The 239,978-nt window shown below is 39.9% G+C and overlaps 1 protein-coding gene across 4 annotated transcripts; it reads right to left on the bottom strand.

Annotated features, from left to right (window-relative positions):
• Positions 1-34,545: 34,545 nt before the first annotated feature.
• On the bottom strand, positions 34,546-239,206 carry LOC133222201 (multiple epidermal growth factor-like domains protein 6). 4 transcript variants are annotated; one of them, XM_061371691.1, is made up of 37 exons: positions 239,048-239,206; positions 224,874-225,008; positions 224,139-224,248; positions 222,590-222,694; positions 123,753-123,875; positions 103,732-103,854; positions 96,515-96,640; positions 92,383-92,505; positions 89,615-89,737; positions 86,716-86,853; positions 84,543-84,665; positions 83,837-83,959; positions 82,728-82,886; positions 80,095-80,226; positions 77,883-78,011; positions 77,421-77,549; positions 76,450-76,584; positions 75,322-75,456; positions 74,751-74,876; positions 73,730-73,861; positions 70,852-70,983; positions 64,950-65,078; positions 58,698-58,826; positions 53,844-53,972; positions 52,248-52,376; positions 51,628-51,753; positions 49,824-49,952; positions 49,505-49,633; positions 48,271-48,402; positions 43,401-43,529; positions 42,396-42,521; positions 41,590-41,718; positions 39,244-39,375; positions 38,798-38,926; positions 37,939-38,064; positions 35,444-35,572; positions 34,546-34,661 (listed from the first exon to the last, which is right to left on the bottom strand). In XM_061371691.1, exons 1-37 carry the CDS (start codon positions 239,182-239,184, stop codon positions 34,582-34,584), a joined length of 4,710 nt encoding a protein of 1,569 aa, XP_061227675.1. In that variant the 5' UTR covers positions 239,185-239,206; the 3' UTR covers positions 34,546-34,581. The 4 variants fall into 4 exon arrangements, with proteins under 4 accessions (XP_061227675.1, XP_061227676.1, XP_061227678.1 ...); XM_061371692.1 differs by lacking the exon at positions 96,515-96,640; XM_061371694.1 differs by lacking the exons at positions 96,515-96,640; positions 123,753-123,875.
• Between the last annotated feature and the right edge of the window lie 772 nt (positions 239,207-239,978).

Below are 239,978 nucleotides of genomic sequence, written 5' to 3'. Positions count from 1 at the left end.
GGAAAAAGTTATTAAGTGGAATGAGAGTTTCTGGTAGTGGTGGATAAGACAGCTCAGGGTGCTCACCCAGCAGCTCACTGCATGGCCTCCTGCATTAAAGTTGCTGTAAAGGGAGACAAAGGTAGTGAGCTACATCCTTCTCCCATGTAACACAAGCCCAGCATCCTCCAACAGTGCTCTCTTGTCTTGTCTGGAGGTCTTTCTCCACTTCCAAAATAAGCACTTCTCTTACATCTGAAATGCTAATACACTAGAACAGAGGAAAAAAATGAAGACATGAGCTGAGATATGGAAATTAATTTAAGTGTTGAACATTTCCTGAATTTTAGGGCGATTTGTGTGAAAATCCCAGAAATGACCAAATTCATCTGCAGTCTGAGCATGGCTAGGGATGTTTTATATCACCCTGCCTCTTCTGGTTCATGTTGTAAAGGAGGATAATCTTTGCCACCCTTGTACCAGTGTAAAGTCCCTGCATACTGACACATGCCTACCCTTTCTTAGGAGGGTACTTCCCAGAGACGTGAAGTCCAGTCAGCTTCAATCACAACTCTGTCATAAAAGTTTAGTTCAGAAAGATACACAGACCCTCTGCTCTGTGCAACCACAAGTCACAAAACCCTTTGTAGTCCACTGTAATGAAGTAAAGACCTTTATTACATTTAGACTTGATTCCCTGGTACTCTTTTTGGAAACAGTTCTGCTCGTTTTATTACTTAAGAGCTATTAAACCTTAACTGCTGCATGGAGCAACTCACTCCAGCTTGACACTTGTCCATAAAAACTTTGAATGGGAGATCAGGAACTACTTTTTGAACATAACACCCCATCAGCTGAGGAATGTCAGAATCAGGTCTGAATTTGTCCTTGTCCCATCCGAGTTTACAGACCAAGCTGAGAGATGCTGAAGGGCAGGATCATAACTATAACTGGATTTTACAAACGATTTTCTTTGCAGCTAGTAAGGAAGGACAGGGAGTGGGAAGCCACAGTGACCTCTACTTTCCCCTTGTGCTGGTCATAAGCCAAGTTCTGCACTTGCCACCCTCTGCTAGTTTAGGAAGGAGCAAAGTTGAAAGAGAAGTCACTGTATTAAGAACTAAAGAAAAATTGGGGTAAATACCTTAAAAAAATAAAAAATATCTCGACCCAGCCTAAATTTGGCATGGTTCTGGGGGAGCAGCAGCATGCATGGGTAACCAGCAGGATGGCACAGCAGTGTTGGACCAGCTCAGTCACCCCTGAAAAAAGGAAACCCTCTGAAGCATGAGTGCAAAACCAAAACAACCTGACATGGTGTCATGGAAGTGACGCTGGCCAAAAAACTTCTACAAGGGAACTCCCTATGTCGCTCTTTACGTTGCCCAGATACTGGTGGAGTGTGTAATACAGAAGCTAGCTAAAAGGCTCTCATTATTTTCACTTTTTTTTATTATAGAGTTGAAAAATCTGGCTTCCTCAGCTCACCGCTAGTTCCAAAGCATAACTTCCTCCTCCTCTGCTCTGCCACTGAATTTTTAATATTTCCTCTTTGGAAAATGTCAGGAGTCTCAGCAGGGTGTGGGCTTCTGCTCTAACACAGCTCTGCTGGGGGTGAATGAGGCCGGGGTGTCGAAGGGAAACACTTTGCCCTTGGAAAATGCATTCTAGCTTCTCTCCCCACAGAAAACAAACAAAACCAAACACAAACACAAACAAACAAACAAACCCCAACCAACCAAACAAAAAAAAGGCATTTTTTTCAAAACCTGAGGAACCAGCCTCATAAATTATCCACTTATAATGTTTCTTCGTTTCAGCTGAAACAATGATCCCAGTACATTTTCTTTTAAACTTTGTCTCCCAGTCCAAGTGGCCACCTACTTTGTTCAGTAAATTTCTCGTGCACTTTGAATCCTACAATGCGTAATCTCAGAAGGGTTATCAGTTATGTCATGCATTATACAGCCTCCAATCAGCGTAGTGGGAAACAACATTTTCATTTAATACCAAGAGAAACAGTGGAAGTCAGCGATTGATACCAACACAATGATGGGAAAAAGTGTCCAGAGGTGCTACTCACATAATCTCACTTTACAACATCTTGAAAATTCAATAGAAAGGACTTTGCTAACAATACCAGAATGACATACCACTGATTATTGTTCCTAAAGCTCTTAACAATAAGAAAGCTCTCTAAATATATCTCAACAAAAAACATATAATAGTTTGTTTCTTCTTTTTTTTTTTTCTCTGCAAAGCACATAGTATTAGTCAACAATTGTTGTGCGGTGTGAGCCCGCTAGGGCTGTTGGCTGGTAATGTTCTGGGAAATGAGCTCTTGAAAGATCCTTTTTTCTTTTTTAAACATGCCTAACAATTGTATCTTAAAACAATCCTGGAAACATTCAATATCTGTAAACTGCAAGGACCCACTGTAACTTATTTTCATAAGACTGAAGAAAGAACTAACCCCTGCATTTTATTCACTTGCTTCAAAATTCAGCCGTGACAAGTAATTTTCAGCTCAGAGCAGAAATGAGAACCTTTTTAAAGACCAAGTGTTTCTTGTTAAGCCTCTGGTCTCTGCAGAGTTAGGTGAGTTCTCCAAATGACACTTTCCTGTTTAATCTCTCCTCAGCAGCCAGAGTCCCCAGCTTAACATGACTTTAAGAAAGCATTAAAACACAATTAAAGCGACCATTAAATATGCCATGACATTTCCCTCAGAAGGAATGTTGGAATAAGCATATTTACTGCTAAAGCCACACTTTAGAGTTTGAGCTATCAACCATTTAGCAGTTGGTCTCTACTACAGAAGAGCCCTGAAAATAATTGCTCAGCACCCTCCAAAAGCAGATCCCACCTTTGGGGCTGGTCTTGCTACCACCGAAATACACATATGGGAGCAAAATCCTTCACTTGCTTTGCAGAGTCAGGCCCAAAGTTATATTGCATTACTATGTTATTGTACAACACTTTTGGTGTGTATGGCAATCCAGAAACTCACTGGTGAAGATTAAATAATAATTTAAATTCTTTTATGTTGTTTATATTTTAAAAGCAAACCTAACCCTTCTATTTCACGCAGATCTTCACTACATTTATAGCATTAAAAGGCCAATGAAAGATCCCTAAAAATCATTAACTGAAGTAAACATTGAATCACATTACAGAATCAACAGCAGAAATTTCTGAATTAGATAAATGTGTCGTGCCTGAGGATATCAAGTGAAATATCCACTGGATTTTCTGTTACTGCATGCTCTTAATCTCTCTGTTTATTATTGAAGTGGTTAATAAGCAATTCTTAAAACAGATCCAGAAGGTGTCTTTAGCAGCCTGACTGCAAGCCCACACCGTCAAAATATATTTCCCACCAACCTTTTGCAATCCTAGCTTGATTTCCTCTTAAACACTTTTTGGAATGATTATTTTTGTTCTCTGAACTTAGACATCAGTTGTATAGATTCAGTTAAGATTTGTTTGTGGTCAATATAAACAGCATTTATTGGTACAAGATACATCAGAAGGAAGAATTTTAACTTCTGAAAACATTTTAGGATGATCAAATGAATGGAGCAAGAAAACATTGGAAAATTTGATTTGGGTGCTGGCTACTTGGTACTGCTTTCCAGTGGCACCACCACAAGGTCTTTGTTATTGTCCATCAATAAGCCTGAATTTATTTAGAGAAATAGACCCATTATGTACTTTACTTTCCCTTTCCCCATAAAAATCTATGGGAGTCCTTCAAAGCACTTTCTGGTACACTTTGTGGCACCTGGTATTGAACCAACCATTTGATCTCCACCAATTGAATTGTTTACATAAACTTTTATATTAAATATTAAATATTAAGTGTCTATTAAGTATTAAGCAAGATCTTGTTTTCTTACCCTTTCTCTAAGTACAGACCTAATTAGCAGTATTACTCCATATGGCAACCTGAATGAAGCATCAGCTAAATTAGGGGCTGCATCTCCCAAAGGCAGGACTGGAAATACTCCTGGACTCGACATGGTTTCAAATACGGCTTTGTACATTTTGCTGCTTTTCACTTCTCCCCGATTTTACATACTTACAATATTCATATAACAGTATTGTATATACATATTAATTATATATAAGTATTGCATATAATTGCATATATACTCATGCAATTTGGAGATAGCATTTACTGCTCACCAAAGGGATGGCAGCAAACACAGTGCCCATGATTAACCCTGGAAATAAGGAGATGACTTTAATTTACCCCTGTCTGAAAGGTGTGGGAGTCCATGCACCTGTGTCCAGGCTGGGTGTGTGCCTCCTGCACTGGGTTCAGTGCAGGCCAGTGCAGGGCAGAGCTTGTGGTTGTTATTGCTTGGTTTTCAAGTCAAGAAATAGGAAACAGCTTGAATGGCTGGAGCCAGAGTGTCTCTGCAAGGGGCAGCCAAACATGAAAGGCACACAAGGCTGTATTGCTGTTTAATTACTTTGTTGTTTTCTAAAAACATTTATTTTTTTTATCCCTGTTGAAAAGCTCCAATTTGACAGTACCAGGGAGTGGGGCTGGTGTTGCCAGAGGCTCCTAACTGAGAGCAAGGTGCCTTTGAGGATGTGAGGCAAAGCACTGAATTCCCTTTACACACCCTTCAGCCTTAGGCACCTTTTTCTTCCTCCTCTCAACAAAGAACTTTCCCAAACCCAGACCTAGGAGCAAAAAAGTCTTTCTCCGAAGGGATGGAGCCCTGACTCAGAGACACGCCACAGCTGAAAGCAAAGAGCCAAAATGCTTTTGCTGAGGGTATTTAATGTACCATGCAAGACATCATGTGCATCATGTGCCCCTGCCCGCCAGAGTGGACACCAACCCCAGCCTTGCTGCAGAACAGCTGGGGCATGTTCTAGGGGTGTGCAAGTCACCAGCAGCTCTGGCAGCAGGAGTGGGATGGGAACAGAGCCTTTGCAATCACAACTCTCAGCAGGGCACACTGCCTCTGACCTGTGCCCATGCTGCACCCTGAGAGAAGCTCTTACATGCCTGTGAAAATATGTACCCCAGTGACAACACAAGTAAACTTGTGCCTCATGAACTACATGACTCATATGTGATCTGAGGTTTTAGGAACAGTGATTTCTGCATTTTTTTAACGCTATCTGGCATGTTTGAAAGCACTGTCCAGGAACATAAACTCCTATGTAAATTATTTTCCATTATGTATTATATTTATGTCTTTTTTCTTACAGCTCACCCTAAACCTTACAGTAAATCTGGCATAACCTCTTTGAAAATAAAGGTAAAACCTGAACTGAGGCTTTAATGTCTGCTGGGAGTGATTCAGTTCTTCATGGGAGCATCAGAAATGTGTCCTGGTGGTGGTGGGTGATGGGACAGGCCGTCCCTGCTTCCCCACAGACCCCTTTCCCATGCCTGCTTGTACACACAACATTTTTTGTCTGTATCAACGTATCTAACATGTGAGAAATAAAGTGTGGAAAACTTATTTCAGCTGCATTTCATGGGCAGGCTCTTTGATCAGCCAATGCCTGAGTATTATTCAGCACACAGGAAAATGGACAACTTAGGTAAAGAGCTAGCCGCTGCTAAACAGCTGTCGACATTGCCAGCAGTCATTAGGCAGCCTTTGGCTTTGAACAAGAATATCATAAGCCAGGGGAGAAATTCCCCGTTTCCCTGCACTGGGGCAGTATTCCACAGCTACCGCCCCAACTCACCAGCCCATGCCTAAACCTCACAGCAACTTGCTGCTCAAAACAAGTAGTGAGGGTTTAGTTAACCCTGGCTTGCATTCCTGACTCCAATTTTGTTTAAAGAGTTTAAGGCAAGGAGGGAATCCTGCGAAGGGTTTCTCTCAACGCTGTCATTGATTTATTTTCCTTCCCAGAGCAGCTCAAAGCCCTCTCAGCCTAATTGCCGGGTGCTCTCTTGTGGCTGCTCGGGGAAGTGCGCAAGGTCCCTCCAGCTCAGACCAGACTTTCTTCAAAACAAACTAAAGGGCCTGTCGCCAACTGGAATTAACTCCTTCTGACTGTAAAGTCCCCAGTAAGAAGAGTCCTTACAACCCAGTACGAAAGGGCTGGGCTACCGCAGCTCCTTGCTGGGCTTGTGTTTGGTAGCGGGGAGCAAATTCAGATTTTTGCCCCATTATTGCCTGCTGGAGTAGCAGGGAGCTAAACCAGGTCCTGTTTTGCAGAGGTACCTGTGATGACCTCCTTGTGCTGGCAGCAAGTCTCTGCATTATCTGGCAGTTACTATAGAAATTCTGAAGTTCTGATTTACCTTTTTTTTTAATGCACATTAATATGTGGAGCATAATACATGAGCCAGACATAAACAGTGCAGAAAGGAAGGCTGTCTTGATTCATTGCACTCATGATTTTGGCTGCAGTAAATTCACTCTCCTGCTACAGCATGCAATTTGAGGGTTTATTGAATACTGGCACAAATAGAGGGGAATCATCAAAGTCTAGATAATTGCAGGGCTTTTTTTTGCTTCCGCTGTCATTGCATTACCAGCTATTGTAACACTCCCTGGGAAAGCATGGCCAAATACCTCTCATAAGAAATTAAATATGAAAAAAGTAAATTTTATTCCTCCTTCTATTTCTTTTCCTTGTGGTGGGACTTTTATGTGTGAGTCTTTACAGTCTGCAGGAAGTTTTTGCTTTCTTCCCCTATTTCATTATTCCCCCCCCCTTTTTTTTTTTTTTTTTTGTTAGCACCCAAAATCTTGGCCCCTTTCTGTTAGAGGTGGAAACCTAGCACTTCTTCAGCAGAAGGAGTTTGGCCTGTGAAATTCCTGGAGAAGCTTTCTGTTCACCTCAGGGAGCACCAGACCGACTGCTGAGAGAGCGCCTTCCCTCCTCAGCCTTCCCCTGCCGTTTGTCTTCCCTGCTATCCCCGTTTCAGTTCCCCTAAAAATCACCCAGAGATCATTGGCCATTTCAGGAAAGACAACTGCTCCATCGCAGTCGAAATCTGAGCTTGCACATATGGTTGAAGTTAAGCTAAGGTCTTCTTCCCAGAAGTGCTTTGTGAAGTTCTTCTCCAGGCAAGTCTTTTCCAGTAAGATAGTGTCTCCTGCCTGCTATTTTGCTTAGTCTCGCTTTCTTTTATCTTCCTTGTCGAACTTAAATGTCGCCATTCACTGCTAGCAGATGTGGTTTGGGATTCCTACATTCTTTTATGCCTTTATTTCAGTGCTTTCATCACAGCTTCTCTTTCAGCTAGGTGAATCAAAGGCCTTTCCATAGTCCAGTCAATGCAAGCTATACATGATGGCTTGTTTTATTTGGCAGTCTTCTCCAGTATGTGATTCATTGTCTGCAGGTGATTCATAGTTAGGAAATTACTTCTGAACCCTGCCAGTGCTTGTGGTTGATTAAAGTTCAGAAGTCCCTGTAGTCTGTTCACCAGCGCTTTTTTGTCAACTCAAATATTTTTGTGCAGTAAAGAACAGTAAAAAGTGGATGTGCTATTGACATGAGCAATTTACTTGAATGTTTGCATCTTTAGAAAGTTCTACCGAAATCTCTAGAACTGGCATGAAACTGTTCCACAATGTCTGACTAAATGAATCACGTTTCACAAATAAATATCTGTCAAATTGTTCAATTACTCGAGATCCAGTCATTAAGCAATAAAATAAAGCAGTAAATAGGAGACATCTGCTGCAAAGTGCTACAGAAACATAAGCATCTTTCTCAAGTTACCTTCTTTGCATTTCAGTATAATGATTCACCAAAAATGTCTTACCCAAGGCAATCAAACATCAGAAAATTGTCCCCGCAAAACAATACTGGCATACCATGGTACTTTACCCAAAGCAAATACAGCTTAACATCTTGGTGGAGGCTACCTAGTAACAAAGAGGAGAAGACTGATCAGCTGATGTGCTGCAGCATTATTAGGTAAGATCAGATGGTTCAGGATACCAAACCTTGAAAGAAAAATAGAATTGGAGGCCATTGCTTCTGATCTTGAATTAATTTTTTTTAAAGATGTAAATGCTGCCCTTCCTTTGAAAGGTATTTCCCCCTAATGGCCGAGAGAGAACACAATTTTCTCTTTACATCAGAGATACTTTACATCAGAGGTGCTTGTAGGAATAACATTAAAACCCAAAGCATGGATGGTTAAGAGGTTTAAACACCGAGTCTTTCAAGACCGCCTGGTCAAATCCACTGCAGCAGTAACTGAATACCAAAGGTTGGTAACTTCCAGGTAGCTGCTGTCAGACTGAAGAGGGGATAACAGCTCATGTTGTTCAGGCACATCTCCACATCAGGACTGCCACTTTCCCCTGAAGGAGGAGGAACTTTCTGGCAGCAACAGCATACAGCATTGACCCAGAAAATGATATTTCCAAGAATACAAAATAATTTAAATACCTTTTGGAAAGGCAGATAACAGCAGATGTAAGGAGCTGTAGATTCTTCCTTTCAGGCAGCTCAAGCTCATTGCTTCATCTAGAGTATCAGTTTGCAGAGCAGTGCTTGATCCGCATTTCTCTGGGAAAAAAGAAATAAAAAAATTAAAACTTATCTTGATTGTTATAGAATTTCCTGTGAAAGATACATTTTTCTTGCCAAAAGATTCCTACAATGCTCAAGTAGCACTTCAAAAACAGTAAAGCTGGAACGACACTTGCATATTTTACTGGTAATGGAGCATAGCAAAAACAGAAATGGAAATAATACCCAAATATCCAAAGCTGCATTATCACAGAAGTATCAGATTCCTTCAGACCTTTTTCTGCGTAGCTTTTCAGCACCAGCAACCTTACCTAATGCTTGACTCACAGATTATGTTTAAAATTGGAATTGCACATATTAAACCCATACTGTATGAAGGTTTCTGTGTATAACTTGAAATTCTTTTCTAAACAGAAACCCTGCAACTTCACAGTGCTTCAGGTTTTGCCACAAGTGAGGTTTCAGATATCTATTTAGTGATTTTAGTTAATTTCCACAGCCCTCACAAACTTGAGAAGCTCTAGCAAGTGCAAAGTGAGTTCTAAACCTCCTCCCAAAATGCTTGTTTAAACAAATATTTTTGCTGAGTGCAATTTCTCCCAGGCAAATTTACTTAGATATGAAGTGGTTAAAAAAAACCTCCCCCAGGATTTGACTGACTATAATTGGCAGCAATTTAGTAAGAACACTGGGACATCATGAAGTGCAAAATCGGATTTCCTTGCACTTCAAAACTAACAAACAAACAAAAATCTTTAAAACAGGAGGTCAAGACCTCAGTTTTTCATCTCATCCAAGAAATTGCATCCAGTACAATTTAAATAAAGATGTTCTACAACTAGGACGCAGAAATGCTCCCACTAAGATGATCTTTTCCAAAAGCCATCAGATCCTCTCTGCCAGCTGCAATGTGTGTTTGCAAGTATCACTGGCTCAACAAAACTCCAGGTTAGATTTGCTCACTTATATCAGCCTACAGCCCTCTTCTTTTATAAAAAACTACAAACAACGACAATGGCTTTGGCATTTTATTTGTACACAGTTCTCAGCTTTGAGTTCCTGCCTCATTTAGACAAAGATATTTGGCTTGGTCACTCTTTCTCTTTCACAGCTTAGATATTGGGGCACTCTGCCTTTATGCAAACATGTGCTTTTCATTTTAAGCTATGCAAAACCTATGTCATGACCCTCAGGAAAATATATCCCTCTGCAAATTCCAGGATAAAAAGGGTGGTAGTTGATTCAAATTGGTGTCCACTCTTCCATGGCAAGTGTGTGCACATCTAGCTGATAAATGCATTTATTTCCAGTGTCTCTGTATGGTTCAGATGTCAAGAGAAGCACAGAATCCACCAAAGTGGCAAAAGGACTTCAATGAAGAGCCATGCCTCTGGCTGATCTTTCTAATTAACCAGCAAAGGTTCAAAACAAGAAATGTGTCTTTAAAGTAAGTTTTGGTGTGTTTCTCAGTAAGGTTCCATGGGATATAGCCCTAGAGGGCAGGGGGGCCCAAGACTCTTGGTTGATATTCAAGGATCACCTGCTACAAGCTCAGGAGTGTTGCATCCCAACTAGAAGGAAGTGCAGCAGGAGGGCCAGGAAACCTCCTTGGATGGATAAGGAGCTGATGAGGAAAATTCGAGGGGAAAAAAAGAGGCTTATAAAAGGTGGAAGCAAGGACAGGCAGCCTGGGAAGAATACAGGGATGTTGTCCGGGAAGCTAGGGACCAGGTCAAGAAAGCTAAGGCCCAGTTAGAATTAAATCTGGCTAGGGATGTGAAAGATAACAGGAAGGGATCCTACAGGTACATTGGGAATAAAAGACAGACTAGGGATAATGTAGGCCCTCTCTTGAATCTATTGGGAGAGCTAGCTACACAGAATTTGGAGAAGGCTGAGGTTCTGAATGATTTTTTTGCCTCGGTCTTCACTGGCAAAGGCTCTGACTGCACCACCCAAGTCTTGGAAGGAAGACACGGGGACTGTGAGAATGAAGACCTTGGGCCCACTGTAGGAGAGGACCTAGTTCGAGACCACCATCTTAAGAACCTGAATGTGCACAGGTCCATGGAACCTGATGAAATCCATCTGCGGGTCCTGAAGGTTTAAACTTAAACCGGGGAAGTTCAGGTTAAATATAAAGAATAAGTTTTTTTCTATGAGGGTGGTGAGGCACTGGAACAGGTTGCCCGAAGAAGTGGTAAATGCTCCGTTCCTGGGAGTGTTAAAGGCCAGGTTGTTGTCGTGGGTGACACGATCTAGTGTGAGGTATCCCCATGGCAGGGGGGTTGGAACTAGATGACCTTAAGGACCTTTTCAACCCAAACCATTCTATGATACTAAAAGTAGGATTCAAAAGACAAAGTGCGCACACCCACATAAACTAGTGTGGTTTTTACCTTTCTTCTGAAAAAAACCCCAAACCCTGGTGTTGTTATAAAATTCCAGTGTTCCTAGTTATGATATAGGGACTAATCACACATGGGGGAGAGACTGGAGGTAAAATTATGACTTTCTGAAATAAAACCCCAGGATTGTATGTCACACTCAATTACACAGAAGGAAAAGCAAGTGGAACTGCACATGCAAACACCACAAGAGCTGATGTCCAGATGCACCCTGGCTGCCCAGTCATCAGGAAATGGTAGGGAGGTTAAAGCATCAGGAGCTGACCAGTCTCACTGGCACATTTTGGGGACATATAGAATAAATTAAAACCAAACAGTGAGCACAAAGCACTAATGTGGTGAGAACCCTTCTTGAAAGCCTGGAGAGACTCCTTGGAAACAACAACTCTTCAGAATCATTTACAAATGCTGCCCCATCTGTAAACACATGAAACATCCTTAATGTAAACAGCGTCCTCTGCTCTGAAAGTGCGAGAAGAAATGAACAGGAAGCAAGGCAGCAGAAGGAGAAATAAATCAATGACAGAGTTTTATGAAACAAGACATCTTGGTCCTTACACATATACTCACACACCAAAATCGCTTATTAACTCCACATGGATCAAGCAAACTCTTTGGAAAAGAAAGCCTGAAGAGATGAGGAACATGAAAGGAGCATCTAGAAACAGATGGGACATAACGTTTTCAATAAACCCGAACATAGATGGGAATCTCACATAGCAGCAGCTAAACTACCTCGTGCTGTGAGCCCATCAAATTTCACAAGCTTAACAACATTGGACTGAATCTATACATGTGGATGGGAATTTGCAGAGGATAAATCTAGCATGTTATTTGAAGCTGATGAGCTGTGTGGTTCAGCAGTAGGGACGCTCCCTCCAGGTTAATATAAGATACCCATGTAGCACATCGTTAGAAGCAGCAGCTTCTCAATGTGATTTGAAAGCAGAGGGACAATCATTTGCCAATGTACCTTGTCTAGCCTATGGTTAATTAACTGATCTTGCAATTCCCTTTCCTGTTCTCTAAACTGTGACTGGGTCAGATTGGGTCAGAAATTCTTGCTCTAAGCCTCACTTTTAAATAATTTATTTTTTTTTTAATCCCCAGTGTCTGGTAGTATTCTGTGGTAATTATTTGTGTTATGGGAAGGTCAACAAGTCAAAAAATAAGATGAGAAACAATATTCTCTTCTATACAATACAGTGCAATTCATCTTACCCTGAAAATTTTACAGTCAAAATAGGCAGAAATGACCAGTGATTCAAACAGAAGTAATTAGCAATACAGAAAATAACTCCTCAGTTCCTTGATAACCCACATACTGTCCTCTCCATGCTGCCCATCCATCCTAGGCCTTCTAACACCTCCTAATGACCACTGAAGGTTGGTTTTTTTCAAGAGCTGCTCTGGTACTGATGAATACAAGTATTTCCTGTGATGATAGAGAAGAAAAGCAATCTTGACTGCAGACAGAAAATGCCCCCAGGTGCAATCAGATTTCTGATTAAAAAGGTTTGTGTATCTTCAGATCTGACGAGACACTAATAGCCACCAATTAAACCTGACAGGACAGATAATAAAAATCTATAGTTATCTCTAATATGTACCAGAGCCTACAACTTAATTACCTTAATCACATTTATTTTTACTGTGAGGTTGGCAGTTCATGACCAATCATTCCACCAAACTCCATCAAGTGTTTGACAAAAAGCACCTTTGAGGGAGACTTGCCCTTTACAAGAATGCTCTATTAGGCTGCAGATTAAAAAAGGAAATTAGTACCTAGGGTCAAATCGTTTTGGTACTATTTACATTGGAGAGAGGCTCCCTGATTTATATCTCTATAAATATTATCTCCTCACGAGGTGCCCGTTGCCAATGCTGGCCAAGCTGGACTGTGTAGGATGTAAATCGGGACAGGGCATGGTGCATCCTTCTGTGTCTCAGGTTGATGAGTCCACTTCAAGAGCAGGTCCCTATGGGACAGCACCGTGTAATGAGGAGCCTTCCCTGGTGATGTGAGTGGAGGTGTAGGCTGTGACACAAGATGGGCTGTAGAAAATTTAAGGCAGAATAATAAAACCAGAAATGAGCACCACAGGCACAGAAGGTAGGGCAAATTCGTATTCACACACATATATAATGCTTTTCCCATTTGGATAAATATGGATTAAGGGATGTCCCAGTAATTTGTAAGCACTCCTTTAAGAGGGATCAACAGCCACCTGCCTGACTGGCAGGTGCTGGGCGTCCCCTTCCTGCTCTAAAAGCTCTTCAAGACCCACCTTATCACCTCACACTGTTCTGGGGCACGAGGTGATTTGAGTGATTCCATCATGGGTTTTTGCCATGATTTTGTGTACTCTTGGCCCATCCAGAAAGGAAAAGGTGATGCCAAGGCAGAGTCCATGTTCAAATCATAGCTGAGCCTCTGCTGTGGGGGATTCGAAGCAGACATGGCACTTGGGTCACCAATCCAAGGATTTTATTTGTGAAGTGCCTTTGCTAAGTCAGCAGAGGCTCTGCAATGCACAGCCATTTGCAGGAAGCATTTGGGAGAAAGACCATTAATTTTGTTCTATGTTTCTGAAAAATGCGTGTTCAAGTTAAACTCAAGGATATCTTTAACAAAAGATGGCACAGCAGGAATATTTCAGAGAGGAAATCTGGACCACTCCATAAGACATTGTTCTCCTAGTCCAAGTGTTAGGAGGATTTATGGCAAGATTATGACTTCAACTATTGCTACCACAACTGCTAGTTCTACCCAGTCATTAAATCCTGGGCTTTTGGAACAGCTAAGAGCCTTTCATAGTAAATAATTATAAGTACCCTCATTTTACTATTGGAGAAACAGGGACAGAGAACACAAACTTTAGATCTTCCTGACATCCCAGTCTGTGAAATGTCCATACTAGAAAATGACGATGCTTAGGAAAAAAAACCCCAAAGATACAGGATCTAAGAAAACTTCAACTGTTTTATAGAAACATTTACACACATGAAAACATTTCATCCCAGGCCACTGCAGGTAGCTGCTAATTAAAATCTCGTGTGCTGCGGCTACTGTCTTTAAAACTCTGGCCAGCATATGTTTTATTTCTCTTCATTATATTTTTATTTTTTTTTTAGTTTCTAAGCTTGTCTGATGATATTTTCAAAATTCAGCTTTATGTTTAAAGACTGCATTTAATAAGCTTGTACGATATATAAAGAGATTATAATTTATTATTTAGAAAGTTTCCTGACAAGATGTCTACAAGAAACATGACCCAAACCACACTGCCTTGTAATAATACCTCTTAAAAATTCCTGACCTCCCACTAAACACTCCTGCAGACTTCCCTGCTTCAGTCCTCACTGAATATCTCATATATGTCCCCTATAACATTACACAGGAGGAAATGAAACAGGAAAGTCATCAGCTCAGACAGACAAACGATGGTAATTATCCAGCACCGTTTTATTTTCTTCCCTTTTCTTAAAAATCAGCCACTAAGAACATGGTGCCCTGAAAAAGGGGAGATGGCACAGGCTGCTCCTGTGCATACAGGGGTGCAGTACCTCAGCGATACCCTAAACTGAAGATTATGTCTCCTTTCCCAATGGTTTCCATGTACCCAATGTCCTCTCCTTACCCATGTGTAATGACTGCCTCCCTTCCCTGCATTATATCACCTCAAGGGATTTTATTTGTGGTATGAATCACAATAACTACTCAGCCTTGTCTTCAGGTCTGACTGCAAATCCTTGCTGGGCTGTGGGCCATGACCAACTTTCTGGCATCACTGCTGCCCCTGTGTCCCTGCAGCTGCTGGTGACAATCTGTTGGGCAAGGGGTCAGTACTGCATTGACACAGTAATATGCCAGTTTGTGATTTATATCAGTATGGACCTCATATTTCCTAAAAAGTACATGCTTTTCTAGCTGGAGAAGATTTCTTTTTTATTATTATTATTTTTAGTGGTTTTGGTCCTTGTCATAGGGGTTTGCAACTTTAGGAGCATTACTGTAAGAGAGCTTTTGTGTCAGCTTGGCCCACAGCATGCCAAGAGCTATTCACAATCACTAATAGGTAAAAGTACTCTGGGATTTTAAAGCTTTTAACAAGGCCCTGTCTAGACTTTTATTTAGTAGCAATACAATTAAATCATATTGCAGAAGGAAAAAAACCCAGAGATTAAATTATTATAATTACCTTTTGAAGCCACTTCTTCCCTGTAGAGGTCAGATCTTGATCTGGTTTAGGTCGGTATACATCAGGTGTTACTCCAGTGACATAGCAGCAGTATAAGGTTAAAGGGGTCATGGGTCAGTCTGTGAGACTAGCTAAAGCCTGGTCAGTACAGCTATATTTGCAATATAGTCAGTTGCTTTTTTTTTCCTTTCTACAAACTTTGCTAAAGGAGTCCCACAGCATGGGGTAGTGACTCAGGACCTCATGAAATGCCCAAGATACAGACGTCAGTCATCAACCTTCCTGGGATGCATGGATGCATTTTCCCTGCCTGCTCCCTATGGCCATCTCCTTGCCTCTGTGTGTCACCACTCTACCTTGCAAACCCACATTGTGGAGTGAAGGCCACTTTCAGCTTTGCTGAAGACAGATGCCAATAGGCTTCCACCAGTTACTGAGAAGAGGCATTTGCAGCCATTCTACATGGCACTGACCTAGGGAGTATTTTACCTCTTAAATGGACTCATGATCCCCAGCACAGAGTGGGAGAGGGCTGGTGCCTATAATTTTTTCTCATATTGTCCCAGTTATTGTTTTCCAGTTATGCTGGGGTGAATGGCTCACTGATGTTACTTTCCTCCTTGGGCTTTTGCAGCCCTCTACATCAGATGCATTTCCAATGCCTGATATTCTTTCCGTAGATAATTAAAGCTTCATTTGTTGCTTCCTTGCAACTCCAGATTTTAAAACTATACATTTTTTTTTCTGTTAGGTTAGGATTGCTTCCAACTTCCAATCCCCAATTTAGATTACATGCTCAGAAACTAACTCCAAACATTTATGCGTTTGAAGGTCACAGTGCTATTGATTGATTTCCAGTAATAATGTATGTTGTCCTAACATGAGTTAAAAACATTCTGGGCTAAATCCAAAAATGCTGGGATCAAAGCATCTGGACTTGTTGCTTTCATGTTTGGCACATAAAGGGGCTGGCAGTCACCAATGTGGTCTTGGCTGGGCTATAGTTGTTTTCATTCTCTGATGTGAAACAGTTGGGAATCACAGACCCTCCAACAGTTATAGTGGACTAAATAAAAATTGGCTTAATAACCTGCCAAGCATTTGAAAGTGCCAGTCTCCAGAGTTTTTCACAACTTATTGGCTATAGCATGTTTTCCTTTTCATTTCTCTTGCTTTTTTTTTTTTTTTTTTAAGAAAGAATTTTCTATAAAACGGACTTTTTCAGTTCACTACTTGAAATAGGTGAACTCTTCATCTCATCAGACTCAATTTATCATCTTTGATCTGACTTCACTCATTCCTTTGGCTGCTCCGAGTTTTAATTTTTGAAAAAAAAACCCCAAAAAACAAAACCCCACCAAAAACCCAACCCAAAACAAAACAAAAACCCCAACCCCACAACATTTTCCCTATCTAACTTATCACATAAGAAAATAAACAACTGCCGATTTTTTGGCCAGCCCGCCTTAAAGATATCCCAGCACTGTATCTGCATGTCAGCTTTTCACTTTCAAATTCACTTTAAATAGATTATTCGTAAAGTTTTTTTATTAGTCTCCCTAAAATTCTTCTATTTATATTTGCTGTTTATAAAACAGTATCCAGAGGCCATTGTGCAACGCGCTGCACATAGTCAAAAGCCATCAAGCTCTCGAGACAAACAATGGAAATACTTTACAGATGGGAGCTGTTTTACAGATGGCGTACGGGGGCAGGAGAGACACGAAGGTTGGAGAGAGGAAGAAATATGGATGTTGGCCATGGTTGCGAAAGAAGCCAGTGGCAGAGCCAGGCACTTAACCCACGTTCCCGTCCAATTGCTTCCTTATTAATTTTCCTCTCTCATCCTTTTAGAAGACACATTATAATTTTTACCCCCTTCTCTCATGTTCCTAAAAAAATAAAGTGCTGGCGATTGAAAAATTTAATTCTCCATGAACGTCACACATTTTTCAGACACTTGGCTAATTTCAAGGAACTTTGCAATGGCTTTCAAAGTGATGCTTTGGAGCAGGCATGGGGGCTGCCCTTGGTGAGGGCACCCTGGGGTGGTACCAGGAAGGTCAATGCCTCCAAAGTAAGAGAAATGCTCCTGTTATTTCCAGCTGGCAATGGCATCTCGTTGCACATTAGGCTGAGGTTTACGCTCAGACAACTTTTAGTGTAGTCTATCGGTCAAAGAGAGCGATGCTGCTCCTCTCACTTCCTACTCTTGACAGCTAATCCACAGAAAAAGTGAATTTATTGTGGCCCCATCAGTGGTTCAGCATTGCACTAGACCTTGGAGTTCAAGACTGATGCCATAAATGTTCTTTGCCCATCCCTGCGAGGCTTCAGCAAATACCTCCCAAGGGACCATGTGCTGCAAAACCCTTTTCAGCTGCCCTAGTTGAGCCAAGATTCCTTGAATTCACGCAACTGATATCACAGGGGGAAATAGGAGAAAAAGGACCGTATGATCCTTAACCTCTGAATGAGGAGCAGGGTTGTCTGACTGATTTTTAAGCAGCAGATTTTCAACATCTCCATGAACCTTGCAATCAGTTCTGAGATGGTGAGGCTTGGCCTAGAGAGAGACTAAAACCAGCTAAAGCTAATGTTTTAGAGAGAGCTGGGACATGAGGAATGAAGTGTTTAAGTAAAGAAATTATTTCGGTTCTGTCACCTTTGGCAGGCCTAAGTATCTCTTTAGGACTCGTAATAATGAAAAAATGAATCTACCACTAAAAAAAGCAACAATCAGCATAAAAAATGTATTTACCTGTTACCAGCAATTTCACTGTTGAATATGTAGTCTAGAGACATCTAAATGTAAGATTACTTTATATTAAAATGAATGTAAATTTGGCCTGCTAAAGGATTTTGAGGACTTTTTTGTATTCAGGTAAAACATTATCAGTTGGTGCTGTGTGTGGCTGCATTTATACAGTTTGCTTTTCATGTTGCCATTAGAAAAACCCATGCACATTCTTTCCATGTAAAATAATTTCGTAAAATAGCTTAGTCCAACAGTTACACCTAGTCTGAGTATCAAAGATTTTCTTTTATTTTATTTTTAATGTTTTGATTAAAAGTGAGTAAATGAGCATATGTGCAATTATATTTTGGGTGCAATAGCTTCAGCCGCCACATTTTGGCATTTTATTTTATTAGCTAAAAGCTCACATATGGTTTCCATGTTTCCAATCTGGCTTTAAGGATGCAATGGCTGAATTAAGCAATGTTTCTCCTCACTCCAATTCCCTTAGATACACTTAAAAAGTCAATTCAGATTATAAAAAAAGTAAATTAAGGTTTATAATATTCAGAAGGTGGCCCATGGTAGTGACTAATACAGTGCTATCTTGTAAGTACCTTTGCACCCTGCAGAAACTGTTAAAAGACACGTTTCATAGTTTAAAATATTAAATCATTTCTATGATCCTGTGGGGCACAGCCATGCCTGAATTTCAACATATTTCTTTTACTCACAACAATGCTGTTGTATCCGTGCAGGAGCTGCCAAATCACCCCATGTGGCTACCAGGATTTTCAGGTCCTTCAGCACCTCCCACTGTTGGACCCAAGGGATGTGGGGAGGACTTTGAGAGCTCTGTTCAATGCTGTCTGACAAAGCCTAGAGAAATGACCTGAGGGAAGTAGCTCAGGACCATTTGATGCATAGCCATGAGGGTGATCAACAGATGCACAGTACAATATTGGATGGGATAGAGGTCTGGAAGAGGGGCACAGCTCCAGTGGGGACATCACTGGGGAGAAACAAGTGTTCTTCAGCCTCAGAAACAGCCACAATTGGGGAACAGTGAGACTGAAGTACCATTATACATATATATATCTATATTTATGTATACACACGCATATATATGTAAACTTGAGAATTGAAAAGGTGCTTGTTTTCACCAGCAGTTGTGCGAGCTATCTCCCAGTGCACAAAGTGTGGCTATGAAAAGGGAAATGAACTCTGAATCCCATGGGAAAAGAAATTACTCATGTTTGCAGCAGAGGTGGTATAGCTTGGATATTATGCAAAGCTTCCCAACTGCAAAGGTCATGAAGCACTTAATGAAAAGAATGAAGTTAGTGAGTCCCTCAAGAAGAGGTATTCAATAACTGTGCAGGCAAACACATGTCAGGGATGGTCTTGGCATCAGTGCAGCAGCTTGACTATGTGACCTCCCAGGGTTCCAGTCAACCCCAAGTTTCTGTGACCTCAAGAAAATGCATCTAGCATGTCTCGAAGCACAGGAGTGTAGGACTTCTCTACTGCATTTATGCAAAAGGAAATCACATTCAGGATATTCCTCTTTTATGTCCCTCTTCTCCAGGTTACCAACCTAACACAAAACCAAGCTCCCAGTCCCCTTTGGGCTTCCTCATACACTTTGCTCCGCACATTTCTGCTGTCAGTGTAAGATGATGTGTATGCCCTCCAACTCCACAATCACTGTTGACAGCAAGTGTGACATTAGGGGTTTTTTCAGAGTCACCTTCCCAGCATGGCTTCTGTTGGTGGTTGACATGAGATGTTCAGAGACTGAAGTACTGTGATCCAATTTGTATCACATCTTACAGGCACAATAAAAAAAAAAAAAGAAGATAGGCAGATACTGAGCCCAAACCTCTACCAGTTATCATTGCCATGGGGGAAACTGGTCTGTGCTTTCATTACTTATCTGAGTTTTTATTGATCAGTAAGTGACCTGCCTGAGTAAAAGCCCAAAGGCTCAGAGATACAGACTTGCTTCTCCAGATATTCAAGTTTCCATCTAGATCCATCCTGATCTAACAAAACCTGCAAGTTTGAACATAAACCATACCCACAGGTACACTTAAGTATGGGATTAAACATTTCTCTGAATAGGGTCCCTACATTACTAAGGCATTTGGCTGTTAGTATTGGCTCTTTCTTCCCAGCTAAATTGTGATGGGAAAAGGTTTCCACACTGGGCTGAAACCAAGAGGTTTTTTTTTTCTTTCCTTTTCTTTCTTTTTGGCTTCCCAGAATTTAGGCCTGTGGTTATGGGAAATTGAAGACCAAATCTTTGTTCATCTGAAAGTTGTAATCCCAGTTCTTGCACATATGAGCTACCTGACCACTGGGCTGTATAAAGCAGCAACATTCTTGTGACAAAACAAGAAGTGGATACCGTGGAAGATACAGTTTAAATTCACCCGATCCTCCACAGGGCTTTGGTGTTGACAAATGATTTTCTAAACTTGTATTTTAAGTGTCCTAATGAACTCTAAATATTCAACTGCTATTTTAAAGGGTGAACACTATTTTTTCCAGTTCTTCAGAGATATCAAACTCCCATAACTTTGCCTGGAGTCATGGAGAAGAAGGTGACCTCAGCTTTTCTGAAAATCAGCTGTATCATGTTTATGAACAGAAATACTGTCTGCAGTCACCTTTTAAAATGTAGACCTTGGAAGTCCTCCCCCATTAGTACTAGTGAAATGAAATAATCAAAACACTGAGAGCTGGGAGAACAAGTGAATATTGTATTGAAAATTCCACATAGTGCCTGGACTGGTCCACATGGACATGCAATCTGCAAGATCAAGAGATGCTTCAGCCCTTCTGCTGACACTTGAAAAAAAATAGTAAAAGGCTTAAAGAGGAAAACAAATTAATGGAAACAACCGCTTAAAAGGAACGTTTCCAGTCACTGGTACTCCATTCATTACAGGCCTGAGTGGTTCCAGAGACAACAGAAAACTTTGCATTGTTGCAATGCCAAGAACAAGAGAGGCAATATGGATGTTGTGTTGCTACTCACGGCAATCTGAATGTTTTCATGCCCTTCCCATCCTGTTTGGAGGTGACTGCCATTGTCTCACTCATGACCAAACTTTGAGGTGTTGGTGGTGTTTCAGGGCCCTTCTAGCCAGCCGTAGCTTGGGTTGGGGTGCTGGGACTATAACTGAATCTGCTTGCACAGCCCCAAGAGCAGCATAAGGCTCGTGAGCAGGCAGACACCAGGCAGTTTTTCTGCGTAATCCATTGTCAAGCTAAAAAGCTTTTATGGGAGGTAAAAGTTTTTTATGGGGGTTAAAAACACAGCAGTCATTTAATTAAGAATACCTCAAAGACTTTAGAGAACCACATGGTTGAAATTTTCCCAGGGCCACTATGATAACCTTGTTAAAATTTGGACAATGTTATTTAATCTTTGCTCTGTAAGTCAGACTTCTGCTATTTCCCCAGTGTCACTGCAGAGTAGCAGTTGCCTGCATTATGGCACGGACTCTCCAGCATGGCAAAGATTTGAAAAAGTTCCCATATGCTATAGGTATCTCAAAAACACCAAGAAACTTCATCTCAAGACCCAGGAAGACACGCACAATAATATAGTGCTGTGCTCTTCTTCAGGAAGTGAACCAGCAGCCCTTCATTGGAGCTTATTCCAAGCTATGTCTAACAGAGGGGAGGGAGTAACATTTCTGATTAGTACCTGAGGAACTTCTGCTCAAAATACTCACTGCTTCACTAGGTAAGGCAGAAATAACCCTACATTGACCAATATTGCCCTTGTTGAGTTTGATAGGCCAATGGACCATAACCAGGAGTAAGACATCATCTTCCACAGCCTAGTGTAAAGCTCATCATGGGTGTGTAATGAAATTGTGCAACCTGTCTTGTTTTGGCACTACATATATTCTAAACTAATGACCTTGGCTGAGATAGGATTTTTTTTTTTCTCCATTCCTTTTTGGCCTCTTGTAACGTAATCTTTCCCCCAAATTTATGGAAAGAATATATATCTGCTTTATGCCAATCGGTGAAGATCCGTATTTGCAAAGACTACTTTTGTTGTGCTATTTTGTATCTTGGTGCAGTTTTCTAGCTCTCTTCAATTTAAAAATAAACAAATATCCATACATCTGGGAGCAGATTTCCAAGTGGAGCTCAGTGCCAGGTTTTTTTTTGCTTTTCTGAGTGCTCAGCACCCATGATGGGGCCAGATTTTAAAGCCAGTTCAGCTAAATCAGGGCCAGGTTTCCACAGAAACACAGAGATCCAGAGGCTCCCATTGTGACAAATATGTGCAGATTCATCGTTTAACTCATCCTCCCACCCGGGAATGATAAAATGACATAGCAACATAGCAGTAATAACATCAGCTATTGATAACAACAGCTATGACCCTATGATGGACGCATAAACAGCTGGGAGGAATGTTGGCCGTGGAGGGCGATTGCTTAAGTCCCCAGTGAAGACCTGAGTGTTTGCTTATGTTCTTGCTTGGCAAGATACGGCACTATCAAGATACTATTTAGCATTTGAATAAGAGTATCATTTCTGACATGCCACTGATTCCTTGGAACATAAGAAAGCCATTGGGAAGAGAGATATGCCCTTGGTAACTGCTCTTCCTAGCCAATTTACTGGGCCTAACCCTGATTTATGAAGTGCAGCTCTGGACAGGATGTTGCCAGTTGAGGCTGTACATATCATGTCAGCTGCAGAACTTAGGGATGACCTATGTCCTGCAGGAAAATGGCTCTGCACTGGACAGAAGATGATCTGAGCAAGTGTTTTCCATCTTCAGCTTCTATGGTGAACTAAGTCATTCAGCTTGGTGACTGCCAAATGCACATTTAATTGGATGGGAGAGATAGTTGCGTGAGCAAAGCAGGGAAGTCCTGCTCTTAGCATACAAATAGCCTGATGAATTTGTTTCTGCTACAATCCCTCCTGTTTTGTGTTTCCTTGCCACAAACATTTGAGTGAACCAAATTATTGGAAAAGCAATTCCATGCTCTCATACAAAAGAGTTACTGGAAACCATTTTTGCACGTGCAAGTACTTGCACTGGTAATCATGTGCCAAACAAGCCATGTGGTCAGATGTTGGGTATCTGATTGACATCTCAATATCAAAAGCAGGAGTAGCAAATAGCCACGCTAAAAAAAACAATTTGTCAAGAAATTAGTGAGAAAAACAATTGTTATGGCATAACAATTATATAGGTCACCTACCTTGTAAGAAATCATGCAGCATGTTGGGAACACCATTCATTTTGTCTGACTCCTCTGCATGCCACATCTTTTTCATAAAACTTTTCTCCAGTGTTATAAAACCCCCAAGCAAACCCACACTTACGTGCTCATTGTTTGTAACACTCTGCAACTTTAAAAATTCTTCCTCCCCAGTGCAAACATACTTCCTCAGAGAGGCAGCAGCAGAGCCCTGCTAAGATGCTTGAGAGGAGGTCAAGAGAAAAGTCATTTACCAGGGGAATCTCTCTCACTCCTCAATATGTTTTTATTACTACCTGTGCACACAGTGTTCCCTCAGAGGATAGATGAGTAAGTATGCCTTTTTTGAGCAAACATTTATAATACTATTTGAACATGGTGGAAGAACAGTTTCAGCTTAAAAATGATACTAGTACCATGTTTACATTTTTTTTTCCCAAGCTGCAGTTAAAATGAAATTATCCAGACAGACATTCAGCATGAAGCTAGGGAAAGCATGTTTTTTTTGGCCACTTCCACTACAGAATTTCACCTAAAAATGAAATACAAAAGATTGGGGCTGGGGGGAAATACAAAAGAAAGATTTGTTTGTAGATGAATTACCCTGTGCAAATCCATCCAAAACCATCAACGTAATTGTTCATTAATAATAGACTTGGAAGATACCTAGAAATGTTTCTCTTCTTTTGAACTTTCTGAAGGCAAACAGAGTCCTCGAGCTGGCAATGGACTTGCATGTAGACTTGTAGTGAAGGGGTACCCTTTGCCTTCTCCTCCTCCACCACCAAAAGTCCAGCATATAAGGCCCTTGCCCATTTTGGGGCACTCCAGGCTCAGCACTCTGGTGGCAGATCTGCCCTTGGGCAAGGAGCTTTTCTCCTCTTTTTCACCTTTTCAGACCCAGATTTTGAATTTCCAAGGTCAGGGCACAGCTTATGTTTTCTAAGATGATGGAGGCATGAGCTGGACCTCTGGACACTCTCTCAGCAGTGTTACTAACACCAGTTTCAAGAGGACTCCACACATACTAAAAGTTAAGCAGTGCTTAAGGGCTTTCCTGACTGGGGACTGGAGGAGGGTAATTAGCCCCTGTAAGGATCCCCATCCACCAAGCTGCAAGAAACTTCAAATCCCGCTGACTTCACTGGCACTTCAGGGCATTCAGCACCTTCCAAGATTAATTCTTCAAGCAGGGAGAGGTCTAGAAACATATATATATTAGAGCACTTTACATCTTCAGTTGCAGTAGGGCTCTTTCTGGTGAGCTTGACAAAAGGCAGATTATATGTTACTCTGTGCCATAAACTTCAGCAATCTAAGAATTCAGAAAATACCCCGCTCTATTACTCTCCTTGCTTTGACATGAAATATTAAACACCGCTTACTAAAGTAATGTTATTGAACACAGATGTCTGCTATCACATTCAAATTGTTCAAGTCAATCTAGGTTTATATATTTTCTTGTGCATTTGTATAAATCCAAGTATGCCCTGACAGTAATGACTTCAGAATATACTATATTCAATTAAGGAGACAAATATGCATTTACATTTTTACTGAACTTGCTTCACACACATGAGTTCCAGTTCCAACTTATTTTTGACTTTTGGTGGAAAATAAAGGAACAGAAAGGGTGCCACCTACTGAGTCACTTAGACATTTCTGGAGGCCAAAAAAACATACAGATTATCAATATGCTTGTTCCAGTTAAAAATAAACAAACATTAAAGCTGTATTTATAAGCCTGTGGGAAGATATGCACAGATAGTGTTTTCCTTATCAAATCACTCAGTAACTGGAGCACTTACCAGGGTGTAGGAGATCCCAGCTCCACCTCCCTCTTGTATCTCAGCAGGTTTGAATCCACCTATTCCTGCAGAAAACCCAAGTAAAATGAACCAGGCTATGTCATTACAATCCGTGAAAATCTTTTACAAGCAATGGACAGGATACTCAACACATGAGAATCTAGGAGTGTTGCACCATCAACGAGGACTCTTCTTTGGGCTGCAATATCATTTAGCAATCTGTCACTAATTGGAAATGTATACTGTCAAAGAGCTGACACATAAGCTGTACAAAGCAGATGAGAGCTAAGCAGATAGATACCTAAACTTACAAACCCACTGAAAATGTGTAGCAAGCTTTAAGAATGAAGACAGGCTCTCAGTACTATTTCAAAATCCAATGTCCCTTTTTGAGCTCCATCAAAATATAGCCTCATCTTTAAAATCTGTCAGTGAGGCAGGTATATTGGAAGTGGTGTGATAGTGTTTCAGTTTCCTTACTTGTGGAGGATAAAGAATAGTCCCCAAGTAAATAAACTTCAATGTTGCCTTGATATCAAAGAAGCTGCAGTTTACGGCTTTTCTTTAGTTGCAAAGGTACACGGCCTTGTCAGCCTTTACTTCCATAGGGTGAAGTCTAGCATGCCCATCAAGAGCTGTGTAAATACACCATGAAACAGGAGGCTCATATCTCTAATAAATCATTTTTTTTCTGGTGTGAACTGGAGCTGGCAATGAAGCAACACCTTCAGACGGATGAGGCTAATACAAGAAATCCATCCTGACTGGCTGCCAATGCCACAACTTTTTATTCTTCCTCACTGCATAAGAGCAGTGGGAGATATGATGTCAGGTGTGCCCCATGTAAGGGGAATGGCATGAAAAGCACAAGTCCGAGATTTTTTCATCTCTATTGATGTAGATCAGCTTTGGGATTGAAAAAGGATAGATTTAAAGTGAAAAATCACAAGGCCAGGCAAAGAAACAACTCAGCGACAAGTAAGACCTTTAGTACTATGGTAAGGAGGCAGGGGAATAGGCTGGTTTTCATCTACAGACTGCTTTCTCTTCCCTAGTGCTAATTCCCAAAGGATTCCAAGTGTATGCCAAACACACCCCATTAATCCCTCCCTGCTGCATGCAAGTTTAGCTCCACTGAGTCGTCACCAGACCTGCAGATGCAGCTTTATCTTGGTCTTTGCAGATGCAGCCAGACCAGCAGTTTGCACAGGTATCACATGTATTTAATGTTTGCCAGACTTTCTTGAGTTGGGGACTGGTGTAGCAATAAAATACTTGGGAAAATAATTGTGAAACATTAACAAGTCCTTATTGTTAACAGGTATTGCTGGCAGAGATTCCTTCAAGGCTACTTGGACAACACACCACAGTTGAGTTGGTAATGGCACTTTTCCCAGAGGGACCTTCAAAGTCTCTTGTGTGGTGCTTTGTATTCCTGGCAGCAGAGGCAGGAAGAAACAGAGTTTTCAACATCCTCCTTCATGCCTACTCAAAATAAAACATTCATTTATTGGCCACAGTGTTTTTCACATCTCCCGGGACTTGGCACACGCTTATCACGTGACAACTGTAATGCAGGGCACTGAAGCACTGTTCATGTACTCAAATAACACGGGCTGTGGATTTGTCCCTTTTTCAGTTCCTGAGGTGTTCAGGGGCTGTTTTCTGCATAAGCATAAGCACTTGCTGAGATAGGCATTAAAATGGATTTTTACTGCTGCCATGTTTAGGTAAAATCATTCTACCCCAAACCATTAAAGGCCTTTTCTGATTTTTCCCACAGGAGGCAGCCCTGACTCTCTAGAGGACCTTGTGTGGTAGTCTGGGAGTTATTTTTCTATGTTAAACACCACCCCCCACCCCTCACCCCCCCCGCAAAAAAACTCTAAGGCCTTTTTTCTGGAGCTAGAAGCCAGAAATAAGAGAAAACTCACCGCAAAGTCATCATGACACTACACTTAGTTTTTTAGGGCAAACCCCCTGGACTTAGAGGGCTGGATGCACTGCCCAAGTTAGGCACCTCCATTATCCCTCAAAGAGAGCACATTATCAAACTAGTGACTACAAAGTTAATCTGAAAAATTTCCCAAAGGAAAAAGAAACTCCAGCTACCATTCCACAGCAAAAGGAAAAAGAAACCAAACCAAAACAATCCATGCCAACACTCTGAAAAGATGTAAAGATTTTCAGGACCTTGACATCCTCCTTAACTTTTTAAATAATATACCTTGGAGAGAGGATTCCCAGTGGATCAGAGTGGAGACTTTCGCTACAACAATAGCTGCGCTGGCAAACTGTCTCCTTTCAACACATTTTTGAGTTTGCATTTTAAGTGGTTTTGTCACATTGGCAGCCAAAAATAACTTCTGTGATCAAATTCACTAGTTCTTGTAAAAAATTTAAACATACTAAATATGACTGTGAACAGTTTAAATACTCCTTCAAGGTGTCTGTTCAAAACTCTTGCTTTTGAGTGAACGGAGAAGGGCTCCACAAAGGGCTAAAGAAGAGCAAAGCCCTGGTCAGAATGGTTTGTTGTGAGGCTGCTTCTGCAGCACTCCCATCCCTCATTACCCAGGAACATGGCCCATATTTAATCTGATGCTATTATGCTGCTATTTTGTACTTCATATATACCCTTAAGGTTAAAGTAATAATTAAGAGCAGGCTTCTCATGTGCCTGGTAGAGCAAGGCCAAGATCCACAACAGCTACCACAACATAAATGTTGAGTAGCAAAGGGAAAAAAGCAAACAGGCAGGAATTACCCCCACAGCCTCTGCTCGTGCTAATCTTACTCTTTTCTGAGGACATACAGCAAGGAATCCTACTGCATTATCTTACCAGAACAGAAATAAATTAGAACTGTATTTCTGGTTAAACCCCAACAACCTCCACCTGCAAAAGCCCAGAGAATTTTCATTAAGTCACTTTGTCACTAATTTATAGCATTATACGACTTACAAAACAATGACAAGCCAGTCTCATGTTAAGAACTGGAACAACAATGCAGAATCAATGGGAGCATAAAGCATTTCCACCCCAAATATGGCTCCATTTAACCAGGTGATGTTCACTCAGTTGGATCTTGTGGTCCCACACTGGGAAGCCTCCACACCATCTTCAAAGCCAGGGACAGAGACGAGACAATCCTTGAGTTTCTCAAAGCTTCCTTCAATTTTCTGGACTTGTAGGTAAAAAGGAAACATTGACGTGTACATCAAGAAGTACAAAGACTTCTGCAAATAGGAAAGCTGCAAACTTGGTATTACTTTTGGTAAGAGGTCTGTGCAAGCACTAAGGCCACCTGAACGGATCTGGATCTGAGTTGCTGTGGATAAACATGGTGGTCTCAGGGCAGGACAATCACCTTACAGCCTTTGCTCAGATGGGCCATGGTATACAGCTGTAGTAGGTCATATTTTATTATATTAATTAATTAGCCAAGTTTTGACCTCTGAGGAACAGCAAGCCTAACTCTTTGATCTCTTACACTGAGAAATCACAGACCTTAAAATAATTAATTAGTTTAATTATCATTAAGCTCTTGGAGTCACTAGAGGGGAAAAATGAGCACATGCCTTAAGCCAAGATATTACATCTGGCCTGGAAAAAACACACAGTAGATGATGGCATGAAGCATTTTAAACATTAACTATAATATCTACACCACATGCAGCTTCTCAAGATATTTTGCTGTCATCAGCTTACTAAAAGATAAAGATTTATAGAGCTATTACTGAAAAGGAAGCTAGATACTGCCAAATGGCATGGACAGTTAGATGACTAGTTGCTGACATCTTTATTCATATATAAAACAACACAACTGAGTTGTATTTTTTTTTTAAGTACCATGCTTGAAGGAATCAACAAAGCAGTGCCTTATCATACAGAAATTTTAAGTAATTTTTAAATCATTCATGAACTTTAGACAGTTTTTGTTTTTACTGTGCGTGTACAGAATACTCCATTAGCACCCTGTGAACTTTTAGTGTTGACTAGAAGAAGAGATAAGCAGTGCTGGCTACAGATTGGTTTTACAGTGTCTAAGGACGCTGAGGGGACCATACCATGGAGCACTGCTTCAAAGATCACAGCCACATGACCCCTCTTTTTCCAGTGCCATACATCTATTGGAGGCATACATGACCATTCCAAGTGTTGCAGAGAAATGGCTTAGTTACAGGTTTAAGACATACCAATGCTAACTCTGCATAGGTTGAGAATATTATGGTTTAATATTCCTATGTCTGTTTTTTGATCAGCTCTCAAAAGCAATCATTGGGACTGAAAGGTTAGTGCAAGATCAACAGTTTCTTTAAACAGTTTAAATATTTCTAATAAAGAAATTACTGAATAAGTTACAATTACTATAGAAGTCTGTATAACATAAGTTAAAAAGACAAACTAAGTGAACTCAATTATTCTATATTCCTTGGTGAAAACTACAGGAAACATGAAGTAAATCACATACAACAAAATCCTACACTACTACAGAGATCAATTTCAAATGTTTCCTCTAAAATTTAAAAATAAGTCGAAGCCTGCAGAGGAGTTCTCCTAGAAGCTAGCTCACCATATCTGCCCACTTCTCTGACTGTTTGATATACTGTTCCCCCTTTGTTAAGCATTTTGAATTCAATTTAGCATGCTACTTCCAATTAACCAGCACACACTTATTGCATTATTTGGCATTAAACAGTTACATGTGTTCCTTTAGCTCCTGCCAGTGTGAGAAGACAATACTCTTAAGGTGAACCAGGCTATTTGTTCAGTGGCTATTTGGCTCTGGAAGTGTCCAAGAAGGCTGATGGAAGCCTGCAGGTGTGCAGCTTCAAATGCTTTCAAAGTGTTTCATGCCCAAGTCTTCCAGAAATGCTACACTCCATAACCATCCCCTTCAAGCAAGATTTATGCTATGCTTTGAATATTTATAATACTCTGGAGTCTGAGTGCCAGAAACGTCTATTTACCAGGCTCGGTCACTGGACAAGTTGGTCTAATCAGGGATCACATATAAACCCATTTATGTATAGGCCATTATTTTATACAAACTACTAGAAGCAGGTGTGATTGCAGTGTGCTTGCTCTGAATGTGAAGCCTATTGCTTTAAGACTATCAATAAGGAGAAAACAGGAACAAGTTTTAAAGACATGTTTATATAAAAAAGAAAAAATCAGTGTCCTTTCACTATGATATGTCTACAACAGAAAGTACAGTACAGTTTCACGATATATCCCACATATTCTTTGAAGAGGGGTTACAAATTCACAAAGACATAATACTGCTATGCAAGTGCTTATTAAAAACAATAAAAAGACAGAATGATCAATTTATGCTCTACAAATTTGAGATTTGGTGTGTACAACTGGAAATTGCTTTACACAGTGTTAGAATTTAAAGCCTTGACACTGCAAAAAATTACTGGGAACAGTTGCAGCTCATGCTGCAGTTATCCACAGGTCAATATGCAGGAAAAGTTCTTAAAGAACTGGGCACTGAGAAGGTTTCTAGCCTAACTATACAGATACATAAAATTCATACAAAGGAGGGAGGATGGAGGTTTCTTGGTCCATCAGTTCTCTCAAAAACTCTCCCTAAGCTTTTCTTTGCTCTGATAAGAAGCTAAACTATTATTTGTCACCATTAGACCAACAGTACGAAGCCATGATGGCTCCAAAGTGTGTCTTTGGCTCTTCTGGGAATTACATAAAGGTATAATTTCCATGTTTGTCCCACTGGCTACTCCTGACACTAGGATGGTTATTACTCACACAAACAGAAATCCGAAGCCAATCAAAATAATATGGTTGGCAAGGAATCTGGGCAAACTTTAATAGCTATGGTTCCTCAACATCAAAAAGATGAAAGTAGAATAATAATTTTTGGCAGGGGAAGTGGGGATTTTGAAAATTCTGATTGTTTTCCTATGAGGATTGTGTTATAAATACTGAAGACTAACTTAAAACATGTCCTGGTTTCATGAATTCACATTGAGTATGATTCTGCTGGACCCACTGAGTTACACTCATGTCACTTCGACTCTTCTCAAACTGAAGTTATCTGAGGCACAACAAGGTAAGAGAGTGGGATTTGGCACAGAAACTGCATTGCCAAAATTATTTGAATGTCTTTCTGAATTTTTTATCTATGCATGCAAGCATACTACAGTGGAATACAGACAGTGCTCTTTCTGAGAAAGTCTAATTAACTTCAGCCTTCTGGGAAATGGACAGCCAGGAAAGTCTCCTACAAAGTGGAACATGGACGTAAATTTAAATGTAAACCCTGAAGTTTTTGCTTTAATTTTCAACCAGCTCCAGTGCTATGTTCAGGACAGTATCAGCCTGTCTTTCACTGGAATGTGATGAAGCAAATGAGCAGCTGTATTATTTTAGTAGGAGCTGCACTCGCCACAAGATTAACCTACGGAAAGGCTGTTTTAGACGACTTTCTATTAAAAAAAGTCCATGCTATCCAATAAAGACTATTTTGCAGGCAGAGAATTAGGTACTCTTGTTAATCTGCAGTAAGGAGCAGAATCACAACATACGAATGACATTGCAAGCAAGTAAACTTCCTTAATTAATAGAAAATGACATAAAGTTTTGGCTCTTCTTCTAGAAAACAACATCCCGTAAACATTTTCCTTGCCTTGTGAAAAGTGAATACCTCCACAGAGAGCCAAGAAAAAAAAAAGTTCAAAACCCAAACTTAATATTTTAATATTTTTTAAATATTTTTGATTTTTACCCTTATATGAGTGTACTCTGAAACAGTCATATTGAGCCCTGAATCAGAATGATCTGTTTAATGGCACAGAAATGAACTTCTTTCCCCAAGGCAATAATATAAAGAAGCCAAGAAGTATTTTGAAGGAGGAATAAATAAAAAAAATTATTATATGCAAATGGTTTTGTATGAATTGGCATTTTTGGATTTAAATAAAAAGTTTGCTGAAATATTTCCCAGGCAGATCTACTTGGGCCTCTCATTCATTGGCACGGGCTCAGTATCAGTCACTTAAAATATGTGTTTCATCATGTACTTAAAATTGTGACATTCCTTAAAAATACTTAATACAAAAATCTTTTCTTTCCTTTATACTATATATTTACATTCTATTACCAAGGTACTGTGGAAAATGTAAACAACTATACACACATGTAAATACTATGGCTTGAGAAAGGTTTCCTCTTTAATTAGCTACTGTAATCACAGATCAGTATACACAGATAAGAAAAAAACAGTACATTTTATAAACTGCTGTCAAACAGCAAAATGTAATTTCTGGGGTTTATGCATTAGCTGCTGAGTAACCACATCAGTCATTGGGCATCTTTCGCTAGACTGAAATGTCCGACATACTGGAACAGTGGAAGGCCATCAAGGTATTTCGGCTGATATAGGTGGGTCTGAGGGAGCAGAGTTTGCTCAGTCTTCAGGAAAGAAGGCCAAGGGGAGGCATTACTGCTGTTGTCAACTACCCCATGGGGGCTGTAGATGAGATGAAGACAAACAGAGATGCATGCTGAAAGGATGAGAAGCAGTGGACCAAAGCTGACACTTAGTAAATTCTGATTAAAAACCAGGAAGAAAAAAAAATAAATCATGAGCATGAAATTTCCACTGGGACAGAAGCTCAAGGGGTAGTGGGATCCTCATCCTTGAAGACACTCAGAATCCAACTTGTGGAGGATCTCTGAGTAACCCCATTTAACTTTGAAGTTGACCAGGTTTTGTAGAGAAGCCTGGAACTCCACAGGTCTTTACAACTGAACTTTACGACTCTATGGAAAATCATTAATATAATGCAATGTTTTCATTACCATTGTAGTTTGGCTCTGTGGTAAGCACATAGTTAAGATCAAAATATGTTAATTGCTTAACTTGGATTGTTTTTCCCCAGCAGTTGCTAGTATTATATCTAATTGTCTCACACAAGATTTACCTTATCAGTTCCAGTTTAGTGAAATTGCCCCAAATTCACCTAAATTGTAGAATCACACCCAGGCCACCACACCTCCAAAAGAACATTTAAAATGCCACAGCTGATAGTAAAGCCCTGCTGAGAGCCACACACTTCTGACTGGTTTTGGGACAACAGCAATTTTGTCATATTTACATTGAGTAAAGTTTCCAGTGATTCACAACTCTGAAGAGGAAATGACAGGGGATCATCATGAGCCTTGACCAGCATTGAAAAATACCAGCCAAACTTGTATTGATCCTGGCAGATCACAGTTTGAATTAAACTCACAGGTGAGCAAGTGTTTCATGTTTTTTACTGGACAGTTACTGACTGTGGATGTATTTAAGACCTGAGGTAAACAATGGGCTAAAACTGTTACTCTACCTTCTCATTATCCTACAGCAACAACAATCATCATCTTTGAAAATCACAGGTTAGCATCAAGTATTGTCACTTTGTCTCTTCTAAGACAATTATCTTTGCTCGCAGAGTTGCAATTTGTTATGATGTGCAAACGGCGGTATGAATGAATCCAAGACCTGGTACTGCCTGTAATACCTGTCTACTGAGACCATGGTCCTGATGCTCTTTAATAAGTGCACTTCAGATACAGCCAGACTCAAGAGGTTACCACATAGATTTTGTGACTCCTAACCTAAAAAGTAGTATAAAGAGGCACTCTGAAAGGTTTTAGTCTGGTTAATGCAGGTGGTAGAGAACATTTCTGTATAATGACATAGTCCTATATTAAAGAATAATGTGTCTAAACACACAAAATAGCACCAAAATGTCTGTTCTATTAAGTGACCAATAGCAGCTGTTGAATGGTATCAGGACATTTTAAAGCTGACTTAATTGAGGTATGCAGTAAGTGCATATTAGAATCCTTTACATAAAGAACACAGATTATCTTTAAACATCTACCCTTGCTTACTGTCTGCTTTCTCCATCCCAGATAAAAGTCTTTTCTATGTTAGCAAGTACTGTTTTGATGAGAACTACTGCACAGTTTGACTTGACAAAATACCAAGAAACTCAACTGACAAGGTGGTAGGATGCAGAAAGCCAGAATAATCTGACAGATGACACTATGCCCTTTGGAAGGCAGATTCAGACGTAAGCAAGATCTAGACGGAGACTTTCCGATCAGTCAATCCACACTAGAAATGCAGTACATAAATTAATTAACAACTGATCAAGGACTGTGGTGGCTTTTTCTTGAGTTGCAGGTGTAAAATTAGACTGAATGCTTTTCTAGAACATACAATGTTATTCAAAAAGGAACTAATTTGGTGAATCCCACGAGTTTCTGTGCAATGTCATTTTGCAGTGAACCCATAGTGGCTTCATAATCTGTGAAATGCTTGTTAAATTTCACGCTGGTTGTCAAGTGGATTTAGAAAGCCACTTATACGTGGTGTGGCTCACTGCATGTCAATGTGCTACATACTGCTTACCCTGACACTCTTCGGAGCTGGTCTTACTAAAAACTTGTCCAAGCTTTCAAACAATGAATTATATCAGAAAGAATGTCCAGGGCAGGTTAATGGAGAGGTAAGAGGCTAGGAATAAATACATGAAAGAAATTCAACTTTTTTAAAAGGAACCAGCTACTAAATGGCCTCTGCAGTCTTCCATAAGAAGTGTGAATACTTCAGTACAATTCAAGCTGAATTGAATAACTGTTTTCATATCCAAATTCAAATACCATCTGTGCATATAAAACAGCTCATTTATTAGTCCAAATGTTACTGTTGTAGAGCTCTTGGAAAAATATTCCCTCTTTCTTGAGTTTGTTCTTCATAAAAAGGAACCTTTGGAGGGCCACCTATAGAATTAAGTAGAAACACAGTTTCAGGTCTGTATAATGTAATACTGAAATATTATAAAGATTATACAATTTACGCTTACATAATTCAATAAATGGTACTCTTCAAAAGAATGTAGAGGACTGAGTTACGCTGGCCTCCTCACAGAGGCAAAGAGAAGGCAAAACAGTAAAACACCTCTCAAATGGAGAGGTACTTCCTAAACTAAATGCAGAACTATATGGTATCACCATCAAGCCAGATGTGATTAGAGTACAAGTGGGAGGAAATTTTCACTCAGAACTATATCTTGCTAAGAATAGAAATGATCTAAAAAACCTCAACCAAAGCAAACAAACAAAAAAGAAAACCGAAAACAAACCCCTTTTGTGATAGGGTGATGAGGTTTTGAGCATGCTCAGAAATCAATCCAAATCTATTTTCCAATGTTCTGTCTACTTATCTGTCTTACCATGTCTCACCATGCTCTTCAAAACCTGACAGCTTTACAAAAAGTAAGCAAATATGGTGGCATGTACCGTAAGCAAGCCCCCTTATTCGTTTTACAGAGGCTGTGGATACCAACTATTTCAGGGCAAGATTTCATACTAGCAGGCATAGAACAGTGATAGAAGAGTGTACCACACTCTGGCACAGCTGTGCTGGAGGTAGCCTCAGGAATCCTGCACCATGTTTGCATGGTGGGTTGATACTCCCATACAAATGGTCCACTGCCCACCACCATGGTCAATGTGTGATTTTTTCCTACTAAGAAAGGCTGCACATCTCCAGCTTGAATTACCTTCTTTGCAGGTTGGTCCCATCCATGTTGCTGGACATACACAGTTCCCATTGTACGGATTGCACTGGGATTTGTTGGCACACTGACATCGTAGGGAGCAGTTGGGGCCGTACTGGTCTGACCTGCATTCTAGAAGAACAGAAATATTTGGAAGAGGGTGAATGTTCTCCTAGTAGTCTCTCTGCTCTCTGAGATCAGGAAGCTACTTAGACACATCTGGTAACATTAAACCATGACATCTTGGAAAGCTTTGCAATCTTCAAGTTTCGTCTGCCCAAACTGTAGCTCAGCTGTCCTAAAAGAGTTCCCAGAATGGAAATCATTACTGGTGTAAAAACAGGGGTCGGCAGCCCAACAGAAAAAATCTTGAGATAGACTCAAGAAAGTTACCATTAGCATCCTGGATCCATGCTATCTCCTGCACCTCTCCACTGCATGGCTTGGCTGTCAAGTTGTGTGCCAGCAAAGAGCCTTCATGCAAAGAATGGGGAATTAAAAATTAATCCATTTTACACACACTTTTATGTCTTACACCCATTACTTGACTCCTGGCAAATTAAACTCACAAAATGTCTCACTTCCAACTACAAACACATTTCATACCTAGGCTGATAAATCCTCACTGCAATTTTTTAATGCAGTGAGAGTACAGGCATGAAGCAAAAGTTGGCAGCAGGTCACAAGGCAGGGTGCTAAATACACTGTAAACAACGGCCCTTTCTCCCTCACCTCGCTAGAAAATACTGTAGATAATCAAAGTGTTTGCTTTCTCACACAAGCACCATTAGGTAAATGAAAGTGTGGCTAAGCCCTGCATCAGCTGCAGCCCCAACACACGGGAGAACACTCCCTGTGTGCTCAGAGCTTGGCCTTTTCAATTAGCAAATGTTATAAGGAAAGGTCGCCTCAAACACCTCTGGACCTGATTTTAATTTATGTAATACCACATTTTCATGTTAATAACAATGTGTATTTAAGACAGCTGTTTGAAAGTCTGCAATGTTAATTTACTACAGAAAAAGAGTGCCCATAAAAGTCTGTTATATTCTCTCTCTCTCTTTTTTTTTCTTTTTAATTAACATTTTGCCTGTTTAATGGGTGCTTTACCAGAGTTCAAATTAAAATCAGGCCTTTTATCTTTATGGCTGCTGCACAGTCACAGCTGCTCACAGTTATATCACAGATGAACTGAGCCTAATTGAAAATAAAAATGCAAATAAAACCTAGCCCATAACAGCTTTTCGTGGATGGGGGCTACCCCAGATGATTTAAGAAAAATAAAAATGATTACTAGAGTTTGCAAGATACAAAACCTTGGTTTGCATTTTTGGTGCTGAGCTTCCCCCTTGTGTTCCACTTTTGCCTAAAATGTTGCTGGGAAGGCCCCTGGATATCCAGTACCAGGCTGGCCATTGAGGTGGCCAATGTACTCCACTGGAGCAGCCCCTGCAGTATTGGTGGGTTTGGTTTCTGACCACAGGACAGTGTGGAGAAGGAAGCAAATCCTTTCCCATTCTAGTTTTGCAGGCTGCACTGGCACTTAAGCTCCCAGCAACTATTTTGCATTAACAACAGGCTGTTTAAAGCTGCTTCCTGCCCTATCCTAGAACAAAAGGGGAAATACTATTTCCCCACTGTGACTTGAAGGCTCAGGAGGATTATGGTTGCTAGTGTGAATTTCCAGTGGATGTTCACTCCTTTTACCTTGTTTGCCACAGCATTAAGATCACAAATCTCTTCCTACACTTACTTAAACCACTTCAATTCCTTTTACTCCAATCATTACCTTAAATGTACTCCATCATAACTATGAGTTTGGCCCAAGAATCTTGCCTGCCATTGCTGCCTCTCAGTTCTACCACCATCTCATCAGGACAAAGTGGTGGGACTAGTCTTCCCTGCTGGAAAATTTTCTCACCTACAAAATAATTCTGCTCTTGCAGGCAACCATTTCCCAAACACACAGCCCAAGTGCCTATGCTGCAAATGAAGAAATTTTATTTGGATTAAATGTTCGTGGACTACTGATGAATCCTACAGACAGGCATAGCTGCTACAGCTCTGCTAGCCTCATCACAGGGATTCTGCCCCCTTCCCAGGGAAGGAAACCTGGAGCTGGATATACTTTTGCATTGGTCTGAAAAGGGTCACAAATGTCCATGTGACAAAACACACTGCAGTAAGATCCCTCCTTCCCCACTACATCTGCAGAGATCTGAGCTTCTTGGTATATTCTTCACCAGCATGTGCTCCCCAAAATTCAAGGCAAATAACATTTTACAGTTGACCCATGAACAGTTTTTCTATCAGTGTATCCATTTCAACATTGACTAAATCAAGAGGTACAGCCTGTTGATAAAGCTGTTGATAATCCGTAAGAGTAATTTGCTATGAACAATGTGTTCCTGAATACCAGCAAATGTCCCTTCATAGGTACACTTAGACAACAGGTCAGATTGCTTTAACTATGCAGAGTCAGAAAATATTACTCTTACCAATGTCACATCTTTCTCCAGTCTTCCCAGGTGGGCAGAGGCACTTCCCAGTCTCTGGATCACAAGGAACATCTCCGCAATTGCACTGATGCTGGCACCTCTCTCCAAACCAGCCCCTGTCACAGCCTGAGAGCAAGAGTGCTCTTTTAGACACATATTTGAATAGCAAGACATACATTAAGCCAGAGGAGATTTTCCGGGATGTCTCAGAGAAAAGCCCGTAAACTCTCCACTGAAGCTAGTGTAAATGCCAAGTTTAATGAAGAATACAACACAGTGGAATAGGCATTTTGGGTTTGTCTAATCTAACATATCAAAGGTATCTGTAAATCTGTCCCAGAAATGTAACTGGCACTTATTTTCATTTTTAATTAGAACTCTCTTGAAGACCATTCCATAACACTCAACATGTCTGACATGCACCTATTTAATGATCTTATTTGGAGTTTTAGAAGCAAATTTAGAATCAGTAAAAAGGACTTATTTTTAATAAACATGTGGAACTCATTGCTGCAAGACATCACGGAGACCAGGACTTTCACCATATTAATCGGAACCAGATTAGTTAATTTATAAGAAAATGAGGACACCCAGCTATATAACAGGTAAACTATCCCAAATTTAACATTTCAGGATATTCATAAACCTTAAAGCATGGAAGAAGTTACTCTCAACAAACAAGTATTTCAGTAATGGCATGGAGCTTCATGAGTTTTTTTTTTTTGTTTATTTTTTTGTTTTTTTTTCATTTGTTGATTTGTTGTTTGGTTTTTGTTTTGTTTTGGCTTTTCTTTGTTGGGTTTGCTTTTGGTTTTTTTTGGTTTTTTTTTTTAATTTGACATCAGAAGAGTACAAGTACCTTTTTCACAGTGTACACCTTGATAACCCAAAGGACAAGTGCATTGTCCTGTCACTGCATCACAGCTTGCTCCATTTTTACAGGCACATGCGTGAAGACAGCTTAGCCCATAAAATCCAAGGGGGCACCCTGAAAAAAATTAAAGTATCAAGTGAGGACGGTTTATGAAGAAAAACATACATCCCTTAAAAATTCTCTGTATTCTCAGCTACATCCCCTGGGAGCCAACAGAAATTACATTTACCGTTAACTCTAACAATGCCAGGTGCTTTCAAACTTGTACTTCCCCAGCATCAGAGATATGCAAGTTACTCAGATCTGGAGCAGCACGGTGATCTGGGACACCCCAAAAATTTCAACTAAACTAGCAAGGTGTTTATGTAACTACTCGGAAGCGCCACATCCCATCACTTGGAAAACAGGGCACCCGGAGTGCCTCCACTTACTGTGCTCACATGAGTGGCCATAGTAACCCTCAGGGCATTGGCAGCAGCCTGTGAATCTGTCGCAGGTGCCATTGTGCTGGCATGAGCAATCCAAGACACAGCCAGACCCATACTTCCCTGGCAGACATTCTGCTGGCAGAACACGGACAGAAAAACAGACAAACAAAAATAATCACTGACCTCACCCAGAGAAGCTCTTATGTGATAGTTCGTACAATAACTTACGGACCCAAGGAGAATGTTTGTTATGAAGATGGAGCATTTCTGCACAACTATGATGTATTGTATGTATTGTATGATGTATAGTAAGTATACATACTTGGATAGGAATTTTTTATAGTATATAGACATTCAGACAGGAATTTCCTTGTACTTTTTACAGTCCATCTTGTGAAATTTGTCTATTAGCATAGTTGATGTTGAACGTACACCATGTTGTAAAGCCACACAGGAAATGGCATCAATGTTTTTGTTGTTTTGTTGTTGTTGATGTTGTTTTGTTTGTTTGTTTTTTAAATCTACAGCAATAATTTATTTTAGGCACTCAGAAAGTGTGAAAGAGAACATTAAACTTTTCCTCCTCTGTGTTACCACTGGAGTTCAGACTATTTCAATTCCTAGCAAAACTGGGGGATCTCTCCTTCACAAAAGCAAGAGACTTTCCATGTATAATGAGATATCTGCTTTTACAGAACTAAACATGTCTCAAATTACTGAAAGTCAAGTCATGCAAAAGTGACTGTGCCAATATAATTAACCTAGACATTATTTCTGCATAGGTTCACTTCCCACTGCTGGGATAATGTGAATCTGAGCAGACCAACTTAAATAAGTGTGGCAGTCCAAATAATCAAGGTTCATAACTCTGCAAATGTCAGACAAGATCTTTAAAGAACATCATATCTAATCACTAGAAAAAGGATGCCTGTTTAGCAGTCTTAGACTTCTAGTCAAAACACAGTCAAAACCACACTGCTGGGGAAAGCAAGACTCAGTTTTCCAATAATTTGGTTATTTCTCTCAAAAGATAAACCTTGAAGCTCTTTCTAGTGATATAACAGACAGTCCCTTATACAATGTCTTCAGGGATGTTTAACCTAAGCACATCTGTAAGATACATGCGCAACCTGCTGCTCCACATGGTGACGCCTGCATGACCTACTGAGGCTTTGCAACCCAAATGCAGCCTATGGGTCATTACAGAGATTTCAAGGAATGGACAGAAGTGAACACAGGTGGCCTACACAATGCAAAGTTAGCCTGTTACTGGTAAACTGCATTTTTTAGTGCCTGTCCATAGTGGTATTCACACTGTGAGTGGCTCCATTTAATTAATATCATTCCTTTTCTCTCTGCACACACGTATATGTGAAACAGGTCTCTGAGTCTTCTCCTGAGGTTCAAAGTGAAACAATTACATTAAAGAATGCTGCTAAAAAAGTGTAATTTCTGTATGACACTTCAGATACGAATACTTCCTTAAAATGACCAGTTCCTGGAAAAGATCAGTACAGAGTTTGAGGTGCACATATTGTGATGTCGGGAACAGAAAGGCTGTAAGTCAGGGCCTGGAATGTATATTGCACCATGGCAGTTACAATGTAATGGTGACATTTGTCTTGAATGTGAACTCAGAACGATTTTTATTTCATACCAGTAAACTTATGGTTTCCTGAACATTTAAATCCATAACTGTAAAGATATCTCTCTGTAGAGAGAGAAATGGGAACACAGAAATGCAGAATGATTTTTGGGAGATGGACAGAAGGAAAGATGTGGAAAGACTGTACTCAGGTCTGGCAGGAGGGTTTCTGGACTTATTACATTTTAATGAGCTGTGTCTTGTGTAAGAAAAAGCTGTCATGGAGTAGTAAGGGAGAAATAGCAGGACAATCTCAATTGCTTTTGACAGATGTTGTCAGAACTGTACTAGCAGGGAAGTCAATACATGGGAAATTCAACTGCACTCCAGTGTCAAAGGGAAGAGAGTAACAAGAGAGGAGGGTGATGTAGGATTCTGCTGACCTTGGAGGAGCATAGGAAAGAAGATACAAAACAATGTTGCCATGGAACAAAATAATACGAAAAGTTGGACATGAGAAGAAAGAGTCCATGCAAAGGAATTTATAAAACTTACAGAGCAGGACTCAGAAGAGAACTATCTCTGAAAAAAAGACCTAAAGCTTTAACTAGGGACAGTTCTGTGTGAGAGAAGCTAAGACATGAATGCAGCTGGGAGGGTGCCTACTTGACCAAAAACTGTCCCCTTTTGTGGGTCTGTATCTGTAGACACCGTGAACCCCTGCTTGAATGCACACAATCACTATCATCAAAGCAGAAAATTACCTTTCTCACAGAATTTTCCTGTCCAGCCAAGCCCACAAGTGCAGTTGCCATCCACATGGTCACAGATACCGCCATTCTGACAGGTACACGTCAGGAGGCAGTTGGGGCCATATTGTCCCTGGGGACACACTACAGAGAATTAACAAAGTTTGAAAAAAAAAAAAAAAAAAGTTAGCATCCCAAAAAAGGATGAAGGTGACAGGGAAAAAATACAAACACATGCTCCCTGCAGAGTATCCCAAGTGCCTTGTGTCTGCAGAGAGCTGTGGGACACTCTACTCCATGCTAATTAGCAGTTTCATCCAAACACTTTGTCTCACCATAGCTTCTCACTTGGCTTAACTCCACATTTACTTCCTTTGCTCTTCTTCCTTTGTCCCATCTCTCAACTCGCCCTCTTCAAATCTCTGCCATTCATTTCTTTCAGCTAAAGCAATTTGCTTCTAAATTTAGTCCCATCTATCCACAGCTCCTTCACACTGCTCACATCAGGTGGTTCAAACTACCCTTTTCACTTTCTATGTTCTGTTTGGACTGCAGTCTCTCAAAGGAGTTGTTTTGGATTTTTTGAGAAACTGGTGCAATGGTACCAAATGTGGTGGAGCAAAGCGGTGAGATATGGGCAGGAGAAAGGCAGGGTGGTGGAGCGGAGAGGGACAAGGGGCAGAGTACAGAAAACTGCAGTGTTATCAAGGAAAAACATTGGGAAACACACTTGTAAACAATGTTTGGAGCTGAGTCCTATTTGCTGGTTGCTCTAAGTATGTCATCAACTGACAAGATGACCTTGGGTCCTGCTTTGTTACCTTGCTGACAGCTGGGTCCCATTTGGCCGGGAGGACAGGTACACTTGCCAGTGCGTGGGTCACACTGACCTTTACCACATGCACAGAACAGGGTGCAGTCCTTCCCATATCGATTTTCAGGGCAAGCTGAAGGAAACACATTCTTTTGTTAAACACCCTGGGTATCCAATGCCAGTTTTCATTTTTAACATAGGCAGGATCTTAGAATTAGCTTTGGTTTTATTCCAGTTAGTGTGCTTTAAAGCAATAACTATGAAACCAAACCCCATCCAAAGACACAACTGCTTAATTCTCTAAAACTTTACTTAAGGTTATAAATATAACCCATGGCTTCACATGGAACATTTAGTAGGTTTCCTACCAAAAAGGAGAGTGTACAAGTGGAGTATCAGCTGCTCATCCTTCCAGCTAAAGGCTTCTGACAAGTCCTTCTTTCTTTAATATTGATGCTGTCCTATGCTGAAGAACAAAGCTATAGACTACTAAACATTAAAACACTGCCCTTCTGTGAATAAGTTGAAGAGAACTTCACAGAGAATGTAACTTTGGAAATAGCACAGAAAGTCAGCCACACTATTTAGCTCTGAAATAGAAAAGTAAAAGTAGAGTTGCCATGAAGTTTTTACCAGTTTTGCCATGACAAAACTTGATCTTTTTCCCATTTATTGAAACTAATGGCAGCACAGTGTGAAGCAAAATATTTGAGCTAATTTCTCAACCTAGAAATTTTAGACAGGAAGAAGGAACTTGAGCAATTCATGCTGAGCTGGCTTTAGAAATAGATTTGGGCAAGCAGGTTGTAATCCTGGGATGAGTGTCTTTGCTTCTACACATGCAGAAGAGAGAGAAAATATTTTGCAAGAGATTTTTTACAAAGCTGGAATCCTGATTTACAATTCAAGGAGGAGGTAGCTGGAATCTGTCTGGTTTTCTACTGACAAGCTCTTATGCAGATTACTCTTTCTGCTGTTTCTTGAAAGAAGCAGAACATGAATGTTGGCTTACTTTTACTACAGTCGGCTCCAATAAAACCAGGCGTGCAATCACAAGTTCCTGACGCGGGGTCGCAATGGCCTCCATTCATACATTTACAGAGGTTTTGGCAGTTTGAACCATAAGTACCTTTTGGGCACCCTATTTTAAAAGAACAAAACAGCAATTAGGCTATGTGCTATTGAGCCCTTTGCATTTCATGTCATAAGCACTTTTGTTACTTTCAATCAAAATAAGTTTTTCATTTTCTAACTCTATTCACATCTATAGGGCCAGGAGGAGGCACTGATGAGCAGATGGCTGCCTCAGCCAATACAGTCCATTGGGCAGCAAGGCAGCACTGACTTGCAATGGCAAACCCCTGAAGAGCTGGAACAACTGATGCCACAGATCCCAGTCTGACTACTCCTGGCTCTGTCTGCTCTTCCCATTCTTCAGATGTGACAGCAGCAAGAAATGCAAGCCCACTTATTCAGAAGTTTTCCTCTTTGATTTCTGTTCCAAATCAACCTATTCGCCCTTTCCCTCCTATGGCGGAGATGGAGAGATGGGGCCCTGGTCCCTCTTCCTTTGAGCAGTGACAGTCTACTTTGCCTGAGGTGGTGAAAAGCCTTTGTCCATCTCTGCCTATTTTAGCAGTTATTTTAGCTGACCAGTTATGGATACTGGGGCAGGTCTCACCTTTTAAAGATGTTTAAGTTGGAGAAAGTTTCTTTTCTCTATAATCTACTCTTTCTCTCCAAACTGAAGTTGGCATTGCTCTGGCACATCTAGTGCTGTGCATGGAGGATGATGAAACTGTACACATGACAATAACATGAAATTTCAGAATACACCTTCTCAGAAGATAGATACAGGAGAGAGATGGTTTAAATGCAAAGCCAAAAAATTCTCTGACTAAAATCACAAAGCAGATGTATTTCATATTAACCGGAAGAAACATGGATGGATTGCTAAACCAGGGTTACATGACAACAAGATGTCCATGAAGAGGTTTTTGAGGTGGTAGCAAGTATTTCTGGTTTGGTTTTGGACAGCTAATGTTGAAGGAACACTGAATACAAGACCAGGGAGACATTAATGCATCTGCCATGCTTAGCTCATGTCCTCAAGATACTCCTTGGAAGAATGGAGCATGGAACAGAGGGAGAGGTGGGCAGAACTGCTAAGCACATGCCTGTGTCTGTCAGGTTTGCCTCCAGTGTGCCATCACTGAACTCTGGAGATGCGGGTTATTAAATATTTTTACTGCATTGGAATAGGGAGAAACCGGTGCTTTTAGAGCCACGTCACCATAATTGAACTGTTACGCTAGTGCTACTACATTCACATGCTATTTCTTTGCTCTTTCCTTCTCTTCCCTTGGAAAAAGGCAAGAGTATGGTTAATTTGGAAATCTGGTTGAATATATATTTGCACACATCTCCAAGCAACAGATCTCTCTCAATCTGTGCGTAAGTAACTTCATATATATATTTTTTTTTTCTCTTTCCTGAAGACATGAAAGCATGCTCTGAGCAGCTAGTGAAATCTCTGGATATTTTGAACTATTCAATAGAGAGGGAGAGCTTATGATGAAGCTTTAAAGGGATGTCTTTTAAAATAAAACTGAAAATTGGCTTCTCCTCAAATCAGGACAGCAGATCATAAGAACTAAACACATACACACTTTTATACCATGCAGATATTTGCCCCAGCCCTTCTCAAACATGGCTTCTCTGAATACTTTGTCATCAGTGCTTCATCTGTCTGTATATAAAATCCGTTTCATGTGCAAACCCTGGCATCCAGGAGAGAGCCCTGCAACATCTATTTCATTTACACCAAGACACAAAGTTAAGGACACACCCAGATTCAATAATTCAATTGGACTCTCAGTGACTTTCTCCTCTTCTCCTCCCTTTCCTTTCAGTCATCATTTGGCTTTTCTCTTTTTTTATTTCTGTTTCCCACAGTCCCAAGCCCATTGCTTCTCCCTGGCAAAGCCCTCAGAATTGTCCCTCAGCTCAACACTAGCAAGAGCTGCTCCATTACTGAAAGGGATGCAGTAACAACCCCCCTTACAAATTTATTTACCCTTGCAGCATTTTATTTATTTTGGTTCAACAGGGAGCAGCACAAGCAGGGCAAACACATCAGCTGCTATGTTCACATGATTATTAATAAGGCCATCTCATCTGTTACTATTTTGTAGTAGATCTTCTATGCAGGTAGCTAGGGTAATTTACAGAGTGTCCTGCCATGTAAGTAGGTTCTGCCTTCATAAAGCGGGCTAGCCTCTAACCACCAGTTATCTCATAAAGACATTTTCTAATTTAACAGTTTCCTGTGCATCTGACTTCTGTTTTTCTGAGAACGGCAGGAGTGGCAGCCAGATTTTACAACTCATTTCCTGATTTTTTTCCTTCTGATTTTGTCGGCTTTGCCATGACCAAGAGCTCCTAAATCTTTGCATACCAACTGCATACACTGGGGCTTTTCTTAGCAGTTATTAATTGCATTGTCAAAAAAATCACTTCTGAAGCATCCTGTTACCTATGCTTGAAGGTGAAGCTGGTGAGGTCTTTCTGGCTCAGAGTTCACCCAGCCCAGTAAATGCCACAGAGACATAGCATGTCTTTTTTTTTTTAATCCATTACACCACCACTTACTGCTTTTTATTCATAACTTCACTCAAGTAGATCTGCCTGTCCACTGAGTTATGGACAACTGATGGGAACCTTATTGCTAGTTTGTCTACTTCCTCTGGATCCTGCCAAGAGACTGTTTCAGCTCTTCACTCCAAAATTTGAGAACATGAAAGCCTCGTTGCTCTTGGCTCCTGGAAACTCGACTTCCCAGCCAACTACACCTTTTATAGATACTTTCTTGAACCCTTTTTCACAGTACTATAAATATAGCAATAGTTGCCAGAAAGCGTTTCCAGCAGCATCCAGCCACATGTTGACTGGACTGAAGCCCATTTCACGTCTTTGGGAGCGGCTCCCTATGCTGTTCTTAATATTATATCGAATGCTTCTTCATCCTGGAGCAGCCCTGTTTCTCCCTGTAGTGAGGATAGTGGGAACATGCAATATTCCCACCAAAGTAATGCTAGCTATCCTTGGTTATCAGACAGTCACTTTAGAATCAGGTCCACAATCTCTCACTCCACTAACCTAAACCTAAAAATAACTCACTCTTAATATGTTTTCCATCAACTTTTATGTCTATGCAATAGTCTGAGTGGCACAGGGGAGAATAGGTAAAAAAAAGCTCACATAGATGCACCCTCTCTGAACCTCTACCATTCCATTACCTCTCCAGCAAACATTTAATAAAACCGTATTTATTAAGAATTTGCTGCACAAAATATTACGTATTTTTGGAATCAAAGAGAACACAGTGCCACGAAGGCTCATGTCTCATATGTTGTAGGTTTAATCCTAGCTACAGAGAATTCTGTGCCAAAATCCCCTCTGAATGCAGTGAACTACAGACTTCATTTTGCAAGTAATTTCTTTTTATATCAGGACTTCAGTGTAATAATGCTTTAAATTTCAAAATTCTGAAATAAAATCTTAAGGATCTAAGCAAGCTTAATAACTTACTGTAATCTATGGAGATTTAGTACTATATGCACAGGTAATGACTACTGAAAGACTGCTACATAAACGTAATAGGCTAACCATGACTAAGTCTTTTAAAATGATACTGCTAAAAAGTTGATCTCTACTACCACTCTACTATAACATTTATTATAATCTAATGTATAATGATCCAGATGGCTCTAGCCTAGGTGTTGAAGGATTGATTTTGATCTCACAGTGAGAACTGATGCACAAAGGAGGATAGAATCAATCCTTACATTTACATTTATATTTTAAAGAATAATTTGTGTTGACATGATGATAATATAAATGCCCATCTCTAAAATAAGCCCCTTTCCTATTTCTACTGAAGGAATAAAGCATAGGTTTAACCCTTACTAGAACCATATATATTGCAGCTGGCCTTTGTATCCAAAATATCACCCCAAAAAGCAAGCAAACCAAACATAGCCATGCTGGATTCCCAAGAAAAGAAAATGAGTGTTTGCCAAAGACAGGAAGACTGAGCTTGAAAGACCACAGCTTTTTTTCTTTTTTTTTAAATGAGACTTACAAGCCATGAAGCAAAAACAAAATTAAAGTTGTAAATAAAAAGGTAATAAACTGTCTCTTTCATTGGATACTTTGGTACATGTTTCTTATCAGTTGCCACATTCCACCAGAAACAACTTTACAGATGTCCTAAAATACCAGCATGCAGCATGTGGATCTGGTAATATTTTTTATGATGGAGTGTTCGGCCAATTGGCATTTGTCCTCTACACTAGTCACCATTTTTCAATCCTGAGTAACAATTTGTTTAATTTGATTGTTCCTCAGAAGGCCCTACAACTTAACTGACTTTATGAATCACTTAGATTTATTGCCAGTTGCAGCTTGTTGTTTTCTAATAACCATTTGTCCTTACTTGAGCATGCAGAGATTTTTGGGAAGTATTTTGGCCTAGGTATTTGGAAATGAAAGAGCTGTACAGTATTCAGGTGTAAATGCGAGAATGATATTGATATTCTTCAGCACGGCCTGAAATTGGAAAGAAATTAGCTAGCAAATGAGTCTTTTTTACTTTTTCTTTCCCCCATTAATCCCTTGCAATTAATACAGGCATTTTTATCACTGTAAATTTATCCCAGTCTGTACTTACTTCTTATAGTATAACTTACTTCTTATAACTAACCTATATTTATCTGAGTCAACACTGAAGGTATTGACACAGATGAACTCAGAATGCTAGCACATGCTTCTGCATAACTTGATCCTTGCTCACAAAGTGTGCAGCCCACAAAGATACTCACGGATGTTGCAGCGTGCCCCGTAGTACCCCAGGCGGCACAGGCAGTTGCCAGTCACTGGGTGACATTCCTCATTCTCAGCAGAGCACTGACATACTTGGTTACAGTTCTTGCCATATGTGCCTGGTGGACAAGCTTGGGGAAGAGGAAATGTAAACCAATAAATTAAATTTGTCTTAGTAAATATAGAACACAAACAAAGCTCAAGCTCAAATTTATTAAATAAAAGCCCTGCCTACAAAATGATGCTCTCCTCTGGGACTTTGGATTTATTACATTTACTTGGGGGTTACTTCACTGCTTGACTTTGTTTCGTTCAGTCAATTTGTGCCCAACTGTCAAGGGCCAGATACAATTTTCTTGTCACTAGAAAAAATCATAGGGAAATGTCAGGTAAAATTGACTAAAACAGCATAATTCACAAGGGATCAGGCATGTGGATAAAGACATTCTACCTTTTGCAGGGAGTTTAAACTTACAAAGCTGCTGTAGCACCAGCATCTTTACAGGTTTCTTTTGTACTGTTGACAGTCTTACTGCCTAGAGGTTTTGGATATTCCACAGCTAATTCTTGTGTTTCACTTTCATTAAGTTGCCCTGGTTGTGGGTCAGGATTTAACAGTCCTTTAGTGGATGATATGGGACACCAACGTCAATTCTTTTAATTCTTTTTTGCTGTTTTTTTTTTTTTTTTTTTTTGCTAAAGCAGTGCTAGGCAAAACATTGTAAGGAAGAACAAAGTCAAAATTATGCAGCTGGGGTCACAGAACGAGCCTATTTTCAAAGCCAGCTCCAGACAGCCAAACTCAACACTGAATTAAAAACAGATAATGACATTTCCATAAGCTCTGACAGCAGGAATAGATGGTCTCTCACAGGGACAAGGCCAACAGAAAGCAGAGCTGGTGCTTTACCCATGGCACAGTATGGCTGCAGGCTGGGCTCTGCAATCATCTCCTTAGCCTATTTTAATACAGTTTAGCCCCCTGCTTCTCCCTGCCAGCCTGTGAGCTGCAAATCTAGAGAGCGCAAACATGGCAGCCCAAACTGTGCCAGGCACAGGGGTCAGAAATGGCCAAATCATTTGGGTGAGTGACAAGCAGTGCTTATCCATCTTAACTGCTGTGAGGTTGGTGTTTCCTCCCTCTTCAGGCATTGTATCATCAGGATTTTATTTAAGAAATTAGTTTCTTAATTAATTTACAAGGGAAGTATTTGTATCTGATAACAAACTTACTTTTCTCACAGCTGTAGCCAGTGAATCCTGGAGGACATCCACACTCACCCGTCAGGTGATGGCAGGGTGTACCTATGGGACACCGGCACCTCTGGGCACAGCCTATACCATAGCGACCAGGCAAGCAAGCTGCAACAGCAACAGGACATTGCAAAGTTACTCCCTCTGAGGGATCTGCTGCGCTCATTCCCATGAGCACTCCCAAACCAACCCCACAGAGCAATGCAGGGATGAAAGGATCCTGTCATCAGCTCTGGATCTGGGAGTAAGGTACATGCCGACCTGAACTTCCTTCCGTAAACGCCCAGCAGACACTCACGTCTGTCACAGTGCCTCCCTCTCCATCCCTTTTCACAGAGACATGCTCCAGTTTGATGGTGGCAGGACAAGCCGTGTATGCAGTCACATTGCTCCTCACACCATTTGCCAAAAAATCCCACAGGGCAAACTGTGAGGAGAAGCAGAGAAAGCAATAGTTCTTCCCGCTGCATGGAAAGCATCTGTCACTGGCAAATAAGCCAGTAATGTTCTTCTTGCACATGGTGATGTATATTTAGAAGACTGCATGCCCAGAAAACATAGTTGAAAATATATTAAAAATAATAAAAACATTTAGTATTGCCTATTAATGAGTCTGCATGTGAAAACTTGTGAAAACTTAGTCCTAATCAAGAGTACAAATCCAGATGGTGTCTCTACAGATGACAATGCCATTCACATTTACATGGTTATCCACAACGGAACAGATGTTTGAATGGTGAAAATATGCTGTGTCCACATACTGCTTTCCACCTCACAGGTCTCTGGAAAGTGATCAAAGAGAAAGCAAGGCCTAAAGAAAAGGAAGATGGGCACTGCAAAGGCTTTACAGGCCATGCTGGTGTTTTAGGTTCTGTGAGTCCTCAGCACTGCAGGAGACATCAGAAAATTGCTTGTGGCTTGCAAAAAATCACAGCATGTCAGTGGCAAAGCTGAAAGCCCATTTCAAGTCATCCGACATCTACTGCTTACAAGATTTCTATTTCAGGGATTTACGTGGCTCTAAACACACCAGACAGCTATGTCAAATCTGGGCAATCTGGACCACATGCAAGATTGGTACAAACTGAACTGTCACAGTCCAATTTGCTGAGCTCCCCCTCAGTGGCCCACAGAGGTACAGCAGCATGTAGCCGATCTGGCAAACTCTCCTTACAACTCACTCCCTTTTATATGCTCTTCGTTGTGCCCATAAGGTAGAGAAATACCTTCATTTTCTCAGCAGGCAGGGAACAGAAGGCCCAGAAAGCCAACCGTATCCTGGGCTGCATCAAAAGGAGTGTGACCAGCAGGTTGAAGGAAGTGATCCTGCCCCTCTACTCTACTCTCATGAGACCTCACTTGGAGTACTGTGTGCAGTTCTGGTGTCCTCAACATAAAGAGGACATGGAACTGTAGGAACAAGCCCAGAGGAGGGCCACAAGGATGATCAGGGGACTGAAGCACCTCCCATATGAAGATAGGCTGAGAAAGTTGGGGCTGTTCAGCCTGGAGAAGAGAAGGCTGCATGGAGACCTCACAGCAGCCTTCCAGTATCTGAAGGGGGCCTATAGGGACACTAGGGAGGGACTCTTCATTAGGGACTGTAGTGGTAGGACAAGGGGTAATGGGTTAAAACTTAAACAGGGGAAGTTTAGATTGGATATAAGGAGGAAATTCTTTCCTGTTAGGGTGGTGAGGCACTGGAATAGGTTGCCCAGGGAGGTTGTGAATGCTCCATCTGTGGCAGTGTTTAAGGCCAGGTTGGACGAAGCCTTGGGTGAGATGGTTTAGTGTGAGGTGTCCCTGTCCGTGGCAGTGGGGCTGGAACTTGATGATCTTAAGGTCCTTTCCAACCCTAACTATTCTATGATTCTATGACACAAAATGATTTGGACAAGGGCATGTACACATGGATGGGCAGAGACCTGCCTGTGGTGCTTCTAAGATACTCGGTGAGTGCTCACACCAGCATTATCGCTTATTGGCCTACACTGGAAAATTAAGATACAATATAGAAAAGGACTTCATATCGTGGAGGGAGAAATGGCTGATTGCAGAAGAGAGTGTCCAAGCAAAGCATCTGCAGAAGGAACTGCCCTTACCAACATCACAGCGGTCCCCACTCCAGCCAGCATGGCAAATGCATTTTCCTGAGTGCTGTTCACAAACCCCATGGTGGCAGGTACAGTTCTGCTCGCATCCCTCTCCATACCTCCTGTCCCCACACTCTGCAATGAAACAGGGGACACTGATGGGGGGGCCAAGCTGGAAGGGCTCCAGAACAAACATACTTATGCCTCTGAAATAGGCTGGTCCTAAAAAAAACTTCAGTAAAGGAGATTTTGAAACCTCCCTTAACAAAATTCTCTAGAGATAAGTTGTTTTCCTCTTGGAGGATTTACATTATTTTTCACTCCTCAAATTGAGCTCATTACCTATCTTCCCTGTCCCAAAGGGACAGAGAATATCTTACTCCTCTCCTCCGTCCAGCAAGTTTCTAGCACCATTGTATATTCAAGTGCCAATGCCATATCTCCCCTCAGTCTTCTCATCTCTGACTAAACAACCCCAATTTTTTCAGCCTTTCCACACTCTGCGCTCTCCAGCCCTCTACCCATCCTCTCCTTTTTATGAGCTGTCTCCAACTGTCATCAGAACTGAATTTACCTACACAGCAACAGAAACAAGGCGCTGGAAGGATGGGGGACATGAAGAGACTCACCCAGCTCACATCCTTTCCCCTTCCAACCCGGAGGACACTGGCACTCGCCCGTTACATGGTCACATGTCGCCTGGCTGTGGCAGATGCAGCGCTGGAGACAGTTTGCACCATACCATCCAGTGGGACAGGCTGTGAAGAGGAGGTAGGACAAAAGCCTTCCATTAAGAAGGTAGAAGAAGGACACAGGTTAAACGCAACCTTTCCCAGCTTACAACACTTCTTGCCCTGGTGATCACGCAGACACTGTGGGAGGTACAGTTGAGTAAAAATGAAGCCATGACTGATAAGGAATTACATAGAACAATGTAAAACTGGTCTGCGAACAAAATAAGTGATTAAGTGAATTAGCTGTGATCCAGCAAAAGGCCTCAAGATTTTCTGTGCACACCTGTGAAAAACATCTCTTGGTTCCTACTAGTTTTCTCAGCACCAAGGAATGGAGTTACTGATTTCCTGTTTTCAGAGTTTCTTTGTACTCCTCTTAAAATCACAACTCCTTTTCTAATTGATCCTGCTACCCACAGCTGGCTGATGACATTGCACATTTTACTTAATTTTAATTAAGCAAGTTTATTAATTCCCATCACAACCAATTCCTATGGACAGAACCTCCTTTTTTGGCACAAAAAATACACACCTCTGTCATGTCCTAGAATAACATTTTTAAGATGTTAAAGAGGAGCAAGTTCTCACTCTGCAAAAGCACAGTTACCAGAGGACAGCTCACCCAGCCTCACACACACACCTACTACCTTACTTTCAAAGAGAAAAGAAATTCCCAATGTATCATTAAAGAAAAAGGTTATGTTTGACAATGTCTTCATATTTGAGAACAGTTTTTTTAACTTTTGCTTTGGTTTTGTATTTGGGGCCTTCATGTAAACCAGAAAATTTTAGTGCTGACTCCAGACTGCAGCATACATAGGACCATCCACAGCAGCATCCCTGGCTCTGTGGCACAGCTTACAGAGCCAGGTACCTCCCAGGGGAGGCACAGAAAAAAAGAGCCTTCTGCATCAGGGATGGATTGAAGTTTTCCAGCTGCTTGTATGTAGGGACTAGGATGTAAGCCTCAGGGCAGCCTTTCTTTGCCAGCCTCTTTTCTTAAGGTTCCCGGATTTGGGCTTGTATTTGAGTCGCACGTATTGGTCTAATTGCCAAGACTGGAAGTCCCAATGCCTTACACATGTTCTGGATTTAGGTTATGTCTGGAACAGTATACGGTAACAAGGAGGATCAGTCAGGTGCATGGGACAGTAAAGCAGGCCATAGAAAAAAAACAGAGGTTCATTTCAGTGTCATAATTGGGAGTTTTATGGACCTTTTCTCCCTTAATCAGCATTCAGAATCAGCTCTCTTTCCAGTTTATGACTGTTTCAGAGCTTGCCCAGCATACCAAGTTCCTGCACCTAGCCCCTGCAGCATGGTGTCACAGATGTATTTAATGGACCAATCCGTGTAATTGTGCAGATACAAAACCAATGACAACACAGAACAATTAGTTGATAATTAAAATACCAGTGAAGCTCCCCTGAGCAGAAGTGTAATTTTTCCCTCCGGTAGTTCTCTGCCAGGGGGTTGAATTTCCAATTGTACCTTCTTGGCAGGTGGCCCCTTTCCACCCTGGGCTACAAAGGCACATCCCAGTTACATGATGACAGAACGCTCCGTTGTGACACTGACATGTGTGCCTGCAGCCTGGCCCATAGCTGTCCCCCTGGCAGGCTGCAACGAGAGAATTCTGTAAAACCCCATCAGGAAGCACCAAAGGAGGCAATGCAGAGCAAACCTGAGACACAACCCAGCAACAGGGAAATCAGTTTGAAACTGGCTTCCAATGACACACTTTTCACACCATAAGGGTGCGTAAGCCCATATACAAACCATGCCTGACACTAAATAACGTGGCTTAAAAATACATATCATACATGTTCTGAAGAGGTATTTCTCAAAGGGCAGGATTGCTCAGGTGATGGATCAGCTGTCATTCCCTGCCCTGCAGAATGCCTTTGTACTAAACTAATGGTCCAGCAGAACCGCCAGCTTGACAGCCCAGGCATTTATTTGCATCCTGGTAGGAGAACTGACAACTTCATTGTTTTCAGTGTTCATTTTTCACAGCTGAATGCCTTTGCTCACCCAGAGTCTCATTCTTTGGTCAAAGAGGGCTGATATTTTCAACATGTTCTGTTAAGCAGCTGGCTCCCAGGTGAAAACTTAGCCATCTCGCAAACGTACTCCTGCTGCAGCCCTGTTTTCAGTGCTCCTGCCTATGTCAAAAGGCAGTGATAAAAGTCCTCTAGTCTCTACTGCACTAGAGATTTGGATAGCTTTAAATGATGAAAAACTACTGCTACCCTGTTTTCTTCAGCTATCACCCAAAAAATACAAAATGAGTTGATGAAGTTGGATAGCCTCCTTGCATGGTTTTTGTGCCTGCTTTACAGAGTCTCTCCTTCACTGGCACGAAGATGTCAGAGCCTCTTGTGTCTGCGGTACTGCTGGCATGCATTGAAGAGGCAAAAAAAAGACCTGATCCCTGATCCAAAAGTGTTCGGCACTCACTGAATGTGACATCTCCTAGGATCAGATGCATACGATGACTTTTTACTGAAATCTCTATGCCTTTGAGGGTGTCAGAGTGCAGAATAAGATGTAGGGCTGTTGGAGGACACATCCCTGGGGACTGAAGTGAGGCGTGAAACCATTTTGACCTCAGGTGTGAACTTGGTTGATGTATCTGACCCATTCTCAGCCCTATTCTTCCCATCTGAGGACTTCCAGTTTTCCAATACAATTCTCACAGACACCTTTTCTCCCAGTACTTCTCTTCACGAGTGTTCATTTTTGCCATTGGTTGGATTCCATCCACACTGAAACCACAAGAAAGCGCAGGAGCTCAATCCCATCACAGTTAAAAGTGTTCTGCAAATGAGGCTTAGTTGCCAAGTTAAAAGTTCAGCCCTTCCTACTCAGCTCTGGCTCGGTTTTGGGAGCAGAACTAAATATTTCCACAATACAGACCAGAACTATATCATAATCAAGCCAAAGGAAAAACCAGCTCATAACGAGGTCCCTTGACTGGTTACTAGTGGTTTGTGTGAGGGATTTGGAGTATGCATGCAAAGCTGTTGTTATTCTTACTGAGAAGACACAGGAGTGTTCCAGTGAAAGTTCTGGTAAGAAAGCAGAAATTTCTGGAGAAGAAGATTTTAAATATTCTTTTGGGTGGATATAAACTGTTTTTAGCCTCTTGGTGGGACAGTCCTGATTATCAAAGTGCTTTTCTAAAGATTAAGATGACAAGTGATATATTGAAGCTATTTTATGGAGCTCCACAACTGAATGTACAAATATCCCTGGGCCTTTTCTCCTTTCGTCATAATAAATGCAAAGGAAAAAAGAGATAGAAAGGTTTAAATTATTAGACTTCTTCCCACTTCAAAATTTTCCTCTCAGTGCCTTTTCTCTGTAAGAGGAGGATTTATTCATTTGCAGTCTTTTATATCCCTTTTTGTATGCAGAGTAACAAACACATAAAATTGGAGATTTTCTTCCAGACTGGAAGTCAACATCAAAAATGTCGGGGAGAACAGGGAAATAAGGGGCACTAAGACACTACAGGGTGTCCAGAAGCTTTGATTTCATGCAGCTCCTGTGCATTATTCTCCCCAAAATGAAGCTTCAGCTTTAAAAGAACAGGGAATTTGCAAAGTCAGGTGCTTACGCACTGTGAAATGTCAAACCCCTGGTTATCAGTTCCCACGAGCAGAGACTCTGGCACAGCCAATCTTTTCATATTCATACATTTTGAAGACCAGTTTGGTCTCTTCTTTTTTACCACAGGGAACTGCTTCTGTGAAGATCCTGCTGAGCCCCAACAGCTCCAGAATGAGACATTTTTACTACTAATAGAATCAGAGCAAAATGCAGATGTAGAACTGTGTTCAGCTTCTACAAATCATATGCAACATGAGATTTTTTTTTTTTTAGGTGGGTTTTTTTTTGGTTGGGTTTTTTTTTTTTTTGAGACAGCAAAATTTGGACAGGTTTGTATACAGAAAGGAAGGTGGTTACATCTCTGACACAAAGAGATGCCAGATGTCAAATCCTCACTTCTGTAGCACTAAGGCATTACAAAACTTTGCGAAACTGTTAAAACCCCACCAACAAATAAGCGACATACTTTTCCTAAACTTGTTTCCCGGAAACCTGAAATATCTTAGGCAGATACTCAACCCTCCCACCAGCCCCCTCCCCAAAATAAAAAAAATCACCAAATACAAACTTAAGCCAAGGCAGAGCTTGCTTGGCAGATTTCATCCCAGATTAATAGAATTTATTTATAAGCGATTGAAAAACATGGTCTTGTAATGGAAAGTGTTAGGCAGCTTCAACAAAAAGCATTACTGTCCATATAGCCCATAATTAGATAACAGTGTATAAAATGCACTGCATGGCTGGTTTAAGATCAATTCAAACCTCATGATGTCAAAATTATTTCTCAATATCCTCCAGCACATTGCCTGAAATCTGATTATTTGAACACAAATGCTGTCCTTCCAGCTGCTAGAGCTAGCAAGTCCTAGGAACTGGCAAGGTAAATATTAAACACCAAACAAAGGTGGAGAATGGTGGGCTGGCATCTCAGACCCATGGTTGCTTTATTCTGAGCAGCTCTGGAGTGGTGTGGCTGAGGTCCAGTCTTAAAATCAAAATGCAGATTCATCATTTAGCCATGAGAAAAAAAGGTTACCCTCTGCATAATTAAGTGATCTTGCTTTTTTACTTACAGGCAAAGGAGGCCTCAGAGGCTTTGGCACCTTCACCAGTGTGAAGAATAAATCAAGTCAGCATAAAGCTCTAATGGCTCCAGCACAAGGGAATAATTATTTTTTTTCAATTCTCACGAGTAGAGGGGGGCACAGAAAGCTGTTGACAAAGAGCTACATTTCTTAATTGAATTTAATGAAATATGAAACAAAGCTTCTCATCCCTAATGCAGTCTAAGGAGCAGAGAAGGGCAAGGTGATATATTGCTAATGCCCTGACTTTGCAGTAAAAATGGGCTGTGACTGAGAAGCAAACATTGTACCTGTTCAGCATTCCCTTTACTGCTTTACAGTATGGCTATAATGGCTCTGCCTCTGCATTTATTTCATGGTCAGCTCACCAAACTACACCCACAGGAGAGTATTGCCACCACAATCGTCAGGTGGTGAGAGATAGAGATGCAAGCTTTCCTGGGGGGCCACGAGGAGGTAAAAAGGACTGCAATGGCAGGATTTTTTGCAGAAATGTCTAACAAGTGGAAAGATTCATCACCATTGACCCTCCTGTAAACAAAAAAAGCAAGGGATTTTGGAGGAGCCTTTCAGAAGACAGGTTATGTTATGTGATGGGGGAAAATGAGGGAAAAATATTACTAAGAGCAAGCGTAACCCTCAGACAGGGCTGATAGATTGTAACACGGTGTATGGCTGGAGAATGGAATTGTTTCAATACAAGTAGCATTTCTCCATTTCTCTCTGTTTATTAAATTAAACCACTTTCCTACTGCAGAAATCTGCAACCTATGGATTAAAGAAGTCCTGTGAAAGTGCTCACTAACAATGAAAGTTGGCTCCTTGTGGAGCTGCTTTGGACCCCAGGCCCTACAACATAGTCCTGCAGACAGCAGTCACAGTTTCAAAAGGTAGTACAGATGATGACATCATCTTAAAGTGAAATGAGAAAGTTGAGAGGCTAAAACCTGAAAATCTTAACCCCCCCCCCTCCCCCCCATAATTGCTAAATATTGCAAACAGGCTCAGTGATACCCATATGTAATGACATGTCGCTAAAGAAAGGAATTTAATTTGCCATGAAATTTCATGAACAGTATCTCAGAAGAGCCAATCTTATATATGCATACACACAAACATACAAAAACCCCTTATTAGCTTAAAGATTGTAGGATAATCTATACTTGTGAAAATCTAGGTGTCTTTTTTAGAAACAAACAACTTTTCTAAGAATTAGTTAAAAAGCTTTTTTGTCATGCTCAAACAAGTAGTCCCAGCTCTGATTTTTCCACATTGTGCATTTCTAACCTGTAACAATAAATGGATAATTAGATGAGATAGACCAGAAACAGTGATACATTTCATCTCTTAATGTTGCACAAAAATAAAAAGCAGAGATTCGTCATATGGTAGAAGACAGCTCTGCTATTTAAAAACTGATGCTTATAATGTTTGATGCTTATAATGTTTAACTGACAACAGCAGTTAAAAAAAAAAGTTGATTATTTACAGAGCTACCAAGAATTATTCCCCTTTTGGGCATCTTTGGAAAGGAATGTGACCTATCTAAAACTGTACACTGGTAGGTCATCCTACATTCCCAGAAGGAACCCGTTAGCACTGCAAGAGTTTGTGAATGAGGATAGTGAGTGCAGCCTATACGTACGCTGCTCGCAGGTCTCTCCCAGCCAGCCAGGGAGGCAGCGGCATGCTCCCAGGACATGGTCACAGCCAGCAGCATTCTTGCACTTGCACACCTGGTGGCAGTCAAGCCCAAAGAATCCATCTGGACAAGCTGAAAATGCAAAACATTAATTTTTTAGTAGAATTCCTGATTTTTTTCTGTATAAATTCTACCTCAGAGGTCTGAAAACACAGGGCACTGCTCGTTTTTTTCATGGATGCTTTGTCACACGTCACTGTGCTTAAGAGCCACAGCTGCTTCAAGGGTTAAGCCTGCACAACTCTGCTACTTGCATCATAAAATGTGACCCATTTTACACAAGCAACAGATTTCTGCATAGAAACGCGCAGCCGAGAATACTGAAAATCCATAAGACAGGAGCGAGAAAGGATCTGGATTCACACAAGCCAGTATCTGTGTTTCTGTAACTGACTGAGGACAACAGAAATAATTCAACGTAATGCAAGACTATGGGGCCATCCCTGATGATCTCCCTCAATTCTGAAATGTAAAACTTATGCTCCCATTTACACTTTTCTGAAGATTTTTTAACAGGGAACATAAGCCATATTGGTATAATTTACTGCTGGAATGAACGCCTGGCAAAGAGAATGAATAGAGAAGTCCAAGACAAATTAAATGTAGCAAAACAGCAGGGAGCTTAAGGAGCTCAGTACCTGCATCTAGGTCACGTAAGGAAGAGCCGACCCATAGATTTGATTTACATCTGTACCAGTGTTGACAGAAGTGAAAATAAGCCATCAGTGATTGTCCATGAGCTACATCATACCAAAATGCTGCTGTATTTGCTGAGGTGAGCAGCTCCATAGAGGAGCCTTCAACCTCGGATCGAGGGGAAAACCAGCGTCCTGGAGCCTCAGTTCTGAGCGGCGAGAGCCACCGAAGGAGTCTGCAGCCCTCGCCAGGCCTTGCCCAGGAGCCGGCAGCTCCAGGGAGCCGAGCAGGGACTCACAGGGGGTGGTGCCAGGAGGGACGGCCCTGCCCTGAGCCGGTAAAATCCGACCCAGGGAGCAAGGTTCCTCGATTGTGTGGAAGACAATTTCCTCTTGCAAGTAATAGAGAAGCCGACAAGGAGAGGTGCCATGCTTGACCTTGTGCTTGACCAACAGGGAAGGGCTGGTTGGAAATGTGATGCTCCAGGGCAGCCCTGGATGCAGCGATCACGAGATGGTGGAATTTGAGATCCTCAGGACAGTAAGAAGAGCGTGCAGCAAGCTCACTGCCCTAGACTTCAAAAGAGCAGACTTTGGCCTCTTCAGGAACCTGCTTAGTAAGGTTCCATGGGATATAGCCCTAGAGGGCAGGGGGGCCCAAGACTCTTGGTTGGTCTTCAAGGATCACCTGCTACAAGCTCAGGAGTGTTGCATCCCAACTAGAAGGAAGTGCAGCAGGAGGGCCAGGAAACCTCCTTGGATGGATAAGGTGCTCCTGAAGAAAATTCAAATGAAAAAAGAGTCTTACAGAAAGTGGAAGCAAAGACAGGCGGCCTGGGAAGAATACAGGGAAATTGTCCGGGAAGCTAGGGACCAGGTTAGAAATGCTAAGGCCCAGTTAGAATAAAATTTGGCAAGGGATGTGAAAGATAACAGGAAGGGATTCTATAGCTATTTAGCAAGCAAAATACAGACTAGGGAGAACGTAGGCCCACTCAGGAAGCTCTCGGGAGAACTGGCTACACAGGATTTGGAGAAGGCTGAGGTTCTGAATGACTTCTTTACCTTGGTCTTCACTGGCAAAGGCTCTGACCGCACCACCCAAGCCTTGGAAGGCAGATGCAGGGACTGTGAGAATGAAGACCTTGGGCCCACTGTAGGAGAGGAGCTGGTCCGAGACCTTCTTAAGAACCTGAATGTACACAAGTCCATGGGACCTGATGAAATCCATCCGCGGGTCCTGAAGGAGCTGGCAAATGAATTTGCTAAGCCACTGTCCATCATATTTGAAAAGTCATGGCACAGGTGAAGTTCATGATGACTGGAAAAAGGGAAATATAACCCCCACTTTCAAGAAGGGGAAAATGCATGACCTGGGAAATTACAGACCAGTCAGTCTCATCTCTGTGACTGGCAAAATCTTGGAGCAGATTCTCCTGAAAGGCACGCTAAGGCACATGCAAAACAACAAGGTGCTTGGTGACAGCCAACATGGTTTCACTTAAGGGGAAATCCTGCCTGACCAATTTGGTGACCTTCTATGATGGGGCTACAGAACTGATGGACAGGGGCAAAGCAGTTGATGTCATCTAACTGGTTATGTGGTTTGACAAGCTGGAGGGAAGGAATGCCATCCAGAGGAACCTTGACATGCTTGAGAGGTGGGCCAATGCCAACCTAATGCAGTTCAACCAAGCCAAGTGCAAGGTCCAAACTGGGTCGGGGCAATCCCAGACACAGCTACAGGTTGGGCAGAGAAGAGATTCAGAGCAGCCCTGAGAAGGACTTGGGGGTGTTTGGAGTGTGTGTATATATATATATATGTATATACACACACACACATGTATGTGATATGTATGTATGCATATGTATGTGTGTGTATTTAGATTATGTAAGTTCATAGCTAGAATCATAGAATGGTTTGGGTTGTAGGGGACCTTAAAGATCTAGTTCCACCTAGTTCCAACACCCCTCTAGTCCCAACCTTCCACGAGACCAGGTTGCTCAAAGCCCTGTCCAACCTGGCTTTGCACACTGCTCGCAGCCACAGCTTCCGTGGGCAACCTGACCAGGGCCTCACTACCCTCACAGTGAAGAACTGCCTGATATCTAATCTAAATCTGCCTTCTTTCAGTTTGAAGCCATTCCTCCTAGTCCTACCCCTATGTGCCCTTGTAAAAAGTCCCTCTCCAGCTTTCTTTTATGCCCCTTCAGGTACAGGAAGTCTGCTTAAATTCTATTAAATGTTAATAAATTTGTACCTATATGTCATCCTTTCCACAGAATCCCCAAATCACTCAGTCTCAGGAGTGACAGTACTCTTTAAATAAGCAGTTATAAAATATAGCTGAGCTCTTTGTCCTCCTTGTTCATTTTAAATTTATATTTAAACCCCCATCCTTGCACTTCTACCATGAAATCAGAATGACTGGCTTCCCAATAGTCTTATGATAATTACCATCACATACACTACCCAATAGACCCCACACTAATTTCACAGCTCTCTACCAGATCAGAACACCACCATTACCCATCTGGATCTTCCACTGTTGGACTCCTCTGTCCAACTCTTCTTGCCTTATGTCTTCTTCACAGCGGTGGTCTTTGTCCCAGTCTACTCGTACTGCCTCTCCCACAAATGTAAATTCAGCCTTTTAGCAGAAAGCAAAACTGTCTGCTTTGGCTATAAGTGTGGGGGAAATTTAGTATCCATAGATTGAAGCAAACTTGGACTTTCAGACAGGGATGGCAATAGTGCAACACACTGTAACATCTGCTTTAGTCTTTCTACTCTCCAAACTCCTGCTTAACATGTGACTACATACGATTGCTTCATTTCAGCTATTCAAATCAAAAGGCTCTTCCCTTCATCCTGTTCAGACTGCAGCTTCTTCTTTGGCATAAGAAAAATTTCAGGCTTACACCACTTTCCAAGTATGCACTGTCTACAGAAACAGAAGTGTGCCTCATACTAATATAAAACTGTAACGCATTTGCCAGCCTCTATTCATTTCATACCAAGGACAGAGCTGTTATCAAGTTGTAAGAAAGAGACATCAGCATGTGGTTCCAATCTTTCTGTCCTTATTTATTATGCTTCAGTAGCATGTAGAGCACAGTATACAAGGACTTCTACTTAACCCTAGGTGATTTCAAAGGCTGACAAAGTTTTCCATTGTTTAATGCAGGAACTACAAAGTGTTGTCAGCTATTCGTACACATGCACAGTATTTATTTTTCCCTATATCTTGTTAAAGCAGAAATCTTGCTGGGCTTTCTTATGATAAAGATTAACCACTGAAATTCTAAGAGAGACGCCCAGTCAGACTGTCCTGCAGACAATGCTGATTTAGGCAGAGGTTCAAATGCAACCTTTTAGTGCTGCACTTCACAAGGGCTGTATGTTGCTTATATTAATGCATCAGTTAATAAACACACTGTAGGGAAGTTCAAGACTCACTCCTGCTGCCTCCAGTTTGTGGGCTAATTGTGTGGCATTTTGGATATTCAGTCAGATCAAGCAGAGAGCTGGATAATTCTTCTGTTGCCCTGATTCCGTAACTGGATACCTGCCTTGGGCCATACAACATGTACCAGAAACAGTGGGGAACAAAATTAAACAAAATCACAGTGTGGCGAAGACAACTGCTACCTTCAAAGCGGGAGCAGCAGATGCTCAGCACTTCACAGAATTAAATCAATTATAACAATTGCCTTCCCAAACAGGAGCAGAGCAGCCCTGGCACAGGGCAGGGTGACTTGGCTGGCTCAGTGTGGTATGGCACGCTTCTAACTAATCAATATTAGGTTTTGTAAGGTACTGTCTTCTCCTTGGACTTTGAACTTAGAAGGCTGCAACAACTTCAATTTCAGTATTTCTGTGATGACAGACAAGTCCTTCCTAGCCTTGAGGTAAACCATCAGCAGTATGTGAGAAGTGTAAGGCAACTGCTGTGCCAGGTCTCAATCTCTGCATTCTTCTCTGCAAGGCACAGAGCTTGGCAAACGTGGGTGGATTGCCAAGAGGATGGCAAAAAGCACATCCCTGCCAGAAGAAAACCCTGTTATTCTGAGAGCAACTAAAAACAGAAGTGCTAAAGCTCCTCAGAGAACAGGTGCCAAGAAGGTTCTACCAAGGGCAAATCACTCACACATCTTCCTCCCTCTTCATCTTTTGGAATCAGCCAAACAGTTCTGGCTGAAACTTTCTACATGAAAAGGTAACATTGATCAGCTCAGAGCACTCTGCCTGCTGGAGAGAAAATGTGTAGAAAACAGGGTTTTACGAATGGTAAGCACTAAATTCTACTCTCCCCGCTACCATCTTCTTTCAGGAATTTATAAAGATAAAAATGTCCCATGTGAGTAATTTGGATGCTGAGACTTTTATTTTTTTTTTCCCCAGTGATGTCCCCCAAGCTTCTACATGTTCTTCACACCTACTTTGGTGAACAATATTTAGCCTCTTTGTCTCCATTTTGATTCTTGCTGGGATTAACATATTTAAACCATAGCACAGGTAACTGTATCACTTCTCCAGTAACAAATAATAATAATTAAAAAAAAACAACTTGAAAAAACAGAGTTCACTAAATAATTTTAAAAGGGGATATAATTGAGATGCCATAAATTATGAGGCAAATTCTGCAGCAGAACCTTGAAAAGAGTATTTATTTTGTATAATAATTCCTGGTAAGAATGAGAGGGAAACAACAAGCAGTATCTCATCAATGGAATTTGCTAGTTACTGGTGAGGCTGTGGAGCACCTCCCTTCCCATCAGAGGGCAGTAGTTGCCTACAAGAACTGCCACTTCCCTCCATCGTAGCTATGATGCTACCTCTGTAAAACGTCTGATAGGCAAAAGAATTGTGACTTTGGTTTAATGATCATCATTTGTAGACTCTTCAATCATTTACACTTAAATAACTTTCATAATGTCTGACTATGTGCTGCTTATGTTGCATTCAAGACACTGTTTTATATGATCTGTGCAATGATGCAGCATGACAGTAACCTCCTTAGGTGATGCAAGTCACAATAATGTATCTAAGCAATCCAATTCAATCTTTCCGACACTTTACCAAATGATCAGGTAATAGAAAATGATCTGTTGGCTTTATTAAAGTTAAAGTATATCTGTTCTTAAAGAGTTCCTTTGGGATGATTCACAGATCCATGTTTTTCCCTAAAACATGTCAGAGCCACTAGGCACAAGCAAGTGTAAGGCAGGACAAGTATCTTCCTGCTCAGTGTTCAGACAGTAGGACTCTGCTTAAACAGAGTCTTCATAAAGATGTGATTCATAAGGAATCTAAGGAATCTTAATCTCAAGGAGTCTTAAGCATGTACCTAATTTTATCTACTTTAAAACATGCGCCCATCGTTAGGCACCTAGCAAATTCTTCCTGAGTTAGGATGGAAGTGCACATTTCAATAACGTCCTCCAATTTAGTTCAATGGTTTATTTATATCAGGTGCTGTAATTTGCAAAACCAACTCTGTGCATAAAAAAATCCCATCTGCATAAACCTGAAAGGGACCAGAAGGAGCAGCAGTACCTCTTTCACAAAAGGTTCCTGTCCAGCCCGCTGAGCAAGTGCAGGCTCCGCTCACATGGTCGCAGGCAGCTCCATTCTGGCACTGACAGCTGTGATCACAGTTCGGGCCAAAGCTTCCCTCAGGGCACCCTGCAGCAAAGGAATCAAAACCAGATGACAGGTTAATTCTGGAGCAGATCAGGGATCAATGAGGAATTTTTAGATACATGGGAATCCTTACTATTTCCAAAAGAATAATCCAGGCATAATGGTAATGCCTTAAAACTGATGTGATTAAGTGTTCTCCTTGGGGTCCAAGTAAGTTGGGCTGTTTTTATTACGGTCTATTTTAGAAAAATGCCACAGTGTTGAAAAATCTGAATTCTGCACAGAAAACTAATCTCATCTGATAGCTGCAAAGCCTGTGACTTCCCAGGTTTTGCTTGATGACACTTTGCACACTCGTCTGGAGTCACATGTGTGCACATCTCCTCTGGGACTTCACCAGCCAGGAGGATGAAAGCTCCCAGCTTTTGTGCCTCCTTTTGAGGCCCTGTCCTATTTTCCTGCAAATCCTCCTCACCCAGAAATATGGAGAAAATATGAATTGTAGTAGATTCCTTCAGAAAGCTCCAAATTGAATTCTGCATGTACTTTATTTTCAGGTTCTGCTTTGAAAAACTCAAGCAAAGCATTACATCTGGAGGACAGATTAACAATTACATTTCTACAGCAGTAATATAAGGAGTTTTAAAAAATTTGCATGGTATTCACTATTGGAAGAAAGAAACAACACTTGAAAATGAAAATAATTTCTTCCAGGATTATAGGAAAACCAATTAAGAACAGGACAAGTTGTGTAATTCATGTTAGACATTTTGGACAGGCTGAAATGTAGATATGTACTTGGCTAAACAGAGTATTACATGGCCTCTACTCATGTTTGAAGGATTTTGTGAACTCTTTTCTAAATGAGTTACAGAGATTATTGCCAGGTCTTTCTTAAAAATGTACGATTTTAGCATTTACATCAACAAAGTGATTTGCGGGCAATCTGGAAAGAATTACAGAGAAAAGAGAACAACGAGGGTCCTCAAAGACAACTCTGTATCTGGAATAAATGGATGGGTTTGGTGTTGCCTATTTCATGCCATAGGTGAGCAGTGGTCGGAGCCAGCACAAATTTAGTTGCTCCTGCAGCTTAGGGACCCTCTACTGATGCCAGCCCCTGGGTCTCTTATAGGGGCTATAGGCTGGGATGGGAGACAGAATAGCAAAGTACCTTGAGTGCCTCTTTGCTTTCAATCATCTGTGTCAGAAAATGGGCTGTTTTTCAAATGTGGAGTTGTTCAAATCTATTTTTTGCACTTACAGGTGAAGTTCAGTGCCAGGATGGAACCAATGTAAAACCCCATTTGCATCACCTCCTATTCCCAGAGCTGCAGGTCACCAGGCAGCATGCTCCTTACACTAGTTTAATGAGTAAATAGATAGGAGTGCACTTGTGCATTAAAAGCTTCATCCTGCTCAGTGTTTACTTTTCACTTGAAATTTCAGACAGAACCCAGAGAGTTTATGCAAGGAAAATAGTATTCCAGTGCAGAAATAGGGGTGGGGCTCTCAGCTGAGCTTTCTACAAACCTACAGCATTAAACCTTGAGGTGAGACTTTCAAGGTAATGGCAGAAGATCAGTACACTTAACAGATGATTTTGCAGTCCATATTACAGAGAATCTGCCCCCTGCTTGAGCAGGCATGGGCTGCTGCAGTGTGTACTGAGATACATCCACCCCACTGGAGAACCTGAGCTGCCTGCAAAGCCACAAACAGCCTAACCTGCAGCAAGAAGCTAGAGATGCCTCAGGAGGAAAGGAGCTTTCCAGACACAGTAAAGATCTTACCTCAAAGGCAGCATAAAATGTTTTGGGAAGAATTATGGCTTTCATAATCCTGCACACACACATATATGCATGTATATATATGTATATACACACACAACTAAAGTGGGATAAAAAGCAGACTGAATAAAACAGGAAACCCACAGACAGAATGCTAGAGGTTGCCAGATGTTTTGTCAGTGACAATGGCTTCCCTGCTTACCTTGCCAGAGAAGATTACAACCAGCTCTTCGGCTACCTTCTGCCTGCAGGGATGCTATTTTGAGAGAGGTCAAGAATGAAAGAGAAGTGGAGCTGGCACCTTTTTCTCTGGGAGCTGGTCTTTCCGACTAACTCTCCTTCCACTCCCTCTGTGACAACAACAGGAGCTGTAAGATCAACTTTCCAAGATTCTTGTCTTTGGTCACTGCTCCAGATAAATTGTTTTGACATTTCTGTATGACGCCAACAGTTAATTCTGCCTACACTACTGAGAACCTGGTAGTTATGTATGTGCTACTGTTAAGACTGTTAAACTAATAAATAGAATATTTATTTTATTTAACAACTTAATAATACTACTACTACTAATAATAATAATACCTAACTATGCAACTTATTGCCACAAGATGAAGTAGATACCAAAAGTCTGCATGGAATCAAAAAGGAAATAGGCACATTAATTACAAAAAAAACCCAAGTTGTATTAAATATAAAGATATTGCTTCTGTCTCAAGAAGCTCCTGAGTGGCAAACTGATGAAACCTGGTGTCCTAGGTTTAGCTGTAAGAGGTTTTTTTCTCCTTCCTAGTAGCTGGTGCAGTGCTGTGCTTTGGCTTCAGTCTGAAAACAATGCGGACAACACACTGATGTTTTAGTTGTTGCTAAGTAATACTTATGCCAATCAAGGAGTTTTCAGTCTCATGCTTTGCCAGGGAGGAGGAGAAGCCAGGAGGAAGCAGAGACAGGACAGCTGACCCAAACTAGCCAAACGGGTATTCCATACCACAGCACATCATGCCTAGTATATAAACTGGGGGGGAGTTACCCAGAAGGGCAGATCACTGCTCAGACCGGGCTGGGTATCAGTCAGCGGGTGGTGAGCAACTGTATTGTGCATCACTTGTGTTTATTGTTGTTTTTTCCTTTCCCCTTTTATTTTTTTTATTCTCTCCCCTTGTTATTTCCCTTATTATTAGTAGTAGTAGTACTTTTTGTATTATACTTTAGTTACTGGGCTGTTCTTATCTCAACCCCTGGGGTCTATATTCCTTCAATGCTCCTCCCCATCCCACCCGGAGGAGAGGGAAAGGGGGAGTGGGCAAGTGTCTGCATGGTTCTGAGTTACCAGCTGGCCTTAAACCACAACAGTCCTTTGTGGTGCCCAACGTGGGGCAGGAAAGGTTGAGATAACGACAGATCTGACCAGAGTGTGTCTAATCATATTTGTGATAAGTATTCATTGTTTTGTATTGTCACTTGTCATAATATTGATTTATTTTCTCTTGGAGTTGTTGCACTTAGCCTCACAGTTTCTTTTAGTCACACCTTACTTGCAGCCATGATTTGCTGTTTTAGTGTTTATCATTTTTTGGGGGGCCTGGGCTAACGTTCTCGTTTTGCTGTACTTTATGATAATTGCTTCTGATATGGTAGAATTATTGATCATTAAACTGATCTGGTATGTGTTCTCAGCATTGCCATCACCTATGTAATGGGAATTATTTATAGTTACACCTCGTTTTTAACTCCCTTGGAGGCCCAACCTATGAAGGAGACATCATCTCGCATCTTCCCCTTCCCCACCAGGCTATTTACAATGGCATTTAAGAATTTCAAAGATTGTGAATAACCTTTGAATACCGTTGAAACCAGCCTGCTTCTTTTGCCGGGAACCATCACTTTGTTGAATATGGTTCAGGTGTTGTCTAAGGTTAAACAACTATCTAAGAATACCACCAAGATATCTTCCCTGAGGCTAGAAAGTCATGAGTGGCAGGGTGTGTGGGACAGTATGGGCAAATATCTAGGCCAGTGCTTCCCTCCAGTGCTTTGGAACTTCAACCCTGAACAAGTCCAAATCCATAAAAACTAGTAAAACACTTAAAAAAGGCATGCTGTCATCCTAGCAATACCAGGGAGATACAAATAACTGCAACGTGCTGGGGCTTGGCCTATGCCTACAGAGTCCTGCTGAACACTACCTAGTACCCTCAGGTGGAAAAGGATGTCTCTGGATCTAATGGCAAAGCAACAGATACCATGGCTACTCCATCCCTAACAACGAGCACAGCAGCTATCCCAACCCCAGCAACAAGCACAGCAACTACTCCAACTCTGACAACAGACATTGCAACCCCTTCAACCACATTGAAAGACACTCCAGTCACTCCAAACCCAGCTGAATCAAAAGACCAATCTGTGCTGCTATCAGTTGCCCCTATATGCAAGAGGAAATGGAAACAAAAAGCAACTCATGTAGTGAAGCAAGATGAAGTTTTCATGCCAGAACTAGAGGGGGCGACACCAGAAAGAGAGGAATCAGTACAAGAAACAGAGGAAGAGGCAGAACAAGAAGTAATTTTCCTATCCCTGTCCTTTACTGAGCTGTGGAATACATGAAAAGATTTCAGCCATCTTCCAGGGGAGCACATCATCACCTGGATACTCTGATGCTGGGACAACGAGGCCAACAGTCACAAGCTAGCGGGTAAGGAAGCCAAGAAGCTGGGATCACTTGCTAGGGAAGGGGGAATTGACAAAGTGACTGCAAAAGAGTCCTCAACCTCTTGAAGCAGCTCTTGCCATCTGTGAAAGACCGGTACCCCTACAAGGAAGATGTTATACGTTGCCCAGGCAAGTAGACCACAATAGAGAAAGGCCTCCACTGCCTGAGGGAATTAACCATTCTAGAGATGATCTATCATAAGTCAGATGATATACCCATAGATCCAGATGAAGCCAAATATACATGACCCATGTGATGGAAATTTACATGGAGCCATCATGATATACCAACTCATTGGCAACAATGAGCTGGGTGGATGCAGCACCACCAACAGTGGATGAAGTGAATTGTTTGAAGACAATCTTGCCTCTCCAGCATTTCAGCTGTGGAAAAACTCCTCTCCAGGAGTTCAAGCAATTGAGAGACAATATACCCAGCTCCCCACATGTACAGACCCACACCTCAGCTATTAACAGTAAGTGTTCTATTGCTCGAGAGGGAAGATAAAGGAGGAACAACAACAGTGAATGGGGATCCTCCAAAGAAATTTACAGTTCCAGACTCTGGTGGGCAGTTTCCCAGATGGAATGAAAGAGTTGATTTTACTCTGACTCTTAGGAAAAGGAATTCTAATCCAATCCCTTTATACATGAAGTAAGTGAAGAAACTTAAGATCGCTATTAGAAGTGGTCTGCCTACAGCCACGTGGAGGAGAGGGACAATCGGATTTACTGGACTGCGTGGATCAGATGGCCTGGCATATCAGTCCCACAGAAGTATAAGGCTCTAGCAGATAACAGTTCACAGTGTACCCTGATGCCATCAAGATATCATTAGGTAGAACCTTAAACCATGATACCTGTGGAAACGTATCAGAAATTATTTATATTATAAATATCTATATCTATATGTTTTTATCCTCTTAAGGCAACTGCTATTGGCCTCTGCTAGAGATAAATTAGTGGAGATCATGGGCCTCTGGTAAGACCATTGCGTATTTACAAAGAAATAGTGCAGACCTAAAACCAGATAAATAAAACCAGTATAGAAACTTTAACAGCACAAGCCAAATATACAACACTCCTATAACTCACATGAGGTCTTAACATTAAAAATAGCTGTTGAGTCCAAAATGAGTCTGAAAATAACTTTTCTGGAAGCAAAATTAGGGAAACTATCAAACCCAAATGAAACCTGAGAGCCCTGTGATGTGCTGGGCAGACCGGAGGCAGGACAGCCTGGAGGGAATTATCAGGAAAAACACAATTTCCGCTGCTTGGTTTTGCAAATTCCTTGTGTTGACAAAGTGGCAACTTACTCCATTCACAGTGTTTCCCAGTGAATCCTGGCTCACAGAAGCAGGAGCCAGTGACTGGGTCACAGCTACCGTCGCTGTTATTGCAGACACACGTGTTTTCACAGTGCTGTCCCCAATGGCCGCTATTGCAGGCTGCAGTGTAAAAAGATATTTACATTAAGAATCTGCTTTAAGTTTGCCTAATGAATTATTTTACATCTAAATAAGACCAGAAAATGCAAAATGACCCCTTAAGACACAGGAGTTCTGGACTAGGCTCTCCACTGCAGCATGGGACACAAATCGATAGAAATAAATACATTTTTGCCAATTTACTTCAGCTGAAAGTAGGCAGATATTATACCATCCACAAAAAAATAATCATTCACAGCCAATCCATATCAATCATTCCACAGTCACAAGTGCATAATTTCATGGAAATAAAACATCAGCTATTGACTCACTTTGCAAAAATCTGCATAATCAGAATAGTGAATGGGTAAAACTAGAGAGATTTGTGAGCATCCTCCATATTTTCCTCAAAAATACTGTGAAATGCAACAAGGATACAGACAGAGAAATTTCACAATCTTTATTAAAGCAACTTCCTGTTTTCATTCTAAAAATCACCTAACACTGACAGGATTATGACAATGTACCATAGCATCTCCTTCCATTCTTGCAAGAATAAAGATGAAAATTCCAATTAAGGCAACAGTAACCTGGTTCTGGAGTTGGGCATCCATTTCAAGCCCATTCTGCAATAGCTGGCAGCACTGCGTTACCGAGACATCTTTGCAAAACAACTTTTCTTATATCTTATCCTGAATAGAAGTAAAAGCTTTTCTTTGCCAGGTCTCTTAATTCTTTACACAGCCTAGGGAGTCATGAAAGCTATCCAAATGACTCTACATGTTACCAACTGATTTGATTTTTAAAATATGTATATTGGTGGAAAATACAGATTTTCCCAGCGTGTTCTTCAATTCTGAGCCTGAGAAGCCAGGTCCAAAGCTTATTTCTGTCAACACTGGCAATTAATTTACATGATTTTATCTGTTCAAGACCAAGTTTAGAATGAGGTTTGCATCCTGTTGGCTTCTTACAAGAGGGGTCGTAATAAATCAAGCAGAAAATATATGAAAGAGGAAAAGAAAAGAATCAAGCAGTGTTCAAGGCCAGGTTGGACGAGGCCTTGGGTGATATGGTTTAGAGCGAGGTGTCCCTGCCCATGGTAGGGGGGTTGGAACTTGATCTTAAGGTCCTTTCCAACCCTAACTATTCTTTAATTCTATGATTCTAAGATCACTTAACATTTATATGGTGCTATCTAAAAAGGGCAAATCTGCACTTTTACATGGCCATCAATATGGAGAGTGATGAAAGTCAACAGAAGGATGCTCTGCTCTTCCAGGGAACAGAATTTCTCCCAGCATTTATATTCACAAGTTAAGAAGTGACCTTAAGACACGCAACTGTACATGCCACTCACTTGTTGAATAAATCTCTAAACAAAATGAAAAATTGAGAATTAAACTTGAAACTAATCTGTGCTGAAAATGAAAACCAAAACTGTCAGTCAAAGTGCTGTCAGGACAGATGGTATTAGGCAAAGGGATCTATAGCGTTGAAATAAGAAGTTATATCAATACTTTGTGCTTCATCAGCCATCTATTTCAATACTTTGAACCTAGATAATTAAGGATTATAACCACCCAGGCTGTGAAAACCCATAAACACACAATTTCAGAAGCAATAAGATTAGCAAAAGTATATTAAAAAACTGTAATAGACTAAGAACAAACGGAGCTGGTTTTTACATTTTAAGTTCAGTCCCTGGGAGATAACATATACCCTGTAGAGTAAATATGCAGTTGACTTACGGTGTTTGCAGTCATGGCCAGTCCAGCCAGGGGAACATGTGCACTCTCCAGTGACATGGTGACATTGAGCACTGCCGCTACAACTGCATAACAGCAGGCAGTTTTGTCCATAATAACCATCGGGGCAGGCTGAAAACAGATGCACCTAGGTAGTAACTCAGGCACAGACTGATCTTTTCAAACAAGACAGCAACAGCTTGCCCCTAAAACATGCATAAGCTGAACCTAGAAATCAAAGTGGAAAAATTAAACATCTGTAATTTGTATACTAGGTGTCTGGGGCCAAGTCCTGCAAAGTGGGAATAGCTTGAGTGACTTTCGGTTACTTCTCCTGCACATCAGGATCAATCAGAGGAAATACAGTGCTAAGCAAACCTTCATCAAAAGTGAATTTCTGACTAACAAGAAGAAAAGAGATGCCACCACAGAGGTCTTGCATGAAGCAGTGCTATCCCTGAGGGCCTGTCTATGTCAGCATGACAACCATACTCAAAGTAGCCTTTAATACCCAGAGACTGGACAAGGAGCCATACCACAGACCACTTGTGTGAGCATATTCCTATGGTCTCTGGTCAATCTGCAGAGAGAACACTGATACTACTCCACCATCCTTAGTGTTATTTAATCCTGAAGTATATATACCAAGGAGTGTTGTTGCACATACACAAGAGTGATGCTGTATGGGCCAATTGGTCAGCACCCCTTGACAAGCAACCAGGATTGCAATACAAGTATTGTGCCTATTAAACATTGTCTTTCTAAGGACATATTGTCCTTAATTAGGTCTAATGATAACACCAATTTGAGATGCAGTTTAGCTGGTCATCTGCATTCATCTGTATTCTCCTTCTGGTAAATAATGTCAAATTCAACCCAGAGAATTCCTGAAGCTAAAAGGTAATTTATCTTGGCTCAGTGTATCTAGCCTAACAAGCATCTCACAAAAGAGCAAGAATGTAGAAATCAAACCACAACTTGACTGTCTTTTCATGGGGAAGGCCAATGTGAGAACTTACATGTGGAACAGGATGCCCCACTGTAGCCTGGAGGACAATCGCAGGCTCCAGTCTCTGTGTTGCATTGTCCCCCGTTGGCACAGGGCTCACAGGAGTACTGGCAGTCTGGTCCCCACTGACCAGCTGGGCAATCTGGATGAAAAAAGCACATGACATGTCTCCAGTGCCATTTTCTGTTTCAAGGAACTTATAAATTTGTGCCATTATCGTGAAGAATTTAAAAATATTAGTAAAATTAAGCTGGATAAAGGATGGTTGTATCTTCTCTACAGACCTACAGTGCTGTCACATTAAACCTGAGAGTCAACATGCCTCTGTAATGCAGCAGATGAGAACACATCTAAAAAGAGACCCAAAGGCTCTCTTAAAACTTCTGTAGTGGTGTGCCTGTGAGGTGGAGCCCAGGTCGCCATACAACTCCACCTCCTTCATCAGGTTCCTGCAGTGGTGAGCCACAACCTGGGTCCAGACAGGGCAGATGTTCCTCAGGTATGCAACAGCCAGAGGTCTGCAAGTGGTAGAGGGGGAACCCATGGCGCCTTAGTAGTTTAGTATCCCTGAGACTTTTTTAATCCATTTACTTAGTTATCCACAGTAATGCTCTCCTTTTTAATTCCTTCCTCTGTTAACTTGCTGTTTTCCACAATAGCTGTCTTTGGCCAAGGCCCTTCAGCACCTCCCGAGGAACACTGGGTGCATATGGCAGCACAGTCCCAAGTTCTGCTCTGGGACTCAGAGGTGCTGCAATGCCCCAATATCTCTGCCCAACAGCCTAACACATAAATCACTATTATTAACTGGAGCAGAAAGGTGGCTCAGGGTAACTGAAACATGTTCCTTCCTTTGCAAGCAACCCCCTGTGGTGGATGTCATGTGATCTGTACCAAGACTTACCCTTTACCTATTCTGCCAATGAAGCGTATTGTACTGCAGCAGTTTTAGTGGGAAACAGAGTAATTCCAATTCTTCTCACGTCTTCCAAAGAAAGACTTTCACTACCCTAGTCCAACATCTAACACACCTTGCTCACATGTAGCACCAGTCTTCCCAGCTGGGCAAATACACTGTCCTGTCTTCGGATTGCATGGCACTTCTCCACAGCTGCACCTCTGCCTGCAGTTCACACCAAAACTCCCAGGCTGACAGGCTGGTCAAAAGAAACCCAAACACTGAGTTAGCATAAGGAAGCATTTCCAAGATTAGGAAGCACCACCAGCAGCAATTTCAAACTGAATTGTGCAGGTACAAAGTGATCAATGTTTGCATCAGTGTCTCATCAACTCATGGTCTGTAGTTAACTGCAGCAGAGCTCTAGAAAATCTGCCCATGAAGCTTTAAAAGGAACCAGAGTTACCTGGACAAATGTTTGTTTTAGCACCTGGCTTCGGCCTTGTGCCTCGACCCTTGCAAGCAGGGAGACATAGTAGTTGTCAGGCTCCAAATACGAGTTTGGCTTCAGTGGGGAACTGCCAACCCGTACCAACAACAAATGAACCCTTTTATTTGCAACTTCTGTATCTGAACATAAGTTTCCTGAGTAAGCTTTCCCACCCCAAGAGTACCTCCCAGGAAAACATGTGATGAGTACCTACATAAATGGCATTTTTCTCCATGAAATCCGGGGGGACATGGATGTTGGCAGACTCCTGTCTCATGATCACACAAAACATCAGTAGGACAGTTACACCTCAGTTTGCAACCAGTCCCATAAAATCCAGGCGTGCACTCTGGAAAATGCAAGTAGACACACAACATATATAAGAAAAAGGAAAAATTAAGAAAACTGAACAGAAGTCAGAAAATAATTTAGCAGAAACTTGCAGAAAATATGTTATAATATACATTTTAGAGGTGCTGATAAGGAAGCATAAATACTTATTAAACACTTGTGTGGACATTTCAAAGAGGTTACAGCTTAAATACAAGCCATAAACAGAACGGCAGTGTACTTAAGGATATATTTAATTATAGCCATTACAGAATTACTCTTCTTATCTGTCTGTACCTTCTGCTGCTCTCTGCCTTGGTGCAAAGCCAGTGCTGGGAGAAGGATGGTCTCCCCCAGAACTACGCACATCACCAAGAATGCTAAAGATGCTAAATACCATCACTGTTATTCTCCACCAACCTCCTTCCAACAACCAGTGTCGTAAATCTGACACATTACTGCCTGCCCAGCGAGGAATCTGAAGGAAGAATCTTTATTGCGTTACTCCATTACTGTCTGGAGAGGGCTACTGAGACATGCAAACATGAATGTGGAATACAATTCTCTTTCAACTACCCCCAAAAACTACAAAGAGTAAGTTGAATTCAAAGACCTACAAACCTGAACTAGCATTACTGAAACTGTTTACAAATAACCCTGCTGCCATAAAAGAGTTTTTGCCACTTATTTACTGTCTGTGCAGAAAAAGGAAGGAACAGAAGTGGTAACTCCCACAGTCTTCATTATTTAGGGCTGTATTAGAATTTTGTTTCTAGATTTCTGTTGTCATTTGCTCAGGCTAAAACTCCTGTATTCTTGAGCTGTATTTCTTTGATGTCCCTGTAAACCCTGTGATAGCCAGCACTCACAGTGTTTGATGTATGAAAAACCACAGACAAAATAATTAGCAGAGTATGAGTATTAGTAGCAGCAGCAACCAAACAAAGCAAATGAGAAATAATGCTGTGACAAAGGAATAAGCAGACATGGGGAATCTGGCTTTCTGTTATACCTTTCTGACACTTTCTGCCATGATAACCAGGCTTGCAGGTGCAAGTCCCATTCCTTGCGTTGCATTCCAGTGTGTGCTCTTTCATGCACTGACACTCCTCTGAGCAGCCAGCTCCAAAGGCCCACCTGGGACAGGCTGCAGCCAGATAAAAAGGAATAATTAGCTCTGTAATTATGCATGAGTTATTTGAAATTGCATACTGCTGCAGAATGCAACTGCTGCAAAAAAGCAAAACGTTCATTTTACTTTCAGCAAATATGTCCACGTTCCTATGATGGTGCCTATTAATGTGTGGGTGTGTAAAATATGATTTACATGACTCCTATATTAAGTAATTAATTTCATTTCAAGCAATATGTGGTAAATGCAAGAAACAGAAACGTTTCAAAGAAAACTTAGTTAAGCTTCTGAATAAAAAAAAATATTTGGATACACTCCAAGACAAAATCTTCTCTTAAAAAACCCAAACCCACCCAACCAGCCAACCAAAAAACCAACCAAATCACACAACTAATCTTGCATAGATTTAGGAACAAAAGCTGTAAGCCATATTTTAATATTTTAGTTTTGATTATTTGCATCCCCATTTGACATTTCATCCTCATCGTGCCCCAGTCAGCCCTACTCTTCAGCTCCTACTCTGACATTATTGGCAGCCCCTAACTCCAGCTGGACATTAGCCTCACTAACAACACTGACATTAACCTGTCCAACCCAAACCAACCCTACCTATAGTCCTCACCTTTGCATATCAGTAAATCTCAGTCCTTATGGCCAAATTTAATTGCTAGAGGAAAAGATTAATAAAATTTCTGGGGCTTCCTGGCATGCATCCACAGTCACGTCCTCCTGCTACTCCCAGTTCATCACAGAACCCAAAGCCCCACTCATTTTGTATGTGATGTGGAATTTTTTAGACACCGTTATGTTGTGCATATGTTAAACAGATCAAAAAAATTACAGAAACTTACTAAGATGGCAGAAGCGCCCATAAAGCCCTGGGTCACAGAGGCAGGCTCCATAGAGTCTGTGGCAATAGCCATTGTTGGCACAGTTGCATGGTTTATTACAGTTCTTCCCAAAGAAGCCTTTCGGGCAACCTTTTAAGTGCACAAACACAGCAAGGCATCAGCTGTTAAGTGTTAAAACATAAACATCAAATCAGCTCTCTTTTAGTTGGCGCTACAGAAAAGACTAGGTTGCCTTGTTGCTGACCTGGGGCTTGTGAGCCCATCCTTACAAGGCACGTGTTTTTTCTCTGTCTTGCATATTATTTAAACAAAAGCCACCGCAAAACAAGCTGCAGGGTTACATCTCACACAATTGAGACTCTTCTCATTAGCACCACTAAGGTTTACCACACACAATTACATCTAGATAGAAACAAAGGGAAAGAAACAGTGAGGTTTCAGGCAATACAAGGGGAGCCATACCATCTTCACAGAGCTTGCCGTGCACACCGGGTGGGCAGTGGCACTGCCCTGTGACAGGGTCACATGAGCCTCCATTCTGGCACTTGCAAATGCTGGCACATCCTCTGCCATATGTCCCTTGGGAGCAAGCTGTGGAGAAATCAGTGAAAATGAAAGGGCCATGAAATCCTGTCCCTTTACAAACTAACACTCCAGTCATCAAAACTGAGCAATGAGAATTCTTTTAGTCAAGCAGCTCTAATCAAAGTCATATTCTTTCTATATAAGGTAAGGCACATGTGTCTGATATTCACTATTTAATTTTAAAAGGACTCCTGAATTAAGCTGACTTACGTGAAGTACTGCATGATGTATTCAAATTCTGCACTGCGCATGCTTCCCTCCACACAATGCACAAGGCTCAAAAAACATTGCTTGTTAAGAACAAAGCTTATTTTTTTTCCCCAAATACTATTATAAAACTAACATTATGTTTTTCTAACATAGTCTCTGAAATTCCCCAGATGATCATGGCAGAAACAGATCCACAACAGGATTCCTCCCTATCATCACTCCAGTGCAAAACAAATTGTGAAATGAAGCCTTGATCCACCGACCACAGCCTGAGCTAGCTGAGTAAATGCTGGAGTCATATGACTTAACTGGCATTTTATCAATGTATATTAAGAAACTTGACATTTCACATCAATTTCCATTCAGCTTCTTTGGTGCGTTATTACCAAAATTTAGTTTCAGTTTTCTCAACTGCTTGTCTCACTCCAAATCCATTAACTATGCTGTACGTTAAGAAAAAAATAGAAAAGAGTGAAAGCAATCTCATGACTAAATCATAGATTATCTATTGTATTTATAATTGCCAATGACTATGGCATTGGGTTGCAGGTTTTGCTCAGTAATGCATTAAATGCATCCCATTAAAGTTCTTTAAATTATGGTGGTGGTTTCCACCAGATTACATGCATGCATATCTACTGTAAAAATAAAGCAAAAATGTTATTATTTATGAAGTGGACTAAAGAATTTGGATCCTCTCTTGAAGTTTTTATGACCTGTTCTGAACAACTAGAGCACCATGAATAGATGTAAGAATAATCTAACTGGTCTATAGTCTTAGGTAGACTAGAAACTATCATTTTAATTCTCTTCATATCTATTCTTTTAGCTGTCCCCAGTGTTCACAAACCAAACTCAGGGTCAGCCACACAAACTAATTTTGGCCAGACTGTTGGTTTCAATAATTTGCCTTTTTTTCTATATTTATGTCCTTGTGATGATGACTCCTGAACAATCTTGATTACGTTAACCTGAACATTGATGTCTACCGATGCTGAATAATATTTCTTCACTGACTGCCTCATGAGTGACAGAACAGACTTTCTGAGTATGATGGGCCATCATGCCACACACCATAAAACAGAGGGACCTATCTCAAACATGCAGGAGACCTACCATGTAGTCTCAGACAAGCAACAGACAAGTTTTGCGAAACTACAGATGAAGAACAGTGCATGGTACATCAAGAAATCACCACTCTACGGTTCTAGTTGGTTTTGACACAGACTTCTGAACCAGAAGGATCCTCTGCCAGGAAGCAGGAATAAGGAGAGTAAAAAGCTGTTACAAAGGACACTGTTTGACTTGGTAGGAGAATTCTGAAATATAAAATTTCCAATATTAAAAATTAAACATCATATGAAAATGATGCTAATAATAAAAAGAATGATAAGGGGAAAAAACCATGCCCAAGTTCACCGACGCAAGTTAAAAAAATTAAAAAGGCAATGTCTTGGGATGCTACAATGGAAAAAAAATCAAGCTTAGTACATGTGTCTACCCAGACTGTCACACCACCTGCTGGGACAGACTTCTGAAAGTCAGTAAGGCAAGTTGTGGAATGAAGCATTGCAGGCAAACTTAAGCAGTTTTTTTGCAGCAGAATGAATAGGAATGAACACCAGACAAATACTGTACAATACTGCACAGGTAGGCAGGGACCCCGCTGTTTGAGGGCTTGTACTATATATTTTAGCATCCCTTATAATTTCTCTTTAATGTACCTCATTATAATAAAGTTTGACCTGTCTATGAGACAGCTGTGCTCCTTAGAGAGCTTTACAGATTAAAAGTACAACAGGTTATTCCTATTTCCTACCTATCTGCAGCATCACAGCACTAGGACAAAGTCCTCACCTTTGAAACTCACTGTACTCACTTTCATTACAGATAATGCCAGTCCACCCAGGTGAGCAAACACAGCCACTGTGTTCACTGTTACATCTGCCTCCGTTCAGACAATCCTCACAGCTCAAGCTACAGTCATTGCCGAATGCGTTATCAAGGCAAACTGGAATGAAAAAATACAGGCGGCTTAGTGAGCATACAGACAAAATACTTCCACAAGCTTTCACCTCTCATCCCAGACGTGTAAGTGTAAAAAGGAACCTACGCAACATTGACAGTCTGAGAAAAAAAGCAATCATGTTGCTAGCATTAATGCTGGTAATGTTGCAAATACCACTGATTCATTTCATGTCCCAAATAGTGATTCCTAAACTTCCCTCTCCAAATTTTATAGTCGAAATAAAAGGAAAGCTGAGACTTAGCTGGAATTTATTCCTTTAAATGCTGCAATGTAGTCCTTTAAATGCTGTAATTCCTATCAAAGAACACTTAAAACTACTTTTTAAAAGCAAGTATCTTGCCTTCAGAAAAAGTGAATTTTCACCTAATAAAAGCTTGATAATACTGTATACAATTAGAAGTATTCTGTGGGAGAGAATCTCTTTTTCTCCATACTAGGCTATGCTTTTTGTTCTATTGCAGTAGGTGGATGTGGTGCTATTTAAGCTTAGCTCAGTGATATTTTTAACAGCAGAGGCTGAGTGTTATTCTAGGAAAACAAAGCATGATAGACATTTATCCCTTCCTTTTTCTTCACAGATATGAAAAAAGGGTTAGTTTATAGGGGAAGCCTTATGTGAAAATGCATTTCTCCCTCACCTTCCCCAACCTCCTTTTTTCCCTTACGCCCACAGACACCTGCACCCTCATGATCTTTCATTGTGAGATCTATTGAGAAAGGCATAGAAAATAAATGTTACTTGCTGCTAAAATACCTTGGTGTCATTAAGATCCTATCCACATGGTCAGTTTACTGCCTCTGAGGCTTTATGGCTTTGGCTGGAAGCATTTTGGAAAGGGATTTAGAACACCTGAAAGTGAGCTGGCAGATTGTTTCAGCTAACAGTAAGTCAGCAGGCTAGTTGCTTCTCGCCAGCAATTTTCCATGTGGGGCCAGATTTCCTTTAGGTCTCAGCACCAAGCTATTCTTTTCTCTTGTTAGCTCAACAAATGCTGAAGCTTCCAGAGACATTCAGAATCCCAGTGCTCTCACCTGGAACAGGTTGTAAGTTCATACTTCAGGAGAATAATACAGATTACTGGTAAAAACATGCTTCTACATTCAAGTCATTCAAGTTATAGAAAATATTTAATTACTTTTGCCAGTTTACTGTTAAAGCATGGGGGTTTACAATATAGATAGCAGCACAGAAATATGTCTGAAAGTATGAGAAATAAATCAGTATTTGGGAGTTAAAAACACTTATTAAAACCATTAGAAGTTCCATTTCTCCCTCACCTTTTCCTTCCATCATGTGCTGCAAAGCCTCAGCTTCAGAACAAGTGCAGATGCTCTGCTATGACTGATAACATCTAAATTTATGTAGCTAAATATAAATAAAACATGCAAGAACCAGTCAATAAATATTTGATTCTGGTTTCCAGGCCTGATAATTTTGCCTGTGGTTATCTCATTTATCAGTTTCCCAATTGGCTACCAGTGTCATTGAGTCCGACTAGATGCTGTGTGATTTGGGAGGCCTTAACTGTTTTGTTCATAAAAATAAGTTAATTTTTTTATTAAATCCAAGACCAATTCCTGATTTTTGCCTATAGGGCACAGTACTCAGATGAGTAATTAAAGCTCATATAAAAATCACAGGACATATATAATAAAAATAAGAAATTTCTTTCTTCCCTGGGGACCACTGGCACATACTGTACTCATCAGAAAGAAAGCACAGGGTTTCAACTCATAATACTCTTTAGGTGATGAAGTTTCTACCTTCAGGTGGAAAGACTGAAGTCATGCAAAGCTCAGGTGGGGTGCAAAACAGCTTTTGCACTTACTCCTGTGACTGTGTGGGCTCATGTGCTCTCTTTGCCACCAGTCATGCCAAGCCCTTGGCCAGCCTGAGCATTATGTAGATGTGACCCAACTTTTTCCAGAGAACATGCTCAAAGCATCCAAAGGGATGTGAATCTCCAGAGGGTTGTTTTTTTCCACAAAAAAGAATGCAAATATATTAAGCAAAAACCCTACAGTGATTATAAAAGGGCTTCTTAAAAGGGCACACACGCCCCCAAACCCATTGCAATAACCCATGCACCCCTCTAGCCCTGGGATCTCTCTCTTGTTGCTTCTGAGGCTTTGTGCAGACTACCTGTTTTTCCAAGAAGCCTCCCATCCCCTGCTTGCCGTGCTCTCGCTTTTTCCCTGCTTCCCCCCGCATCCCTTGCATCACATCCAGGCAGCAGCCATGAACAGTGAGCCTCCCTGTTCCTCAAACGTGTTCCTTTTGGGATGGGACATGTAGTAATGCCACCTCCCTGATGGCATAGAGGACAGGCAGAAATGATTAAAGCTCATCCCTCCTGACAGGGATCCTCCATCCCTGACAGTGTAAGCCCAGCTAGCCCAGCATGACTCTCACGCAGAATTCTCTTTCCGACACTATTCCCTCAGTTTGCTGTAATGGCTAAAAGTGATGCTTGTTCACTCACCGACCCTGTGCACCAGGGTGAGCTCTCCTCGTGGATCTTCATCCTCGTAGAGGGCACCAAGCGTGTAGTGAAGGAGCTGCGGGGGATCTCTGAACTGCAGCCCTGGAGCCCCGGCAAACCCCACTGCTTCCTCTGCATCCACGTCCTCCCCACCTAGGGCTGACACACACATGCCATCAGGAACTGGCCCTGACTCTTCCTTACAGATTTTTAATGTATTGGGTTTTTTTTTAATTTTTATTATGCTGGTACATTTTCCACCTACACCACTGTGCAGTCTGCACAGCAGTCACAGCTGATTTGTTTTCTCATCTGTATGTACAGAGTTTCTGCTACCCAAAAAAGAGAAATGAGAGAAATGGGAGGGAAAGGGAGCAGGAGAGGAAATCCTTCCCTTTCCTTTCTTCTGGAAATAAGCTCTGGTCATGGAGAGTCCAAAAAAAGAAATTAAAGAAGGATTTTAATTTTCCTCACTCGAAGTTTGATATTATTTTTAGTTAATGAAGGTCATTACTTTGGCTCATTTTGGAGATGACATATATAGAGTGAGGCTGGCTGTCCAATTATCTTCAGAAAAACTAAAATTTGAGCCTTAAAAGTGATGGGAAATCATTTGGCTTTCTTTTTGAAGCTGGTTAAAACTCTGCCTAAGGTTTAACAGGTGCTAAACTTGGTTGTAAAACTAAGTTGCTAGGCTAAATTCTCTACTGGTTACACTGGCAGAAATCCAGAATCACACCACTGACTTTAGTGGAAAACTTGCTATAGTTCATAAAAGCACAATTGGGCTACGTTTTTTTCCACAGGATGCTAAACTTCACCAAAAGGTGCAAGAAAACTGAAAAACAGCATTCATTTCTAGAATGTGAGGTTTAGGTTTTTCAACATATCCAGGGGATTTAAGCACTCATCTCCCATTATCTCTGGCAAAACCCATTTCTTGAGGAATAACTTGGGATCATGCAACTTGGTGTTGTATGTAGATCTCCCCTTGCCACATTCAGAGATGGATCCCAAAATCCCAGAACCTGTGAAAATCCCAGTTCTGAATTCACATTTTAGATCAGTGGGTAATACTTAATGGCCTCCAGTATGTAAAAATAACTTACCAATGCAGGACCATCTGTTAACACCAAGCCTGTAACCCTCCTTACATGCACATTTGTATGACCCCAGAAGATTAACACAGAAATGGTCACAGTTGCCATTATTAAGACGACATTCATCCACGTCTATTAAAAACAGATACAAATACTGATTAGGTGCAAGTCCTTCTCTTTGGAGAGCACACTCTCTGCTTGGTTGCATCCGAAAAATTATTCTGCACATATGAAAACCTGAATTTTTAGTATTTGGGGGAGGGGGTTCTGCTTCTCACTAGAATTTGAGATATTAAAACATTTCAGGACAACACAGAATGGATTATTTCATCTATATTTTTGTCTCAAGTGAAAACAGCTGCTTTAAGCTGTTAAGCTCAGCTGATCCTTTGGTTATTTTGAAGGCTTTCCTCTTGTAGAAGTAGTTTTTAACACATATCAACATACAGTGTCCATGGAGAGAGGAGGAAAAATTCCTCTTTGCTGGCTTGTTTCCCACAGACCCACTTCTCCATGCCAGATCCTGGGTTATTACTGTATTCTAGTCTCACAAAGTGGAAATTATACATTTGCAAAATCTTAGCAAAGCTCGCATACGGTCACTGATTCTCTTATTAGAGAAATGTCCACACAGCTCTCTGATGAGCTTTGACAGCATTTCTTCTATCCACTGCTTTGCTTAGTTAGACTGAGCCACTGGTATCAAGGGACTCACCGTCACAGGCACAGCCATCGGCATTTGGCTGGAACCCCGCTTTGCAGGCACACTCGTATCCACCTGCATAGTTGATGCAGAATTGGGAGCAGCAGGACTCTCCGGTCTTGCACTCATCCAGTTCTGCAAGAAAGAAGCAACTTGTTCAGCCCTTAGACACAGTCTGAGCTGTTCTTCCAGTTTGGCTCAGTTGCTATTGTGCTTTTCAGCACATGCCTTTCTACGTCTTCCACTCCCTTCACCCACATAAAACACTGAATCCTGACAGCAGCTCTCTTCTACCTTCTCCCACAGTAACCAATAGCAAGGAGAGGCACATTTTCTTCAAGTCTTAGCTTCCATGAGGTGATTTACAAAACAAACAATGAAAGGTCTCACCAGCCCCAAAATACCATCTATTTAACAGTAATCTACATTTAACTATTTGTACTTTTTTTACATTCAACCTTATTCAAAACAAACTGGTAGTGAAACAGAGCTCTGATCCAAAAAAGCATTTGCTGGACATCAGCAGCTTACTAGGTGCACTTGCAGTTTTTGATAACTAATTGCCCATTGCCTTATCTTGCCCTGTGTCCATCTGGAAATTGGTATAATTGACACCGCTATTCCGGTGATTAGACAGGAGAATCGAGCTGTTATCTTTCCACTGCAGGCTCTCAGGTGATGCCAGCCCTTGCAGCCTGCTGAGCAGGTCAATGGCCATTCAAGGGCCACCCTGTCAATGCTGAGTCTGCAAAATGCATTTGAATGTTACCCAGATGAGCAGCCGCAGATGGGAAAGGTCAGTGTCTCAATTAACCTTGGAAGAAGTACCAACATTATTAGGAAACACCGACAGGAGAAAGAGGAGGAAGAAAATGTAATTAATCAATCGAGGTGAAGAGGTCAGCATGAAAAAGAAAAATGCAGGTTATTTGAACACAAGAGTGTTTTCCAGAAATGCTGCAAACTGAGCTCCTCTGCAGTACATCAGACAATGCCTTGCTCTGGGGTCTAGCAACAGGCCCTTGTCTGTGCAGGAATGTGAAGTGTACATCCAACAAAAAGGAGTTTTTTGCTGTTAAGAGTAGCTTTTCATGTCCTCAGCCTTGCCAAATCCTTCCCCTGTGCTCTCACTTCCCTCCTGGACACATCCAGTGTAACTGCTTCCCTCTGAAATCCTCATCAGCAGGTCACTGAGCTGGGGCACAGGCAGGAGGCTGCTCTGCCTCCTCTCATCCATACACAAACAAGACTACATAAACCATCCCACCCCTGCAAGGCTCTGCGTCCAAATCTGCCTCCCTGACCTGCTTTTTAAGCTCCAGCACAGGTCACCCTTGCAGACCTCAGTGCTTCCCTCCTCCCTCCTCTCTCCTGCGCTTGGCCTTTTTTGTTGCAAGGCTCTTCTTGTCTGTAATGCCTGTCACATTAACCAGTGCTCTCACTCCCTACCTCTCCTGACATCTTACTATACTGCTGTGTGGTACCTGCTCTGTTTGTTTCCTCCCTTTCTTCTTGGCTATTCTTTAAAATTTTAATGGCATAGTGACAGCAAGCCTAAAGCAGAACATGATACAGCTTGCACAGCAAAAGGAGCAAACAAACAAAAAAATTAAAAATCACATTGTAAAATTGTTTAAAATGTGAATGAATTTTTAAGCTCTTTTCTTGAAATGAAAACAAATCTAACTATTGCTTTCACTTCCTAAGTGAGACTTCTCACAGTCAGAGGTGCAGTCTCATCACTGAGCCAATCTGATAGAAATACAGCAACTTCCACAACACAAAGTGGGGTTTGCACATGAAGCACTTCAGAATAGCAGTGCTACCTCTTCCCGGCTGCCAGCTGAGGAAGGGAGGGCAAAAAAGTCAGACAAGTGATGTTTGAGCTGCACACAATGAGATACGGCCACAGTAACTGGCAATGCACCAAACTGTCATTTTCCATTTGGGAGGCAGACTCCTTCCCCATGTTAATTAATACTCCCAGCAAACATGCAGAGTGAGGCAAGCTGGAGCAGTGGCTTGGAAGCACCAGAGGATGGTATTAATTAAAAATTGTAGAAGAAAGGAAGGAGATGGGAAGGCACTTCCTTGAGCGACAGCTCTCCTGCAGGCTGCCCTTGCAGAGAGACCTGCCGCATCTCCTCCCTCCTCCCACAGGAGCACTGTATTTGTCATGAATTACCTGCACAAGTTTTGCCATCAAAATCGAGGTGATAGCCATCGTCACAGGAGCAGCGTGGTCCCGCAGTGGTGTGCTCGCAGTGGTGAGAGCAGCCACCGTTGTTTTCCTGGCAGCTATCGACAATTTCCATTTCGATGCCTTGCAGAGAAATAAATGAAAATGATGTTAAAAAGCAAGCACAGGAGGAGAGTCACTGGAGAATAAGCTTTCTGTAAAAAAAGCACCCATAAGCTGACTGCTGTAGCAGGAAATATAAACTGAACTCCCACTCACACCACAGAAAAGCATGTTTTGGAGCCACTGAACTCTGGGTATTTGTCTCCTTGTGTCATAACAGTGTATGCTCTTGACTTTGGTAATGTGAAGCTGGTCCACCGTTCCAGCAGTCTGCCTACTACAGGAGCACTCACAGGTTTCCTGAGATTTATGCTTGCTTTGAATGCAATAGCAAGTTCTGCCCTTACCTGAAAGGAGGAAAGGAACCATCTGAAGAACCCAGGTGGTCCATCTCAACCCAGACTACTTGTGCTTTCCAGTAAGTAACTTTTAGTGTTGTATGCAAATGGGAAAGAGTTAGATTCTGAAACATCCACCAAAAACAAACGTCTAACAGCAGAGCGCTGTGAGACACCAAACCACAAGGTGGCAAGTCTGACACCTAACCACAAAGCAGAAGATTCCACAGGTTTTGACTGTTGGATCTAAGGTTAAATATAAGGAAGAAGTTCTTTACTTTGAGGGTGGTGAGGCATTGAACGGAATGCCCAGGGAAGTTGTGAATGCTCCATCCCTGGCAGTGCTCAAGGCCAGGCTGGATGGAGCCTTGGGTGACATGGCTTAGTGTGAGGTGTCTCTGCCCATGGCAGGGGGGTTTGAACTTGATGATCTTAAGGTCGTTTCCAGCCCTAAGTATTCTATGATTCTATGTCCCTTCAACAGGGCACATAGCAATTCCCCTGCTGGGACTTTGCCCATAATTAAGACAGTGTGGTGGCATGATGCTGTTGCCACCCCTCTTCACCCTGATGGACCATCCCCATCCTTCTGCACTGGGTTGTGCTGGACAGTCCTCACAACTGGCCAGGTCCAGCAGAAGTCTTCAGACAGAAAAGGGAACATCTGGCCACCTCATTCCTACCCAGGTACTACACTGGATGATTTCTTTGGGATGAAAGCAAACCGTAAGCTCAGTTCTAAATGTTCTCCTGAAGAATTACCCAAATTGTCTCATTACGTAACTATGTAGAGAGGCATTAAATTCCCATAATATGCAGGAGAACTGAGAAACACCCTCCTTAAAGGAGCCACCGTACTTCCAGAAACACTCCAGCTCAGAGCTGAGGCCATCAGATTTGGTGCAGAAGGATGGCATTTCCCCACTGCTGTGGCTCAGGGACACATCTGTGTTGGAGGCTCTGTTCCTAAGTTTTTTGTGCCCTCAGGGAGCAATCCGCCTGCTGAAATGCAAGTCTAGCTGGAAGAGGATATAAATTAGGAGAATGTATATTGAAGGCTATATTATGATTATTTGCAGCAGGGAGAAGGAACCTAGTCTCCTGTCCTGTGTGTCAAGCTGGGATTTAGGAAACCCAGCAGTCAGATGCAGAATCTGACTTTATATACTGTCAGTTCTTCATCAGTAAAAATAGAATAATAGCTCTTCCCCCTGACACTGGGGAAATGAAAGAATAAACAAAGATTATAAATTTCTCAAGCACTGGGATAACCCTGATCATGAATAGATGCAGAATGTTTTTATTTTTATTATTTGCCTTATAATATTGTACATAAGGTACAGAGAATCATCATCCCCTGAGATTTGCAGAACATGGAGAAAATACATTATCACTTTTTTTTTTTATCCCGATAACAGATATATCTATATATTAATTGCATTTCCTCTGCCACTGCACTATTCACAGTTCCCCCCATCACCTATGAAATAATTCTCCAGGATATCTCTCACATAACTGTTTTTTGTTTTTAATGTATGTTAATGCTTTGAAATTGAATTTCATCCCCAATAAGTATTTCTTACACACACATTCTTAAAGAAAGCATACATTCTCTGGCATGCAGCATATTTTCCTAAGGAAATTCTGCTGAAAGCTCTTGCACAGTATTATTACATTGAATGATCTTTGCCCACCTCTTTGCTAAAACAGGTCATGCTTTTGTCTGCATTCCAGTGAGCTTATGTTAGGTCCATAATAACACAAACTTTTCCACATCATCTCCTTTATTAATCTACATTTGCCCTCAAGGACAGCCTAGGGATCACCTATCAACTAACAGTGCTGGAAATCAGTCCCCTCCTGAAGAAAAGTAGTGTTAAGAAACCCTGCTGGCAAGAGATAAGCATGTGAGGGAAGACAACAGAGCTCAGCATCATTTTAGTTTGGGAAATTTCAGTTGTTCTGATTTTTTTTGCATCCCAAACCTTGCTTTTTTTCCTTTTCTTTCTATGGCATCTACTTAATAGTGTCAATAATCTCAGAAGAAACATAAGTAAACTTAGAGAGATAAAGACAGGAGCAGAATATTACATTTCTTTCTTGCCTCAGATGTGGCATATAATAAAATTGGGAGGAGGAGGGCAGGAATGAATGTATTTCATGGAAGAGCAATATTTTAGTAGTTCTACAATAAAATTCACCAGTCTCTGAAGATAAACCAACATGGCTATTTGCTCTCTGAAATGCAGTAATTAAGGTCTGTGAACACAGGCTTAGGAATATCAACCTGCAAAACCAGCAGTAGCAGAAGATGAAGAAAATAGCATTAAGCTTGAGCTTTTGCATACATTTATATTGCTGTGAGTACTAATCCAACTGAATTAAAAATCAAGTATAGCAGTTTGCAGATAAGAATGCCTGAAAACTGCAAAAGTGTCACTTACGGTAGCACTGCTTTCCATCAGCCCCCAGCTCGAAGCCCGGATTACAGACACAGGTGAAGGATCCCAGACTGTTCACACAACGATGAGCACACCTGGCTCTTCCTTCTGTACACTCATCAATGTCTATGAAGCGTAGAGAAAGGCAAAGACATTCATTTGGATATTAAAGTAAAAAATAGTATTTCTCCACATGTTTTTCAGGCTGAAAAGCACATCGTGATGTTAGTCTACAAATGACCGCATCTGATGAATCCAGGAACACTGAATTCAACATTGGCCTACAAAGTAACCTTTTTTTCCGAACACCATTGACCTTGAACCATTCAGTGTGATTATTTACAATGTCAAGCATTATATTTACAGTATCAGCCAAAGCAACTTATTATTCCTGTAAAGAAAGCAATGGCCAAGTAAGTCACATGAAGAATTCAGGAGAAATTCCTACTTCCCACTACCCTAAAATTATCATAAAGTCTTCAAAACTACTATATTTAAATTAATGGGACAGGAAATTGATTATTTTCTGAATGTCAAATGATTTGGATTGAGTAGTGACTGGGTTGCAGCAGGTAAAATGGAGACAGATCTCCTAGGTCACATCCCTGAATCATACTTCTACGGAAGTCCAGCTGGGAGGCATCTACTCTAACCAGCAGAGTTTCACCACACCTATAAGTAAAGAAAAAAGGTGAGGAACTGTGGATGGAGAGACTGTTGTTCGCCCAGCCCTCTCTTAAGACTGTCAAAGCCCTTCTCAGCTTTATACTCACTAGTTTGTATTTTGGAGATAAATGCAACCAGAGGCATCCATTTTCCTAAAATCTCAGTGGGGCATAAAACTACTCCTAAAGAACAATTACTGAAGGGGGGGGGGAGGGGAAAGGAAGCAAAGAAAAAAAAGGAAAGCAAAAACTTACACTAAATGCTGCTGCTGTGGAGCACAGATGCAGATAACATTAACCTCTGTGCAAAGACTGACATTATCTTGCACACAGCAAACCCCTAACCCACCTCCTCTTCCTTCTCTTGTTCTGACATTTTGCTTCCAAAATACAGATTATTCATTGCACCGATCCTGGGTCAGTGTCTCACACAGAGGAGAGAACGGTCTGGTGTGCAGCTCCTCACCTTTTACCACAGCAAACCACTTTCTAACAGGTTTTATTTTTTTGCTTCACATATGCTGTAACCAGTGCCATAGTCATGGCCCCTTGTACTTGAACACAAGTAGCTTTACAAATGCAATCAGCCTACTTGCAAAAAGAGGCCTCAGGCAGTGCAAACACCACACACCGACTCATGAAAATTTCAGGATAAATGACAGCTTCTCTGAAGCAGCCATGTGAGTATAGCTGCTGTTTAGACTAAAATGGGCTCTCTCTCCTTCTTCTGTAATTGTCACTTTGCAAGTAGACTATGTTGGCAAATTCTGTATATGTGATTTTCTCTTTTTCTGCTTTTCAAATAGAAAGAAGTTGGAAAACTGAAACACAGCCACCATTCTGCATGTTTCTTCCTATCTTTTAAATACAGCTAATAGCTAAAGTATGACACTTTAGTTGCCCTCTGTCTCCTAGTTCATCTTCCAGAGAGCCAAATACTAGCTTGAATTTTGCAAAAGATATTGAATAATTTCTGGAAGAAAAAAACAATAATTGCATATCCATAGTAAGACATGATGCCTAGCAATTCAAAAGACTGTTGCCATGAAAGTGGGAAGAAAATTTGTTCCAATATGTAATACCGGAAGTTTCCTAGTGTGTTAGTTTATACATAAATTAATGGAATTGCCAATATGTATCCGAGATAAAATGAATAACATGCTGACCCTAGTATTAAACCCACTGTGGTTTCCATCTACTAATTGTCAGTGAAGTGTCTACACTGCTTTAAAATACTCTGCTTTTTCAGTAACCTGACTCATGAGTAATCGCAGTAAGAGAGGATAATCACTGAGCTGTGCAATGTTACTCACAGAATAGCTTAGAGACAACTGAGTAAAATAATCAAGGTAGGAAGTATTTTGTGAAGCACCCAGCACCACACAAGACAACAATTTGAGCACTGGCAAAATCATGACCAGGTTTTCAAAAGGAGGAGTTCATAACTGGTGTCCAAATACATACCCTGACCCTGACAAGGCTGTTAAAAATCTGTGCACCATGAAGTCCACAATTGCTTTTTCCTTCATAAAACTGATAATCTAGCTTCCAAGTATCATATTAACAGAAAAGCAGGTATTTTGATAGGTAATTGCCCCACATTTCAGATCAAAAATGCTTTAGATCCTTTTGAAAATCTCAGACTAAATACAAGACTTTGGAATTCAACTCTTTAAGCACCTTTCTTTGGAAATCTTACACTTCATAATTTTCCTTAACAGTAGTTTGTCTATTAATATGGAAACAGTTCTCCAGCTAAAAAGCTCTTTGAATTCTAAATAGGTTTTCAGTGACGTGGTTCAGAGTTAACTTGAACCAATTTTCCAGAAGCTGTATCTGGGGCATTATTTTAAAGGGACCCTACAAGAATGACACTACATCATCTACAAATCCAGTTGCTAGAAAGCATGGTTTAAGAGATCACAGAGTAATTTTCATTAATAAAATGGTTCTTCAACAGTATTGTGTGACGTCAATATAACAGAAAGAAACACCATTTCAAAATGCAGACATATTTGTATAACATATTTTTTTCCATTCAAAGCTCAGCAAACTAGAGTGCATATTAGTATCTTTCTTCCCAATAAATAGTCCATAGTTTCTTACCTAAACAGGACGTTTTGTCTGCAGAAATATAGTACCCTGCATGACACTCGCACTTTGCAGTTCCTCTCTCATTTTGACAGATTTGTGAGCATCCTCCATTCCCAGTTGTGCAGGGGTCTATCACTGAAACCAATTAGAACACACTGTCAGCTTAAAGGTCATGGTTTTGTCTGAAAATGATCTTACCTGCCACTGTTATAACTAACAACAAAGATTACTGTAGCTGCAAGAGATTAGACTGGAAAAAAAGTATTTGACAGAATTTGGTGTACAGTAAAGCCATTGTTTTTCTGAACACTATTTTCTCTGTTGCTGGACAGCATTTTTCAAGAGCAGCAACAATGCTTTACACAGTGGGAAGCTGGGCTTGTATTACACCTTGAAAGTAGGACAAGATAAGTACGTTTTATTCTTATTTTGCTGTAACTGAGCAGATTTCAATAGCTGCCCTAAACAATAGCAATTAGCGTTCCAATATGTGTGAACCCATAAACACATACAGCTGTGGAGTTTGCCACAAAACAGTGTGTATTTTAAAGTCTCTAGAGGAAATAAATGCTGAAAAGTCATAGAAGACCTCCTTCAGTCTAAAAACTTATGTCATTCCCGTCATACATCAAGATTTTCTTCCTTTTCTTGAACAAAAACATACCATTTCAAGGATAAGCCGCTCTAAGTGGCAAGTACTTAGCAACACATTTATAAAGTGCTTATAGAAGTCTCCACCTCAGAGATTTCATTGTGTTTCATGGGTTTATTTCTGGAATACATACCTGCTGGAAACAATTCTGATGTATCTGCCCCAGTAAAGACTTTGTACACAGTAGAAGAGACGTAACTGGGACTATTTGGACAGGTCTAATTTGGGTTAGGAGCCAAGAGTTCATACCAAAATCTGATATTCTGCACAAGGTTGAGGTTTCAGTGTGGAGTACTAGTTACGCTAATGCATTGGTGATTAACATCACATAGATAAATTTGGAGGACACCTTTGAAAATGTGTCCTCTAGAGTTCTGCTTAGCTTCAAATAAAACTTTTCAAAAGTCAGAATTCAAGCTCTAATTCAGTTTTAGCATTTTACTAATTATTGTCTGATTTGAGACATTTGACCAGTATTTCTCATTCGCCTCCAACCTTAAAACTCCTTCACCAGGCATCTCAAGCTCTGTACAAGCCAACTTTTATCAAGGCATGAGGAAGAAAGTTAACAGTTCAAAGCACTGGCAGTGCTGTCAGGGTTTCAGTAACCCTGGGAAAGGGTTGAAGCTGTTCTCATTTTTCATTTTTTCATTTTCTTCTTCATTTCCTCCAATTTTTTCATTTCCTCCAATTTTCACTTTTCTGTGTAGTGAGTGGCATTTTCAGCCATCATTTGGCAAAGAATATTGCCCCAGAACACCTTTAAATTCCCTTGTTTAACCTCTGCCATCTCAAGAATGTAACAATTCAAGTTTGCAGACTGAGTTTGCCTTCAGAGTATTAAGAATAAACAAAAAAAATCACTGTTAAGTATATAGAACTGAAATTTTCTGTTGGATTATCACCACAATAGGTTGCAAATATTTTTCCAAGGGACAGCAGCACTTCCTTCTATGTGATACTTTCAACACTGACAGCTTGGATCTACAGTTCAACAATTTGTGGTCTACAAAAGATTCAGCTTCAAGAAAGAACTCCTTTCTTGCTGATATAAAATACTGAGTTATTTGCTGATTTTTTTTCTATTTGGTTAAACTAAACGAAATTACTAGCAAACAGCATCTGTTAAACCTGCATATTATAATGGTTTTCAGAGCATCTAAAGCTTTCATTTGAGAATGATTATAGCACCAGAGTAAACTTGTAATACTGTGTGACATGACAACAAACAAACAACAAATTATAGGGTAGATGTTAGCACAACACAGTAATTTGAATAAAGATAGCAGCCTTGGAAGTCCTCAGACAAGATGAAAGATCGTAAAGGAAAGATCTTCAGGACATAAGGCAACCACTGATTGACTTGTTTTCCAATGACATATCTGTTCCTTCCTGTTATAGGCAGGTTTCAGGAAAAACTAAAAATAACTCATTAGAGTTATTTTTCCTACACATTTGGCTCTTATTGATTTAACAACTTTAGTAGATAACAGACTGCATCCTACAAAACTCTATTCCAAGCTGTTAAACACTATGGCAAAAAATTTAATGGAATGGTTTAATTTCTTAGATGTTCCAGATCAGTTTGCCTCCATGCTGAAAGCTGCACTCCCCTGCTAGGCCTGGATGTTTCTGTCTGGCCTTTCAGGGCTACGGGGTGCAGTATTAACTCCCAAGCAGTCAGCAGGGATGACTCCACACATGCAGCACAGCTACACTTGCTGCAGTAAACACCCTCATGACACCAGCTTCTCTAGCACTGTGCAAACCAGTGCTACAGCAGCCATCCTTTCTGCTTGGAAAGTAAAATCAGCAAAGCTCACCTTCTCCCACCTTCTCTACTTACAACATCTCTAATTGCCAACCCAACTGTATTCATGGCCACTTTATGCTCATTTGTTCCTGTAAAATCTTGTCCATTGGCTTAACTATCATTTTTCTTTCCCAGGTGTTTATTTGCTAAGGTATTTATCCTACTCAATCTTCATTTTGCCAGCTGAGCTCCCCTTGTGAGACAGATTCTCCTTCCTTTAAGCACAACTGTCATCCCAGAGAGGCTGCACTATTATATTTTGATTTATACCATTCTGAACACAGGTAATCAGGTAGAGACGTGAACTTCAGATAAGGTCTCACCCACAGACAAAGCTGACCTTGCCCCTTAGCCGCTGTTCAGTAGTTACTGGCTGGTAATGAATTGCTGCCTTTGGTGGGTGTCTGACCCTCATTAGCTTCATGATGTGAAGAAGCCAATGGCCACAGCTGCCTGCACGGTGGCAGAACCTCACCAACTATGGGAATGAACCTGCTTGTTTTGCTGCTGAGATGAACCAATCACTAACAACTGAGATAGAGCTTTAAGTGGAGGTTTGAACAGCTCCATGTTCGCCCGAGTGATCCAACCAGGCGTCGCCACACTCAGACCCTGCCAATCCAACCTCTGCCCCATCACAACATCATTAAAAAAAAAAAAACACTGAAAAGTTTTATGCAGGGGTCTTTATGCTCAGCTGACTTGGCCAAGGTCAACTTAAGTGCCAGAGGCACAGAGGAATCACAAGAGGTTTAAAAATAGGCTGGAGAACAGTGGAAGAAGGTCTCAGATGCCCTTTCCCCTACCCAAAACTCCCCCTTTCCGACTCTTTCTGACAATCTTGGGGACAAAGCGCAGCCACCCCAGGAAGGATGGAGAGGTGAGCTGGTTGTGGGTGCCCTGTAGAGGGCAGGACTTGGGGAGGCCAAAACTGAAGGCCAAGTGCTCAGAACCAAGATGAACAGCAAGATTTAATTACACTTTATACACAGCATATGAAATCTCCAAGCAGAAAAGAAGTCATACGGAAACAGTTTTGTGACAGGAATTTTAGTGCAGTATATCCACGTATTTGCCCTGTCTTACTCTGGCATATTCAAGGGTACTGTGTGTATGCACCTATGTTGGGGAAGAGCTGCCTTAAAAACTGATGAATCCATGTGAGAACCCCCCCTCCCCCCCCCCAAATAATCAAACCCAAAGGTAGCATTTATGTTCTGCTTGTGAGAGTGTTTGCTTAGAATCCTGAAGGGGAGAAGAAATTAATCAGACTATGATTAGGAGAGACATAAACCAAAATCAGATATAGAAAAGTTTATGTAGAATAAAACACATTATGGAATTATGTAGACTAAAACACAGGCCAACTTGATATACAACTTGATGAGTAATAAGATGTTAGAATTACAACATGATTAAGTTCCTAACCTATGTCATCATCGTCAGTGTGCAACAAAGAGCAAGTGGTCTATGAGGCCAAAATCTTGTTCAAAATTGTGAATCAATGTGAACTTCACATCTCAAATGTGTCATTTTAAAATTCTGTTAATAAGCAATTCCTGGAGCTGCTTTTGGCAAGCAGGGTGAAATATGAATGAACACAGCAATGCAAAGCACTATCCTGGGGTCTTTTTAATTGCCTTTAATGTGTGTCTCCACGCAGGTAGTGCAGGACTTACCTTCACAGGATCTGGCATCCCTCTTTAGCTGGTAGCCCGGCTGGCACTGGCACTTATAGCGGTCTTCACTGAGCTGAACACAATCCTGCTCGCAGCCCCCCTTGTTAACGCTGCAGGAATTGATGGCTGGAGCCAAGGAAGCATTGAAGGAACACATGTCAACAACCCAAGAAACTTATTTCCTATTTTAAATGCATAAATGACAGTAAAAATACACAAACATCACCAAACAGCTTTCATAAATGCACCTGTCCCCATCCCCTGCGTGAATGCCCTCCCTTGCATTCAGGGTGCTTGCTTGACACAGTGTTCCATGTCACTGAAAGCTGTGATTCCAGTGAGAGGCAGGTGAGATCCAAGAGCTGTAATGCTGACTGAAGTACAGCCACCCTTTGATCTGACAGCAGCAAAGCACTTGAGATTCCACTAAGGTAAGGAGGGAAAAAAAAAGTCCCTACTGGCATTTGCCCATTGTTGTTTTCTTGTTTGGTTTTGGGTTTTTTTTCCTGTCCCTGCTGTCATTTATTTGAAAGAAAACAAACCCATATATACAAAACCTGTCTTTCAGTTTGATTTCCTCAGGCTCACGCATAGGAAGCTGCAAATGATAGGAGTCACAGGCTCCACAGGACAGTTAGAAAGTAAACCACAACAAGCAACAAGAGGGTCTTTAGTACATCTCTAAAGATGCTGCTTCTTTTACCCAAGCAAATTAATATTCTTTTTTGTTCAGCTTATATCTCTGGCTTCTAGGGAAACATTTATCCTTCTGCCAAAATACGTTATCACACACTCACACCTATTTGCACACTGCATATAAAAATAAGAGCGATCAACTGAACCTATTGTTCAGCTGTACATATGTAAGTGTGAGTGTGTGCAGGACTGCGTCTATATGTATTTTAACATCAGTGGATGTATTACGTTCTCAATGAGTAGCTGGAAAGACTATTTGATTCTTCATGAAAGAAATCAAACTCCGGACCCAATGAAGTCAGCAAAGAGCTTTGCTATTTATTTTAGGAATATTCATATTAATTCATTTATAAGATGGTTTAGTGTGAGGTGTCCCTGCCCATGGCAGGGGGGTTGGAACTAGATGATCTTAAGGTCCTTTCCAACCCTAACTATTCTATGATTCTATCATTCTATATGTAATAGACATTAAGAAAACATTAGCCATAAAAGCTGCTGTAGGAAGCAAAGTGTATGTTAAAAATACCCAAAGAAAAGCAAATTTTTACATTATCACGGATGCACACACAGCAGTAGCCAGGAGATACCTTGCTGCACACTGGACCTGACCCTGGCTTCTGATCTTCACCTGTGTCTGCAAACCTCCCACCCAGTTGAAAGCAGCTTGATTCCTACATGGGAGACAGCAAACCTAATACACTGAGCTTCCTGCTTGCTGCACATTTGTTTCCAAAGACCTGCTTTTCAGCAAGAATATTCAAATGAGATGAAAATATTTCAGAAGATGAAAACCGCCTTAAATCAGCTCCAAGTGACGGAATACACATCTCAGTTTTTAGAAGTGCATTTTCTCCCACCTTTTCTGGTGGGCATAAGCCAATTTGGATGTAATGGGAAATAAGCAGCAGCCTGCCGTACTGAGGATTTTGGAGGCTTCGAAGCCAGAAGACGATGGGTGTAAACTCCTGCACAGAGAGCTTGCACTGAGGGGGCTGAGCCGCCTGGCCCAGCATGGGCTCTGCCGGCAGCTGTGGAGGGAGGTATTACTACTCCAGAGCAGCCACAGCCAGGTTTTATGCCTGCTGCCAAGGCATCGCGTGTGCTACGTGAGAGGAGGTGCCAGACTGAAAGAGAAGAGCCACTGGGGAAGGAACAGGATGAATTGTGCTTGTGCTGTCTGGTGCCAGCAATGCATCTTTGATCACAAAAAGGGAGAGACTCGGCATATCATGAATGTAATTCCACCTCCTGTAAAGGGACTTGTGGCTAGAGGTCTGAGCACAGCATGGAGTTCAGGCAGAAATACAGTATGCCCTACTGCAAAGATTTACTCTTGAAGTTTAGTAGAAAACTCACCCCGTCATCAAGTCCAGAGAAATATACATTTTTCAACCCATTATTTTTTATAATAATGGTCATATTTTCACAGAAACCCGAGTATGAAGCCAGGGCTAGATGCATACACAGCAACCATGGGGTTAGAATATGCAGTCTCTTCAAGCCTGTGTTTTCCATCACCTTCAATCCAACCTTATCAATTACAAAAAAAAAAAAAACAACTCCAGACATACTGTGCTTTTACTGATGTGGAAAAACATGGGTTATAGATTTATAGTGATATCTTGTTACTTCCTGTTAAAAGCCTCAGTGTGCAAAAGTCTCTGTAAAAACCCACATCTCAACAGCTTTTCTACACAAGGCAGACACCAAAGATAACAGCTGGCACCAGAGATGAATGGAGGTCTGAAAACTCTGTTCTGCTTTCACTTCTAGGAGTTTAAACAAGAATAAATTTCAGTGAAGACAATGAATTTACATCAGTCTAAAACCATAGCCCAATACTACAATAAACATGTACTCCCTCTGAGTTTCTGCCTTCCAGACACCAGTCAGTTAAACTTTACTGAAATTAAATTAATTATGTTAACATAATCAAGGCACTAAAAGCAAGGCAAAAAAAAACAAAAAACAACCAGACAACGTAACCTCTGGCTATTTTAATTACCTAATTTGTAGTGAACATTTAGTCTGGCACAGGTATCTAAAAGTGAATTCAATATTGAGCAAAACTTGTGGGACCAAAAAGCTAAGGAAGAAAAGGTGGATCGAAAAAGATGGTATTCTGACATGCCACATAGTATCAGAGATCATCAAAGGATTTAAGATGACAGTAATTTACTTTCACATACTACTTATCACTGAACAAGGCAACCCATTTTAGAGGTTGTTTGCCTTAGAGTATGGGCAGAAGTTTCTAATGAGAGCAGGCGGAATGAAAAACAACAAACTTCAAACCATGTATTTTGAGGCTCATACAAGCAGTGGAGGTGTGGACAACCAGCAGTTAGTCAGGATCTCAAACATACTGTGATTACATCGTAAGAGAACTGGACTCACTGGGAAGAGTTTGACAGAAGTTCAGTACCCTTCCATGCAATTACACAAGAAAGCTTATCCTGGGTTTTGACTCTTTTTTTGCCTCAGATGTAGGCTGAATATCTCACAAGAAGATAGACCCACTTCCTTATGTATGAGAACCATCCAAGACATCTAGGCTGCAAAATCTGCTTCCCCTCAAGTGATTTTGGCACTTTCGCTCCCAGAAAAACAGGGTTGCCAAGAAAAAAAAGACAATGTGGAAGGAATGAATATAACAGAGGTCTGGGCTGGGTTCATCTGAAAAGTCTGTCTGAAGGGATGTTTGTTTCTTATTTTTGCAGCTGAGGTAATCACCTTCCATAAACAGTTCATTTCCAGAACGTAGTCCTTTTTCATTTTCAGTATGTGGGAGAGATCATTACATCCTCTAAAGTATCCACAGAAGAAATATAATTGCTAATGCAAGCCCAGTTTGAAACACTAAATGTTCTGCTTAGCTGTGCTACGTCAGAATGCCAGTACCTAAAGGGGGCCTACAAGAAAGCTGCAGAGGGACTTTTTACAAGGGCCTGCAGGGATAGGACAAGGAGAAGTGACTTTGAAAGAGGGGAGGTTTAGATAAGATATCAGGAGGAAGTTCTTTACTGTGAGGGTGGTGAGGCACTGGCACAGGTTGACCAGAGAAGCTGTGGCTTCCCCATCCCTTGCAGTGGTCAAGGCCAGGCTGCATGGGGCTTGGAGCAACCTCGTTTAGTGGAAGGTGCCCTGCTCGTGGCAGGGGGGTTGGAACTACATCATCTTTAAGGTCCCTTCCAACCAGAACCATTCTATGATTCTACAATTATTGGGTTTATTTCTTGATCAGATGAGTGCTCAAAATTGAATATATGAACTGGTGCAGCAGGAAAAGGCAAACTCTCTATCCCCAGTGGCCAGCAGTTAGTGCCCAAATCCTGAGGCTAGGCACTCCTGGATTACTGGTTTACATGAAAAGCTTCTCTGTCCTCATCAGTTAGTAGCTGTCTTGTGCTCCAGTGCATGAGAGCTTATTATATACATTTATTTTGGTGTCTTGTATTTTGGTGTCTTGTCTAAACCTGAAACAGAACCCAATATCCTCCACTCTGTATCCGTTTTATGATAGCAGTTCTCTCTGAAACCTACTCCTGTCTCTCATTTTAGGATTTATTCTGTTTCTCCTTGATAATTTCTGAGATACTGAAAAAAGAACTGACCATGTATTAAGCTTTTTAATAACTTCTTGTGAACAAATATTTGAAGTGAAAACTTGCTTTCTGGTAATGTTCACAGCTAAGACAACTCCAAACGGAGCTTTCGATTATTTGCGCCATGAGAAAACCTTACTATTCTATGCCCACAGAAGGTTTCACACATTACACAGGTAAATGAATTTGTCGCACCACCTACTTTTCGTGTTCATTTAGTTCTCTTGCTCTTTTTCCCCAAAGCCACTTTAGTCCTTTTTTGTATAAAATTCCCTCGCCCCACAGCCAAAAATGAGACTATTCAGGAGGAGTAACACAACTCAGACATCACATCTTTCACTTCTGGGTCTTCCCTTGTCAGATCTGATCAGAGAGATAGGAATTTCTCTCTCTTTCAATTCACAGAAAACCGCTAGTGTTTCTAGTTGAATATGCACTGCTCTGCTTTTATATTAATTTCTTCTCTCACACTAGTGTTTCCTTACCCATACCGTATCCAGCTAAGATAATCAAGAAAAGATTGAGACTTTACAGTATTTTTAATTGCAGTTAAGCAATCACCAAAACACTGAAAATCTCTGTATGTCGTAAACCAAACAAACCTAAAAGAGCGAGTTCTTTAAACAAAAAATACTATTCCCACAGCTTGAGCATTGGTACACCCTGTGTTCTAGCTGCATCAGTAAATTTATTGCTGTGATAATACCAGAAATGACTGATGACATATTTGGCTGACGTTAATCACAACCAAGGGACTTTGTACAAGAACAATGACCAGACTGTGAGTGAACTTATTCTGCAGATGTGAGCTGACCAGACTTGATTGTTCTTCTCATGTTACCTAAAATCAGCCCTAAAAAATTAAATAAATAACATTCTTTTCTTCTTCCCAAATGACAGAACATTTTAATCCTTTTTACAAAATTCAACAACTTGACTCAGTACTGATTTAAATGTAACACAAGGATGGCATATTTTATTATTTTTAGCAACATGCAGAATTAACTCCTCATGTCTTGTTTCAGGGCGCAAAGCCCAACCTAAGAAACACAGCATTTATTCTTCCACAAGCACATAAACAGGCACTGTGTAATGGGCTGAACTGCCAAGCTCCACGGTGCTCTCGTCTACATGAACATACAATGGGTAATTCCATACTGTGAATCAGTGGCTTTTCATCCTGTTTTTCAAACTCAGGTACAGCCTTTAGAATCATATCCACCCTCTTCCTACTGTTTTGTAATGCCTGTTTCTTGGAACAGGATGTCTGTCAGTACAACTGCAAGCATCATTCACATTAGCAGAGCAGTTGCCAAAACCTGCAGCCAGCCCAAGCTCTGCATTTAATGTTGGCAGAAAGGGGAGCACATCCACAAGCAAGCATTCATGAGCTGAAGATCTTCAATATGGGAGATATAAAACTGATTTAAAGAAAGGCAATCAGTTTGGTTTGCAGCTTCTTTTGTTATTGGCTTTCATATGTTATCTTTTGTTTGAGTGTGCCACAGAGGAGTACAGCAGGGGTTTTGCTGGCTGAGCAAGGGAAATTAGTTATTGGTTGTAACGGAGATGTTACAAACAGGACTGCAGCAGATGAAGATGTATCCCTGATATACAGGGGTAGTGCAACCTTTCAAAGACCAGTGCAGATAAAGGAACAGATCAAAGGGCATAAGATCGCTATAGGAACAAGGAGATTTCACAAATCTATAGCACCCTAATTATCAGCTCACAGCACAGGCAGAATCTCAGGAAAAGTGCTCAAGACTCTCAGATTCACATACATGGGCACCCCCTGATTGAGTTAAAAGGATTAGTGCAAGCTAAATATTCATTCATATACTTGGAGGAGAGTTTTCAGCCCATCCCATCCATACTTCTCACTGTACCGTATCTAATAACTAAAATGCAAAACAGACTCAAGCAGACAATTCTGCATTACTGTTTTACATAAAAAGACCCTCAACATACAGCAAAGACTGAAGAGATGAAAGGTAGGACTGCTTTCTTTCATGGACTCTCTGAAAACCAGAAGACCTCTGAAGGCATACTTAAATATTTCATTAGCCTTTTAGAGCTCACTGTCTAGCTATCAGACCATAGCACCATGTTCTAAGATGTATCTTAGTAATTCACAAATTTGGCCTCTGCTTTTGATCCTCCCTAGAGGATTTTCTGCTCTGCTCACTGTAGTGCAGTCAGAGATTTTACTTCAGCGCTGCACCCCTTGACCCAGTTAATGAGATCTGCCTGCCTAAGCTCATGTCACCATCTGGGAAAGCCTACGGGGACTCAGCCTGGGCAGTCTGATGGACTAAAAGGCTAAATACAACTTCTTGGTGGCAATCACAAGCTTTTATTTTGTCTTCATTGATGAAGACACAAACTACATTTTGGGATTGCTTGGTCAGAAGAGCAGTGTCCTGCCAGGCAGCTGTGGGCAAGAGATTTTGCTAGCTGCTGTTTGTATTTATTAAAAAACAGGCAAAAAGACTAAGAGGAAGAGTAATGGGGCAGAAAAGCGCAGGACAGTGCTGGAACATGCAGTGAGATGTGACACAAATTAAAAGCGCTCAATTCAAAAAAACATTTTTATTTGAAACTAAGATCTCCTATTTCCTTAATGCTTGCAGCAAACAAAAGAAATGTTCAAAAAATTGCATAACAGAAACACTGGACACTATCACTCACAAATAAAAAAAAAAAAAAGGAACAATTGTATGCTCACAGAAGAAAAGGAAGAAACCTGGAAATACCTGAATCAAGCTTCTTGTGCTGGAATGGATAATGACATCCTGTGTGAATTAGTCAAAACAGACTGGGATAGTCGACAAGCCTTTGTACTGAGGCAAAGACAGGTTTAGCAGAGAAGATTGTGTCTTGAAGTATGTGAAATGCTTGTCAACATTCGCTCACCTATGCAAGTGCACCCATCAGCATGGAGCCTATATCCTGCCCAGCACTGGCAGTGGAAGGAGCCATGTGTGTTTACACAGCCTTGCTGGCAGCCACCATTCACCACCGCGCACTCATCAACATCTAGAGAAAAAAGGCATATGATAAGAATTACAAGACAGCCTTAGCAAAGACATACCCCAGCTCTCCTGGACGGCAGGCACATGGCTTATACATAATGCAACCATTACACTCAGACTGGGGTTTTGTTTGCTTCACTTCTGTGCTGTAAACAGAGCAAAGAAAATTGAAATTTTATGGTGTTTTCAAAGTTCCTGCAGGCACTGCCTCTGTAGTTTCTACTTCTGAAGCCCTTGTTAATTAGAATGTTCTGTGACATGGCTGTTTCCTCAGGGCCAAGAGAAAAATACAGCAAAATAATTAGGGCAAGGTAACACATCTGAGCTCATAGGTACCACTGGTCAAACACTTGGTTTTTTTAAACATTTGCTGTATGAAGATTTGCTTTTGCACCAGGCTTTTAATCCTTTTAGCAGGTGCTCTTGAAGGTACAAGCACATAAAACTGACATAAATGGAAAAAAGCGATGCAATAACAGAGCCCATGCTCTCAATAAACATTACATTTTCAACCACGGAATACACAGGGAGCTTAGACGTTACATTTAAAAAGAATGATGATTTTGTGCCACATTTTCTGTGACTTGTTCCCCTTAGGCTTCCTAGTATTCACCTAAGCTTTCCATAGCATCTTTTCAGATGATGACCCAGAAAAACTATGTGATTTCCTGATGATATTGTTTCCTAAGCTAAGCATATATCTTTCTGTATTTCACATTTTAGGGAATAACATTTAGCCAAATGAAGAGGGAAACTAGTATTAAAACAGCTTGAGAATGCTGCTTTAAAGTTTCATCTGAAAATGATACACAATGATGGACAAAAAAAAAAAAAGATCAAGAACAGTTTAAGCAAACAGGTGAAGGTTTAAAACAGACCCACAGACCTGAATTTCCAAGAATACCAAATACGCAGTGTCTGCACCTTTTCAGCAACACTCGGCTACTGTAAGTAGCATCTGACAGGCATGTTGACACCAGTGCCTTAAAAATTGACACAGAAGTCACTGGAAATAAGGGTCAGTTGGTCCATTCCCTGAACAAAATTTCACCTGGCGGATGTCTGCCTAGAATTTGTCTACCTGTTCCTTAAGAGCCCAGAGGGATGGCAATGCCACTTCCTTCCATCTCACCAAGCAGTGATGCCGGTACCAAATTAACCTCACCACCAAAGACATTCTCCCCTTGCTGAAGCCAAACTTCCCTCCGGCAAAAGACATCTGAAAAGAATGCCCCTTTCAACATCAAAGACTCCCATTGATTTAATTGCTCTTTAGACCACGTTCTCAAATCATCTAAGGGGTTTATGCACCCAATCACACCAAAGCAGGTGTGATCGGGGAGACTGGGATTTGAAGAAATAAAAAAGAGTGGCTGCAACAAGTGCTGCTGTGGGGAAGCATGCCAGCAGTGGAGAACACAGCAACACAAAGAGGCTCCCCCATATTGCACCGGAGGAACAAGGGACCTGGCTTTCATATTTTTGCTGTTGATATATCTGCTTTGCTTTTAGCCTTCATGGTTTAACTTTTTTAAAATGCTTTTAAGTTTATTCCATTTTAGAAAAATCTAATAAAAGTTAAATGAAAAAGGAAGTTTTAAAGACGACTTGGAAAAGCACAGTGTCTTGGTCATAAAGAAATGTATTTATAAAGTTAAATTTTAATACTTCACATGTGAATTTCACTCACCTAAAATGAAAACCTGGTGTTGACTAGTGTTTAAATTCTGACCATTTGCTAACATGCACTACTTTTTAATCCTTCTGCTGTATTTGCTGTTTTATTAAACTGTATACTACATTTCCTACTGCCTGGAGACATCTGGAATACTCTTAACAGAAGTTTTGCTTTTTAAAATGTAAACAGTATACAGAAAATGTTATTCATCTTTTTGAATTCTATGGTGTTAAGAACTAGCCTGATGAAAAAATGTCAGGACAAAATCAAACCCAGGAAACTATTTGTCTTGAGTATCACAGAAATAAAATAAGCAAAAAGACTCAGAAAAATACAACAAGGAAGCAGCTGAACTGTATAGCACACCACATTCTAGTATTTATACCTCAATAAACTCAAATACTGGGAGCTTCAATATAGTAATTTTATAGACTACAATCAGCTGCAGAATTAATCTAATATACCAGATACAGTTTTAAGCTATCATTTCAGCACTTAGAAAGGAGAAAAGATTAGTTCAGCTAACAAAAACAAGCACTTGGAGTTAGCTCTATTTGTTGGACTCTATTTGAACATTTAAAGAACTGACTTGGTTTTCAGGGGAGCTCTGCAGCTCCCGCAGCTGACTGTGGCTCTTCTTTCAATGGCATTTCCCTCATGATAGCATGTCCTGAAGGGCCATGAGGCAACTATATTGCTGAAAGGCAGTATAATTAAATGAAAAATAAAGACCCTGAAATAGTTGTATGTAAGAGCTACACCCAACCCCACCCCAAGACTCCCTGCAGCAAGTCAGGACAAAAGCAGAGGTGAGATCAATGAACCTGCAACGCGACTCCATGACTGTCTTGCATAGATGCCATGTGAACAGCAAGTTTGATAACACACAATCCCTTCTAGTATCGGGCTTTTTCTGCAGGATCAATATTTTAAGGATTATATGTTGATAGATTCCTTCACATACTACAGATATAATCATGAAAATTGCAGTGCGTGGTCGCCTTTCAATGTCTCCTACATCCCAAGGCCAGGAAACAACTTTGCCTCCAGTTACAGAAGAAAAGTGCCTTAATCATCTTGTCCAGGGGGCAGTCTGCAAAGTAGACACTAATCTAGATGTTTCAACTGCACTTGAAAGTTATGAAAATCCTGTCTATTTGGACTTTCATATTTAAATTGCTATCCTGGTAATGGACATATACACCAGAAAAACAACAGCTTATGCTGTTACAGGTACAGACGTAGCTGCTTCTTTTTCTACATGGAAATACCTATAGAAATATAAAATTATTCCAGAATTATGAAGTTCTAAAAATATCAAAACATATTATAGAAATATAAAGTCATTATATTGTAATTCTAGAATATTATGGGATTATGGAAGATTGTGTCTGTTTAAGAATACATTATAATTAAATTGATTCATTTCTACTGCAGATCACACTGAAATACCTATGTGCTCAGCCCTCTGTAGTTACAATTTAGGACAATTAGCTGAATAACCCAAATTTCAGGCCATATATGGCTTACATCTCATGAGTCAGACTGCAATGAAAGCGCCTGCATTCCCACAAAACAGAGGCAGAGCAATCTGTTGAGACGAGAAGTGAAATGAGAACAGTGTGCGATCCCAGGCTATCTTGCAAAGGGGATTGTGCTGTTGGTGAATAAAGCAGAGTCAGTATGTGAATATCTTCCTTCCCACCTATGGGAGATTTCAATAGACATGCATTTTAGTGGCACTCCCCACTGCAGATGTCTCTGCTTTCCACGTTGTCTGTATGCAGTGTGCCCCCACTCCTGCACAGGGATACCCACTTTTTATCAGGAACAACTTGGCAGGAATAACTTTATGGTAAGTCATAAAAACCAAAAATGAATTCTACACGTTTCCAAGATGCAAAGTATTTTAGCCCCCATGACTAAGAGCTTCTTTAGCTCTTCATGCTTCTGAAGCCTGTGCACTTGGACTGAGCTCAGTGCATTTTGACTGCACGCTGCCCTTTCCTCCATCCTGACAGGATGCACATCTCAAGTTTCGAACATGGGAAAAAAGGATGCAGTGTACAAATGCACAAACCACTGCCAGCACAGTGCCCCTTTTCCAAGGGCAGATCCTATTGATGAACAGATTTTTAAGTCCTCCATATCCTTGAATAGGTTTTTGATAATCTTCAAGGAGGTTTGTCCCCAGCTCACTTGATGAGCCACATTGGTAATAGTCGGTTTGCCCTGATCCAAACCTTTTTAAGTACAGAACTGTGTGATTGCTTGTTTGGAATTCAGGGTCATCACATCAGTGGCTTTTTTCATATTGTTACTGAAATATTTAGGAACATCCACGATCAATCAGCTCCTCAAAAATAAGCAGACAGTGGTGTTAAACACAGATAATTAGTGAACCTAAAATAATGCTTTTATAAAGGGAAAAAAAAAAAAAGCAAGGTGTTGCCAGATCAGTTCCCTACCAACAAGCAGCTTAGCTTTTAAAACCATTAAGAAATGTAAACAACATGCAAAACTAAATCCCAAAAGAAGAAAAACACCAGTTCTGATGGCAGAAGGACTGAGCTTTTGCAGTATCCTCTCCATTTTTTATCATCTTTCTCTTCTTTTCTGGCCATGCTGTGCAACACAGAGTTGTGAGCAGGTGGGCTATTTTTCAGTTCCCTATTTTCACGTTCTCCACTTGCGGCAGCCCAATGCCACTTGCAGTCAAGGGCAGGCTGCAGCTACAGCTCCCATGTTTCCGGGTGGAGTGGAGCTGATGTTGACAATGGTCCTTGTGCTTACACTACAAGCCAGGTACCTCCTTAAACCTGCTCCTAAATACCCAAAGAATCAGGAGCCTCCAAAGGACATAGAAATACTTGTCTATTTTAACCACTGGACAACTACTTCATGCAATCTTAAGTCCTCTTTGGTTTTAAATCCTCTTTTTTCAAAGAACTTCGTCTAGCAATTTCTACAGTGACTGCTCCCACAATCAATGCATCACCTGCTCTCCCACAGGTCTGCATTGATGCATCCATGACCACCTGTAGGCATAGGCATATATTTGATCTCTGGTGCAGAACAACTGCTACTTTGGATCTCAAAATGCCTGCAGATCTGTGTTTCTTTCTAATTCAATTTATTTTTTTAAAGCACTGCTTTCTTCATAAGGTCATTATTTGTAATTTTTATCACTTTTCACATGCCTTCCTTCTGTGCACGTGTGTGACTGCTCTGAAATTACAAGATGAAATGGTCCTTTAATATTAAGTTTACTGCACACTTTTCCTGCTTGTGTATTTTTAGTAAAATCAAAGATATGAGGTTATTCAAATTACAGCCCCTACTGCAGACCTGAGTTCCCTTCTTTGGTCTGGCCAAGTCAATGACAGCACACACATTTTGGGAATCCTGAATGTAAAGAGAAATGATGTGCCAAGGGTGTCACACGGATGGCATTCACATCGAGGACACTTTTCAAGAGCACCATGCTCAGCCTAAGCAGGGACAGGTGGCAGAGCAAAGTTTGCCTCTCAGCAAGCTTCACAGAGCCAGTGGCATTCCTTCTGGGTGACAAATGAAAAGGCTTTCTCTCCCTTGACTGTAAAAACATGCACAGATTGATAACTGTTCAAAGCCACTACGTTCTAATAAATAAGCAAAGAAAAAAAAATTTCTTTTCACAGTGTCCAGACACTGCTGGAGGATAAAAAGCCAGAATTGGGCAGTTCCGACCTCATAATTTGAGGATTTTTTATTTTAGCAAAACCTCTTTACTTTGGCAAGTAAAGAACAACATGGAGCAGCAGAGACCAAATAGTTGTGAGCATCACGCACCCCTCACTCTAGAGACTTAATATGATCGAAAAGATTGCTGTCCATCTGGGATCTGATGTACAAAACATGTTCTGGGTACACGATAGCACAAACACCTGAGCACCGGACCCAAATGACTTTCACAGAAGCAAAACTGTGCACGTTTTACCAATTGCCTAAGAAATACTACATAAAATTTGAATGAATGACACATGCGTTTCCATTTTCCAGTTGCCGCAGTCCCCACAGCTCACTGCAGAAAAGATGCAACCAGCAGAAGCAGGGAAACACAAAAAAATACTTGCATTTATTCAGAGAATGGCTTATGCTGATGGCTATAAAGTTATAGTCTAATTAAAAATAATTATAATAATTATGTATTAAAAAATCATGACCAGGAAGAGGAAGCATAGTCTATTCTATAGAGCATTTTCTTAAAATTAAGTAACATCAAGGGTTTGTCTCTTCTTTACTCAGGGAGCCCTGTGGGTTGTTGGTCCACAAGCAATATTGTAAGGATGTGAGGATTAGTCAGTAACAATGGTGACAGAGAAACAGAGGAGATTGGATCTTACATGAAGAACAGACACAGGAACAGTTAAATGGCTGTATTTGGAATTATGGCAAGTGGATAAACTGTTCAACTCAAATGGTTATTTGCAAAGAAGTTAAAAATCTGGCTTACTACTCCCTTGCCCAGACTACCTCACCAAGTCTCTTCAGCTCCAGATCATTTAGTATGTCTGACATGGAAGCTCTCTTATTGTTTGCTATTTAACATGGTACTTAAAATCAACAAAGATGTATGACAGTGCTTTCCCTTCTGTTATTTGTAATGGCACTGTGATTAGTCTCTCTTATGTATTCCAAAGGTTGTTTAAACTTCACACAAGTCATGAAGTGAAAATATCATATGGTCTTTTTCCCCACTAATTTACATGGTGAATTTTACTCATCAATTTAGTGTGTTTCTAAATTAAATAATTCATATACTTAAGGGAAGGAAGGGAAGCAGGCTTGGTTCCCAGCCATTCATAAACTCATCACAAAAGTCAGAAATCTTTCTGTAAAAGTAAAACATAAAATAAGACCTGCTACTGCTGTAAGTAAATTTGTGCCAGATTAAACTCATAGGTTCCTTTAAATCACAGTCTCCCCAAGTTCCCAGTTTGAAACTGTCCAAAATCTGACAACCAGTATGAAGCCACTCACAAATACACCCACTATTAAGCATGACATATTTTGCTCTTGCAGCAGAAGTTTTTAAAATGATCTGTCCTGTTCTGCTAACACTAACCTGGTTTTCAGGGTTCAAAAGTTTGACTGGAGGAGTTTTGAAACTCCTGTTACTAGAAAAATAATTGTCCATTTTTTCCACAATGGATGAAGTCTGATATTAGTATTGACTCTAGGAAGAAAAATACAAGTTTAACATCTAGTCTAAAATAAAGACTATAATTCAACAGGGAAAAGCAGAATTTTTATTCGCATTTATAAAAACCATTTTTGTTTCATTGAACTAAACTGAGCAGCAAAGAGGGAGAAGAACAGTTTTCTATGGCTGTGAGATTTTACATTGCAAAAACCTAGGGCTTTCTTAGGCTTCACAAAAACCATAAATATGGTATAAGCTCTTTTGAGTGGTTTACTAGAACCTGACATTAAAACACCTTCATGAAACAGCTTTCAGCATAGATAAATGTGCTCCTGCAGAGCTAGCTGGGCCATTTTGAACCAATAGCACTCCTAGGCTTTTATTTTTTTCACCTAGGTTATTTGTTTCTGCCCTTCCTAGTTCCTCCGACGGATTACATGAGCATCCATTGTCTGCTCCAGTTCAAAGTCAGTCAGGTTAGCTCCAATCACTGTTGAAGCTTACTTAAATTTCAGTAAGTCACAGGTGACTGAGGAAAGCCTGCTACAATAAAGTTAACTAACCGAATAGCTTCAGCAAACAATACTGAAAGGAGCATGTCACATCTGATAAGAAATTGGTGAAAAGGCATGGTTAAGAGATCCCTTACCCAATTTAGTCTCTGCAAAAGAACTCCCTAATGAAAAAGGACCCTTATTAGAGCACTGAGTTCCTCTACTACGTTTCTTCTTTGCTCAGGATTAAGGACAAAGCAGCTTTAACCATCACTTACTTCGTGAAGGCTATCCAATTAGCCATGCATAGAAACAGGCTTTCCAAGTTATCTGATTATTTACTTTCCCCTGAAAATTGATGGCATTAAAAAATAAAAAAACAAAACCAAAGCTTTTTGCACCGGCTTCACTGCCTTTCAGTCTGTCACCTTCCTTTAGACCTCCCCAGTGATTCCGTCACATTACAGAAAGGAATCTTCTACCCTGTCATCGGTAACTTGCCCTACATTTCAGATGTTTTTCCAGGTAGCTTCAATGACTTCTACCTGTGCCTAGGTCATGTTTTGTCTCTCTCACCCTTGTTTTATCTGAACACCAAAGGGCAGAGACCATGTCACTGCGAAATGCTGAACAGCAGAGCCATCTATGGGACTATGTCTGTGTTCAGTAATAAATATTTACGTCCAGTTCTGAAGGGAGATGCCTTTCCCAATGAATGGTTCCAAGGAGGGAAGAGGACAGAGGCATCTCTGAGGTACAGCTTTTTGGGGAGATATCAGGAACAGCAGCAGAGTAAAGGCAGAGAGCTGCTTCTAGCATACAAGCCCAGTGCAAACTGCCCTATAACCCGCTTTTGAGGAGGAGTCTTGGAAAAGCACTGAAAGGGAACCAATCAAGTCTTAAAGACCTCAATTTAATTTCCCGATCTGCCACTGGCCTTACTGGAGAACAAATTCAAGAATATACTTCCGTGAGGTGTCATGCAACCCTCTTAGTGGGGGATGCAAAGGATTTCAAAGAACAACATTGATTTGCCAAAGTTTGTGGCTATTTAAACTCATTGTCAGGATGAGGGAGGAATATATCAGGGTAAAAGATGCTCTAAGAAAATTTTTTTAACCTTTTTTTTCCCTTTTTAATAGCATTTTCATGTGAAGACTGGCACAATGCAGCCATTGAAAGTGGTGACTTCTTCCTTGCCAATGACTAGATCCCGCAACCACAGTTCATTTCTTCAATGTCCTTCAAGAGCGGATCACCTGGACAAAGTGACACAAAAATATAAAAATGGCCAATATTTGTACTGCCAATTTCTGCTTGCTTTCAATGCCTGATATGCCAATCTCTCCCGAGATATTTAACAGTGGTTCAGCTCAATGAACAGCCAAGAGCCCCTCATCCACAACTCTATATGCAAACCATATGTTGCAGCTGAAAACTCTGAAAATGATAATTAGAACTGTCCATTCAATTTAAACAAAGTCAAGAATGAAAACTATTTCAAATTCAATAAACAGGCCATTTGAAAGTGTAGACGCTGTGGAGGACAAGCTTAACAACTTAATTGACAGGTAAAGCTTCATTTCTAATCCTCATTTTGATACCGTCTGTAGCCGCAGGAGTCAAAACACATCACTGCTCAGTCCTCAAAATATGCAGAGAAAATGAAAATGTCAGTTGAATGTAAAAAAAAAAAAAAAAAGGCAGCAGCATCTGTTTGATAGCTGTGTAAGCCTGTGATATGTAAACTGCTTTAGAGTCAAGCAGCCCTAATGAGAGTTTCAAGGAATTCTTCATTAAATATACACACAGAGACATATACCTCTATATATGAGTTTCAAGCAGCTATTGAGATCAGATAATTTGCAAGAAATTCAGGGTATAGAATTAAAGTAAGGAACATGATAATTTCATGGACCAACCTCAGACAACACGGTGACATTTTCACACAGCTGCAAAGCAATCCTTTTCTCCATCCTTTCGCAAAGCAGATCTGAATATTTTTCTCCACTCTTAGTCTTTAGAACAAAAAAGAATGATCCATTTCTGAATCCTGGAGTAGGACACAGCATCTCAGCAAAATAAAGCCAAAAAGAAAAACTGATAGGGTTACCAGCCTCCACAGTAGGGTTATACTAATAGATATTTTGGCAACTGTACACCCTTGATGACTCCAATTCACATTGATATGAAACCCACGCAGATGGACAAACTGTCAGTAGAAAACTGGTGCCAGGATACGTGAATGACCACATGAGATAACAAGGGAGTACAATCTGAAGAACAACAATCCAGACAAATGAGTAACTTACGATCTTTAAAAATGTTTATGTACTGAAGACAGCCTCATTAATTTTACTGTTTCCTGCAGAAAAGAAGTGAATGAACCAGCTGTAAACAGTAAAGTTGGAAGAGAACATTTCGCCTGTGCACCACAGCAGTACAGGTTGTAACACAATAATTAAAGTTTTATGTAATTTCTGTTTAGGAGAAAGGCTTTGAGATCACCAGCATCAGCAGCTTTACTGCAACGCTCCTGCAAGTTTTACTGATGTGGCGCAGAACAGCAGAAGGAAAATTTGTTATGGGGCTATTAATTTTTAAATACAGTTCCCCAGCACAATTCAGTCATGCCATGCTGGGAGGTAGGTGGGTGGCAATGGAGGAAAGGATCTCTATGAGGAGATGCACTTAATAAGCGACAGCATGATACAGCCAAAACTCCTTGCACAGATTCAAACCTGAGATGTACTAAGGAGGTTTATATCTTGGGCCATCAGCATGTTCTCTTGGCAGGATGTAACAGTTGGAAGAAAGAGTTATGAAATATGAAGACAGAAATGACTGAACTGATGAGAATATCTTTTCTTTTGTTAGCAGCAATATTAATGCCCACTTGCTGAGCTCAGCAAGTGTCTTTACAACAGTATAATGCATAGAGAAATGTCTTTTCCACACACAGGAGGCAAAATATGCAAAAGAAAACGACAATCATGCAAATCATAATCTGATGTTTCCATCTTAAAGTACATATGCTCTGCTGGTCAGAAACATCAACGCTATTTGTGACAAAAGTCCTATTGGGTTGGCAAAAAGCTTAAAAACCTGACATAGATAGACTCATTTTGCAAACTGACTGGAACATAAGCCAATCTTGGGAATAATTGGTTTTGGAGGAGCAATTGACCATCAGAACTCTATTGCTCAACACACGAAATGTGTGTAACGCTGGCATTGTGCTTGCAGTGACACGAATGTGAGGGACTAGGAAGACAGGGAAGGAAAACACAGCATGCAGCCACTAAGTTCCATCTCTATTCCAATCTCACCTACATGAGACCATAACACAATCCACCCCGTTTCTGTAAAAACTGGCTCACTGTCATTGCTGTATAGCCATTACTTCATTAGCTGTCTCATCAAGAAGCCATCACAAGCATCCATCCCCCACTGGAGCTATCACAGCTCCAGGCCGATCTGCAACACAAATCGCCAGTGAGAAAAACTAGAACGTTATACAGATTTTCTTGCTTTGCTTCCTGATGACATATATTAGTTGTGACTGCCAAGATTCAACCACAGGAAGATAGTAGTGGCATTAACACATCCCAAACCTGTCCATACCAGCTTCCAGAGCTGGATCCTAATGAACAATATGATCAGGCACAGAAGATACTTTTTCTTCTCCCTTTTTTCCTCTTCCCAAGATTAAAAATGACATCACTTGATTGCCCCATTTTTACGGTTTTGATATTGTTTATATATATATATTTAATTCCTTGGCTGACACTGAATGTCTTCTGGAACAGTAACTGTTAACAAAGTTCTCAGGTGGGTCTTTCAAAGATCTGGTATGCAACAACAGCAGGTTTATTTCAAGTTGGTCTTCTAATAAATCTCAGTTAAAGCCCTCAGGTACTCATGTAATTGAAGTCTGAGTAATCCAATATGATGTTGATCACACTACTGATCTTTTAATAAGGAAGTGTAGCCCTCCCAGCAGTTGCTATCTTGCTGACAGTCATGTCTGCATCGCTTCCTTTGGGCCACTGCTTTGAACAGAGCTGACAGATTTCTGTTTGGTTTAGATTTTATCACAAACTGGTTTAAAGCTTTTAAAGGATATATCAGATGGCTTGTAAAGTCCATGTGCATTTCAGTAAAAATGGAATTTCTATTAGTTGTCCTAGTGAGGACAGGTATTAAATGCTTCTAAAGAGGAACACAAACACCACTCAGGAGTTGTACTTCTTCCTATCTCTTTATCTAGTTAGTCCTTGTTTATGTAGCCTGTAAGTAAAGATATAGAAAAAGCAGTAGTTACCCTGCACAATACTCCACTGAAAGGCAAATGTACACATTTTTCCTTTCATAATTTCCATTTAAAGTATGAATTGAAGGTTCTAAGCCTTGCCTCTTCACACAAGGATAATTCAGTTGCAATTTACATTTTCGATATGCTTAAAACGAACACCAAGATGACTCATGTGCTGTTTATAAGATGCTTGTATTTGCTGGTAAATACCTTGCTACAAGCAAGCTATAATTTAAGTATTCAAAAGTCTTGTTTCTGCATAAAATTACTACTAACTGTAATTTTGGAGACCATGACCAGAGCTTCAATTTCAGGCTTGCAAAGCTCTTCCTACACAATGATTCTTAAGAGTGTATTTTCTTCTCTGACAACGGCAATCATTGTATCTCTGTAATTGCGGAAAAGATTACCTAGCTTTTAATACACATTAGTCAGCTGCAACAATGCCATGCTTCTTTCCTTTCCTTTAAAATAAACTAATTTTTGTCAATCAGCCCAGTGGAATGTTATCAATCTCTATAACCCGCCTTTCAGAGGTAGTCATAAAAAACTAGCTAATATAAACTAATCAGAACTCTAGAAATATCTCAAAACATATTTGTACTGCAGTCTATCATTTTTGTCATATTATTTCTAGGTCTGGACAATAACAGGCTTTTCATAAAGTTACATAGTGCTTTTCATCTGACTATTCAAAGCTCTTACATTAATTAAACATTAAATCCCTGAGCAGTGTAGCAAATACTGTAATATTTCCCAACTTTAAATGTTTTCATTGTCAAAACCTGATCAATAAAGCTTTGTGCATCAAGAAGTGTGGACAAAGAAAACTTTTCAGGCTGGTATGTTTGCTCAGGCCCAACTTTCTGCAGAAACTCACAATTGCAGGAGCTGGAGTCAGACACAGTGAGCCTATGAAGGGGATGACTGCCATTCTCCCTGCACTGAACTACTCCTTTCCAAAGATAATAGCAAGTTACACTTCACACTTTTGTTTTTCCTTCCAAGCTGGTAGAACCCATGTGAGGCTTTTCAGATCCTGGAGGAAGACTAGGGAGCTGAAAGCCTTGGGGAAGCAGCCCATGTGCAGAGTCTATAATCAGCTGTGACGCACGGTGAGCCTTCAAGTGCCATATGCGCTAGACCAGCAGATGCCATAGGGGTGGGACTCTTCATTTGTTGTTACCTGGGAGGCCTGTGACATCTACAAACAATTCTTCCCTTTCAGTCCATGTTAGATCAGTGACTAACAATTCAACTCCTAACTGAAATGTAGAACGTCGTGCCAGTTTTCTGTGGTTTGTGAATAATACTGTGCTCTTTAAAAAACACGCTACTTTGGAACACAGCAGCAGAAACGTATGACGTGCTGATAAACTGCACTACACTCAACCCTGTGTAATCCTCACATAACCTGAAAATTAAACTGCCAGTTGCATAGTTTATGCAAAAGGCTGTTATTAAAATGCTGCAGTTGAATTAAACATTCAAAGAGAAAACTCTAGACACTAAAAAAAAAACCCTCCAGGGAAAAAAATTCATTTTTCCTCCACTGAAAAAGCAGGTTTTTTTCCTCCATGGAAAAGGAGATTTACCAAGACTATCCTGAAATAATCACTAAATTGTTGAAATATAAAAGGCCCCAGTCTGCCCCCAAGAACCAAGGCTGCAAATGCAAGTAGGACTCCTGCTCTTGCTTTGGAGCTTCAGATTAGGATATTGCCCTTGACACCAGCCATTTCTACCCAAGTGGCCTGCATAAAACTTCTGCTTAAAAAGTGACTGAAAACTGACTGTGCCTGTCCTCAGCTTCAATCAATAAAAACATGCATCTGGGATAAACGAGCTCACTTTTCAGTGGCAATACTCACTTTGGGAGAAGCTGTCATAACTGCCAGTTCATCTGCCCCCAGGGATATCAGATGTGAGAAACTGCATGGGTTAGCTCACAGCCGTCTTTTCTCAGTGTGTCAGAGAGAAGTGGAGAGACTTGAGCAATAGTGAAACATGAATCAGGAAAAACCTAAACAAATGCAATTAAAATAATACCCCCCCCCACACACACACACACACACACACCCCCCAGCACAATTATCAGAGCATTAGATACTGCTTTTGGTGAAGACTTCCAAATATGTGCTCAAACAATAGGCCGAAGTATCTGTTCTGGTCATCTTCCCTGACTGAAGAGAAACAGGTCAGACAAAATGAGTGTGAATTTGCTGAATTTGGTATATGCTACATTTTAATAAGACTAAAAGGGTTCGTATGTCCACAGCATGTAATTGAGCAGATTAGGCTTAGGAAGGTGCACAAAATGAGAGGGGACTGACCAAACCAACCCATGGCATTTGCTACGTGCTGACAGCTGCTGTGAGCCTCAAATGAGCCTGCCAAAATTCAACTCAGGTCCCTGCCTGCTTGGGCTTGCCATTAACCAGGATTCAGGTAATTAATTTAAAAATCCAATAACCTACAGTTAATGTTACCTTTATTATGAATCTCTTGTAATTTTTACTACTTTGAGCACATTTTTTGCCGTAGTACTACCACAAAGACACAAATGCAGAAAGATGACACTCTTTTCCTCGGAGAGTGCAACAGCTTCTCGCAGCTATTGATCCCAGCTGGCTCAAAATGCATCACAGGAGTGTGTAAGAAAGGTCAGAAAAACAACCTCCAGTGTTAGTTGCTCCTCAAGAGCCAGAGACAAATGCTCTGAAACAAGAATCCACAATCTCCAAAATAATTGCTCAGGCGTATAAATATAATTGCATTTCCAACAACATTTGCAATTGTAGCAAAGCATGTCTTCAGTAGTTTCTGCCTGGATCCTCTCTACAACCATACACAAATACCACAAAGTTCTCCTGCCTAAATCCAATAGTCCCCAGAAAAGCACAGAAGTCCAAATGCATAATGCTAAGTAGTGTTTAAAATGAACAGTTAATCCTTAATCTTAGCTAATGTGTTTCCCTTCGTAAGAGGAATAAGGGAACCCTTGCTTTTAACAACTGGGATCTGAAATTAAAACCAGTATTTATGCTTTCTGTTTGTGACTAAAGATACTGATCTGACAGGTAGGAGCAACCATAGATAAACAATATTTAAATGCAAAAACACGTATTGCTTCTGGCTGAATTCACTTCAAATGATCAAGTATCTACCACTATCCTGGATACATAAGGCAACAGAGAAGTAAATGTTTACTCTTTGTGCTCTGACAGAGTGCTTCACAGCTTTTTATGTTTTGAAACTTAATTACTTGGGGAGTTTTATGACTTTGCTATAAGAACCTATGAGAGCACCTAATGACAAGGTTGCAAACACCAGAAATTAGGTTTTGTCCTCCTTTTTCTCACTTTATTTTTTTTTTAATTCTACTTATTCTTTTTTTCTCTTCCTTTCTGAATGGCTGTAAAAAACCCAGCACATTAAAATATCCTAGTAATCAATATTTTTCACCTAGGGTCTATTGAGGTTGCAAGATGGAGTTGTCTGCTCCTCTAATTCTCTAAGGTGCACACTAAGTGGACACAGTAATTCAGTTACAAATAATTAGATAATTGTGATACAGTTCATGCAACTGATTTTATTTCTGTATCTCAAGACAAGGTCTTGAGATAGAGAAAGATGAAGGATGGGTGGCTTCACCTCATCTATGAGTGCTTTCACTTGATTGCTCTGAGAGTTGAGCTCATGCAGAGGGGTACTTGTTGCATCTCTAATCAGAATTGGTATAATTTTCTTTTTGTAAAACATAATTAATTTTCCTTATTCTCCTTCTATTGGAAGTGTTCCTGAACATAACTGTGTCATGGTGTGCCGTAATGTTACAAGTCAAATGCAACTTTCTGAGATAAGATAATGAAAAGGCATCCTCAATCCCTCCAGTGCACTAATTTCTTCTGTTCTATTAAAAAATAAAAAAAATAAAAAATACCTGCTTGTCTTTTCCCTAGACGTTCATGATATTATGTCCTTCAGGCTTTTTTTTTTTTTTTTGTAGGAAATGGCAGAAGCCTTGTGCATTGATTTGCTGGGTAAGGAAAACAGTCCAAATGCAGAATTAGTATCAACAAAAAGAGAGTTTGACAAGACTAAGTTACACCTCAAAACTTACAGACTAAATAAATGCTGAAGTCATTTTAATAAGCACTTTCTTTCTCTTAGACAATGCCTTCAATATTCTTTTTAGCCCAGCCATTAACTCTTCAGTGTCACCAGTGTTCGGAGAGTTTCTATCCAACCTGGGATCAGGCTAAATCAGTGACACCAGTGACTCTGATTTTACTGGGGTAAACAGCGATGGCCTTGCAAACTCACACACTGGCTCTGGATACAGCTGCCCCAAAAGTGCCTATGGCAAAAGTCAAGAAACTTGCCTGGGCTCCAAGGTCTGACCGAAGCCCCTGGGGATAGGGTTACAGCCACTGCAATACTACTCTAATCAGTAAAATATAAGCTTCTTTTCATCAACAGCTAATCATAAGACTTCATTTGTCTCTAACTTCTTTCAGGTATCCTGACAGATGAGAGCATAATCATATAAATAAGAAATGACAGTTTACCAAAGAAGGTTAACATAAGGTCACAACCCTTTTTCATTTGACTTCTGAGCTTATTCATGTGTGAAAACATGCTTTTGTAGTTATAGCCTCAGCATCCCTTACAGATTTTGACTTGTGCCAATAATTGAGTTTTAAAATGTTATTTATGTTCAGAAAATACCATTTCTGCTTTTTGTGATGTTTGCGTAGAATTGTTTTATGTTTGTATAAGATATTAAATGAGAATATTCATACATCTCACAGTGCACCTCACTGACATAAGTCATCAGTGGTACCTCTGGTCATCAAATAAGGAAGTATCACACACACAATTTCCTCTCCCTTCCTCAGACCAAGTTAGACTTTTCTGAGCAAATCCACCCACAGACACTCTCCAGACTGCCCACGAAACACTGTACGCTGGTACAGACACACAGGGCACAGAATCAGGCTGATAGTCATACATGCGTAAATGTCATATATTAATTTGTTGTATTATTTGTGCAGTGACTTAAATTCACATCATTTCTCATCATTAATTTCCATCAGACACGTGAAAAGGGAGAGGTAAGCATGAGCTTTCTGTCAAAATCTGTAATGCCTATGTAACTATCTGCCAGAAAACATTTCTCTGTCAGATAAGAAAATGAAATTCTGCCTATGAACACTGAAGAGTAAAATCTGCAGTACAACATGTAGATAATTAGTTTTGAAAGGCTAATCAGTTCACTGCTCTGGCTGGCATTGCTATATAGATGCACATGCCTTCCCCTTACTGCAACTTACCTGTTGATGTAAGTATTCCCCCACTGAAATCAGGTAAGGCTTTATATATCACGTCATCTGAATGATACATCCTGACAGAAAAGCTCCCAATGAGCTAGAAAAGATCCTTACAAGCCTTGGGAGGAGTGTGGACCCCGCAAGTGTGGGGTGTCCCAGGCTGTGCTGTGCTATCCCCTTCTCCATGTGGCTCTAATTAGCTGCAGAACCACCTGAGAAAGGGAAGACTTAGTCAATGTTGATAGCAATAACTTGTATTAAGAATATTTTCCCTATTTTGTTGTCTTGTGCACATTCATGGAGCCTTGTGCCTTGCACACATTTTTGACAACCCAGAAAACAGTGATGCTGGGCACCTTCAGCTCGCTCCAGCTGTGAAATTAGGCCTTTGGGTCTCCTAACATTGCTCACAAAACCCTCAGCTATTATTGATCAAATCAGAAGTACACTTCATTATGTTGTTGGCAGTAGTGAATTTTTGTCCACTTTCCCTTCTTTAGCATTAAATAGTCACAAATAGCTAAAACCTTTTCTTTTTTTCTTTAATATATATATATTTCCTGATGTCTTCCCTTTTTGACAGAAGGATTCTCTATTTATTTTTTTTTTCTGAAAACCAGGATCAATCTTCGCACTAATAATGACTTTTTGAATAAAATCTGTACTACTTCCATGGCGCTTTTTTAATGATACACCTTATTTGTACCTTGGTTTATAAAAAACCTGTACATCCATTGATCATTTCAGTCACCAGTGAAATAAAACCAACCATGAGATGGAGCAGAACAATAGAACAAATGTATTTAAGGTTTGAGTTCAGACTAAAGGGTAACATAAAGCACAATGATGCTATAAAGAAAGAAAGAATATAACTACCCAGAACAACTGTAAGCCTTATTCCTCTAAAGATGCTGAATAACCTGAATGAGAAACTGTTTTACTCTCATCTGCAAAATGACCCCTCTGAGCCATGCAGAAGCATCAATAAAACACCAATCCAGTATTACATCCTGAAAGACCAGCACTTTCCATCAGCATACAGAGTTTTGTTTGGAAGATCACTTTTCCCATATGTAGTAATCAAGCACTAAGTTACATATATTGTAACATTTGATGCTAGAGGCTGGCTCAAGTTGGCCTTCTTGCAAGTCAGTATAGTCATACACTTATTGTCATTACCATCTTCACAAAAATTCAGGTGTAATTACTGTCACTGCTATGTTCACTTTGTTCCATGACTTGAGCGCTTCCAATTTATTGTAAGTTTCCATTTTTGTCTGAAGATTTTAAAAAGTGGTTTAAAACAAACTTATGATATATTCTCCTGTAATTCCTGGTTAGAATTAAACATCTTAAACTCTGAGTTTTTAAAGAATGTCAGAATACTAGAATTTAAAGTATATCTTCAGAATAAAAGAATTGTGCAGAATGAACACTAGGTTATCTTACACAAAATTATGGAAACAGGACTCCTGCATGCTGAGCAATTTAGGTTGATAGTGAGTAGGATCCCTTCTTTTAAAAACTGAGGTTTTGGACAACTTTTACACAGACCTGATAGCAGTAAGAAGCCACCAACGTACGAACCTATATGCCTGTTCATGGCCATATTACCAGCCAGTCTGAAAAAAGGGTAAGAGAAGGCTGAGGTGAAGTAGCAGGAATCTGTGAATCATAGTATTTCTGGCTTGGGTTCTCAAAAGGTCAAAATGAAAGCATGGAGGACCAGAATGAAAAGCTTCTATCAAAACAAAATAACCATCCACAGCTTATTTACACTGTCAAGTTGGATATCAAATGACAGGTTGCTGTGGAAAATAATTCTATCATGTTCTAAAAAAAAAAACAGTGCAGCCAAATAAATTACAAAGTTAGGATATAGCATACGATCACAGCCAAGAAAGACATTGCTTTATACAAACCTTAAGAAATTTGTGAGATACTATGCAAGTGAAAAAAGCCAGAGAAGATGGTTTCTTGTGAAAAGAATACAGCTCATGAAAACCTATCTAGTGCCTTTCATCTTAAGATAATCAAAACCATCAATGATATACTTACAGCAATGAAATGCAACTGAGGGTGCAATCCAGGCACCAGCCAGTGCATACAAGATCATACAGCAGTGACCATTCATTACCTATGTTAGAGCAAAGTTCAAGAAGAAGGAACTGCTCTGGCCTGCAATACAGTACACCTTGGCTACTTTAAACCTTAAAGCCTCTACCTTTTGCAAGCATCTGATTATGCAAATTTGTAGTGATTGTAGGTCAACGGATCAGATGGGCTTACTTACACCGAGTCTATGCTTACCAGTTTATATTTAAGAAGTCTAACCAAAATTCATCATGTGTTCCAACATAAGCTTATGTCATGTTTTGCTTCTCCACAAAATCAAGCTTTTAGAAAGAAAATTTTACCCTATAATGCACTAACTAGACTTACATTTCCTTTAGGAAGAAGACAAATGGGTTTACATAGCATGTGGTTTTAAATCCTTTTTTATTCAGTTAATCTCTAGCTGTGGAACTGTGATTGAAATGCAAAAAAAGTATGCATATTTTTGGATAAGAACCATTTTGTTTTAGAGACAGACGAAATGTTATCAAACATATCCGCGTTCAAGTTTTTTAATTGATGATGGAAATTCCATAATAAGAACATGGCACAGCCAATCCAGGTTAAGTAATAACATTTCTTCAAAAAATAAAACAAAATCCCAACCCTTTGAAGTGTTCTTATATCTTCATAATCCAGACAGGAGAAGATCTGCACTCTTGACAAGTCTGAGTATATGCTTTTCAGCTGGCTCCAGATAGAAACTAACACTTCCATTTCCTTCCAACGTCTCTTCTGATTTCTTAATAGCAGTGGAACACAGTACAAACACAAAACATTACCTCTGCATGATTTTCCATCTTCCTCCAGTTTCTGGCCAGCTGGACATTTGCAGTGGTAGCTGCCGACAGTATTACAGCACTGGCCATGACAGCCACCATTCCCCATGCTGCACTCATTTACATCTGTCAGAAGAAAGTGAACAGCAGTCACTAAAGAGTCAGCACTGACCACGTTACCTGGTTATTTGAGGACAACCGTGTACAATGCTGATGTAACAAAATGAGAGCATTACTGACAAGTATAGCTAAGGGCCCTGAAAGCAACCACAGGAGCAGTGACTGCCACCTATGTCACTGTGCCCCCAACTCACCCAAGAAGTACAATGGGGGGATTTTACTCCCCCACTTTGTGCAAGATAAGCCACAGAATACACTGGCTCTGGCTGCAGGCTCTACCCAACTCATCAACTCCCTATCTCTGCAACAAGATCAAGAACAATCTTTATACTCTCATTTCCACCAGGCTCCTTGCGTATTAGGTTGCTTCTAGCAGTATGGCAGATGAGAAACCTCTGAAAGGCGGAAGTATTTTGAATCAATTAAGGTCCTCTTTCCTTCAGATATGTGTGCACTAGTATCTACACACCTTACTTTTTCATCTGATCAAATTAGTGCTCGCAGGCATGCAAAAATAGAACTTTCCAAATTATAAATGCATAATGTTAAAGAACCACATAAATAAATAAGTAAACAGGCAATGGTTGAAGAAAAATCAATAGTAAAGATATTTGCTTTTTAGCCCATGCACATAAGAGCCCTACATAAGAATTCCTGAGGAAATGTGTTAGAAATGACCAGGCCAGTACTACTGCTCTGTTGAACAGGATCAGGGACAACAGATGGTATGGAAATATTTCCAAACTAGAAAACTTGTCAAACAGGGCAGTAAATGTAACAAAACCAGCAGGTATTTGCTGCACTGGTCTCACATATTCTGGGATGTATACTTGTACTTTGCTTTCTTGCTTGCTTTGCTCTCTCTGAAGTGCTAATACCACACAGAGATGTAATCCATCAGTGCAGGGACAGCAAAGAAACAGCGTAAGAATAATGGGCTTGGGGTGTGTTTCTTCAGTGTTTTGACATATGTCTTGAACTGGCTTGGTGGCAGAGCAGACCTGCTTAGCATGTTGGTAAGGGGAACGCCAGGGCTAAGGGGACACGCCACATTAGCAAAGCCTGGCACAAGGACACAGCTGACAAATCTCAGATCTGCAAGGCCTTTGGCACTGGTAGAAATCACACATTACGTTCAGACTAGAGAGCAAGAAAAGCAGAGAGGAGGAGAAAAATGAAGCAACAGAAGATGAGTATCATCATGACTAAAAATTGCAGGCAGTTACTTCATACTAGTGGCATTTCCCATCTCTAATGAGGAAATGCAGCTTTTTAAAAACACTTCTGATTACACTCTGGTCAAAAGAAATACAGAGTGCTTTAAAGACAAATGAGAAAAAGAAAACCACAAAAAAGCAAACAAACAAAAAACAACCAACCAAAAACCTTTCACATTCATGCAAGAGAAGTGAGGACCTTTCAACTGCAATCCTTAGCTGATAAGACTAAGATTTACCAAGGTTTGTTAGTTCTTCAAAGATCTTGAGCTTAACTGTACTAGCTCATTTCTGATCCTGGCTAAAAAGCAAGGGTTAAGACATTTTTGAGGAGGTTTCAGACTATTAAAAAGCTAAAAGAGAAATATACCCTGAAACACAAACATTTACTAAAGTGCAGCTGAAGAGGCTCAAACTCACTAAAACCATCTCATTTCTTTCCAGTTCTAAATTCAGTGTAATGACTGACAACAAAATTTTCTTTGTCCTCAGTGACAGTGAAAAACATTGGCAAGCTGTATTAAAAAAATAAAATATTCGGTTATCTCTGAGCTAGACAATTAACCAAATTTTAACTCTTGTGAGGTCAGCAAAGCTCTTCTCAATTTCCTGGGAACACAATTTAGACAGAAACTTTTCAGAAGAAAAACACTTCCCCTCCTCTCTCCAAGATGTAAAAACAAATCATATCAAAATAAGACATTCATCTGTTCACTTCTCTTCAGCAAGAGATGGAGAGAACATATGACAAGCAACAGATTTTAGACATATTCCTTAAAGCACTGGAAGAAAGCATGCTAGCACTGAGCATCGTGCAGAAGATCGACAAAAGAGGCATGTTCCAAGTGATTTACTCCCCCTAACTAGGAGACATCTTGATGTGCCTTGTGGTAATAAACAGTAATGAGCCACATAATAACCCTGCTCCACACTTTCAACTTCTATTTATACTAACAGTATTGAGAGCTAATAAAATCTCTTGCTCTTTTTATTTTTTAAACAAAATAATGAGAACTATTTTACTGTGCTCAGCACCTACAACGCTACGTGACTTCCTAGAATAAAATACCAACTAAGTGATGTGGTTTACAATATACAGCCCAATTTATTAAAACCAATGTCTGTATTTTGAACCAAAATATTGGAAGAAAACCTTTCTAGCTGAGGAGCTAATCATTATCCTCTTGATATCGCTAGGATGTAATACATTCAGAAGTGTATAGTGCTATTGCATACTAATGCACAGAATGTTTTTCCTTTTGATTGCAGTGTGTTTCTATTAGCAATCAGAAGTCCTTTTCTTTCTTGTTCAGCATAAAACGCTGTCGTTCTCCTATGAGTTTTGCCCCTCACAAAAGTATTACTGCTATATGACTGATAACCTCACCTTCTTCTTTCAACTCTTGTCTTTCTAATGCTTTGTCCTGGATTTCCTTGTCTCTGCCTTAATACCTGTTTTCATCCTTTGATGAAATGTTTTCATCCATTTCTTTGCTGCTTCTTACACCAGAAATCCAATGTTTTTTCTATCATATGCAGAAAACCTGACTTTTCATCCATGTCTCTAAAACAAATACCTTATTTACAGCTTATCGTCATAACACAGAAATTACACTTTATATTAACACACCAAAATAAGCTTTTTGATACAGCTTTATTCCTATTACAAAGCACTCACACTTGAAGAAATACACTCGGTAGAAAATACACTAATTTTAACCTTAATGTTATGAAAATTTGCTCTCTATGCATCTGTGTCCCTCACTGTACCATCTCCTGTACAAGACCTTCACCATTAGCTGTACCTTGACAAGTTGTTTTATGCAACTCAGTAATAAAGGTCAGATGTTGTTTCTGTCCAAAAAGCATTAAAATAAATGACCTGAATGTGAAGTAATAATGTGTTTTACATTTGTAAAAAGACAGTTTGCATAGCTCTTACAAGCCACAATCGGCTATTCTATATTCCTAAAAGAGTCAGAATTAAAAGGAAAAAAAAAATCCAACAAACCCTACAAGAAAACCAGTTCTGACAAATGATAAATTTCTGCCTGCTTTCCATATTCAATGTCACTCAAGGTTGCAAATATATTTGCCTTTTGAATAGCAAGAAAAATGACAGACTTTCTGACATGTAACAAGTCTGCCATGTTAGGTCTGACAAAGTTCAGTATTACCAAGACTATCAATCCATCTGTAATGACATGCTGCAGGTGTTTCAGAAAGAAAAAAGGAAACAAGTGATGTTTGCTACTGCAGTGTTTCAAAACTATTTATAGAACAAATGTTATAACACAAAAACATCCGTAGGACATGCTCTGTGTGAGCTTTCACTCCCACCATGCAAAGTCTTAAGGAAATAAAAACTGAAAAAAACATCATCAAGATTAACTTTATATATGATCTGTCTACCATACATGTGGAAAAATATCCATAGCACTTTTTAAAGCCACTAGTACGCCAAAATGTGGATTGTAGACATGCGCCCATGTCCCACACTCCCTGCACATGCAATATTATAGAATATGAAAAGGTATTCCTGTTTAAAGATCTTGTCAAACATTTGATTTGTAGGGGATCATGCCTTTCTCATGAAACAGACCACCTTTGTCCAATTAAATACACCTAAGAGCTGTATGATAAATGGAGAAGGACTGATTCCAATCCCTTTCCTTCTCTTCTTGTTTAATGCTACTCACTCCCTGTCTGAAAATACTACACAGCAGAGCAAATAGAGATCCTCAGCTCCAGGGAAAATAAGCCTTCACCAAGTTTTATGCAAGTCTAAGTTATTTCAGATTTCCTACAAATAAATGAGAACTATATATAAAAGCAGACACTGGACAAAGTTTTCCATTGGTAATTCCAATTCTAAATCTAACAGAAGCAAAGTGTACTACTAAGAGCTCTCAAATGTAGCAAGTAGATGAAGAAAATAAAAAAATCAGTCTGAAAAGCAGGAATACTTTCATACCTTGCAATCACAGAATGGTTTGGGTTGGAAGGGACCCTAAAACTCATCTAGTTCCAACCCCCCAGCCATGGGTAGGGACACCTTCCACTACGCCAGGTAGCTCAAAGCCCCATCCAACCTGGCCTTGAATTAGGGTAGAAGTCTCCTCTCCACAACTCTGTGCAGACCTACTGGTGAAGGCTGCAGCTCTGCTGGTCCTCCTCATGAAGCTGAATTCATTATCTTTAAAAACCTCCCAAGGCTTAAGCCTGCCATGTCTGCACGACTGGATGGACTTGCTGAAGGAGAATGCATCTGCAATGAGTATTTCAACAACTTCATTTTGGCAACAGTTTGGGTGTTTAGATCTATGGAACACATCAGCTAACTGCTTACAGGTTAAAGCATTTTAAAATAGATTTTACCTATACAAGTTTATGTGATATACATTAATATAAACACTCATTTTTAAGATAACAAAGAGAATCTCATAACTGCACCAAGTAATAAAACCCATTTTCCAAGGTTTCTGTATTTATCAGCTGTTTATGAGCAACAACTTCATTTACTGCAGCCACATGCAAACTTGCCATTTCAGTGACCAGCCCTTGGGGCTATCATGTTCTCTGACCCATGAGCTGCTGACTTCAGTGCATGTCAGAGCTCACTGGGTTTTTAATGAATCACTGAAGTGTAATAAAATCTGTAAAATCATTCACATCATTATTGCAGTACAACAAGAATAAAGCCCACCATCCTGGAGAGGGGAGGTTATTTTGATTAGTTTTAAAGTGTTAAGCTAACACATCACGCTTCAATTAGGGGTCAAACTAATGAGAACATATTTATTTAGGAGGAAGACAGCATTTCATTAATAATACTCCTTCTCAGTTGGGAATTTCTCCTGAAGGCTATGATGAAGATAGTCTGATTTCAAGAATTTAAATGTTAAATATCTTTATCTAAGAAAAAAGTTTGATTAAGCTCTCTAACAGGCACTGGAAGCTTATATAAATTTAACAGCAATTTAGAGATGTAAATTCCTAACTCAAAAACATAACTAATACATTCAGGTACAAAACCCTCATAATGGTTAAAATCAAAGCCTAAATACAGTTTATAATGTGCAACTTAAGTGCATCTGTATGTGTTTCTTAATATATCTGAGTGCTAGTACTTGAACAAAGGAGTGTATATGCAACTGTATTACAATTAACTTTTATAAGGGGGTGTTTTAGGTGGGTTTCTGTAAACTATAATGCACACTTAAATTCTCATTTATAGATCTAAATAATTTATTTTTTTAAAAGTGCTACAGATCCAGCAACTAGGTAGTTCCTTAGTTACAGCTTTAGATGCTGTTATTTTAAATTATGGCCAAGATGGTCTGCAATCAAAACCATATGTCTAAAAAATCATGAAACTAGAGAAAATCGATTTGAACTTTAAAGGCCACTCAGTGCTATGACACAAAGTAATAAATATGAATGCATAGAACCATACATGACAGCAATGTTATATGTAAATATATATATAAATAATATATATATATAATTAGCAAATATACTGGATAGGCTTTCAAGCACAATGCTCAGACTCCAGAGACTGCATTTGTCTTTTTCTTCATTTTGTGCAAGAGCTTTGTAACAGTTGTCTTTGAACAGTAATTGTCTCTAAAACATAAATTACATACACGACTTCCAGTGCTAACCATAAATTATCTGCCTGAATAGAAAACAAAGCTGCTCATTCTGATAGTCAAGCACAGTCCTACACGTGTATTGATTAAGCACTCTTAATGCCTTATTAGATTTTCTTCCTCCACAAAGTCAATAACAGGATGAATATTTCTTCCTCTGCTGTTATGAAGTATCATAAATCTGAGCTGTTATTAACAAGTGTCTGATTAGTGGAACAAACTTATCTGAGAGCTTGGCACAGACTCTTTGTGCGTGAACTCCCAAAAGACACCCATCGTTGCCCTTGCGTCCACTGGCAGCTGCAGTACTTGTGCTCTCACAACTTATCACCCCCTTCATAATTTTTATCCTTAAAAAAAAAAAAAAGAAAATTGCTGCTACACTCATTCCTCTTTATCCTCATGTCACATTTGTATACGCAAAGAACATCAGTCACATAACAAATGCGTGCACGGCCCACATTCCCCCAGGATGTGGGTCTCTGCCATGGTTTGCTTTCTTTTGTTACTGGGGCACTAAAAAATTCCATTTCATTAAACTTAGATGCAAAACCAAAAATCAAACAAAGCCCCTTGTTAAACATACTTCTCTAGTATTAATTCTTCCTCATTAAAATCATCATCTGAAGAAAAAAAACAGATTCATCAATCACTTGTACTTGCTCACATTAAGAATAACTGCTTTGAAGTCAGAATGAAATTCTGCAGAGGGGAAAAAAAACAAGCTCAAAGTTTAAATAAGTCAAACAACAAACTTTTAAACCCCAAGATGCTGGCAAACACTGCTGTGCTAGACCATTTGTTTGTTTCATGCAACAGGAGAGAATGCTCGATGCCCTGCTGCAGGTATAGAGGTGGCCTGTTCCACCCAAGCTTTCCATTAGCTGAAGACTAGACTCAGTTCTGATAACTGGCATTTAAAAATGCTTTAAAAATTCCTAGCACTGGTTATGGCAGTCCTCCGTAAGCATATACATGCCAGCTCTCTTTTTTTTTTTTTAGCCCAAACCCAAACTGTTGTGAGAAAAAAATACCAGTTTTGAATTTCTTTTTTTTTGTTGTCCCTCTTTAGAATTCTTTGTCAAGCAGAAATGACTATTTCCTAATAGCAAAATGCAGGATCGAAATTGTGCAAAGTGTTCCTTTCTACACCAACTAGAATAACTGAAAAGTGTGGCAGGGAAATCTATCACAATACAATGAAATCCTGTAATTGTACTCATTTTTAAAATACATTTTCCCAGACAAGTTATGAATAATGCAACTAAACATCCCAGAACATCCGAATTAAGCAACAACAGACTAACAAATGCTAATTGGCAGTGATTTGAGATGATTGTGGAGCATGGCTGGAACTATGATTACAAACAGAGCTTACACATCCAGCCCAAACCTCAGTACAGTTGCTGCAATTAAAGATATTTTATCAAATTAGACAAGTGTTTGCCTTTGCCTGCTACGATGGTTATAAGAAAACATAAAAGAAAGCATCGTTTGGTGTACTTCAGCTTTCCTTATATGATTGCTCTTGCCAAGATGGATTTCTTTCTTCGACTTTTCATACCACAAAACGGAGCCTTTTTAGAAAGAATTCAGGACTCTGCAGTGTCATCCTTAAAAGGCCCTTGCTTTTGTCTAGAAGTGCTTTTGTCCTAAAATACATTCTCTTTGTGATACACCTGACTTCCAGTACCAACAATGTTGGTTATGCACACACAAACAAGAAGAAACTTCGAACTTCCAAAGTTTGATTTCACAATGTAAGCCACTACATATTTTGCAGGCAGGTGATTATTCTTTACAGATCATTTCCAAAGCAGCAATTTATTAGCAAGACTTCAGGACTTTTGGCAAATGGATTCCTTTCATGCTTTGAGTGCTAAATCGCAAGCATAAATTGCAAAGACAAGCCAGGAGGCTGACTCCAGCCAAGGCAAGTCCTGGTGTCTAAAGGGGAGTTTGCAAAGCGCACTGTGAACCCGAGTCAGGCTTGCTTCTTGCTGCTTTCTTGGTTAAGAAAACCAGTAGAATTTATCAGTCGCTGGGTCACAAACTAGGGCTGGCTCTTTCCTAGTATTTTCTATTATTCCCAATAAGCTGCCCAACTTCCCTCTCTTGCTTCTGTATCTCAAGAAAATTTACATGCAGAACTTCTGCCTTTCCCCCAAGTTCCTATGATCTCCTATAAATCAGAACTGAATTTAAAAGAGTACAGAAAAAACATGTATGCTAGGTCATTTCTAAAAGCTTAGCATTTACAGTCGTTAAGATTTTATAAATCTCCATAAGGACCAGCTGCTTCTATAATAAAAAAAAAAAATTAAAAAAATGAAAATCAAGGCTATGAAAAATTTGGGAGGATTACAGGCCAAGATAGCTGAAGAGTGAAAGCCAGCATACGTAAGTGTAAATAACCTGAAGGTACCCATGGGTTAAGTAGCGACAGCATCTACAAGACCGAACACAAGCTCAGAGACACACAGCAGTAGCATCAAAAAAGAACATCAAGGAAACAGAAGCAACAGCTCCTGCATCCTGCTCAACCTGTATTTTTAAGAGATTTAAGGCCTCTTGTCCTAGGAAGAGCACTTCAATAGTCCGACACATAAATAACAAAAGCAGAGATAGAGGTGTACGTTGTTGATGCCTTTCAGACTCACTGTCTTGGGTTCAGCAGTAGCAGTCATTTTTCTCCTTCTTAGTAGCTGGTGCAGTGCTCTGTTTTTGACTTTCAGCCTGGGAATAGTGCTGATAACACCGATGTTTTTAGTTACTGCTCAAATGTTTAGCCTGGCCATAGGACTTCGTGAGTCTCATGTTCTGCCAGGGAGGAGAGGAAGCCAGGAGAAAACAGAGACAGGACAGCTGACCCAAACTAGCCAAAGAGGTATTTCATACCACAGCACGTCATGCCCAGGAGGTAACTGGGAGGTACCCGGAAGGGCTAGGACTGAGGGGTTGGAGGAGCTATCGGTCGGTGCTCGGGCGGGCGGGGTGGGGTGAGTTATCAGTTGGCAGGTGGTGAGGTGTTGTATTCTCTTCCCTTGTTATTTCCTTTATCATTATTATTATTGGTGATAGCAACACTGGTTTGTGTTATACCTTCGTTACTGGGCTGTTCTTAACCCGTGGGAGTTGCATCCAGGAGTGGGGGGAAGAAAAAGGGGGGAATGAGAGAGTGACTGCATGATTTATGGCTGACTGGGTTTAAACCATGACACTCACCAGGATAAAAGTCGAATGAACAGTTTCAAATGGACATAAATATGTTTGCTTTAGGTAAAACCTGTAATGATGGGTCAGATTCTACCAATTCACTGGTGGCATACTTTGTTGCCCCTGTGCAAAGTGGAGTGTTCAAAAGCTCTGCTGTATTATTACTTGAAGATCTATGTATAGCAGCAATTTGAGTTTGCAACACCAGGAATCTGGAGCAGAGCAAGCTCCAGCCAGCAGCATGCAGGAACAGGGAAGGCATTACGAAAACAGCTTAGTCAGAGGGAACTCAAATCATGGTTTTAGCTTCTAGTTGGAGAAAAGAGGACAAAGACTGCTATGAGTGTAGGACAAAGTGTTTATTCTAGCATTTTCTCTTTCTCTGTCTTTATTCTGTACTCAGAAAAAGAGCTGATCAATCTAAGCAACTGTATAGCTCCTTTTCTCTAAGACTGTAAAATCAATGTCTCAAACCCATGAGTGTCCCTGCTTCCACTGCAGCACTATGGAAAAGGGACACTTGAAGCACTCCACAGTAAATTTTGGTTCTCCAATTCACACTGGGGCAATCTCTCACCTGGCACAAAATACTATCTGATGTCATGTTAGCATGTGGGCCAGAACTGCAGGTGCAAAGCTGTCAGGGTTGCCACAGGAGGAACACCCAGCAGAAAGAATATCAAACCACAGCACATGCTGCAGCCGCCGCTGTAAGGCCAAAGCACAAGTCCTAGAATCATCTCACAGTATCACAGTAGGTTAGAGATTGGAAGGGACCTCAAAAGATCATCTAGTCCAATCCCCCTGCCGGAGCAGGAACACCTAGATAAGGTTACACAGGAACGTGTCCAGGCCGGTTTTGAATGTCTCCAAAGGAGATTCCACAACCTCCCTGGGCAGCCTGTTCCAGTGTTCCGTCACCCTCACTGAGAAGAAGTTTCTTCTCAGGTTTAAGTGGAACCTCTTGTGCTCCAATTTGTACCCATTACCCCTTGTCCTTTCATTGTTTGCCACTGAGAAGAGCCTGGCTCCATCCTCGTGACACTCCCCCTTTATATATTTATATACACTAATAAGGTCACCCCTCAATCTCCTCTTCTCCAAACTATAGAGACCCAGCTCCCTCAGTCTTTCCTCATAAGGGAGATGCTCCACTCCCTTAATCATCTTAGTTGCCCTGCGCTGGACTCTCTCCAGCAGGTCCCTGTCCTTCTTGAACTGAGGGGCCCAGAACTGGACACAATATTCCAGATGAGGTCTCACCAGGGCAGAGTAGAGGGGAAGGAGGACCTCTCTCGACCTACTAACCACCCCCCTTCTAATACAACCCAGGATGCCATTGGCCTTCTTGGCCACAAGGGCACAGTGTCGGCTCATGGTCACCCTGTCGTCCACCAGGACCCCCAGGTCCCTCTCCCCTACACTGCTCTCTAACAGGTCGTTCCCCAGCCTATACTGGAACCTGGGGTTGTTCCTGCCCAGATGCAGGACTCTACACTTTCCCTTGTTATATTTCATCAAGTTATTCCCCGCCCAGCTCTCCAGCCTGTCCAGGTCCCTCTGGATGGCAGCACAGCCTTCCGGCGTGTCGGCCACCCCTCCCAGCTTAGTGTCATCAGCAAACTTGCTGATAGTACACTCAATTCCCTCATCTAAATCGTTGATGAATATATTAAATAATACTGGTCCCAGTACCGACCCTTGAGGCACTCCACTAGATACAGGCCTCCAACTAGACTCCGCCCCATAGACTACAACTCTCTGGCTTCTCTCCTTCAGCCAGTTCACAGTCCACCTCACTACCCGATCATCCAGACCACACTTCCTCAATTTAGCCGCAAGGATGCTGTGGGAGACCGTGTCAAACGCTTTGCTGAAGTCGAGGTAGACCACATCCACCGCTCTACCATCATCCATCCACCGTGTTATTTCCTCATAAAAGGCTACAAGATTGGTCAAGCACGACTTCCCCTTGGTGAAGCCATGTTGACTGCCCCTCATAACCCTCTTATCCTTGATATGCCTTAAGATGGCACCAAGGATAAGGTGTTCCATCACTTTCCCAGGCACGGAGGTGAGGCTAACCGGTCTATAGTTACCCGGGTCCTCCTTCTTGCCCTTTTTGAAGACAGGAGTGACATTTGCTTTCCTCCAGTCCTCAGGCACCTCTCCCGTTTCCCAAGACTTGGTAAAGATGATGGAGAGCGGTCTAGCAATGACCTCAGCCAGTTCCCTCAGCACCCGCGGGTGCATCCCATCTGGACCCATGGATTTATGGATATCCAGATTGCTCAACTGGTCTTTAACCCATTCCTCATCAACTAAGGCAGACCGCTCCGCTGACCTATCTTCATCCGGGGTCTCAGCGGTACAGGGCTCTTCAGGACTGCCTCCAGCAGAGTAGACAGAGACAAAGAAGTCATTCAGTAACTCTGCCATCTCTGTATCTTCTGTCACCAGGGCACCCGTCCCGTTCATCAGCGGGCCTACATTGCCTCTGGTGTTAGTTTTACCTGCCATGTATTTGAAAAAGCTCTTTCTGCTGTCCTTGACCCCTCTCGCCAGCTTTAATTCCAAGGAGGCCTTAGCCATCCTAGCAGCTTTCCTACATCCTCTAGCAGCAGCCTTATATTCTTCCCAAGTGGCCAGCCCTTCTTTCCATGACCTGTAAACTCTCCTCTTCCACTTGAGCATACCGAGCAATTCCCTATTTAACCACGCAGGTCTCCTGACCCTCTTCCTCGACTTCCTACGTGTCGGGATGCTCCGATCTTGAGCTCGGAAAAAGCAGTCCTTGAACGTCAACCAACTATCTTGGGCCCCTTTCCCTTCAAGCAGCCTAGCCCACTGGATTTCCCCTAGCAATCGCTTGAAGAGGCCAAAGTTTGCCCTGCTAAAGTCCAGGGTTGCGATTCTACTTGCTATTCTACTGACCCTACCACACAAGATCCTGAATTCTACCATCTCGTGGTCGCTGCAACCAAGGCAGCCCTCAACCTTCACTCCTTCAACCAGACCCTCCTTGTTAGTGAGGATGAGATCCAGCAGCGCACCTCTCCTGGTTGGCTCATCCACCATTTGCATGAGGAAGTTATCATCCATACACTGGAGGAACCTCCTGGACTGCGGCTGGGTTGCCGAGTAGTCCTTCCAGCAAACATCAGGGAAGTTAAAATCCCCCACGACGACCACGGCCTGTGACCGTGAGGCCGCTGTCAGCTGCCTGTAGAAGGCCTCGTCAACTTCCTCACCCTGATCCGGTGGCCTGTAACAGACCCCCACAACAGTATCGCCCCTGCCAGCCTGCCCCTTAATTCTCACCCACAGACTCTCGACTCGCTCATCATCTGTCCCCGGACAGAACTCAACGCATTGTAGCTGCTCTCGCACATAAAGAGCAACCCCACCACCCCGCCTGGCTGACCTGTCTTTCCTGAAAAGGACATAGCCCTCCATGACTATATTCCAGTCATGTGAGCTGTCCCACCACGTCTCTGTAATTGCCACCAGATCATAATCTCCCGACTTAACACAGGTTTCTAGCTCCTCCTGCTTATTTCCCATGCTGCGCGCATTGGCGTACAGACATTTCAGGGAGCGAGCCGAGCACACCGATTTCACCCTAGGATTACAGGAGGCCTCCCAGTCTTCATCAATTCTAGAGTGCTGCCACACTGGGGCAAGCCCAGATACAACCCCATCCCCCTTCAAATCTAGTTTAAAGCTCTCCAAATGAGCCCTGCTAATTCGTGCCCCAGCATCCTTTTACCTCTGTGCGATAAACCTTTCCCACATGCCAACGTCCAGGCCGGTGCCCTATAAAACCAGTCGTTATCAAAGAATCCAAAGCCCTGCCTGGAGCACCAGCCTCGAAGCCAATCGTTTATGGACTGCATTTTCCCATTCAGTCCCACATCATCAACAGAAGATGGAAGGAGCGAAGAGAATCATAGAACAGTTTGGGTTAGAAGAGACCTTAAAGCTCATCCAATTCCAACACCCCTGCCACAGGCAGGGCCACCTTCCACTAGACCAGGTTGCTCAAAGCCCCATCCAGCCTGGCCCTGAACACTGTCAGGGATGGGGCAGCCAGTTTCCCTGAGCAACCTGTTCTAGTGCTTCATCACCCTCACAGCTAAGAATTTCTTCCTAGTATCTAATTTGAATTTATCCTCTTTCAGTTTAAAGCCACTCCCCCCCTTGTCTTATCACTAGTCCAGGAGTTGCAGCTTAACATACAAACAGGATGATGATTACAACAGTATGGTCTGTTACAGCTAGCAAATTAAGCAGCTTAAATTTCAGGGCACTCCTATTGTAATAAGCCATTTCCTTATGAACTGTTCTTTTTCATAATATAAGTAACCCCGGGACTAAGCATGTGAGCAAATTAGTTAATTTTTTCACATGAATAATGAAAACCTTCCCCCTTCCTTACTCCTGCCCCCCCCACCAAACCATTACCAACTGAAATGAGTGTAAAAGATTTCTCAGCAGAGAAAGGATGATGTGTGTGTGCCCAGCTTCTTGGTTTAGAATTAGAATTCATTATTGGGATTTAAATGGAAGCTCCTATTTTCTTATTTTCCCTTAATATTTGTCCTTGCCAGTCAATGTCAGTCGCTGGTAGAACAGACTCTGTTAATCGCCAGATACAGCCCGGGGTTAGATCAAACAGCAATGAATGACAGGCCTTTGCTACTGACTTAAATGGGCTAAATATTTCTTTCCTCCTATGTCCTCCTGAATATTCTCTTTTGTTTTCCATTTCTAGAAGATCTTCCTAACAGTTACAGAGGCAGAATTATTCACTGCCCTGACAAAGATCCTGTAATAACTACAGCTGTAAAGTCATCTTACTTTCTGCTGCAGAAAATAACTTTCCTGTAATCATTCCCTGTGTGGCTGAAACACAACCATACAACCAGGTCATTTGTTTACTAGAGACATGAGAACTCATTATTTGGTTTACACAGATATATGCTATTACCACTGGGCTGCACTCAGTCACTGTGTCTTCTAGTAGCCAATCTTATGTGTCAAGGGCAAAGGAACCCACATGTTAAAAAAATAAAATAAAATAATTAATTAAATCTTCATTACTTTAATTTGTAAAGGAACCCAAGGGAAGTCATTATTTCCAGAGACTTCATTGCCTAATTTGTCTTCTGAATCCTTCTAAGTTATCTGACACCAACGGGTGCTTGTTAACTATTGTTTATTGTGACTGCAGGGCAGGTTTGCTAAGGAGCACAGCAGGTAAGCAGAGTTATTTGGTGCTGAGCACCTCAATGAGAGGGATCCACTGGTTGCTTCAGAAAAGGCAGCTATTTCATTTTGTGTTAAATATGAGCTAAATATTTCAGAGGGGTTTGGATCCTTCTTGCCAGAAATGGCAGTGAGATGAGCATCCTTTAACTGAAATTCCCACTAAGGAATCCAAGCAAGACACGAAGTTGGATATGGAGTTAAAACCAGCTTGAAAGAAGAAAGATGTACAAACCATGAACTTGTGTACAGTTTTTACCAGTGACAAGCTCAAAGCAAAGGATAGAAAAAATAAAAGATTTTCTTTTTCCAGTCAAATTAACAATGAGTGGCAGAGAACAGTTGTGATTTCTCATGGCCTTTCCCAGCAGAACAACACAGAGGCGTTCTTTAAAACAAATAAATCAGGCTCAGGGTGCTGGTGTAAGTCAGACACTCCGCAGAAAGAACAATTTGGCAGAAAGCTACCTCAGCCTGATACTGGCATTTGAACCTAGGACCTTTACTGCTTCTGCCAGCACATGTGGTCACCACATGCAGCAGCTGTTGTTAGCAGAGGTAGCAGCCTTAGTTCTACAGCCTGGGAGTTCCAATTATAAAAATACGTGATCTCAAGGCTTTTAAACTCTCAAATGTCAAAGGTGATCACAGGCAGAAATTAGAGGGGCTAAACTGTTAATCCTGCATTGCTAAAAATTATTCATATCAGAGCCAGAAAGAGCAAGTTTTATGTAACCCAAACTTTACGTTCTGGTTCCCAATGCAAACTAAATTTGCCTTTTAAATCTATCTTGATGTCAGGCACCTGGTTTTAATGGAGAGCCACATCCATTTTTTTCAGGAGGCAAAACCAAAAATAAATTTGCATTTGTGTTTTCAGCCAGGTATCAGTGAGATCAGTAAGTCTTCAAAGATACTACATCAACTGGTCGTTTCACACATGACGATTTTATACCTTACAACATGCATTCCTCTACTTCTAACCGCACAAACAATGTTCCTCACTATTAACAAAAGGTATACCATTGTAAAATCCTAAATAACAGACTCCTATAAAATTGATGGACTTAGGATAGCCAACTATATTTTTTGAGCAGCAGTAAGGTCAAAGTATTAAATTTAATACTCCTAAACAGAACATGTATTAGAGATAAATTCAAAAGTTTTTAAGATGTATTGTAGATGTTTACTATATTAAAAACAGACACCAAAGGGAACACACTATTAAGGGGCAGAAGTATCCAAACACAGCCATAGAGGCTGCGTGGAAATATGTAATCCACCTGGCACTTCTGCGCAGCATACGTAACTTCAGCAAAGACTTCAACAAAGTCTTCATATACTTCAGCAAAGTGTATTTTATGGAAACATGTACTGTTTGGAGTTCAAGTCCAGTTTTCCAAAGAGTGGGGAAGTAAATCAGTAAATGTGTTTTCCTTCATGTTTTAGCTCTCTCTTACAGAGCGCTCAGAGCATCTAATTTAACCAAACCTCTTAAAACCAAACGCTACCGACTCTTCAGCAAGCAGAAGAACAGTTGTACAATGTACGTCAGAAGAATCCAAGGCTGAACAGCTTGGTCTGAACATACCCCAGACTGGATTGAGCACCGAGAGCTTTCTTGCTGTATACGCAAGTCCCTCCTGAACGTGAGTATCTAAGCCATAGGTCGATGCCAAGTTCTCAGCTCAGGTTTCCACATTTGGAATTTCACCCTTTTGATTCCAATCAAAAAATAAATTCTCGTATTCAGGCTAATTAATCTTTTGCACGGAAGAGACAGCCAAATTCACTCTGACGCACAAAGGGGAAGTGTGATATATGAGCAAAGCACATGTAGTATAATGTTATGGATGGTTCTGAAAACCTAGCCAGAAACATACATTGCTCTGAACACTGTAGCTGTTGCCAACAGTTACCACCTAATGTTGTCTGAGACACTGCAGTGATTTCATGTTCAAAGGAAAAGGCAAGGACTCTGGTATCTCAGATACCACACTGTCATTACTGACAGCAACAGTGAATTTTTAAAAACTGGAGAACATTCCTAGGGAAAGCAGTGATCATCTTCATCGTGTGGGATGCATTCACTGCATGTGTGTCCCTGTGTTACTTAAAAGCAACACACCACCCCAAACCCCTGAAAGCTGGCCGGGAAGCTTTCTGGCACAGGAACTGACCCAGTGAGGCCATCAAGCTGATCTTCAATCACAGGATACTGAAATTCTGACTTTTACTTTTTCTGTGAAACTGTATCACCTCTTTGGCCCACCTAGAAGCTTAAAAGGCCTTATTTTACTACATACTTATACCTCTTCTCCAAGTGTGCCCACATTAGGAGCATTAAACAGTGAAAAGCACTGATAACATGGAAGCTCCTCCACATCTCTTCAAGAAAGTTGTGAACAGTGACCAACACAAGTAACGCTAAAACCTGGTTACTACAGCACTAGAGCAGAAGACCACAGGAGGAATTTAATAGTTTAACTTAACAGGCTATCTGTTACACAACATAAAGCTAAGAAGGATCGTTTGGGAGTTTTAGACAACCCAAATTCATTAACGGAAATTGTTGGAAACTGGCCTTGTTACCTAGTAGCCAACCGTCATGCTAGTATAGCCCGTAATTCACCTTCCCACTGGGTATTAGAGGAGCTTTAGTGAGATATTCTGTGGTGACAATTCCTGACACTTGGACAGACCTGGACCCAGCATACACCTGTGCCAGATCCATGACTTCCCTGCAGGATCAGGTCAGATGTCCCAGTTGCAGTGCAGTCACCCAGGTCTGGGTGACACTCAGCCTTTGCGCCACTGTGGACAAGTGGTCATCAGAAACAGGAGGATGAGAGGAGAGCCACAGCCCAAACAGGAGCAGCTGATTAAATTATAAATTGGACAACTATAGTTTTGTGGGGTTTTCCCCTCAAATGGTAAAGTATAATTATAAGATGGGGGGAATAAAATTACAAATTCAACCAAGGTCATTAATGCATAAAATGCAAATTGTCTCCCATTTGTCAGAGACCCTGGGGAAGTCTAGAGATAATTGGAATGATAGATGAACAGAGCAGACTAACTGCTAATGGTCTGTATATCAATGAATCAATGTCACATTTATGAAGGACTTTGGGAAATTATTTGAAATACTTCATCTATAGCTGAAGTTTAGCCTACTTTTTCTTTTTAATGTGGAAAAATCATGATAAAGTTCAGTTTATAGTTACATAAGTGTAAACCCGTGGTAATACAAGTTCAGTACCAAGATATTGAAAAACTACATTGTTTTGTGCCAGAAACGTCCAAATTTCTCAATTACCAGCGATTATGGTATAACTAAGAGCAATATATATTTCAAAGATAATAAAATATAGGACCAGCCCTCACCTTCAAAGCCTTTAAACTCATCCATTATCCTGTCCATCTGATTTTCTCCTGAATTTGAATTAATTGGAAAAACAGAGAATATACATACCACTGATTCTCATGCTTACTTATTTTCCTCATATTTTTAATTAAGAACTGAACTGCTTAGAGCAAGGGCTGTTTTAAGATATATTTATGGGGCACTGACCAAAAAGGAGAAGGAAAGGAGAAAGGACCAGCAGAAATATTTCCTTCTTAAACAGAAAGTGAAACAAATCTTGAAGGTAATGTTGGTACAGTTGCATAGAAAATTGCATTTCCAGTTCAGTCGAGGAAATACCACAAACCAGTAAGTCACTCTGTAGAGTCTTCTCCCACTGGTGTATAGGCCACAGAACGTTAGTAAGTGACAAGAATGACAAGGCATAAATAAAAAGGAGCTTTTGAATATTAATACGTTATTTTGTTTGGATCTGTAAATAGTTGGGATGGGGAGGTCAGTTCAAAGGGTTGGCTTGGTTTTTGGTTGGGTTATTTTTTTTTACTATTATTCCCCCTCCAGTATTTTTTCTGCTTTTCTTCAAGCACAACAGAAGGGTTCAGATGAAGAGAAAGCAATAGGACACCTGCAGGCTTTTTAATCCAAAAAAAAAAGAGCTTTTTCTAGCAAAAAAGAAATAAACCATCACATCCCACTTAAGTATCAGAACAGGTCTCATCATCACAAAGTCACCTGAATTAAACCCCTTTCATTCTCATTCTCACTGAATTAAATCACATGAGAAAACAGGAAGAAGAGGTGAATTTTTATGAATTCTATAGAATCGAGAGAGAATTGCTTCATCTGTAAATATTACCATGATTGAGCAGCTTGTGGAAACATGAACTAATCTGCAAATTACATCTGGTTTTCCCTAGAATTTGAATAAGCTTGTTATATGTAAAACATACAACTGATTCTTCTATTACAGGATTTGGCACATAAAGCAAGAGAGCAAATAAGGTTCCTAGGAAAACATCACTGTCCAAGAGGAAACTTTGCTGCTCTCTGCAGAAAGATCCCATGTATGCATTGCTTGTAAAAAAGTTCATATTGAATTTTCTGGTCCTTACTCCTTACAGACATTTATAAAAGGAATCAAGAAATCCCACCAAGGTGCTAAGAAAACAAGGAGGGATCCCCATGTGTTGGAACGAATCTTCTTAATTATAAAACACATAAAAAATCTCCATAGAAAGGGGATCGTATTATTATTAAATTTGCAATACTTGTTTTCAAGAAGGAGGAAGGAAAAAAGGAAGGGAGGAAGGGAGAGAAGAAGGAAAGAAAAGCTAGCAGCAGAGACAAATCAAGGTGTCTTACAAACTACAAGGCAGTCTTGGGGAAAAAGCCTGATCTGGATGTTTCAGTTGGTTGGGAAAGCCTGAAAACACAAAAATAGCATCCGCTTGATGCTGGCTTGTTTATTTTATATATATGTGTGTATATATATATATAAAAATAACCCATGTCCTGTTTCCCCACCCTCCCCCACCCTTTTAAAATCTCAATTTCTCTGTCAATCTTCCTTAGTGTAAGATCAAAGTAACCATTCTAGAACCACTAATGTAACACCTTGCCTTAGTTACGTTAACACATTTTTCCTCTTTTTATCTATCATTACACATTGCCCAAGTGCTGAACAGAAAAGGGAGCAGTAGTAAGCAGAAGGGAGCAGGAGTGCTCCCTCTCCAAGGTTTCAGAGCTGCTGCTCCCTCCAGCAGCCTCCTGTCCTCCCCCAATCCTTCCCCCAAGAAAGAGGTACAGAAAAGAGAGAGACGTTCTCCACTAAAGAGTAAAAGCTCCAACAAAGAAAAAAAGCTGATCCTCACAGAAATCTTCAACTTTCCAGTGCAGGTGGATATCAAATAATTTCTCTAAGTATCTGAGTTGCTGCTTTCCACCTATGCTGAATTTCCACCTGGGGCTTCATGGAGACACTAAAGGAGCAAAAAAAACCTGGCCTTTATGGATTTTCAGATGAATGTTAACTCTCCATCCCGATGGGTTCTAGCGCTATGTAATCTGAAAAGGGCTATGGGTCAGTCACCATTTTGCCTTGCAGGTGCACCATGAGGCTCAATTAATGACTTTTGTGGAGTGCTGCCTCTCTCCACTGTTGTCATAGCTTACTAAGTAGCCACTTAATAAAACATTAAATTCCTCCATTTGCTGAAGCACATTTGTTCTCTAGATTTTAATTTTTTGAATGAGTGAAATACGAATAAGATAATTTACATGAGTTAATGATAGAGTCTAAGTTAACTGATCAGTTATCCTGCATGAGGAGATACATATTTGCAGGAAACAATTTACACGCAGCCTTTCAGGGACATAATTAGCTGCAATACCAGAGTCTCGGCACGCTCTTCTATTTTTGTTTTTTTCCTGTTTTACAGATGTGTCACTCTCAAAGTCCTAAGTGAAAGCAGATTACCTGCCACTGATTACCCAACACATTCACAGAGGGAGGTAGGGGAAGCATCTCTCCAGTAGGTAAGTTTTGATTTGTGGGTGAAATACCCTTCCTAATTGAGCCATGCTTCTTTCGCTAACAAACCTTTCCAAAACCCTGCAATAGGTTTGTCTCTTTGTGGAGTAAGTTTTCCTCACATCACATTCTCCACTTTTTTCTTCTTATTTCATTAAGATTTTGAGTTATATATACAAACTGTTCATTTCAAATAGTCATTATGGAAATACTGCAAACCCATAAGATGTCACAGTAATTTCTTTTACAGCTTTTCTTTTTGTAGGCGACATTCATACTGCAGAATAATTTAGACAGTAATTTAATCACAGGGTTTAGAGGTCCAGCAAATGTTACATTTACATAATGTCAGTCTTTCAGCAGATAATTTGATCCTTTGCATGTGTTAAAAGACGACATGGCTTGTTAAGTTCATGTTAGTACGTTAACCCAACAGATGAATGGCTGGTTTGTTAATCTGCCATATATTTCTAATTTTCCTAAAGATGATTAGAAAATTCTATTTAGAGTAAATTCATGAGCACCTTCATTCCAGAGCGGCAAATCAAAAAGATGATTAAATCTCAGGGTCTAAAATCTCCATAAAATGGTCACATGTCCTTACTACACAGAAAATACCAAAACTTTCCTTATATAAATACCACATAAATTAATATTTTGCTTATGCCTACTTTGAGTACATGTGACTGAAGTTATTAAAATGTGCCTTGTAATTCATAAGGAAGTGTGGGTATTTTGTAGTTTGGATATGTAATATTCCTCTTTCTCTTGTCAAATACTGCTAGAGAATGAAATCGGATTTAAGAAATATGATTTAGTCTCAGTGTGGTAATGCTACTACCCTGGACACCTGAAAGATAAAAGGTGGTAAATCATTATTACTCAAAGATAAATAGCACAGTTATACAAACGATTTTCAAAAAGTACTACTGTGTATTTAAATTTAGAATAATAATAACCTAGGCAAACAGCATCTCAGGAGCCTTAAGACTGAATATTTACATTTAATACTGTATTTCTGCCTTTTTATTTTGAAGTTGCACATGGTAATCTGGCTAGCTACATTAAAATTGAAACCTTCCTTTCAATTTAAACTTGTACAAGACCAGAATTTACAGCAGAAAAACTGTTGCACCATGTGGCTAACCAATAGATATACCCCTATTTTCCACTGCTTCACTTGTCTGGCTTTACAGGTACTGTAGTTAACCACAGACAAAATCAATAAGCCAAAAATTACACCTGGAGCTGATAGCACATTTTGATCATTTACTTGTACCTTGGAACAATTTCACCACCCTTTAAAATAGAAACATGTTTACCTAGAAGAAAAATTCATACAGTCTTCTATCAATGAAATATATAACAGACATCAAGAGCAAGGGTCTGAAAGAAGCTGGAGAGCAAGGCAGCAGAACAACACCTGGAGAGAGACTCATTCTCCTTAATCCACTCAACTGACAATTGTTACCAGCCCTACAGTGCAGTGAAACACTCACTTTCTCTCCTGGCACATGATTTTGAGAAGATTGTATTTCATTTCTAAAACAATTTTACTTCTTGTCATTATACACTTAATAGATGGAAGCACTGCCCCTTCCCCCTTATTTGTGTGGTATCGTCTCTCTGCAGGATATTGGAGTTGTAACCACAGCCCTTGCTGCAAGCTGATAAGAGTCCTAATGTGAGTTGTGACACAAGGGCCATTATGGGGAAAAAGTAGAGCTGCTTAAAAACACATAAAAATTTCAGTTCGATAGTTTACAATCTATATTCTCTATGAATTAATTTTAATGATGAAAGTAAGTCAAAGAGATTTTCTGTTCATCATTTAAAATTAAATCCAAACAGCATTTTTGTTACAGCAAGTTTGGGCTGAAGACCACATGAAAGTAAGGAAATCCTAACTCTTTAAGATGCAAGACAATTGTGTATCACCTGAGCAAATGAAAAGATTTAATTGGTTAATCTGCATTAATACTTAGATGATAAAGTTTTAAAACAATCCCAATTAAATCACATAGAGATTTAATTACCACTAAGGTAAGAAAAAGGATTATTTGCTATTGATACCTAAACACAGCGAATTCCAAATTTACTTAGGACACAGCATCTACAGGAAATTCAGAAGGTACTGATGAGTTTGTCAATCCTGTGATAAAATTATAAGCTGAAGACATTTCCTTTGCATTTCTTTTTTTAACATAGTTTGTATTATAGCAGTAAGACTGGATGACCCATCACTGAATGTACTTCCTTACTCGGTCAGTACTTAGGCAGTTTAAGGAAATAGCCTACCAATGAGAAGCTGGATTTTATTGAATCAGAAGGTCCCACCAGCTGACCCCTTTGTCAGACTGGCACAGATATTACAGCCTGTGGGTCTGAACTAGGAATACATTGGAGAAAGCATGCATGATATCAAAGTAGTCCAAAAGTCAATGTGTATATTGATGTATAATCAGATCTTTAATGGCAAAATCCTTAAAAGTTCTTTACACCAACCACATAATTAAAAGAACTAAATGTTTCCCTAATTAAAGTGTGAAGTGCCATCTATTTTATCTCTAACATGTTTTTGTTATTCTTCTTGCAGCCCCTGATGTTTACCTGTAGAAAAAAAACAGCCACTTGGAGTTCTAAAAAAAACCAAAACCCGGTGTACAAACCCAAACAAAACCTCTAACTCTTATACAAGAAAGCAGTGAAAAGTTACAGAAGTTACTCCAAAATATTCTCATTAGCAGTTCTTTAGGTAAGAAGGAGTATCAAAAAACTAGCTCTGTGAAGAATGAATGCCACATCTACTTGTTGAGGCTATAACTGCATCAGTGGCTTCTTGAATTTCATAGCCACAGCTATACATCCTTCACTGACAATTATCAGCGAGCTTAACTCCAAATAAAAGCCTAAACCAAGATGAAAGCAATGACACAATATGCTTAAAAACTGAAGAAAATACAATCGCAAAAGATCAGATTTACTTTATGGTGAATATGTGCTCAGTAAGAACACATATAACACTGATTTCTATCTTAACCTTAGTGAAGCTATAAAAGGGTAATATGTGAATCTCCAATATTACACATGTATTCCCTATTGTATATCAACACTGCACAATACAGCATGATAGAGAATATTTCACCACTCTATTTTCCAAACAAACCTCATTCAGGGCCAGGAATGAGGAACTACTTCGGTTTCTTTTACCAAACTGTTACACAGCACTACTGGAAGCCCATTCCAGCCTTTGCCAGTGTCAAACCTGGGATGATCCACTATTACCAGGCACAGGATATGCAACATGCCTGGTTTCCCTAAGAACCCAGAATTATGAATAACTAGCAGCTGTCACCAAAGTAAATCTTGCCTAATCCTTGCTAGCACAGGTAACCTTCTTCTTACTGTAAGAATGAGTCATGCAGTGTAAAGTGAAGCAGTGCCTTTATGATATAGAGGCTTTTCTTAAACACAGGTTACACATTTCATTTGCTAGTTACTAAAACCTCCAAACATGTCAGTAGAGGGAGACTGCATGATCACCAAAGTAATTTGAGAGAATTAAGACTAGACAGTATATAAATGACAAAAGCCTCAGGAGAAATCACACGTTTCTTGACACTAAGCATAAACTATCTGAAACCCCAACTAATAAACAATAAGCTAATTGATACAAGCCCCCACTGAGAGCAAAAAGGGAATACTTCAGTGATTCGACAGGTAAAACATCTCTCCTGTTTGCGCTGTCCTGCACAAGGCATATAAGCCCCTGGGCTGGTGTCATGGCAAAGTCTGGAAGACATCAGTCTCAGATGGGCAAGAAGACAAACAAGATCTGTGATTTAATTAGGTCACAACTTCATTAACCTATTTCTTCAGGGAACTACCAGTGATAGTTCACACAGTGATTCATTTTTTAATCATTTCTGTCTGGTAAGCAGTTGTGTCAACGTTTCCCTTCCTCCTCCTCTACACAGCAGAATTCCTCTGAGTAATACTGAAGGGATCTAGGTGTGTGTAGGTGCCTTTACTATTATCAACCCTGTGCTGTACCCCACTTCTTTTTAAGAAGAACTTTGGTGCCCCAGGGAAGAAGTACTTGCACAGGCAACATGCATGTTATCAACAGTCATTCAGCTCCTTCACCTCGATCTCAACGGAGTATGGAGACAATTAACAATTTACAGAATGGTTGAGGTTGGAAGGGACCACCAGACGTCATCTAGTGTAACCTCAATACTCAAACAGTTCCTGAATCTAAAAAGTTCCAAGTTCTCCCTACAGAATTTCCCACTGGGAAAGTAGACGTTAATAAAAATAAAAAAAATACATAAAATACAATATATTCAGAGGGCAACTACGCATTCACATCACTCCTGTTCACTCCTATTGCCTTCTGGCCTTGTCACCACCTGAAGCTGGTATAAGCGTCTACTGCGCATGCTTCAAAGGCTGCCAGAAGTGATGAAGATTGTTGGAAGAAGTAAATGACCCTCAGAGAACACCACCACAATTTTGTATGCATGCAGAGAACTTTCTGGAAAACGATGTGATCCATACGTAACCTCATGAATACGTATGTATGCCCAGTGACTATACAAGCATGGCTTGTGTAGCAATACAGGGACACACGTTAGGAGGAGCTATCCCCTGTGTTTCCTGGCGACGCAATGAAGAATACCTGCTTGTCAGCTTGAAAACTTTGTTGGCAAGTTTGCTCCTGGAGTTTTCTCTGAATCAATTCCAATAACTCCTCCATATAGAGGCCCCTTGTCAAATCCCAAATGAATCTTGTTTACATGCAGAAAAAACCTCACAGGGCTCATCCTCGCGGGGGAAATTAGTCCATCTGGTCTTGTCTTGGTTGACCAAGAACTGTTTTACCTTTGAGGTTAATTTGCAGGGGAATTGCCTGTCTACTTAAGACCCAGCACACAATAGAACCAAACATTAGCTCTCATCATCGTATTTTTTTTTTAACAGAAAGGCTCCAAGCCAAAGACACGTTCAGACAAAGACACAACAATCAACTTTTATGACCCTTGCAACTTTTGAGCCAAGTACTCTGAAGGCAGAGTTTGAAAGACTTCAGTGTTACATGAAAATACATTAATTGTCTGGCAAAAGCATAAAAACATCCCCAAAACATTCTTCTTATTGTTGTTAGAAACCAAATGAATAGCAATTCATTATTGCACTGTAATTCAGTGCAATTTATTGGTTGATTTGCTGTGAGGGATTTTAGCTACATACTAATACATGTACTATAAAAAGAATGCAAATTCAGTAATTCAAGTCTAAATGAATGAGAAGTAACATTTTCTCACAGTTTGCAAGAAATTAACCTTTAACGTCTTTCCTATGCTTTGGGAATAGCACTTGGCCAAAAGCTCTTACAATAATAAAGCAGTGACCCATAGCAAAGAATAAATGTCAGAGTGAAATGATAACAGCGAGCCTATTTGTCAGAAAGTGGTAATTTATAAGATTTTAATTTGAGTTCATCATGGGGGGTCAGTCTTATCAAATAATTCATAATGTAGGTCACAATTATAGCCCCTGAAGTGCGGTTCTGCTCTGAAAAGTGACTGCAAAAATGGCATGTTTATTATTTCTAACTATTTTCTTTATCAGATGTATTGAGTTTACAAGTAAAATGCTAATGGAACAGATTTGCTTTTTGCTTTCTCCAATTTTTGTATTTGTGTAGCTCACTGATTTCAGCAGCTATTTCTGATTTACATTATCCTAAAAGGAAAATCAGACCCCACAGTTTCTCACCTTCCCACTCAAAGTTCTGCAGAGCCAAATTATGTCCTTCTTGTTCCCTGTGTCACCCAAAAGCTTTCAACAAATTTATACATATCTTAGCTAACTGGAATGTAAAAACCCTAATTCTCCCAATAATAAGGAAAAAATACAATCCACCTCTCATTTCAGGCAAATTCCTTGGGTAGTGTCAGTCACTGCAGCTCCATCAGAATCAATGGAGTTTGCTAATGGATAGCTTTCTCTACAGCACTGACTCTTGGCTTTGTTGGCTCTTGAAGTCAAACAGCAGAAGGAGAAAAGGCATATAACAGGTTTTTAAATCACCCTGCTGAAATCAGTAACTGCAAAATGCTAATATCTTTGTGGAGCATATCAGTAGGAATGGCTGGAATCCAGCATACATTTCAAAGTAAACCATACAAAGAAGGTAATCCAGGAAAAACAAAGAACCCAATATATTTCTTACGTTTTCTCCTATTTTTCACACCTGCGAACCCCATTCCAGATGGGTTCTTGATATAACACAGTGTAATTGCTTATTACTGCCAGCTCCCCAGCTTATTTTCTGAGATGCTTTTGGGCCAGTTCTCAGCCAATTTCCAGAGAAATTAAATTAATTTTCATGAAGGAACAGAATGAAACAAGAGAATAGGGAGCACGTCCCACCAGCTCAAGAAAAGTGTGCTTGCTCCACCCTCACCTATGCAAAGGTATGGAGACAGGGATGTTGTTTATGTGCAGGGACAACTTTGCCTCTCAATAATAGGCAGTGAGTCAATTCAATTTTGCTGCTGCTAAGAAGCAAGTCCTGTCCATTCTGTTATGTCTTGAGAACATTCATCTTTACTTCCTTTTCCTTTAAACTACCATGAAAGTTATGAAAGCTGAAACATTCCTTACTCATCTCTTTGGCAAAAAAGCTGTAAACATAAAGAACATCAAGAACAACTCTCCTTTCCATGACACAGCTTGGAAGTAATCAGAGTTTGAATAAATCAGACTTAAACACAGCGCAAGTAAGATGACATGAAACATCTCCATAGTCTCCATTCAAAACAGGGTCATATTCTAATTTTGTCATACCTCCAAATGTATTAAGTAATTCCATTCACTAATTACACTTAGAATCATAGAACTGTAGAATAGTTAGGGTTGAAAAGGACCTTAAGATTATCAAGTTCCAACCCCCCTGCCATGGGCAGGGACACCTCACACTAAACCATATCACTCAAGTCTTCGTCCAACCTGCTTGAACACTGGAAGGGATGGAGCATTCACAACTTCCCTGGTAACCTATTCCAGTGCCTCACCACCCTAACAGGAAAGAATTTCCTCTTTGTATCCAATCTAAATTTCCCCTGTTTAAGTTTGAACACGTTACCCCTTGTCCTGTCACTACAGTCCCTAACAAAGAGTCCATCCCAGCATCCTTATAGGCCCCCTTCAGATACTGGAAGGCTGCTATGAGGTCTCCATGCAGCCTTCTCTTCTTCAGGCTGAGCAGCCCAACTTTCTCAGCTGATCTTCATATGGGAGGTGCTCCAGTCACCTGATCATCCTCATGGCCCTCCTCTGGACTTGTTCCAACAGTTCTATGTCCTCTTTACATTGAGGAGACCAGAACTGCACACAATACTCCAGGTGAGGTCCCACGAGAGCAGAGTAGAGGGGCAGGATCACCTCCTTTGACCTGCTGGTCACACTCCTTTTGATGAAGCCCAGGATACGGTTGGCTTTCTGGGCTGTGAGTGCATATAATACTATAATTTCCACATAATTCTGTCTTTTGACATTCTTCTGCCACAACTTTCTGTAAGCCATCATGTGCATTCATAACAATACTGACATGCAAACAGGTGATCAGAATAGACTGAAGTCTGTATCTGTCTGCCCTAGAAACTACCATGGAAGGAAAAAACCAAACCCTACCATTAGAATACAGATTTCATGGGACTGCTGAACTCCTCATTTGCAACAAGTAGAGTGCTACTGTCACTTCAAAATACTTTCGATTTGATCTCATCTTCATCAAGCTATATTCCCAAGCGAGGGAATAACTGAACAGTTAGACTGAAGAGATGGTGGCACTGTCTGGGTGTGACAACTGAAGCATAACATTATATATAATACCTTTCATTATAAAACAAGATAGGAGAAATGCACCAAATTATTCCTTACAGACAATTTGTTGCTTAATGGCCTGAAGCAATACCAACGGCTGTTAGAGCTGATAAGACAGCCCTTAACCATAGTAATAATCTATACACTGGTATTAATTCTGTCATAAAGTTCAAGCAATGGTTTATAACTCCAAATATTTGCAGAAGCAACCAATTTTCTGCCTCTTGGAAAGCAGAATATCTTACATTAAATAAATCATAACTCAAAAGCAAGGAGAGGGTAAAGAAAAACTCCTGCCCTCCAAATATACATGTGTTTGAAAATACATAATTATATGTTAGGAGATAGAACATGAGGTAATGCATTAAAACGCCTTTCTCCCAGGTTGAGTCAGCATTCAGAGAGCATTTTAAAGGTGATGCACACGGCTTGCTCTTCTGTGTGTTTTTAGACAAAGAAGAATAAGCCTGCCTTTAGGAGGAAAATGCCTGGCAGTATGTGTTTGGTCACAAATGCACATGAAATGACTGGAGATTTTCTAGAAACAGCTGATATTTTGTCTAATAATTTGCCAACAAAAGTAGTCGGAAAAACACATTCTCTTTAATGGTACCCAAAGCTTCAATGAACAGCCCAAATCTCTTGAAAGACAAAGTGTGAAAACCTAAAGAGTGACAATGAGAGTCAAAATAGGCCCAAACTCACTCCTAATGAATATTGCATACTATTCATGCTTTTAAGAAACAGCATTGGGGTGCCAAACCCCACAATGGCAAGCTATCTTATTAAATTTTTAAATTTAACTTCTGATCCACACTGGAATAAACTCAGTAATAATTTCTCTGTCCAAGTCATGTACTGCATTTGAGTTTCCAGATGGGTCTAGAGCAGATGCAAGTTCAGGATCAGCAAAGTCTGGATTCCTATTAAAACACCTTGCTTTTTCTTATAAAGGATCAGAATCAGGTTAATTGATGTTAGAACCATCTTTTAAGTTCTCCCATGCACTAAGAACTCTGAAATGAAAGCACAACATGCTTCAATTAGCATATCTGAGTATTTTGTATCTTTGCTTGCACTGCACAACAATGGAGTGGGAGTTGGCAAGGTTGCACTATTTGATTCTTATTCCCACTGCTTCCTTGGACAGCGCCTGCAGTGGTGCCTGTCCATGATCAGGGCTTCTATGTACTGCTGGGATAGGAAGAGAAAACCAGCATATTTCCCCTCCTCACCTTTCCTACCATACATTTAAAAAAACCCAACCAAACAAAAACAAACAAACAAAAAACAACAAATGAACACATTTTAAGTAGAAAGCTTTCAGAAAACACACTGGCCTTTTGGCATTTCAACACCTTGTGTATCATCTTGCTACTTGCTTCATCTTAAGTGGCTACATTACTCTTGCAACCTAGCAATGGGTGTGAAGTTATTTATTATTGTATATATTTTCCATACAGATCATCAAAAGATAGTGAAAAGTGTGTGCAAAGAGGATGAAAGAAATGTAATTACTCCTGCTTGGTTACTCCTGTTTATTTCAGAAGTTGGATACAAGTCATTGCCATGATATTTTCATTTTCCTGGATACACAACTGGATTCTAATCTCATTTGTGCGGGTGTAACTGCAGGAGGATCAGCGAGCTTCCCCCTCCATTTACATTTTGGTAAGTAACAGCAGGAAACAGGCCTGTAACCCTTGATCATTAATTCTGGTTCACCTCTATCATGTAACAGTAGCTGTCAAAAAGATTTTAGAAAACTGTCAGCCTTCGGTAAGAGACAAAATCTTGATTAATAAAAATAATTTAAAGCTGAGTTTGTTCTATTGGAAAGAGAGGTCATTGGCACACACGGTATTCTTAGGGGAAATCAAAGCAAAGTCTGTACAGAGTCTCCTGCCAAGTGAGCTAACAACTCCATTTAACAAAACAAAACCATCCTGATGCTTAGAACTCTTTCCTTAACAAATAAAAATCAAAGCAAAATGCAGACCAAGTAAAATTACTTCCATGATCAAAACAGAAGCTAAAGACCAAATTGTGCATGTTGAAGGAAGAGTAGGGGGGAGAGTTTTGTTTTTATCAAGTAAAAAGACTAATGGAAATGATCAACAGTGAAAATTCAGTTATCTCAGCTTCTGTTCAGCTATTCTGTGATTTACTAAGAAGTTGTTTAACAGATTTTAGTCAACAGCTCTGCTCAAACTAAAAAAGTCAAGAGAAAGACTCTGTAGGAGTTAAGATGATGTTACTCAGCCTGACTGTCCCTTTATTTGCATTCATTTTATGTGTGCACTTTCTTCGATACCAGCTGGCTGGGTAACACTATTGCAGCTAGCTCATCTGAGAGCAGCCAAAGAGTTGATGCAAGGGTTGCAATCATCAGGTTACTTCACCGGCAAATACAGATCTGCAAAACACTGTGAGGCTCAGCGACTTTCATTTACGACACCTTTCAAAAACAAAAGCAGCCCATAGAGGGCATTCCCATACAGGGCCAAGCATGCTTCTATGGATGCAAATATCCTTCCCATGTACCTCTACTCATGCTTTTGCACAAGTGCAAATGCACAGGTTACAAGGTGAAGTATCCTACCAGTTAGCAGACACGTGTACGTACAACACCACTTGTTTGTTTTTAACTGCTGCTAAGTTTTGTGAAGATAAGAGATTTTTGCTCCAAATTGAAATTTGGAGGAACTATGCCAGGGCTCCAACAGATGTAATGCAGTTCAGTGAGGGTCACCTCCAGCTAAACTCAGAAAGCAAATCTAACATTCTGAAATCTCACACCGAAACCTAAAACGCCTTTGCATCAGGTTTTTCCTATTCAAGTTACTAGAGGCTACGCCTAAGAAGAAGAGGAAAAAAAAACAAGTCAAGATTCATTCTGTGATTCTGTGAAGCTGTGCTTCTACGGATACGAGTATGTGTACATGTTGCAGATAACTAACTAGCTACATGACACTATGCATTGGAGATGAAACCAAAGCAAATGCCAGCATGATATATTGTGTCAGTAACATCAAAGGAGAAGGGGAGGGAAAGTGAGTGTGAAAATCAAACAGAGTACTTGGGAAAGGAAGCTAATTTTGAGTTTGATGTGCACAAGTGACACTCATTAAAAATTGACGAGTGCATGTGAGAGGATGCCACCTGGGATTATGCAACTGCTAATTAACATTTAACACCATTTTCTAACCTTATAAAATATTCTTAGCCTGCTGAAGGCTTCTTCATAGCAACCACAATGAAAAAGAAAAAAAAATTAAAACCCAAAAGGAAAAAAATCCCCATCCAGCACCTAGCAAGAGCAAACCAAATGGGAAAACTTTATTACATTTTAAAGCAACATAGGAGACAAAAAAGGCTTGTTTAAAAGGACACTGCCAAGACAAGTACAGTCCCTCAGCAAGGCAACAGCTGTGTCTGTGCCCCTTCTCTGTCTCAGTTACAGGCACACAGTTAAGCCCAGCAAAGGGGCCCAGCAAAGGGACACAGCACTGGTGACAAGTACCACTGGGTGAAGGTGCCTCCCATTGCAAACAGAGCCAAGTCCTGTTAGGCTCCCACTGTTCTGCAGCTTTCACAGCAGCACTGGCAATCCTGCCTGGATTTTCATAGAATCATTTCGGTTGGAAAAGACCTTTAAGATAAATGAGTCCAACCATTAACACCATCAAGTCTACCACTAATCATGGCCCTAAGCATCTATACATGCCTTTTTAATACCTTCAGTATGTATTGATAGCAAATGAATATAAAATACAGCACATATGAACCTGATTTCACCCTGAATGACACCCTCCTACTTGCAGTAGGCCACAACTGAGAGTATGATGTCAGGTCTCTCACTGCTTAGGTTTAGCACGAGCCTTGCAATTGCTGCTGATTTTCCCTCCCGAAAAATGTCTTGGATTCATGCCACTATCCAACAGCTGAAGCCTGGTTTCTAGTCCTTTTTGTAACAGTATGCACTCCAGGACACCTAGCACCTACCCTTACTGTAAGTTCACATGGCTTAGGGGTCCAGAAGAGCAATTTTGAGAAGACGGGTAGGAATTACTGGAGAAAAGAATTGAAGAAAACAGAAGAAAGTAAGAGAAAAACTGGACAGGAAGCAGATAAGATGACAAGAAGATTTGAGCCTGGTGGAAAAGATCATTGTAGTGAGATGAAAGGGGTACACATGCTGATTCAGCACAAAGTCCAAGGATCCTGGGAACTTGCACTTCAGAGCATTTAAAAAACCTAAGCCCAAAGAAACAAAGTTCATAGATTACATTTGGGACTGGCTATTTATGCTGTGTGTTTACACTGAGCGTTTCATAGTGTAAAGAAAGAAAGGAGACCAGAGGGACAAACCCAAACAGAGCTTGTTTTTACAAGGCCCAATGCACAGGCATCATCTCAACAGATCTCCCTGTGGTAACCATAATATGGTTCTCTGCAGTTACAAGACGTTTGTATAAAACCAGGAGCCTTCCAGACTTGTTTATGTATCCCAGAAAGAATAGAGTTTTTTTAAATATAAATATCTAATGCTGTATAGATACGATGTAACTTGATGAAAAAAAGATGGCCCCATGATATCTCAGATATGGCCCTAACTTCAGAATACTGACATATTTAGATATATTTTACTTAATACATTGGTATTCGCATAGCATGCCCAGGAGGATTCTTATGTCTTTCCTCACATGCTTTCAGATGAACCTGCTAATTGGATGGTTAAATGCTTCACACGGAGGCAAGATAGAGATTCTCTCTTTTCACTGGAAAAGAGAATTACACATAATTCTTCACCACAATTGGAATATTTTAAAACAAAGTAATACCTCCAGCACTTTCAGATGTGCTGCAGTTTAACCACGTCCTTTAAGTTTCATAGATATCAATAGCTATTGTTGTAATGCAATTTATCTGTACTCAAGAGATGTGATGTGTTGCCCTGAACGTCTTCTCTGTTATAATTAGCAGCTACTACGGTACTTCTATCCCAAGTAATGGATAACAGGCACAATACACATTAACGGAAGACTGAGCATACGGGGGGGGGGGATGAAAAGGATGTTTCTCTAAAGAAGTGTAAAAGAGAGCAGAAAAGGGGCTTAGTGTACAAGCAGCAGCTTACATATACATATATACAGCTACAGCATGAAACATCAAGACCAAGAGAACACAGTCTAGGGGCAAGCAGCATTAGATACTACCTTGGCAGACAGGGTACTGAAGGAAAGCAGGGAACAGGAAAAATGTTAATTTTTAAATAAGAATTTTTTATTCTTGCAGAATATTAAAGCAGTGCACTTCCAGATGTTCTGCTTGGGACTGTCCAAGCCTCCACCCTTAGCTCCTGCCCTTTTGATTTTATGGGGCAGTGTCAGAAGCAGGGACAGCTCTGAAGTTAGAGTTGTACCCAGAGCATGACATTACTGCGTGTCCAACATGAAAGGCTATAAACCTATAGAAACTGTACAGGAGATATTCTCAAAACAGAAGATGAAAGTGATGTCAAGAAAGGAAAGAAGAATGAAGGCTGCCTAAGATCAGTATTCTCTCTGTAAATAAAAATATTATGGGCCCTATTAGAAAGAAAAGAACAACCCACTGTATTACACATTCTTGGACTAAATGAGAGCATTTGATTAGACCCAGGGCAGGGTCTGAACCCCTAGGCATGCTTCATGACTGACATCCATATTACCTTCTGAGTGTGCCTGCCCTCAGATTCGGATTTACAAAACCCAGGTATTATGTTGGCTTCTTCCTTGTTAATTTCAAAACCTACACTGAGAAAATAGAGAGAATGAAGTCTAGATTTTTCTTTATTTATTTATGTTTGTTTTTTTAAAGCATTGAATATCATTGTTTTAAAAATTCAAGAAGTATGTCCTTTTCTGAAATGGCCCCTGTTTAAAATGTAAAGATATACTTGCACATAGAGATACTCCTTTTGCAGAAAACCCAGAGAGATAAAGCTTACTGATTGCTATGAACTGTCGTCTTCATAGGAAAAAGAAAAGATCAAACACAGAGTTTAAAATCTTCCCAAAGCTTCTAACCCTTAAGCTAATAAAAGAAACAGTAAATCAGCTTTAAAAATACACTACCCAAAACTTTATATTCCCAGAAAAGACATATATCTGAAAATTATCACACCACATATGAAGAATAAAATAAAAACCCCATCTATATGCCAGAGGGAAATAGAGCAATTAAAAACAAGCAAACAAAAAAAGCCTTAAAACCTATTCAAAGAATAGGGAGTAGGTTATTTTGATTGCCAGAATGCAAATAAGGGATGACATAGATAAATGGCATGCAGTGATGTGGGTTTTAGTTGCTTGGTTGGTTGGTGGTTGTTTCTTTGTTTTGTTTTCGGGGTTGTTTTTTTTTGTTGTGGTGGTGGTTTAGTTTTGGGGTTTTTTTTGTTGTTTTTTCTTTTTTAACTCTTGCCAGAGCCTTCCAATGAGCTTTCTGTTTGTGTGTAAGGTAACATCTTGGGATTCTTATTTCTGTCTTTATTTCCTAAGCATTTGAGTTTAGAAAGCCACTGGACATGAATTGTGGAGCATACTCAGAACGGGGGGCTTGTTTTGTTTAAGATTATTGTTAATAATTGAGCATATAACAGATGCTTACATTTGTCCATACTTTATTCATATATTTCTCTGTACCAAGAGGCTATTCAATATCCCAAAGACAAAAAGCAGACTTTCTGCAGCAAAGTGTTGATTTCTTGGTCCACCACATTTGCCAGCTGCTTCAAGGGGCACCACATTCAAGGTGCATTGGAATATTTAATTCATAGAGCAAATATGATCAGATTCACAACCAGGAGAAATGGTAACATGGATTTATTGTATTCCACAGGAAAATGGAAAAATCACATTCACTGGCAAAAAAACCCCTCTTCAGTAACATTGGATGGGTATGACTGATTTATATTGCTTCCAGCCAGTTTTACCTTTGGTTTATTCATAGTTGGTATCACTACAGTTTTGTTGGGAACTTACATTCCAATTTGGTAAATGGGAATTTGAGTAAGTCTCTAGCTGCGTTGGACGAAAACTTGTACAACCTGTCCAGCAAACTTAAACAATGAAGTTTTGGTACTGAAAGATAAAAAGGTATTATGAGACATTTTCTTATGGACTTCTTGTATAAGCCCAGCATTCTCAAAAGGAAAATTAATTTGAGTTTTCTACTTTTCAAGAGGGTAAAGTAAGGGAAAAGTAGGTACAGAATAAAAAATGTGACTCCTTTCCACCTTCTAAAATGACAGTAATACTAAAATCAAAAGATGATGATTTTGTGAGTTGTAGGCTATGTAAATTGCAAAAAAGCTACATTCAATGAAGCCAAGGTACTTTCTACAAAAATATATCTATGATGTAATAGGGATAAATTTCATTTTGTTTCTAATCAATGTGCCTTGAAAGTCTCTCTCAGATTTATGACTAGGATAATAAATAGGAGGGTTAGAGTTTAAAGCCTCCCTGCCTTACCTCTTCAACAAAAAGTAAGTTTGATATTTGTTAATATAAAAGGTATCTTACTACAATTTATTCAACTTTTCATTGTCATTAGCTTCATTGCAAGCAGGGGAAAAGCAAAACTGTTCTCTACTTGCCATGCATAGTGTTTTATTAAGAAAACAAAGCACGTACACACACACGTGTGTACATCAATAGCCCGCAGTGATGATAGCCACACAGCCCCTGAAACCAAGTATGGGTCGCCTTAAAGTTTGCTTACGAGGTCTTACCCACCCTTGATTTCTGGAGCCATGGGGGCAGCTGTGGGTGAGTGGCTGCATCCCTGTGGAACCCAGCATGAGGCGAAGATGATGAGTGTGACATCTGTCTGCATCAAGTCCTTATGGATTGATTATAAACCAAATGGGTTTTGGCCAAGAAACCCATATGCCTGATCTAATGACTTACATTTCCTGCACAACATTCCTCTTACATCATTTGTACTGTCTCTGCTGCACTTTACTAGGAGACTAATAAACATTCCACACTTACTCTGCAATGTATTTTCTCCCTGCAAGACAGCCTACTTGCTATTAGCATGTAAACTGCACGCTTGCCAGTCAGGCTAACCTCATCAATCTTGTCCAAGGCAGAGGAGCTTGTATCTTCCTACTGTATTTCTGGGATTGCACTTTCAAGTTACTCATCCATTAACATGAAATAAAAATCTTAAAGATTTCATTTCTAGACTCCAAAAATAGGACATACTAATGGAAAGAAAAAGGACCACTTGAGTTAATTTTAAACTCATACTTCAGGTTTTAAACCCAGAGGAATCCATTTTTGTGTTTCCCAGAAGAATATATTACAATTTCATCCCTGCTTTTAATTAAGAAAGATTTTTTAAAATAGCTATCAAAACTATGCTTCATGTTTCTGTGTTTATGCTCTCTCAAAAATGACTAGCAACTCACCCCCTGAGGAGCAGAATAAATTAAGCATGTACCACACTAACACAGCTTCTTATTCAATATTCCTGCATGCCCCTTCACTGCACAGAGAAGATGAACTCGATGCCTTGAACAACAGTGCTCTAACCGCACACTGCCAGCATGCTCTGCGAGGAAGGCAGTCTCTGTTGGGAAGACCCTACAATTGAAACAAGATGAGGAAAGAGGGCACCCAGAACGTCCCTGATGATCAGCGTCTGACCCAGTTCAGCCACCTGGCTGGCTGAAGGCTGACAAATCAGTACATCACAAGGGAAATGAAGACGTTCTTTCTTCATACTCTGTTGAGATTTCCTGAGACAAAAATTGCATCTGGGCCACAGGGTACAACTGTTGCTGATGAGCACAGAGTTTATCTAGTCTTTCTGAATTATATTTTACATACTCCACCTACCGTAAAACTAAGTTCCCTCATTTTGCATTGCTTGGAAAAGTGAATTTTTCACTTTCTCTAAAAAGAAAGCATAAGTAGCTTTGTTTTGCAGTAAGGAGAGACAGACAGAGAAAGATTATGAGCCTCACTCAAGACTATACAAGAAAACCACCAAAAAGACCTTTTTAAATTTCACCTCTGATATCTTAGAACCAATTCCTGAATTCCTCTGGAGGATTTGTGAATGAAGAATTTCAAAACACTGTCTATGCCTGAATTAACGTGAGCCTTCATCTGACAGAAGTAAACCTGAAACCTGAAAGATTAGACCACAAAGTGCAAAAACATTTGCCATTTCAGAAACTGCTCTTTAGCAGTGCTACTTCCTAGCTAAGCTTTTCCAGATGATACCTCACAAATTGAACATTGCTGATAATGTAAACAAATGCTTTCACTAGTAGGAGGGTGAGGGGGAAAAAGCATCCACATTATTTCATTCTGAAGAGTGGCTGTTGTACAGCAATTACTTTGCATAAAATCTTTCGTAATGAATTAAGAACACCAAGTTACTGCAGCATCCAGTCTGACATAGCAGGCAATCCAACACAGAAATGATTCATAAATTAAATCATCCCCAACTAAGGCCTTCACATATCACTGTATAATAGCTCCTAAGGAGTAATTATGGGTATTCTGTCAATAATGCATAAACTTCATGGCCCTTTTAACTTCTACTGCCCCTCAGATACAAATCATAATAGCCCATTACTCCTTCTCCCCTTCCATGATTGCTGCAGTCTTTTCTCACCCCCACAGAAGTCAATGAGCACGTTGTCACTGATCTCCAGCAACAGAAACTCTCCTTCACAGTATCACAGTATGTTAGAGATTGGAAGGGACCTCAAAAGATCATCTAGTCCGATCCCCCTGCCGGAGCAGGAACACCTAGATAAGGTTACACAGGAACGTGTCCAGGTGGGTTTTGAATGTCTCCAGAGAAAGAGACTCCACAACCTCCCTGGGCAGCCTGTTCCAGTGTTCTGTTCCCCTTGCCTTAATTTTTACAAACAAGGAATTCAAAATCAGTGGTACATCCAGGGCTTTAGCTGCACGCAGAAGACATGGAGAAAAAGGAAATTAAGGCTTAAATACCCTCTTTGCTTATATTGCCAAAACTCTGCCCAAACCACCATCTGTGTGACACACAGCATATGTACAGCGGTGGGCTTGTCCAGGTAGTTTAACTGCTACCACTTTTGTTAATCCTGTTTTCTGCTTTCATGTCATAGTTTCACGCGCAGTTTCACTGATAAGAATTGATAAAGCCATAAGAGAAAGTCCTGTCTGACATGGTCTATCCAACTTGGTGGGTTTCTCAAATATTCCACCATAGTGCAACAGATTACCGGACTGAAATGATGAGCTATCTGATCTGCTAAATGCCAGCACTTCCAACCTGAAACCAGCTGGAATGCACCTCCTGTAGTGTAAGGGACCCAGTAAGCATTTCAGCAGTTGCCACCAACTTTTCTACTGAAGTGTTTAGTATCAAGAAATAAGCAAAACTGTAACTTCAAATATGAAACATACTGGTTAGGGAATAAAATAATTCAATGTGAAACTCCAAGTCTGATGTTTTACTGCACTTGTTTAAAGCAAGTGATTTTGCAGAGGTTTCTTTTAGTAAAGGAAACATGGCCAAATTCAGAAATGAGCATGTTACTACTAAAAACAGCATAACAGATTTTACCTTTATTAGGTTGAGGACTACTTCACAGAAGGAATTCATGTTCTTTTTTAAAAAAAACTTGACTAAGAAGCCTGGTTTTTTGTTATGTACATGTAACTATCCTGAAGCTTGGTAAGAAATAAGACAAAAGCAATGTTCAAAATACAGCAATGTGTTGCTTAGATAGAAGATTTATGAAAAGAAAAATAAAAAGGACAAAACGCCTTTTAAGCACAATGTATGTACAAGATAATTTTACTTCCAACAAAATCCCTGTCCCAAAACACTGAACAATTTGGAGGTCTGTTTGAAATTAATGAAAACTAGAATCCTGAGTTTACATTAGGATGCTCTTTACAATGTAGCATAGTGCAAGTCTGTGTAAGCTGCAGCTTCATAGATATATATAGCAAAACAGAATAAAATACAGCCTTCCTCATTACTGTAGCGTTTGCAATTTCATTGCTATTCACCTTACATGTTGCAGAGTTCACTTACGGATCAGTCACATCAATTAACTGCTCTTTGCTATGAGGATCTGATATTACCTTAAGGAAAGCTCTGCACATCCAAATTCAAAGGCTGCCAAGGTGCAGTCGTGACTTAAACATTATCATTTAGTTTTCTCACACAACAAGGAAGCCTACCATTGTGAGAACTGGTAATCAGCCAAATAACCTTGTATACATTTCAACTACAGGTCTGTAGTTCTAACAACTGAGTAGAAGTGTTGGGCTGTTTTTCTTGTTTGGGTTATTTTTTTCCTGGTCAGTTGGTTGCATTTTGGGTTGGTTTTTTTTTTTGGATTTTTTTTTTTTTTTTGGGGGGGGTGATTGTCTGGTTTGGGGTTTGGGTTTTCTTGGAGTGTGGGGGGTTGTTTGTTTTGGTTCCAGCAGTAAATATCTTTTGTAGTTTATTGGAATTTTCAAGGCAGGAATAAACAAAAACAACAACAACAACAACAACAAAAAAACCACCAAAGGACAAGAATGCAACGAAATATACAAACCACAAGAACAGCACATACTGGGTTTCTTCCCAGTATTACTCTTTGGGAGGGTTCATTTCTTCATTTCTTGGGAGGATATTTCTTACAGGGATTTTATGCATGGTAAGCAGTAACAGTAACCAGAAATATTTTCGTTGCACCAGCCTTCTGGATCCACTGGGGTAAATCACTTCTTATAATACTAGCACCAAATTCTTCATGACATTTTAAACCTCTGGATGGCTAAACCCAACCTTTACTTCTCTAGTAATTACATTTTTATACAAAAGAAATATTACCTGGTTGACAATTTAAGCTAGTACTGACACATTAATCTTTCTGTTCAGCTAGGGTCTTGGGCTGAGCGTACCTCCTAACAGCAAAGTCCTGCCTTGGGGAGACACAGATGGGTGAGGCATCCTGACACCACTTCCTGTCTGACACTGGGGAAGGTCAAAGAAATGACAACTTGCAGTTATTAAACTTGGTACAACTAGGGTTCAACCCCCATGCCCATGCTACTACTATGCAAGACAAAAGAACTCAAAGTTTATTTTCATATTTTCTGTGCTTTTTCCATACCTGCGCATCATGAGCCACAGCTGCTAACTGTGTTTGTGCTGAGACTGTCCCTGGTGCTCTTGCTTTTGCATATACAAACATACACAAACATATGGGATATGTAGTACCCTGAAAACCATCATTCCCACTATCACGAATTCTGAGAATTGTGGATTTTCCAACTCCATTCATTCCTACTGAAAACTAAGCCAGATTTCTGTTGTCATGCCAGTTGTTGAGCAGAAGGTGCCACTAAACCACAGGATACATGGATGGGACAGTTGCACCAACACACTGTCAGCTGTGGGTACAACGGGGCACATCTGCAAGTGGTGTAAACAATAAGTGAACCCCAACAAATGCAGCCAGAAGGATTTATAGGAACTGAGTATCTTCCCCATCTTATGCAGTAATGTGACAAGCAAGATCATGGTGCTGGCTTCACCTCTCCCACAAGACATTTACACCAGCACCACAGTTCAAGTGAATCTATCTGCTCCCTATGACTCTACTTTTACATCTGACACAGCTACACATGCACTCAAGTCTCTCTCTTGCTTCTCTTGGACTACTGAGCTGATATTAGAGCACATGATCGATAACTTCTTTAGGATTATGAAGTGCTGGGTGAAGCAGCCAGAAAGATAGCCACGCTTCAGGGGGAGCAACTCAGAGGCGATGGCATCAGGCAGAAGGGGAAGTTTTTATTGTTGTTCTCTGTGTTTTTCCATATATAAATCTGATTCAATGTCCTTATATTTATATTTTAGAGCCCCACAGCTTTATAATCATGCCTGCTCTTATCCTATTCTTCCTTCAATCAACTCCTTGTCACCTGCCACTCACCAGCAACTCTTCAGGTTTGAATGGTAAACCCTGGAGCTGGCATCACAGGGCCAGACACAAAACTGAACATGAAAACTATCCCTGAGCACCGCCATGCACTGATCTGTACGAGGAAAAACAGCTTCAATTTCAAGCATATCCAGGGAAAATTACATCTGCAATTCAGCTGCATGCTGAAGTGAGTTTTCTGCAAATTTAGATCAACAAAGTATTTATATGTGTGAAATGTAAGATAACCAACTGCACTGTAGTGTAAACACTTGACACACACACTTGCGCTACCCAGAAGAAAGAAGTACAAACACCCCCAGAACGACAACTTTCCTTTCACTGAATTTATTGTGTACCCAGATATCCAATAAGGCAAACCTTTCTTGATCTCTCAATTACATGTGCACTGTTTTTTATTCAAATTAGAACACAAATGCAATCCACTCATTTCACTTCTTTACACCTTATGTATTGAGTTTTTTATACCCTTACCTGGCCTACTTCTACTTATTACGAGCATAGTAAAAATGATTGCTTTCTATAACTCTTTTTTTAGTAATGCCTCCAGCCTGAAGGCTTCATGAAGTTATAAGCCAAGATTTATATGTAATGAACTACTGAAAAAGAAACAGGTCTTAAATAAGATTGTCTTCAGCAAAAGAAGCAGTATATTTCAGATAACAATGGCTGTTTAGTGAAAGGGAAGATAAAAGTGTATTTAACAAGTATTCTGACACCATAAACTAGAATACAATATTTGCATGCTCAAATATATTACAGATAAAGATGCTAATTCAAACCCTTCCCATAACTTGCTATCATAAATTGAAATCCCAATAATAAACTATGCTACAGACTTATACAGCTACACAGTCCAGTTGGCAAAGAAAATCCACCTAAGGATTTTATTAAAATAAACAAAACATGCATATTATTGTTAAATAGCAAGAAGAAATACTACAATGAGGTTTCCTGCCTCTGCAGCACACATCTCTTTTAAATATCCACTCATAATTTTTCCACCCCATCACTCAGTTCATAAAATGGGCAGAGCTTTTAAACAGAGAAGTTACTATTTTCATGTATGGCTTCCTGCTTTACTGCATTTTGCCAAGACTCTTCCCTGACCGATTTTGGTTCAATACATAGCTTTAAGACTACTTTATTCATACAAACACATGAATTAGATCATGAAACTATAGTACTTAGATTCATTATGCCCCAAAACAACTCCTAAGAATCAGACTCCAAAGGTGGTCCTACAAGCTACTGTCATGTGTAGGTTTTATGTTTTATTTCAAATGACAATAAATCCATTTTCACTGTACTGATAGTTGACGGTGACTAGATAGATTAGAATCAGACTAAACTAGTTTTAGATAGCTTCAACTACTTCTGTACCTTAAATTGAAGTACCTACAATGTCCAAATAGAATTTATATCTACATTACATAAATATCACATAAGCATGGAAGCCAAACAACAGGAAGTAAATGATATTGAAATAATATAATACAAAAACCTCATGGACAATTTCTTCTAAATTACAGTATTAGCTTTTACTATGGTTTTAGTATAAAAAGCGTCAGTTTATTATATTGACAGAAAAGCTTTCTAAAAATCTGCTTTCACTTTCAGTATACAGAAGGAAGATAATGGTGTAAGACAAAGGTTATAAAATGGCTACAGAAGAACAATTCCAGTATTTAATTGCCTTAAAACCAGCAAATTTGCAATCTTATTAGTGCTAAAGAGAAAGTTACCAGTTCTGTACCTGTGACAAGTAGTGTCCCTAATATAAGGTAAGAATGAGTCATAAGGCTTGAATCTCAACCAGTGTGGGGCTGAGAAAGTTGGGGCTGTTCAGCCTGAAGAAGAGAAGGCTGCATGGAGACCTCATAGCAGCCTTCCAGTATCTGAAGGGGGCCTATAGGGATGCTGGGGATTAACTCTTCATTAGGGACTGTACTGACAGAACAAGGGGTAATGGGTTAAAACTTAAACAGGGGAAGTTTAGATTGGATATAAGGAAGAAATTCTTTACTGTTAGGGTGGTGAGGCACTGGAATAGGTTGCTCAGGGAGGCTGTGAATGCTCCATCCCTGGAGGTGTTCAAGGCCAGGTTGGAAGAAGCCTTGGGTGGCATGGTTTAGTGTGAGGTGTCCCTGCCCATGGCAGGGGGGTTGGAACTAGAGATTCTTAAGGTCCTTTCCAACCCTAACTATTCTATGATTCTATGACACTTGCTGTGAAAGCTGGTACTTTACCCACCTCTCTCTGCAAAGTTCTTGGAGAATCACAAAGAAACATTTAAAAAATTTAATGTAAATCACAAAGAAACATTTAAAAAATTTAATGTAAATACCTGATCACCAGTTTATGAACACCAGCTGGCATCTAGCAGCAACTGAGAAAAAATACAAACCAGAGGCCAAGGGAAGTAAGCTGCTCAGGAGGTAAACAAGAGCCATGAGTGATGTCCATGCACCTGGAGCTCATTTCAGACCAAGGCTACATTATTTTATTAATTTAAACAGGGAGATGGAAGTTTTGCATTGCTTCATCTGCCTGCTTCCATCAGTGGTACTGGAAATAAGAAGCACTCTCATACTTAGAATGCTTCTCACTAAGTTCCTGAGAGTAGAGAAGGGAACAGCATAGTTTCGTGGCCCAGCAAAAGTACTGAAAGTGTGTCCTATATCTCTGGTCACTCATTTAGAAAACAGAAAGGGAAGAGAAGGAAACTGAAAATACAAGGTAGTCTAAAGACAAAAATTTTAAAGGACTTACATGATGTGACTGGCCTATGGCAGCAGAAAACTGGACCTCATTACCCAGGCTGATCCAGCTACCATAAAAATTTCCATAAAACAGGCATCATAGTCCCCAGAAGGTCCCATTCTGTCCTACCCCAGCACACTTGCAAAGTTCTAGGAATACAGCACAAGAACCAGGTTTTCATTCTGAGGCTTAATTTTCCTGTCTAACATTGTGCAATCAGATTTGCATTTTGCATTTGGGAAAAAAATACACACAAAAAAATTCCCTACAATTAGCAACTTCTGCTACAAAGAAATATACTTCCCAGTAATTCTGAGTACTTGAATACTGTTTCTTTCTATAAATAGAGTGCTCTAGGAGATTCCCAGGAGACTGTCTCACTCCCAGGAGAGTTATCTTGAGCAGTTCATTGGTTTCATCAGTTCATTTTTATTTTTTTTTTATGCTCTATGTATTACTGTCCATGAAGGTCCTGCTATCAAGCCTTTCCTTGAGTATGGGTGAATTTGCTTAGCCCTGAGGAAAGCCTAACTTGTATTTCCAGGAGCATGCTGACTGCAGAGCTACAAGAAAACAATGTGTTTTAGTTTCTTCCATTAGAAGGTTGGACTGTAAATACATGTAGGAAGTACATCCACAAGTAAGAAGGTGTGATCAGTACATACTTATTTTCAGGATAATACCAGGCTTTAAAATCTTCATAATCACAATTTAACATTTGAAAGGTACCCCAACCCATTGCCAGTTTCTAGCAGACACCCATGCTGAGCAATAATTGCTTGTACTGTAATAAAATAGATTTATCCTCCATAGCAATATACTTACAGCTTTTCTTAAATTTTTATTTATGAGACCCATCAAGTAACCCAATAAATGAAAGTATTTATATGCATCAGGCTTTTCACTTCACTTCCTAGAAAGATTACAGAACATCATCGATGCAAGGATCACACCAGAGGCTACATAGTCTAAATAATTTCAGAGTAAATAAAACACTAAAGAGAGGGATCTCTACAGAAATCCATGCAAATATCAGTTTATATGCCCATGTTTGGCTCTGAATTACACAGATGTAGGTCAGCCTTCAAAAGGAACACAGTCTATTTGACAGACCTTCTGGAGATATTTATCTGACAAATCAGCCCCCTCCCCCTTAAGATATTACCTTTATAATGTACTGGAAAAAAACACCTGGCCTTTGATATTCACCTAACAGTACACTGGGTTGTGTTGAAATTAATAAATAATAGAGCCACTAGCAACACGCTATCGATTTTCTGCCAGATTTGTCTATCTCCTCAGAATTTTAAGAACTGCTTAAACAGATCTATCAATTATGTGTTGGAAAGAATTTTAAAACTCCCCCAGTAGAGCTGTAGTTGATGACATATTGACAGTATCTCAGAATGAAGTAATTTTGGACACACTCCTTATGCAGTCTGTGGATACAGAGCCAAAAACACACAGTTGAAGGGCAAAGTGAAGGTCAAATGCCTAAAGCACTCAAAAAAACAGCAGATACACTACACCCTTATTGCCTCAACCCTTGGTCATCAGTTAGTGAAGACAGAAGCAATTCCTGTTATCAACTGTACAAATAAAGTTACTAAACCTTCAGACTGTTTTTCCATCAAAAACACTGCCCTAAGGATTGAGATTTTAGCTCTGCTGCTGAAGAACTGAAGAGTTTTTATCTTTATTTGCTAATATAAACAGAATACCTTCACTAATTCCCCAAAGCAGCTCCCAGCTCCTTTACAGAGCATTCCTGAAGTTCTTTTCCTGTGCTCTGCTTCTATTGTGGCACAATTTAAGAGAATGTTTAATGCATTAAATCTTGAAAGCTTCAGCCTTTCCATTTGAAATGTAGGGCACTAGACCATTGTCACCCTGCTAATAAAATGGAATGATGTGGTCTCACATTCATTCACCAATCCCTTGGAAACTAAGGGGGTTTTAGGGGTTTGATTTTTTGTTGTTGTTTTTTGTTGTTTGTTTGGTTTTGGTTGTTTTTTTGTTTGTTTTATTTCTTTACATTTTAAATGCACAAGTTTAATAGAACACATGAGAGCACCGGTTCAATTTTGACAGGAAACTAAAACAAGAACATGTTAATCAGCTGTGTAAATGCTCCTTCTTGCGCTATTCCTATTTTTTGTTCTTTTGCTTGACTAGAAATGTTTTCCTCATTATGGTCTTGATTAAGAAGTTTGATGTGCTGACCTTGAATATCAAATTAAGCTCCACACTGCAAGCAAAGCATCCTATCTTCTCTAGTGGCTTATAAACTCATTAGACACTTTAGACACAGTTTTAAAATTTGCTGACACTAAGTTCATTTAATATGGAACAGAACCGTTAAGATTTATGAGGCAAATTTGCAGTTAAGTGAAATATACGATCTCCAGGTGATTTCCAACAGGAATCCCTTCCATCTAGGTTTTGCTTTGCTTTTGAAACAATGCCCTCTTAAATATCAGACTGTTCATTATCTTCTCATTTTCCAGTCAAATGATCAATACAAAAAAGGAGACAGCAGTCTAGCAGCTGTTGGTACAAATCTGAGCCAGACAGGCTACAGCACTGAAAGACAGTGTTTGCTTGGTGCTGCACGGCTTGATAGTTGTGTTGTGCACACAAGTTCAAAAGGAATAATTCTGATGTAAAAGTTCACTTGCTGCTAAGTATTGAAAATAATTTATTTCAGATGCCACATTTCTGAAGCTGCTGCATCAGAATTTTAAATCTTTTTTTGCCATATATATTCTCCCAGGGCACACAATGTGAATCAAGACCCTTTTTTTCCTGAATTCTAGACTTTGACAAGAGTTTACAGAGAAAAAAAAATAATAACTTCTGAACATCAATCAAGCCCTGTGTGCCTGGTCTTTGCTTAACATGCTTTGTTTTCATTTTGGCAGGGTAAGTTTTGTTTGCATTTAAAATAAGGCATCTGATATTAAATACAAGTCATTTAGCTAAAAGGCAGTTCCACCAACAATGCCAGTCTCATCTAACATGCAGGATAAGAGTCACAAAAGAAAGTTTAATTCAGTTGTTTGTAAAGACATTTAAAGGGCATGTCAGTATGTAAAGCCTGGTCACAATATGAAGGAGGGATAAGGTGAGGGAGACATAGGGTAAAATTTATTATTGGAGTAATATTCTGGCAAGACTAATTTATTCTACAAAAGGAAAAGTACATGTCACCCTCATGCTGACAAGAATTAACTAAGCAGATACTCTGTAGAGAAAGAGTCCATATGAGGTCACAGAGGCACCTAAAATACCTAGCAGCCTTCCCTAACTCAGCTGAAATTATTCTCTCTCATGTTCCACATGCTGTGCGACACAACAGTCTCAAGCCGTATGGCACCAAGGATGCTGATGTGCACTTCTGCTGTCATCCTGGCCAAAAACCCAGAACAGCAGCAGCTGCCACAGGGATGTCTCTTCTTCCACATTGATCATTTTGCTAAATAACGAGGATCAGTGCAGCTGCACACATCACAGCTCCAGGGTGGAGGCTGTGTGGCTCATTCCAAGACCTTGGAAGTCTGATGCCAGTCTGCGGGTTACTTGTTCGAAGAGTGGTAGACAGGATGCGTAACCAACTGATGCAGCCTTGAGCATAGAAATGGAGTTTTTAAATGGAGTTTTACTTGGAGCCAATTTTGCTTCAGATATATACTTCACAGGAGAATACAAATATAAGTAAAAAATTGATATGCCAATAGAAAACACATACAAGTTCTCAGGTTGGAAACATTTATCTAGTTTATTCAAACTTGCCTGAAGAAAGAGTGGCATCAACAGAACCTGATATTACTGCTCAGTTGACTTTTCTATTTTTACAGTTGTTTGAGGGGAAGCAGATATACCTAATGTCAGCATTAACTGCTGGAGCTGCAATACAAACTAGGATGACAAGGTGGAAAGAGGGGTCACATGTTGAACTTGTGAGTAAAGAAAATAGAGAGTGTAATTTCAGTCCACAAAATACCAACATGCAAATATGAAAGGACAACAAAAGGACTCTAAGTCACGTTCAAGTTGACATTTCTAAGATCTTTTACAGAAATGAAGGCTTTAAAAGTGTCACACAGCTAACTACATCAGTGTGTGACCTTCAACACCCAAGTAAAAGTGAACCTAAATAAAATAATCAAAAAGATGAGGTGAGAAATGGGAAGAGACCACTTTTGCTTCCTCTTGAACCAGAGAGTAAAAAGAAGAGGAAAGAACTGCACTCAACCCTGAATGGGGTGAACACATTAGCTAACATCTTTTATTGTAGCTTATCTTTCACTGGGTGAATACAAGTAGCTTTAACGTCCAACAGCAAAGAAGTCTGTCTCACATTTTGGCCACTGCCCATTTGATAAAATACCAAGGAGTGTTTAATTAATGCCACAAATCCTTCTGAAAATCAGAAATAATGTACTGGGATTTAGTCAAATGCAAAAAGAGAGCAAAATAGCAAAACACAACATGAAAAGTTGTAACTCGTGTCCAAGCATGCTGTACAAACCAATCATTTTCTTATATTTTGCACTTAATCTATAGCAGCACATCTAAAATTTTTAAACTAAAAACATCATCTTCAAACATAATTTTATGTGTTTCAACTACCCCTTTTTCTTCTCTTCTGTTTAATGTCATAATGCTTACCTTTGATATTCCTGTTAATGAATATCTGCATTTGTTCTAAAATAATGCACAGGATGCCCTTCTCCCATTGCTCCCCTTCCCAGATTTACATCTTTATTCCCCAGTTAGCTATTGCAACACACAAGCTGACCAGTCACCCGCAGATGTTCTGCCACGGCTTGCATTAACATGAAGTTTCACTCAAAATTTTTAATTGAAACAGAGACACAAAATTTGTGGAGTGTGGTGTGTTTAAGAGACACTCATCTTTTTGTCCTGTTCTACAAGAAACAGCAGCTGCACAACAGGGCTGCCTTACCCTCTTTCTGAGAACACCTTCCTTCACAGCCACTTCTACACAGACAGCAATGCTCTTACTGGCATGAAGGTAGACAAACTAGGCAGGTAAAGGAATAGGATTTCCTCCCCTCTTTCCTTTCATATTTTCTATAACTTCCTGAAAAACACACACACACACACACACACACACCAAGAAAAAACCCAAATCAAACTTTATACAAAAAAGCCAAGATCTATAAAATTTTGTGCTCTGAAATGTTTATTTTAACTAAACACAATGAAAAAAGCAGATTAAGGTTCAGTCTATGTTTTCAGTGAGAGCTGCCTGCATGTAGGTCATAAAATAAGAGCATGAACAGTGGTTTAGCCCCTCAGTTTTTAATTTCTTTGGATTTATGTCTGGTACTAAACCAGGAAACCAAAATCCAACAGGAAAAGAGGAAAACCCTGATAAAACTGTGTCCACTGCCAGATGGATTAACAGCAACAGAACTGAATAAAATAAAAATAAAAATTTAATGACCACAAGATCTGAAACAAAGATACAAATACTAGAACATAAGGCTTTTAAAGCAATCACTCAACAACTTTATATAGGGATTAATAAGACACACCTCCTTACGCTAGCTGGAAATCCTACCAGTGGCCCAGGAGCTTTCTTCCAGTCCCAGGTCTATGCTATTTGATGGGAATCTCTTAGTCTCTAATATATTTGCCATCAACATTCTCTTGTGAGGCAGCAAAATGCCAATCTTTCCATTTTACCAAGGGGAAGGCTGAGGGCCCTCTCTGGGCTTACAGAGGAAGGAGAGAGCTGCTGCCTCAGTAAGTACACACACCATGCCGAGATTTCACATGGCCTCATTTCAATCTTTCACATACTGGTGAATGTTTCCTTGTTGAAACACTTCTTCTATTCTTTCACCTACAGTGAAGTCTCAAATTCACTGGCTGCTGGTAGACATGCATACCGCATGCATTCAGAGTTATCCATTGTCATCTTAAGTGTTAGAAAGTCTAGTAACATTTGTGCTTTCAAGTTCACCCAGACCTTACAACCCCATTTCTATTACTGTTTGCTTTAGCAAATACCAGCTGATTATTTTTCCTCTTCCCTGATTTAGCACATTTTCAACCCCTTCCAAACTCATAGGGGTGCTGTGTTCCTCAGTAACAACGTGGTCCCATAAAAATCCCATCACCCATTTTTCCCTATGCGGTTTAGTCTTCTCTGAAATAAATTAACTATTCTCCTACCTTTTCAAAGATCAGTGAATCTCAATAAGCCCTCATTAGTGAATTCTCTTATCATAGCACAAAATATAACTATCAAAAGAATTTCCTGAATCTTCCACAATCTTGTTAACAAGCCAGCAGAAGCTTCTGGATGGAAGGGGTTTACCTACTGCTATGTAGAGCTTAGTTTTGCCAAGTGAAATTCTTTTCTCTACGCACCCAAGAACATAAATGTATACAAAATATATGGCATAAACTGTTTTTAAGTCTGTAAAGAGTTGGCTGCTCTGTTTTTGGTGTGTAGTACCAATCAACAAGCGGGAACTGCCAAAAAAAAAAACAAACCAGACAGACATAAAAGAAAAACGGGAAGAACTATCTTGAAATACCCAGCTTTCAATAAGAGGGCATGTTTTCAGATTAGTATCTGAACTTGGGTTAACGTACAGAGAAGTCTTGGTCACTTGCAATATAAAGATACAAGCACTACCAGCTGAGTTAAGGATGTACCACAGCATTATTAAATGGTATCCTTCATCTTAAAATACTAAATGTCGACATACTGAAGGGGTTTGATTTTCATTTCATGTTGTTCCAATGCTACTGTCCTCTCTCAGGTTTCTTTCTGTTCTTATCTCCTTGCCTTCTCCAAAGGTACCCTCATAGGGATACTAATAAGTGGAACAAGAATAATGCTAAGTGTTGCAGGTATCCTATTTCCAAGCACAAAGCTCAAATCCTGAGTGCTCTGCAAGTCCCCAGAGCCCAGACCAACTTACATGAACTTAACGTTGCAGATTCCGTGCATAGTCACTTGCTTATGTCCAACCCCAAAGGAAGACAATCTTATTAAAGGAAGTAGCACAGTGGCTTAAATGAAACTTTAATTCTAATCCCTCTATAAGGTAATCAATCAGGCATTAACAACAGCAGAAAAATTAGCTACAAAATTATCTAGTCCTCCAGCTGCTAAGGATTCATAACGCCTTCCTGTTTTGCAGCCTGAGTCAAGCAGTGAGCTTCAAATCAGGGAAATTCATCTTCTGTCGCTAAGGAATGTTAAAGCAAACCAGCTGCCACTCCTTGCAGCGAAGGGCAGCCTATGGCAGACCCCCAGGACAGGCCTCCCCTGCAGCATTCACCTTCAGCTCCCCCAGAGCAATGCTTTTATTATGAGAGTGCATAAAGTGATAGAGGATTTTAAGAGCTGGCCATTTTCATTGCTGGGTAGATCTGAATTTGCTAGAAAGGTTAAATTACCACTTAGATTAGTACAAGTGTACAAATGCACACACAGAAAAGGAAAAAAAAGAAGTCCTGAAAGGAAGTGCTGTGTTTCCATGATGTTGTTACCGCCCATTGTCAGAGATCCCTCACAGGTTAATAAGAACCATGAATCTGACATTCCTGCATAACACAGCCACAGCTTGCTTTAGCAGACTTGCCCAGCACAGCATGAGCAGGCCGCCAGAAAAACAAACAAACAAAAAAAACAAAACCCACAGAAATTTCAGCTAGTAATTCTGTTTTGATCAGAAATAAATCTGCATTTATCCCTCATTCTTTTTAACCCATAAACTAGATTTCAAGGAGCCAAGGCATACTTTAAATGCAATATATGATGTTGGCTTGCTTTCTTTTGAAGGGGAAAAAAAAAAAAAGTACAAAAGTTTACTAAGGAGAAAAAAAAACACAGCAATTTTTATAATGAGTTAAAGTTATGTTAATTTAACAATACTCCAGGATGACTGCACATGGTTTCTCAGACTGCCAATTACACAAGTTAAAGTCCCTTTATAGTCTTACCTGGCACCTTGGGATCTCCTCATTGTTTTGGTCTCCTAAAATTAGTTTGGATGCCTTGCTTGAACTTTTTTTTGTTTGTCCTAATTTTACTTGAAAAATTTTCCTATAAAAAACCACTTCCAAGTGTGATCAGTATTTCTGCTAACAGAAGGTGTCCTCTTTCATGGTGGTATTATTTTCAGTTTTCTTTTAAGACCTAAACTTCCCTCTCCTAGTAATTAATTCATTCAGCAACAGGACTTCATAGTTGTCCTGGAGGAAGAAGGATTCCTGATAGCTCTTGTCCTGCAGGGAACAGAGATGCCTATGCGCACACTTTGTGCTGCTTCACCGCATCCACAGCTACGCTTATCTACAGCTCAGGAACGTGCTTTATTTAGAACCATGAGTAATGCGGACCTTATTCACCATATCTGCCTTTCTAATTTTTAGAATCATGTATGATGCCTTTGAAAGCTGATGTACAACAAAGAAAATGAACTTGAAAGATGATCCCATCCATGCCATAAGAGTTTATGTTTGAGGATATTCATTTCTTCTTAACATTTATGACAAACAGATAGAAAAAAAAATGTACTAGCAATCAGCAGCAGAGAGCTGGGGGCAGTCTCTTTTGAATCCTCAAGGGAAATTTACCTAGACAAATTAAACATCCCAATTTAGATTTCAGCTGGTTAACACAGCATAAAAGGGCAACAAGAATGAAAGTTTGGGGTTTCAAGGTTCTTAAAGCCCAACACCTACTACCCTCCTGCGCTTCTACTTCCAAGATCAGGCTTTTGTTCAGCAGAGAACCAGATACAATCTCTGCTCACCACACTACCTTTAAAAGCAATTTCTGCCTCATCCTGTGCTTGCTCATCTAACTGCTAACAAAATCTGACATCATTAAGCTTTAAGAACTAAAGCTACTGTTGGATTATTTGTCTGCACCAACTCTTCCAAACTTAGAACCTTAGATGGTAAAGTTCCTTTTGTTTTGCTTAATTTTACTAGTCTTGGAGTGTTTTGTAACATGGCAAGTTTTAGAAAAAAATATAAGCTGTAGGACAAAAGGAATTAAAAAAAAATCAAGTTACTTACTGTGCATTTCTTTGGCTAGAAGAGATTTATTACTATTTTTCCCATTAGGAGAACACCAGAGAATCTGTGCCTTTCAAATGCAGTTAACAGGATGATGGACATATCTCAGAGTACAGCAGCCAGTGGAAAAAATAACAAGAAGCTGCAGCTCACAGGCAAGGAATTGCTAAGGTCAGGGCAAGTGTGTGCTTGACTAGAGATCCATGTGCTGCAAGTCTGGTGACAGAGCAATGGATTTCAGCAAATGAAAGAAAATTTGATAGTGAAATAATGTGCAGGAAGACCTGGCAACAATCATGGAACAAGACCAGGGGAAACTCACTAACATGTACTAGAAATACCAAAAGAAATTCTGGGTAGCAGGAATTTTTTTCCAGTCATCTTTAACTACCTGCTCCACAGTTCTGAGAACTTAGAAGTGCTTAGAGTCTCTCAGAAGAGACATTTTAAAAGGACAACTGGAATTGTACTTTATCAGGATAATACTTTCAGAACTGTCAACAGCCCTCTCCCACACTACTTAAAGACTATGTTTTCTTTGGAATTTGCTCACAGATTGGTGGAAGCATTTGCTTGGGAGTTGTCCCTCCCCCAGGAAATGTTAATGACAGTTACTGAAATTACTTCAGAAAATGCAAATGGGTAGGAAATCAAGGAGAATGTGCATACAAAAGTAACAGCATTCATTTTTGGGTCAGCAAAAAACTTAAGGTAGGTTTTAAAGTTTTACTTCTGAAATAATTTAAGATTTTAAAATCCTTTCTGTCTTGATGAGAGAAAAGGTTTCCATCTAAATAAACCTGTAGGAAGGTGCACATTGTTTTACATATTAATGCGATGTTAACTCTATTTAACAGAAAATCCTCAATTGTAGTTAAGTGCCAGTGTTCCCACATCTTTTATGTTCTTCAGCACTGGCTCAGTTGACTGGTATAACACAATCAAGTGCATGAGAAAGCGGTTATTTCATTGTACCTAGAAACCAGAAACTGGGCATAACAGTTAGCCACAGACAATTAAGCTAACTGAGCATGTTTCGCTTATCCTGATACTTAAGAGCCAGAAATACTGAGTGTGCTGGTGAATAAAAGAGCATCTGCCTGATAACATCCATTTCGTGTGCAAGTCACAAGTTTTAGAGAGCAATTATACGGCATTTTTGTTTCAAATCCAAATCAGATGTTTAAACTATTCTGTGATTGCACAATTATCCTATTTTACAAGGCAACCCAAACATCATTTAAGAAGATTTGAGTACTACTGTGTATTTTCAATTTATTTGCAAAAGTATAGAAACTGCACCCCCAAACATGACAAGAAGCAATGGAAAAGGCATTTAACAAAGAGCAGAGGTGAGAACAGCTTTGCTGGGCCAGTATCACTCCCTGTCTTAACAGGAATAGACATGCTTCCAGCTATCCTGCTTCATTATTGCAGGATTATTAAACATGCAACAGCTGCTGATAAAACAGAGGCACAAACGGAATCCAAGTCAGCTCATTCCTACCAGCTTTCCCATAACTCTCATCTGATAGGCACAGCAAGAGGCAGAAGAGCCCATTCCCCATAGCACAACACACATCCAAGTATGAGAAGCTGCTACAGTAAAAGTTTTCCCTGTTCTTTCATTTAGACTGGGCCTGTCATCTGCAAATCTGGTCAAGCTATGCAGTGAATTCTCACAGGAAGTAAGAAAATGGGAGACAAACATCAGCCCTCTATTTGGGTAGACAGAGACTTTCCACAACGCATTACAGCAACAAGCTGAGAGCTAGAAGAGGACCTAAAAGCAGGACTGGATCCCCAAGTTACTTGGTGAACTGCAGTACAGCCGAGTTTCCTTACTCAGACTTTATTCAAATGTAAAATTGGGAAGGAGGATAAGCCAGATGCTACCCTGGACAGAATAGAAGCTGAGTAGACATTAAGCATAATTCTGTTACTCAGGAATTATTTATCATCAAAATATATTTCTGCCACACTGAAATTGTAATATTCAGCCTCCAAATCCACAAAACTCTTTCCAAGAGTATTCAGTACAAATTACACTCTTAAAAAAAGCTTTGATTTATCACATCTCATTTATAGAACATCCTTCTACAGTCTAAAGCTAATTTAGTGGGTTCTAGCAGATTTCCAATGATACTGTACTGAATTAAGCAATAATACTGAAAAGTCAGGATAAACTCTCAGCTCCTAAAGCAGTGTTTTTGAGCAGGGCACAACAAACAAGAGTCTGAATGCTCACTTGCACCTCTGTTTTCAATTCAGGAGCACAATCCCATGCAGAAGCAATCAGTCATGTTCACCTGCAGAATGATGGGGGCTCCAGATATTGACCTTTTAAGGTAAACCTCAGCATGTCCTTTTAGTCTTTAGCAAGATATTTTAAGACTAGCCTTTTTCTAAAGAAGTCATGAAATACATCATCTCTGCTATTTAACTTGCACTCTCAGCAACTACTCAGTGCAGGTTTTAGCCTTCTGTCCCCACTAGGGCCTATCATGCGTTCTTATGACTCCCAAGGGCTGGCAAACCAGAACTCTTAACAAACCAGTTGTTCTCACAACAAAAAAGCAGGAGAAGCCAGGGGCAGTGGCTAGCAGACCAGACTGAAGAGTGCAGTGGAAAAATCTTGGCAAAATAGAAGAATCACTACTAAATCTGGCTTCAGTCTGACTAATTACTTCACAGCACATGGTGGGAAACAAGCAGGGCTGCTGCCCGAAAAACGTGGCAGAAACTGAGGACTGCAGACATAAGGCTTTTGGAGAACAATGACAACCCCAAACCACAAAGTAATTATAACTGAAAATAGTTGCTTATTAATTTATCTGCCACTAATATGCTTAATGAAGAACCATTACTGTTCAGTTTTATGGAGAAAAAGAATTCTAAAATCTTTAATGGAGCCAAACTAATTTAATCATTCCTCCACATTTAGGAAACTGGAGTCAAGGAACACAGAAGACAGTAACAATGACATACTTTGTTCCTTTCTGCCTTGCCATCGAGTACATTTTTATGGGCAGAGTACTCAGACCTAAACTCATTCCTCCAAGTAGTTCAGAAAATGTATACCGTAAGAAATAATCTTGCAAGAGTACAGGGACAGAAGAGAAGACTGAACAGTCATCCAGAGCTCTAACTTTTAACATTGATTTCCTAGACTTTCAGTAGAGGCTGTATGGGTATGCATAATTTGCAAGCTCTTTTCTTCCCAAGTCATCCTTTACTTACCTTTATTCTCCTTGCTGACTTACAGAACTTCCTTTGTGACTTAACAATTTTGGTTAAGCCTTGCAATCAACAGGATTAAACTGTGTGTTGGGTGAACTACAGACAGAATTCATTTGTCAGATCCCCAGTGCCCTGACTTTAATCAGGGGTAATAAAGCCAGAGTATTGCTAATCCAATCAGCAAGTCCAATGAAAAAATAATTTCATAAATGCAGTTCAAAACCTGCCCTTTCACTGTGCAAAGCATAAGTTCAATGAAAATATCTTTCTTTTTCCTCTCTCGCTCCAAAGGTCCCTAATGAACAAAAAAGTGAGGAGGCAGAGAAGTTGTGTATCAAAGCCCAGTTGTCCCTTGAAATCCAACTTTAATTACTAATACGTGTGATGTGCTGAGCAAAGATAACATACTCTAGGTCTTGCAAGCTTAAATTGCAAAATACTATGTTGCAAAGCTACCTACATCACTTAAAACCAAGCAGACTGCCTTTACAAGAAGTTTTTCCTAATGAATCGTTTACCTTAATACGGTATTTTTCTACTTTTCCTGGAAATAAAAAAATAATAATAATCAAAACTTAAGATATTTGTTTTCCCAGGAAATCATTCTCAGTGAACAGCTACTTCTTTATTTGTTGCAAGGTCTGAACAGGCCACCATGATTCATGGACACTTGCTGACCCTCCTGGTACAGACCGATGCCAAGTGCTTCACCAGCTCACCTGCAGTGAACATGTATGGCAGCACTTTCTTGAAGCAAAGGAAAAACTAAGGAGTATGTACATTACAACTCTAAGTCCCCTAATCTGTTCCAGTTGTTACTATTTTAGAAAGAGCTATAGTATTTAATTTACTAGTTATGTTTGTTCCAATCATGTATTACCTGCAAATTAGCTGGGTTGAGAACTAAAGCAATTACAACCAGGTGGGAACAAACTCCCAGATTTTATTACATTCTGGACTTTTCACATATCTCACAGAGAGATATTCCTTATCTTCTTAATGGCAAGAGATTAGCTTCACAGGTATATTGGTGAGGTCAATGACTAAAGTAAGAAACATTTGTGTGTCATTAACTTTCTGCTACACTTCTGAAGAAAGAATGACAGCAATGAATGAGCACAATGGACATTGCCTCCCTTAGTCCATGGGCTCCGCAGTCTAAGATGCCTACACTTGACTATTACAATGTTAACGTGTGGCTTTTGCATGATCAGAAAGAAAACCTAGTTAATGTTAGTCTTTTTCAAAGGGGGTACTTCCCTTGATGCTGATCCCATTTTTATGGCCACAGCAACCCTCACTTTCTTTCTCTGGCTGATATTATTTCAGTGTAAAACTACCCCTCTTAAGTAACATGTAAAGAAGTATGGACAAATCTGAGACATTTGCATATAGTTAAAGGGACATTTGTTCACTGTATTATTTGGATTGGTTTTCAAGCCATCAAGCACCATATCTCCAAGCTTTTAAAAAAATGAAATGGATGTCTTTCCACCTTACCTTACATTTCCTTATGTGGGGGTTTCACTCAGCATGGTTTCACAGAGATGTGAACTCCCTTTGTCTCTCCATCAACTTTTAAAATTATAGACTGAAGTCTATAATTTCATTATTTAGGCTTTTAAAAAAAATCTCCCCCAAAAGCACAGATATTAACAGGAATTTAGAAGAATACATGTCAAAAGTAACATGGGTGAGAAGAAAACCCATATGTCACTACAACATCAGATGCTCTGAGATCATGGCAAGAACCATCTTCTGGATCAGATTTTGAAGAGGTGTAGAAATTATTCAAAATCAGTAATGACTGCAAGGAAATGAGTTTGCATTAATGACAGGATGGTAACTAATGCCATTCTGAGTTTGCTTTTTTATTATTATAAGCTACGTTCTCACCTATGTCATTGTTACTTTAGCTGAATAGGTTGTTTTAGACAACTAAGCAGCTGGTGTAAAATAGTCACTGCTAATACATTAATTATAGCAATATCATCATTAACTTGTGCTCTCTCAATCTGTTGCCTCCACCTGTTATTGTTAAGTTTATATTTATCTTATTACAGTATCTGGGAAAGAAACTATCTTCCTGCTATATAGCTGTACATTGCTCAGCAAAGCAGGGGCCCAAGCATGACCGGGACCTTTATACCCTACTAAAAGAAAACGATAGAATTGTTAAAGCTCTCTTTCAATTTTGTCTACTGCTACTGGCACACGATGTTGTGACTGGGGAGATCCAGCCTAGAGGTTAATGCATTTTCATAAGAGAAAGAAGGAAGCTCATAAACACTTCATAAAGCCCACAGGCACTGATGAAAAGCAGAATATACATCAAATATAAAACGTAATTCAGGATGCCGACCTCTTAACAGGTAGGCTCTGTCTATTTGAACAGACATTTTTTGTACTGATGTTGGTTTAATGAAGCAACTTTTGCTAGCTGTTGAAAGACAAATCACTGTCTCTTCATTCTCTCGTATTATTATACCCTGTTGATCACTCCAGTAGATGCTCTTTTGGTCCTCTGAGTCCTGTAGGAAGACAACACACAAGCCATGGGTTGACTGAAAGTCTGAGATATGTGCTTGGAGCAGCTCTTGACCAAAGGTATGTAGTTTTAAGAAATGGAGACAGCTTTTACTGTCTAAAGCTGAAAAATTAGTTGTCATCCAGGATAAACCCAACACAAGCCCACACCTTACCTGCAAGTCTACTCTTAAAACCAGGGAACATCAAGAAAAGTTTCTGAAATTCTCTCTAGAAAACAAAACTATTTCAAATTTTCACAAGACAATGTAATTACTTCAATTAATCTTAACACTGATAGAGTGTTTCAGGGCATATTCGTAAACAGCCTAGGGAACAATAATTAAGCACTTACCTTGATGAACAACAGCACTTTTTTGAAACCAGTCATTAAAAGTAAGGACTGAGTTACCTGCCTCATTGTTTAACAAGATTTATTAGAATAAAAATGTGAAATAGTTACCCTGGAGGAGCAATCATTCCTCATAAAATATTAGATAGTTATATTTAGTTTTCCTACAGAGTTTCTTTCCTGGCTCCAAATTTCTTGGGGAGGAAGGTGGCATCTCATTACTGCTCTTGCTCTTTTAAAAGAACAGTGCTTGTGGTTTATTAAAAAAGAAGACATTTATTCAAGGAAGTGGGTGACCTCTACATCCCTTTTGACCCTCAAAATTCAGAAAATGTAAGGGTTGCGGTTTCTTAGAATTCCCAATTAAAACAGTATTACTTAAAGTATGGAAATGTCAGAAAGTCACAATTGAGGTGTGTTATCCATAAAGCATTTTTTCTTAATGTTTTTCTAATGCTAATTTATAATTACTTTATTAGTTTATAAAATCCATACATTCATTAACACACGTAAGTTTTCCAAGACCTTTCATGTTGTCAAGCTTCAACAAGAAAAAACTAGGATGTTTCAGTTTTGAAAAAAGTTGCCTGTAATAGACAAATATTTTAGCCTCTTTATAGCCAATTCCTTTATCAATCTGTTATAGACCAGATTAAAGAAAAGTATTTGAAGATATAGCTCAATCTTCATGAAAAATACTATTTATTTTTTGTATGACCTTGGTTAGGTTAATGGGAAGACTCTAGTGACTTCCACTTACGACTGTACCAGAACATTCCTATAAGAAACATTAAAAGGAAGTACAAGAGAAGCATTATCATTATTAAATCTCAGTTCCCTTTGTATAACAGAGTCATTTCAGTGGCAAACAAAGTCTCTTTTCAAAGACAAAGAAATTAATTCAGTAAAAGAGAAATCATTAGTCAAGAGATCACCTTTCTCACTAAAGGTACAATTAGAGCCTGGTCTATTCCCAAAGTAAACAATGGAAAGAAAGACTTAAGAGTATTTGGATCAAGCTGAAGACAGGAGGAGTAGAGAAGGCCTGACCCAGATACATACTTCAGATTTGTTTCAGTTTATGGTGTCATTGATCTGGCAGGGTAGGGCTGAGGCGGGAGGAACTGCATATTAGCTTCAGACAAGTTTGGTCTTCAAAAATCTCATTTATGCCACACTGCATTTTACTCAATCCAAAAAACTTTTACTGGTGCTATGGCAGTGGTAAATGTTCAAGAGTTTAGTCAGAGAAAAAAAACCTCTCCTTCTGGAAATGACTTCACTTCAGAAGACTGTGGGCATCACTCTACAACCTAGAAGTCTTATTTTCACAGTTGTCAAGCTCACATACCCCAAATGACTTCTCAAATTAATTAGGTAACCAGCATTTCTAAAAGCTACAGTAGCTACCTCTTCTTCAGGAAGATAAGCAGACTACTATCAAAATAGATACCCTTTGACAGCAAGGTTTAAACACTGAATGAACTAGCACCCAGAAGTTACAAAAATAGCTTAAGGAAATTTAGCTTAATTATTGCCAGTTTCACTAAGTCATTGTATGTCCACAAACTATCAACAATGTGCCTTGATTTCTCCCATTTATCACAAAGTTTATAGAATAAAACTGGCATGTGCTAGAGATAAGGTTATAAGAGGATGATGTTTAAAAAAAACCCACAACCTAACATTAGTGTATTGATGCCTCTAACTCACCCCTGAAAAAGAGGAGGTAGACAAAAACAGTTTGGCAGTCAGCCCTGCAATTTCAGTAGCTCTGCGGCGGTTTGTATTAGCTGAGGGGCTGCAACAGATGAAGCTACATTCTGTTCTGTTCTCATATTGGAACTTTTAGTGGGGAAAGCAAAACATCCTCAAAGCTCTAACCTTGTGTGAGCATGAAAGGTTAACAGGCAAAAATCAGGCCACATTATGAGAGACTATGAAGGAAAAAGAAACCTTCCTGGCCAAAGCAGTTATCTGCTCCAGAAGCAGAAAACAGTCAGAGATAACACAATTTGCTCCCAGAAGATAAAGTTTCTGCTGCCTATTCAATGCAAAGGCTTCTGCTTGTTCAGCATAGAACTTTCTTTTGTGTTTGTTTCCCTTAGACCTTGGTGATCTTTCCTGTATTCAACCACTCATCTCTATAACAAAAGCAACTTATTCAGGACTTGGCAGTGCTGAAACTCGTTATCTTGAATTTTAAGGACAGACTACAGTAACCTCACTCACAGTGAACAGTATTTTATATCAAGTGTATGCACCAATGTCCCCAGGAGCACCAGTGCTACCGAGTATGGTGCAAGGAGTACAGATATCATAAATGATCAAAAGGTTCTCGCCACTTCATGCCAGCTGATAAATGGACCAGTGCAATACAAAATTTTATTGCTACAGACTATGTCTCTGCCATTTATTACCTAAGAAAATTTAACTAAAAATACACACCTGCATCACAACAATAGGTCAAACTACATTTGTACAAATCTGTTCGTATTGACTATTCTTAAAATATTTCTCTCTGCCTGGATTGAAAGCTCTTGTAATATGCCAAGCAAATCCAAAGGGGAGGCTAAATCTTTCTCGCTCTGGAATAGATTCAGATGCCAAACCACAGGAGTTGCTTTCACTTTAGAGAACCAAGACTTCTAAATTTCCCTTTTCTATCAAGAATTACTGACAGGAAATCACTCTCTATATGAGAAAAAGGAGATACAATGTTATTTCCAAGAAAACAAATTTGCAGGACTTCATCTGTCACATCTCAGACAAGTGAAGATGAACAGACCAAGTACCCATGAGCAGAGACACATAAACCTTTAATCTCACAGATGGGACTGACTTGGAGATTGCCAACCCCAACAAGGTCAAGCTGGCAGCAGTCCCTATGATGGGTACTACAGTCCAGCCAAGTGTACCATGAACAAGCTGCCAAACAAAACTCACACTCTGACCTACAAATTGTGCCCATCAGTTGTTTGCAGGTGAAAAACTAAATTGCTGAAAATTTGCAATGAAGTTAACATCTTCATATTTTATTCAAGTCTGTCTAGAAATTGTTTTCACTCTTCATTGAATCAAAGGCTACAGTAGCATGCTTAAGATTAATTTCTAAAGACTCTGCAGCTTTGGTGCACCTTACATGCCTCCTAAATCCCATCATCTCCCTCACAGATGGCTCTCTGAATGCCAACAGTAAGCACGGAACTTACCAACCCCATACATCAACGCAAAGGCTTCAGCTAAACAAAGTGAGCTGAAACTGAGCCAGTATTCCTGGCAACCCCTAGCAGTAACAGAAAGGCTCTGTAGGCTACCTTTCAAGTAAAACCATCTACGAAGATATAAACATAACATTTCCCCCCTCCACTGTTTTTTAGTTTCCAACTTCAAAATTACCTTAAATAAAATTAGTGCTTGTATATAACTCAACAGCTTCCCCTCCTCCACCATAACTGATAGCCTGGGGAAAAAAATCCAAGCTAACACAGCTGAGAGCACATAGCAGGGTGAAACTGTCCCCATTCTGAATTACTTCAAACGAACCAGAACAAAATGGGAGGAGAAGGAAAGCAACAGTACAGCAAAGCAAAAAGAACCCACCAACACAGTGTACATAAAACAATCCTACAGCAATGCCAACACAGAGCCAGGTTTCCTGACTCCCTTTGCTTGCCCAATATATCACTCCCATAACGTATGGTGAAATTCTGAGAGAGTACTAATGAATTATAAAAATTCTGATTCTTGAAGTTAACATATTTCTGCACTTTGCAAGAGGGGCTTTGCACAAGTGCCTTCTGTGGGACAGCAAAAAAAAAAATATCATTCTTCACAGCTACAGATTACTATTAAAGTCATGCCACAGATGTTGCCTTCATATGGAAAAGTGCCTTCTAAAATGCCCACTCTCCTTCCCTTTCCAAAAAAATGAGAGGTTTTAGCTTGCAGGATTAGCAATCCCTCTTGCAACTGTTTGGATCCATCAGCCAGTCAACCCCCACTAGACCTGCCCCTCTCTGCCTCTTTATGCAAAGTGTGTGGGAAATTTCCAGTAGATACAGCCCTCCTCTGCAGAGTCTGCCCCTAAAACAGAAAGCTATACTGCTTCCATTGCAAATATTATTCATTACTTGTCACCAAGGCTAACAATATTTGATTGTGTGTAACCATAAAGATAACTTTCCCTAACAGAGAATGTAGACTCACTCGCTCTTTATGGATAAGAAAGATAAATAGATTTAGTGAACATTAATGCTACCCTAAAGTAACCCAGCATCAAATATAGCAAAGTAAGGACAAAACAATACTAAGCAATGGCCTATACAGTTTCTGCCTATCAGAAATAAGAAATGAAGGCCTTTGATACAAAAGAAATACTCGTGAAGACTTGAATTCATATACAATGGATTTTATTTAAAGCCACTTTCAACTCCTAGTGCTTTCTTAAAAGTCTTACGTCTTCATTTTTAAACAATGAAGCCTTTGTTTTCTGTCACACATTCACAGTAGTAAAAGCCAGATGTGAACTGCAGTCTCATTAAAAGCACAGTTGCAGAGGGTGATGGACGCTTAGAGGACTTATGACCAAGCAGGGAGGTCTGAGACTGCCATAATTCTTTTGGTATGAGAATACACTTTCAGAGAATAAAGCTGTCTAATGTGAAACAGCCTTTGAGCTTTCAAGTAAGTACAGTGCTGAGAGCATCACTGTTTGTAAGCAGTAAGGAATAAAGATAACCAGCATTTCTTATGTTTGCTTTATCCTACACACCCTGAAAATAAATACAGCTCCTAGCCAAGTAAGTACTATACTCCCAATACTAGTGCCAAACATAAACGGCTTTAGCCCATTTTACATCTAATAGCTCACTAACACTGAAAACATCAGTTTACACAAATCACCATACAGGAAGCCTCAAGTGGGAACAAAGACAACTCCCTCCTTGGAAGGGTTTCCACCAGAGACAGCATGATTGAGGCACATTTGTGATCCAGTAAATTGAAAGGCAGCTTCCCTACTCCTGTTCTGGGACAAATGGAAGGATCCAGAACTGATGTTTCACATGGTTTCATTTTCTTTTCACAAAAATCATGAGGAATATAAAGTGTGGACTGGATGAAGTAATTAGAAGGATTCACTTAAAAGATGGTAGTAAGATCCTTGTAAGCACTTTCCAGGCTCAAATGCTTAAACTCTCAGGCTAACAGAAGAAAAACATAGCCAAAATTAACACTGTACATTCAGTTCAGACTAGATACATCCTCAAACCTTGTAACAGTCATTTCAGTAAAATAGTATTCTCCTCTCCTAGAAGACATTGGAAAACTTGCATCACTATTTCCTAAATATTAATTTCATTTTAAATAAAGCCATGTCTCCCGCTTTCCCTTTATCTGAAGCATAAAGAAGACATTGCATTACAGCAAAACTGGGCAGATTTCCCAATTCAAACTTATCTCCTCTTTTAGGAATGATATAGTGAATTTAATCCAGAAAACCTGTACCATTAATATGTGCTTACAGGCATTCCCTTGAGGTTTTGAGTTTGGAAAACAGTATGAGTTATCATATTAAAATTGTGAGCACCAGACAGGCAGAATGGCAGCAGCAAGGTCTATGATTAAACATGAAGATAAGGTGAGAAGAAAGCTTGATTTTCACATAGGCAAGTTCATTTTTCTTTAAAAAAATGTATGTGCTAAATTTGCCAGCCCTCTCGGCACCACTGTTTAGTGTCCTTGTATTAGGTCTACTTAACCATGATTAAGAGATGCAGTCCAATTCTCTTCTTCGTGACAAACAAAAAAAAAAAAAGGAAAACTAAGAAAAAAACATAGCAGTGAATGAAATATTTTCACTTGGTATATGAATTGCCACAAAAATAGGATAATCACTGTCAGTACTAGCAGCAGCAGCAAGACAGAGATTTCTATGCAACCTTCAGCTTTGCTCCAGCTATCTGAAGAGCTTAACATGTTCCTTTACTTCATAGTAGGCTGTTTAAAAGGGAAAATAATTCAGTGTTGTCTATGCAGAAAAAAAAAAAAATTGAATTTTCACGAAAATAACTGCTTAAGTTTTATATACAAAAATTGCCCTGAAAGTACCACTATCAGGAGTGATAGAGGAAAAAAAAAACAAGTTATAGGCATTTAACTAGTGAATCAAATCACTGGAAAATAGGACATACATAAATTTTAAAATGAAACCTCTTGCTTTTTTAGTGAGCTGTCATCTAGATGATATTTTTATTAAAAAAAAACCCACAAAAATAACCAACAAGAAAACTCCACAGTTTACTGGCTCAGATACTGCATCATTATTATTGCTTATTGATTGCACAGGCAATAGTACATTAACAAACATCCCCTTTGTTTACAGCATGCTACACCTTCCAGTTTACAAGTGTTTGCATAATATTGCAATAGCTGGATTGAAAGTACTACACAGGGAGGAGAACCCCAACTCAAATGACTGGACAAATTCCTTTTCTGAGACTTCCCACATAACACAAAATAACTGTGGACACCTGATGAAAGAGACATCCTTGGGCATGCAAAAGGAGAGAATACTGCTGACAGATTTTCTACAGATAGCACACAAAAGGGAAAGCTGCATTTGCAGGGGTGATGATCACAGGAAAGAATAACAGCACACTGAGATACTTATTTCACCCAAGCCGGAATCATACTTACCTGAAGAAAGGTACATTTGCTTCTGAATAAACAAAGTGTCACACACACAACCAAAGCCTGCCATTAGCTACCAATTACAGTGTAACTAGCTATCGCATAGTGATTGGACTAAACAACTGAGATGATCATTGTTTCAAACAAAAGTTCCTGTAGAAAACACATTTCTGATAAAACCAGTATTGACACTTTCCAGTGCCAAGCAATAGCAATTAAATACAATTATAAGCAGAGAATTTTCTTTCCTGTATAATTATACTCATTCAGATCTGTATGCTTGCTGTATGAGAGGAGGGTCAGGAAAGAGACAAACAGGCAGCGAGCTGCACAGGTCAATTCAATTTATTTGAAAGTCTCAGGGGATTTCTAAAATAGACAAGCCTTATGGAGGGGTAACATGTCAGCTACACAGGTCTGAAGCTAAATATGATTTAGCTTTAGAAAAAGAAAATTCAAAAAAGAAAAAAATTAAATTATGAAGCACAAGAGATTAATTGATCTGATCACTGTCAGGCATTTGATTACTTTTCTCAAACTGACAAGGTGAGGAAAATGAAGGTCAAGAAAATGGTTAGCAATTACAAAATAAAATATAAAGAGGAGAAATAAAATTCAAAGACAGGCCATGTTGCAGGTAATGAAAGTGAACAACCTCTTGAGACCCATCCAGATCCCTGGGATAGCTTTTTGTGTTAAATGAATTGCTTGATATTTGGTTTATCAGTAGTTTCATCTCTTTTCTAATTTTCAAACGGTTTTGCTCAAAACAGGAGCTAGTTTACTGTTGACTTTTATTTAGATTTAAAATTCTAAACCTGCTTTCCCACAGAAATGACAGTTACTCCAGTCCATTTATTTCATTGCACTCCTAGGTAAGTACTTTTGAATGGGCAAACTAATTAACAAATTGTTTTGATGTTTTAATGAGGTCTCCAGCTCTAGACATGTTTTCTGTCTGGGTAAAAAAAGTGACTGCTGCATCTTCTCTCATCTACTGGGTACTAAATCATCCTGTCAGGCAACCTGCTAATCTGTACATCATCTGGGTCTGTCTGCAGATCCCAGCTGCCAGACCTGGTTGCCTACCATCATCAATAACAGAATATTCATCTGGAAAGCTTACATTCTTTTTGAGATGTCCATTTTACATGTTTGACTACTGTAAAAAGGATTTTATTCCCCCTTCCCCCCCACCCCCGACCCCGTGTTACTATTTCCCTTGCTGATATCCGTACACACTTCTGAAAACACTGGTCCAGGTAAGTGCAACCAAACTCAGTGCTGTTTGCAGCCATATCTCAGTGCTGTTTCTTCGACTGGCTCCATTTTTCTCTGCAACATCCAGAATATATTTTCTTGCCTTACCATAGTTCAAGGTCCCCAACAGCTCTGTCCTATCAATCAAGATGTCAGACTTCATTACCCATATGATAAAAATAAAAGAAACATCTCTCCTTATACGGGGTCTTGTGTCATTCCTCACCTTGAGGGACCAGGCAGGGACACAACTTCCCCTAAAGAAAACTAAATCATATCCTACCTTCAAAAAAAAAAACCCCTCTACCAACTTACTTTGTTTTGAAGAAGCTCAAAAATTAAGCCATAGATATGACAAAACCACGATCTAAAACAAATAGTTTAAATTTCTATCTCCCTCTCTGTTAGTGTCTATTGCCTTTTACATTTAAGATGCAATTGGGCAGGGATAAGCAAAAATCCTTTGTATTTTTACCACTTTAAGGACCTCATCTATAACTAAAGGCCACAGGAATAATGTTAACATGAAATCCTGTCAAAAAAAGTGAAATATTTCTTATCTGTACAAGTTATACAAGAAAAGAATCTACTGTGTTGCATCTGTAAGTTCAGTATAGGTAGATGTCCCCTGTATTTTTGTCTCTTTTTTCCCCCAAATCACCAGGAATATGCTCCTCCTCCTCCGGCCTCCACCCAAAGTTTCTATTTTGGCACTACTATATGCTGATATATGAAGTATTGTATTTTCCAGTGAATCACCTCAACCGTCTCCAGTATCATGCTCTGAGCAACTGAGTACTTGCTTATGCTAATGTGGTTTTATTACACCTATCAATGTTTTCTAGTCTTCTAACATTACTAAGTATGGAATATACAGAATGTGCTGGACAGGTAGCGTGCATTAATTTTACTGCCAGAAAAAGTAAGATTTTCTCATTGGAAGCATCTGGTAAAAACATGCTAGGGGCCTTGAAATCATGACTGGTGCTCTTGCTACTGGCAAAAAATATGAGTAAAAACACATACACACTTGATTTCCCAGAACCTGTTTGCCCAATAGAAACCATCTGCTTCTATTCATTGACTCCTGTGCACCCTGATCCAAAGTTCATGAATCCAGCAGCAAACATCCATCCTTTGTCTGCAGTGGTCTTTGCATTAATCCAAAGCAGAAAATGAAATAAGGAATGTTAACATGAGCTTTAACAATCTATAAAATTCTTCCATTATGCAGCTTATGGAAAACTATTAGCACTACACTTTGGATTCCCATAATGATTTACTTTCTTAATAACCTCTTGAGGGCATCACAGAATATTGAATGGTTGAAAATTATATGGCAAACACGAGACAGCTCCGAGTTGACATTTTATATGCAACAGCAACAGAGATCTAAGTGGATTGACTTGGGTCCTGCATCCCAAGATTTCAGTAATGAGCCTGAGTGAATCTAAGATAGGGAAGAATTACCAGTTTCTCTCAACTTTACTCAGCAACGCCTGTATATTTTTGTCCTCTGAAGGTATATATTTGAGACATTTAAATAACAATAGATATAGCTGGCGCAGAGCAACAGATTTTTACAAAGAGAAGTTGTAGAAATCCTGTGTTCCAGACAGCACACTGTTACTCATCACAGACAGCAGTAATGGAAATCAGGACTATGTGAATCATCTAAGCTGCTTTTTAGGAATACACTGGACCATTCTACATAAGCCATAATAATAACATTTGTTATTTTACAACAGACTTTTAGATTAACTGTCTTATCTGCTTTTGTGATGCTGTGCTTGGTGCATTTCAACACAGCAGTCCTACAGAAGGTAAATCACTTCTCTAGCTTCCTAATAAGAAAGCTATAGTAAACCTCTGAGGAAGTACATATTGATCAAACTTGTCATGATTACAAATCCTTCAGAGCATTCCATTTTCACCAAGGAAATGTTGCCATTATTGGGGAAGACAATGTATCTGCAATGAAATCCGCTATCTTTAAAGATTAAATTGGAAGAATAATTCCAACTGAAGGTCAGATTAATATGAGTACTGCCTAATATTTACTAAAGTTCTAAATCATAGTCTTTTGTAAATGATAGCCAGTGAATAGATGTAGCATTATCAAGTAAAAGCACAAACAGAAAGATGCTGCAATATGCCTAAATTCATATATTTAGCTTAATAATAATTATTTTTCCCAAAATTCTGCGGAACTTACAGATACAATATACCAAATGCTAACATGCAGAAAACTGTTTTCTAGATTTACTTTCTTGCTTTCTTTAAAGGATAGCAGCCACAAAAGGTACACCCTTTGAAGAACCATAAGAACATGAGCACATTAAGCACAATGTTACTAGAATTTCTAAAAACCTTTCCATTAGCAGCCTCTCTCATTCTGGTTAGTTATGTAAAAGTTATCAAACATCACAGTACAAGATAAGCTCAGTTTTATTTCAGAAACTGAGGAACACAGATTAACTGACAACCCTAAGAACAAACTGGTAGTAAGAAACGAGATAAGAAGCTGCTTATTATAATCCCATAAAATGCCTATCTCAAAAAAGCATCATTGAAGAATTTTCTCAGAAGCAACCTTTGAAACTTTGTTCTAAGAGGTGAGTAATATATACAAGGCATAAAACCTTCAGCTATTTTCAAATCTCTAGATACATAAGAGGAAAATAAAATAGGAGGAAAAGAACATTACAAGAACAGTCCAACAGACAAATGTTTTCACATTTTGAAGGAGTTAAAGATTGTTAAAAATGTTTACTTTAAAATAAGCTACCCACTGGAAAATTTTTAGAGCTATCAGTGGGGTTTTTAATATGATATATACACTGAATTCTGCTTGAAAGAGTAGTTTATTTTACTCCTGAAATAAATTGTAAACACTATGCTCTCTTTGAAATCCAGTACGAACCTCCATTCTGCTGCAAGGGGGCAAACTTATGTTTCAAATTTATTAACGATTCCTCAAGTTGTTATAGAAACACAATTGCAGCAAGGCAACATCTAGAGACATGAGCCTCTTTCCTGTTCACTTTCATAGGAACTGGTTGCTGAGGTTACCTAACAATGGAGTAAGTTGTACATCCAATTCCCTCTTTTACAAAGGCATCACAAAACCAGGGCTTGCAACAGAACAATGCTCACTAAAGCAACTGCTGTGCTTTATTTACCATATATGCATTTAGAAAACATAGCTATCTGTTTTCTCCAAATACCTGTCAGCTATTTTAAGTAGAATCTTCAAAGACAACATAAAATAGCTTTAACTGGGGAAGCAAAACACTGTAGTTATAAAACAGGCTTCCACTCTACCAACTGCTTAAGAACTTATAGCAATGCTAAATTCAGTTTTTACTTCAGTAGGACACTTGAGCTCTCAGCAAGACAAAGTAATATGATGGAGGTATTTTTTGAAGATGGGATATGATTTAGTCTTGTTCAGGGAACCTTGTGTCCCTGCCTGGTCCCACAGGGTTAGGAATAAGCTAACGGTGAGATCTCACAGACTTATGTACACTCTAATACCTTTCCTCAGGAATATAGATCCCTTGGGCTTTCAGTAACACCCCCAGAGATGAACCCAAGTATACCTTTTTAGACTTATCTAGCATGTTCTACTCCCTGTCAGCATCAAAAATTATTGGTCTATTTCTTCTCTTCAAAAGGCACAACATGCAAGTAAGAGCATTTGAACATAAGGCAAGTTAGCAGGGCTGAAGAGTCAAGCAAGGAGAGAGAAGGCAAAGGAAATGAAAGGGTAAGGTTTGTTTTCATAATTAAAAACAGATTTCAGAAAGAAAACTCAATTTCATTACAGTCAATGAGAGTTTTTCCATACATTTCAAGGAAGCCATGACTTCACCCCCAGACAGTTATGAAGTGCAACCAGCTACTTAAAAAAACAAGCAGAAGTATGATAAAATGAGAAACCTTAGAATCTGGCAAATCCCAGAAGAGCAGTTGAATATGAATGAGATATGTGATAAATGATGAAAAGTGTGTTAAAAAGATTTTTCAATAGGTTGGAATAAAACCAAAGTTTGTAATCTTACTCCACATGCCCAACATAGTTTCTGTGAAACTGGGACTAGAAAATCATAGTTTGGTATGGGTAGGTGTCTTCACTGGATGACTGAACAGTCTCAGTGTATTTGATAAGCAACTCCTACAGTACGTCTGTGATGTTATACACAACCACATTTACTACAGGAGGACAGTACTTAGTTAAACAGTGTCAAAACAAAAAGCACTCCAGTAAATTCTGCAATTCTTTTGCAAGAAGGTCTCTACTACCATTCGGGGGGGGGGGGGGGTAATATCTGCAACTGTATAGGGTTTTGTGTTTGTTTGGGTTTTTTGTTTGTTTGTGGGGCACCTTCTGGATTGGTATTTTGCCTCTTTTTTTTTTTTTTCCACTTTGGCCTTTTGGCCAACTGTGTATCCTGGCCTGCATCGAAAGGAGCATGACCAGCAGGTCAAAGGATGGGATTTTCCCCCTGCATTCTATTCTAATGTGACCCCACCTGGAGTACTGCATGCAGCTCTGGGGCACCCAACACAAGAGGGACATAGGTCTGTTGGAGGAAGTCCAAAGGAGGGCCAGAAAGCTGAGATGATCAAAGGGTTGAGAGTTGGGTATGGTCAGCCTCAAGAAGAAAAGGCTCCAGGGAGACCTTACAGTAGCCTTCCAGTACCCAAGGGGGCCTGAGTGTGCTGATGACCTGACACAGGTTGCCCAGAGAAGCTGTGGCTGCCCCAACCCTGGCAGTGTTTGAGGCCAGGTTGGACAGGGCTTGGAGCAACCTGGTCTAGCGGAAGGTGCCCCTGCCCATGGCAGGATATAGATGGCCTATACAGTCCCTTACAACCCAAACCATTCTCTGATTCAACATTTTAAGTTATTATATGCGTTACTCTTGCAATAGTCTCATAGAGGGGATTTTTGCCAGCCTTTAACTAGAACCCTCAAAGCATTTCTGTATTTCTGTACCTTGTTGGCTTTTATACTAAGTGAATATGGACAGTAGGGCTCTGTTGCCATAGTCATTTTGCATACAACACCCTTTCAAACACATTCAGAAACAATTCCTTGCTGGCATAGCTTGCACTGGGTCCCAACCAAATATACATTCAGCAGTACTGGTCCCCATATAAAAGTACTGGAAGAAGACCATTCACCAGTGCAATTAAAGGAATTGATCTTATTTACAATTTATTAATCCAAAGTCTTCGATTCTGTAGAGGAAGAAAAAGGTGACTGAATTTTAAAATGAAGAAACAAATATGCTCAAAAGAAGATTGACTTTGTATATTTAGTTTCATAAAGAAATTTTTTTCCTCTTTGTAAGCCTTCTCTGTATGGAGAATATATCTTTCCTCTCAGTGTTTTCCCAGTTCTTAACACAAGCTTCTTATTCATGTTAGAAGTGTCTAAACTCTCCAGTTCAACACTAAGGAATGAAATTCTCTAATCAGACCTCTAAAAATTATTTCAAAAGTTTTTTTTTTTTTCCACAGAAGCAGTATGAAGAGCTCTCAATTCCAAATACATGATTTGTGTATCATTTCTGTGTATGTACCTTTATATGATTAAATCAATGATGGCACATGTCTAGAACTGGCAGACTTCACTTACTGAAGATATTAAAAAATTAAATGCCTTAGTTTCATGATGCTATTCAAACAGCGTTCTTGTCTCTTTTCCTTGCCAAACACAGTCCAAAATCTAGATTAATCTCATAAATAATTTCCTGTAAACACCTGAATCATGGACTAGAACGGAAATTTTTCACAAGCTCTTCCCACCTATTGTAATATTCTCCAATTCTCTAATGAAAAGATCTCAAGACTTCAAGAACAGCATGTTATTTAATGGTTATAGTTCAATAAAGCAGATATAATCCAGAAAGCTTTAAAAGGAGATATCCACTGGATAAGATCCATGTACGTTTCAGTTTTGTCCAGTAAGAAGAAAATTGGTTTCACTTACATGAGAAAATTTATGATGATCCTCTCTTGCAAACTATTCCTCACTAGAGTCTTAGAGGTTTGACAGCATGCCCATAACAATTGCACTGTCATCCATGCAGATGACTGATGATCATAAAAGGGTTTAAGTCCAGTGTGTCCTACTGAACTTTATTTAAACTCATAGAAGCTATATAACTGCTCTAGAGATCTCACGGAATTGCTCTCATTTTACTTATAGAATTTCTCACATTTTACTTCCAGACACTTATCAATAGGTTTGACCCAGTAACGAGGCTTTCACTGTCTTTTGCCATTTTATGCTCCAGACAATCAGGGACTTTGGGAACACAGGTCTGCCAGAGGACTAGGCAAAATGGTACTGGACCTGTCCGACCAGCAAACTGAATTTGCAGAAGGTACATCTACAGGAGATATTACGGTATAAATTAACTGGATACCTTTCTTCATTCCACAACATAAGGACTAGATGGTCAACACAGCATCTTCACAACAGGAGAAAAAGCTTCTTTCTAGTTTCTACCACAAAACCTTTTGCAGACTGGTTTTCAAACTCTCCAGTTTCAGTAACATAAGGTGGCTTCAGACGGGCCAATAAAGCTGCTCCTGACTCAAAATGATGGAAATAGAGGAAAATTTAGCAAGAGAGTTCACAGAAAGTTAATTGGCTGAACTTACAGAGAGAGAGAGTTTTTCTCCATTAGGGTGTTACAGAAAATACAGAATTAAGACCAAATGATCCTCTGAACCTCTAAGCAACTGAGTCTACAAGACAACAGAAAGGGATACAACAGTAATTGTTCACCTCCAACACTGACCAAGTCAATTCCCACAGTGATCATCCCTAAACTGACTGCCAGAGAGCAGAGATTAAGGTGTATTTTATAGTTGCTCCTCTGCCACTGCTGCATTTTCCCCTTCATGCTTCCAACATTTTCTCTTCCTTTGCAGCCATCATTGCCAGGTCCTTAAGGTTTCCATGACTTCTAGCGAGCCTAAGGAGAAGAGGGCCTGTGGGGCAAAGGGGTGGATGACTCAAATATTTAACTACATTATGGAGGGAAGTAAGCCACCAATCTGACAGACAGGAGCTCCAGTTGTCACAACAAACTCCTGTTCAGTGTTACAGTCCAGTATACAGTCAAGTTGACAGCAGTGGGGCAAAAGAACAACTGAGACAGAACATGCTTAAACATTAACCTTTCTTGTATCTCCTCCTGTAATCCAGGACAATCTCAAAACATACATAGGCTCTGCTGGCATTTCCAGTACTAGTCATTCCTGGAAAACTAGGTAAAATTATACTCTCAAAACTTCACAGTCCACATTGACGATAAGCATTTGAAATTCCCACTAAAGTGAAACAGATGTTGGAATGCAGCAAGGGAACTAGGAGTTGCATCACGGCACAGAAATTATTTTGAAGAATTATTAAAAAGTGCTTGGAAGACAGGATTTCTAGAATTATGCCAACTTATTATAAGATGAAGATTTAAACATTAATATAGAACACAGCTGAAGACTCAACTCTCATTTCTATTGACTGTAACACACATTTCTCCAGAAAATGGGTGAGAAGGGAAGATGTGGTTTTTCTCAATGCCAGACACGCACATGGATCTGACACTGAAGAAAGTGTTTCACAATATTCCCCAGTGGCTGCAGGCATGATCCAGCAACCAGCCCTTTAAGAGTATTTAGTCATAACAATGGTACTTTGCAAATAAATCAAAAGCAAATGAAATGGCCCCAGCATTAGATAAGACATTGGATAATTTTGCTAAGGACCATATTTGCTAGTGCTGGGAACAGCCTACTCCACTCTTACTATGATTTCTTTGACTTCTAATAGGACTGGAATTTCATGGGAAGGGTGATGCTTTTTTTTTCTTTTGCCTTTTTTTTTTTTTCCACTTCTTTTAAAAAAATGATGCTGTAATTCAAATCCTGGTAACCTTGGAAACAGCCTCTCTCCTCAGATATGTGTGTGTCAATTAAAGTAATTGGGACACTCTAGCTAATGGTGCCTAGATTTCAGTATCTAGGCTAGGGCTAAAGCATTAGTCCTAAAGGACACTCAGCTGCGAAACAGATCCTCTGAACAAAGATTGTCTAGAAAGGTTCTTCTCTTTTTGTAAGCATTTGTCAGAAGGTTAGCTGGGAACAGGCAAGCTTTCAAGAATTTGAAATTCAAGAAAAGCAGAGAAACACCATTCACCCCCCACCTTTACTGAAACCAGAAAGACTTACTTAAAAAACAAATATTTTCTAACATACTTTGAGCCACATAACCACCAATCAATCACTCAGTTCAACGACATGCATCACTACCTTTCTGCAGATATATATGTACAATCCCAGAAAAGGTTTTTGCTAAAGCGTATCTTGAGATCCACTCCCCCACACCTGAAAAGGAGGCATAAAAAATTTCTTTCACAGAGGATGCTCACTGAAAGAATATTGGCACATAGCTTTGCTAATTAAAAGGTACAAACATTTTAAAGATATTTGCTCATTTCTGCATATTAAATTACTGTACAGCAAAAAGTGATTTTTTACTAAATGCTTCTGGTTATTATGCAAATGGCAAAATGAATTGATCACATCTAATACCTGTCCTTTCCATCCTATCACTAGCCAGGACACAGAGAAAGAATTACGTAGTGTTTGGGGAAAACTAACTAAACAATGATGGTTTGAAACTATTCTTATTGTGGATTTCAGTTGTCACACAACACTGGCAAAAGAAATAAAATAAGGAAGTCTGAGCTTCAAGGATTTTTTTTCTACATTAAAGATCTACTTTAAGTCTTTTCTAAAGCCTAGATGATCCAGGCCTTCCAGGGTGATAGGCCAAAAGTGACCAGCATATAGGTTATTCAGACCTAGGCCGAGGCGACTAAATGATCCTCCGATATTGTTAATAATGGAAAAGACAAACAAAAATAAAAAAGCAACAAATGAGCACAGTAGCTGAGTCAGGACCAATACACACATTCGCTGCCAGCGAAGGCATAAAAAGATCAGAAAAGTCACAGTCCAGAATTGGCTGCCACAACTGCTGTTTCAGTCCCTTTGAGAATTAATTTTATTTATGTAAGAAATCTGTAATGCAATATGGAATAACTCAATCAACAAGATTTAAAATGAGAAGCATACAAGCCTAAGGTGGAACAGCTGCCAAACTGGACTTGGGACAACTCAACTCTAGAAAACCATTTTTTAGTTTAAAGACTACAATAAGCAAAATCATGAAATATTATGCCTATAAAACAGTTTGGAAATATGCTGTAATACTCAGCAAAACCAGAAAAGGTAATGGAAGTTTCAACTTGTTAATCTTTACAGCCTGAATATGGAAAACACATTCTACTCACTGAAAACCTAGACAGGAAGGGTTTATGTAATAATTTATTCTTGCAAAGTAAAAACTTGGGTGTGTATTCTCACTCTTAACATTAAGCCGAGGGTCCAATTCTCCTTCCACTGACAGAGGCTAAGTTTGACATTCATATCAACAGCACCAAAATTAGGCTATAAAGCTACAATTGCATTTAAACAGTTGTCTGACAATCACATTGCAGAATAAACAGAAACCTAAAATTAATTCAGAGTAATTATTTATACAGGCTTAAGTGGCATGAGCATTGTGGATTTTTTTTTTATTTGGTGAAGATATTATCTTTGTTTTATTACCCTTTTATGTGAATAGATGTTAAATTTTGCTTAAGCATCTTGCTTAAAAACATTTCATATTTTAGCCTAAAATATCTTCTGCTGAAACTACTTTTTAAATGTCAAACTAGTAAAATAAAACACGAAATAAACCACTTTGTCTCAGAAGGAAATTGAGTATATGTATTTAGGCTAAAATTTCTGTCGGAAACATGAGCAGAATTCAATATATAATAAAGGCTATTGAGAACTTTCCAAGAAAAACAAGCTTATTCAGTTTTAGATCATTCGCTGAAATAAGCATCTTACAGAAAACACGAGTTGAAATCAAATTCTGACGAAACATGGAGGAGGCATATGCTAGTGCAGAGCATAGATGCTCAGCAGCTCATTCAGATGGCTGCTAGAGATCCCTGGTCTGCAATAACCCATAACAGCCCATCTGGAGGGGTTATGGACCTTGAAAGCATAGGATTTTCCTTCAGTCACAGAACTGAGACATTCTAGGGATAAATCCCCTGCATCTAGAAGCCATGCTGGCCAGGATCCCAAAACAGCCAAGCTGCAAGGCTTGTGCAGAGCCAGGGACATGTCATACTGTGCCACTGAACAGCTCTTCATTATATTAATGAGTATAATAGAAACTGCAAAGATTAATTCAGGTTCTTCAATACCTGCCCAAACTGTCTTGAAGTAACACATGTGCTCTACCAAAGCAGAATAATGAAGATCTTAAGGTCCAGAAACACTTGAATTGCGGTGCTCTGTTCTGAATTAGAACAAGATCAAAACAAAACAACTCTCTGGTCTTGAAAACAACCACAGAACAGAAATACTGTTGCCTAGCTAGCCTTACACTAACGCATATTTTCTCTCCTGCTATTTGCAAAGGCATCTCAGCCCTCACAATCTAATATTCAGTATTTTGTTCACTTCAAACTAAGTATGAGATGATGAAACTCATGAAACACAACGGTGCCAAAAGAAAGTCTGCATCACCATTAATTGCTATATGAGTACATCAGATCTGTCATGCACAGTGACATGCCAGGCATAACAAGCATCTCTGAAGTCAAACTCCCAGTTTCTTTCTGCCACAGAATAAAGGATGCTGATGACAGATGGGTAGAGTTAAGCAAGCCATGCGGCCAAAATCCTAGATAGATGACTATAGCTGCATTTCATTGCCAAGACCAGAACACTAGTTTGTATCAGAAACCACCAACTTTCTGGCTTCAACTGGGAAAGGAAGAAAAAACCTATAAAAAATTAATGTAACTAAAATGAAATAATCATCCACAATACTGGCTCCTATTTCTAGGTTTTCTCCTCTGGCTTCAGGACTATTCCCTCTGCCTACATAGTCCCAAATCAACATAATTGCAGAACTCGTTCCACACCACATAACACTGCCACCCACTTGAGTCAAAACGTCTTTTTTCCCGTCTATCTGACCTTTTTACCCTCTCCGCCTGAACTAGGGTGTACTTTCTTGCCATGCTGACTGGGCACCAGCTTAAAGTCACTGGACAGAAAGGTTCAATCGTATCTTCTGCCTATGAAGTCCAGCATAACCTCTGCTAGAAGGTGATCATTTCTCATTTACTCCAAGGTGACAGCACATCACTTGCAAAATAATTCTGAAGTTTCAAATCACGTTTAGGGTGCATGCAGTTAGCAAGAGCCCTGCTAGACAGATCCATCATATGTAACATGGTACTTCACCACTTGGCTCCTGCTCTCCCAGATTCTGCTGGGACAATTTGTTTCAGGTGCATTCATCTGAACCCAAAGATACATTGTTACTCACTAAGACTTCCCAGCAATTTCAATAGGAGCTGCAAGTGTCTAAGAATCAAAAAGTTCCTCTATTTTATTGAGGCTAACTGTGCATCAAGTCCTTTTTTGCCTCATACCCGTCCCTCAAAGCCAGCACGGCTGAAAAGAGTGTAAGTCAAGGTAATTTCAGTCAAAGTTTCTTCAATTATTTGCAACATTCATTTTTTTTCCTACCTAAGAAATGTAACAGGAAGTTACAGAGTACTGACATTTACATGAAGTTGCATTTTAAGCTTAAAACCTATTCTCAATAAAATGAAACAATTATTTACTTAAGTATGAGAACGAATGGTATCCTGACAAGTACACTACAGTCAAACAAAATGGCAAAGAAGTTTTCAAATATTTTCCAATATTGGCAAATTGTGCAGACTTACTTTGCTAGTCATTGCCATCTGGTCAAAATGAAAACAATCAATAATACATTTTTACTAAAAGAGAAATCTAACACAGCACAACACCATACTGTTGTATGTAATAAATCAATAGACCTCCTCAGTTTTAAAACACTTGTTGCAATACTTTAAAGAACATTTTGAAAGGAGTGGTTTTTAAACCGCAGAATCTTTCTTCACTGTGAACACAATAGGCTTTTCATGAGTGTTTCACCATACAGATAAAATTCTTCATAAGAATATCTAAGATTTGGAAAGGCTTTGCAATTATTAGGAAAAAACCCCAAACATTCATAACGTGTAGTTCATAAACGAGTAAAATGAGGCTGCTTGCTCCCAGACCTAACAGAGGCCATGATAAAAACTCAAAAGCTTTACAGCATCATTTCATCCCTTCTGTGCTCAGAAGTACAGTTTGGAGGATCAGCCGTCTTATTTTTCAGTGATATCTATTCCTACGTGTAAACCCAGATACAAGGAGATTTATGCTACATCTTCACAAAATCAGAGAATTATAGCATGGTTTGGGTTAGATCATCTAGTTTCATCCTCCTGCCATAGGCAGGGACACCTTCCACTAGACCAGGTTGCTCAAAGCCCCGTTCAACCTGGCCTTGAACACTGCCGGGATGGGGCAGCCACAGGTTCTCTGGGAAACCTGTGCCAGTGTCTGACCACCCTCATAATGAAGAATTTCTTCTTACTATCTAGTCTAAATCTACCAATTTTCAGTACAAAGCCATTACCCCTTGTCTCAATAATGTTGCAAAAGTCCTACAGAATGGCTAACACCACCTTCAACAGAGAGCCAAGGAGGACAACTGGGCTGAACAGGATGTGGAAAGGGATAGATAGGACAGTTGAGAGTCTCTGGCTGGAACAGCCATGACCCTCAGTTTTTTTGAAAGCTCAGCTGGAGTTTTCTACACAACTGTTCACTCTGTTCCTTTTCAGCCTCCAAGAAAAATTCTCTTACTCCATACTCGTAAAAGGAATCTAAATTCTACTTGCTGCTATTCCTAGCAGTGGCAAGAGGTAGGACAAGTTCCAAGCCACTCTGTAGTATCTGCTGGTCATCCCCAGGAGGTGGTCAGATGTACAAGTGTGTCATTTGAGAAAAGTAATATGAAAAAAATATGGCATGCTTTGCATAACAAAACTTTCATATTTATCCGAAACAAGATTAGACTGCTAAGCAGAAAAGATCAAAAGAAACTTTGAGGAAGACCAGTTTAATATTTTGACATTTAAAAGCAGTATTACAAGAAGTGGAGTAGATTAGTCTGATTCAGGATACTGAAGGGAGAGGGAGAAAAATATGCATGATTAGAACTAAAAAAATGGTTTCTTGTTCTCATCTAGGAACAAGAGACAGTAATGAAGCAAGAAAAGGAATAAATACCAATTTACCTTCTCCACATGTATGGGTTCAGAATGGTTTTGATTGATATTCAGAGGGTTTGTTGTGGGGGATGTTTGGTTTTCACCACTAGCTTTAAGTTTGCTTTTAAAAAACAAACAAAAAAAACCACCCCCCCCAAAAAAAAAACCCAAACAAATACAAAACCCACCCCAAAAGCACAACACAAGCACCACATACACACACATACAAAAAAACCACTCACATTGCAGTTAAGATTACTCCTAATGAAGGAATGGAAGCACCACATACTAGTCCCAGCCATTAAAAGCTTTAAATCAGAAACTGATCCAGGAAAAAAAACACAGTGAAAAGCCCTTAAACTTGCAGAAGTTTCTCAGACTCACCCCTATTAGCTATTCTAAGAGAGACTGTCTGTTACCAGTTCAAGTTACTTACAGACAACCATGAGCCTTTATATAACAATCTATGAGTGCAAAGGTGGGAAAAATGAGAGGAAGTAGTAGCTTTTCAGGAAAAGATCTTTCTGGTCTCTTAGGCACCACTGGCTCTGCATCTATCCAGACATACAAAGACACCTTTTTCCCTATAGACATTAACTTCCCATAAATTACTTGCAGGGTCTCTAGATAAATATCATTCACCCAAGTGTCTAATTTTCAGAGGGGCTAGAAGAATGGATCACGATACTGTTAAGATGATCCATCATCATCCTGTAGAAAACACAGGAGCTAAAACAAAAATACTCATCCTTTACCAGTAGATTCTCAGAATAACTTGTTCTGTCTCAGGAAAATGCTGTCAACTTACCCTTTCCACCCTGCATTCGGACAATACCTTCACTGCCTCCATTTGACATAGGCCTGATGTGCAACTGAGTCAGTCTTCCCTTCATGTCAGTATGTGCATATGGTACTTTTGAGCACTAAGACCTATTTTTCAATCTAAAATCTGGCTGCAGACTGCAACAATAAGAAAAACATACTGGGTTTGATCTAATTTTCTTACACATAATTTGTTGGAATGTCAAGTGCCTATATTCTTTAGAAAAAAAAAAAATAAACCAAATTTAGGAGTTTAAACATGGCTAAATACCTGCTACACAAAACCTTTAAACCGAGGGTATGAGCAAGCAAGTGCAATACAAATGGCTTCTGCTAGGCTCTGCAAAAGCAGAGGTGAGGCAAGGGCTCATCAAGAGGAAAAAAACAACAAACACTTCCACACTTCTCTTGGTGGGTACACTCAAAGCCACTGTTCCCTTAACATGGGCTGGCAATTCTTTAAGGTCTGGAGAACTACAGGAAGGCCTATATAGTTCTCAGCTGCTCTGAGGAAGCACTTATGTATTAATCCCAAAAAGCTGAGTGACAGGAATATAAGAACAATCTTTTATAGTGGAAAGAAAGACTTGGGGAAGAACAGGACAGAGGACATCATGCCATTAAGCATTTGCCTTTGCAAATTTGAGTTGCTAGTGCAGCAACACAATCTCCTTCCAAAGCCAGAAGGGACAAGTGCTTCATACATGCTCTTCAGAATTTCTGTACCAACTTTAATGATAGTCCAGTGCAATAAAATGCAATGCAGAACACATGTTCCACAGGAGATTGCAATATGCTCTGGCCCATGTCCTAGGACTATCAAATAAAGCCATTTACCCAGGAAAAGGAAAATGAATATAGCTTCATTGTATGAGAGCAGAGTGAACAGATATTGCTCCAGTGCTGTTGCACCTTAGTGAAAGTCATCAACTAATTTAGCCTATACACATTAGACTGCCATTAGGGAGAGACCAGCACATTTGTCAAATAGTATGTTATGGAGGCAAGGGTTCTTCACCATTATTAGTTGAAAAATCTAACCAGGTTTCCTCTTAGCAATGAACAAGTTTAATACTGACTGCAGAGATAACCTCTGAAATGGTGAAAATGGTGACAGAAATACGAGTATCCCAACAACAGAAAAAAGAAGGGGGGGTGGGAAATCTGTTTAAAACTACAGTCAGGAAATTTGATATTGGAAGGGAACAAGTACCTAAATCAGATGATAGTTACTGAGTACCTACATCAGGATAAAGGGGAAAAAAGGCCCAAGGCATTATCTCCCATGAACTGTACAGACAGACTGAACTGCACTGCAGGTCAGTCAGAAATGTTTGTGCAAGGTAACTGGCCTATAACCTCCACTACAAGGAACCATACTTCAAGCATATTCAACTTCCGAATTCCAGAGCACAATGTTGCCCTAATAATGTATTTTCATCCGGTCACAAATCTGAATGTGCTGTTCCTATACACGCTTTCCAGTAAAAGAAAAAGATACTGCCACTGAATCTGCATTTTTGAATGCTTATGTAAATGAGCATTCATAGAGAGGGCACAAGAGCAATACATCAATTAATAAGAAAAACTTGCAGTGACAGAGTAGCTCCATTTCAAGAACCTATGGTTAACAGAGGCCATGTCAGAGAATGTTTAACTTCACACAGTTCCTCTTCCACAAGTTTTCCCCCACTACAACTTGTGCATCTCTCCTTTTTAAATGTTCAGGTACGTTCACTAAGTACGGGGACTGCATATTCTGGGGTTGTTCAAGCTTTTTCCTTTAGACAGCCTTCGTTACGACTAAAGCATGCAGAATGAATCATTACTGGGATGCAGTAACAGGACTCTGCAAAGTGATAGAGCTCACTAACTACCCAGCTAGACTTCTACTAAAGCATGCATGTAGCATACTGCAAGTCAGACAATTCTTTTTTATTAGTTCTTTGTTTTATTTTAAATGAAGACAGCATACTGACATTACAAATGCTTATTTAAGAATACACAGGAATTCTGAGGAAATGAAAGAAGTCATCAGGTACTGAGCAAACCTCAGTTCGAACTGTTCTGGACAGATAAAATTCTCATCAGTTTTAGTGATTAGTACATTTTAAAATTACTGGTTAGTTTTCTCCTTCACCTCCACAAAGCTGTCCATGCTCTATGATAGGATTGATAACATTGCAGTTGTTGGTGAATTGTTTGATTTGCTGTCCCATTTTCTTACAGAATTAGATGAAACCAAAAGAAAATGTTTTCAATGAAACCAAATTAGCTGCTCAACACAAAAATTCTAAAGAATTTATTCACATATACAGTAGTTCATCAGCTCTAAAACTCTCAGCTTTATTATGTGCTTGTCAGAATAAATGATAATGCCAAGTGGCTGGCGGGATAATGAACAACTGCCATGATAAATGAATTGTCACATAAAGCTATCTGAAATTCAAAGATGACTACAAGAGCAACACTTAGAGCTACACCTACAGTTTCTTTTTCCATTTTTTCCCCCAATGTGTTGTGCAATTTTCTTCTGTCTCAAATTTGCTTGGCTGGAACAGAGGTGGAACATGAAACAAATTGTGGCTAAACTCTCTAGAGATGTGAAGTAAATTCCACTGCAATCAATGTATGATTGTACAGTCATGTCACAGATGTATTTGCCCTGGGAGCAAAATATTTAGCAAGCATTGTTAATATATTCACTTATTTCACAGTTATTCAATTTGCCCTCTGATGAACATGTATCTGTTATCTACTCTGTTAGCACATTCTCCTTTCTGTTGCTTCCCACACTATATAAAACTAAAAAGAAGATTACTATTACAAATTACAAATGGAGACTGTTGCTTTACTGTGCTAAGGTTAAAAAGAACTCCAAACTCAGTTCCAAAATACATTCCTACAGTACCACCTCCAAGTCAATGAAAACAGATTTTAACCACAAAGTAGAGAAATCAGGGAAAGAGAGGATTTAACTGAACTCTCAACCTCTTTGACTGTGCAAAGACCCAGAAGAAATACACTGCAGACCGCTGTTTGGAAAACATCACTTATATAAACTCTCTTTATAGCAGTACCACAATAAGCAGACAAAGCTATTGAATTAAGCAAGCATTACACACACTTTCAAGACTATGTTCCATAGGGTACAAAGATCCAAAATGAGAAAAATATTCAGAAGGTTTAACATCATACCGAATGTGGCTTTCACACACCCACCCCCACCCCCACCCCCATGTCCCAAATGACTTACATTTACAGTTTCTATGTTATTTACAGCCTAAATGCAGCACTGGGATGTAGAGATCATAGAAAGAGTTGCAGGGTGGGGTGGAGAAAAAAGAAAAAGTCACATTTGCACATGCAAGTGTACATTGGACATTTCAGGTTGAGGCAAAGGTGCAGGAAGAAGAGATGGATGGACAAGAACAGCCCTAAAAATCTCCACTGGAATGAGCTATTCCCCCCATCCCTGTTAGCTTTTTGTTATATATACTAACAGGATTTCTAGTATTCATATGTGAAGTAAAATACGAAAGACATCTACCCTCTAATGGATCAGTATTGCTTCCCCTAGCTCCCGTCAGCTTTCCTGAACTCCAAAACAGTACAAGCTTATGGAGAGAGAAAACAAATTCAGGTCAGCAGCCCTGATAACAAAAGCTGTACTTGCAGTGTAGGTAATTGTGCAAAAAGCAATTGCCCATGAATTCTCACTGAACCAAAAGCAATTAGATTTTACAAAAAAAGGAAACTGTTAGAAATAAGTTTTCTTTAGAAGGATATCAAAGACACTTCAGTACCATACAAGTGATGCACACTACCAGAATCTTCCAAGCGTCTTAAAAATAAGAGTAGCCACTTTTATTACAGACAGCCACAAAATGAATTTGGCCTTTTCAACTTCGGTTGTACTTAAAAAGAGGTTATTAGGAAGTACCTGAAGAAGCAGAAAACAGTTTTGAAATAACTGGATCTGAAGTTTAAGTCACAACTTCAGGCTTGGAAAGTAGCAAGGACAGGGAACAAAAAAAAAAAAAACAAAAACAAAAATATAATAAAAGAGAGGAAGAGAAGGAGGAATGATCAAGACATTCAATAGGAATGAAAAACTTTCAAAGAACCACACGGCTAGCACCTCCAGAGACCATGTCCTCTGTAGCTGCCTTGTCCTTCACAGGAGAGGTGACAAAGCAAAAGTGACAGATTTCTAGCAAGGCAGATATAAACTGTGATTTAAGCAGTGCAATTCAATGTTTCGTTATTACTGGGGGAAAAAAGGGTGGCACCTAAGAACTGGCCTCAGGAGTACCATGTGAGGCTGAGCTTTGAAACAGACAAGTCTGGAATTCGACAAATATTCATCCGTCTTCATGTTCTCAACAAAACATACCTTAACTGGGGCCTATTTTCAGAGAACAGCAAGTCTTCTAGCAAACAGAAAAGGATTTCAGATATTCCAAAGCATTCCTCACCTCAACATTTAAGAGAGCACAGAAAGTTATTTTAGAAAGCAACTGTGACCAATGGTGTTAGAAAATGACAGCAGAGAATGTCTGAACTGAGTAAGCTCAAAGCCTGCACCACAGTGCAAGCCTAACTGTTTGGGTTTGTACTGTACAGCTGCAACCATTTTAGAGATGCTAGAAAGCCTTTCTGAGCAGGACAAAATTAAGCAAGAGTAGTTAAACTTGTTTCACCTAATTAATGTGTACAGAAATCTAATTTGTGTAAACTCCTGACCATTTTTCTTCTAGAATTAACCTTTAAACTGATCATTGCCTACAAGCAATACTAACATTAAGCTCGTACCAGAACTTCAAGAGATTAATTAAAAACATTATGGGTTATATGCCCATATTACCATTGAAAAACTACCAAAATTGCTGGGAGTAAGATAGCAACTGACCAGTGATATAACAACATGAGAAACAAAATCTCAGACAACCCCTTGCTACGTGCAGGGACACCTTCCACTAGACCAGGTTGCTCAAAGCCGTGTCTAACCTGGCCTTGAACACTTGCAGGGATGGGACAGCCACAGCTCAGGGAAAAAGATGACACCACAGGGTCTGCAACATATACAAAATGCTGCAGATTTGCTTAATGTCTTCTCCTGAAAAGGCACTGGTGTGCATGTGTGCGAGAGACTGAACTGAAATCAGAATCCACTGTCCATTGTCTTAAAAGATTGGTATAAGAAGCTGAGATGGGACTCCACCATCCATTGTCCAAGAGATGGGTGGGATGAGCCAAGACTCCTCCATCCATTATCTCAAGGATTGGTGTGAGGAATTGCTGTCCATTATCTCAAGGACTGCTGACAGGCATATGCAGTTGAAGAGCTGGCTGCTAGACCAACAAAAATGGATGCACATGATCCACAAGGAATGTGCAGTACATGAAATTAAGGACAGAGGTATTCTCCACAGCACACAATAAAAGGGGAAAAAGGTAATCACCATGGTGAAAAACTTCCACCGCTGATGACTACAGATCCTGGGTGGCACCTTCCAAAGATGATGACTATAGACCCTTGGGACAACTATCTGTCTGCACTCTGAATGATTACTTAATTTCTATTTTTTTTTTTCTAATCTGTCCTATTTTTTTTACAATCTTATTTTTTATAATTGTCTTTTTATAATTAAATGAACTGACTGATTGCTGTACTTGACCTCATTTGTGTCTTAATTCCACCCTGGTATCACAAATGAAATATTTCCAACACGGGGTTGGTTTGGTTTTTTCCTTCCATTCAGACCCTGACAATGTGCCTAGTTACACAGAAGAGGCAATGTGTCTAGTTACACAGATAGCAGCCAACAGTTTTCTGGGGTAAATGGCATGTCGTACTAAATGGCACCAATATAGCAATATAGCTAAGCTTGAAACCAGGCATATAATCTGTATCAAACTTAGAATTTTCACACCATTTAGACCCAGCTCTTGTTCAAATCCTACTTGGAAAAATATCTGAACCTGTCTGTGGAGATTGTAGCTTCTAGTTTTCATTTTTTCAAGAATCAAGTTCCCTTTAAAATTTGAAAAATTCCATTTTATAAAAACTGGAAAACATCAACCAAAAAAAAACCCTGAAATTCAATTTCAATAGCTACATGTTTTTCTATAGTATGTCAATCACAGTAGTCTACTACCAATATATCATTGAATAGAGTAAAAATAAAGTCAAACTTTATAGTGCCTTTTGCACATGTTTAGCCTTCTCCCATCCCTCTCCCTCCTCATGTTTCAAGCAAGGATAATGCTTACTTCATAAGACTATGCCCTGGGTCATTTTTTTTTTCCCCCTCTTTCTTGGTAGCTGGTGCAGTGCTGTGTTTTGACTTTCGGGCTGGGAACAGAGCTGATAATAATGATGTTTTGGTTTGGCCAAGGACTTTGTGAGCCTCATGCTCTGCCAGGGAGGAGGGGAAGCCGCGAGGAAGCAGAGACAGGACACCTAACCCAAACTGACCAAAGAGTTATTCCATACCACAGCACATCATGCGCAGGAGATAACTGGGAGTTACCCGGAAGGACAGGGGGTCTGCTGGGTCAGACTCGTTGATCAGCAGGTAGTATTGTACTCTTTTCCCTTGTTATTATCTCTTATCATTGTTGTCGTTGGTGGTAGCGGTGGTGATTTGTGTTGTACATTGGTTGCTGGACTGTTCTTCTCTCAACCCATGGGAGTTGCGTTCTTTCGATTCTCCTCCCCATCCCTCCAGGAGCAGGGAAGGGGGGGAGCCCCCGGCAGGGGGACATGGGCCTCAACTGCTTCCAGCCCAGAACCACTCACTGGGAGCGAGTGCACAAGCTGTCTGTCCGGGGTTAAACCACGACAGACTACTACAGAAATACAACAAAATCTAATAAAAGTAGTATTTCCTTTCAAACTTGTTTAGCTACATGTTGATCACACAACTGATACTTAGCTTAGACTGCTCAGCATTAGAGAAGTCACTCATAATACAAAACACATGCACACTGCTATTCAGCAGGTTCAATACCTTAGAATATTAGGTATTCTAAGTACATACAAAGACATGCTGAGCAAGTTGGGGCTGTTCAGCCTGGAGAAGAGAAGGCTGCGTGGAGACCTCACAGTATCTGAAAGGAGACTACAAGGATTTTGGGGAGGGACTCTTCATTAAGGACTGTAGCGACAGAACAAGGGGTAATGGATTCAAACTAAAAGGGAAGCTCAGGTTAGATACAAGGAAGAAGCTCTTTACAATGAGGATGGTGAGGCACTGGAACAGGTTGCCCAAGGAAGTGGTAAATTCTCCATCCCTGGCAGCATTCAAGGCCAGGTTGTACAGAGCCTTGGGCAACATGGTCTAGTGTGAGACACCCCTACCAACGGCAGGCGGGTTGGAACTATATGATCTCAAGGTCCTTTCCAACCCTAACCATTCTATGATTCTGTTCTATGACATTTGTGATTAGTCTCATTTTTGGGTGGAAACACAGAATAAAATGCTGCATGCCTGGCATGTCTGAGCAAAGCCAGATAGACAAAAAATAGACCTCATACCACAAACACCCTGGGGAAATCTTTGTTCATTTCAATACTTGTTCAGTCAGCTGTCTCCATGAATGACAAGGTTTTATCTCTAATGTGAATGGCTTTGAAGGCTACTTGCATTATCCATTCTTCAGCAGCTGCTGCCAAAACCACAGGGTTGCAAACTTATAATTAAATCCAGCTGCCACTACTGTGAGTTCAGTTATATCAAAGTGAGCAGCAATGGCTTGTGGTTGCTGGCAAGATTGTGTCTCAATTTCTAGACAATGTAATCAACTCTTTTGCCCCTTTTCGATGAAATAAACATCAGCATTGAAGAACACTGTTAAATGACTGTAAAGTAGTAGTTATATTGAATCCTGTTGCAGTTATCACACCTGAGAAAACAAATTCCTAGGTGGATGATGGCTAAAAACAAATAGCTGTCTCCTTGAAAGCACTGAGAGGACACCCAAGGAGACATAAGGCACAGGGTGGAAGGAATTCTGTGTAGAAAGGAGGTATAACAAGATACACATTAACAGATCTATTCATCAACTTTAAAACACAAACTCTAAAACAAAGCAAACATCAATACCCAACTTGAGAGAATTGTAGGCAAGGGCTGGAAAGGAACCAGAAAAGGAACAACAGGCCTTCCTTTAACAGTAGATCATTTCTTGAAAGCCATTGTGTCTTAAATCAGATTTAGAGATACAGCCTGACTGGGTAGCTGATATGCACACTTCTCAAACTATAGCTTTTTCCTTCTATAGTCAAAAACTGGTCATATCCACATGTTAAAGTGTTTAGGCCAGCAAAAATAATTAGCAACCTAATCAGTCATAACCCCTGAAGTGCTGCTCAAGAAGGCTCTACTTCCTCACTTCTTTAAGAAACGTTGCAATGACAGGGAATAAAAGCAATCAGCAACAACGTGCTAGAGTAATGCTGCTGAAGTAGAAAGCGACAGTCAATTGAGCTTGCTTTGTGAAGAGTTCTCATTATTTGTACCTCTTTGGAAACACATGACAGTGCAATCACTTCCAAGGATGGGCAAGATAACACAACTGAAGACAGAAGCGCGTGACCTCTGACTCCAAGCACAAGAAGGTTAAAGAAAGGTGAGGTCCATCTGTTGAGATAAGAATGAGATGCATAGCAACAATCTCTGCTGGATATTCTGCCAAATCAGTCAAAACCCTAGATTACCTAGATAATTTCAGTATAGGGGTTACCTACAGATCTACATTAAAACTGTGTTAACTCAGTGCTGGGAAGTCTAGCCACAGTACCACAGGCTATTTACTCACCTGTATTACTTGACCTGATTGACTGTGATCTAGCTCAGATACCTCTGCACTGCATTGAAGCAGACAGGCTGAATACCCAAATAAATTCACTCATGGTTGCAGAGACCTGCAGGAGTCATGAAATAGAATCCAGATGTTTCTAGAGACTCAAGGTCTGCTCACCTCCCTTTTGATAGGAAGGGAGGAAAATAAAATTTCCCTGCAAGCATCTCTGGGCTATGTTCATCTTTTCTCTGGTTTACTATCACATTTCCTGAACCAACATCAAATAAATGCTAGTAGCTAGAAAGCAAGTCTTCTTCCATTACTTTTTCTAGCAAGGAAAAAGATTGTTTTGTACCAAACGCAGCAAGAATTAATATGCTCTCAAGTGGTTATTCTTAGGTTATTTACTTTTGACATATTTGTTTGCTGTTTCACTCCTGTCATTTGTCTACCTGTCGCTTTGTACTAATGGCTGTGAAGCCCAGGCACTCAAAAGCATTTCAGCAAGATGGGCTCATTATTATACCCTGTCATATCAAGGCGAGAGCCAGGTTTGATTTTTAAATCAGTGTTTTACCATTCCCATATTAAAGTGAAAAAGCTTTTATTCCTCCCAGCCTTTCAGTGGCTACTTAAAAGAGCTTTTTGATCTGTAGAGGTTCATATCTCACCAATGCTGAAAGGTGTTACTATAGACGATGCTGGCAAAAACTGTGTGTCAAGAGGAAATTGAACACAGGGGAATGGCCAAAGAAGAAAGAATGGAAAGGCTGAAGGAAGCTATGATTTGGGTTTGGTTTTTTTTTTAATCCTTCATAGGATTTTGCTTGCTGAAATAAAAACTGGAAATAATCTCTGAATCAACTGTTATCGATCATTAGAACAGATAATGCCATTAATCTTAACTTTTTTCTTGAGATTTTACATAGCTTGGACCTTTTGCAGTGTTTTGCGCACTATGTTTGGCTTTTGCAAGTCTCTGCATAGAAGAACTCATAGAAGAACATTCAACTCATCTTTCCCAGGAGTTTCTAATCAGCTCCAGCTCTGTGACATTTTATATTTAGGTCCAACATTTGATTTGTATTAATTTGTGACTATATATGTCTGTAATTTATTATTCAAATCACAATCTCTTTTAAGTGTCAGGATACCTATCAGTTGCCATCAAAGTGCAGAATACAGGAGACAGATTAGAGAAAGGTGTATTACCATGAGACCAAACCCAGAAGGCATTATTCAATGACAGCAGACGACTGTTTTGATAGACCTACATGTAGAGGTTGGCATTTTCATAGAAATGGATTTGCGTTTTGCCTTTTTTTTTTTATTTATTTATTTGGCTGGTTTGTTGGGGTTTTTTGTTTGCTTCTTTTAATACTTACAATACTTTGTTGGGTTCGGGTTTTCTGTTTGCTTGCTTGCTTTTTCTTTTAAAATGTTTAAGAATCTAATGTGAAATTTATACTCTACAATAAGGCTTGGAAGATGCATGGGGGAAGAAGAATTAACCACTGTATATTTGTTTCTTAGGTTTTCAAGGCAATCAGATCACTGAAGTGCTGAAGGTCTCCAACTACCCAGTGAGATCAGAACCTGCTAAAAGGTTACATCAGAAGACTTTAACATGGCTAAGATTTCATTAAAGTTGATAAACCAATTACGGACTGAATGAACAAGACACCAGCATTTGCCTCTACCCTCTTGCTTCTGCAAGGGCCAAAACCAGATTTGTAGATTTTGTGAGGATTTGCAGCCCCAATCTGAGGCAGAAACAGGCAGTGCTGACAGCAGCTTCCAAGGTCACCAAGAAGCAGATCACACAAGCAGCATAGGAATGAATGCAGCAGTGACAGCATAACGCCAAATTAAACCTGACAACTCTAAGCTGACAGAGGCTGATGATATACAGGATTACACTAAGAAATACAAAGGCTGAATTTGGTACAAACTCACCTGATGCCAGTATGCTAAAGACAATATCAAGCAAGGTGAAAAGATGTATACTAAGAGGACTAACACCCTAGTAACAGAGGTATCTTCATATGAAATAAGACACTGATTTTTAGTTAATGAGGGGAAATTTGAAAATGTTATCCTGATTTTAGACTGAGATTTCTATATTTTCTTTTGGGTTAGCTTTCTTGTCTACAGGACCATTCTACATGAATTAAAAATACAGCTTGCCATGCCATACAAATATGCATCTAGCAGTTTTAGCAACGGCAGAGCTGGCTAGACAACTGAAGTAGGATTTTAAATCAAAATACAAGTTAAACAACGGGGATTTTTCAAATGCATCTTAAGTAGTACAGCACACCACTAAATATAAATCACCTGAAACAGGCTTTGAAACAGTTTTAAAGGAACTGTAAAACCTTCCGTGTTGGAATGACATACAGAAAAGACAAATACTGGATTCTCAGGTCACTTCATCTAAATCAAGGTTTTATGCATTTGTAATATGCCCTATTTATATTAAGGTTGTTTGAAGTCTAGACTGCCTGCTATTTCATTGAACTAAAGCAATTTGCTTTATAACTGGCTGAGATGTCTGCACTGTCTACTTCTTTAACAACATCAAGCATTAGTTGCTGGCTACAACCAGCCTGCCACATAAGAAGACAGTAAAGCACCATCACATGGAACTGCCTCATGCTGCTCATCTCTCCTGTGCGGTTCACACATGACAAACAGAAAGGAAGCGTCATGGTCTACTCTACACTTCTGATAAGATGAAACATGTCAACACACCTTGTTAGCTGTGCTTGTTGTTTAAAACATTCACATTTTCAAATTTCACTGCTTGGAAGGGTTTTGGATACTCTAGTACAACAACACTTATTACTTTGACAAGTGCTGAAAAAGACACTGATTACCACAGCCCCTAATGCAGGCACAAGCAGTTGTACAACTTTCAAAAGCACACACCAAACCAACAGGATGCTCTCAAGCTGTCAGAACCTCACATGACACTAGTGCTTCTTTCCTGCAATACAAAGGACCAAAAACATCTACACCTTCATATTTTCTTTCAGCCAGTGCTTCTTAATCACAGAAACAGAAAAGTATGGTAGGCAAAGAAAAAGTTACAGGGCTGACGGGTCATTTTTCCAGGAAGCTGAAAAGGAGCAGAGAGAGAAAATCAGGGCCCACTAGGAGTAGAGGATAATCACAAGATTTCTTTCTGCCAGAGAACAGGTACCTGCCTATCCTGAGCAGTCGTCTCTGCTTTCCTTGCAATGACAGGCTTGCTAGCTCTTCACTGGTGAGACTAAGGTATTTAGAGCTGAATGACTGTACTAAAACAGAAAAAATTGCTGATGATCTTAAAGAGATTACATGCACTACTCTAGAGTAATCTGAATAAATTATCTTTGTGTGATCTTCTTCCACCCTCCTATGGATTAATGATAATGTTCATGTTAAAAATTTTGTCTTTGATAAAACCACACGGCCAAAATATGAATACAAAATTTCATAGCCAAAATATGAAAATGACAGAACCACTGGCAATAGTGAAAGCCTTTCTATCAGCAACACTGCTTAAGTACTTTAACAACTAACCTACCCTCACAAATACTCAAACATTAGGTAGTTCCACTGGGAAACTAAGATCCATGAAAACTAAAGACATCTCTATGGGTAACAGACCTGTGGGAGTTCTAAGCTTGACATTTTAAGGAACCTACAAATAATGAAAACTTGTAGTACTGTTTCATGGATATATACTGCCCTGTAAGGCTTACCTAGGTCTCCATCTCAAAGAAGAAAATATGCATCTCCAGATGAGATCAAAATGGCAGTCAGAACAATAATCAGAAGTTCTACCAAATGACTTTGCAGGAAAAATATTTCCTAGAGGAAAACTGAAAAAACTTTTTCACAGTGAATGAGTATTTTGAGTTGCAAGAAGATCCATCTGAATGCCTGCCATTTGACTCAATGGTTAAAAAAAATTAATAAAAAAAAACCAAAAAACCCACAAACAAAACCACACAAACAAGAAAAACAAAATACAACCAAACCTTTAGGTAGTTCTGTAATTTAAACTCTGATCTACTTGGATTAGGAGGTGCTGACATTTTCGTTTATATAGTTCAACATCTTAATAGCATGTGACCAAAGGTAAGGAAGAGATTGACAGCTAGTCAATGAACTGATTAATATCTCGTAAGCGTTTCATTTTAGCTACCCATTCACTGTGCATTTTGCCTCTATATACACATTCTAATGCTATTACCTTATTCTTAATTACTTAGGTCTCAAAGCACTTTACAAAGGAATGAGCTATCATTATCAACATTCCATATACTAAGAAATTGAGGCATAGCAGTATAACTTGCTAAAAGTTACTGAACTAACATCCAAGGTCAGTGGCAAGCAAAAAGCAAAGCCCTTATCTCAAATATCAGGCAAGCACTATATTCAGCAAACTACACTGCCTCTCAAGATGTAGAGCTTCCCAAGCACGCAATCTTTAGTCATCTACATCAGGCACTGTAAGATAATTAATTTAAAATTCCACCTGCATTACAGCCAACACGACATTGCAAAACTGAAATACATTGACAATAACCTGTTAAACACTGGAATACTGCGTTCAGCTATCTTCAAATGATTAAGCTCAGATGACAAGCATCCTGTCATTGTAAGATAACTTCCCTGACAAGTCTGCCTTGGTCATTCCTTACCTACTTTTATCTGTCTTCTGATAACACTCATCTCAGAGACATTCAGTTGCAGTTACTCTTTCTTAATTACGGTAGCCTCTTACAAAACTTTTGTAACACTGGTATTTTGTTTCAGTCATGAAATTCTAAAGCCTATTCAGTTCTCATTCTTGGTTTTACTTGAGCTATTAAAAGCAGCAGGAGGCACTTGGTAAAGCCTGTAATAACTTGAGGTTTGATTTTAAGAATCAAAACTAGCCCTTCATTTTAAATTGAACAACTTTATGTATACAAGGAATAAATAAAGCTACTCTTGTTTGTAGAACGTGGCATACTTTCACTAGCTGCATATCCAAGTACAAGTCTCAGGGCCAAATTAAACAAGCTCAATGAAGTTAATTTACTTTGATGTCCAGCTCAGCTGGCTAGCAGGCCTTGAATAAGATTACCAGCACAACTAACGAATAACAATGAAACCAGCACTGCAGCAGATTTGATTCTTGGCAGTGGGTTTTACCATTTCTCTTCTCTGTTACATGTATTTCCTCCCCTTCACTGGGCTCAAGAGAAATGGGAATCTCAATTCTCAAGCAAGTAAAGAAATACAGAAAGAAATACAACTTTCAAGTTTACATTGTAATTGATATAAATCTATTATCAGAAGACAAATGGCAGCAGGCAATGCAAGAGACAGCTCAATCTGTTACTGAACCCTTGTAATGGCTATATGAAGAGCTCGACCATTTCACCCATAAATCTTTCTTCTAACTTTTTTTGCTACTTGTGAGGGTAAAATAATAAAACTATGCAGTACAGCGTGGAAGCAATGCAACAATATGTTTCTAGTCACAATTACCTAAAGTTCATAACAGGACTCATAACATTGTGCTGCAGGCTACTAAAGCATGACATGATAAAGTCATTAGATGCAATCATGCCAATTGTGAATAATTACCTCAGCTGCAGATTGCTATGATGCACTGGGCTCTTATAAGTCATGCTCAATGATCCATATCAAGCTTTCCACAGGACACACCAGGACAAAGCATGTAGCAACTTGATTTGCAGGAGGCTGGCCTACCTACTAACTTTATGGCAAATATAAAGGTGACAAACAGAAAAAAAAATTGGATTCGGAATGTATGCTCCCATTTACCTTTTAGAGTAACTGACTTTAATAATATTTTTATAATAGTTTCTTATCTATTGCCTGTGGATCGTAGTGCCCAGCAGGGAGATAATGAGAGCCACTTCACAAGTGAAACTTCAGAATTAGCTGTCACTACTGAATGACACAAACATAATAAAGATAAGCAAAGAATTTCAAGAGGGGAGCTATAAAATGTAATACAAAGAACAATTTTGCTCAAATGAATGTATGTACAGTTAGGAAATGCTTATGGTTCCTCCTCTGCCAAGAGACTAACAGGAGGCCACAACACCAAGAGCGATGGAAACCAAGATTACAACCAAGGAATGCCTGATGAGCAGCTTTTGGCTAGAAGTCTGTGATCTCATATCCAGTTAGAGCCTCCCTTTCCCTGTAAAGCCCCCAAAAGGACTACCTGAACATTCCTACCAAAGACTCAATTGAGGAACGCAGTTGAGAGGGAGAAGTCTGCCTCTGTAGCACAGTGCCCTCTGACAGCTTCATACATTATAGTATAATCTTTTCTATTAATATTTTATAGCACATGTTCCAAGATTATAAACCATGGTTTTCCTGGCACCCACCTGTTCCTCAAAGCAAAAGACACTGGTAGGAGAGATTCCTTTTCCTTTGGGTTAAATATTAGAAGGAAAACAGTTTATTTACAGTCAGGCTGAACAGACAAGTGGGGAGGAGGGGACAGACTGTACTTAACTGTCTATAAGCTCAAGATATTACTGCTAAGTAATGCAGTCACATTAAATTCAAGCCAATTTACAAGAGCTATATTCCAACATCAGACAGAAAAAGAGTCTATAGCTTCTGATTCCTCAGTACATTTTCTTTAGTTCTGCTTAGAACAGATACAATACAAACCTCACCAACATCTAACTGGAGATGCCTGCAACAGTTAAAGAGGCCTTACACTCTAAAGTTACCTTGTTTTTTTTAAGCAAGTGAATTGTCCATGAAAGTAGGTTTTTCCCTTCAGAACTTAATCAACTCATCCCTGACAGACTGCAATAGAAGCAACTGTATAAACCTGAAAATTATGACTACTGAAATTCCATTCAAACCTCAGGAATCAATAGAAAGGAGACAAACCACAAAAATAAAAATCCACCCAACTGCAAAAAGCGAGAATTTCAAGGATACCTCACACTGGTTTTAGTATCTGCAGTCACCAATCTGTGACGTAGAGGCCACACAATCTCATTTCAGTTTGAAAATCTGACCTGTGTTATCCACATCACACCCACATAAGCTGCCTCTTAGAAATGCCTTAGTGCTGTAGGTATTAGCAAGAAACAGGAGACTCAAACTAGCAAAGACTCTTTAGAATTTGTTGAGACTTACATTGTATTTGGCAGAAGCTTATTATATGGGCTCCTTAGAGATCCTGATCCTACTTACCTTGAACCAGCAGCTTTACTGTAAATCAATAACAAAGTAACCTGCATTGGTGTCACTCTGGTTCATATCAAGTGACATACATAAGCTTGTTTCTATGGGCAGTAAAGAAAAGCACAATTACACCATCTCCCTTAGAATGTGCTCAACTGAACTCATGTCTGAAGGTAGATATTGGCACACAGTGGTCTGATGTGAGTATAAGTTTGCTTGTAAAGAGCTCTGCATTTTATTTAAATGCTTCCTTACAGTGAAAGATGTCATCTATGATCAGGCATGAATAAATAAGATAAATAAATAAACCACGAAACCTTTGCAACATTTGTTGACTTTTTACATTTCCCACTTCCATGCCTGCTGCAACTCCAGCTGTTTTATACCTTTACTGAGGGAGGCTGCTACCCATACAGATGCAGCTGCTTTGGTGCAGTGAGCACACACTATCACATAAGACTTGGTGGAGGCCAGAGATCAGAATATGACAAAGGTTATGAAACAAGCATGACAGAAGCCACATATCAAGTACAGAGCTTAGCTTTTCAGCTCTTAAAGGGATTGTTGTAAACAGTTACATTCCTCCTAACTTATACTCCATGACAGATGAGGCAGGTAAGGATGTGAACATATGGGAATTTAAAAGTGAAAGACTTAAATATTCAAAAATCCACCTTTCTTTGAAAGAAACACAATGTGCTTCAGTTGAAAAGGAAATTATCATTTGCCTAATACAAAAGAAGTCCTTTGTCCCAGTCACAGCCTACTCTGAAGGAATGACTTTTTCCTCCTCCCATAAGAAGCCAAATGGATGCAGTTCTGTAATTTTAAAGAGCTTTACACAATGTGTGATCATCTTATTCCACGTAAATTACAAGACAACCCATTGTGGGCTTATTAGATTATGAACCAGCTATGAGAGAACGATTCCCACCACGAGTGGGTGATAGTATAAGTTCATAGAATTTAGTATAATAAGCTAGCACACAGTTACTGAAATGAAAGATTGGTGCATGAGTTATTTCAAGAATACTAGGAAATATATGCTACTGATCTGCAAAATCAGCCTTCTTACTTACAGATGCACCAAAAAAAAAAAAATGAAAAAATACATTCAGCTCATTTGCTGCATTTTTTACCTGCTGTCCAAGCTGTTTTGTCTCAGAATTTACTCTCACAAAGGTAAAAAGCAATGCAGAGAAACTTAACAAGAACATCCAAGTTCAGAAGCAATAGAAAGATATTCCACTGGATACCACTGCTGATATTCAATGGTATTATCCACTACAGAAACTCATCTGATATCAACCAAGTTAAATTTTCTTCTTGCTTTGTTAAAATTCAATACCAAACAAGGCAAATTCTGGAAAATAAGAGAATGACGAAATAACAAGTTAGAGTGCAAAGACAACTTTAAGTCCACATTAATAAAATGTTCATGCTGTAACAAATATTGTTAAGCATGCTTTTTACCCAAGCACCAGATGCATTTGAGACATTTAGTCTGACTCACCATACTGGCAGCGAGGACCCTGAAATCCTGCAGGACACTGGCAAACCTGGGATCCTGCTTCCGAACACTTCCCTCCATTGAAACAAGTGCCAACAGTGCACAGCACTAGGATACACAAATAGAATGAAATGAGGGTGGGTGTGTTACTGGTTTTTGTGCTAAGGGTCTTCCAGAATTGCCTCTTCCTGTCATAGTCCTCCTGTAACAGGACCTTCCAAATAAGAAGAAACCCAGCTTTTTATTTAAGTGGAGAGGTTAGACTGCAGTAGAAATTATCATCATGGTTGGAGCTACCACGTTGATATGAAGAAATTTAACTTTAAGTGAGCAATAAGACTAAGATAATGCACTTTAACCTGAGTATGCTTCAGAGGCCAAAGACAGTTTCTTAGGACTCAAAGCAATGCCTGAATCCAGTATTAAACAAGACATGAACTGCCAGAGAATAATGCAGCAATGGTTAAGAAACACTGGTGTACTAAAAGATGTTATATATATCCAAGGGGATTAAAATATTTCCTTTCCTCCAACACTGAACATTATTTATTTACCATAAATTAAATTCAACATAGTTGACCAAACTTGCAAAGAGTATCAAATATAAAAGACTAATTCAACCTCTTTTGTGCCTTTAAAGAATTCAAAGCAAGCCTGCACTGCTGTTTCAGGAGAAAAATGATTTTATATTGCTATTGGTGTTCAAATACTTAAAACTCCTTTACACCAGAGATTAAAATAGAGATTGTAAACATCTCTTACAGACTTCTTACAACTAAACAGGTGCACACTAAATATGTAGATTCAGTCTGAAACTAACAGGAATACCTCTTAGACTTTTTTCTTAAAACAAAGAGACAAACATAAAAGCAAGCTTTCCGAGTGTATCCCTTGAGTTAGTATGAAGATTAAAAGATACAGAGGAACAGATGCTAACTTTCAAACAGAAAATACAATTACTGACAAAACAGAAACAAACTAAACAGCAAGTAGATTGCTATCTTCCACTCATTGTTAACAGTGGCTAAACTGCATCCTTATCATTTAAATTAAATTCCATCTTTCAGAAAAACATCCAGTCATGATTAAAAATTACTGATAGAAACAGGTTCTCAGATGGAGGACCCTAGTGTAGAAACACAATTGCTTCAATGGCAACAGCAGCAGTGAAAAAGCCAAAACCAGTTAGACTCTGCAGTGAGTGCTACATCCAAGAAACAAATGGCTTATAGCAGATTTCTTTGCATAATTTGGGTAATAGCAATAAATTTGGTTGGCCTGTCAAAGTCAGGCTGGCACAAAAATGCTGCAACAAATGTAATAAAAAATGCAGTTTCCACTGTTTAGAGGTACTTGGTACTTCTGCCTACGACAGCTTTTGTATTTTAAAATGAAGTTTTCTTACCCATCAATAGAGCGCCTCCTTTTAACTGGAAATCCCAGTTATAAATAGCAAGAAATAAACCCCATCTTTCTAGAATTAAGCATAGGAAAAAGTAAGACCTAAGCATGCCATCTCTCTTGATTTGTCAGGGTTTTGCCATCAACTTACAGTGCAAACAGCCAGGTTCATTGTCATGTTGGACCCATCCAGGGCAGCACTTATAGACAGTCTGACGCTCCAGTCTGTACACCTGCTTGTAAATTGTGTAGTACCCAGACCTTTAAAGAGAGTAAATTTAAGAGAACTCAACTTCTATTCCAGCTATTTACATCTCATCAGGAATAAAATGTACTAATGTAATATTTACTATACCTTTTTTCAGCCCCTGAATTGTTAAAAATGGAACAAAGAGAAAAAGGCATCCTAATAACATCAAATGCTCTATTATGTCATGTGCACATATTTTCTGATTAATTTGTATTCAGGCTAGTCAAAGGTGAGTAATTTTGTTTTCTAATCAGTTTGGGGTTTAGTCATTGGGGGAGTCAGATCTAACATCAGTTCTAAGCATAACAGAATAGAAAGAAGTTCATTTTTTCAAAGTAGATAACTTCACAGCTAGACTTGACCTGAAAAAGACAGGAACATTTTCCAGTGATATATAATTGTGATCTAAAGCTAGCCAAGAAGTTCATGACACACCCAAAACAAAACAAAAAAGCTGCATTTTCTACTCAGTAATAACAGATAAAGTAAAACCTCAGCAGGACACCAACTATATTCATAACTACATCACATCTCTGATGACGTATTTTGCAACTTCCCTCACAAAAAAAAAAAAAAAAAAGAATTTGCATTAAGCTCAGTAACAGAATCAATTTATAATTATAGATAATGGACTACCTTCTCTCATAGCCAGTACACCACTTCCTCCTTGCGCAACCTTGTTTCCACATCTTCACCATTCGACTAAAGGCTTGGACACATGGCTGTGGGTGTCCTACTAACGCCAACTCAAACACTGGACAGACATTTGGCCTTGAGGGAAAGAAAGATATACTCTATTATTTCTAGCACAAAACTTAGAATTCTAGAGAAATACATAAAATCATGTCATGTCTTACATTTAATAAAATTTGAAACAGGTTTTTAAATTGCTATTTAAAAAAAAATAGTTCTATGACTTTTTTCACCTTGACCTGATCAAACAGACACCTTGATAAAAATCCAGTACCAATGAACAACTGACAAATCATGATCCAATGATTTCAGAATGGCAAAGGGTCCACAGGTATTAATGAAACCAAGATTTCATTAATGTATTGCTTGTACAAGTCATGAGCACAAAAAAATCCTGCTGGCAATTTTTACATGAATGCCCCAGCTAGCAAAAAACAACTGTATGCTGTTCCCAGAAAATGAGCTCAAGTGTTGAAGCACGATTTGACTGACAACCCAGCAGATGCTCTTTGCTGTCCCTCAAAAACACTGATCTCTTTCAGATGAGGTACTGCCTGACAAAGGATGGTGCCTCACAAGCTGAGGAGCAGATGATTGAGGCTAGGGAGCTTGAGAGGCTCTTCCTACACCAAGATCACTGCAAGTCCCACCACTAGGTCTTGTACATGCAACAGCCTCTATTTCAATTGACACATGAGGGCAGGAATCAAAGACTTGACAGCAATCGGCACTGACCTCCACAGCCCAAAGCTACTGAATAGCTAACATACATACACAATGAAAATACAGTGCCTGCCTTATAAACAGTACACAAACATACAATGAAACTCAGGCTCCATACAAGTCAATGGAAGATTTACACTGGATTCAAGGGCAGATGAGATTTATCTAATCTAAACTATTTGTTACGGCAAATTCATATTCTGTAAGAGCCCCTCTCTGCTATCAGCCCCCTCAGGGAAGCACATGTAATTTGTAACAGGAAGTGTGTTGTTCTCTGCTGATTATTCCTAAAATAAGAAGACCAAAATAAAAGCATTGCTTTGTAGGATGGCATGTAATCTTCATCCTGCTACCTAGCCCTAGCTAGAAAAATAGTAGGATTTCAGGAGACACAGAGGGTAAAAAAATAAAAAATAAAAAATTACGTGTTGACGGTTTTGCAAAAATTCTGTCAGCATTATTATGATTTCTTTGCCATGCTGTAATTTAGGAAATGCAGTATGCCAGATAATAACTGCATAAAACTTGCAAGGTCTACCTAAAGCTACCAAACATGGTGCGGTTTGTTGTTATCTTTTAAGGCATGAGCCTTCTGTAACAGAAACGAAAGTCAGTGATTTTTAGTAGGCTACAGATTGTTAACATAATTAAATCATGAATTCCCCAAGACAGCCTGTTCTAGTTGGTGAGGCTTTGCAAATTTAAGCACAGGGGGGCTAAAAACAGGGTCCTTGCATACCCCCTCTGGTAAATGGTAAATAACATTGCGTCACAGTGGCCAGCAGAGAAGTCTTTCCCCATATTTAGATTTGGGACCCCTCTTCAGGCCAGAAAGTAACAAAGAGTAACACACTGGTTTCCTCTGTCAGTCATCAGGGGTATGAATGTGAGCCTGTGCTGGAAGACAGGAGAGGTTTTTTTGCATTAATAAGAAATAACTTTTCTGACCCAACAGCTACCCGGCAGTTAAGGTTACCATTAGTTACACTGGATATTCCTAATAGCTCTTTCAAGCTTTATGGTGTTTTTTTTATCTCAGAGGCCCAAAGTACTTTACACCTCCCTATTATGCCTGAACACCATGCAAGTCAGCCTTTCTAATAAAAAAGTCATCTGCAGGTCTTCAGATAGTTTAAATTAAGCCCATGCAGCACAGGAAAATATGGTAGGTGTGGTCATTTTTACTGCTGAGCTACTCAGAAGAAACCCTGACTGCCTACATCAAGTCCACTCCACAATATTCCCAGAACTGTGCAGAAGACACTCAGTACTTGCAGACGCCAGTCATGCAAATAACACACAGAATGAGAAACCCACACAGGTCTCCAAACGTAGTACAGCTCTCCCCAGCTAAAGGTAATACCCAAGATACCCACCTCAACATAACAAGGACCGTCACCCAACAAGAACACTTACGCAGGACACTTAAGTAGAGGAAAAAAAAAAAAAAGATTTAAAAAAAAAAAATCAATCAACCACCCCCCAAGGAATTCCAGGTAGCCTACTTAAACTAAGTTCTAAAAAGAAGGTTCACAACTACATACTCTGGTTGTCTTACCTCACCAGCACAAAAACATCAGTACTAGAAAGCATCCTGACAAAAATTAATTTCTTAGAATCACGGAATGGTTTGGGTTGGAAGGGACCTTAAAGCTCATCCAGTTCCAATTCCCTGCCACGGGTGGGGACACTTTCCACTAGATCAGATTGCTTCAGGCCCCATCCAACCTGGCCTTAAACAACTTGTTCCAGTGCCTCACTGCCCTCAGAGCAAAGAACTTCTTCCTAATACCCAATTTAAATCTACCGTCTTTCAGTTTAAAGGCATTCCCCCTTATCCTATCCCTACATTACTTTGTAAAAAGCCCCCTACCAGCATTCTTGTTTCCTGAACTTGAATGCCTATTTCTCCCAGGCTTTGGAGGAACTAACTCCTCTCTATCATCCTACAGAACACTTTCAGTGGACATCCCTCCCACACTGTTTCATATTCTGCCTCCTCCACTCAATCCATTTTTATACTGTTCCTTATTTGCCATTCCTTGAGTTTGTCCTGCTCGGTATTTGCCATTCCTTGAGTTTGCCCTAACTGCAGTTGCCAACACCGTGAAGCAAGACAGAAGACAGTAGCACTGTAGTTCCAAATAGCCTTAAATTCCTCCAGAAACCACCCTTGCTCCATGTTCCCATGTCATCTCCATTACCTAACAATTCTTCCCACGTCTCAGCTACCCCTTCCTCTCATATTTCGTCACCATTTAACGTATTTAGCTTAAGTTCAGAGCTATTGTTCCGAAACCATTCTTAGTGCAGTCTGCCATTTGTTTCACATCCAAAGGAGATCTTTGTGCTCTCAAGATCTTGTCTGCTTTTTTCCATTACGTCAGTTGGTCTAATAAAACCCCTGCCTTACTTAGCAACCATGCCTCACTTAACAGGCTTTTTAAAATGACTCTCCCTCTAGTGAATAGAACATCATGTACTGATAATTCATGCATATCTCCTTTTATTAGAATTGCCTAAAACTTTCCAGATAAAGGTACATTCATATGCATCGCTCTTCCACAAATAAAAGAGAGAAGCTGACAATTGTTGCAGTGACAATACCGAGCCCATCCTACAAATACTTACTCATTTGATATTGCCATGTTTCCAGGAATAGCTGTATTGACTTCTATGATACAGTTAATAGGAACAAATGACACTCAGAACAAAACAAGCCAGCAACATAAAGTCATATGTTTATTAAGATTTATTCAAAGTAGGCTATTCCTCCTAGATGCCCTTGGGATAATTTAAAGGCAGATATCAAAACCTCTGCTACACTATAATTAAATTGCAGCAATTGCATAACATGTAATCCTCTGCTGGCAAAGCTGGGAAATAAAACATGCCCTCTCCAACAATTAGCCATCCTCACAACTCCCCCACACATTCAATATACCAGTTTTTAAGCCATCTGACTCACTGCTCTGACACATTACCTATAAACTTCAGAATAGTTTCTTGAACAAGGCTACAGCTATTGAAAACAGGTTTGTATTATGGCATTCTATTAATTGGAGGCCACCTAAGATTGATTTGAAATCTCTAGTGGATGTAATGGTATATTTAAAGGAAGAAATTTTTACTCCCATGCCCTTTGCATTCAGAAAATATTTCTTAATGGAAGCTTAAGTGTTAAAACAAGCAGAATACACAAATGCATATTATGTGCCACGATTTGATTGATATACCAGCCCTGTAAAACCTTTTTATACTGATGCTCTCTGTTAGCCAAGACTAACATGAAGGCTATTATTAGCTTGTCAGTCTGACTCAGGCAAGCCAGAAAGCTCTCTCTTAATATTTGCATTAGGAGACTGCACTTTAAACAAAGACACCCTACACAGCCTGAGCTCAAGACTCAAGATTCTAATGAACAGATAATTAGACCAACATGAAGCAGGAGCAGCCTTGGCTAATCATATGGCTGTGATCCCTGTGAACCACTGCACAAGTGGAAAAGTTCAGAGAAAATTAAAAATATCTCCAGGCAGGATATAATTCATTCCTGTGTTTAGAATTTTAAAAGGAGTTTGCATCTTCACACACACAAAAAGAGTCAAAATAGTGCCCACAGAAGTTTATTAAATACAAAGATGGCAAACCTGGCTCAGGAAGTCTATCAACGTCAAGTTATGAGGCTGAGGAAATTATTCAGGCAAAGACTTGCTGCATGCTCTCCTCGCCAGCCGTTTGCTGCCCACTCCAGTAAGCAGCCCGCAAGCTGAATGGACTTTGATCTCAACCACTCAGCATCCGGACATACAAAGAGCATCCTTGAAGTCCTCCAAATCACTGACAATTGTACCCATTTATCCTGACCTGCAGTCCTACATGTTCCCCCTCAAGCTGTCACCACCAGGATCACCCCAACTGAGCTCCCCCAAGAAGCGATTGTAGCCTTCCCACTACTCACAGCAAGAAAAAAAACACAACACAAAACAGCCTGTCTACAATGTCCCAAGTGAGGTTGTTGGCAGTTTTATCCTGTTCCATGATTCTGCAAGTCTCAGAAGGACATCAGTGTAGCTAGGTCTTTTACACACTCGCCAGAGCATAAATGATTTTATACAGCAATAGATGACCTCTCATGAAGAAGTGCACATGGTTTTTGTGTAACAAAGGAAAAGACAGTTACAGGTCTAGGCCATCTGGAGCAGAGAGGCAGCTTTCTGCACACACGCCTGGCACATGTGATCCAAAAGGGGCAAACAGAGGTGAGGAGATGGGAAGATAACTGAACACAAGAGGTAGATAAGGAACAGTTCACCATTTCAAGAGGCCCATCATATCCCTATGGCAGGGGTATTTTGTTATTCTGCTTAGCATGGGCCTAACACCTCACCCTCTGACAAAATACATCTCTCATTCAATCCACCTTCTTCCAGCTCAAATCAAGAGGCTAAAGGTAGGTAGATTTAATGGGAGACAAAGAGAGAGCAAACACACATCAAGATATCCTCAAAGGTTTATTTCAACAGCACAAACTTTAAATCAAAACATTAATGTATAAGCAGGAAAGCATGATTTGGCTGTCTGATTTTAGGTCTTTCCACAGAGACTAAGTGAATGACACCACTTTCTATGCTAAGCCAGAAGGCTGTTAACATCTTCCTAAAAATGATATGTTGTAGCCTGCACTGCCTCAACTAAAGAATCTGCAGCATGAACACTGTCGATCTTCTCATGAAACAGTCAATAGATGAAATCTGTCATAAGTGACTTGCCAGAATTCTGTATTTTCAAAACACTGATTGGTTGGTGCTCCTTCCCTTTATGCTGTTATTAAAAGCTTAGAAAAGCACAGTCTACATGCTTTCCCAGCTTCAGTTTGAAAAGATCAAATAAGAACTTTCCTTAAGGAAACCAAGATTACTGTCAGGGCTAAATTATCTACTCCTGTGATGACAATGGCTTTGCTCCAAAGATCACTAATGTTGATCAGAACACAGCTGTACATTTCTACAATGGCTTTGGCTAGAACTGTCTCAGGGTACAAAATTCTCTGAATCTCCTCATACCTCCAACTACCCAAGCAGAACATCCCCAGCTTCTTATGAAAGAGACCTCTAGAAAGGCAAGTTGGCACCATGCACAAACATGCTACACTGTAGGGGAGGACCAGTTAGCAACACGATGTTGTATGCAAACAACATATTAATTAGTTTGCTATAATTAACATCTCAAGTGGAAAGGAAAAAAAGCAAGTTTTATCTGAACACAAAAAAGTCAAATTAGGAAATAGGCCACAGAAACAAAAGATCCAAAGGACAAGTTACCTATATATATACATACACATATATATGTATAAGCAAAGATAAAGATAAAATTGTTCTCTAGATATATACTGCTCAATAGCAACAATAATTCATAAAGGCTGAAATGACAGAAAAGGCTTTTCTTCCTTTTTAAAAATGCCACACTGCCCTTCTACCCTTAATCTATTTTAAGGCTCATTTCCCCACATTTCCCTGATAAAATTAATCAGCCCTACCAGAGACAATTAGGACATCCTGCTCCCTTGACCACTAATCAATCCCTGCTCTCTACTGATCCTGTATCAATATTTGTGATGTTTATATGCCCTCTGGGATACAGCTTGTAAGTACCAAGCTCATTTAGATTAGATCTCATTATCACTACTATTCTCTGGATCTGTGGACAAAGGTCCACCACAGAAGACTCTCCTAAGCCCACAGATTACTAATGCACTGCTGTGTCTTATTCACATCCTCTCTCCGATTACATGGTGCAGCTAAATAACATGAGGGTTCTTCCAACCTTTGTGCACTGCATCTAGATTAAGAGCAAATCAATATGAGATGATTAATTACACACTCAGCTATTATAACAACAATAAGATTTCTAGTTCCGACTGCTATCAAAGTGCAGCGTCTGTCATTTAACTTCTATTTAACTATCCTCCTCCCTCCCCCAAGACAGGATAATCTGTTTTGCTTAGCAAGAGAAGCAGAAGATAAACATGCACATCCAGACCCAAACCATTTAACTACGGTTTGCCAAGTCACCTTTTGTTTTGCATTTTAAATGGAGACATTTATTTATTTTAAAAGTGTCACATTGCCTCAGCCCCCAGGAACATTCAGTTTTATATTTTCTTCTACTGGCTGACCTCTCCAGGCACTAAGTGGCATCTTCAAGATCAGGAGACAGAGGCATCAAAGAACACAACCACAAGATAGCAAATGTATTATCGCCACTTTAGCACACACCACCAGTAACCTCCAAATACCCATCCCTGTTCATGTTCAGAGAAGCATGCATATTACTTTTATCTACTGTACCCAAAACAGTTGATTATCCCAGAATATGGCTGCTTTGGCACGAGTTTTATTGTAAACAAAGAAAAATCACTACCAAAACAACAGTACAATAATTTCAGAGACTACCTGGTATTACCATCTTCTTACAACCATTATACTCTTTATTGGTACCTTCTGTGCACGTCTGCAGATGTCTACACTGAGGTTATTTCTAAGCACATGACTTAAAGAACAGCATATCCAGGAGCTTGTCAGCATCACTGCATGTGGTGAGGCCTAGCAAGCCTCACACAGCACTGACAAATCCTTCCAGTACACACACTGCTTTACAGACAATTTAAGCACCTTTGTCCTAAGGATCCAACTCTAATGTAATTAGAAAACCATACTGGAAGTCACACACAGAGAAGCTAAGAAATAGTTTGCACCTACTCGTAAAAAAAAAAAAAAAAGGCAAGTTGTCCAGAATTCAGACAATACCAAGCATTAAAAAAAAAAGTGAAATTATAGGAGGAAGGCAATCATACAGCATCAGTCATCTCTGGATGACATTTCACATTAACTACACCCATCTCAATTACCATTCCATTGCAAAAAAGTAAGTAACAAAAGTAACCCCAGTAAATCTGCCACTTACACACACCCCTGGCTTCTTTTGGCAAGAAGGCACCAGAGGGCCTGATGCTAAAATATTAAAATACGAATCACCAAAAAATGTTATACCATTCGTGTCATAAGGAGAAAAAGCTCATTTTAGTTTTCAGCAAGTGCCACATTGTTTGAGAGTGAAACCAGTTAGAAGGTAACAAAATCCTCAGTTTCAGTTTGGCAACCAGTGTTTAGGAATTGTTCACTGCCTTTCTGATGTGTGTCAGATTTTAACAGTTCAGAGCCAAAACCTCTTTTCTTGAAAGCTTACTTACGAGATAGCATGCAATATATGCAAGAAAAGTCCCTACATACAAAGGTTTTAAGTGTTAAATATTCCAAGGCTTTTACTGGTACCACTTATGCAAATGCCCATTTGATTATTTTAAAAACATTAAGCAATTTTGTTAGAGCTAGACATTTTCAATAGTGGTAAACAGGGAAAAAAACCTCATACATTTGTATCTAAAATATTAGAAACCAATACTGAAGTTCTAAATAACCCACAAATTGCTCATGTCACTTTACAGACAGAAAAAGGATGGACAGGCCTTGCCTCATGAAGAATACAATTATAAGTGATCAGTTCATGCAACCGTATTTTTCACCTTTGATGAGGCATCTGTAGGCAGGGAGAGTGCTAACAAAAACGAACAGAATGATAAACCCCCAAAGAGTATTATATAGGTTGAGGTGTATGAAAACTCATTTCCTATACAGCAATATCCTCACCTGAAAAGACTAGGCCCAAAACACACAAGTGTTTCATCATTTGATATTCTGCGAGTTATAAAGCAATACAAAGCACCTTACAAAGCCTCCTTCTCCAGCATAGCTGGAGATAGTATATTTTTAATAATGAATTAATTTGTGTACACAGAAACACAGTCTGGGCATAGTGTTCCCTACCAAGCAACAATTTGAATCAAGTTCTGCTCTGACTTACAAAGGGAAAGCAGTATGGTGTTTCTACTACAGAATGCAAAAAAAGAAGTCAGAACTCTCACTAAGTAACATTCAATTTTTCACACACATAAAGACAAGTATTCACCCATAGGTCGAAGGCACTGAGAAAAAATACAGCACACCACTCACCTTAAAAAAGCTCAGCCCACATTATATCCAGAAGCACACAACTTCTTATGCCAAAGGCAGAAAACTCAAGTTTACCTCCAGAACAATTAATGACTAGTTTTAAACCAAGAGCAGCATGGAATCCAAAGTATAAACCCAAGACTACATATGTTCAGTATGCAATTTTAAAATGCTTTGATTTAGCAATAATGAAAGGAAATTTCTTTCTGCTCAGAAATAAAAGTCATAGATTTTAGAGAAGACGTAAGCAATAACAGGCTTGAATTTCAGAAAGAGGAAATCTATTAACTGTGTTCAAAGAGAGAAGGTATTTAATTGGTGAATAACACAAGTCTGCAATATGGTCTGTTAACTCTGAGAGCCAAAGCATTGCTTCCATCAAAGAAGGTGCTGCTGACAAGTCACCCAAAGACTGGGATTCACATTACCAAATAATCTTACCCCTTCTCATTCAGAGTTTTCTTTAAATTTACTAGAAATATTCCATGTTCTCTGCCATATCTAGATCACAGCATATCTAGAAGTACAATAAGTAAGCAGCACCGGACATGAACAATGACAAAAAAAGCTGAAACGAGAAGCGGGCAATTTTCCTAGTAATCAGATATACTGCAAACACGCACTAAATGCACATAATAAATGCATGCATAAATAACTAAACTATATCAGTATTTCATAAAGCAGCACAATTAAACCTAAAGAAACACTGACAAGTTCTCCCCTTAGGGTGCATTTTTGAGGAGTAACTTAGGAAGTCAAATCCCATTAAAAGAGAATGAGAACTGGGGCTTACCTACCTTAAACTTGCAGATTTAAGAATCATACAGTATAAATAAGCTATTGTGATTATGGGCAGCAAATGTCTAAGCTTCTTGTGGGGACATTATGTGATACCCGATATGGAAATCATTTATAAATATTTTATACAGACATTTATAAAACTGATCTTTTACAGTCCATCATGAGATCAAGCTCATCTTTGATAAATACAGCTACTTCAGGCTGTCACACTTTATTATTGTGTAGTCTCAGTCTTACAGCTATTTCAGAGTTTAGGAGGAAGTCTTGATCTCATTTTTCCCCTGAAAAGCAGGAGAAAAATGTCAGAAATCAGGAAAAGAACTATATATTGCCCTTTTCCATCTGTTAAAAGGCTAAATAAAAAAATTAATTTTCCTTTAGAAACTCTGAAACAGAGGCTTGAAGTCCAGACTCCGGAAAAACGTGATTCTGTGTTTTAATGCTGACCAGCACGAGCTCTATCTGGTGGCCAGATACTGTAGTGCACAGGCGAGAAAGATGTTCATCATATTCACGTTCATGAAGATGAGAAGCATCTCAGTCTTCAACATTTATTTTTCTTTCCTAGAAAGAACTACTGAATATTAAAAGATACCCAGGAGAATGGGGGGCGGGAAGGAAATGGTAGAGGAGATGGGACTGTGGTATCTTTTATGCCAAAGCATTTAAGCCATGATTACTAGAATCCTAGAATCACATTATTCAAACCTCAAAGGCTGGAGGTATCTGCTATCCAAAAGTACTGAGGGTTTGCTGCAACCTTACAGATTCTAGGCAGACAGGACTGGAAAGTAGTATTCGAGGCTTCAGCTGAAAAAGCACCCGTTAGGTAAAATTCAGTAGCCTAAATCAGAATTTGGCAACAACTCTGGATTGCCAGCGTCGCTTCAACCAATGTTAGAAAAAAGAATAAAAAAAAAAAAAAAAAAAGGAGAAAAATTTTAAATACATTAGTGGAAAGTCAGGTCCTTCTCTTTACCAGAAAACCTGCAGTCTTCTTTTAACTATGAAGTCTCTGAACACAGGATATCTTATTCAATGAAACTGAAGGAAATTCTACTACATTACTCAGCTCCAAGAACCAAACATGCTTTCATCCCTCACCACTAGGAATACAAGCTTTCCTCACACCTGCAAATTGGTATCACTGGAGAGGAAAACACGGTGTATTATCTAAACAGCCAATATACTAACACAATTTCCCACCAAGAAATTATTACACAACCAGCTTTTCACATCACTGGGACAGCATTATGACAAAACTCCAGGTGATACAGCTTTAGCTTGTAGCCAAATATTATACAGAAGCAATTTTTGTATTACTTAGATTTTTGCACTGCATTCCAGCATACTCAAAGTCATACGCAATTTGTTCCACTACAGCAGTCAAAATTCAGAAGCACCTCTTTCTCTGAACACGCTTTGTACAACAATAGTTTATTTTGAAATACACTGAAATAGTGTCCACAGCCACATCTGGTTGCAGTGAGACATGGTGCTAAAATAGCCCTGTATCTTTGTAGACCAATAACTGGTACAATTAAAAGACCAAGTTTGAGTGTTGCAAAAGTAGACACCATCCAAATACCGCATTTCCCTTTTGGGAGTACGATTTATCTGGAGCAGCAAAAACAAACCTGCAGTGCCCCGTAGGACTGAAGAAGCTGGAAAACTGTTACTCAGGCACAAATCCAGCTCTAAATCCAGGTGTTCCTTGGAATGTGACCAAATTTACTCACTTATGGATAGTGTGAAAATATGCAGCTGCAACACTTGAGCAGCCAAAGAAACCTAAGCAAAATTTGTTTATTCCCAGATTTCTACTGCATTCTTCAAAACCAAATCACACATTTTAACTGTCATCCCAGACCTGCAAAACCACAAAGCAAGTAAATGGGCTTCATGTAGACAGGGATGAAGTTTCTCTCATGACTTTCTCAAAGAAGTTCTCATTCAAGCCATTTGGGAACAGAAAAATCCATTCTTGAGCCATGTCCGAGTCTTAACTATGAAAGGTAGTATTTATTGCACAAAGGGTGTTCCCAGCACATACCTCATGACCATTCCTGACTTTTGCTCTGTCCCATATTGCAACTATGAGACAGCATCTGCACTTCTAAAACTTGCAGTTGAGTATTTCTCTAGGAGAGGATTTACCACTTCTGACAGAAGTTCAAGCCGTCTGCAATTAGCTCCCGTTTCTGTACTGCCCCACAACTATCCTATCCTTCTGGGATGCACAATCCTGAAAGCAAACTCAACACTAGATAACCACACATCACACTTACAACATCATTACGTACTGCAATTTTAAACTACAAAGCTCACTGCCAAATAAGCTGCTAAAAATGTGGTTTTTTATGATGAGAGATGGTTAAATCCATGTTTCAAGGCCTAAATAGCATGCTTTTTGGTGAAAACTGTGTATTTGTTCTCTGGTTGTTCCAATGTTCTCTAAACTTCTATTAGAAGACCATCAAGGGCTAATTGTCTGGAAATGTAGTTGATGGAAATAGCTAGTCATCCTATATAATCTGTTCTACATTAAATCTCCTCAGGGGGCTTGGAAGAAGAACACCAACATCCACACAGATCCCTTTCATTTTTAGCTGGGAGCAAATACTCGAGCTAGCAGCGGAACAAAAACAGTTATGAAGAATATCCTGTATACCCTCAGCCACAAAAGATCTCAATCAAAACAACAGCAAATACTAAAGAAAGCACTCAACATGGTACGTTCCAAGGAATAATACATTTGTTGTTCTTATCCCATTGACTGCAGATGGCCAGTGTCCAAAAAATCCCAAACCAGAATTACTAGGAAAAAAGGCGAATCATTAAGTATCCTTTTGAGCATTTCACTGTCTCTTGGTGAAAGCCAAGGGGTTATCACGTCTTGCATTTGTTTACATCAAAGGTAAATAACGTAAAGCAAGTTTGGAGTAATACATATACTTGCCTTAGCTCAGGAAAAGTAATAAGAACTACAGTAATTGCAAGAATATGCTTCTTGGGAAAAGCACTCGAGGCTCTGCCACGGGTATGGATGGGTTTTGGTGGGGTTTTATGTTGCTGCTGGATAACACTGCACTGCTGATCCTAATTACTTGAGCCCAACAGCAATATCTTCATACTGTGTCATTTCCAGAAGGAAATATTTCATGTATTCTTTCAGTGACACTGCATTTAAAAAGGTAAAAGCAAACACAAATTGTTTGGAAGCAATTTGCAGTTAACATCACCCTCAGCTTCAAAAGCGCAGAAACCTAGTTACTACCAATGTCTAATGCAAACAGATTAATGTATGCCAACAGTATTCTTCCTCACAGCAGAGTAATTGCTTACAAAGAGAGCAAGAAGCATGCCTGAAAGAAACACAGAGCACTTTTAATAGAAAAATGCTTTACCAGAAAATCAACTTGACTTCTCGAAACACTGTGATACATACTTAGTGCTCTAGCAAAATGAAGTAACATAAACCGCCTTAAAAGCACTTCTGGTAAATACATATTTACATGATAATGCATAGAAAATCAATGAGAAATAGCCTTAGAAATTTTTAATTTTGTAACAGAAGAAATAAGTAGAATCAGACCAAACAAAAAAAATAATTATAAAAGAGTGGAAGTTGATCAAGTCAAATAGGAAGAGAAAAAAGGTTAGAAATTAGGGTACGCACTGACATCTGAACAGGCTGTTGTCAGGTTGCTGCAGTTTTGGGGACATGACATTCCTTAAAAATACAAGAGGAGTTTTGCAGAGGACAAGGTGCTCAACATAAAGCAGAGAACAGTCTCCAGCGATTTTATTTTCTATTTCAGTGAGCAAAAACTTCAACTATTTGACTTTGAGCATGCTACCACCTATTCTGCTTTAGATTTGCCCAGAATACTACCTGTTGTCAAAAAGGTTGTACTGCATTTACAACAAAGCACATTTGTTGTTCATGCCATGCAATACACCTCATAGAAACTTCCACTCGTATATGTGGTCCCAACTCCTTTGTGTCGGAAAACGAGCGGTGCTCACAACCCCTGGTGGGTGCTTTCCACCGCTCTCACCTCTATCTCCTCGTGGTCTGTACTCTTCCTGACTACATCTAGGTTTTACTACACTGATTTTTCTATTGCTGTTCAGGTCAAGCTCAACGCAGCCCTTCAGGAAGCACGAACCTATGCAGCCATACAAGCCACTCGTTCGTTTTTTAAACAAGAAGAAACTGACTCGGTGAGACCGACGCGCTCCCTGAAGCTCACTACAGAGCTCGAATCAAACTCGAGACAGCCCCTCCACCTTCCCCGGGGGCTGCGGGTCTTAACAGTACGCACTCAAAGAGAACCCCGCGGATCACAAACCTACGATGCTGAGTGCGCTTGGGCAAGTTAAAAGCGCACCCGGCTAAACTTTCTGTGTGGATGACCGCGAAGGTCCGTTCCGCGGGGCAGCCCCGCGGGAGGCCGGAGGGGCACAGGCCCCCACCCGGTCACAGACAAAGCCCCGGTCCCGCCGCGCCGCACTCACATGCCCCGCTGCAGCCGCGGCTCCATCGCGCCGCTCGCCCGGGCAGCCAGCGCCCAGCACAGGCCAAGGTATAGGCCCGCCGGTCCCGCTCCCATCGCGCCGCCAAAGCAGGGGAGACGCGGGCGGCTGCAGCCCATCGGTACCGGCACCAGAAATGCCTCCTGCCGCCGCCGCACCAGCAGCCCAGCACCCGTTCGTGCTCCAAATCATTTAAAGCGGCGGAGAGGCGCGCCACTGGCGGGGCGGTACCGGACCGCCCCGGCCGCTCCCCGGGGCGGGGGACCCTGATGCCCACCCCCTCCTTCACCACGGCCTCCTCCTCCGTCTCCTCCTCCTCCTCCTCTGCCGCCTCTTCCGTCTCCTGCGGGACCCGGTCAGAGGGAATCATAGGATCATAAAATCATGGAATGGTTTGGGTTGGAAGGGACCTTACAGATCATACAGTTCCAACCCCCTGCCATGGGCAGGGGCACCTTCCACTAGACGAGGTTGCTCAAAGTCCCATCCAGCCTGGTCTTGAAGACTGCCACGGATGGAGCAGCCACAGCTTCTCTGGGCAACCTGTGCCAGTGCCTCCCCACCCTCATAGTAAAGAACGTTTTCCTACTATCTAATCTAAATCTCCCCTCCTTCCTTTTTTTTTATTCATGGTTGCCACTGGGTCTTCTTCCTCTGTCCGTGCCCTTCAAGCCTCACCTCTCCTTCTCTGCAGTGTCTTTTTGGTTTCCGTTTGAAAGGGACTTTCCTCCTGGTCCAAATTCCTGTTGGGTACAGCCCGGAGAGGTGGAGATAAGGAGGAATTTAGTTTCATTCAATAGCAGATGAAGTTATGTGCAACCTCATGTTCACGCTGGTTACCAGCTCTCAGAAGAGCTGACCAGCCCCTGCACTCTCTCCCTCTGCGCAAGGATGCCAAGCCATTTCTGCTTCA

Source organism: Neopsephotus bourkii, unplaced genomic scaffold, assembly GCF_033783945.1.
Source record: "Neopsephotus bourkii isolate Nb327-2 ecotype Australia unplaced genomic scaffold, CSIRO-AGI_Nbou_v1 NB_1574, whole genome shotgun sequence".
Classification (NCBI taxonomy): Eukaryota; Metazoa; Chordata; class Aves; order Psittaciformes; family Psittacidae; genus Neopsephotus; species Neopsephotus bourkii.
The sequence above is the reverse complement of the archived record's forward strand: the minus strand, read 5'-3'. Positions and strand labels throughout refer to the sequence as shown.

What these genes read in the sequence shown, in the direction of transcription:
- LOC133222201 (XM_061371691.1), bottom strand. Translation starts at nt 239,184, where the DNA reads ATGGGCTGCAGCCGCCCGCGTCTCCCCTGCTTTGGCGGCGCGATGGGA. An exon ending in TGGTGCTACATGTGAGCAAG is followed by an intron (nt 73,862 to 74,750) that starts GTGTGTTAGATG and finishes TTTTTCATCCAG; the next exon opens with ATTGCCCAGCTGGTCAGTGG. An exon ending in AGGTGTACACTGTGAAAAAG is followed by an intron (nt 38,065 to 38,797) that starts GTACTTGTACTC and finishes TCTTGCTCTCAG; the next exon opens with GCTGTGACAGGGGCTGGTTT.